The 288,358-nt window shown below is 42.3% G+C and overlaps 3 protein-coding genes across 3 annotated transcripts; all 3 read right to left on the bottom strand.

Annotated features, from left to right (window-relative positions):
- Positions 1 to 116,096: 116,096 nt before the first annotated feature.
- LOC124620224 (facilitated trehalose transporter Tret1-2 homolog) lies at positions 116,097 to 214,476 on the bottom strand. Its single transcript, XM_047146891.1, has 4 exons — positions 214,387 to 214,476; positions 177,548 to 177,704; positions 173,155 to 173,280; positions 116,097 to 117,626 (listed from the first exon to the last, which is right to left on the bottom strand). Exons 1-4 carry the CDS (start codon positions 214,474 to 214,476, stop codon positions 116,221 to 116,223), a joined length of 1,779 nt encoding a protein of 592 aa, XP_047002847.1. The 3' UTR covers positions 116,097 to 116,220.
- Positions 214,477 to 234,130: 19,654 nt separating this feature from the next.
- Positions 234,131 to 249,785, bottom strand: LOC124619821 (facilitated trehalose transporter Tret1-like). Its single transcript, XM_047146425.1, has 2 exons — positions 249,656 to 249,785; positions 234,131 to 236,016 (listed from the first exon to the last, which is right to left on the bottom strand). The coding sequence occupies exons 1-2, from the start codon at positions 249,711 to 249,713 to the stop codon at positions 234,602 to 234,604; spliced, it is 1,473 nt and encodes a 490-aa protein (XP_047002381.1). The 5' UTR covers positions 249,714 to 249,785; the 3' UTR covers positions 234,131 to 234,601.
- Positions 249,786 to 282,149: 32,364 nt separating this feature from the next.
- LOC124620223 (facilitated trehalose transporter Tret1-like) lies at positions 282,150 to 283,466 on the bottom strand. The gene has a single exon (XM_047146890.1). The coding sequence runs from the start codon at positions 283,464 to 283,466 to the stop codon at positions 282,150 to 282,152; it is 1,317 nt and encodes a 438-aa protein (XP_047002846.1).
- Positions 283,467 to 288,358: the final 4,892 nt, after the last annotated feature.

Here is a 288,358-nt window from a genome sequence, read left to right as displayed (position 1 = left end):
TCGCTCGATTAAAACGGATGTAACGTAATCGCTTGCTCTCAATTTTCGCATGAATGTCCACGATGTACTGATGAAACAGCTGCTAGCAATTGTGAATGTGACCGTCTTGATTGCATCGAATCGTCACCCAGTATGAATAATAGCTCATAACGCTGACAGTTTTATTGGTTTCGAAACCGAGAAGGTATCTATGAATGAAAAATTATTCAAAAGAACGTTATAAGAGACATATATTTTTCATTTGAAAATTTATTACCTGTCGATGGATCCGCAGTTTGATATTGATATCCACCCTCTCCTTCTCTAAATAACAGTGGATACTGTAGAGCGTCGTACAACAGCTTCATTTATAGTGAGTGCGCTAAATCGGCCAGCGTGCTCTCCGACTGGTACTTTCAACTCTGATGATGAGCTCGTGAGTGTCATGGCGTACACAGCTTGACACAGTTTTGAACAATCTAACCATCTGATAGTGATTGTTCGAAAATTCCTCCCAGGATGTCACTATTTCCCTTTCCTCGATATGTTCGATTTGACTGATCTTGTGTCCACGCATTCTTGTTCGTAGCCCATGAAGAAAATTTGTAGAATTTTCGTGTCTGTATCACGCACTGACATTAAAGAGTCAATTTGTCGGTAAACTTGGCCTTGAATTGTGAATGTCGATTAAGAATTTCGACCGCTGTTGATGTGAACGTCATTTGGAAGCACGAATTGAATATGTGAATTTTGCGCAAAAACAGTTTTGAAGCCGGAGTCACACGATCCATAAGCTTGTTCAGTGGTAAGGGTGTTGATTTTAAAGCATTAGACTTTGCCTGACGTGCACAGATACCGGGTGCCTCTCATTTGATTGTTAATGCATGACGATATTGGCATTCTTTGTCCATTTCACCGATGACAGTTTTCGGATGCACCGAATTTTCAATGTAAGACGAACATCTACATCTACATCTACATCCATACTCCGCAAGCCACCTGGCGGTGTGTGGCGGAGGATACCTTGAGTACCTCTATCGGTTCTCCCTTCTATTCCAGTCTCGTATTGTTCGTGGAAAGAAGGATTGTCGGTACGCCTCTGTGTGGGCTCTAATCTCTCTGATTTTATCCTCATGGTCTCTTCGCGAGATATACGTAGGAGGGAGCAATATACTGCTTGACTCTTCGGTGAAGGTATGTTCTAGAAACTTTGACAAAAGCCCGTACCGAGCTACTGAGCGTCTCTCCTGCAGAGTCTTCCACTGGAGTTTATCTATCATCCCCGTAACGCTTTCGCGATTACTAAATGATCCTGTAACGAAGCGCGCTGCTCTCCGTTGGATCTTCTATATATCTACTATCAACCCTATCTGGTACGGATCCCACACTGCTGAGCAGTATTCAAGCAGTGGGCGAACAAGCGTACTGTAACCTACTTCCTTTGTTTTCGGATTGCATTTCCTTAGGATTCTTCCAATGAATCTCAGTCTGGCGTCCGCTTTACCGACGATCAACATTATATGATCATTCCATTTTAAATCACTCCTAATGCGTACTCCCAGATAATTTGTGGTATTAACTGCTTCCAGTTGCTGACCTGCTATTTTGTAGCTAAATGATAAAGGATCTATTTTTCTGTGTATTCGCAGCACATTACACTTGTCTACATTGAGATTCAATTGCCATTCCCTGCACCATGCGTCAATTCGCTGCAGATCCTCCTGCATTTCAGTACAATTTTCCATTGTTACAACCTCTCGATACACCACAGCATCATCTGCAAAAAGCCTCAGTGAACTTCCGATGTCATCCACAAGGTCATTTATGTATATTGTGAATAGCAACGGTACTATGACACTCCCCTGCGGCACGCCTGAAATCACTCTTACTTTGGAAGACTTCTCTCCATTGAGAATGACATGCTGCGTCCTGTTATCTAGGAACGCATTAATGAACGATGTGCTCGCACACGCTGTCGGTTCCGTGTTTTGTGTACGTCAGTGTCAGGTTGTCGCACCTGCCTTTGTCTCAACGCACGTGCTCGAAGGCTATTGTTGCATTGCTCCTGACTTTTCGATTGCACGTACATTTGCCATTCGGTCTCGTGCGTCTGCACTATGCTCGGAGTGTTCGTCTGATGCTCTTATGTTCCTTACAGCCTCACTACTCTGCGTGCCTCGCCCAAGATTTGTTCCTGCTCATCGAGGCATACTTTTATACATTCACAAAATATGGGTATGAAAAACGCACAAAACATAAATATAAAGAACGAATATTTCATTTATTTTATTTTATAATAATTTTTCCAGCATATTTAGACGTTGTGTACAGTCCAAGAACGGTTTAACTTTTCATAAACATCACCGAAATCGCACAAATGAACACTAAATAAATCGTTTCATTTAGCAGGTTACATGGAATGGCATTGAATGAACATAAGTGCAAATCGTAATTCAAATAATGCACCTGTCACATTCTATTCTACTATTTCAAATACAATTCCTTTGTTATATCAATGTCGAATTAATCGATAAATAATTCAATCAGTCTGCTGGCAATTACAATAAACGTAATATATCAGAATCCAACAACCCGAAATCGAATTGTTAAAACAATGCCAATCTAGCTGGCGAAGAGTTCTCGGGCTTCCAGCCGGGTGCCGGTGTCTTCAAACTGCGACGTTTCGACGAGTGACATACTCATCATCTTCTGGCGAAGTGCCGAGACTTTGCTGATGCCGATCCCTTTATACCTGCGGTGTGCCCCCCACCACCTGGCCGCGGGAGGCTGGGTCCAGTGGAGCCGGCGGGCGAGGTGGAGGGGGAAGCGGGTGCGCCGTTCGTGTCTCCGTCAGAGCATTCTGATCGCGTCTCGTGAGCTGGACGGTTCTTGTTGCGTTCCTGGCGTATTGCGGCTAATGCTGGATTCCAGGCCGCGCTCAGTTGATAGCCTTTGTCCCTGTTCACAAGGTTCTCGTGGACCCGTATTTCTATTGATTCTTTAATGACGCTATCCCAATAGCTCCCGGCTCGGCATAGCACCCTGGTGTTTTCGAAGTCAAAGGTGTGGTTTTCTTTGATGCTATGTTCAGCTATAGCAGATTTCTCTATCTGTCCAAGTCGAACATGCCTGATGTGTTCCTCGCACCGTTTAGAGATGCAGCGCTGCGTTTGACCAATGTACTGCACACCACATTCGCAGGCAATGTTGTATATACCAGGTGTGTTTAGTTTGAGTGGGTCTTTAGCTGAGCCCAGCAGCTCTTTCGTCTTCGGCGGTGGTCGGAAGACGGTATTTATGTTAGATTTTCTTAATAGCCTCCCGTATTTGGCTGATGTGGGCCCCAAATATGGAAGAAAGGCGAGTCTCTTGTTAACTTCCTTTTCCTCTTCCTGAACTTTGTCAGCCTGTCTCCTCTTGAAGGCCCTGCCAATCTGTGTTTAACTGTACCCGTTTTTCCGAAATACCTCTCTTAGGTGGTGTAATTCGTCTGAGAGGCTTTCTTTGTCACAAATGACGTGCGCCCTATGCACCAAGGTGGTCAGTACTGACAGGCGTTGCGCCGGATGGTGGCAGCTGGTTGCATGGAGGTACAGGTCTGTGTGCGTCTTTTTTTCTATATACTGAATGGCCCAGCGTGCCATCCGCTTTCTTCCTGATCAGTATGTCGCGGAATGGACATACTGATGCCAATCTATGACGCAATGAGCTGGCCCATGTATTGATGCGTAAGTACATTGAGAGGTGCTGCGAGGCTAAAAATTTGGGATTATAATTTTTTATGTGAGAAATCTAAAAAATGTACTGTATTTAAAAAATGCGGTCGAGAAATTAATAAAAGAAAGAAAGGTAGATCTCGTTAAGTGCGTCTTTAGTGGGTCCAGCTATAGCCAAGAACCATCCATGTGATCCCAGAACCATTTAGGAGGAGAGGAATTATGAACAGGTGACAAATCAAGGATTACCTGGGTATTCATTTTGCCAATTTTTATTATGAAAACAAAAAATGTACTGTGTTTTTTCGTGTGACATCGAAAATATTTCTTTTCTATGTGTTCGTGAGCACACCTTTGAAATTATAAAATAGGCGTACTACGAAATAAGCATAATGTACAAATATACACGTAGAGTATAGAAATTATGAAACATAGTATGTAAAACATAAATTCTCTGTAGTTTTTATTCAACTCGGCACTTGATTATAAATAATATTTCTAGTAACATGTTCAGTTCCTGTACGCCCGGTGCAGCCGCTTCGCGTGTGCGCAACGCCATTTTGTAAACATCTCTTTGGCAACGCTTTTTCACAGCTCTGTAGATGGCTGTAATTGTAGAAAATGCAATAAAATAAGAAATACAATAGGTAAAATCTTAAGTGAGCTCGTACTGCGTATAAATTATTACAGTGATAAGATGTAACAAATTCAACAGTCAAAGTTTAAAATTGTTAAGCAGGAAAAATGACAGAATGAAATTTTGAGACACTTTTGTGGTGATTTTAGGTAATAAATCTTAAATTAAAAAGTAAAATCCCAAAAAACGTCTAAGGAAGGAAAAAAGTAAATTGTATTGCCCTTTAATTTTAATGTAAGTAGTAAAATTACGATCCAAAAGTCGTCGCGTGAGGGGACCGCTAAGTAAATAAAAAAGATAAGAAGTCAAGAGCAGTTATCCTTTCTAGAACAGCATACTATCATTATTGATGGGTATAAGCCTCTTTTGTTTGGCGTCATCTCCTCCAGGCCCGCATCCAAACCTCAAAACAATTAGTGAAGTAGCAAGTACGTGTGAACGAATTTATAATTAGCCTACCATTGCTAGACGATAGTTGTCTATTTATTTTATATCATATTTTTACATCATCACGTACGAACTTAGTCTCACGCATTAATCAGTCTTACGAGGCCTATACCCTGCAGTGCTCTGATGATAGCATAATAACTAAGGCTTCATTGAACCGCGAGCGGCCAGCCGCGGTCGCTGAGCGGTTCTAGGCGCTTCAGTCCGGAACCGCGCGATTGCTGCGGTCGCAGATTCGAATCCTGCCCCGGGCATGGATGAATGTGATGTGCTTAGGTTAGTTGGGTTTAGGTAGTTCTAAGTCTAGGGGACTGATGACCTCAGATGTTAAGTCCCATAGTGCTCAGAGCCATTTGAATGGCGAGGGCGGGTCGTTGGTTCCGCGGTATGCGGCACGCGGGCCGTGAGATGACGCAAGTGCGGCGACCCGAACGGGCGGTCGAGTTCGCCCAGGCGTCTTTGACGGTTGTGTCTATAATGCGAATTTTTCGGAGTAAATTAATTGAGACTTAAAGTCAACGATTTGATAGTGTTGTTTTGAGATTTACCTACGTTACCTAGCTAGCTTATTTGTATTTAGATTCCATACTTCATCATTTTTAGATGTATACCGTTTATATTTTACTTGTGTCCCTCTGATGCAACGATGCCTGTATCAGATTATTACTTCTAATATTAAATTGAAAGGGGTAATACATATAATTTTTTTTAAATTTTCAGGTATTTTTGGAGTCGCGTTTTTTAATTTTTTTCTTAAGATTCACTTCACGATTTTTAAACTTCATAATTTACTAGTAGACACGGCACGATCGACACTCTGACCCGACATTCACACAGATACTTTCCGAGACGAAACACGAAATTGAGACGCGAGATCTTTTTCACTTAAGCAATTTACGTGGTTCTTTTTTTTAATACACACATATATTCCTTGATTATGTTTTAGTATATATTTAGCTTATTCAGGTAACATAAGCAACAAGCAGTGGCGGTAGTTCTAACCAAATCACAAGAAAGTGGCCATTGCGGTATCTTGCAATGGTCTACCTAGACCATTAGGGCAAAATAATTTGATTCAGTACTGATTTGTAGACCTCTAAAAGAACTACAGAAACGTCTGAGGGAGAATGTGTTTATCTTTTACAATTGTGTCACAGTCAACTTTTTTCTGCTTTGTACGTGCTGAAATGGCCGATTTCTAGAGCCAAAAATCATCATTGTTGGTCAACAATAAAAGATAAAAATATATTCCCTCAGAGTTTTATTTAGATCTTTTTGAGCTCTACAGTCTGGCACTGTGTAACATGATGTAGTTCTTATCTATTACATAGCTTATTTGAACATTTTTACTCAATTTGGCTGATGAAATCTAACGGCTGAACAGACTTTCACGGAACACCTCTAAGAACTATCCCGATTAATCCAGCTTTGTATAAACCTGTAGTAAAATCGGACCTTTTCGTTTGGGAGCTACTGACAGATACACAATTACACTTCAAAAGACAAAAATCATCATTGTTGGTCAATCGTAGAAGATAATCATATTGTAAGGTGGCAATATTTTGCACCTTACAATGATTCAATTTCCACCCCTTGCCACTTTATTGATCTTCAATTAGGCAATATTTGATTGGTTCTGTATCGTTTGTGAGCACATTTTAATGTGACATCAAGTACACTTTTCCGCTAATTCTTAATGTCATTTCATGATGGATGATTGCTTATATTGTCAAAGAGGGATTGAGCTCAGTGGAATAAGAGACAGAAACAGGTCTCATAGTGCGTTTGCGGCAGTCACCGTCAGCCCGGAAGCGGAGCGTAGGGATGCGGCGGCACGGGTTTCAAAGGCGGTTTCCCAGTCCAGCTTACAGCGGGAAGCCCCACAGGGACACCCAGGGCGGCTCAGCGTCTTTTCATGTTAGAGCGGTCGGTGACGTCACTGCATTGCGAGAGCACGTACACAATGTACACCTGATGTTAGTCGGTGCCTTACAGCCGCGTCTGGAAATCTTGTTGAACAATACCTAGGAAGTCTGGATGTAGTAAGCGACACGGCGGCGCCGGCATCCGTTAACACAGCGCGCATGTGCGCCAGGCTGCTTCCCGCGCATTTTTCACAGAGTTGTCTCCGATAGGTGGAAGACAGCTATGACTATGGTTCGCCACCCGCTCTTACGGCCGAGAAAATTAAGAGATTTGCTGGATGGAGAGCCTGCAGTTTTGAGTGACAGTCGGAGTCTGGATGTCCTTGAGGAACAGAAGTGTTCCGTTTCAGCTCTTGTTTACTTTCTGTATTTTGCCCTCTGTCGAATTCGTATTTTGCCGGGAAGTTAGTACCACTGTACTTGTCGTGAACTTAGACGATTCTCAACTTCGCCTTTCTGGCTGGGAGTTCTCGTCTACTAGTCAACATACGGTGATCTTCAGAGCATTTCTCTTGTTATACTCTCACGTTCAGACGTTTCGCTACTGCCGGTGGGAGTTCACGTCTCCCGTCTGTCGCGTGTAGAGAAGTTTGAGTGTTAATAGCTTATGAACCGCAATCTGCTGTCCAAAGTCTTGTGTTTTAGCATGCAGAATATTCTGAAGACGTACAGCTTTGTCGAAGGCGCAGATCTCTTTGAGATCGTCACTCCGTTTCTCCACCACGCTGCATTCACGGTGATATTGCGATTCGCTCCGGCATTGTAGGGTTGTGAAAGTAAATTGTTGCGATCCTGTTAACGTATTTCTTTTTATCTCCGCTGAGGTTTCACACCTGTTGTTTGGTGGTAGTTTCTTATAGAGTTTCGTGCTGAGCTGGCTGTGATTTCGCGTTTTATTTCATGTATCACGTCTACAAAAGCAGACCAGAACTAGACAGTTGATTGCTAGTAATAGTTTAGAGTGATGTGTATTTGTCTTATATACTGAAGCGCCAAAGAAACTGGTATAAGGCATGCGTTATCAAATAAAGAGATACGTAAACAGGCAGAATACGGTGCTGCGGTCGGCAACGCCTATATAAGCAACAAGTGTCTGGCGCTCTTGTTCGGTCGGTTACTGTTGCTACAGTGGCAGGTTATCAAGATTTAAAATAGTTTGAATGTGGTATTATAGTCGGCGCATGAGCGATGGGATATAGCGTCTCCGAGGAAGCGATGAAGTGGGGATTTTCCCGTACGATCATTTCACGAGCGTACCGTGAATATCAGGAATCCGGTAAAACATCAAATCTCTGCCTTCCCTCCGGCCGGAAAAAGATCCTACAAGAACGGGACCAACGACGACTGAAGACAATCGTTCAGCTTGACGGAAGTGAAACTCTACCGCAAATTGCTGCAGATTTCGATGCTGGACCAGCAACAAGTGTCAGCGTGCGAACCATTCATCGAAATATGATCGATATGTGCTTTCGGAGTCGAAGGCCAACGCGTGTACCATTGACGACTGCACGACACAAAGCTTTACGCCTCGCCTGGGACCGTCAACACCGACATTGGACTGTTGATGGTTGGAAACATGTTTCCTGGCCGGACGAGTCTCGTTTCAAATTGTATCGAGTGGATGGACGTGTACGGGTATGGGGACAACCTCATGAATCCATGGACCCAGAGTGTCAGTAGCGGAGTGTTCCATTTGCTGGAGGCTCTGTAATGGTGCGGTTGGAGTGATATGGGACCTCTGATACGTCTAGATATGACTCGGACAGGTGACACGTACGTAAGCATCCTGTCTGATCACCTGCACCCATTCACGTCCATTGTGCATTCCGACGGTCTTGGGCGATTCCAGCAGGACAATGCGACACCAGACACGTCCAGAATTGCTACAGAGTGACTCCAGGAACACTCTTCTGAGTTGAAACACTTCCGCTAACCACCAAACTCCCCAGATATGAACATTTATCGAGCATATCTGGGATGCCTTACAACGTGGTGTTCAGAAGAGATCTCCGTCCCTTGTATTTTTCGGATTTATGGACAGCGTTGCAGAATTCACGGTGTCAATTCCCTCTAGCACTACATCAGACTTTAGTCTAGTCCATGTCACGCCGTGTTGCAGCACTTCAGCGTGTTCGCAGGGGCTCTACACGATATTAGGCAGGTGTATTAATTTCTTTCGCTCTTCATTGTATATCCATTGGACGATTATGTCATTATTTCGTCTTGATTTAAATGGGTTCTGACTTAAAATAAATTTGTATAGTGGTGAACTGCATTTATTTTTTCAGTAGAATTTTATTTCTCTTTTTTACTTTGTTGTGTTGGTTTTTCATTAATAATGTTCAGATGCAGTAATTAATTGCGATGAGCTTGTGGGCAAGAATGTAGGCTGAACATCCAATAAAATCACCGAATAATCTATGGGATATGTTCTAGTTTGTAGGATATTCACTGTGATGCAATTATTTGTTGCTATCGGTTAGGTATTGTCTTTACAAACCAGGAGGGGCGTTATAAATGGCTCACGCCTCCAGGAAGCTTACATACACTCTTCTGACAGGTAGTCAATGAAGGCAGTGGTCCGAAACCGCAGTATTAAAATCTGACCTTTCCTTTTGGAGCAACGATGTCACAGACGGATATACAGGTACACTTCAAAAGACAAAAATCATCATAGTTGGTCAACCAAAAAAGATAACAACGTGTTCTTCAAGACTTCGATTTAGATCCTTTTGAGCTCTGCAGTCTGGTACTTTGTAACTTAATGTAGCTCTTGCGTATTAATTAGCGTATATCAAGAGAGTGAGAAAACATTTTTGCTTAATGTAGGTGATGAGAAACAGCTGAACCGGCTTTCGTGGAACATAGCTAAGAAACACACCATTTAACCCAGCTTTCAAATAAAAAAAAAAAGAACTGTATTAAAATTGTACCTTTCGCTTGGGAGCTACGATTCCACAGACAGATACACAGATACATACGTTAAGCTCGTAACACCCCGGTGTTTGCGTTGGGTGTTAAAAGGTATGGTAACATATACAACAACAAGTTTAAGAGGATTAAAAAAACAATGCGAGTGATAAAATAACTAAGGAAAAAAGGCAAATGATTGGAACAGGAGACTGGTTAAACGATGAGCACTCTTTGCGTAGCTGCCCTAATGCAGGAGAGAAGTAGTCAGGGCAACTTAACCGCTAGAGGGTCTCTCGTACTCCCTGTGATGGTGTGCCAAGAAAAGGGTAATAATGCATTGTAACATTCAATTAATAAGATCATATCGAAACTAAGTCTTTAATTATTTTTTATTTAAACACTGATCCACAACATTTTCGCTGACAAAGACAACACAGACTTAACCTATCCATTTATTACCCACAATATACGAGCCCAACTGACTGCTATACATTGACAACATGACTTCCAATAATTAACACAAAAATGGCCCTTAATTGCAAGAAATCCTAACAATAATACATATCCAAAAACATATGAAATTAAAGAAATATGAATCTACTTCCAACTCTTAATTGCCTATACGCTTTTCAATTGCGAATCCCCATATTGGAAACCCCACTCTTTGTATAAGTCTCTTACCTGAGAAAATCTTCGTAATACGAACTACAGCAAACAGCAACTACAGCCAGCTAAATAAAAAGATTCTAACTGCTATAGACCGTAACTACTAGGTGGCATAAGGTTATCAAAAGAAAGATTTTGTTGTGGAGCAAACAATGTAAGGTAAAATTTTACCTTATTCGTGTGACACCCAGTTCCAAAAATTATGTAGTTGTCAATAATTCCACTACCAAAGATTATCAACCATACATACATTATCATACCTTTCCTTGCATCTTTTCTTATAAGAAATTTCATCTCTCTTTATATTGCATGTCCTACCAACACAGAGTCTCCACTAAGAAGGACATGGCCATATACTTCTCCATCCACTTGCTAATTGCTAGTCCATCCAACCACAGACGGCACAGAGTGCTGTCAGCGATATTAACATAGTCTATAGCGCTGCCAACATACAAACAGTCTACTTACATAGCCCCCTGCTCCCTTCAAATAATTTTACGAATAGTTTTGGGCTGTGGCCAAGACGTTGTTAAAAATTTTATGTTAGCAATATCGAATAGAGCAGATGCACACAAAGGTTAAGTAATATACTGTTGGTCAATAAAGTAAAAATTCCTCACAGTCCCTACAGGCAGTCCTACTAATTCATCAGAAGAGAAGTCTATGCCACTTTTACGCACAAAAGCTGAGCAGTATATGAAAATGCACAAGTAGTGGACAATCATGCAGTCTTGAAGAAGTAGTGTTGTCCTCTTCATGGAAACACGGTGCTGTCTCTTGACATGAAGAATTCAATTTTTATCGTGAGACTGCTAATGGGCCACAACAGAGGAGACCCACGCAGTATCAGTCGAAGTCTTTAAGAATATTGGTTGAATTGGTGCGCCACCACAGAGCAGACCCACTACAGTCTTAGTAGAGGTTATGATAGTACTGGGGCACCAAAGGTGCAGACCCACTGTAATCCTTGTAGAGATGGCCAGCAACGATATGTTGCAACTTTGCGGGTGCACAGTTGAAGAGTCTTGATGATAATATAGCTAGTCCATGAACCATCGTTGTGTAGTCAATATTGATGCATGTTACAAGTCCCTGAGCCACCATTTGTGCACTCACATTTTTTTTTGCAATGTCCTTGCAATCAGCAATGTTTTTAACCAACCCCTGCTGAATTATCAACACATGTGCAAGCACTAACACAATCACATAATCTCTGAGATTTGATACATATAGTATGACCAACAGACAAATGTGTGCAGTAAAAAAAATTCTTACTATTTACCTATCTTGAAGAACTGCTGTCTATACAATTACAATTTTACAGCATAAGAATACATTACAACTGTAAAGAAAACATCAATATAGTTAAGAACATGATAATGCAGATAACATTTATACTAATACAGGATTTACAAAAAGAATAGAAATAAGCATATATATGAGTATTACAGGAATTATGACATAAGTAAATGAATGAAAAATGAGAATATCAGTGGAAACATTCACTCGGCACATGCATAGTAACAGAAAACATAACGGAATAAATGATGACTGAACATCTTCCCAAACCAAAGAACATGGCACGAAAATAGAGATTAGGTTTGAGGATAACAGTATTTCTCATCATTGTGAATGCAGCCTAGTATTAGAAGGAAAAAATGCTACAAATTTATTTTATCAGGTAAACACAAAGAGATAGCAAGTACACAGAGGCACAAGGGTACACATAAACATAGCAGAATAACACAAAGGGAAGGACTGGATCTGTCTTCAAGTCTAAATGTGTCAAAGGCTAAGTGTAACATTTGATACTGCAGTACTTGTGGTGTGCATTTTATACCTCTGTTTCAACCAAAGCTACTTCATTTACCACCGAAACTTCATTTAATGCTCACAGACCTCTTTTACTTCAGCTGTTGTTTCCACAAAATGTCCTACCTAAGCACACTTTCCGTATTTGTATTTTCAACCAGTGCTTATACTTCCATATTTGTCTTACCTCATCATTCGTTGCCAAAAAAATCCTACATAAACCTGTTGACACTATACCCTACTTATATCTGTTCATTTCCGCTTTCAAAATAATTGTTCCTCATTATACAATACTCTTTGGAAATACCTTTTCCTTACAGCTTATCAATCCTTTTCATCCCAACTCATCATAACCCATTTTCTTATATAGCATACCCCATCTTAAGCTAACTTAAATCTACTGAATTCAGATACACAAACTAGAGAACAAATCAATGCACTAGCACAGACAAATTAACACAAGAAAACAACGACAAAAATGCAGACTGGCTAAGCAATCAGCAGCATATCTAAATTAGCAAAGCAAATGTAACATTACAACGAATATAAGGCAACATGCAGCAAACAAGAAAAATAAATCAGTGGTAAATCTGGCTTAACAAAGTAATACAAAGTAAAATTCAGTAGGACATTTCTGACAAATAGCAGCAGCAAATGCAATAACATATATCTAAACATGACAAAGTACAAGCAGAAAGAATATTACAATAAAGACAGCAATGCAGATATATATGTGTAGGCCCTAAGTTATAATAGCATGGATGCATCTGTGATCATCACAACTATGCATAGCGCCAGCACATGAACAATATCTATACCATCTCCCATGTGAAATACAATGACTCTATGTCACATCTAAACACTAAAGTGGTGCACCACAACAATTTATTCTACCAAAAAAATTACCAAGTTCTTGAAAAGAAAATTATGTATGCAGTTTCTGTTACTAGTCCCTTCTCCTTCTCATTGTTCTTTCCTTTGCAAGTGCTCTTCTTTAAAAATTTGCATCAGAAAATTATTATTTAATGGACCTGTTGACAGAAAGTATGCACATTAGCGTATGTACTAAATTTTATTTTATAAACAAATACTGCAATGCAGCAAGAAACCAGACATCAAATAAAATAAGCAGATATGTACAAAGCAATGCATAAAAACTTAATTCAATAGCCATGTGGAATTTCATAAGTCAGTAGAAATTTTCTCAACACTCGTAGAGAGACATTTGTCATAATCAGATGTGTAAATGTACGAATATTTCTCATCAGTTCATAAGCATTTCACTAAGAAGCACAAAGTTCAAACTCGAAAGTGTAATCATATGTTTACAAATAGTAGTGTGTCGTGTTTGTGGTGTGTTCTGCAAAGAAATGTCAATAGCGAGGTCAACGGCCTCTCTTTTCTGCAGGTATGTGAGCTCTCGTGGGAGTGCAACGAGCTTGAAAGAAATGGTTCAAATGGCTCTGAGCACTATGGGACTCAATTGCTGAGGTCATTAGTCCCCTGGAACTTAGAACTAGTTAAACCTAACTAACCTAAGGACATCACAAACATCCATGCCCGAGGCAGCATTCGAACCTGCGACCGTAGTGGTCTTCTACATCTACATCTACATTGATACTCCGCAAGCCACCCAACGGTGTGTGGCGGAGGGCACTTTACGTGCCACTGTCATTACCTCCCTTTCCTGTTCCAGTCGCGTATGGTTCGCGGGAAGAACGACTGTCTGAAAGCCTCCGTGCGCGCTCTAATCTCTCTAATTTTACATTCGTGATCTCCTCGGGAGGTATAAGTAGGGGGAAGCAATATATTCGATACCTCATCCAGAAACGCACCCTCTCGAAACCTGGCGAGCAAGCTACACCGCGATGCAGAGCGCCTCTCTTGCAGAGTCTGCCACTTGAGTTTATTAAACATCTCCGTAACGCTATCACGGTTACCAAATAACCCTGTGACGAAACGCGCCGCTCTTCTTTGGATCTTCTCTATCTCCTCCGTCAGACCGATCTGGTACGGATCCCACACTGATGAGCAATACTCAAGTATAGGTCGAACGAGTGTTTTGTAAGCCACCTCCTTTGTTGATGGACTACATTTTCTAAGCACTCTCCCAATGAATCTCAACCTGGTACCCGCCTTACCAACAATTAATTTTATATGATCATTCCACTTCAAATCGTTCCGCACGCATACTCCCAGAAATTTTACAGAAGTAACTGCTACCAGTGTTTGTTCCGCTATCATATAATCATACAATAAAGGATCCTTCTTTCTATGTATTCCCAATACATTACATTTGTCTATGTTAAGGGTCAGTTGCCACTCCCTGTACCAAGTGCCTATCCGCTGCAGATCTTCCTGCATTTCGCTACAATTTTCTAATGCTGCAACTTCTCTGTATACTACAGCATCATCCGCGAAAAGCCGCATGGAACTTCCGACACTATCTACTAGGTCATTTATATATATTGTGAAAAGCAATGGTCCCATAACACTCCCCTGTGGCACACCAGAGGTTACTTTAACGTCTGTAGACGTCTCTCCATTGATAACAACATGCTGTGTTCTGTTTGCTAAAAACGGTTCCAGACTGCAACGCCTTTAACCGCACGGCCTCTTCGGCCGGCTGCAACGAGCTTGAAAGTGGCTGAAGTAGGACCAGTAAAGTTGAAAGGTAACACAACAGTAGGTATATTTCATAGAGGCTAGCGTGCAGCACAGCACAGCAGAGCATTTCGTCAAGGTCACATATACTCTTTACCAAAATATTTATGACAACAGTTTCAGCTACAATGAGTTTCAAACAAATAAAACAATTTCGCAGGTTGAAAAATTACAGAAGTGTGTAGAAACAAAACCTCACCAATAACAGTGTCCAGAAATTTCCGTTGACATTCTGGTACTCACATTCACATATATACTCACTTTTCATATTGATCATAACCATATCTCGACGCCATAATACAAATCGTTGTCATATTAATATCATTACAACACATCAATCAGAATTCAAAATCGTCGTAGCTTCCTTCAATAATCTCAGAACCTCTAAAAAATTCTCTCTGCCCGTTTCAGTAGTGTCATCTACCTCAAATGTACTTCAGAAATCTTGACCCCTTGCAGTATACATCACTCAAAGCTCTCCCAATATCACAACGTTCTGAAAATATATGTGAACAGTTCACAAAATGCAGACAGTGTACAATTTCATAAATGCTTCTCTCTCTTAAATGACCAGATAGCTGTGTAATTCTGTGTTAGAGGCATGGTACACAAAGTAGGCGTACCTTCTTGAGGGATAATGTAATTATACATCAGATTTCACAGATTAAAACTGCAGAATGAAATGTATCACCGAAAACCTTCTCTTAATCATTGTAGCTCAAAAACATTCCTAATACTGTTTCAAGTACAAAAAGTAATCACTCAATTGCGTTTCATGTAGCGTTAAACTGTACTTCTTGTTGTAAGAAAATTTGTCATCGCTTAACGGTAAAAATGTGCCACGTGTGGTCATTATCGTCGTTCAGAAGCAAAGTTCTCCAAAAATCAATGTGCTTACCTTGTTATATACAAAAGTAAAGTGCTATGCACATAAATGTAGTTATTACCTGCATTGTCTTGACCTTACTGTGCTGTAACGTGTTGTTGAGTTCGAAAATAACTGTCTCATTGTATCCATGTCACAAAAATCATTCCCAAAATGTGTTTTACTTTCCAGAAGAACGTAGAAAACTGTGCAGACATAGAACAGGTACAGCGTAAAAGCAATAATGAAGATTGTGTCACTCATAAGTAGCGTCGTAATATAATCGTGTACCTATCAAACAAACCAAATACTGTGTCATTTGCGACCTCTCAAAAAATGCTTTAAATAAAAATGTCTTTTCAAGTAAACCTAAATGTTGCAGTAAAACCTCATTAGCAGTATATGTTCCAAGAATGTGAGCATTTTAGTCGTGACGTAATCGTTCAACTGACAAGCGAAAATGTACTCACAATAAGAGTCATCTGTTCCCTATAAAAGTGTACTCGTAAAATTACTACGTTAATATATTCCATAGGTTCTTGACTGGATGGTTAACTTCAAAACATCGCTGCATACTGACAGTTTCTAAATGTGACAAAGCTTAATAGTAACTTGAAGAGAAAAATGTTATAGCAAAGAGTAAGTCAGAGAGCAAATTATTCCTCAGTAATCGGTTTTACTTGAGAAATGTGGTTTAATTGTTTACTTTACTTAGTATGCAGAGTTTCAACTTCGACGCAATTATCATTCGGTATACGTCGGATCCTGTAAGCTCCATTGTAAATCAGAAAGAATTTGTGACTGAAATATTTCTTCTTATGTGACAATGAAAGGGCTTTAATGAAAACTTTTGACCAATATGTAGTTCCTTCACTTTTGTCTTACAGTGTATTTTTCTCCTGTTTGCTGTGGTTTGTGTTATGAAGATTTTCTGTGAGGAAGAGACTTATAAAAAGAATGGAGTTTTCAGAATTTATATTTTTAATAGCCAAATCAGTTATGTCTTTATGTCGAAGTTTACGTGTACTCGGAAAAGGTACAAGCTTTCTGATTCTGTTCGATGGTTCCTCATTCTTCAGTACAAGACTGGATGGTAGAGCAGTGGAGCCATGAGGCATTCAGTACATATTACAATAAGAAGTATCTGTCCCAATACTGATCCTTCCTGTGGCAATAAAGTCTGAAATGCTTATTAATTTTTTTCATAATGCGTTGAGGTGGGTTACAATGTGGAGAGTACAATGAAATAAAAACAGGTTTGATTTTACGATTCCGAAGCATGCGTGATCAAATAACAGATCTGAATTGTGGTCCGTTATCTGAAATGACCTTGTCAACGTGTCAACTTCACGTAAGAAATATTTAACAAAGGCGTTGGATACAGAACGTCCAGTGGCTTTGCGTAACGGCGTGAAAGAAACAAATGTTGAAGTAAGTTCAACAGCGACGAGAACGTACGAAACTTCATTCAATGTTTTAACAAGGGGTCCCAAAAGATCAACTGCAGCCAATTCTTTCAATAGAGTAGGAATAACAGGAAACAATGGCGCACGATGTGAGTGGTAGACGGTTTAGCTTCTTGACAAAGTTTGCAAATAGACAGAACTCTCCTAATTCTCTTTTCCATGCTGTTAAAATAACAAGTCGTCCGAAGTATATGATAACATTTTCGTGGACCAAAATGTGCGTAGCTGAAATGAATGTGCCAGATGAGCTTATTAACAAAGTCGTCAGGAATGGCTTGTCATCAACAGTGTAACGTTTGTAGAGTACTTTATTTCTAACCAGAAAACAATGACGAATCTCCGTGTATGACTTTTCATGCCATTTACTTTTAATATCTTTCCAAATCGGATCCTCGCCTTGCTCATGAGCAATGTCCTTTAAAGATGCAGTGACGAAGTTTTCAAATGCTACTTTTTGAATGTAAAGAAAACTGAAATTTTCTCAAGGTTAGCTTCTGTTTTGCTTCTCTCAAGGCCAACCGGTGCACGTGAAAGTGCGTATGCAACAATGTTTTCCGTGCCAGGAATGTAGACTACTGTGAAGCGGAATTCTTGACGAAATAATGCCCAACGTTTCAACCTGTCATGATTTAATTTTTAAGACATAAGAAATTGCAGTGCTTGATGATCACTATAAACTTTTAGATGTTTGCCAGAAAGACAGAAACGAAATTTGTCAAATGCCCAAACGATAGCTGAAGCTTCCAATTCAGTGACGAAATAATTTTTCTCAGATTTTGTTAGGACGCAGATGGCAAAAGCGGTGGTTTTCTGAACTGTAATGTCATTTTCTATAACCTCTTGAATTAAATGGACACCGAGACCAACTTAAGAAGAGTCCGCGCTAAGACTGAAATTCTGTGACAGAACTGGGTGAGCTAAGATTGGAGCGTCAAGTAGCGCTTCTTTCAAAGAATCAAATTCCAACTGTACCTGTTCGTCCTAGTTCCAAATAGTGTTTTTGCCAGTGAGAGAACAAAGTTTAGCAGTTACTAGAATTTACATATTCAGGAAACGACGGTAGAAATTTACGAGACCTAGAAAACTGCGAACTTGTCTTTTTGTGGATGGTACAGGAATAGCTCCGATTGCTTCCAAATTTTCTGGATCCGGTTGAATGCCCTCAGAAGAAATAATGCGAACCAAAAACTTCGCCTTTGTCCTACCGAATTCAGATTTCTTAAAGTAAACTGTAATTCAAGATTCAGCAAAAATACGTAACAAACTGTTGAGGATACGATTATGTTGTTCCCAACAAGCTTCTGCTGTCAAAATATCGCACGTACGAGGTGATGTGTCGTTATAAAAGCTCAGGTAATATGGAATTTAGCCCACGAATGAATGCTGCCGAAGAAATGTTCAAACCAAAAGGAAGTTTCCGAAATTGATAACAAACGCCGAAACAAAGAAAAGCTTTATATTTTCTACAATCTGGATGAAGTTCAATTTCATAAAAACTGGACTGAGATCAACTGAAGACAACACTTTTACGCCATTGAAATTTTGAGAAAGTTCTTCCAACGTTTGCGGCCTGTCTGTTTCAGGAATGATTATGGTATTTATTTGTCTTTAATCTAAGACAAGCCTGATCAATCCGTTTTACAACGACATGTAATGGTTTACTGTACGAGATTACCGCTGGTTCAATAATGCCCTCGTCAAGCATAGATACTATTTCCGTTCTAACACGGTCCCTATAATGTGCCGGAATTACGTATGGTCTGACGCAAAATTTTGAGTGCTCACGATCACGAAATCTGTACTGAAATCCTTTAATTGTTCCTGTCTTGTGAGTAAAAACTGTGGAATATGGTTGTAAGATGTCAAAAAGGTCCTGCGTATCAGTGTCATTATAGTTATCAATTGTTTGAATTTTTCCTGAATTAAAACGTTAGTATCTAATACATCATCAGTATCATCCCTGTCAGTACTTGCGACGTGATCATTAGCGTCAAATTTCGTCGAAAGTTCCAAACTGTGATCTGACAAAAGATAAAGCCGATTGATTTCCTCATCGTGGTTTGAAAGCTAATCTTCAAATTTGAAAGCTATTGACTTACCTTCCTTCTCTAAACATATTTCAGCGTCGTGAAAGTTTAAAATAGCTTATAGTCATTCAAAGAGTCTACACCTAATATAATCTGCTTCTACGATAATGGAACAATAAGAAACTTCATAATAAATTTGTGGCTATGACAAAAGAGGTCTAAGTTAGTTTTTTGGGGTAGAGCTACACTTTTTCCAAACATTGCACCTTATAATTTAATTTTAAGTAAAGTATGTATGGGGCAATCGATTTGTTGCATTTACTGAAAGCTGTTTCACTAATTACCGAAATAGGACTGCCAGAGTCAAGTACTGCCGTAAATTTTATGACATTTGTTGTGATGGGAATTACGGGATATGCAGTATTGTTCTGTTTCATGTCATATTTCTGGAGTAAAACGTCCCTAATGTCTTCCATTTTCACATAACTGATAGTCATAGTAGCTACGTCGTCAGCCTCGTAAGTACGTTTTGTAGCTGCTTGTGGTGCGAGTCATTGTCTATTACCTCTTTCTTGCGCATCGTTACTGGGATTCGGAAGTCTAATTTCTACAATTTCGACTTGTCGAGAGGGCCCTGCCCTATTTGAATCACGCCAGTTCTGATTAAATTCAGGGCTGTTGTCATGACTATAGCGTCTGTCATCTTGTCGGTAATTTCTGTAGATTCTTTCTTGTCGATTAAGTGGTGGACAATTTCTCCAGGAATCGTAATTACGAGGTGGACTATTGCGTCAAAAGTAATTTTGTCTTCCTTGATGATAATGATTCTGGTTCCCATATTGTCTGTTTCTACGGTTGTCTCTGTCGTAGTCATTACCACGGAAACGTGATCTTTATCTGCAATTATTGTTATTCTGCCAATGGTTATCATACGGGTGGTGTCTGTTTTGGTCACGATTTGCATTATAACGGTAGACTTGTCGTGTACGGATATTGTTTCTGTCGTCACGAAATTGTGATGGATGTGGCCTGTAATTTTTTTTGTTTTCCTGTTTTCGCATCATGCGATTGTCCGTGTCGATTTCCAGTTCTTGCAAAAGTCTCTGAAAAGCTTCAATATCATCTTCACAACGTCCAGCCAAAATAATACAAGTTAAGTGTTCAGGCAATTTAACTAAGCAAATGCGAATATGTTCCGAGGGGTTGTACAGATTTGACAAATACTGGTTCTTGTGGAACATATCTTCAAAATATTCTACAGGACTGGAAAAATCAGACTCTTTGAAATGCTTCATCATTATAATAGTATGTTTTACTCGCTATAGTGTAGCCTGAGAGCAATATGCAGACATGAAGGCATGATAAAAATCTTCTTCAGTGTGACAGTAGCAATAGCCGCTCGCATTCTTACAGCTGGTTCATTTTCTAAGTAGCCACACATAAATTCTAATCTATGCTCTAATGACCAATTAGGAGGAAAACAATTAAAAAATTGATGAAGCCAAGCTTGTGGATGTATGTCGTTACTAGAATTCTTGAATGTTTAAAATTTACGCGTTGTGATGAAGAGCTTATAGTCAAAGTCATCGCGTCGGCGAGTCGCAAATCGGTCATAGTTACGTCGTGTCGGCGATTTCATCCCAAGGCTCGGTGCACCCCGCCGACTCCTTTCAAGATCTCCGAAATACCATGTATTATTACCGTGTGATTTCTCCGCATTTCTAAATCCCTCTTCCCGTGTGGGAGCATGAGCATCCTCTGAAATATGTAATTCTTATATCACCTGTGCTAACTGAACTTGTACATCCCATATTTCTCTTTTGTCTTGCGTACTAATTTGTTTCTGACTCTGTATAATTTCCTAATTTCCTCGTACACCTCTGTGTCGGTAAAGGCTACCGGTCTTGTGGCATTCAATTCATCATCTACCTTCATAGATAAATTTGTTAACTCATCCGAAGGTCCGGCTATTTTTTCCGATGATATACTGGTTTCCTCCTTGTGTTTTTCTGAGCCAAGTTTTAGTGTGTCCATTTGTGTCCTAATTGTATCTACTGTGTCCTTTAAGTTTTCCTGACTTTTTTACAAGTTGCGCAACCGTATCATTAGATGCAACAGAATCAATTTTATCCTTCAAGGTGTAATGATTTTCGTGTACAATGGTCTGCAGTTCTTTTGTTGCTGCTTCATGGTTCTGTAATGTGTCTTCATGTCGCGAAAAAATAGGCTGAAAACGCTCACAAATTTGTGTTTTTACATCTTCAGAAATGTTTTGACATTTCTATTCGACTTTGCGTATCTCAGCAGTTAAATCTTCACGTATTTGTTCAAATTTTTGTTTAATTTCGTCAGTTGTGTCTTACTTTCGAAGTTGTTGCTGTGTTTGTTTCTGATTTTGTCCCCCTTCGTGCTGTGTTTCTTTCTGATTTTGTTCAAATTTTTGAATTAATTGCAATAACAATGCATTCATGACTGAAACATGTTGCTCTATTTTTTTCGTCAGTGCGTTTGCACCGGCAGTGGTCGTATCTTGAAAAGCAGACAGTGTGTCTTGACTTCATTGAGAAAAGTGTGTTGATACAAAACCTGAAGCTATGGTATTTGAAAGGTTTTGTTCTGTTATTTCGCATTCCTGAGGCGAACTGTTACTGGCCGATCGATCGTCACTATAATCCGTTCTTCATAAGAATACACCTGACGTTAACACAAACGCGATGATTAGTCGGAAGCCGTAGCACACTACACTGGTGTTGTTACGCTCTTGGAAGTAGGTCCTGCTTATGTATTAGATATGCTATTATTAAGTTAAGATAAATGAAACTTTAATATATTCAAATGTATCAACAGCCATCAACGTTTTTCTTAATCACGCTTTTTATTTCAAGAATCGCGTACAGTCACATCCTCTGCAGCGTTGTGTCCTGATTGTCGCGTTGTTAATGCGCAGTATGAAAATGGCTGAGGCTGCTTTCTGTTCTGTAGTGAAACACGGTTAAAAAGTGCCTAGAAATAGCCTGTTGTTAATGTTTTTCACAAATTTACTCGGCTCTGAAGATTTCCCGGCGTTCTGTATAGTGCAGTTCATAAACAAACTGGCACTGAACGTGTAGCGCAGTCGGTAGCGTAACAGAATATGAACCAATCGCGGTTAAGGCCTGGCCAGACAGAATCCGGCCTGCCGCTGCGAAGGACGGCACAGCAGGTGGCCGGGTCCTTCAGCGGCCAGGGACGCCACACAGGCAACGGCCGGCCGCAGCGTCTGTTGCTGCGTCAGCTGTTAACGCTGTGGAAGGGGCCTAACCCCGTTATTAAGCTTGCATGCGTAGCGCGATTGTCTTGCAGTGTTGCCAATTTAGCGACTTTTCTTCAAATATTTTCATATGTCGCGAGAATGTTTCGAGGAACTGCATCTCCTGATAAAAAAGAGCATCGAGAAGTGCTAAACGAACTGGAAAAAGCCAATTGATACGAGGCAAAAGACCAGCCATTTGTTTGAGGTAAGTTTTACCATTTGTGGCCTGATTGTGCTTCATACAGAAGTCATATAAATCATTCCATTTCAGTTTTGCTGTATCATATGAAAGGTTCGGCGGAAGAAAGTGCTATCCCGCAATGTAGTTACGAGTGGATTGATAAATTTACCTGCAGTGTTTACGAATACAGCAAAACGATAGTAACATCTAGTTCCGTATGTCCCACTAGAGAGAACTTTCTACTAAATACATTGTTTCGTTTCATTGTATTTCTGCCGGCCTCGGTGGTCTTGCGGTTCTAGACGCTCAGTCCGGAACCGCGGGACTGCTACGGTCGCAGGTTCGAATCCTGCCTCGGGCATGGATGTGTGTGATGTCCTTAGGTTAGTTACGTTTAATTAGTTCTAAGTTCTAGGGGACTGATGACCTAAGATGTTAAGTCCCATAGTGCTCAGAGCCATTTCATTGTTTTCATAACATTGTCATTTAAACAAACATATTTTCGGTCTTTAACTTATCTATTCGTTCTATCGGCATAATTTATTATAATCTTTTCCAGATACTTGGCTACAGGCGACTGTCACCAGACCACAGCTTTTTCATTTCTGTTAAGAGGTTCAACAGTCTCAGAAATTGTGAAACAAGTGTGCCAGGCAATATGGACTGTTCTACAGCCCAAGTATTTGCCTACTCCTGCAACAGAGATGTGGAAGAAATCTGAAGAAGGATTTATTGAACTTTGGGGGTTTCCGAACTGCCTTGGAAGCATAGACGGAAAGCATATCAGGTTAAAATGCCCGAAGGATAGTGCATCCCAGTTCTTCTGCTATAAACAATTCTTTCCGCTAGTTCTCCTGGCGATCGTCGATCCATACTACAAGTTTACAGTAGTTTATATTGGAAGTTATGGACGTCACAGTGACAACACTATTTTTGAGAATTAAGCTTTTGATCAACACAACGCATTTATGTCAAAATCAATGAAGTTATGATAAACTGCGGAAGGGCCACTATGTGAGAACAGTAAGACTAGCAGATTCATTAGAAAAGTTCAATGTTTTGTGTATTTCGTTTACTATAGCAGTTGGTTTACAAAATATTATTATTTCTATACAAGTATAAATTACACAAGTACAGAGTTTTTACATTTGAAAAATCTGAAGTGCTCAAAGTTGTGTGATGGTGATTTTATCATGATTCACGTCCTGACCTACATCATCAGTTGATGTGCCACTATTTACGGGTTCACGGAAATCAGCGTGGGGCGAGTCTACTGAAAGACTTTGAGAGACATGTGTTGGCTGTTGCTCATCCAACTCTGCGAGCTCAGCCTCTGCCAATAACTGCGTCAGTTGCACTTTAAGCTTAGCTTGTTATCTAACTGTAATACGTTTGTACCTTTTTGCACAGCTTAAAAATAACAGATCAACTTCTTCATGCTTACCCTGGTACTGATGTTTCTTTTGCAAGTAACTAATTATACACTCAACACCAGCACTTGGTCTCTGCTTTCTCATTTTTTTAGCGGTTGGCTTCTTTCGTGCTGAAGATGGTTCCAAAACCTCTGTGCACTGCTCCTGAGATTCTCCTTCATAATCATGTGTTAGCAACTCTGGCTGAGAAAAAATTGTGGAGACTGATGAGTGTTGACCTGACTGTGAGTGTCTTTCGCTGTCACTTGTGACTGCCTCTCTTGAGCAGGAATATCTGATGTTGTTGGTCGTGCTTCCAGAGCACAGTCCATGAACCTCATGTGTTCACTCCAATGCCATGATCTGTACCGTTTCAAGCTCTGGCCAGTGGTACCTTTTAACATCTTTTTGTGTTTGACGTACGTATCTCTCAAGTTCCTCCACTTCGTTTTCAAGGCCTCAGCTGCAAATGAAAAAAAAAAAAAAAATGTACCGGTAATGTATTCTTGTACAATGTATAAAGAAAATAATGACTGTGGCAGATGTCTGAAGTAGAAACAAACACATTCAAAGACTGTGAAGTAGAAACAAACACATTCAAAGAGATCTCTAATGTTAGTATTATATGAAAATGCCTCTTACGATATGCTACTATTTACATTTAGATATGAAATTCTCTTTCATTATATGGTCCTCTAGTACTGAGTATTCGTCCTGTGACAGTTTTCAATTATTCTAGCCAGTAATTATTTTCTTTGTGATCAAAGATTTTTTTCATGTACTTGGCAAGTTGACAAAACCAGAAAGGTAGAATTTACAAAAAATGTTCAAATGTGTGTGAAATCTTATGGGACTCAACTGCTAAGGTCATCAGTCCCGAAGCTTACATACTACCTAACCTTAATTATCCTAAGGACAAACACACACACCGATGCCCACGGGAGGACTCGAACCCCCGCCGGGACCAGCCGCACGGTCCATGACTGCAGCGCCTTAGACCGCACGGCTAATCCCACGCGGCTACAATTTACACCTGAAGTAGAACTTTCTACCATTTCATGGCAGTAAAACAAATGAGTATTAGAATATCGGACTATATAAGCAGTTGTATGATCCATGTGAACCCTTAACAAGCTGAGCCTGTCATAGCCATGGAGGGACACACTGTAGTATCTCATAACGCAATTAACTGCAGAGCAAGACATGTCGCATTTTCGATAAAGGGCAGTTTCGTTGTTACTACAACATCACATTTGGGTAACAGAATACCTTTAAAGGTAAGATAACCAAGCGACACCTCTGTGGACCTACATACAGTATCCTATTTCTGTGTTATCCATGCAAAACTCAGTCGGTAAATTCTTTAGTGACTGTAAATTTTAAGCAAACAACAATGTTTTGGATCATTGGCAAAATTATGTGAAATATATTTCTCATAATATCGCAAATATTACTTTAATTTGTATTATGAAAGAGTTGCGTGTAATAGCATCTTCTGCTGTTAGCGTTAAAAACAAGCATGGGAATAACACACGACCTCAAAATATACGACGTGGGGAGAGACAATGAATTTTCGTTTAAGTGGAACACAATTACCATACATCATGACCGATTTTAACAAAGGTGACGGTTCTTTCCTCTTTCCACTTTCTATGTGTAGTTTTTCCATTTTGATTGCATTGTTGCTTACATACTCCCATATGCTTTAGGTTGTAATATACACCAGAGGAATTACAGTACTTAATAATGTATTTTACTACATTTTTGCTCCTGGAGAGATTAAAATTTTGCAAAAATATTTACCATTTTGATACAGTTTAGCGGCTGTACCCCTCCAAGCTTTAGCCTTCTTCAGAATGTTCTTGTAATCAGGATCGTGTGTATCATACAAAAAGTTGCATTCTCTCACCTCCTCTATAACTCTATGTTCATGATGCGTGCACTAAGAGCTGAGAGATCAAAACTGCCTCACGCCGCTGCTTCCAGTGTGACAACAGAGCAGTTGAATGCGCCTACAGAGGCAAGCAGCCGCTCCGGCTTGCGGCGTATCTGTAATCTGTGACAACACGGCGGAGGCCGGTGCGGCAGGCCCTATGCCGGTGCGTCAGAGCCGCACGCTGTGTGACCGCCGCCATACAGTAACGAGCGATTCAGCAGTGCGGCCTGCCGGCTGCGGTTAAAGGCCACAGGCCAGACGGCCAGGCCGCATTCTGTTTGGCCAGGCCTTTATTAGTGCGTTGGTACAAGACTCCAAGTATCATCCTTTTTTTCTCGTTCAATTTGAAATACCTACATCTAAATGAAACAACAAGTCTAATGTTACCAGTCATCATTTTATTTATTTCCACGACGCGTTTCAAAGGTTTAAACCTCCATCATCGGGTGGATTTACATTAGTTAGTATGACATTTGTGTGTGTGTTGTGTTACGATTTTTTGGAGGAACTTGTGGCACTGCCTCGAATGGTCTCAGGTTCCTTTCACTGTCGTAACACATCACATGTATACTGTCACATTTGTAAACAAATATGGCGTCAGATGTGGCAGTATACATGTGATGTGTTACGACAGTGAAATGAACCTGAGACCACTGGAGACAGTGCCACAAGATCGTCCAAAAACTCGTAACACACCACTAACACAAATGTCATACTAACTAATGTAAATCCAACCAGTGATGGAGGTTTAAACCTTTGAAACGCGTCGTGGAAATAAATAAAATGGTGACTGGTAACGGTAAACTTGTTGTTTCATTTATTGTCAATAAGAGTCACGGTAAAGCCTAACCCAAAAATGTTCGCATTTAAAATACCTACATCTCCTAATTATACAACTCATCATCATTTTTTATGACTAATGCACGTCTTCTTGTTTCTAATTACGTACTGGATGGGAATTTCCTGTTTCCATATCAAATACAAATTCTTAATTATCGATTTTTATGAAAGACTGTTCATAAAAGTGGTTTAAATTAAGAAAACGTAGCGATTCAATCTTTTAAGGCAAAAATGAGAAACCAAATCCTGTTTATTAGGACTATGTCCATCGTTTTGTATCACAGAGGTAGATAAGAATCGTAGAAACACGAAAAACAGTCATTTTCACAGCCCATACAAGTGCTACATTTTTACATTTGCTACTGTACCATTACAATATGAACCCAACAGAACTGATATGGAGCCAAGCTACGGGAATTGGGGCGAGAAGTAACAAAACTGTTAAGCTGCCTGACGTACTGTAACCAACGCACGCGGCTTTTTCACGCGTCACCACCGAAAGCTGGCGGGATACAGAGCGGCTCATCATAAAAGAAGAAAAAATGCTGCGCCTGGTTGGCTTCGTGGATACTGTTGTTGATAGGCTCGTTATCAACGTAGCAGGTGACACCTAAAGAACTGAAATGTATTTCTCGGATTCGGATAAGGAAGGAGCTAAGAGATTACCTTCAGTGGCTTCAATATTTAACTATAAGGTGAAATCCTTCAATACTTTCTTACGTTACACACAGCTTATTCAGAAAAGTTACCCTGTGGTTAAGTCAGGAATTTTCATCTTTTTGTTTTTAATTACAATAGTGCATTAGCTAAAAACGATAACGTGTTGCGGTTTTCGTCTAGTCGTCTAAGGAGCGTATTGTGAGAGATTTACAGTGTATTATTTCATTCTGCTTAAAAATTAAATGACATTCGAAGCTGTATTGCCCCTCTGCTCGTCTCTTTTTACGTGTGAACTGCAGCTGGCCACGTCACTGCATGCTAGCTGTACCAGCTGACTGGCCAGTGCTGTCCCAAATTCAATGCGGCGCTAAAGCTGTAGTCCCATATTATCGCTAAGTCGATGTGCGCGTAACGCACAGCACACAACGTACCCTTATTATCGATCGTACTTGACAGTACTCGAGACAGCTTGGCTGTAGTCCCACGTGAAACGGGAATCCAATGAGGTTCCAGCAAACGCGGAAAAATACATAGTGCAATGTTTACATCAGATTTATTCTGATGATGAACGGATTATCGTACCCTGTTCTTTGATTGTATCCATTTCTACCCAGTTATTTACCGTCAGGTCCATGTCCCTATGCACTATTACCAAATTATTGTCGTGAACATTTGTCAGTTCGTTACTAGGTGGTGCTGACAAGCTACGCTCTTCGTCACTGTAATTTCTCAATTTGCTTTTCAGCCTAGTGTTACGCTTTTCACTCGCCATGATTTTCATACTGTTTTACACAGTAACACACTAAAATTAGTTCGAAAAGCAAAAATAAGAAGAAACACTAGCATAACGTTGAAAATATTAAATATCTAATTAGTTGCAAAAGCGACTGCGAGATACTTAGTGCAAACCCACATGCATGCCACATTTGCTCATGACAGTACAGTACAAAAACAAGAAACTACAACTACAAAGGAAATTCCATACATACAATTACGCGCTAGCAGTAAACAATAACTAATTTCTAATCATGCACTGATTATTCAAACTACAAGGAAATCAGAAGATTACAATGAAGTATCCTCGGTTAAGGCTCAACAGGTGAAACTAAGATTTTAATTATTTTTTTATTTAAACACTGACCTACAGAACTTTCCCTAACAAAGACAGCTTAAACTTAACCTATTTATTTATTACACACAATATGCAAGCCCAACACAATCTGACTGCTATACATTGTCAACATGACTTCCAATAATTAACAAAAAAATGGCCCTGAATTGCAAGAACTCCTAACAATAATACTAATAAAAAAAATGAAATGAAAGAAATATGAAACTACCTCCAACTCTGTTAATTGCCTAAACTCATTTCGATCATGAAACCCGATAGCGGAAACCCCAAATGGAAACCCCATTCTTTTTATAAGTCACTTACCTTGTAAGTAGGCTGTTTATGTTTTCTTATTGGAAACGTTACGTAGCGCTCTGTATGAAAATCACTGGCTGTGCTGTGTGCAGTCTGTGGCTAGTTTGCATTGATGTCTGCCATTGTAGTGTTGGGCAGCCGCAGCTGGATGTTAACAGCGCGTAGCGTTGCGCAGTTGGAGGTGAGCCGCCAGGAGTGGTGGATGTGGGGAGAGAGATGGCGGAGTTTTGAAATTTGTAAGACTGTCATGAACTGCTATATATATTATGACTTTTCCTGGGGGAGTTGCTAGTCTCCCACCAGGCGCCTCCCCAGGTGGCGGATAGGGGAATGCTCACCAGATATGGTGGGTACCGGGGAAATAAAATACCCGGGGTGGACCAAAACTAGCAAACTAGGGCACGACGGTTCCACATGTCAGTGGTGGTTTCCCGACAGCGTCTGTTCCACATGTTAGTGGTGGCTGATTTGTGTTTCAAGGCTCCACAACCTTGATCCTACCAACTGGCACATGTCAGACCAAAATACAATTACAAGTAAAATCATGGTTCGTGTATGTAATAACAAAAGTACCCCAAGTGGTGAAATCCACCCACCTAGCAGAAAGGTGGCAACCGGTCTATCGAATTCTGGGGAGACCGGACCTACACGACTTGTGAGTGGATCGGAGCACTCTGGAAAACTTCCCAAAAATGAAGATTACATTGGAACAGTAAACATACGGACACTAATACAAACCGGAAAATTATACACATTAACAGAAGAATTAAAGAAGCTGAAAATACAAATCCTAGCAGTACAAGAGACCAGATTTCCTGATAATCAAATCACTGACTACAATGGCTTCAGAATTTTCAAAAGTGGAACGGACAGAAAAATTGGTAAAGGGGCAAACATGCTTGGTATGGCCTTTATGGTCGAAAAATCCTCAGTTAAATTTGTAAAATCTGTAAAAACTATTAGCAATTGACTAATGTTTCTTAGGTTGAAACACAAGAATAAATATTACACCCTAATTAATGTTCACGCACCCTGCAACGTTGACAATAGAAAGGACCTAGACAATGTGGATAAATTTTGGGAACGATTAGAACTTGAAATGTCAAAGATACCGAGGAATGATGTCAAAATACTTCTTGGAGATTTCAATGCACAGATTGGCAGAGAAAAGAAATACAGGAAGACGGTTGGGCTATACCCAGCACACAAATTGACCAACAAAAATGGCATGCGACTAATCCAACTTTGTCAACAATTCAACATGAAAATCAGCTCAACGTCGTTCAATAAGAAACCAAGAAAACAGAAGACCTGGAGATCCCCTATAAGCCAATTGGGAGAATTTCAAATTGACCAGGTGGCCATCTCATATAACTTCCAAAAAGAGATCAGAGATATCCAGGTTAGGAGGGGTGCAAATATTGACTCAGATCATTATCTCACAAGAGTTCGGGTCCAATTCACCCCAAGAAGGAAAACACCAAGAATTCCACCAGCAATCCCAAAATTTGACCTACAAAAACTAACAGAATCAGAAACAATTAAAAAATGGGAAAATTCTCCTGCAAACAACTGGGAAACATTCAAGGAAAAAATCACAAAAATAGCGAAGGAGCAAATACCACTGAAGAAGAAGCACAAACATCCATGGTGGAATATGGAATGCGAAAAGGCAATTCAAGTTCGTACAGAAGCCTTTGCGAAGTACAGTTGAAATAAAAATGAGAAAACTCTTCAAAACTTTTTAGAAACACGGAAACTTTCAAATAAACTTATTAGACAAGAGAAGAGAAAGTATGTAACTCAGCAACTGGAATCAATAGAAGCAGATTTTAAAAATTATAATATGCATGGATTCTACAAAACTTTTGCAAACCAAATTAAAGGGTATATCCCTCAAAATGTCTGTTTTCGGAAATCAGATGGGAATCTGGCACTAAGCGACAAAGAAAACTGTGAAGAATTAGCCAAATATTTTGAAACGCTACTAAACTGTCCAGAACCAACAGAAGCTCTTCCAATATCCAGCACTAAAGCCCCGCAACAGCAAGACTCTGTACCACCAACTGAAGAAGAAATTATCAAACACATAAACAAACTCAAAAATAACAAAGCATCAGGAGAAGATGGAATTGTAGCCGAGTTTCTCAAAAGTCTAGGGTCTAACTCAAGAAATGAGCTAGTTAAAATTATTCAAAACATATGGGTTACTGAAGAAATACCAGAAGATTGGAAATGTGCCCTAATACATCCGTTACATAAAAAAGGGGATAAATCGGATGTGAACAACTATAGAGGAATCTCCTTACTTGCCGTCACATACAAGATATTATCAGCTTGTCTTCTTGAAAGAACACAAAAACTGCTAGAACCCAAAATCTCAGATTTCCAAGCTGGTTTCAGACCGAACAGATCATGTCCAGAACAAATTTTAAACTTGAAATTGATTACAAGGATGAGACAAATGCGAAGGAAGCCTACAGTATTTGTCTTTGTCGACTTTAAAAAGGCATATGATTCAATTCACAGACCCACACTATTTAAATCTCTTGAAGAACAAGGACTGGATAAGAAGACACGGAACATCATAGAGCAGACATTAACAAATACAAAATGCAAAGTGAAATTCATGGGAAAACTTTCAAAATCATTTGAGATAAAAACTGGGGTTAGACAAGGTGATGGATTATCACCTCTGTTATTTAACTTAGTTCTGGATAGAGTCATGGCAGAATGGGAAAAAGAACTCAAAAAAGAAAAGTACTGGAAACCAATATCACTGGGAACCAAAAAAGATGACTACAAATCCCCTACTTAGCCTACGCAGACGATCTTGCAATAATGGCAGATTCTAGTGAAATGGCAGTCAAACAGATAGAAACCTTAAAAGAGTGTGCAGGAAAAGTTGGCCTACAAATATCTTTTGAGAAAATGGTGTTTACAACAACAAATCTAGAAATTTCTAAGTTACAAACCAAATATGGAGAAATTAAGAGGGTACCATACTTTAAATATTTAGGAGAGATAATTTCTGAAAAATACTCACAACAAGAAAGAATATTAAAAACTCGTAGGGGTCTAGGGCTGGTCCAAAACATTTACAATAAAAAATGTCTATCTATAAATACAAAAATTAAACATTATAAGTCGGTAATTAAACCAATAATGCTATATGCCAGCGAAACCTTGACACTTAAAAGGAAAACAGATATGGAAAACCTGAAGAAAGAGGAAAGGAAAATCATTAGGAAAATTCTGGGACCAAGATGGACCAAAGAGGGGTACAGATTACAGAAAAATTCTAAAATTGAAGAATATTCTAACATAGAGATAGACATGAGAAAGAGGCGTCTAAAATTCTATGGCCACATAATGAGACTTTCCGATCACAGACTTACAAAAAAAATAGTAAGATACGTAGCATCCCTTATTAAAGGAGGAGAATGGATCAAAAATGTAAAGAAAGATCTGGAATTAGCCAACATTACTACTGAAGACATGAACAAAAGAAACAATTTCAAACTTAAAGTTGACAAATGGGAGGTCAAACCAGAGACAAAAGCGCCGAGAACTGGAACAAAATGGAGCGAAGAAAGAAAAGCTGAATTCTCGCAAAGAATGAAGACCTGGTGGGCAAACAAGAAGAATAAGAAGCCCCAGAAGTGAACCATCTTTACTTAGCGTCTTCCATGTTGGGAGCTTTACGACTAATAATAACAATAATAATAATATTATGACTTTTAAGGTAAATACATTGTTTGTTCTCTTTTAAAATTTTTCATTTGCTAACTATGCCTATCAGTAGTTAGTGCCTTCTGTAGTTCGAATCTTTTATTTTGCTGGCAGTACTGGCCCTCGCTTTATTGCAGTAGCTCGAGTAACCAAGATTTTTGTGAGGTAAGTGATTTGTGAAACGTATAGGTTAATGTTAGTCAGGGCCATTCTTTTGTAGGGATTTTTTGAAAGTCAGATTGCGTTGCGCTAAAAATATTGTGTGTCAGGATAAGCACAGTCATGTATAATTCTTCAAAAAGGGGACGTTTCATATGTCGACCCTTAGCCGAGGATATCTCTCTGGAATCTTCTGATTTTTTCTTGTAGTTTGTGTAATTAGTGTAGCTTTTGTTTATTGCTAGCGAGTAATTGTAGAGAAAATCTCCTTTGTAGTTACAGTCTTTCATTGTTGTACAGTAAAACAGTTGTGGCATGCATGTAGATTTGTACCAAGTATTTCGCAGCTGCAATTAACTAGATATTATTTTCAGTGTTATGTTAATGTGTTCTCTTATTTTTGCTCTTCAAATTGTGGTTTTCTGTGTTATCGTGTGAAATATTGTGATAATAATGGCGTGTGAAAAACGTAACACTAGGCTCCAAAGTAAACTGAGAAATAATAGTGACGACGAGCGTAGCTTATCAGCACCACTGTGTAATGAAGTAACAGACATTCAAAGTAGTAATTTGGTAACTGTGCATAGGGAAATGGAGCGGGCGTCAAATAATGGTGTAGACAGTGAAACAGGTAGTGAACAGGGAAGCGTTATCGATCGATCGGTCGGCAACAGCTCGCTGCAGGAATCGGGAATGACAGAACACAATATTGCAAATACTGTAGACTCAGGTTTTGGGGTCTCACCGTTCTCTCAAATGAGTCAAAATGTGAATGTTGCCGGTGCAAATTCACTGCCGAGAAGCACTGAGGAACATGTTTCAGACACCAGTGCATTGTTATTACAATTAATGCAACAAATGGGACAAAAGCGTCAAAAGTTAGACACAATGGAACAAAATCTTCAAAAGTTAGACACAATGGAACAAAATCAGAGACAAACACAGCAACAGTTAGACACAATGGAACAAAATCAGAGACAAACACAGCAAAAGCATCAAAAGTTGAACACAATGGAACAAAATCAGAGGCAAACACAGCAAAAGCTTCAAAAGTTAGACACGATGGAACAAAATCAGAGACAAACACAGCAACAGCTTCAAAAGTTAGACTCATTGGAACAAACTCTTGAACAAACACGTGAAGATTTAACTACTGAGTTACATAACATTGAAGCGAAATGTCAAAAAGTCTGTAATGACGTAAAAACTCAAATTTGTGAGCATTTTCAACCTATTTTTTCGCGGCATGAAAATGCATTACAGAATCACGAAGCAGCCATAAAAGAACTGCAAACTATTGTTCATGAAAATCATGAGACCTTGCAAGCTAAATTTGACTCAGTTGCACCTACCGATTCGGTTACGCAACTTGCAAAAACTCAGGAAAACTTAAAGGACACAGTAGATACTCTGAAACTTGGTTCAGAAAAACGCACTGAGGAAATAAGTACACCATCGGAGAAAGTAGTCGAACTTTCGGATCAGTTCACTAATTTATCTACGAAGGTAAATGATAATCTGAATGACACAAAACCGGTAGTCTTTAATGACACAGAAGAGTGCGAACAAATTAGGAAATTCAATCAAAATCAAATCAATATACAGTACAAAAGACAAATCCGGGAAGTACAAGATCAGTTGGCGCAAGCAATACAAAAATTACGAATTTCAGAGGACACTCGCGCTCCAACACGGGAAGAGGGACTTAGAAATACGGAAAAGACGCAAAATAATAACACAGGGCATATCGGAAGTTATGAAAGAAATTGGCAATGTGCACCGAATTTTGAGATGGAACCGCCGACACGACCTAACAATGACCGATATGCGACTCGCCGACACGATGATTTTGACTATAAGCTGTTCATCACTACACGTAAATTTAAAACATTTAAGAATTCTGGCAACGACATTCATCCACAAGCGTGGCTTCATCAATTCTCTCATTGTTTTCCTCCCAACTGGTCATTAGAATTTATGTGTGGCTACTTAGAGAATGAACCAGCTGTAAGAATGCGATCGGTCATTCACGACTGTCACAGTGAAGGAGAATTTTATCATGCCTTCCTCTCAGTATATTGGTCTCAAGCTACACAAGACCGAGTAAAACATAGTATCATAATGAGGAAACATTTCGAACAATCTGAATTCTCCAGTCTTGTGAAATATTTTGAAGACATGTTGCACAAGAATCAGTACCTGTCAAACCCATACAGCCCCTCAGAACTCATCCGCATTTGCTTAATCAAATTACCTGAACATTTACGACACATTATTTTGGCAGGACGTTGCAAAGACGACATTGAAGCTTTTCAGGAACTCTTACAAGAACTAGAAATTGACACAGACAGTCGCGGGATGCGAAAACAGGAAAACAATAACTACAGGTCACATCCGTCACAATTCTGTGACGACAGAAACAATAACTGGACACGACAAGCCTATTCTTACAACGCAAATCGTGACCAAAACAGACACCACCCATATGACAACCACTGGCAGAGTAATACTAGTTACAGAGAAAGATCGCATTTCCGTAGTAATGAATATGACAGAGATTACCATAGAAACAGACAATATGGGAACAAAAACAATTATTATCAAGGGAGATAGAATAACTTCAGACGCAACAGTTCAGCGCGCAGTTACGATTCCGGGACAAATTCTCCACCACATGACCGACAGACAAGAAACTGCAGGAACTACCGACATGACGACAGACGATATAATCATAACGGCAGACCTGAATTTCATCAGAACTGGCGAGCTTCAAACAGGGCAGGGCCTTCTCGTCAAGGTGAATTTGTAGAAGTTAGGTCTCCTAATCCCAATAACGACGCACGCCAACAAAGAAACAGACAATGACCCGCATCGCAGGCAGCCGCGTGCGCGGCTGGCTCAGAGAAAAATAACATAGACGCTAACCTTGAGAAAAATTTTAGCACTCCTCACCGACATATACCACATGACAATTGCGTTGAAGTTGAAACTCTGCATACTAGGAAGAGTAAAGGCTTACACCACATTTCACATGTAAAACCGTTTATTGAAAAATAATCTGATTTTTAACTTTGTCTTTGCCATATAACTTTTCACTTTACATTACTAGTATGCTTTGTCAGACTTAGAATCTGTTAGCCGGCCGAAGTGGCCGTGCGGTTAACGGCGCTGCAGTCTGGAACCGCAAGACCGCTACGGTCGCAGGTTCGAATCCTGCCTCGGGCATGGATGTTTGTGATGTCCTTAGGCTAATTAGGTTTAACTAGTTCTAAGTTCTAGGGGACTAATGACCTCAGCAGTTGAGTCCCATAGTGCTCAGAGCCAAGCCAAGAATCTGTTAACATGCAACAACGTTTGAAGTTGAATATCCAGTCAAGAACCAAGAGAACTTATTGAAACAGAAATTACGAATGCATTGTTATAGTGAACAGACGTCACAGTGTTATTGTGTGTGTACATTCTTGCTTGTTAGTTGCATGAGTATGTAACGACTATAAGGCTTACATACTTAGAACATATACTGGTACTGCTAATGAGATTTTAATGCAACATTTTGGTTTTCTTGAAAATACATTCTGGATTTAAAGTACTTTCTGTGAGATACCAGATGACACAGTGGTTAGTTTATGTGATAGCTACACGATTTTATCACGACACTACTAATGAGTGACAATTTACAATGTTGCTTATGCGGTGTATCTGTTTTATATCTGCACAGTTTTTCTGAATTCTTCTGTAAGGTAAAACATGTTTTAGTAGTAACTTTTGTGGTATAGCTACAAGGAGACAGCCTTTTCCGGAGACAGCCTTTTCCGTAGGACAACAATCCGTTACAGCATAGTACTTTCTGCATCACGGCAATAAGCGTAGTAACTAAGATATCTATACGCAAAGCATTTCACTTTTGTGTATCATGAGGTAAGTACATTGACTTCTGCAGAACTTAGCTTTCGGAGGACGATAACTACGACACTTCCACAGAGATTATCTTACAACAAGACGCACAGTTTAGCACTACAGTACACGTATTTGAGTGATTAATTTTGTACTTAAAACATTTATTTTTCAAGATATTTGAAGTACAATGATACCAAGGTTTTCCGTGATACATTTCATTCCATTGCTGTAATCTGTAATACCTGAGGGTATAATTACATTAATCCTCAGGGGGGTACATGCTTACTTTGTGTATCATGTGTTTGGCAAGCACAAGGAGCCATAGCTAATATGGTATTTGCTTATACAACTTTACAGATCGGTACCATATTTCTCCAACACAGAATTACACAGCTACCTGATTATTTAACAGAGAAACAAACATTTTTTTACTACATCAGTGACACATGTTTATGCAGTTACACAGTTGGGTAACTTCACACTTACGAAATTGTATTTTGTCTGTACTTTGTGAACTGTTCATATTTTTTCGGAACCATTGTGATACTATGAGAGCTTTGAATGATGTCTTTGGTATGGGATCATGATTTTTAAAGTATGTTTGAGATAGATGACACTATTGAAGTGGCAGAGATTTATTTTAAGTTTTGAAATTATTGGAGGAAGCTACGACGATTTCAAGATTTGACTGAGGTGTTATGATGTTATTATTATGACGACGATGTGTATTATGCTATTGAGGTATGTTTATGATCAATAAGATGATGTTACCGTATATGAGTTATTTGATTATGCTACATATCTGTTATGATGAAATATTGAAGAAGTGTCGACGAATAAGGTAAGGAATAATGAGTAGTGGTTAGGGACTCTGGTTTGTGAAAAAGGTTGTTGGAAACCAAGAATCGTACTTTAAGAGTTATGAAATGTATGTAAATGCGTGAATGTATTACAATGCCGACGAAAATTTTTTGGACTCTGTTATATCAATAAGATTTTGTTTCTACAGATTTGTAACACAAATTCTTGACCTGTGAAATATTTTTATATAAGACTGTCACTGTAGCGGAAACTGCTGTCATAAATATTTCCGTAAGAAAGTTAAGTGACCACCTTCAGGTAATGCGTAGTGGGCAGCTGCGCGACAGTCGCCTGGAAAAAAGCCATTAGTCTGTGCCTTTCAGAGGCACAGGTGGAAAAAAAAGGGAGGCCATTATCTTCGCTATTGACATTTCTTTGTAGAAAGCATCGCAATTACGACACGCTCAAACTTGAAAACATATGATTATACTGTTGAGCTTTTAATTTATGATATTTACTAAAATGCCTAATGAAATGATGAGAAACATTTTACATCTATTGTCTTTCTAGTTGAGAGTTTGCTCATTTTGTTTAATATCTAGTTTCTAGCTGCACTGCAGCATTGGTTAAAACAAAATTTTATAGATGTACTAATATAAATATTTTCTGTCTACAGATCCAGTAAATACTAATTTTGTAATACATTTCCCAAACATGGGGGAGCACAAAGACATTTCCCTTCACAGGAATTGCATACGGAATTTTCTTTTCAACTACTTGGTAATTTTTTTTGTAGAATAACTTCTTGTGGTGCACCACTTTAATTACATAGACATTAAGATGTGAATATACATTTCCCTTGCCTGCACTGTTGTTTTTAATGTAATGTTTTTTTTGCTTGAGCTATGTCTTGTTTAGGTATTAGTTATAGCATTTGCTGCTGCTGTTTGCCAGGCATAGTGTTACTGAATTTGACTTTGTATTACTCTGTTAAGCCAGTTTTACTACTGATTTATTTTTATTGTTTGCTGCACATTGCCTTATATTAGTTGTAATATCGCAATTGCTCTGCTAATTTATGCTGCTTGCTTTGGCATTTGTATTTTTTATCATTGCTGTTTGTGTTAATTTGTTATGTGCTGCTGCATTGCCTCGTACCTTGGTATATATATCTGAGCTCAGTAGATTTAAGTTAGCTTAAGAGGGGGTAGACTATATAAGAAACTAACTATGATGAATGGGAAGAAATGCATTGAGAAGCTATAAGAAAATGGTTTGGCCAAAAAAGTGGTGTACAGTGGAGAAAAACTATTTTTGAAAGAGGATGTGAACAGAATACAGAAAGCATGCTTGGATAGGATTTTTTTTTGGCTGGAGCAAATGTTGAAATAAGAGGGACGATCTATGGAATGAAGTTTTGGGTTGGACTGCAGTACCAAATGTCACACTGAAAACAAACCCTGTCCTTTCCTTTTGTGTTATCCCACTATGTGTTTGTGTAATTGACACCAGTTCACGAAATTAAGTAACATGTAAGTTACATTTCACTGCACACGTTTCTGTTGGTCATAGTATATGGACAATATGTGAGAAGTAGGGACTGTTAGTGTTTGCACGTGTGTTGATAATTTAGCAAGGGACTGGATAACAGCATCGCTGGTTCAAAGGACATTCCAAAAAGTTTTGTGAGTACACAAGTGGTGGTTTGTGGACTTGCTATATTGTCCGCAAGACTCTTCGATGGTGATTGTGCACCTGCACAGTCGCAACAGATGGCTGCTGGCTGTCTCTACATGGACTACAGTGGGTCTGCATCTTTGGTGGCCCACCAATACCATAATCTCTACCAGGACTGCAGTGGGTCTGCTCTGTGATGACCTACCTACCAATATTCTTCAAAACTTCGACTGATTCTGCTGTGGGTTTGCTCTGTTGTGGGCCATTACCTGTCAGCATGTCAAGAGTCAGCACTGTCTTTCAGTTGGAAGGACAACACTACTTCTTCAAGACTGCATGGAAATCCACTACTTTCGTGTGCATTTTCTTGTCATTGCTCAGACTTTGAGAAAAACACTGCTATTTTACTGGGATGAACGATCAGGACTGTCTTTATGGACTGTGAGAAAATTTTAGCTTTGGCCAACATTGTATCAATAAGTGCGTGCATTTGATTTCTTTGTTATTTTAATTATGAAAAATTTGATCAAATCATTACTGGCCACTGCCTAAAACAATTTGTAAAATTTTTTGTGGGGAGCGTGGGGGCTATGTAAGTAGGCTGTTTATGTTTTCTTATTGGATACGTTACGTAGCGCTCTGTATGAAAATCACTGGCTGTGCAGTGTGCAGTCTGTGGCTAGTTTGCATTGTTGTCTGCCATTGTAGTGTTGGGCAGCGGCAGCTAGATATTAACAGCGTGTAGCGTTGCACAGTTGGAGGTGAGCCGCCAGGTGTGGTGGATGTGGGGAGAGATATGGCGGAGTTTTGAAATTTGTAAGACTGTCATGAACTGCTATATATATTATGACTTTTAAGGTAAATACATTGTTTGTTCTCTATTAAAATCTTTCATTTGCTAACTATGCCTATCAGTAGTTGGTGCCTTCTGTAGTTCGAATCTTTTATTTTGCTGGCAGTACTGGCCCTCGTTTTATTGCAGTAGCTCGAGTAACCAAGATTTTTGTGAGGTAAGTGATTTGTGAAACGTATAGGTTAATGTTAGTCAGGGCCATTCTTTTGTAGGGATTTTTTGAAAGTCAGATTGCGTTGCGCTAAAAATATTGTGTGTCAGGATAAGCACAGTCATCTAAAATTCTTCAAAATGGGGACGTTTCAACCTCACAAAAAATCTTCATAGCACGAAGTACAGCAATTACAGCAAACAGCAACTACAAACAGCTAAATAAAAAGATCCTAACTACTATAGACTGTAACTACTAGGTGGCATATGGTTAGCAAAAGAAAGATTTTGCTGAAGAACAAAGAATGAATTTAGAAAATTTTACCTTATTCATGTGACATCCAGTTCGAAAAATTATATAATTCTCAATAATTCCACTACCCAAACATTATCAACCATATGTCCATTATCATACCTATCCCTGCATCTTTTCGTATAAGAAATTTCATCTCACTTTACATTGTGTGCCCTACCAACACAGTCTCTACTAAGAAAAACATGTCTATACACTTCTCTATCCACTCGCTAACTGCTAATCTGTGGAAACCACTGAATCTCTTGCCAAGGAAGCATAGTGCTGTCAGCGATATTAACACAGTCTATGGTGTTGCCAACATACAAACAGGCTACTTACAATATAGCCAATAAAATACATTAAATAAGCTGCATGACTCTTTTATGAAAGTAACACTTTTCATAGTGGCAGATTTTATTGTTTTAAAATGCAAACTCTCCATTATTTATATAAGATTTCTCATGATTTGCTGCAGATCTTAAGACAGTCATCATTGGACAAAAGCGTTGGTCTAAATACCATAAGTTTTGTGGTAATTGACAGAAATAATGGATATTTATTCTACCTTATAGGATCACATTGTTGTCTATCTGTTTGTCCATCTGTTATAGCCCCTTTTTTCTCAGAAACATGAAGAGCTATCACATTGAAATTTATGTCATACATTAAGATCTATGGTAGTAGTAGGGTGATGGGGTTTCTGGGACACTCTTGATATAAAATTGATAGCATATTAATTGCCACCACCCCCTGATGACATCATGGAATTTCCCTCACCATCATATATCCCCTTCCCACATGATCCTTCTGGGAAAGAGCTTCTACATCCCTCCCTTCCCCAAATACCCCTCCCACCCACAGTACCTCTCCCCTCCCCTGTCCTCCCCTCCCCTCCCACTACTTAAAAATGGTAGGAAGACCAAATTTAGTGGGAAAATAGGGTAATTGGGCTACCTCCACTAACCAACTCCCTCACTCCTTGGTCACCCACACTCCACCACCACCCCACCCCTTTAAATGGCGGGAAATGATCAATCTTTGTCCAGCTGCAGGAGAGGAAGTTTAGGCTAAAGTAGTTTATTTATTTTTGGTGGGAAGCTGAAGTAAAGATTGGTCCTAATTATGTAATGTTTGTTATGAAGATTGGACCTAATTACACATCTATAGGTATAGCACTACACAATGGCCAGCTAAAATCGCAACACAGCTAAAAACTGAAGATGTCACACACAACTACCATTATCGTGCTGGAAAAAATCACAGTAACATTCGAAATTACTACCAGGCACACATGAAATAACTTGAAATAAATAAATATCTTTGGAACTCTACAATAGGATGCCCACTTCACCAACAAGTCGAAATAAATATAACACTGAGTAGGCTTAGTTCGTATTTATTGCTGGAGTCAGGGGTGCTCTGGCAGTTATTTTCTTTTTCCTCAGTTTTCGGCCGGCCGTTGTGGCCGAGCGGTTCTAGGCGCTCCAGTCTGGAACCGCGCGACCGCTACGGTCGCAGGTTCGAACCCTGCCTTGGGCTTGGATGTGTGTGATGTCCTTAGGTTAGTTAGGTTTAAATAGTTCTAAGTTCTAGGGGACTGATGACCTCAGATGTTAAGTCCCATAGTGCTCAGAGCCAAAGTCTCAGTTTTCGAAGCACAGTTCTACAATGGGAAACCAACTATGGTATATAAGCATAGATGAGGAAATTGGAACAAAGACATATCTAATCATTTATTACTTATTTCAGAACCCACAACAGATCCTGGAAAAGACAGACACGTAGCACATCAGGTGTCTAAAATATTCGCCTAGAATTTTAATCCCTGTCCTAAGATGAGAAAAGTAGCTGGAATTTTCAGTGAATTTTCGATGTCCTACAACTGCTGCGCTTGGGGATGCTCTAAAACCACAAAGGCGGGTAGGGAACTGCATCGAATGTGTTCAAACCAAATGTGGCTGATCTGCTTGAACTCGTTTCTAAACACTCGAACAACGAAGACATAACATCACTTTCTGACGTAATGGAACATTCCATAGATTCCTTGTTCTGTCCTTGTCTTGCTCAGGCCAGTCTGTAGGGACTCCAACGACACCTTAAGGATGCTTTGTGACTCATTGATGACATGGAACTTCCTGCGAATGGAGCATCTTGTTTAGGTCTTATTGAATTAACAGCCAAAACGCTACTGCCGTAGTGGCAGCCTTGTCTGCCAATTTCTACATATGGACAAATTACGAGAATTTTATTTTTATATAGACCGAAAAAAAGTACAGCATTCATATTGCACTGACACTTAAACCCTGAAAAACTGGCCTACAGGTCAGGAATACAGAAACTATTGCCAAAGACACTTAGTCAGTTACACTTCTCTGCTACTGTCGAGGAAGCTTGAATTTTTCGGTGTGAAACCAATCTCAAACAAGGCTATATCACCATAAACAATTATACAACCATACCATATTGTTATGTCACTATAGTATACACAATTGATTTCCTGCACCATAGAAAATCATCACTTCCGCATCCAGGATATAGCTATTGACTGTCAGGCACGATGTGATCAAAAGTATCTGTATACCCCAAAAACATACGTTTTTCGTATTAGGTGCATTATTCTGCCACCTACTGCCAGGTACTCCATATCAGTGACCTCAGTAGTAATTAGACATCATGAGAGAGCAGAATGGGGTGCTCTGCAGAACACACGGACTTCGAAGGTGGTCAGGTGATTAGGTGTCACTTGTGTCATATGTCTGTACCCGAGATTTCCACACTCCTAAATATCCCTAGGTCCACTGTTTCGGATGTGATAGTGAAGTGGAAACGTGAAGGGACATGTACAGCACATAAGCATATAGGCCAACCTCGTCTGTTGACTGACAGATGCTGCCGACAGTTGAAGAGGGTCGTAATGTGTAATAGGCAGACATCCTCCAGACCATCACACAGGAATTCCAGACTGCATCACGATCCACTGCAAGTATTATGACAGTTGGGAGGGAGGTGAGAAAACTTGGATTTCATGGTCGAGCAGCTGCTCATAAGCCACACATCACGCCACTGAATGCCAAACGACGCCTTGCTTGCTGTAAGGAGAGTGAACATTGGGCGATTGAACAGTGAAAAAACGTTGTGTAGAGTGACGAATGATGGTAAACAATGCGTCGATCCGATGGCAGGGTGTGTGTATGGCAAATGCCTGCTGAATGTCATCTGCCAACTTATGTAGCGGCAACAATAAAATTCGGAGGCGGTGGTGTTATGGTGTGGTCGTTTTTCTCACGGAGGGGGCTTGCACACCTTGTTGTTTTGCATGGCACTATCACAGCACATGCCTACAGTGATGTTTTAAGCACCTTCTTGTTTCCCACTGTTGAAGAGTAATTCAGGGATGGCGACTGCATCTTTCAAAACGATCAAGCACCTATTCATAATGCACGGCCTGTGACAGAGTGGTTTACACTACAGTAACATCTCTGTAATGGACTGACGTACACAGAGTCCTGACCTGGATCCTGTAGAACACCTCTGGAATGTTTTGGAATGCCGACTTCAAGCCAGGCCTCACTGACCGACATCGATACCTCTCCTCAGTGCAGCACTCCATGAAGAATGGGCTGCCATTCCCCAAGAAACGTTCCAGGACCTGACTGAACGTGTGCCCGCGAGAGTGGGAGCTGTCATCAAGGCTAAGGGTGGGCCAACACCATACTGAATTTCGACATTACCGATGGAGGGCGTCACGAACTTGTAAGTCATTTTCAGCCAGGTGTCCGAATACTTTTGATCACATATTGTATGTATACTGTGAAGACACACAGAAGCACATGCACTATATACAGTCACAGTGCTAGATACCCAGCACAAGGTCGATGAGCTAACCATGGCTAACCATGGCTAACGGTCACAAGACAAGAACCCCCGCACACACTGGCCTGATGCATGACTGAAGCGCTCTCTGTAGACAGTGACTGCTCTTCAAACCAGTGCCCAAACGCTGAGCTGGTTCCTCCGTCACAAAAGCGTCCGCTAGGAGTGCTGTCTCTGGCCAGGCCTGATTGCTGTCGCGTTTTGTGCAACGAGCTGTAACCATATCCAAGCTCTGGGATTACAATACTATTTTTCTTCCGATGATAAATGCTTCTGCAGTCGTGAATTAATTTACCGATATCAGCTACAATATCGTATTTTGCACGCCAAAAAACGAGAATTTTGTTTCACTTTTATGTTGACATCATCGAGCAGCGCATGAAAATTTTCAGAATCTCACGTATTTTCACTTAGTTTGCTGGAATATCACACCATTTACGCAACTGTTCTCGATACCAACCACATAGCAGTATGCTACCGATCACTTGCACGGTATAATTCTGGAGATAAAGAATGAAAATTGTATTTCTAGAGAGCCACTATGTGAGACATGCTGCATATCACTGAGTAACTAGAAAATTATCTCATATTCAAAGATTTTTATGTGAAAACCTGAAAATAGAGGAAACTGGTAGTTGAACTCATTTTTTAACAAATGCCGACGTCAATGAACTTTATAAAGCACACTAAAGTTATAATACTCATTATTGTATGTGTTTCTCATGTCTAGAACATCAGCAAATGCCTCTTCCACTTGTGTTTCACCGTCTAGATGCAAACAACACATCAAAACCGATCTTCTCTTAACCAAATAATGACAGAGAAATGTGTAGAATGGCAGTACAAGCACTCAAGCGGCCAATTTACATGGTGGCAGGGAGGGGGGGATAACTCTCCAGTGCAAACACTCGCCATATTGAATCTTCTCAAATTTCCAAATGAAAGTTGGAGAATATTCGCTACACACGCAACTGCAAAGGCTACCCAACACATTCCGAGTACCACTTCGCTATTCACCCTCTCAGAGGGCAACACTGTTACGTTAGCTGCACATTTGCACCCCACCTGTCCAATTCGGGAGGCTCAACAGTGGCCTACACCTTAAACTGCAAATGTCCATTCATTCCGGTCACCAGCTACCTCCACCAGGCATCTGCACAGCAGGCAGCATCGTCCTAGGAAACCAGCCACATATTGATCAGTGTAATTATAATTAAATATAAGGACTGTAGCGCCTTCTGGTGACGTTTGACATTAAGCAGTGTAAAACAAATACTTCCTCCCGACGACTGCGGCTCTGGAAATATCATTTTCCCACTTAAATCTATATCTTTCTTATGACCGGATGTATTTCATCCCTCTTTCGGCTATCGATGCGTTGAAATCGCAGTTTTCCACATCAAATTTATACCTCCCTTATGAGCAGAATAAAGAGTTTCTTTGCACATGTTAGAACGCTGACCACAGTAACATTACGTTCCAACAGCATAACATTCTTGACAAGTAGCATGATTGTCATTTATAGATGCATAGCGTCCGAAAAGTTATGGTTTGTGTTCTCACACCTCCTAGGTGTCGTTTCGCACCACCTACCATGGCTTTTCAGTAATAAAATCCTCCCACCACATCGTCATTATCAGGTCTTTGTTGAGGAATAAAGGGCTTCACTCCAATTAAAAAGCCCTTGCGTCTTTTATTTATGTTATACATGTTCTTGCAAGATCGCTGGCGTTTCCCAGAGCACAAACAACTGATAACCCCTGTCAAGGCCCCTGCTAATTCTTTTGAAATCCCATCACATTCCGACAGCACTGTTCCATTGTTACAAGACTCTATGGTTCTCCATAAGTCACTGACTAGATAGAGAGCTATTACAAGACGAAAAATAGAATACCAACTTACAGGAAGAAATGCACGGCCATGCAGCGTACACGCAGACTGCACAAAGAGAATTCGGAAGCATAACACCTACAATTTATCAATACCGAGCGACAGTCTAGAAATATCCCTCTGTACATGTCCCAGTTTCCTTTATCGTATTCCTACGAATACCACGCAAGAAATATGACAGTGTAATGGTGTCAGAGTTTTCATTGACAACACAATCTCTCTCTCTCTCTCTCTTCCTGTCCCTCTCTCTCTCTCTCTCTCTCTCTCTCTCTCTCTCTCTCTCTCCTCGCTATTTTTGTAACTTCCAAAAGAGCAAAATTGTGAACTATAAATACTTCACTAACATCTCCTGATAGAGAACTCAATAAAACTTTACTGTGTCTTTCTCTTCCAATATTTTGGAAACAAATACTGTCAGTGTGTTGTCATTGACCATATGTAATGATCCCATTACACGTACATATCATGATCCACTGGAGCATGTGGCTAGTGATGAAAGGCACTTACACGGACCTGTGTAAAGTTTGGTCACCTGTACCAGAAGAACACCATATCCCACTGATTATCAGGCATAACAGTAGGTTCTTGTGTTGTTGGTTCATGCATTCCTTTTTGCTGTAACATGTCGAAGCAGTATATGACAACAGATGTTTACACATCCATACATTTTGTTTTTCTACGATGACTTTGAGTTCTGTGTCAGGTACTAAACTGACGTTAACATGCTTCAGTGCATTGAATCTCACAGAAAGCTGAACATTACATGGTGTAACGTAAGCTATTCCCACAACACACAGAATGGTTTAAGACAAAAGACAGTGGCGGGGTTTCTTATTGACAAAAGCGTGGAAGACATCTCAATATATGGAAACTGGAAGAGTCTGTGGCATTGTGGAACGTTTCCAGACAGTTATCTGAAGGTGATTACCTCTACATTTAATCTCATCTTCCACTGTTATAGAGTAGGAGACGTCTCGGTGTTCTGTTTTCAGAGAGACCCAGAGCACTGATTCCTCATATTGGTAGTCTGTGTTGCACCCAGGTATGTGATCACTATTTCATGTCCTAGGTGGTAGTCACCCTGTCCACAAAATCTTTCGATGTTGTGTCTTTCATTTTTGTGACTCACAATTCATAACTACTTGTGGATCAAGGGTACTCTACACGACTTAAACTCATAGAGCATGGACAGTATGCACCATCAAAGCGGAGTATTGTAATGATTTTCATACACCCAGGCAGGCATGTAAGTACCGTCATTCCTCCACATTTTTTCTTGCATTTCATCAATTTCTCGTATGTTCCATCAGTTTTCGTAATTTTATCAGGTTTTCCGTAATTTCAATGCCTCTTACTCAAGGTCCAAACCACCCCTCTCGACGAGCTTTCAATCAACAAACCGTCTCATCACGTTGATCTCGACAGGGCACTGTGGTTCTTAATTTCTGTGTCGTTACTAAACCACACCCTCCATTACTTTTTCATGTAATCAATACACTTCCATATTTTGATTTTGCAATTTTTTGTGCTCCCGGCTTGCAATGACCAATGTTGGTGATACAGATGGGTATTCCCATTCCAATACTGTAACTGACATTCTGTGTAGGATAATAATTTTATTCACCTTACCTATCCAGTTACACACAATTTCACTGGACATTTGCATACTGAGGAGTTTAGCACTCCTTGTTGGAGTATAGTAGATAAAAAACTGATACATTTGAGAGTGTTGTGGTGATAGATGATTAAGGAGAAGAAGAAATGTGTGATTTATGCATAATGCAGCGCCAGACAGAAGGGGTTTGAAACATTTTACGTAAATCACTTGTGCTATCAATTTTGTAGAACTGTTGTAGTGTTTGGATTCCATACCAAGAAGGTACTGGGCACTGAGATGATTGTAGAACATAAACTCATTCTCTTAAGGCTACACAGTTATGCACTTAAGTATGTTATAGTGTTAAAGTAGTGTGGTTTTCGATACATTAGTCGTGTGGAATGAAACATTGTTGATACTCTAATGTGGGAAATATATCATGAAATACATTCACCCTGCAAATTTTTGAACCCACTCACTATGGCGAGAAACTTTAGTAGTAGCAGTAGCTTTATTCATCAATAGATCTCTTTTTACAAGGATATAGGACATGTCAATGTATTTACAAGTTTAGATCAATTTAAAACAAGCTAATTAGTATACACATATATTTACAGACTTCTAGTTAGAGACAATCATTAGATTTACTCCTGGTATACAATACTTTTTTACAAATAACTTTCTAAATAATGTAATGCCACAGTGTTCACTCATATCCCACTATCAGCCACTGCACATACTATACACACATTGTTTCATAACACTTCACTCACTAAACACACAAACACAAACACAAACACCCCCCCCCCCCCACACACACACACACTGGTGATCTCTGGGCCACTTTCTGTAGCTTAACTTCCCATTTGCTATTCTGAAGAATTGAGTTAGCATCCCTCCATAATGAGTGTGATGTTGAGCTCGGAAAGAGAAAGAGGTGTTAGTATTGTGCTATGCATAGCTTTTGGCTAAGTATTTCTAGAAAGGATAAAATTAGGAAAAAGAACATAAAGTGAAGGTGTTTTTGGAATGTTGGATGTTTTATAATCATTATTATTATTATTTATTTGTATAACATTTTTTATCAAACCCCTACTCTGTTTTATCTAAGTTATCCTTCAATGTATAACATGTGTTATGTAACAGGTACATTTTATCTACCTCTTTAAATAAGTGTATTTTTGAAATTTCTTTAATCTCTTTTGGTAATTTATTGTAGAGTTTCTTCCTTGGTAGAATACGAACATAAAACTTAAATGTTTATTTTTTCTTGGTATATGTAAGTTGAATCCTATCTCCTGTATGGTCATGGACAGAGCTGTTTGTGCAGTAATTACCAATGTTATTGCTCATGTGTAAAACTGACTGGTAAATGTATTCACATGGAGCAGTTAAAATCCCCAGTGTTCTGAGCAGATCTTTACAATGAGTTTGACTAGTATTTTTGGTTATTATTCTTATGGCTCTTTTCTGGAGTTTGAAAATTGTGTTCATATTTTGTGCATTTGTTCCCCAAAACAGAATGCCATAGCTAAGAACTGAGTGTACATATGAATAATATGTAACTAAAAGACACTGCATGTTACACACTGGTGATGGGATTCTAAGGGCATTACAAGCTGATGACATTCTGTTTGCAAGTACCTTTGTGTGTTCACACCACTTCAACTGTGAATCAATATTCATACAAAGAAATTTTGCATTTGTTACACAGTCTATAGAGGTACCATCTACATTTAATTTAACATTGTCATTTTTCCTCTTCAAACTGGCATTAGTTTTCTTTATGTTCAGTGTCACTTTATTGCTTATTGACCAATCATAAACTTCCTTTAGAGTTTCATTTGCTTCCTCAGCAAGGAGTTCTCTTGTTTTCTCAGTGACTATAATATTGCTGTCATCAGTGAAGAGAATTTTTTCACCATGAGTAACACTACTGGGAAAGTCATTGATATATATCAGGAACAGTATTGATCCTAATATGGTATCTCACATAACCCCTATGTTAATGTATTTTGATTCTGATAAGTGTTTTACTAATTGTTTAGCTTTATTTGAAGTATGTGTTATCTCTACTCTTTGTACCCTATCTATTAGGTATGATCGAAACCAGTCATTAGCTACCCCTCTTATTCCTAATGCTTCTAATTTATTTAATAGAATCTTGTAGTCGACTGTATCAAACGCCTTAGAAAGATCCAAAATTATGCCTGTGATACACTCATCTTTATCAAGAGCATCAAGTACAGCTTTTGTGAATTCTGCTATGGCTGATTCTGTATTTTTGCCACTTTGGAAACCAAATTGTGGTTCGCTTAAAAGATTGTATTTATTTAGATAATTTATTAATCTGTCTTTCATGATTGCTTCTATTATTTTTGAGAATGCTGACAGCAGGGAAATGGCCTGGTGATTTTCTATTTCTTCTGCATTACCTTTCTTAAGCAAAGGTACAACTCATACCTGTTTTAACTGTTTTGGAAATGTCCCTGATGTGAAGGATTCATTTATTATATTTGTTAAGGGGCCTTGTATAATCTCTATACATTGTTTCAGTACACACCTTGGAACTTCATCTAAGCCTACTGACGTTTTATTTTTTACTTTTTGAACAGTTTTATTGACTTCATTCTCTATGGTTGGAAGTAACACCATTGTATTTAGTGCAACATTATTTATAGGAATTATATTTGTTTTGGGGAATTTTTGTTGTAACTTTTCTGAAATAGAATGAGATTTTCACTCTGCAGCGGAGTGTGCGCTGATATGAAACTTCCTGGCAGATTAAAACTGTGTGCCCGACCGAGACTCGAACTCAGGACCTTTGCCTTTCGCAGGCAAGTGCTCTCTGAAATACTTGAAATATGTTTGTTTACATAGTTTGCTAAGTGTTGTGGATCATTTATTACTTTATCCCCCCTCCCTTAGCAGTGTGTTATTCTACATTTGTTCGCCTCTCCCCATTTTCTTTTTTATAACAGCCCAGACTGCTTTGCTTTTATTCTCTGCATTATATATTATTATGGCTTTTTTGCAGCAATCAGCACCTTCCTATAGAGATTTTTGTATCTGTGATAGAAATTTAAGAATCCTGGATCATTGCAAATCTTTTTCATGGATCTGAGTTGTTTAAGTGCTTTGGAGGACTTCTTAATACCTGCTATTATCCATCTGTTTTCGTGAGATGTTGGTACAGACATGCATACTTTTGGAAATGCCTTTTCAAGGTTCAATTTAAACAATGTGGAGAATTTAGAAAATTCCATATTCCCATTGGTTTCCTAATACACTTCATTCCACCTTTGTTTTTCTAGTTCTTTTGAAAAATCTTTTATTCTGATTTGTGATAGATGTCGTTTGTAGGCTTGTAGCTTAGGGAATGATTCGATGCCTGATTTTACTGTTGATATTTGGGAGAGATGGTCTGATAGTCTGGGATCTTTTACAGCTATATCACATTTTTCCCTGTCCATATTTGAGGCCACATGGTGAATTACTGATGCAGTCATTGTAGTAACCCTTCTTGCACTATTGACCAATAGGGACATGCCAACACTTTGAATGATATTTATGAAGGTGATGCTGGATTCATTTATGATATTAGTGTTGATATTAATGTCCCCATACAGAATTATGTTGACCTTTGTACTTGAGACTTTATCTAGAATTTATGTTAATTTATTGAAAATAGTTTCCACACTGCCACTGGGTGATCTATACACACACAAAATGATTAATTTCTTGGTGATATGAAGCCCTGTTAATTCAATAGCTGATACTTGAAAGTGTTTGTCTTCACTTACTGTACTGAGGTCATGTCTTGATTTGAACTGTGTTTCATACAATGATAATACTACATATTGGATTTCTGTGTCTCTGCACCAGTGCTCAGTGATACAAACTACTGTGCAGTTCAAAGATTCTACCCCACCTTCTAATAGTTTTTATTTTTAAAATGATAAAACTACTATCTTGTACAACTAACAAAAAAACATAAGTTCTTTGTGATTCATGCTCCATATAGCTGTTCAGAGGTATATAGCACCCACTGTTCATCGAATTACAGTCCAGATATTATACTATGCTCACGTCAGTCTGATAAAACGATCGTCAGCAACAGAAAACGCATGAAAAAATGACATTTTAAGAGAAAATAGACAAACACATAACTGTGGTCTTTGACATATGAAATTACATGCTATGCAGCTCTATCTCTGTAAATAGAACACAGTCTCTCCCACATGCAATGTCTGTATACACAGGGATTGTAGCACCTCACAGACCTATGTCAGTAATTTAGAATCACTTCAGACTCCAGAAGACTCGATTTATGCTCAAGATGTGGCAGGGGAAAGGAGTACTTCACATACATCTTCGTTCATATAGTAGAGGGTTCCGAAATTGGCTTATCATGGATTTGGTGGATATCAGTCATCACACATGGTTTGGAAGTTCTCTCCTGACTGTGGTATGGATAGGTTTGCTGTTAACAATCACAGGTAGATAGTGCTCTAAATCTCACAGAGAACAAGCACTTATATACGAGTCAAATGCAGGTTATATCACACGACTGATAATCCTTAGAGAACAACAGAAAAAAATGGTTAACTGTGTGATAAATAACCTGTCCCAACACCCCCCTCTCTCTAGAATGCGTCATCAGTGTACCATTAAACCATTCGTCATGCAACCCCTCTTAATCTATTACTCCATATACTTTGTATGGTCCTTTAATGCCGATCCACGTCAATTTAGAGGTAGATGTTTCTCTTTTCCAGGAAAGCATCAAATACAGCTAGCAACTTGTGTGTATCCCTATTACCTTAACAGACATATAGCAGAGTGTTGTTAAAAACCATGCAAGAACTGTTCTGTAGGATAATTTTTAGTTGACATTACATGGTTGTGATTGTAGAAAGTACAGAGAAGCTCTTTGTAAATGCTGTTTGTTAGTGTTTAAAACACTTAAACTGTCTTGCACAGGGTCAAACACGTGATCCATCCTGTAGTTTCGTATTACAGTCCATCAGCTGGTATCACAATGCTCTTTAGCGAAGGACACTTTATAAAAATCTATAAGGTGGTTGTGGATAATTTTGGGGTCACACATGTTCTTGTAATTCGACATATATAGATTGATTACACAATATTTGATGGTTATCTACCTTAAACAATTTATTCCAGCCATCTCTTCGCTGTCTACGAAAAATGACTGTTTCCCTGGTACCCCAGGGCTTCCATGTCGACTTTTCCTTGTATTCCTCTTGCTGTCACATACTCGTTACCATGCAGAAGAATTTTCCTGCACCAAGCAGACATGTCAGTACGCTCTCGTTTTCCCTCAACTTCTCCAAATTTTTGTGCATTTTCCCTCAATTTATACATATTCTCCATCAAATTTCGTAAATTTACCTATTTTATGTCACTTTTACTCATGTGATCATGACATCAATTCTTGCCACATATTCTAAAATTGCTTGTACATTTAACAACACCTAGAGAAACTTCGCTATTTCCTATATATGTGTGTGTGCCTGTATTGGTTTCACATGGGTGCCCCCAGGCCATACCTGCAGGCCATACCATGGAATCCACCTACTACTAGTTTCGAATGGTACTCTCAATTTTTTCCATCAGGATAACACCATTTGTATGCGACATATTCAGTTTTGAGGTGTGTTACAACTTGAGGCTCTCATTGTGTAAATAGGACTGATCTCCATGAGTAATTATGTAATTAAGACCAATCTTTACTTCATCTTCCCACCAAAAATACAGTACACTAATCTAACCTTCCTCTCCTCCAGCTGAACAGAGGCTGAACATTTCCCATCATTTCCAGTTGCAGGGTGATTAGAAGGATGGGTGATGTCATAGGAGTGGAATTTCCTGCCATTTTTTTCTGGGTGGGGGAAGGGGAGGGGTAGGCATATCCCAAGGAGTGGAGGAGGACGGGGATATGCACCAACCAGGGGAATCCCATGACGTCATCTGCGGTTGTGGGTAATTAATTCATCAGTTAATTAATTTCCATAATTAATTTAGTATGAAACTTCCTGTGTGCCAGACTGAGACCCGAACTCGGGACCTTTGCCTTACGCGGGCAAGTGCTCTACCAACTGACGTACCCAAGCACGACTCACGCCCCATCCTCACAGCTCTACTTCTGCCATTACCTCGCCTTCTACCTTCTAAACTTTACAGAAGCTCTCTTGCGAACCTTGCAGAACTAGCACTCCTGAAAGAAAGGATATTGCAGAGACATGGCTTAGCCACAGCCTGGGGGATGTTTCCAGAATGAGATTTTCACTCTGCAGTGCGCCGATACGAAAATTCCTGGCAGATTAAAGCTGTGTGCCGGACCGAGACTCGAACTCGGGACCTTTGCCTTTCGCGGGCAAGTGCTCTACCAGCTGAGGTACCCAAGCACGACTCACGCCCCGTCCTCACAGCTTTACTTCTGCCAGTACCTCGCCTCCTACCTTCCAAACTTTACAGAAGCTCTCCTGCAAACCTTGCAGAACTAGCACTCCTGAAAGAAAGGAGAGCTTCTGTAAAGTTTGGAAGGTAGGAGACGAGGTACTGGCAGAAGTAAAGCTGTGAGGACGGGGAATGAGTCGTGCTTGTGTAGCTCAGTTGGTACAGCACTTGCCTGCGAAAGGCAAAGGTCCTGAGTTCGAGTCTCGGTGCGGCACACAGTTTTAATCTGCCAGGAAGTTACATATCAGCACACACTCGACTGCAGAGTGAAAATCTCATCCTAATTTAGTATGAATTTGATATCAAAACTTTCCTAGAAATCCCATTAAGAGTCCCTTAACGATGTAAAACATTTAAGCTTCGAGTCAATGCAATCAATGATTTAGCCTCTTACGAAAGGTATTTTGATACTTGTAAAGTTACTAGTCAAAACCTTAGAGAAATTTTCGTCAGCCCGGAATCATGAAATTTGACAAAAAGAAACAAGGTTTCACGTTACAAGTAAAGGAAAAAATGCGAAAATTGTTAATTTGCAATTGTATCACATAAAAATTGTATTTTCGACATTTCTGGTCCGTCTCTTTGTCTGTCTCTTAAGATCCCTCACAGGTAGAGGCTGACGTATCAAGTTCAAATTTTTGCTAAATACCAAGGTCTATGGTCTCCTGACAGTGTAAAGGATTTAAACTTGCAAGTCAATGCAATAAAAAGATACTGACATTTATTTCATATATTTTGATACCGCAAATTTGCTCAGCAAAACCAATGGATGAAATGTCTATATGCGTAACTAAATTTTTGTGGAACGCTCAGAGTGGGTTATTTATGTGTGCTTCAAGAATGAAGTGATTTTGCGCATCATAGATGTGTGTTGTGCAGATCTTCTGGAACGGGCCATCAAGTGTCGAATATACTGACTGGAGAAATGAGTACCTGAAGGAAAGAAGACACTGCAAATACTAAAGGTGCTATTAATCTCAAAAGGTACACAGGCCAGCGTGTTTAGCTATCGGCTTAAGATTCTCCAAGATTTTTTCTCTGAAATAACCAAGGAACACTCCCGTGTAACCCGGCCTGAAACACAAATGAACTACTCCAGTGGAGGAGGACGCGACGAGAAGAAACCGGACGCCAGGAAATAAAACGAGCGGGGTGTCGGCGGGCAGCAGTTTTTCGCCGCCTCCGCCCTTTCGCCGCCATAGGCCTCTCCAGTGGAGCTCCCTCGCGCAGTGCTCGGAATTTAATAACTGCGCGCGCTTGTGCCCGCGGCTCGTGACAGCCTCGCGGCTCTTCAGGGCGATCAGTCATGCCCTCTCCGACCCTCCTGCCCTCCTCCCCCCTCCCAGCTACCTCCCCTCACCATTCCGTCTACCACTCCACCCCACTTCTCCTCACGGACGCTTTTCATTAGAGGCGCCAAGTTGGAATACTGCGCCACGCGGCGATATTTCACTGTTCGCCGACTAAAGGCGAGAGCCGGCAGCGATTATTACGCAACGCCACGCCGCGCCGCGCAGCCTCGAGATGAGGGGTGCGACGCATCGCCCCTGATGAGAATTCCGCCGCTCGGAAGAGTAGGCGTCAGCGCGTGAGAGACTGTGGCCGCAGCGTCTTGCAGGCCGCGTACTCCCGCTCACCGCCAGCCACGACTTGGGTCTGTATCGCCTCTGTGTGTAACAAAAGAAAAAACAAAAAAGAAACTCAGCGAAATCAAATACGTTTCTCAAGAAGCCGATGATAATTCATTATTTCATATGTGATCGAAAATAAAAAAAATAACAAATGCGTTCAAAGGACAAGGACCTTCTGGAGGGAGTATAACACACTACTGGCCATTAAAATTGCTACACGACAAAGATGACGAGCTACAGACCCGAAATTTAAGCGACAGGAAGAAGATGCTCTGATATGCAAATCATTAGCTTCTCAGAGCATTCACACAAGGTTGGCGCCGGTGGCGACACCTACAACGTGCTTACACGAGGAAAGTTTCCAACCGATTTCTCATACACAAACAGCAGTTGACCGGCGTTGCCTGGTGAGACGTTGTTGTGATGCCTCGTGTAAAGAGGGGTAATGCGTACCATCACGTTTCTGACTTTGATAAACGTCGGATTGTAGCCTATCGCGATTGCGGTTTATCGTATCGCGACACTGCTGCTCGCGTTGGTCGACATCCAATGACTGTTAGCAGAATATGGAATCGGTGGGTTCAGGAGGGTAATACGGAACGCCGTCCTGGATCCCAACGGCCTTGTATCACTAGCAGTCGAGATGACAGGCGTCTTATCCGCGTGGCTGTAACGGATCGTGCAGCCACGTCTCGATCCCTGAGTCAAAAGATGGGGACGTTTGCAAGACAACAACCATCTGCACGAAGAGTTGGACGACGTTTGCAGCAGCATAGACTATCAGCTCGGAGACCATGGCTGCGGTCACCCTTGACGCTGCATCGCAGACAGGAGCGCCTGCGATTGTGTACTCAACGACGAACGTGGGTGCACGAATGGTAAAACGTCATTTTTTTCGGATGAATCCAGGTTCTGTTTACATAATCATGATGGTCGCTTCCGTGTTTGGCGACATCGCGGTGAACCCACATTGGAAGCGTGTATTCGTCATCGCCATACTGGCATATCACCCGGCGTAATGGTATGGGGTGCCATTAGTTACAAGTCTCGGTCACCTCTTGTTCGCATTGACGGCAGTTTGAACAGTGGACGTTACATTTCAGTTGTGTTACGATCCGTGGCTCTGCCCTTAATTCGATCCCTGCGAAACCCTGCATTTCAGCAGGATAATACACGACCGCTTGTTAAAGGTCCTGTACGGGCTTTTCTGGGTACAGAAAATGTTCGACTGTTGCCCTGGCCAGCGCATTCTCCAGATCTCTCACCAACTGAAATCGTCTGGTCAATGGTGCCCGAGCAACTGGCTCATCGCAATACGCCAGTCTCTACTCTTGATGAACCGTGGTATCGTGTTGAAGCTGCATGGGCATCTGTACCTGTACACGCCATCCAAGCTCTGTTTGACTCAATGCCCAGGCGTATCAAGGTCTTTATTACTGCCAGAGGTGGTTGTTCTGGGTACTGATTTCTCAGGATCTATGCACCCAAATTGCTTGAAAATGTAATCACATGTCAGTTCTAGTAAGATATATTTGTCCAATGAATACTCGTTTATCATCTGCATTTCTTGTTGGTGTAGCAATTTTAATCGCCAGTAGTGTAAATAAATAGCAAATACTTGTACAGATGAAAGTTTACGATAAGGGAACTAAATACTTTCCAGAAATATTGGTCCACATAGTCCGCAACACATGTATTTGCGAGATACTTGCGAATGAGAGGTAATCAATAGCCACTAACTATGTATTATTGTCCTGCTTACTACACACTTACACTCTAAGCAAGAAATGATAAGAATGGCATGGAAATTGGTTCAAAAATGGCTCAAATGGCTCTAAGCACTATGGGACTTAACATATAAGGTCATCAGACCCTAAACTTAGAATTAATTAAACCTAACTAACCTAAAGACATCACACACATCCATGCCCTAGGCAGGATTCGAACCTGCGACCGTAGCAGCAGCGCGGTTCGGTACTGAAGCGCCTAGAACCGCTCGATCACAGCGGCCGGCTGGAAATTGGCAAAAGTGATATACGTGCACAGAAAAACAAATGACCACAGTTTCTGAAAATCTGATGATTTGCTTACGAGAAAGAGCTTCAAAAACTGAGCAAGGCAATAACGCATTGGTCGACCTCTGGATATTATGAAAGCAGTTGTCATTGATTGACAGAATTGATGGATTTCATCCTTTGGGATGGCGTGCCAGATTTTGTCAGTTGGTATGTTATATAGTGAAAATTCTGAGCTGGTTGGAGGGACCTGCCTTCTCAGTTGGGGTAGATTGGCGACCTTGATGGCCAAGGTAGGGTTTCACAAGCACGAAGTTAAACAACAGAAACTCTGGCCGCGTTCGGAAGGGGATTATCTTACTAAAATGTAAGCCAAGGATGGCTTGTCATGAAGGGCACAAAGTGGGGCACGGAATAATGCCGACGTACCGCTGCGCTGTACGAGAGCTGCGAATGACAACCAAAGTGGTCCCACACCACCAGTGTTACTTGCCGGGCCATATGGTGGGCGACAGTTATGTTGGTATCCCACCGCTTTCTGTGGCGTCTCTACACACATCTTCGGCCTGTAATCTCGTTTTATGGAGTAGAATTATCTTCAGTGATGAGTCCTACTTGGAGTTGAGCACGGATGACCATGGGACGGACCTGATCTGCCAAAATGGTCACTTAACCTTTTGTAGTAATGCTATCTTGCAGAGTAACTATGACGCCCATGGAACACCACGATGGCTGCCCAGTTCATCGGTCAGCCCCCGCCATGTTTCACTCTTGGCGGAAGTTGGAACTGTGTCAAAAACACTCATCGGACCAAATAACATTGTTCCATTGCTCCATAGTACAGGCTTTTTGGCTTCGGCACCACCTCTTCCTATTACTGGAATCTGTATCACTGGTTGTGGAATTATGATTCTCCCTGCAATTCCTAGGTTGTGGAGGTCCCTTCGTGCGGGTTTGTGTTGACGGCGTTCGCGAATGCGACATTCTGTTTTGCAGTGACTTTTGCGGCCATCGACGGATCTCTTATTTCTCGTCGTAACTCTATGACTGATGAAAGGTTTTGGACGAGGTCCACGAGAAAGACTGGCCGCGGTTCGTACGTCACGAAGGTAGTCCTGAAGTCACTCCCTCGCTAGCTCAGCAGACAAAATGCGTTTCTAAACCTGTTAACTCGCAGCTGGGCGTGTAAGTACTAACGAGAATCGCATCTTCCATTGGAATCTGCTATTATGAAGTCTTACTGAATAACAGTACTACAGCAAAATTTATTTTAATACCAATACTCGATATAAATGGTATAACAGGTTGTTTATAGCTTTTAGTCTCTTCTGCTTAACACTACTCATTACATGCTGGAAGTGGTGCCTTATGCAACTGATCATCATTTTAGCGTGATTTTATTTGATTGTACTCCAGTACACCCGTAACAAATTATAAGTAGGCCCATGGACTTCTCATCATTATACGACTAATAACAGTAAGATTCCATAATAGTGGATTCCAGTAGAAAATTCAGTTTTCATTTTTATGGACACACCTAGTTACGAGGTGACAGGTGTAGAAACGTAGTTTGTCTGCTGATTTGAGCGAGCGAGGGAGCGCAGGACTACCTTCGTGACGTACGCGCCGCGGCCTGTCTTCTCGTAGGCCTCGGTTTTGGAATCTCATCTCGCCTGCAATTCTCTGTTTATCGAGCTCCCTTTCTTATTACTTTGGTGCTAGCAAGGTTCGCGATAGCTACATTCAGCTCTGCAGTGACTTTTGCACCTGTCGTCCTCTCACTGTTCGACACATTTCTCTTCAATGACCGTCTGTCACAATCACTCAACAGACACTTCCGTCCGCGTTGAGACTTAACAGATGAGGTTTTTCCCCTTTCCCTGTATGCGATATAAATCTTCGAAACGTTGCCTCTTGAAACACCAAACACTTCGGCTACCATGATTACGGTAGCACAGGCCATGCGAGCACCAACAATTTGCTCTTTTTCAAATTCGCTTCGTTATAACCACAACTGACACTTTCAACGAACTGAGGATACTGCACAGGTGATGTTCGTGATCGAAATAACAGCGCAACCGCAGGCTCGCCAAGTATCTTCATTTATATTCAAGCACGCATTTCGTGAGTTTTTTCCATATTTTTGACCAACCCCTGTATACGGACTGAGAGTAAATTAAAGGGTAACGAAAGTGTTGAGAAGTAGCGGATATGCCATTAGTGACAAGCATAACATCGAAATCGAGTACTTGTAAACGAAGTGAGGAGATTCTGCTACCTTGAATGCAAAATAAATCATTATGGAGGAATCAAGGAGGACGTAACAAGTTGACTAGCACTGGCTAACAGAGCGTTCTTCACCAAAAGAAGCCTACCTGTATCACACATAGGCCTTAATTTGAGGAAGACATTTTTGAGAATGTTGGTGAGGATTACAACTTGTTATAGACATTAACAATGGCAGGGAACCGAAGTTTTAAAGACGTGATGCTAGACAAGGATGGTGAAAATAAAGTAGACAGATGAAAAATGAAGGGGTTCTCTGCTGAACCCGTATGTAAGGGAACATTAGCTACAAGAAAGGATAGGCTGACAGGAAACAAGACATTAGTGAATATCTCCACGGTACTAGAGCAAGGTATTCCGGTCTGACAATGTAGGAGAAGACAAAGATTAGAATATGCTGATTAAGTAATTGAGAACACAAGGTAGAAGAACGGATAGGATGATAGGACACAAAACTTCAGGGAATATCTTCCATGGTACTAGTCGAAGTCATAGCGGTATGAAACAGTAGCAGAAGACAAAGATTAGAATACTCTGAACAACTAATTGATGACATCCGATGTAGCTACTACACAGAGACGAAGACGCTGAAACAAGTGAGAAATTCTGGTGGCCTTATGAAGCTAGTGAGGAAAAAAATTAAGAAAGGAATACAGAATGCTTCGATTGAGGATGAACTGACCTTCATATTAGCCTTGCCGTGTTCAAATGATCCACATTGGCATTCGCTTTCTGTAATTTAGGAAACCAAACAATGCATAAACACGGACGGCCTCCTCAAGCGCAAATTTTGGCACCTAGATCGGCGTAGGTGAGCATTATCACATTCCAGAGCAAAGTCGTAGTACCAGGATTGTCGCAGCACTAATTATAGTTCTGGATATAGGTATAGGAATTTCTGTAGTTATGTTAAGGACGTCGAGCATGGCTGGTCTGTCGCAAAACTAGATTCAGTTCCTGTGTGGTAGCCAACCCAATTTTTGGCAGTATAGCGATCGTCATAGGAAAACTGGGCTGTTGTAGCTATGAGCATCGTTTCTCACCGTTTCAGTTGTAACTTCCTGGCTCAGAGACAGTGGTCGGTACATAAAACTGCAGTAATCGTTTTACCTTTGATGATGTCTCCTATAGTCTGCAATTAATTATTTCGCTCTACAAAGATAAAATTGCGTCATGCCACGGCCACATTTCTGCAGCCATCGTTGCTGCTCATTTCGATGTCATTTTTGTAAAGTAAGAGAATCATTAACCGCCTCCTACCTTCTGTCTGCCTTCTTCTGCGTCTCCGAATAAAAATATATATTTAGTCAACGCGTATTTGAAACAATAATTGGACATTCTGATGTAATCTGTATTTTATCATCAAAATAACGTTCTACCATTCACTAATGACCTACAGAGTTTTCCTTTGACGAATGACGTATAGTTACGTTGGAAGGAGATCAGTTTGGTGACGTGTCGATTAGTGAGCCATCGCCCGCCATTATATGGATAATTATATGCATGGAATAGAAAAAGTCGGAACTTGCAATCTAAATGTCTTTGAAGAAGATTCATACCATCTAGTGCGATGCATATTATTCTGTTGCATTAGATTTCACACGAATACGGCCCGCCAACACCAAACTTATCTGCTCGTCAACAAAGATTTTGAGCTTGACGATTACCAATGCAGGTAACCAAATTAACTTAAATGGACCATCCGCAGTAGAGGTAATTTAATTTTGATTGTATTACTTTTAAGTATGCTTTCCATATTCTGTCCCTGCCGTGGTCATAGTGATTTGCCCCAACTTCCGAACAGTTAGACTTCGAAAGGATATAAAATCAGCATTTCACTTTAAATTCCAGTATCTTTCCTTTGTGATCGGGACACATTACAATGGCTGTACTGCGACAGGACCGGCTTTATGTACATAACATTTAAGAAACTTTGTCTTACATTATTATGATTATTCTTTATTCTTCTTCATTGAAACTTTGCATGGCATACAATGAGAAATAATACAAGCAACACGTTAAAAAGAAAATAAAAAGCACCAGTGAATTATACAATGGCTGAAATCATGTTGTGTTTGTGCATAATGGCGTAGCAATGTTGGATTGATGAATCTTATTAATATCGTATTTGAAAACATATTTGTCCAGCATACTTAGTCAGTTGTGTGCTGATATTAATTTGATTTATGTAAATTTACATACGTGACTTCTGTTTTTTTAAGTGTTACAGTAAAAAATAGGAAGCTAACAATAAGATGGAACCCTCAACCCGCATGAAACTGAAATCAGTACCGACGAGAGTGAAAATACTGATGCAGCTGTACATCATGTGACACTTCAATGCACAACACTCAATTGCATGTTGAAAGGAAAGCAATTAACCCTATAGTTGGTCCCACCTCTACCCAAGTACATGATGCAAATACCGCACAGTCACTCAATTTAACAGATATGCCAAAGAAAATATCCGAGCGATTGTTTTGTCAAATGACAAATAAGTTTGATGAAGTGTCAGTTGGACTGTCATCAGAAATTTTAACACGAAATGATCAACTGCATAATCAAATAATGATTGGTTATGAGATCGAACAAAACTATGCATAATGGAAAGTGTATGAAAAGTGAAATGTGAACGAAGATCAGAGATATTTCTTCTCAATAACGTGTTTAACCAAAACTGTGTTAAATTCAATTGTACAGCACAATGCCATAAAAATTATGTAACAAATTTTTCTTCACAATACGGCACCCTGACAAACAAAATCTCTGTTTTGAAAGCAGCGCATAAGAGCTTATCTAACACAGACAACTGTCTACTGAACAATTGCAGAGCAATGAGGCTCTTCGTAAGCTAAGTCTAAAGATAGAAAATTTCACTGCAGAATATGAGGTTAAACGTCATCAACATGTAGAGAGAAATCTTTGAGAAAGGCTTTTTATTTCGCATGGGGACACACATTAACAAAGGGTTACATTCAGAACTACCACAATTTGTACAACAAATATTAATCAAAATATTGTCACAAGGAGGGACTTTGGGGAGAACATTAAGACCGAGTTAAATCAAACCAAAAACAGCGATAGACAAAGACCTGACAAAGTAACGAGAAAATGCCATTTCGAAAATTAGTAGTATCAAAAGAGAACTGATGACCATTAAACAAAAGATAACTTACTCATCACCCTGTGTTGTTTAGTTAGAAGGTAATCACATTAATCCCACTGTGTTTGATGAAAGATATGGTAATAGTTTAAACAGCAAGGGCTTGTTACCTAACCCTGCACTCTACGTGATAGGAACAACACTGTCATTGTCATCTGTTCAGTTAGACGAAAGTCTGCTAAAACACAGGAAGTTTCAGATGTTCAAGAGTGTACTGCCTAATCTATGTGTTGATAAACAGCGCATCCATTTCACCACTGGCTCCATACAAGGTGAGGCCATCCTTTGGGTCACAGAGACATAAGTGATTGTCAAAACTATGAGCCATTCGAGCTAGCATTTTTAGCAAAATATTGGTATGGATGTGTCCAGGAAAGACTCTGCAGGGAGGTCTTTATACTTGGGCCTTTCTGTGTCGAACAGGGCAGGCTCTGTAAGTATTTCGAAAAATACATAAATAAAACAAGATGCTGGGACGACCCCATCACACAGCTGAAACCACCTTCCATGTACAATGCACAACAGATTCACTGCAGTCCAATTGTGGTCCACAGAATTACCATAGGAAGAAATGGAACTATAACCAGTATCATCCTGGATATCATGATAGTGATAACATACATGTTTCAACAACAATAGGTGGAATTTTCATTTGGGAAGTCACAGGGACACACCCATGCTAAGTCACAACAAAAACAATGAGATGCAGGAGGTTCACGTATAGAGACGCACAATTGCAGGTGGTTCGTTGACATGACACCTTGAAGAGTCCTTACCTGACAATACAGGCACAACAAACTAGGTGTGTCCACATTGCTCACTCAAATGTTGGCCAAGGGATGGGATGGGGCGAATCAAGACAAAAATGTAAACATCTTACGTTATGTGGATGTTGTGGGCATCCAAGAGGAACTAACTACAGATAATTTCAAATGCTGTCTTAAAAAAAAAAGAAAGATATGGTAAAGTCCACAATACAAGCAGTAATGGGAGGAGCGCTGGCTGCAGACGTGTTGAACATGAGTGATAGGGTGAGCGTTTTATTGATTCATTTATTCACTAATATTCATGAGGTCAGTAAAGAACTCACTCAATACAGAACTATAGAATCACTAAAGGTATTGGTGTGAGATCACATAATGTCAATGTGGTTGTGAAAATGGGAAATGGATTAATAAAATGCCAATTACTTAATATTTGGAGGATTGTGGTTAAATGCATTTTAGACATTGATTTCGTATGAGAGAATGCTGCAGAGACTGACTTCTCTGCAGGGGAATGTTTCTTGAACATCGATAGCCAGAAAGGTGTTGCAGATTTATTAAACACACAATTGGAGAATGATAATGCTGCCACACTCTAAGTCACTGTAGTCAGGTTGAAGATTTTGAAAATTTGGTGCAAGGTAAGACTGTTGAATTCACTACTATTGACACCCTGCTATAAGGAGAAATGAAAGACTTATTATTGAAGCATGTACTTGTGTTTGGAAGTAAACCTGGCATTATAAAAACTTACCAGTATAATATAGAACTCTGCCATGAGATCTGTTGTCACAAAATGTATTCCCCTCCTTGGGCCAAAGTGGCAAGAGGGCAGCAGTCACTAATGAAAACAAACTAAGTGAACCTTCCATGTCACCTTACTGTAGTCCACCATTAGCTGTGGTAAATGGGAGTGTCTATCTGGCTTTGGATGGATTGTCCCTGTAAAAACCTGAACAGGAAATCTGCATCAACAACTGCAGAAATTTCACAGTCCGATATCTTCCTATATTTTGAAGTTCCTTATTAACTAATCTAGGAAGTATACAGCATTTATCTTTGTTGAGAGAAGCTACCAATTTGTGTACTACTATTTGGTCTAAGTGTGTATTCAGGCAGTTAATAATCGTGGTAGATACTGTATTTGTGCCTGAAATACTTGACAGGGTTGCACTACAAGTTAGTGATATATTAACAGCCACTCACACCTGGAGATAATATCTAGATTTGCCAGAAAATACTTTGGAGAAACTCTCTGTGGCAGAGGTAAGTACAAACTTGAAAAAGTCGAAGTTTGTGAGGCACAAAATTAAGTTTCTTGGGCACGTAATATGCTCTACAGTAATTGTTCCCGACCCCGAGAAAATCATTGCTATAATACGTTTTCCTTGCCCCTAAACAAAAAACGTTTAAGGGAGCTTTTTGTTTATGTTTATTTTTTGAGTATTCGTACCAAATCAGCTCTTGAATAGTATTGTTCTATGAATTCTGTAAGTAGGCTGTTTATATTTTCTTATTGGCAACTAATCTCGCTATTGACATTCCTTTGTGGAAAGCATCGCAAATAAGACACGCTCATTACTTGGAAACATATGATTATATTGTGGAGCGCCTACTTTCTGCTACTTACTGAAATGCTTATAAACTGATGGGAAATATTCTTACATCTGCAAACCTGATTATGACAAGTGTCTTTCTACGAGAGTTGAGAGCTACTGACTTACGAAATGCCACATGACTATTGAATGATATTTTTATGCTTTGGTTTGCGTAATTGCTTATTTCATTTGACATCTGTTTTCCAGCTGTGTTGCAGCATTGGTTTCATAAAATAAAATTAAATGCATTTGCTAATGTGAACACTTTCTGTCAACAGATCTATTAAATAATAATTTTATGATCCACATTCTTTAAAAAAGGAGCACTTGGAAAGGAAAGAACAATAAGAAGGAACTAGTAACAGTAACTGGACACATAATTTTCTTTTCAAGTACATGGTAATATTTTTTTTTACAATAAGTTGTTGTGGTGCACCACTTTAATTACTTAGACATTAAGATGTGATTATACATTTCCCTTATCTGCATTGTTATCTTTAGTGTACTATTTTTTCTGCTTGAGCTATGTCATGTTTAGATATAAGCTGCTGTTTGCCAGGCATAGTGCTACTGAACTTTAATTTGTGTTACTCTGCTAAGCCATATTTATTTTTTGTTTGCTGCGCATTGCCTCATATTAGTTGTAATGTTGAATTGCTTGGTAATTTAGATTTACTGTAGCTTGCTTTGCGATTTTCCATTTTTTTTTTTCATTGCTGTTTATATTAATTGTTTTATGTGCTGCTGCATTGCCTCGTCCCTTAGTTTAGCATCTGAGCTCAGTAGATTTAAGTTAGCTTATGAGGGGGTAGACTATATAAGAAACTGACTATGGAGAATAGGTAAAGAATGCATTGCGAAGTTATATGAAAACGATTTGGGCCCAAATGAGCATTGTACAATCAGAAATAATTATTTTGAAAGAAATATGAATAGAATACAGAAAGCAGGTATAGATAGGACTTTTTGGGAATAATGATGAATGAAGGGAGACCTCCAAGAAGTAAAGAAAGTTTTGTTTGCAAAATACTGCAGTACAACAAACCCTGTCCTTTCCTTTTGTGTTATCCCACTATATGTTTGTGTACCCTTGTGTATTTGTTTTCTTCCTGTCTCTGTGTAGTTTCATAGAATTTTTTCTTCTTTTAATATTAAGCTACATTCACTATGATGAGGAATACTGTTATCCTCGAATATAATTGGCATTAATAATATGTTATTTACTTTGTAAAGATGTTAGACATTATTAATTCCGTTCTGTTTTAATGCTCATGTGTGAAGTTGATGTTTCAAAAGTTATTCTGATCTTTTATGTATTTACTTATGTCATAATTCCTGTAACACTGATGTATATGTTTATTTCTATTCTTTTGTAAAGCCCCTATTACTACAAATATTATCTGTATTATTATGTTTTTAATGATGTATTTTGTACCTTTGTAATTGTATTTTCATGTTGTAAATTTATAATTGTATAGACACCAGTTCTTCAAATTAAGTTACATTTCACTGCACACGTTTCTGTTGGTCATAGTATATGGACAATATGTGAGAAGTAGGGACTGTTAGTGTTTGCACATGTGTTAATAATTCAGCAAGGGACTGGATAACAGCATTGCTGGTTCTAAGGACAATTCCAAAAACATTGTGCGTGCACAAGTGGTGGTTTATGGACTTGCTATATTCTGCGCAAGACTCTTCGATGGTGATTGTGCACCTGCACATTTGCAACAGATGGCTGCTGGCCGTCTCTACAAGGACTACAGTGGGTCTGCGTCTTTGCTGACTCACCAGTACCATTATTTCTACAAGGACTGCAGTGGGTCTGCGCCTCTGGTGGCCCACCAATATCGTAATCTCTACCAGGACTGCAGTGGGTCTGTTCTGTGATGACCTACCAATACTCTTCAAAACTTCGATTGACTCTGCTGTGGGTTTGCTCTGTTGTGGCCCATTACTTGTCTGCATGTCAAGAGTCAGCACTGTCCTTCCATTGGAAGGACAACACTACTTCTTCAAGACTGCATGGAAATCCACTACTTCCATGTGCATTTTATTTTACTGCTCATACTTTGAGAAAAACACTGGAATTTTACTGTGATTAACAATCTGGACTGTCTTTATGGACTGTGAGAAAATTTTAGCTTTTGACCAACATTGTATGAATAAGTGTGTGCATTTGATATCTTTGTTATTGTAATTATGAAAAATTTTATCAAATCATTGTTGGCCACTGCCCAAAACAATTTGTAAAATTTTTTGTGGGGAGCATGGGGGCTATGTAAGTAGGCTGTTTATGTTTTCTTATTGGCAACGTTACATAGCGCTCTGTGTGAGAATCACTGGCTGTGCTGTGTGCAGTCTGTGGCTAGTTTTCATTGTTGTCTGCCATTGTAGTGTTGGGCAGCGGCAGCTGGATGTGAACAGCGCGTAGCGTTGCGCAGTTGGAGGTGAGCCGCCAGCAGTGGTGGATGTGGGGAGAGAGATGGCGGAGATTTGTAATTTGTCATGAACTGCTATATTTATATATGATGATATCAAGGTAAATACATTGTTTGTTCTCTATTAATATCTTTAATTTGCTAACTATCCCTATCAGTAGTTAGTGCCTTCAGTAGTTTGAATCTTTTATTTAGCTGGCAGTAGTGGCGCTCGCTGTATTGCAGTAGCTTGAGTAGCGAAGATTTTTGTGAGGTAAGTGATTTGTGAAAGGTATAGTTTAATGTTAGTCATGGCCATTCTTTTGTAGGGATTTTTGAAAGTCAGATTGCGTTGCGCTAAAAAAAAATATTGTGTATCAGTTTAAGGACAGTCGTGTATAATTGTTCAAAGGGGACGTTTCAATTCATATAAAAAAACCAAAGATTGCTTCAATTCATGTCCAACTTATATAAAGCATGTTTCGATTATCCATAAACAACTTTTACAGTTATCGGTAATAACAAGAAACTCTCCCCACTGATCATGATTGGGTTCAAAATAACAACAATAATTAAATACATTTTTTTATGTTTGTCCATGTAAACTATATTTCCCTCAAAAGTAATTGCTTTTGTTACATAAGAGCGCAGAAGTCACTCAGTCAACTAATTTTTGTTATTTGTAAAATGCAGTTTATATTTTGTAAGGACATTAAGTACAGAAAATAAGTACACTGAACGATGAGTGGTTCTAACTATATGCAAACAAACAGACAATGCACAAAGAGAAGACGTCAGTTTCCAGTTTCTCTCCCACACATTCATTCATGTTTCTTTCCATATCAATGCTACCAATAACACCAGTAATCATACCAGTTACGTATAGTCCCAAAACTATGGAACCGTAGTTTTCTTACAGCTCAACTCTAGCTCTATTATAATGATACAGCTATCTCCGCTGTTAATTTCGAGGTTCATTTTGCAAATAAGAGAGGGATTAATCGCCTCCTATCTTCTGTCTGTCCTCTTCTGCCTTTCAGAGTATAATCATTTCCTATGTTTAATGGAACTGTATTTGAAATAATAATGACATAGACAATTTTGTTATGTATCAGCGTTAATTACTTTGGAAGGAGATCAGTTTGGTGACATGTAGATTTGTGCGCCATCTGCATGCCATTATGTCCCAATTTGGAACCTTGCAGTCTAAACTTCTTTAAGGAAATCCGATTCACGTTTTCTAGGCCGATGACAATTATTTCGTCGCATTATATGTCATACAAACATGGTCCTTTATCATAAAACTTATCTGCTTTCCAACAAAGTCTTCGGACCTGACGATTAACAACGCAGGTAAGCAAATTAACTTATATTATCCATCCGCAGTAGAGGTAATTCAGCATTGATATTTTATTTTTAAGTATGCTTTACATATCCTGTTAAACTCAGCATTTAGATGTGAATTCCAACAACTTTCCTTTCTGATCAGGACTCATTATAAGTCTGATACGAAATGTGTCAGCCACGGCCTCTCAGCAAGGAAGTATTTTAACTGAAGTAATCACTGTGGAAATCTGCGTTTTATGAATCCTTATTGTCCTTATTTTATTTTTTGATTATTTATTTAACCTCATCAGAAAAGAAATTTCAGACTATCTCATACATTGGACTAGGAGTTTACATGTGCAGTGCTTTTCATTACAGTTGTCTAAGTAAGCATAACTTTACAGATAGAAATAATAACGATAGTAAGAACTGAAAATATGACTTGAAAAAAGATCTGTCTATACACGGATTAAAACGGAAAGTGTCAGAGCAGTAACACCCTGACCAGACTCTTATCAATCCGATAATCAAGTACTATCATACCTGTTGATTAAGATTTCATCTTTATTATAGCTACTTTCCGGTATTTTCAGTGCTGGAATTAGCTATTCCTGTAGATAAGGAATGGTTTGTCTACGCTATGGGTATTGGTGACTGGAACTCTTCAGGTGAACAGCGCAACACAGCGTGTACAAAGTACGGGACAACCAGCTTATCACAGCCTTTCGATCTTTGAGAATGGTCGAATCACTGGCATGAGGGTCGTGAGGGTATCATACGGACAGATCGCACAGAGAGTTGACTGCAGTCGAATGACTGTAATGTAAGTAGTGAGGTGATGGTCTCAGGCCAAGAGCATAGTAAGAGGAGTAGCTAGGGGCCCTTCCAGAAGAATTGCGTTACGAGAGACTTGTAGGATTGTTCTACTGCCTCTGGCGAGTACACGAACGAAAACAACTGAAACCCGTGCAGATGCTACTTGAGGAGTATAACCACAAACCTTCGGCAACGGATTAACGCAAGCTTGGTTCATATCTCGAGTTCTGTGCGTCATTTCCTTCTGACTTCCTAGCACAGAAAACACAGAGACCTGCAGTGTAGAACTAGAATCCAGTGGGTAATTGTGGATCATTCTGTAGTGTTCCTTTATGAGTCTCGCTTCTCTTTGCGATGGTAAGACAGATAACAGCCGGCCGGTGTGGCCGTGCGGTTCTAGGCGCTTCAGTCTGGAACCGCGTGACCGCTACGGTCGCAGGTTCGAATTCTGCCTCGGGAATGGATGTGTGTGATGTCCTTAGGTTAGTTAGGTTTAAGTCGTTCTAAGTTCTAGGGGACTGATGACCACAGATGTTAAGTCCCATAGCCATTTGAACCATTTGAGCCATTTGAACCATTTGAACAGATAACAACGTGTCTGGAGGCGACATGGCGTAAGGTCACACGACGCTACTATTTTTCGGGAACATATCGCTCCATCTCCTGGAATCACGGTAAATGGTGAAGGAGGGCTGAATAAGCCACATGTGATAGGACTGGTGAACCCTGTTGTCATATCCTTCACGAGCAGGATACCGAGCAGGATAATGCGAGCCTTAACACAGCTGCTCACAGCAGAAACATTGTTGGGCAATGTAGGTATCTTTGAATGGCGTACCAGGTCCCCTGATTTGTTCCCTAAAGAATATATCTAGCATGCAATGAGATGCAAACATTTAAAGCAGCCTCCAGTCAGCAATCTTAAATCCGGCTAGGTCATTCAAGATCCTGTATACTGCTCACCACGTAAGTGGTTTGAACTGAAATGCTGTGGTGTGAACTGCTAGAAAATGCCATATGTTTCAGGAACAGCGAGAAATTCCTTGAGACGACTTCAGGCGGCTGATTCCTTCCATCCCACAATGAATAGAAGAGTGTATTCCGCTGGTAGTCACACCTCAACACCTCATACTGATCTTGATGGACATCAGTTCCAAGTGGTATGGAAGTTTAATAAACCAATATAATCATGGAATAAACATCACAATGTTTGGTAAATATCGGACTGCTGTAACACTTCAAATTTTCATATGGCAATGTGGAATAAGAGTATGGATTACGAAATAATAGCGATAGCAGTAGCTGCTGCTGACAATAATAATAATAAATATGTAATAATAATAATTAATAATAATTATTATTAATATTAATATTCATAATAATAATTATTATCGCTTATGTCACCAGGCTTGCTCGACAGGGAGCTAGAATAAGATGGTGAAAACTTTGCGGTACCTAAGCCTGTCTGTAATCAAAAACAAAGTTATTAGCTTTACTATTGTTATATCTTCATTTTCATAACAAATTTAGTCAATAAGTCTTTAAGAGAGTCGAATAGAATAAAAATAAACTGCCCAGCTTTTGCCTACGATTTTGCCACAATTTCAGAGTATCTGACGGAGGCAATTAGAAAAATAAGTCTGGAAAACATAGCCACTAGAAATGTTCAAATTTTTAGCTGAAAAAATAAAATATATGACGAAAATTAAAAACAAAATGCACCATTATAATAGAAACACAAGTAAGTAAAATAGAATGAGTTCTTGGAAAAACTATAGAGCAGAATGTCTAGAAAGATTTAGAGTAGTCGCAGGAATAAGTACAATGGACAGAGACCATGGGATAAGTAAAAATATCTACGGCAAGAAATTAATCTCTAGAAATACGAAACTAAAGTACTATATAGTAGCAGTAATATCAGAAAAGGCTGGAGAGAGTAGAGATAGTCGATACACAGCTTTTTAAAATACGGGTGCTACACGTACAACAAAAGAGTCAGATTATCGAAACATCTAACGAACTAGAAAGAAACAACAGCGAAGAATTGTAAACAATAGAATACAACTATTATAATAAAGAAGCCTGCGTAGAAGAAGGGAAGAGATAACATGAGAATATGATGGATGAGTGCCGGAAAACAGGTAACGACAGAGGAGTAAGAGGAATTTAAATTGTCCCAGGACCTAAGTGGTGAAACTGTAGTCGGAAAAATAACAGTAAGACGTGAAGATTTCAAAATGAATACATGGCTGTAAAAAGTCGGATGTTATTAAATCGGAAGTTCTAAGACATAAAAATTCGAATGTACTGCACTAACTACGAAATGAAGAAATAGTGGAAAATATGTAACAGAAGCCATCTTCTCTGTGCTACACAGATGAATGTAGAAGCCCAGTATCAAACGTAAACTACCGCAACTGCCAGAGAGTGGAATCCGCTCACACACAGAGTTCCATTACACAGCCCACGGAATACCTTTGAAACGGTACATATTGTGGCTTCCATTTGATTAAGCAAGCAGCGTCCTATAACTCGTTAGCGGTGCGACGAATTACGCACTACATTGCCCGCGGCGACTCTGCGTCGGCGCAGGCTTTCCGTCGCGCCGCTCACAGTAATTCTAATTACACCGGTACGTTATGACGTCCTTAATTGTAATAAGAAATGACGGCAGTGGGTCTGTCAAAAGTCAGTTTCGCGTTGCCCGGAGCTCAGCACAGACCTGGTTGTGGCTGGAGAGGCTTTGAGATGCATTGTGGCCACCACTCCGGCGACACACAAAGGAGAGGAGCAACAGCCCAGGCGGAGACTACTTTACGGACTGTGGGAAAATTCTGCGGCAGTGTGGAGTGAGCTCTGTTTGCATATTCTCTGCTGTTATGAGCGCTGCGAAATAGCACTGCCAAAGCGAGCTCCCGTCGTAGGAAGGGAACCAAAAATATTTAGAGACTACAGTGAAAGACAGTATGCAATCTAATTAACGAAAGAGAAACTGGCGTTTAAAGGAGAATTTCGTCCTTTTTGTCTTACTTCTGTGTACTTAAATTATATCGCCAGGATCAGATTGCATGACGGCAGAATTAGTTAAAAATGGTGGACGGAAATAGGTGGAAGTAGTTCACAATGTGATAACTAAAGTGTGGAACTCAGAGATGGTACCTGACGAGTGGCAGGAATCGATTCTGCTCCCAATTTTGAAGAAGGGCGACAAAATGGATTTTAGTAATTTTAAAGGGATATCGCTATTACCAGTATGTTCCAAAATTTTCCCGAATATTCTGCTAAGCAGGCTTACACCATATGCAGATGAAATTGTGGGGGATTACCAAGCTGGCTTTCGGAAGAACAGATCAACTATAGACCAAATATTCACCCCTGCGTCAAATTTTGGAAAAGAAATGGGAACACAATAAACCAGTTCATAATATTTTCACAGATTTTACAAAAGCATATGATTCAGTATTGCAATCAAAATTGTACGGAATTCTTTTGGAACTTCGAATACCAAAGAAGTATGTTAGGCTTATAGAAGCGAGTTTGAAAAACACAAAAGGTAGAGTACGCGTGGGGAAATTGGAGTCAGAAGAATTTGTAATAAAGAACGGACTTAAGCAGGGAGATGCCCTGTCTCCGCTACTTTTTAATTTAGTCCTAGAATATATTGTACGAATGGCAGCAGAAGATTCAGAGGGTGTGGAGTTAAATGGAAATATTACGATATTAGGGCATGGAGATGATCTAAACATCATTAGCGATAGGAAAGAATCTGTAACAGCAAATGCGAATGCGTTAATCAAGGCTAGTGAAGATGTAGGTCTAAGGATAAGTGAATACAAAACTAAATACATGGTTACTACCAGAATGCCAACAGCAGTAGATCAGGAAAGGTTAAGAGTTGGAGACACGCAGTTTGTAAAAGTGAACACATTTAAGTATCTAGGCGTGGACATTACTTCGAGAAATGAGATTGAACCCGAACTGAAGAAGAGATTACGGGCGGGAAATGCGTGCTACTTCCCACGGAATAGATTACTTTCATCACGGCTATTGCCTAGGTATTTAAATATTAGAATATACAAAACTATTGTTCTACCATTTATGCTGTATGGGTGTGAGACTTGGTCTCTCACTGTGCAAAATGAAAAGCCGTTTCGAGTATTTCAAAACAAAATTTTGAGGGTAATTTTCGGAGCAAAAAGGGATGACATTAGCGGAGAGTGGTGAAAAATGCATAACGACGGGGTTCACGAACTTTATTCAAGCCCTGACATAATCAGTATTATCAAATCACGTAGGCTGCGATGGGCGGGTCACGTAGCTCGAATGAATGAGGGCAGGGCAGCGCGCAGAGTACTGGTAGGGCACTTAGAAGGAAAACGTCCTGTGGGGAGACCGAGGCGTAGATGGGAGGACAATGTGAAGGCTGATTTGAGGAGCCTAGGTATTGAAGGGGAATGGAAGGAAATAGCCCAAGACAGGGGCAGATGGCGAAAACACGTTGCTGCGGTAATGGACTCTCGAGTCCGGTATGACCAGTGAGTAAGTAAGTAAGTAAGTAAGTATATACACTGGTGAGCCAATACACGCTTAAGCGCTTGTTTGTCCGTCTTTGGAACGAAATACATCACTAATTCTGCGTATCATGGATTCGACAGTTCATTGGTAGATTTGTGGAGGTATGTGGCATTAGATGTCTACGCACAGGTATGGAGATTGCCCAATAGCGACACAGGTAGGTTCCATGGGATTTACACCAGGCGAACTTGGTCGCCGAGATGTCAGCATGAGTTCACTATAACGCTCCCCAAACTATTGTAGCACAGTTCCGGCTCATGACATCAAACATGGAAGGATTTAGGTGGTTCGCAGCTGTCAATACATCTTCGATTACTACCACAGATTCCATGCAAGCGCAGCGGAATGTCTCCAGTAGCATAATACTGCTCGTACCAGCCTGCGTCCGTGGCGCGCTGCACGTTTCGAGCCGCCGTTCACCTCAATGACGGCGCTTGTGGAGACGACCATACACCTAATGGAGCAAAAATGCGATTCACCCGAAGAGCCAACATGTTTTCGTTGATCGCCGGTCGTTTCCTGATGGTCTCGTGCCCACTGCAATCGTAATTGATGATGTCGTAGAGTCAACATGTGAACACGTAGGGGTGGTCCGCTGCAGAGCTCTATGTTCAACAATGAACGATGAACGGTGTGCTCCGAAACATTGGTGCGTGCACCACCATTGTGCTCTTTCGGCAGAGATGCCACAAATCGCCATTTACCCTACTTTAAAGAGCAGATAATCCTCCGAACCCCATGTTCTGGGAATAGTCATGGGCGTCCAACCACTGAGAGCTTGGTGGTAGTTTCACTGTTCTTCTATCTCTTTCCGTAGATGCTCACGATAGTAGCACGTGAACGTTCGATCAGCTTCGCCGTTTTCGAGATACTCGTTCACAGGCTCTGCGTAATAATAATCCGCCGTTAGTTAAAGTCGCTTATCTTAATGGATTTCACTATTCGTTAGGATGATCCTCTGTCCATGTCTGCTCGGCTTACATACTTTTGTTACCGCGTCACGTGCCCGCAAAGCCACCATGCAGCGTCGAACCTCGTGGTGGGCAGTGGTCATAATCATCTTGAGTACAAATAACCGCTTCAACAGTATTTAGTACTTTATTATTAGGCCACTACCGGTTTCGTGGCACCAAAGTCCACATCTGTATCCGAACATACAGTATTACAAAACCATCACAGCGGAAAAGCTCGGAACCTTTTTATCTAACCTTCGTTGTCCCTAAGAATAAAACACCACTAAAAGGCGGTACGTCATAGAATAGAACTGCCGGATTCCATTATAGTGGATGGGTCCATTTCCTCGATCTATACGGAATTGCGAAGAGGTTGAAGGGGTACAGTAGTTTCCGCTCCATAAGCAGCAGGTTTCGCTGCTCGCTCGCAACGAGGAATACAAACAGAGGCGGCTCTGTCGCCAATTTTATTGCACGACGCGGCCGGCCGCGGGTGCAACAGAACCCATGTGGACGGGTAGAAAGAAATGTGTCAGGCGTCATAATACGTATTTATATGTGACGTGTATTATGTATTTCTTGTACGTGAATGTGAATCTGCACATGAACTTTCCTAATCCTCCTCACACCTTTCCGTAAAGCGTGGCCAAATCTTTGTTGGGAAGTAGTTCTGTAGAATAGTAGTGCCAACCTCACTCCTGGCTAGGGGATCAGAGAGATATCACAGGCAGGTAAAAGTCAAAGACGTTCCAGTGTCACAAGATTTGGGGTGGAGAGGTTGGTCACGGCCAAGTGGTTCGACCATCCGCTCCACCGGGGGCCTGGAAGACCTCCGGGTGCCCGCCATATTCGTGGGGTGTGACAGAAGACGGATAAGTGAGCAGGCGTGCCCTCAGTGCGTCTGTCTCAATGTTCATGCACGGAAGAGAGGTATTTGAATATTTGTACTAATTCTTTGGATTGTGTAAGTAAATGATGTTCTCGTTTAATTTCGGAAATTTGACCCCCTGTGTTAATGTATCTGGTCCCCAGTTTGCCCGTTATCCTCCTCACATAGTGGATGTCCTATGTAAAATATTGGGAGACGTTGGTGGTATACATTTGACCAACGCAATTCCGTCTTGCCCGTAGAAATGTGCGTGCAGATTCGTATATAATATACCCGAGATATAAGTTGTAAAATTGTAATATCTGTAAACTGGAACAATTGCTGCAATCGCTGTAAAATTGAGTGATAATGTACAAAATAAATAGATAATCAATTGTCATCAGTCTTTAACATACCTCAAAAATCACAAAGAAGTCATGTTAAAGGAATTCATTTAAAATAAAACATATAGAATGCAGGGACCCACACATCAGCGTGTGAGCCCTCCAGCCCCTTGTCTAGTATCGTACAGAAAGGGCACGCTCTTTAGGTAGCGCTCTCAAGCTCCCCTCCCCAGCTATCCGTTGCGCAATTTTCATTCAGGGCTTCATCTGGCGTCCCTAGGCAAAGGAGGTTAGACGGGATACTTTCAAGGTGACGCGGCCGCGTACTCTGTCCTAGTCTCCACTATACAGGAATGCGTCTGTCTATGACATACCGCCTTTCAGCGGTGTTTTGTTCTGACGGACAACGAATGTAGGGTAAAAGGGTTCCGAGATTTTCCGCTCTAATGTTTCACTCACAGTAGCCGAGTGGGCTAAGGCGCTGCAGTCGTGGACTGTGCGGCTGGTCCCGGTGGAGGTTCGAGTCCTCCCGCGGGCATGGATGTGTGTGTTTGTCCTTAGGATAATTTAGGTTAAGTAGTATGTAAGCTTAGGGACTGATGACCTTAGCAGCTAAGTCCCATAAGATTTCACACACAGACACACACACACACACACACACACACACACACACACATACACACACATTTTTACTCACATGTGCACCTGAAGCTGTGGCTTCTAGGGACATGAAACCTTCAACCAATAATAATGAACTAAATACAGCTGAAGTGGTTATTAATACCCAAGATGACTACTCATAGTTGCGGTTGCCCTGCCTACAAGGTAGTCTGCGGCGCTCATAACGCTTAGGCTTATCAGTGTATCAAAACACAACCTGAAATTTGGGTGATTGGTGCCGCACAGAACAGAAGGTAACAGATGTTTCACATCGTCATGTATCACACACTTCTTTGTTTTTTGTTTAGTGTTGAAAGACTACTGCACGAAGGTAGATAACCTGTTTATAAATTTCAGCTCATATAAAATGTCAATGATACCATCAATTCACAATCATCAAAATGGCATCATATTGCTTCTACACAAACATTCTATGGAGCCGAGAAAAATCTGTATGTCTTTCCTCTCAGCAATAATTCGCATTGATGTCACAAAAATTATATTAGAGTCTATAATTGTCGTTTTGTTTATTTTTCTTCTACAGATATTTTTGCATACTCATTCTTGTAGAAAATTTCTGACAGTAATTATTTCTGAGAAAACTAAGAAATATGGGCATTGTACTTCATGCTATGTTCTGGGACGTTTGAGTCCCCATTTTATTTAAATATAAGGGACAGTGAAATGAAAATGAGAGGAAATAAATAAGAGTTTAATATTCCAAATGTAATCGTCATAACTGTTAATAGATCTATCTCATTGTGAGAAGAGATGGCCAGTGCTTTCATGGAAGAATGTTTACGGTTGCTTCGTCCGAAGCAAACCGACTGCCACGAATGCCTTTCTTCAGGGCTCCAAACATATGTAAATCATCTAGAGACATATCAGGACCATATGGAGGGCGTATAAGAACTTCCCACTGAAAGTTATGTTGTGTACTTGAAACAACCTTGGCAGTATGTGAGTGGGTGGTAACCGAACAGTCGCGGGATCGAATCCTTGTCGGACCATGGATATTTACCTCTCGATGAGGGGAGATTCGGTGGTTCGGATTACACTTCAAACTGTGGGTCTAGCTGGATAACTAGGACATGTTAGGGACATGCAAGACGCTCAAACAGCATAAAAATGAAACACTTGTACATGGACATTGAACCACATGTAATTATTATTACCAGGCTCTACAAGTCTACTCTCCTTCCTCTTCACATATCAGAAATTAAAGACTCTCGGGTACCGCGCGCCACGGAATTTGGATCCCCGCCAGATGTTATGGACGTCGAAGACCCCAAGAGGTCTCTGCGCCATCAAGCCGTAAGCTGTGGCGGCGCACGCCTCCTGGCCCGCATTTAGTGTGAGGGCGCCACAGGGGAACACGCGGTACCAGCGCCCCCGGTAGCGTACTTAAGCCCCTGTCTCTCGCTCAGCCAGGGGTCTGGACCCCTCCACCATTCTCCACACCTATAAATCCCTCATCCGCCCCATCCTTTGTTATGCCCATCCGGCTTGGATCTCCGCCCCCCCTCTACCTTTTACAAATCCCTCCAAATCCTTGAACGCCATGCTCTCCGCCTCGCCTATCGCATCCGTCTCCCCTCCTCTACGCGGATCCTGTACGATCTCATCCCTTCCCCCACCTCCTCCTTTTCCTTGAAAGGATACGGATCCTGTACACCTCCCATAAACTCGATCCTCCTCACCTGCTCATCTCCCCGATCCTCTCCCACCCCCGGCTGCTGCCGCGCCTGTATTCCCACGTCCCACCCGGTCTCCATCTCTCCACCATCCTTACCCTCTCCCAAGGTGGCTTCCACCAGCTCCCCCTCCCTGATGATGTCCTCCTCCCCTCCATCTACCCCTCCTATCAACTTTGACCCTGCCCCACCCCCCACTTCCGGTGTCCTTTCCTTTAGGCACCCTCCCTCCCTTCTCTTCCCTTCCCTTCTCTTTCCTTTTCCCCCGTCCCCTCCCTCCACCCCTCTTACCCCGGGCTTACCCCCCCCCCCTTTCCTCCCTCCCCCCTATCTCCCCTGCCCGTGGCATCTCTGCTCTCCCCTCTCGCTCTCCCACTCACCTTCCTCCTCCTCCTCCTCTCTTGGTAGGTCCCCGGACTCGCACACGCATAGTGAACATTCGCGCGCCGGAGATCATCGCCATCAGTGTCTCGTTTCGCGTTCTTTCGCAGTTACAACCCCCACTGTTCACATGTGCCGTCGCCGTCCTCCGTGTTCTGTGCGCCGTGTCAACACGTGTTAGTGTTTTTATCGTCCAGCGTGCACCGCTTCATGTTTACTGTTTTTTGTCTCTACTTTTTTTGCCCGCCATTTTCATTGTATTGTCTATGTCGCCTCTTTGTCATATGATTGTACCGCTTAAGGCTGAAGAGCGGCGTACTATGCTGCTGACAGCCCGCCTGTATGAGGTGCTAAAATTACAATAAAGAAAAAAAAAAAAAAAGCTCAGCCAGCTAGTCTAATCTTGCGTACGTCTCGGACACGTCACCTCGGCTTAGGCAGCTTATTTACTTTCTTGTTCTGTGTACAAGTGGACATGGTTGTTACGTTTTCTTGTGACTCCGTTGCTTTGATCTTGTTGTTGTTCGTTCTGTCTTTCGTTGGTCGCGTCCGTCCTCTCCCGTTGTGTTGTTGTTCGCAGGCCTCTCCGCTGGCCCGCCGCGCTTTCCTTCACTTCAACCCCGCGACCGTTCCAGTCGCCGTTACAACAGACTCGACCACATTATTCTGTCTGTATGTAAAGGCTAGAGTCAGGAACTACTGTAGAGATTTTGATTCCGTTCTCAATAACATACTTACCGGTACTTACTTTGCGTGCCCGCGTCACAAACTCCACTGCATATATTGAGGTGACACAAGTCATGAGACAGCGAATGCACATATACAGATGGCAGTAACTCCGCGTACACGAGGCATAAAAAGGGCTGTGCACTGTCGGAGATTTGCACTCAGGTGACCCATGTGAAATTGTTTCCGACGTGATTATTTCGGAAAACATTAGGAACTTCAATAATCCGTGATCCACAATGCCCAGAATGTCATATTTCAGATATTATCTCTCGCCACAGGTAAAGCAGTGGCCAACGGCCCTCACTTAGTGACCGAGAGCAGCTAACAGACAAGCAACCCTGCGTGAAATAACCGCAGATATCAGTGTGGGACATACGACGAACGTATCCGTTAGAATGGTGCTGCAAAATTTGGCATTAATCGGCTATAAAGGCAGACGACCCACACAAGTGCCTTTCCTAGCAGCACGACATTGCCCGCAACCCCTCTCCTGGGTTCGTGATCATATCGGTTGCACCCTAGACGACTGGAAAACCGTGGCCTGGTCAGATGAGTCACGATTTCAGTTGGTAAGGATCTGCACCCGTGATCTGGGAGTAGCGTCTTTCATCCATAATCAAAAATAATGAGCATTGGCGGCCGAAGACTTCCGGCATAAGAAGTCACCCCTCAGTCTACCAACGGCCTTGTAAAAGAGGGCTGAGTAGCGGACAGAGGTTCAGGGCACTCTCTTGTCCTAGGAGTGCGAAACTGCCTCTAAAGACGGAAGAATCAGCAATGATCAACGGCATGAGGATGCAGAAGGCAATGGAAACGACTGCACTAAAGATACTTAAGTGTATCCACAGGACATGTAGCCTGTAATTGAAGAAGTGTCATGATGATCTCTCCATTGGCAAAAGATTCCGGAATAGTCCCTCCATTCGGATCTCCAGGAGGGGACTGCCAAGGGGGAGGTTACCATGAGAAAAAGATTAAATAATCAACGGAAGGATAACGTTCTACAAGTCTACAAGTGGAAAGAAGACAAGGATTTCTGGTCAGATGAGTATAAGGTAATATTATCACTAGCAGAAAATGGTATAACGGGAATATGATTCGTTTCGAATAGGAAGGTTAGGCAGAGAGTGTGTTATTGTGAACAGTTCAGTGATAGGGTAGTTGTTATTAGAATCGACAACAAACCAACATGACAACGGTAGTTAAGGTATGCATGGTGACGTCGCAAGCTGAAGATGAAGAGATAGAGAAAGTGTACGAGGATATTGAAAGGGTAATATAGTATGTAAAGGGATATGAAGTCAGTCATGGGAGACTGCAATGCAGTTGTAGGGGAAGTAGTAGAAGAAAATGTTACAGGAGAATACGAGCTTGGGACAAGGAATGAGGGAGGAGAAAGACTGATTGAGGTCTGTAACAAGTTTCAGCTAGTAATAGCGAATACTTCGTTCACGGATCATAAGAGGAGGAGGTATACTTGGAAAAGGCCAGGTGATATGGGAAGATTTCTGTTAGATTACATCATGGTCAGACAGAGATTCCGAAATCAGATACTGGATTGTAAGGCGTACCCAGGAGCAGACATAGAGTCAGATCACAATATAGTAGTGATGAAGAGTAGGCTGAAGTTTAAGACATTAGTCAGGAAGAATCAATACTCAAAGTAGCGGGATACGGAAGTCCTAAGTAATGACGAGATACACTTGAAGTTCTCTAAGCCTATAGATACAGCGATAAGGAATAGCTCAGTATGCATTACAGTTGAATAGTAATGGACATCTCTGAAAAGGGCCATCACAGAAGTTGGGAAGGAAAACATAGTTACAAAGAAGGTAACTGCGGAGAAACCATGGGTCACAGAAGAAATACTTCAAATGATCGATGAAAGGAGGAAGTACAAATATGTTCCGGGAAACTCTTGAATACAGAAATACAAGTCGCTCAGGAATGAAATAAATAGGAAGGGCAGGGAAGCTAAAACTAAATGGCTGCAGGAAAAATGTGAAGACATCGAAAAAGAAATGATTGTCGGAAGGACAGACTCAGCATACAGGAAAGTCAAAACTGCCTTCGGTGACATTAAATGCAAGGGTGATAACATTAACAGTGCAACGGGAATTCCAATTTCAAATACAGAGCAGAGAGCGGATAGGTGGAAAGAACATATAGATAGCGTCTGTGCGGAGGAAGATATGTCTGATGTGATAGAAGAAGAAACAAGAGTCGATTTAGAAGACATAGGAGATCCATTATTAGAATCAGAATTTAAAAGAGCTTTGGAGGACTTAAGATCAAATAAGGCAGAAGGGATAGATGACATTCCATCAGAATTTCTAAAATCATTGGGGGAACTGGCAAAAAAAAAAAAACGACTGCTCACGTTGATGTGTAGAATGTATCAGTCCGGCGACATACCATCTGACTTTCGGAAAAGCATCATCAACACAATTCCGGAGACAGCAATAGCTGACAAGTGCGAGAATTATCGTACAATCAGCTTAACAGCTCATGCATCCAAGTTGCTTACAAAAATGATATACAGAAGAATGGAAAAGAAAACTGAGGATGCGCTAGATGACGATCAGTTGGGCTTTAGGAAAGGTAAAGGCACGAGAGAGGCAATTCTGACGTTGCAGTTCATAATGGAAGCAAGACTAAAGAAAAATCAAGACACCTTCATAGGATTTGTCGACATGGAAAAAGCGTTCGACAATGTAAAATGGTGCAAGATGTTCGAAATTCTGAGAAAAGTAAAGAGTAAGCTATAGGAAGAGGCGGGTCATATACGATATGTACAATAGCTAAGAGGCAATAATAAGAGACGAGGACCAAGAAGGAAGTGCTCGTATTAAAAAGGATTTAAGACAAGGATGTAGCCTTTCGCCCCTACTGTTCAATCCGTACATCGAGGAATCAATGATGCAAATAAATGAAAGGATCGAGAGTGGGATTAAAATTCGAGGTGAAAGGATATCAATGGTACGATTCGCTGATGACATTGCTATCCTGAATGAATGTGAAGAAGAATTACATGATCTCCTTAACGCAATGAACTGTCTAATGAGTACAGAATATGGATTGAGAGTAATTCGAAGAAAGACGAAGGTAATGAGAAGTAGTAGAAATGAGAACAGCGAGAAATTTAACATCAAGATTGATGGTCACGAAGTAGATGAAGTTAAGGAATTCTGCTACCTATGCAGTAAAACAACCAATGACGGACGGAGGAAGGAGGACATCAAAAGCAGACTAAGAGAGGCATTCATCTTCATGGACTACAATTCGTGCCCCTATCGTGCACATCTTGTGAATGACTTCTTTCAGGATAATGTCATCGCTCGACTAGAGTGGCCAGCATGTTCTCCAGACATTAACTCTATCGAACATGCTGGAGATAGATTGAAAAGGGCTGTTTATGGACGACGTGACCCAGCAGCCACTCTGAGGGATCTACGCCGAATCGCTGTTGAGGAATGGGACAATCTGGACGAACAGCGCCTTGACGATCTTGTGGATAGTATGCCACGACGAATACAAGCACGCATCAATGCAAGAGGACGTGCTGCTGGGTATGAGACGTACCAGCGTGTACGCAATCTGGACTACCACCTCTGAAGGTCTCGCTGTATGGTGCTACAACGTAATGGTTGGTTTTCATTACCAATAAAAAGAGCGGAAATGATGTTTATGTACAGGTTCCGGAACTCTCGGAATCGCGGTGATGCAAAACTCTTTATGAGTATATATATACAATATATGGATTGGTATTTTATTAAATCATCAAATGAGCTGTGTTGTGGCGCCTTTTGGTAAGTTTAATTATTTGATATTTAAATAAATTTGGCCCACTAATCAGAAATTTTGTGTTCGGTACTTGTTGCAGGGAGCAAACATAGCCTGTACTTGCTGAGTTGTTCTTTGGATTTAAGAAAGCAGAAAAGAGAGATTTTGCGTAGCTTATCTTACCAGTACTTTGCACAAGGAAAAGATGACAGGTATCATTCAATTTTATAACATTCGACGCGCACCCGTTGTTTGTTGATGGTAACACATGCAGCCGAGAAATCTATAAAAGCGATTTACCAGGCATAAATCCTGCTTGTTCTGGTGTGTTTTTGGTCTCTGCTGTGCCGAAAATGCTGCCAAAAACCATTTTGTCAAGTGCCTTCCAAAGACGATCCAAAAGTGAGACGGGACTAAAGTTTTGTAGATCTCTCGGTTCTTTCCCTGGTTTCAACAGCGCTACCACCTTGGCTTTCCCCCAGAATTTCGGAACGTGCATGACAGTGACACAACTATTGACTGACTGCACAATACACTTCATGGCTGCAGGCCCAAAACGCTTTATGTATTCACTGCGGACGTCATGTAAGCCAGAATCTTGGTGTTTTTCCATTCGGTGGATGGTCCTTAACTCTTCAAAACTGAATTATGTGGCGAGTGCGTCCACTTTATTACTCATATGCCGCTGGATTTTCACTCTTTTCATTTTACAAGGTATTTTACCATTTAACAGAAGGAGGTGAGTGATTCTGTCGGGCGTTACTCCATTCACATCAGCTGCAGGATGGTTGCATAGACTCTTTATTAACTTCCACGCTCGCCGGCTGCTCCGCAGTATGTCGAGACACATTATCAGTTTGGACTATTGGACTACCTTTCCGTTCGCGCTGCTGATACAGACTAATCAAAAACGATACCCACAGACCATGCGTTAATCATTAGATATTAAATATTTGAAAGTGTATAAATCATAGTTAGTCAGTTCCTTGTTCCACGGGTCATCCATACAATCAATTATAATGACATGAAATGAGTCAGTTTCCTTGCACATTCTTATGGTACGTATAAATATAGCTTCATCGTGCCCATTAACGACATTTTAACATGTCTGTGAGTCAGTAATTGCTGCCCATCAGCTTTTACACTTTACAAAGAGAGAAATTCTTCTACTGAATAAAAGGAGTTGCCAAACGGAAACTTTTTTCAGATTTAACTTCACTGTGTGTCAGACATTTTATGTTATTGGGTAAATGATCAAAAACTTTATGGCAGCAATGTGCACCCTTGTTTGTGTTAAAGATAATCTTAATGTGAAGTAATGAGTGCTATTTGTTCGTTCTGGTATTTTAATTATGTACAACATAGTTCATTTTGAACTACAACGGATTATCTGCTAAAAACTGTAATCTCCCCCTTCCTAATCGGCCTACTGGATTACAATAAATGACGATGATCGCATATGCCTAATGAAATTTTGCAGTGAGTAAGCATATCGTTACCGTAGGTAAATAACATCGTTTAATTGTAAAAAAGAGTATGAATCTATTTAAGCCGTGTGCAGCTCACGCGATGCCGTTGGTAGGTTGGCGTCTTGTAATAGGGATAGTGGCGTCTTGTTTTCTTCTTCTATTTACTGGCGCCACTACGTTTGCTAGCGTTGTCTGATGGTTCAGATGGCTCTGAGCACTGTGGAACTTAACTTCTGAGGTCATCAGCCCCCTAGAGCTTAGAACTACTTAAACCTAACTAACCTAAGGACATCACACACATCCATGCCCGAGGCAGGATTCGAACCTGCGACCGCTCGGCCACTCTGGCCGGTTAGCGTTGTCTGTCTGCGAGTGGCAGCAGCAGCGTTTATCGATATCTAGTACCCGTACTACCTTTGGAAGGATCTGAAGGGTTTTCAGGGTCGGGTGTGTCGGTAGTTCAGTTGGGACGGAGCAGCAGAGAGGTCCGGCAGCGCGAATACATGCCGGGACCGCTGTCGGCATGCAGGCATTGCCGGATCGAGGGGCTGTAGTTTGGTTACCACACGTTAGGTGGAATTGGTAAGAGGATTGATCAGCATTTAAACTGTTCCTAGTTTGAGTTGGCATCCTTTTAGGTGAACATAGCTCTCGGCTGCCTGTCTCACCGCTTATACAGCTGTAGGGACTTTTCTCTGCTCGATCCTTGGAGCACTGTCTGGGGATCACTCCCTTCTTTGTGACTATGTGGACTTTCCCGGCGTATTAGTACATCAAATTCTTGTCGGGTTTCCAGCTGGCTGGCAACCCGACAAGAATTTGATATACTAATACGCCGGGAAAGTCTACATAGTCACATCAAGTGCCTCTTTGGGGAGCAGATGGTTCAACTCGTCAGTAAGTTTGACAAACTTCTCAAGAAGGAAGGGAAGCTGCTGAGTGCCCTCGCCTTTCTACTGAGATGTGACGAAGGTATTATACCAAAATATGACAGATTTGTCCATTACATAGATACAAAAGCGGCCAATAGTATTAACAGGCGAGGTAGTTTGGCCTTAGTTAGAGAACGCATCCGTTCTACTCGTAGACGACTGGATATTATATCCAAAGATTTATTTCATCTTCACTTGGAGATTTCATCACTGCTAACTACAATATCTTGGGAGTGGGTTGATCTCTCTTCCTGGGCTTTATCAGATTGGGTGCACAGGAGTGCTTCTAGTAGGCAGTGCTCTAAATTTCAACGTCTTTGTCGTCAACACTTGATGTCGGGAAATGATGCTTGTCGACGGACTGTGATTAATCTTGTAAGTAAGGAACTGGATGATGTCACGGTTTCGGTGTTGGAAAAACGTTTAAACTTTGCACCCACGCCTAGATGCATTCCCGCCATGGAATTAATTTCTTCTGTTGAACAAACTGTGTTTCTCTTCCGGATGAACATGCAGAAGAAATTAGGACGTTTCTCACCTTTTGCATCGGGCTCGGCCTCCACAAAGTAACATTTCTTCAGCAGAACAAGCAGCCATTAGGTCTATTAGAGAGGACCCTGAATTGTTAATTTTACCAGCAGACAAAGGTAATGCTATCGCTTTAATGTCAAACGCAGATTATGTGAATAAGATGTATGATTTACGTAAGGATCCATCATATCGTATAGTACAGAAGGATCCCACGGATCGCATAAAACGGACTACGATTTCACGTCTGAAGAAGAGTTCCTTACCTGAGGACACTATCAAAAAACTACGACCTGGTGCGGCGTTTCCACCTAGATATACGATTTGCCAAAGATCCGTAAGGATGGGGTCCCATTGCGCCCTATTGTTTCTAATTTGGGTGCACCAACTTACAACTTGGCAAAATATTTAGCGTCGGTTCTCAGCCCTCGCGTGGGTAAACGTGAACACCATATTTCCAACTCCATGGATTTTATTCAGCGCGTAAAGTTGCTTCGTCTTGGTCCCTCTGATTTACTTGTTAGTTTTGATGTGGTGTCACTTTTTACTCGGGGCCCTCTTGAAGAGTCATTGATTTTAATTAATGAAAAACTTGATATAGAAATGACGAAGCTCTGCCATCATGTTCTGACGTCCACCTATTTTTTATTTGATGACAAATATTTTGAACAAACCGACGGCGTGGCTATGGGGAGTCCTTTATCCCCCATAGTTGCTTTTTTATGGAGGAATTTGAGGATATAGCCCTGAAAACTTCTTTTTTGAAGCCTTCGTGTTTTTTAAGATATGTTGACGATATGTTTCTTGTTTGGCCACACGGAATAGACTCTTTGCACCGGTTATTGGAACATTTTAATAGTCTTCATCGGAACATCCAATTCACGATGGAAATTGAAAAGGAGGGAAAGTTACCTTTTTTGGATGTACTAGTTTATAGAAAAGAAGACGCTTCTCTTGGACACAGTGTTTACAGGAAACCGACTCATACCGACAGGTATTTACATGCTACCAGTTGCCATCCACCTTTTAAACGTACAGGAGTCCTTCGGACCTTGGTTAAATGATCATACGCTGTCTCGGATGCTGAAAATTTATCGCAGGAGCTGCAACACCTTAAGGACGTGTACAACAACAACGGCTATACGGACCGACAAATTCGACGTGCTTTTGAGTTTGGACATCTACCTGAACCTTCTGAAGACTCCTTTAGGTCTGTGGCTTTTCTTCCGTATGCTGGGAATGTGTCCGCCAAGATAGGAAGACTTTTGAAGAAATATGAGATCAGATGTGTTTTTTCGTCCGCCAGCTAAGATTCCAGCATTTCTTGGCTCTGTCAAAGATGATTTAGGTTTAAGGAAGTCTGGCGTTTACAAAATACCGTGTGAGTGCGGGAAAATTTACATTGGCCAAACTATTTGTACCGTCAACAACAGGTGTATAGAACATTATCGCCATACGCGATTATTACAACCAGATAAACCTGCGGTGGCTGAGCATTGCCTTTCAGAGGGACACAGGATGCTATACAATGAGACGCAAGTAGTTGCAAATGCTTCTCAGTATTGGGACTGTGTTTTAAAAGAATCTGTCGAAATCAGACTAGGAGATAATATCATTAATCGTGATAATAGATACCCGCTAAGTAAAACGTGGAATCCTGTTTTATCAGACATGAAGAAACAACGACATCTGAATCGGCCGGCTATGAATAATCATTTGTAACGATATATCGTTTTCAACAGCACTCACCACCAGAGGCGCCAGGGGGCAGCAGGAATGATTGAGTGCGTGCGCTCTGTATCTAGTGCATGCGGCGTTGTACTGCCGGTGCATATAAAGGTGCGGTCATTTGCGAGTGGAATCAGTTATCAGTGAGAGCAGCGTAGCTCTTCTCACATGATGATGGCGGCCAGGTGGACCGCTGAAATATTGTGCTCAGATGACAGTTTGATCCGGCTGGAAACCCGACAAGAATTTATACACTTCCTTCTTTATTTGGTTTGATTGTGTCAATTGTTTAAAAATAATATTTTGTTTAAATTATTCCTATTGCTTGTGGCGTTCAGCCGACAAGTAATTTGAATTTTTTTATAATAAGGCCTTCAGCCGTCAATGTTGCTGGTGTTACAGACAAATTTTTTAAATAATTGTTTAAAAAATTATATTGGTATTTTTAACGTGTAATTGTCTGCCTCATTTGTGACTCAGGCCTACAGCTGTAATTGTTCTGGAGTATTGCTTGTGGTCTTCAGCCGACAAATAATGTAGAATTCTTTCTTAATAAGGCCTTCAGCCGTCAGGGTAGCTTGTATTAGAGTCAGTTTTTTTTAAATGATTGCTTTTAAAAAAATATTTCCTTAAATAAAGTGTATGTGTTGACTGTGCTTCCAACGATAACGGATTAGGCCCCATCCACACCTTTTCCTCCTTTCCCTAAGTCTCACGTCTCACTATTCTAAACTTAAGCTAAATACCGATGATAATATTGAAATGGGTGGAATATAGTGCAGTTGCACACGAACCGCACAGGGGGAAAAAGGATACCACATAATATTTACTACAAAAATTACTGATAATACAAAGAAGACACTGATTAGCTAAAAAGGGGATAATTAAACAGTCGCCAGCCAACTAGTGCAACCAATCTCCAGAATATTAAGAAAGGCAGTGGCAAAGAAATTTAAGCACATAATCAATGGCGTGGCAACAGAAGGTTGTTACGCTTTTTCCAGGCACAACAGTTCACGAGAAAATAAATGAAGCAGAAAGCACTGAGTTCGCAGTTACTTTTGAAAGTAAAGTTAAATGGAATTGCTGGGTAAATAAATGACTGGCTTAACTTAAACTCTGTTATGTAAAAAAGACTTTCAGCAACCTCAGTGTAACGTAATGCAAAATTTAGAAAAAGGCAAGCAATTTACTTTTGATTATTGAAAGGTTGAATTGAATTTACTTTAAGGAAATAAGCAATTGATTTTACTTTTAAAATAACAACAATAAAATACTTACCATGCCAGTAGAAATCACTCGCTAAGCTAAACAGAGATTAAATGAAATTGCGCCCTCTTAATGCGTGCCGTTATTAGTTTTGCTAGTGAAACTTTACGTCACTTTAAGTGAATGAAGTTAATACTCAAAATTGCAAATTATTTAGGCCTGTGTTATGAAATACAAGAATGAATAGTTACTGAGACAGAAATTTTAGACTGAAACTGGTCATTAGCAAACATAAAAATCCGGCAGTAAATAGTTCATCAATTTTCATATTCTTACGACACTCGGTGATTGCATGGACGGGAAGTGAACCCCACCTGGTAATAATGTCTGAAGACAATGACAAGACAGGTTCCCTACAAGTTTTAACTATTGCAGGTTATTATTCAAGTTAGTCATACTTTGGGAAAGAAAATCAACTGGGTAAAGGTACTACATTACTATATCTGTCACTTGACAGTCTTACGATGTTGTAGCTGCGCGGACGACGAAGAATGTAGCCGACGACAGTGCTGCGCTACCGCTGTTGCTGCTGTTTGAGAGCCACGGATAAATATGGGTCAGGCAACAGTTAGAATTCCAGTGTCCTCCACCTTTCCACTCCTGCCATGCTTTTAATATTCGCGGGTAAACAAATCTGGCGCGCCTACAGTGGTGCGAGCGTTGCTGCACGCCGCACCGTGACAGAGACATTATACGCAAACATAAACAATGGCACAGCTACTGCCATTTCTCCGTTACTATCGATATATTTAAATAAAGTTTCCTTGGCTATTACCCAGCAATTTACAAGATTTTCATTATAATTACAATCAATTATATACAGTCAGAAATAAATAAACTATTACATCGATTACTTATTAAATATAGTTTTTGTAATACAACTTACAGATTCAGAATCAGAAGTACAGAACAAGTTTCCAACGGATATTGAGCGGAAAAAATTTCTGGATGGTGCAGAAGGTACTTTATCTACATTTTCGGTGTTACAGAACGTCGTGAAGCTGTAAATATACTGTGAGCAATAGCCAGATTCCCCACTAAACAAATGTCTGTTAGACGGTCATGGGTGAGCACCATATATTATAGCACATTTCTGAGCCATCAACACACTGTTTCGTAAAGAAGAGTTACCCCAAAACACTGTCTTTATGAAATTACTGAATCAGATACGCAAAGTATTTCAACTTAATAATTTGTTTGTCTCAAAGATTTTCAGTGTTTCTGAACTAAGTTGTTTTTCTAGTTTAAATTCTCATCAGTAGGGACACCAAAAAGCTTGAAGTTTCCATCATAGTTATTTCCTCGCCGTGTGTTACACTTATCATTGGCGTAATACCTCCACATGTGCAGAACTAATTTTCCAAAACCACTCAACAATGTTTTTTAGAACGTTATTTATCACATCTTCCGCAGGTTATGTTGGTTTGGATTGATTACAATATTACTGTCATCTCCAAAAAGAACTAGTTCAGCTTCTTAAGTGTTAGACGATATGTCTCTTACATATATGACGAAATAATAGTGAACCTAAGATTGAGGCTCCTGGAACCCCGTAAGTTCTTTCTTCCCAAACAGAAGAATCTCCCGTGTTTCGGCTAAGTAGAACTTTCTGGACTCTTTCGGTTAGATTTTACATCAGCCGTTGGTTATCTGCACAAAGAGTTATGTAAAACCTCACTTACTCTAGAAGCACATCATGAGTAACACAATCAAATTACTTACATATGTCACAGAAAATACCAGCTGGTGCTATTTTGTTATTTACTGTTTGCAAAATTTGATGACTTAATGTGTAAAGGGCATCCTTAGTTAAGCAGCCCTTCTAAAATCCAAATTGGGTTTACTGAGGATATTATTATTAGTCAGCTGGGATATTCTTCCACAGTGCATGACCTTCTCAAAAATTTGGTTAATGATGTCACTCATGAAACAGGTCAGTAGTTATTGACATTTTTCCTATCACCTTTCGTGTGGAGGAGGTTAACATAAGCCTACTATATATATATATATATATATATATATATATATATATATATATATATATATATATATATATATATATATAGTGTGGGTGGGTGGGTGTGTGGATAGGTGGCTGCTCATGCGTGTGTGCACATGGAAAATTACCCTGTGATGTTTCATATAGACATTGCTCTTTATTCCGTTGATGTATTTTTTGCAGACATATTTGATCTGGAAAGCACATTGTGACTCATTGCAAGCGTCATAGCCGAGGGAAATAACTCATTTGAGGTTCTGTTGTGCATCACTCTATGGTACATTAATTAGACTATGAGCATTTACAAGTGCAGCTGTATGTTGGTGATAACAAGCAACAGGGGCATAAAGCATTTTGTTTCGCGTTCAAGTTTTTCAGAATACTGTTTAATGTAAAACTCTTCAGGAACTAAGTATTTCTAGTTCATTAAATACACTGCATAAGCAAATACTAGTTTTTACGTATTCATGGACAGTATGTATTATAGTTATTCCAATAATCCATGGCAAATGCTGGATAGTTGCGAATAAAATTTAGTAATGCGACTAATGATGATAGTCCACAAACAATTTTTTGTAGCCAGGAATGAAAACCTAGTTGACAACAATTTTTTACCTGACATAATTTTAGGCAGTTCAGCAGGAGGTTACACATTTTTTCAAGTGTATGTGTTTTGATAACAAATTTATATTTTACATACTACAAACGTAATTTTTGCGCAAATAATTCAGGGTTTTCAGATATTTATGAGCAAAACCAATATGGGTACTTTTGGGCTACATTGTTGTTGGCTGTTTCATTTTAATAATGACTAAAATGATGCGCTCTTATTTGAGGAGAGAGAAGCGTTTACCAACGAAAGCTGGGCTAGGTCCACGATTTCAAATTTTGGGTGGCTGGAGGTAGGGAAGGATGTGAGTGGGAAGGGGAATATTTGGGGGGGGGGGGGAGAGGTTGTTACATTATAGATAAGAGGACATGGTGTATGATGTTGCAGGTAACGGGGCGGTGGGGGCAAGAGGGGGGGGAGGGGGAAGTCTGCTGCCATTTTGTATAGAAAGTGTACTGGAATCGCCATAGACACACTACCTCTCGTGGTCCGCCTCCTTAGTTCAGAGATCAGCTCGTCTGAGACCGGGTTAGAGATTTTCACTGCTCAAGAACTGTGTGTTGTGTTGTCCTCATTATCATTTCACCATCACCGACACACAAGTCGCCCAATGTGCCGTCGACTGATCGACTTGCAACACAGCGGCCGAACTTCCCCAGGTGGGCTCCCAGCCATCAGTTCCACACGACCACTTCATTTCACCTCTCATGCCACAATATCATGATACCAACGCCCGTCCAGTCATAGCACATGTCACTATGGACTGTCTACATGATGCTAAGGGGTTCCCAGGGGTAGGAAGACCCCCATATCTGTCCCCGAAAGAACACGTGTGGTGCAGTCTCCGCTCTACTGCCAGCATAGGAAATGTTAATGTCGAGTTATGACAGCTGTTGGTCAGCCTGCTTAAGTAAAGGAAACAAAAGACTTCGTCACATTTAACCATCGAATTAGTGCCTGTATCCAGACCGGATGGAGCGCAACGTCATTCTGATAAGTAGGCTTGTAACACGAAGATTTTTCTCGGAAGTATATTCCACTTTGCTAACTCTGTGGGTGTACAGTCCAGTCCCAGACAAAGGAAGAGATCACAGTTACATAACCGTCATGTTTCCTACTTTGGATTTAGGCAGCACAGCCAGCCGGGGTGGCCGAGCGGTTCTAGGCGCTACAGTCTGGAAACGCGAGACTGCTACGGCAGCAGGTTCGAATCCTGCCTCGGGCATGGATGTGTGTGATGTCCTTAGGTTATTTAGGTTTAAGTAGTTCTAAGTTATAGGGGACTGATGACCTCAGAAGTTAAGTTCCATAGTGCTCAGAGCCATTTGAACCATTTAGGCAGCGCACATAATCACAATTTCAATAGCAGTAATCGTTATTACTTAATCGATTAAAAATGGACTGAACTAGGTCACTTTAGTCTTAATACCAATTTCTCCTAGCCAACGGAAACCTCCTATATTCTGATTAAGTAGTGGAATGTCGAACGTTGAGGGCGGGTCGTTTCTCACGGTCACCGACGAATAAAATTAGAAAAAAACGCATGCCTGCGAAAATCAGTAATGTTGTTTGCCGTGAAGTTCAGATTTCGCCTGCAAATAGGCTGATGCATATGGACACAAGTTTCTCCGTGCACATTGAGCTAAGTCGGCCGCTGTGGCCGAGCGGTGTTAGGCACTCAGTCCGGAACCACGCAGCCGCTACGGTCACAGGTTCGAATCCTGCCTCGGGCATGGATGTGTGTGATGTCCTTAGGTTAGTTAGGTTTAAGTAGTTCTAAGTCTAGGGGACTGATGACCTCAGATGTTCAGTCCCATAGTGCTTAGAGCCATTTTGAACTTTGAACTAGCACCACAACAGGTTACCAACCTCACACGCCAGGAAGTCGATCAGTCCTGCAGGCCGGAAGCATCAAGAACAGTCTTCACTCTCACCACCAGTAAAGCTGGCTATGGGAACTTTTTCACTTGGAAGAGCACACTAGAGTGCGTCCGCAGCTCGTAATGTAAGTGGCTAGCGTTGCTGCCTCTGGGTCACGGTGTCCCATGTTCGATTCCCTGCCGGGTTGGGGATTTTCTCTTCCCGGGGACTTGGTGTTTTTGTTTTCTTCATGATTTCATCACCATCGTCATCATTCGTGACAGAGGGTAATTGAACTGTGTCAAAACTGGGACTTCGTACGGCCGCTGACGAACGCGCAGTTGAGCGCCCCACAACCCTAACATCATCATCATCATCATCATCATCCCACTACAGTGCTGCGCTCTCCGACCCCAATTCGTTTGAAGATGTTATAAGGTATCACTCGGTAATTGTACGAGGGCAGTTCAATAAGTAATGCAACACATTTTTTTTCTCGGCCAATTTTGGTTGAAAAAACCGGAAATTTCTTGTGGAATATTTTCAAACATTGCCGCTTCGTCTCGTATAGTTTCATTGACTTCCGACAGGAGGCAGCGCTGTACGGAGCTGTTAAAATGGCGTCTGTAACGGATGTGCGTTGCATACAACGGGCAGTGATCGAGTTTCTTTTGGCGGAAAACTAGGGCATCTCAGATATTCATAGGCGCTTGCAGAATGTCTATGGTGATCTGGCAGTGGACAAAAGCACGGTGAGTCGTTGGGCAAAGCGTGTGTCATCATCGTCGCAAGGTCAAGCAAGACTGTCTGATCTCCCGCGTGCGGGCCGGCCGTGCACAGCTGTGACTCCTGCAATGGCGGAGCGTGCGAACACACTCGTTCGAGATGATCGACGGATCACCATCAAACAACTCAGTGCTCAACTTGACATCTCTGTTGGTAGTGCTGTCACAATTGTTCACCAGTTGGGATATTCAAAGGTTTGTTCCCGCTGGGTCCCTCGTTGTCTAACCGAACACCATAAAGAGCAAAGGAGAACCATCTGTGCGGAATTGCTTGCTGGTCATGTGGCTGAGGGTGACAATTTCTTGTCAAAGATTGTTACAGGCGATGAAACATGGGTTCATCACTTCGAATCTGAAACAAAACGGCAATCAATGGAGTGGCGCCACACCCACTCCCCTACCAAGAAAAAGTTTAAAGCCATACCCTCAGCCGGTAAAGTCATGGTTACAGTCTTCTGGGACGCTGAAGGGGTTATTCTGTTCGATGTCCTTCCCCATGGTCAAACGATCAACTCTGAAGTGTATTGTGCTACTCTTCAGAAATTGAAGAAACGACTTCAGCGTGTTCGTAGGCACAAAAATCTGAACGAACTTCTCCTTCTTCATGACAGTGCAAGACCTCACACAAGTCTTCGCACCCGAGAGGAGCTCACAAAACTTCAGTGGACTGTTCTTCCTCATGCACCCTACAGCCCCGATCTCACACCGTCGGATTTCCGTATGTTTGGCCCAATGAAGGACGCAATCCGTGGGAGGCACTACGCGGATGATGAAGAAGTTATTGATGCAGTACGACGTTGGCTCCGACATCGACCAGTGGAATGGTACCGTGCAGGCATACAGGCCCTCATTTCAAGGTGGCGTAAGGCCGTAGCATTGAATGGAGATTACGTTGAAAAATAGAATTGTGTAGCTAAAAGATTGGGGAATAACCTGGTGTATTTCAATGCTGAATAAAACAACCCCTGTTTCAGAAAAAAAATGTGTTGCATTACTTATTGAACTGCCCTCGTAGTAGTGCGGAAGTTTTCGCCATTTTATTGCACGTGAGCTAGCTTGTATCATCTTGAAAGCAGTCTTGTGCGGGTTCACTCTAGGTTGAGTTAGCAAGCTTCGCGATAGAATGCTCGTGGGTACTTCGCTCGTTCTTAATTACGTGATTATGCTTTCTGCACCGTCAGCCGCCGGTACCACTATTTCACCAATACTGACGTGGGAAGCATTGTCACACTGTCCCTGTCGTCGTATTTATACCCGCAAGTCCTCATCATTCACCATCTCTCTTTATCGTTATTTGCCGGCGGGAGCATATCTCAGTTTTCTAAATACCACTTTCTTAGAATTTGTCTCTTATAGTGTTTCCAAGCATTTTTCCTATCGTTCAGCAGCACGACTGTGAAACCCGGAATTGTGCGTTGTTTTCGTTTCATTTGTGTAACAAGACCACCTAACATTTATTATGTTTGAGATGAACAATATACTTTGATTTATTTAAAACTGCTGTCTGTTATTGGTCTGTAGTTTTCTCCCTGTCCCCTTCTTCAGTATATTAATTCCGGCAATTTAAACACTTGCAGCGTACAGAAGTGTAGCAGGTGAGAACACATTCATCTGCTAACAGAGAAATGGTGACAGACAGTAACACTAATTTCGTTCATTTATTCATTCAATGTCTACAGTATCTACTCGATCATACTGCGAAGTTCTTTGTAAATGTGACTTGATTTTGTAAAAATTGAAATAACATCACACACCCTCTCAACCCGTGAAGTTCCATTTCATTTTCTCCTGCCCTTCTGTATGCTTCACAATTTTTGTCAGGCGCTGTAGATCCCGGAGGCTTACACACAATTTTTCCAAAGCTCACACACAATTTTGCCTGAGTTCGAACTGGTTCCTCTCAACTGGTGCTATGAAATGCTGAAGAAATACGACCGGAGAAATGAGAAAAAGCCATCTCTGTCATCGTACAGGCTTTCGAAGACCCAACGGTACCGACGACCGCCGTGTTATCCTCAGCTGCTAGGTGTCTTAGGTGTCCCTGGATGCCGATACGAAGGGGCGCGTGGTCAGCACACCGCTCTCTTGGCCGTTGTCAGTTTTAGTGAGCCGAGCCGCTAATTCTCAGTCAAGAAACTCCTCTGTTGACCTCACAAGGTCTGAGTGCACCCAGCTTGCCAACAGCGCTCGGCAAGCTCAGACGTTCTCCCATCCAAGATCCCCCGAGCACAACAGTGTTTAACTTCGATTACCTGACGGGGACCTGTGGAACCGCTGCGTCAAGGTCGTTGATCAAAACCCATCCACAACATCGTAAAGAAGTAGACGTAATTTGGACATAGTCGTACAAGATGGAAACTGAGTAATAGTTAACTGTTTGCGTGTTCCAGAAATGGCTCTGAACACTATGGGACTTAACTGCTGAGATCGTCAGTCCCCTAGAACTTAGAACTACCTAAACCTAACTAACCTAAGGACATCACACACATCCATGCCCGAGGCAGGATTCGAACCTGCGGCCGTAGCGGTCGCGCGGTTCCAGACTGTGGCCCCTAGAACCGCTCGGCCACGCCGGCCGGCTGCATCTTCCAAGATGAACAGACACAAACTGAAGTGATTCGTTCGCCAAGTGTCATCGATGAAATTAGGAAGAAGAACGGTAATCGTCGCATTGTTCTTCGTCAGCACAAAGTCAGCTGTCACACATGACGTCGAAAAACTTATTATTTCACAGGGAAACATATCGAATTACTGCCTAAGTTCTCACGTTCACATTGCTGACCTCTTATGTCAAACAAAAAAATGTGAGAACAGCGATTTACAGTAACACAAGGAAGTGTTGTGTTCTTCCGAACCCGTATTTTAAATGTACCAACTCAGTTAAAAAGTAATCAGATAAAAATAACTAGGAACAAGGAAAACAGAAAGAGAAAGATAAGTAATATTTCAAAGCGGCGACACGCTAAGAATAATAGTGTGTACTTACTGGATTATATACACTGGACGTATCAAACCGTGTGACAGAAACGTTAGGGATTTATTGTTGGCACCTAAACAATACAAAAGGTTCATATGAACATTGGTCCAAAAATCTTCGTTACGGACGTATCAAAGGACTTATTTTTCATGGCTCAAAAATGCTATCCTTGCCAAACACGTTTACATGTAGAGACGATTAATTAACCATTTAGTAATTTATATTTATATAAATTGCTTCCATTCATCCGCTAAGCCTCCTTTCGACTCTTTGCCGTTGTTGTTTCAGTACGAAGACTGATTTGATCCAGCTCTCCATGCTGTTCTATCGTATGCAAGACTCTTCATCGCCGAACAACTACTGCAACCTACATCCTTCTGAATCTGTTTACTGTATTCGTCTTTTGGTCTACCTCTACGATTTTTACTCCCTACGCTTCCCTCCGATGCTAAACTGGTGACCCCTTTGTCGTAAGTTGTTGAAAACATGTGGTGTGTTCCGTATTTGGTGAAATTTATTTTGGACATGCTCTCCCGGATCACAGATATTGGGTACAGGAGTTGAGTATATGAAGGATTTGAAATCTCCCTAGCAGGAAAGGAAAGTTCATTGGATTCAAGTCTGACGATCGGGCAGGAAACGCAATGGGCCACCCTCGATCAGTCTACCTGTTCTGAAACTGGTCATCAAGACACTGTCGAATCAACCGAGTAAAGCGAGGTCGAGCACCGTCGTGCGTTAACCAAATTCGTTGGATGACGTCTAGAGGTAAATCACATAAGTGAAGTATGTCTTGTCTTGGTCGTGAATGATTCCACCCCACATGCTGTGGCTGAGCTACAGTTGATGTCTATTTTGTCGCGTGTCATTTTCACAAGCCCAGACGTTATGTTATTCTTGCCAATAATCTGCCTCATTTGATCCTTGCATCCGTGATACGCGTCACTTTTCGCGATTCTCTACGTAGGCCTACTAGTTAATGCAGTTTCATCGACACTACGAAGAACTCGTTCTCAGGCGTTCATACATTCCGTGTTCTCCCACCGGCTGCAACCCCATTCTCAAATGAGCGTGTCTGCTAAAAGCCTTGCGTAAAATAATTGCCTCCCAGAGTGACGTTCAACAAAAGGTTGACGTGCGGTGTTCGCATTCTCATCTGCTAGGCCATACATATACAGGGTGGTCCATTGATCGTGACCGGGCCAAATATCTCACGAAATAAGTATCAAACGAAAAATCTACAAAGAACGAAACGTCTAGCTCGAAGGGGGAAACCAGATGGTGCTATGGTTGGCCCGCTAGATGGCGCTGCCATACGTCAACTGCGTTTTTTTAAATAGGAACCTCCATTTTTTTATTACATATTCGTGTAGTTCGTAAAGAAATATGAATGTTTTAGTTCGACCACTTTTTTTGCTTTGTGATAGATGGCGCTGTAATAGTTATAAACATACGGCTCACAATTTCAGACGAACAGTTGGTAACAGGTAGGTTTTTTAAATTAAAATAAGAACGTAGGTACGTTTGAACATTTTATTTCGGTTGTTCCAATGTGGTACATGTACCTTTGTGAACTTATCATTTCTGAGAACGCTTGCTGTTACAGCGTGATTGCCTGTAAATACCACATTGATGCAATAAATGCTCAAAATGATGTCCGTCAACATCAATGGATTTGGCAATAACTGTAACGACATTCCTCTCAACAATGAGTAGTTCGCCTTCCGTAATGTTAGCACATACATTGACAATGGGCTGACTCATGTTGTCAGGTGTTGTCGGTGGGTCACAATAGCAAATATCCTTCAACTTTCCCCACAGAAAGAAATCCGGGTACGTCAGATCCGGTGAACGTGCGGGCCATGGTATGGTGCTTCGACGACCAATCCACCTGTCGTGAAATATGTGATTCAATACCGCTTCAACTGCACGCAAGCTATGTGCCGGACATCCATCATGTTGGAAGTACGTCGCCACTCTGTCATGCAGCGAAACATATCGTAGTAACATCGGCAGAACATTATGTACGAAATCAGCATACATTGCACCATTCAGACTGCCATCGATAAAATGCGAGCCAATTATCCTTCCTCCCATAATGCCGCACCATACATTAACCCGCCAAGGTCGCTGATGTTCCAATTGTCGCAGCCATCGTGGATTTTCGGTTGCCCAACAGCGTATATTATGCCGGTTTATGTTACCGCTTTTGGTGAATGACGCTTCGTCGCTAAATAGAACCCGTGCAAAAAATCTGTGATCGTCCCGTAATTTCTCTTGTGCTCAGTGGCAGAACTGTGCAAGGCGTTCAAAGTCTTCGCCATGCTATTCCTGGTGCATAGAAATATGGTACGGGTGAAATCTATGTTGATGTAGCATTCTCAACACCGATGTTTTATAAATTCCCGATTCTTGCGCAATTTGTCTGCTACTGATGTGCGGATTAGCCGCGACAGCAGCTAAAATACCTACTTGGCCATCATCCTTTGTTGCAGGTCGTGGTTGACGTTTCACATGTGGTAGAAAACTTCCTGTTTCCTTAAATAACGTAACTATCTGGCGAACGGGCCGGACACTTGGATGATGTCGTCCAGGATATCGAGCAGCATACATAGCACACGCCCGTTGGGCATTTTGATCACAATAGCCATACATCAACACGATATCGATCTTTTCCGCAATTGGTAAACAGTCCATTTTAACATGGGTAATGTATCACGAAGCAAATACCGTCCGCACTGACGGAATGTTAAGTGATACCACGTACTTATACGTTTGTGACTATTACAGCGCCATCTATCACAAACCGAAAAAAGTGGTCCAACTAAAAGATTCATATTTCCTTACGTATTACAAGAATATGTAATTAAAAAATGGGGGTTCCTATTTTAAAAAAACGCAGTTGACATCCGTTTGACCTATGGCAGCGCCATCTAGCGGGACAACCAAAGCGCCATCTGGTTTCCCCCTTCAAGCTAGACGAGTTTCGTTCTTTGTAGTTTTTTAGTTTGATGCTTATTTCGTGAGATATTTGGTCCGGTCACTATCAATGGACCACCCTGTAGTGAATATGTGTCATTCCTGACACTAAATAAATCATTGTGGTGTGATGGCAGTTATTCTAAAACGGAATAAATGACAATCGGACCAAAAGTAAATGCCCTGACCAGTTACAAAAAGTAATTTGTGTAAAATACGTATTTTTAAGTAAATCACACAACCAGGAGTCACTGCAGGCAATTCGTTTCATACGTCCATGGCGAAGGATTTTCGGACCCCTGTTCGAGTGAACTTTTCGTAATGTTTAGATCTCAAGAATAAATACCTAAAATTCCTGAACTGTTTTTATAAATCTTGTATGGTCCGACCTTTCCTACTTATAGATTTTCATGGACTTTCAACAATACTTGAACAGTTTCATAGTAAGCTATCATCAGTTATAAAACTGTATATAAAAGTCAGATCCCTGGCAAACGGTTCCGTTGAAAAGTACTGCAACCTAAGACGAGCATAGAAACCAAATCCATTACCGCTGTTGTAAACACGCAAGTCGATAATTTCCTTACACGAAATCTGCACCAAGCCTTATTTCCACATTTAAATACTTCCATAGTTTAATTTTCAAAACTCTTTACAATATTTCAGAGGTTCACATGCGAAGCGCTGCCTTTATCTTAGGTATCGCTGTGTTGGCGAACACAGAGCGCGTAAATTTTCTGCGTGTGAATTTTAGTTTATTCGTGGTGTGCGTGGTAACGCTGAATTGGATACGATGTGTTTTTGAAGTATTTCTTTAATTACCATTTTATTAGTGGTCACGAAGTCCACAATCAGATTACTGGAGTGCTGAATAAGTTGAAAATTATTACAATTGCAATAACTGTGTTTACATAAAAAAAGTACGTTGCTGAGTTTTTAGCAGTTTTCGACAGCATAAGTCTTGTTTAGAACAGAAGGGTCCTAGAATAGTAAAGTGCTCTCCCATCGCACAGTGTAAATTCTCATTTCCACGCGTGTCGCGAGAGAGACAACAAACACCGCTCGAAGGAAACGCGTATTCGAACACTGCGAAGAAGTGAAAAGCATATCGACGAAACAACAGACGTCAAGTAAGGAGAGAAGACCACAAGAATAATGGCAATTCTGTCAATAGGAATGCAAGAAGGCTGTGACGAAGTAATAGCGAACATGAGTCTAATAAACCAACTGGCCCACGGATGAGTAAGGTAAGGGACCCACAGGAAACTGAGCAGTGCTAGCGGAAGTCCGTCACGGAGGTGGCGATGCTATCAGAGGTGGAAGAATTATTGAGCGCGGTAAAGGTACGGGGATACTATTGCGGTGAGGTAAGGTAGGTGTGTATAACTAACGTACGATATTAATGGTGGGATTCGCATGCAGCGTCTGACGCATGCGATGGCCGTTATGTGTCTGCCGTAGTGCGGCATGCTGGCGATTCCTATAGAGCATCAACCTCAGTCAGTTGATCTCCCATGCCTGTACCGAAAGAAAGAGTGAGCGCGATTTGCTGTTTTATCTAATGTTTGTAGAAGCTAAAGGCGAGGAAGTTCTACTACAGCTATTTGGGGGAAATACTACAACATCGCCGATTTTCCGAACAAGAACTAAGGAAGGTTATTTCGAACAACTTGTTAAGTGACCAGAAATTTCGGGAGTAATTCAGGTTGTGCATTGTGCAGCTCAACATGTCCTCGAGCTCGTAAAATAAAATATCAAGGACATGGAAAACATGTGCGATTTTTTCCCCTGCACAATAAGGCTCACTGTATTACAATTATAAACTTTTTTTTTCTCTACCTCCCTTCATTCTGTGACTGACGAGGACTACAGATTCATTTTCTTTGGTGTGGATCATACGGCAAGGAAGGCGTTAGTAAAATTTGTGGCGTAACTAATATCGCAAAATTATTTACATGCGGTAAGATGTTTCCTCCACCTACTAGTCCGCCCCGATAGCTGAATGGTGCCGGCACGATAGCTCAGCGTGTTCTGTCAGAGAGCTGGTTGGCCTCTGTAATAAAAAACTGAGTGAAAGGATCAACAACGAACTTGAACGGGTGTCATGTGACGTCCGAAACGACCAAACACAATGGAAAAAGAAATGGTCAGCGTGACGGACTGATTTCCTAAGGGAACCGGGTTCGATTCCCGGCTGGGTCGGGGATTTTCTCCGCTCAGGGACTGGGTGTTGTGTTGTCTTCATCATCATTTCATCCCCATCCGGCGCGCAGGTCGCCCAATGTGGCGTCGAATGTAATAAGACCTGCACCAAGGCGGCCGGACCTGCCCCGTAAGGGGCCTGCCGGCCAATGACGCCAAACGCTCATTTCCATTTTTTCCGCCTACTAAACTGCCGAATCCGTACATAGTGGTGCCACGTACTTTTTGTAGGCGAATAGGCATTTCGATCACATCCAACCACGAGCAACCCTTCCTCTAGTCAAGCTGCTAGTAACCATGAAAAAAAAAACTATTTTTCCCGTCTTTCAAGAGCTGTGAAAATGCCTTCACTCTCTTCGCTGAATTATCTAATGCTCGAAACGACTGATAATTTGATTATTGTTGTTTGTTGTTTACATAGTTCACGTAGAGATGCGTTCATAGAGAAAGCTAACGAGCCTCATTTTGAAGTAAACAGAAATGAACTACCACCAACTGAAAATCTTGACCTGTTAGGTAGGAGTGTCAGATGCTCATGAATTTTCTGCGTGAGATGCATTTACAAAATACTTCAGCAGCCGTGCAGTTGCAGCGGTAACACGCAGGCAAAGTAATCAAGTTAGCAGGACTCGTGGTCTTCGGAGTTCCTAACTTTGCCGACCGGTGTGGCCGTGCGGTTCTAGGCGCTCGAGTCTGGAACCGCGTGACCGCTACAGTCGCAGGATCGAATCCTGCCTCGGGCACGGATGTGTGTGATGTCCTTAGTTTAGTTACGTTTAATTAGTTCTAAGTTCTAGGCGACTGATGACCTCAGAAGTTAAGTCACATAGTGCCCAGAGCCATTCCTAACTTCACTGATTTTTTTGTTTTGTTTTTTGCACAAATATTCTTATAAACTGAACTTTTAGAAAACACATCAGGTTCTGATATTCCGTTTGCGTGCTCTTCATTATTATAATACTAAATGAATAATAAGTGGAACAATGCAAAAAATAAACTTATTTTTGGTTATTGGAATAAGTGTCTTTTCTCCGAAAATAAAGTAAGAAACAATATGAATAAACTAAAAGCATGTATTCCTTTTCTTGCTTGTCCTCTTCACGAAATTTGCCATTTCCCTCCAAGCATTATCCTTCACAGTTTTTGATGTTTCTATAGTGCTAAGGAAACGTCGTAGAAGCAAGGAAATTTTGACATCATTTCCATCAGGTTCTGATCTTCCGCCACCGTAAATAGTAGTTTACCCTCCGACATGCTCTCTTGTTCTCTTTGCGGCTGCGTCTGTACCGTTCTCCAACTGGCTCGGCCGCAGCCGCGGGCAGCTGGCACATTGTAGGACACAGTCCCACGATAGCAGTACAGCCCCCCGGCTAGCCGCGCGATCCAACGCGCTTCTTCCCGAGCGGGAAGCCGTGCCGGTCCCCGGTACGAATCCGCCCGACGGTTTATTGTCAAAGTCCGGTGTGCCGGCCAGCCTGTGGATGGTTTTTAAGGCGGTTTTCCATCCACCTCGGCGAATGCGGGCTGGTTCCCCTCATTACTCCTCAGTTACAGTGTGTTGGCGATTGCTGCATAAACACCGTCTCCACGTACGTGTACTCCATAATTACTCTGCCACGCAAACATTTGGGGTCACACTCGTCTGGTATGAGACGTTCCCGGCGTGGTCCACTGGAGGCCGAGCTGCACAATAAGGCTGGGTTCGGTGTGGGGTGGCGGTGGTGTGAGTGGACTGCTGTGGCCTGTTGTGGGTTGTGAACCACTGAGGGCTACGGCGGGACGAAGCCTCTCGGTTGTTTCTAGGTCCCCAGCTTAATACATACATACATCTATAGCAGTAGAGTGCGCCAGAAGCATAGCGGCAGACGCGAGCGTGTAAGTCGCTGCATAGAAATTCCCTCCCCACTCACCTTAAACGACATTGATTTCGTTGCGTTGCGTCTCTACGGCTCTGTTGCCGCTATTGAAGTGCCAACTTCTGAAGGTTGTATTAGCCACAGTAGACATATTCTGCTTATAGGTCTATGTAATACTGGTTGTATTTACGCTTCTGGTCAATTGAGATTATGACCTCAAATGGTAGCGCATTTTTCACCTTGTGATGTACAGGGGATAGGCAAAATAATGTGAACAGCGGTGGTAATGGGGGTGTTGTGTTCGCTGGTCAACAACGCAGGTAAGGCACGTGTCACGCTGGACTGTGCGTGTTCACTACGGACTAGGCATCAGAGCAGATTGTTTACGAGTAGTGCACACTTCGTACTTGCATTGAGAGGCCGATGTCGACGTGCAATGAAAGACCTAACAAAGTTCCAATGAGGTCAGATTGTGGAGGCCCGATTAGCTGGAGCATCAGTAACCGAGACGGCCAACTTATTGAATGTTTCAAGAGCAACTGTGTCAACAATCATGACAGCCTACACACAACATGGAAAGACATAATCGTGTAAAAGAAATAGTGGGCGCAAATCGAAACTAAACGACAGAGATCGTCGTACGCTGACATGAATTGTGTCAAAATAACACAAAACTACGGCGGCTAAAGTGACTGCAGACCTTAATACCCCTCTTCGAGACGCCGTATCTATTGACACTTTCCACCGAGAACTCCATAAAGCGAATATCCGTGGACGAATTGCTATACTGAAACCATTAGCGACGACAACCAACGCAAAGAAGCGTAAAACATGGTGTCAGAAGCCTAAATCCCGCACGGCTGATTAATGGAAACACGTCATATGATGCCACGAGTAAACATTCGCGTTGTTTTCAGCATCGGGCCGAGTTTATGTCGGCAGAACGCCAATAAAAAGCAGCCTAGAATCCTGATTGCTTGAGTCCAACGGTTAAGCATGGAGGTGGAAATGTGACGGTGTTGGCAGCCGTATCATGGTATTCTGCTGGTCCCCTCATAACTCTCAAAGGTCGTGTTACATCCAAACATTATGTGAAGATTTTAGGTGATCAGGCGCACCCCATTATTCAAATGTTCTTCCCCAACAATGATGCCATATTTCAGGACGACAATGCACCCATTCACACAGCCAGGACAGTAAAATCGTCATATGAGGAGCATGCAACTGAACTGCAGCGTCTTGCCTGGCCAGCGCAGTCCCAGGACCTGAAAATTATCGAACCCTTACGGGCAGTATCCTGCCCATGAACCATGGACCTTGCCATTGGTGGGGAGGCTTGCGTGCCTCAGCGATACAGATAACCGTAACGTAGGTGCAACCACAGTGGAGGGATATCTGTTGAGAGGCCAGACAAACCTGTGGTTCCTGAAGAGGGGTAGCAGCCTTTTCAGTAGTTGCAAAGGCAACAGTCTGGATGATTGACTGATCTGGCCTTGTAACACTAACCAAAACGGCCTTGCTGTGCTGGTACTGCGGAAGGCTGAAAGCAAGGGGAAACTACGGCCGTAATTTTTCCCGGGGGCATGCAGCTTTACTGTATGGCTAAATGATGATGGCGTCCTCTTGGGTAAAATATTCCGGAGGTAAAATAGTCTCCCATTCGGATCTCTCCGAAGAGGATGTTGTTATCAGGAGAAAGAAAACTGGCGTTCTACGGATCGGAACGTGGAGTGATCCCTTACTCGGGCAGGTAGGTTAGAAAATTTAAAAAGGGAATTGGATAGGTTAAAGTCAGATATAGAGGGAATTAGTGAAGTTCGGTGGAAGGAGGAACAAGACCTCTGGTTAGGTGACTACCGGGTTATAAACACAAAATCAAAGAGGGGTAATGCAGGAGTAGGTTTAATAATGAATAGGTTCAAATGGCTCTGAGCACTATGGGACTCAACTGCTGAGGTCATTAGTCCCCTAGAACTTAGAACTAGTTAAACCTAACTAACCTAAGAACATCACAAACATCCATGCCCGAGGCAGGATTCGAACCTGCGACCGTAAGCGAATAGGAAAATAGGAATGCGGGTAAGCTACTACAAACAGCATAGTGAACGCATTATTGTGGTCAAGATAGATATGAAGCCCACGCCGACTATAGTAGTACAAGTTTTTATGCCAACTACCTCTGCAGATGACGAAGAAATTGAAGAAATGTGTGATGAAATAAAAGAAATTATTCAGATTGTGAAGGGAGACGAAAATTTAATAGTCATGGGTGACTGGAATTCAGCGGTAGGAAAAGGGAGAGACGGAAACGTAGTAGGTGAATATGGATTGGGCCTAAGAAATGAAAGAGGAAGCCGCCTGGTAGAATTTTGCACAGAGCACAACTTAATCATAGCTAACACTTGGTTCGAGAACCATGAAAGAAGGTTGTATACATGGAAGAAGCCTGGAGATAATGACAGGTTTCATATAGATTATATAATGGTAAGACAGAGATTTAGGAACCAGGTTTTAAATTGTAAGACATTTCCAGGGGCAGATGTGGATTCTGACCACAATCTATTGGTTACGACCTGTAGATTAAAACTGAAGAAACTGCAAAAAGGTGGGAATTTAAGTAGATGGGACCTGGATAAACTGAAAGAACCAGAGGTTGTACAGAGTTTCAGGGAGAGCATAAGGGAACAATTGACAGGAATGGGGGAAAGAAATACAGTAGAAGGACAATGGGTAGCTTTGAGGGATGAAGTAGTGAAGGTAGCAGAGGATCAAGTAGGTAAAAGGACGAGGGCTAGTAGAAATCCTTGGGTGACAGAAAAAATACTGAATTTAATTGATGAAAGCAGAAAATATAAAAATGCAGTAAGTGAAGCAGGCAAAAAGGAATACAAACGTCTCAAAAATGAGATCGACAGGGAGTGCAAAATGTCTAAGCAGGGATGGCTAGAGGACAAATGTAAGGATGTAGATGCTTATCTCACGAGGGGTAAGGTACATACTGCCTACAGGAAAATTAAAGAGACCTTAGGAGAAAAGAGAACCACTTGCCAGAATATCAAGAGCTCAGATGGAAATCCAGTTCTAAGCAAAGAAGGGAAAGCAGAGAAGTGGAAAGAGTATATAGAGGGTCTATACAAGGCGATGTACTTGAGGACAATATTATGGAAATGGAAGAGGATGTAGATGAAGATGAAATGGGAGATATAATACTGCGTGAAGAGTTTGACAGAGCATTGAAAGACCTGAGTCGAAACAAGGCCCCAGGAGTAGACAACATTCCATTAGAACTACTGACAGCCTTGGGAGAGCCAGTCCTGACGAAACTCTAGCATCTGGTGAGCAAGATGTATGAAACAGGCGAAATACCCTCAGACTTCAAGAAGAATATAATAATTCCAATCCCAAAGAAAGCAGGTGTTGACAAATGTGAAAATTACCGAACTATCAGTTTAATAAGTCACAGCTGCAAAATACGAACGCGAATTCTTTACAGACGAATGGAAAAACTAGTAGAAGCCGACCTCGGGGAAGATCAGTTTGGATTCCGTAGAAATGTTGGAACACGTGAGGCAATACTGACCCTACGACTTATCTTAGAAGAAAGATTAAGGAAAGGCAAACCTACGTTTCTAGCATTTGTACACTTAGAGAAAGCTTTTGAGAATGTTGACTGGAATACGCTCTTTCAAATTCTGAAGGTGGCAGGGGTAAAATACAGGGAGCGAAAAGCTATTTACGATTTGTACAGAAACTAGATGGCAGTTATAAGAGTCGAGGGACATGAAAGGGAAGCTGTGGTTGCGAAGGGAGTGAGACATGGTTGTAATCTCTCCCCGTTGTTATTCAATCTGTATATTGAGCAAGCAGTGAAGGAAACAAAAGAAAGATTCGGTGTAGGTATTCAAATCCATGGAGAAGAAATAAAAACTTTGAGGATCACCGACGACATTGTAATTCTGTCAGGGACAACAAAGGACTTGGAAGAGCAGTTGAATGGAATGAATAGTGTCTTGAATGGAGGGTATAAGATGAACATCAACAAAAGCAAAACGAGAATAATGGAATGTAGTCGAATTAAGTCGGGTGATGCAGAGGGAATTAGATTAGGAAATGAGACACTTAAAGTAGCAAAGGAATTTTGCTATTTGGGGAGCAAAATAACTGATGATGGTCGAAGTAGAGAAGATGTAGAATGGCAATGGCAAGGAAAGCGTTTCTGAAGAAGAGAAATTTGTTAACATCGAGTATTGATTTAAGTGTCAGGAAGTCTTTTCTGAAAGTATTTGTGTGGAGTGTAGCCATGTATGGAAGTGAAACATGGACGATAAATAGTTTGGACAAGAAGAGAATAGAAGCTTTTGAAATGTGGTGCTACAGAAGAATGCTGAAGATTAGATGGGTAGATCACATAAGTAATGAGGAAGTATTGAATAGAATTGGGGAGAAGAGAAGTTTGTGGCACAAATTGACTAGAAGAAGGGACTGGTTGGTAGGACATGTGTTGAGGCATCAAGGGATCACCAATTTAGTATTGGAGGGCAGCGTGGAGGCTAAAAATCGTAGAGGGAGACCAAGAGATGAATATACCAAGCAGATTCTGAAGGATGTAGGTTGCAGTAGGCACTGGGAGATGAAGAAGCTTGCACAGGATAGAGTAGCATGGAGAGCTGCATCAAACCAGTCTCAGGACTGAAGACAACAACAACAACAACAACGGGCGGTATTGGGTTGCAGACTCCGGAGCAGATTTCCTCCTCCGTCGTCACTACCGGAGTTAGAAAAGGTTCTGATTGAAGAGTGGCACAACATTCCACTGGAGACTATACAATCATTATATGCCAGTAATCCAAGAAGAATTGCTGGTGTATTACGCGCAAATGGAGGTCCTATTCCTTATTAATTAAAAATTCCCACGTAAGTACAGGTGTTAACATTATTTTGCCTATCCCCTGTACCTTGCTTAATTAAAAAAGTAAACAAAAACATTAACAGTCATACTGTCAGGAAAGATCTACATCATTTTCGTCTGCCTATTACTCACATATGGCGTTCTGGATGTTGCGAAGTTTCTCATATTCACTTTAGTTACATAAAATGCCTGAGATCTACACTAATGACGTAAAATTCGAAGAGTTTCTCTCCATATTGCTCACTCCCTACCACAGACGTCTTTAATGTACTATATTTGTTGCTGTAACGTGGTAAAATGTTCAGAAAGCCTTTTATTTCTTAATGATGGTCTCGGATGAGTCCTTTGTGGGCACTTTTCGTAAGGCGATAATTCTTTCAATGTTGTTACGGCAGTCTTAAACATACTGTTCAAAAATACGCAGTATCATTTGTTAGACATTAGTCAGCTGGTACGCATTAGGGTCTTGCTGAGAGTCTGTGTACTTTCTGACCTCCCTGGGACATCTGTCAGCAGTGAGTCGTTCCCCTTAACTACTACAGTGTCAGGGAGAATAAAAGAATACCTGCTTATCTGTCTGAATTACGACACTACGCTCCTCGTAGCAAGAACAGGGTAATTCATGACGTACCACTGAGTTGAGGTACCATAAATTAGAACAGTGAGAGGATACACTTTTTGTCAGAATGCGTGTACACTTTACATAACAAGACCAGCTCCTACACAATAGTTAAGCGTGGCGTCACTTTTTGTTTACCGGTTGCGCTTACAAAGTTTCTAGCTGAATGTGCTGCGCTACTAGCCGAGTTTCGTGATTATAGTGACTTTTAGGAACTGAGACCATCCGACTTTGAATTAAATTTCAGAATAAGTAGCACCTACTGCTGTATTTTTTGGCAGTGTGAGAATTTTTAATCCGACCGCTACGTTTGGTAGAACTTAGTTGCCAAATTGAACACCAAGCCGTTTCAGTGTATCGAAAGCACCGAATCTGTAGCGTTGTTTCATGTGTGGTCTGCATGTGCCACCTAAACTTAGCACAAGACAACATCTTTCAAATAAATCTACTCATTCACTTTTTGTATTTAACTTGACAATTCTTTATTACGAACAATACGTACAATGTACAGCACATTACCATCAGCATTTCTGAGTTTGGCAGCTTACTCTTCCTCTCAGATGGATCTTTTGTTTAATCAGTGGCAGCTCTTCCTGTCTTTCTCGTAACAAATATTCAACTGTAGACCTACAGTTCATCAGGAGTTGATGCGGAGCTCCAGAATAGAATATTCGCTTGGTTTGATCTTAATAAAACATTTTTTGGTGTATTGACTGGATAAAATTAGCTAAAGTAGTCTGTGTATTCAAATCACAATTAGAAAACCTAATGCGAGAGTATCCAGTAGCTACACACATCATTTCGCATCACCTCGGTTCCGAGAGTTCCGGAACCTGTACAGAAAATTGGAATAGAGATCAACATAAACATCATTTCCGCCCTTTTTATTCCTCATGAAAACCACACATTACATGTTGTATCACCATCCAGCGAGACCTTCAGAGGTGGTGGTCCAGATTTCTGTACACACCGGTACCTCTAATACCTAATAACATGTCCTCTTGCATTGATGCTTACCTTTATTCGTCGTGGTTTACTATCCACAAGTTCATTAAGGTACTGTTGGTCCAGATTCTCCCACTCCTCAACGGCGATTCGGCGTCGATCGCTCAGAGTGGTTGCTGGGTCACGTCCATAAACAGCCCTTTTCAATCCATCCCCGGCATGTTCGACAGGGTTCATGCCTGGAGAACATGCTGGCCACTCTAGTCGAGCGATGTCGTTATCCTGAAGGAAGTCGTTCACTAGATGTGCACGATGGGAGCGCGAATTGTCGTTCATGAAGACGAATGCATCGCCAATTTGCAGTCGGTACGGTTGCACTATCGGTCGAAGGATGGCATTCATGTATCGCACAGCCGTTACGGCGCCTTCCATGACCACCAGTGGCGTACTTCGGCCCCACATAATGCCACCCTAAAACAGCAGAGAACCTTCACCTTGCTCCAGTCTCTGGAATGTGTCTCTAAGGCGTTCAGCCTTACCGGATTGATTCCAAACACGTCTCCGACGATTGTCTGGTTGAAGGCATATGCGACGTTCATCGGTGAAGAGAACGTGATGCCAATCCTGAGATATCCATTCGACATGTTGTTGGGCCCAACTGTACCGCGCTGCATGGTGTCGGGGTTGCAAAGATGGACCTCGCCATGGACGACAGGAGTGAAGTTGCACATCATGCAGCCTATTGCGCACAGTTTGACTAGTAACACGACTTCCTGTGGCTGCACGAAAAGCATTATTCAACATGGTGGCGTTGCTCTCAGGGTTCCTCCGAGCCATAATCCGTAGGTGGTGGTCATCCACTGCAGTATTAGCTCTTGGGCGGCCTGAGCGAGGCATGTTGTCGACAGTTCCTGTCTCTCTGTGTCTCCTCCATGTCCGAACAACTTCACTTTAGTTCACTCCGAGACGCCTGGACACTTCCCTTGTTGAGAGCCCTCCCTGGCACAACGTAACAATGCGGACGCGATCGAATTGCGGTATTCACCGTCTAGGCATGGTTGAACTACAGACAACACGAGCCGTGTTCCTCTTTCCTGGTGGAATGACTGGAATTGATCGGCTGTTGGACCCCCTCCGTCTAATAGGCGCTGTTCATGCATGGTTGTTTACATCTTTGGGCGGGTTTAGTGACATCTCTGAACAGTCAAAGGGACTGTATCTGTGACACAGTATCCACAATCAACGTCTATCTTTAGGAGTTCTGGGAACCGGGATGAGGCAAAACTTTTTGTGAAGTGTATATAAAAAATAATAAGAGTGTTAACGTTAATGGCCTAACACTTGCAAACTAATATCTATCCACTGAAAAAGTCTAGTAAATAGAACAATGTAAATCAATATAAACAAACAATAATAGTGGCAACATAAATTGCAAAACACTTTGCTAACGACTTTCTGTCCTTGCAGAAAGTCTAATAAACCCAACAGCGTAAGTCATATGCTTGGAGGAAGTAGCTAATGAAACATGTTCAGTAATATATTCAGAAAGAAAGCAAATTGACTGTGAATGCATCCTCACACGTTTTAGTAAAAGATATAGTTCAAACATACAGGGTGAAAAAAGTCTGTTTTTTTTTCCCCTGGAGAATGGGTGATTATGTCATATGCAAGCATATATAAATTACAATACAAGCAATCAGAGGAGGGCTGATAATCACTGATCACTTGTAATACACAAAAAATATGAATTCGTCTACTGAGGCAGTCCATTATTATATACTAAATTGTTATGATCAAACAGATTTCCAAATACCTTTTGCAATAGAAGTAGGTAATGAACTGCACTCAAAAACATTAGGAAAAGTAAAAAAATCTTAAGAGTGAATGAAACAAGCAATACTTTGAATAAAACTATTACAGACGGAAGGAGTCTAATGGAGTACGGAAAAGAAAACAGTTTCAAAATGGGTAGGATAAAGAAATACAGTAAAAGGATGGCGGAATACTGGACGGAAGGTTAGAGAGAACGGAAAACATGAAGAAGAAGAAGAAGTGAAATAGGTATGTGGTAGAATGAGATTTTCACTGTGCAGCGGAGTGTGCGCTGATATGAAACTTCCCGGCAGATTAAAACTGTATGCCTGACCGAGACTCGAACTCGGGACCTTTGCCTTTCGAGGGCAAGTGGTCCACCAACTGAGTTACCCAAGCACGACTCACGCCCCGTCCTCACAGCTTTTACTTCTGCCAGTACCTCGCCTCCTACCTTCCAAGTTTCAGGTATATGGTACTCAGACAGCGACAATGAGGAATGAGTGAGAAGTACAAGGGGACCAGTTTGACTGTATTTTTCTACAATGTGTACAGGAGTGGACAATGTTGAGCGTGACTAATCTAATTCATTACATAAAATTTCACACTACATGGAAATGAAAGATTGGTTGTGACCACAAAATCAGTAGTGAAATGCAAATAAGCGTCCTAGACAGTTTATGAGTATTCATTACATATGTGAGGCCATTATCTAGAGCTACTAAATCACTTAGTATAATTTATTAATTTTTCAGTGCTCAGTTTTCTGAAAATAGTTGCGTTCCTTATCGTCATTAATACTGTCATGTTTATCCAAATGCCGTGTGTAAAGTTGCACATTAGCACCCTTCATTTTTTAGTCCTCGTCCTGTTCTGAAGATATTTCAAACACAAAGTGTGAGCAGTTATAAGGTAATGCCGCACTGTAGTACAAGCCACTGTTCCTGATTCGTGCACATTGTTCATCGCTTGACGTGTGAATGATAGCGCACATCGTTTGGATTAATATCCATGTCCATAAAGACATCTTAGCATACCTTCCCTAATACGAGGGTCACTCGAAAAGAAATGCACAATATTTTTGTAAAAATACAGTTTTCATTCTGCATGTGTGAAGGATTTACAGTGTGTAGATACATCCTTCCCGCTTGTTTTCAAATTTAGTTCAACCTGTTCCCGTGAGTGCCGTCATCACAACATGTCTTCAAGATGGCTGCTACACTAGACTTTCGTCAGAAGCAACGTGCTGTTATAGAATTCCTGTGCTGTGAAAACGAGACAGTGGGAAACATCCACAAGAAGTTGAAAAAGGTTTATGGAGATGCTGCTGTCGATCGCAGTACAGTTAGTCGGTGGGCAAGCAGGTTACGTGATGAAAGCGGGCACGGCAATGTTGGAGATTGTCCTTGCAGCGGCAGGCCTCGTACTGCACACACTCCAGACAAAGTGCAGAGAGTTAACGAATAGGTGACTGCTGACAGACGCATCACAGTGAACGAATGGTCACGCTACGTTGGGATAGGGGAAGGAAGTATTTGCAGAATACTGAAAGTGTTGGCGTTTGTGCCAGGTGGGTTCCCAGGATGTTGACAGTGGCTCACAAAGAAACAATAAAAACGGTATGCAGCGAACTTTTGGAACAGTACAAGAATGGTGGAGATGAATTTCTTGGAAGAATTGTGACAGGTGATGAAACATGGCTCCATCATTTTTCATCAGAGACGGAGAGGCAATCAATGGAGTGGCATCATGCAAATTCACCCAAGAAAAAAAATTCAAAATCACACCTTCTGCTGGAAAAGTTATGGCTACGGTGTTTTTCGATTCCGAAGGACTCTTGCTTGTGGACATCATGCCAAGTGGAACCACCATAAATTCTGATTCATATGTGACGACACTGAAGAAACTTGAAGCTCGACTGAGTCGTGTTTGACGACATCGGCAATGCACTGCCACATGTCAGTCAAAAACCCATGGAAGCGATCACAAAACTCGGATGGACAACACTGAAACGCCTGCCTTACAGTCCTGACCTGGCTCCATGTGACTATCATCTCTTTGGGAAACTGAAAGACTCTCGTCGTGGAAGAAGGTTTGAAGATGATGCACGCTGCCAAACAGTGGCTCCAGCAGGCTGGTCCAGAATTTTACCGCGCGGGTGTACAGGCGCTGGTTCCAAGATGGCGTAAGGCAGTTGAGAGGGACGGAAATGATGTGCAGAAATGAAAATATTGTTCCTAAAGGATGTATCTACACACTGTAAAACTTTCAAACATGTAGAATAAAAGATGGATTTTATAAAAAATAGTGTGCATTTCTTTTGGAGTGACCCACGTACGTGCAAGGAAGACGACTACACCTGTTGCTCAGGTGCACTGGACAGCGGCTTCGACATCCGCTGTGAAACTTCTGTTAACTCGTTCGCCGCATCTAAATTTCTGATTATTGTCTATTAAGAATATCCTGCTTACGTTTGGCTCTCGACTGCAGTGACCTGATTATATCGATGTTTATGTGCCCTAGTTTTCTTCGATTCACCTCTTAGATCAGAAATAATGTCCTTTATGGGGCGATTTTTAGTTTCTGGCAAAAATAGTAGTATATACACGTTGCTAAGTATGCAGGAGACGGCATAAAACCAGTAACATCCGTAGGGCTGCAGCCAGACGACCAGCACGACATAGAGTTTCAAAACCGCCGTTGTGGCAACAGTCTGCAGGGCGAGTCCGACAGAAATGGCGACGGGTAGCGCGTCCGGAGAGAAGAGTTCGTTCAGAATTACGAAGAGCAGAGACCCGATGCCGATGGCGCCGAGCACGAGCGAGAAGGACATGACAGAGGCGGGCAGCCACCAGACGGGGTCCACGTCGTAGCCGCTGGCTTGGGCGAAGAAGTATCCGCCGAGGGCTGTGAGGCAAGCAGCCATGCCGGCATTAGTGGCCAAGAGGAGAGGCCGCCTTCCGGCTCGGTCCACCAGCGCCGAAGACAGGAAGGTCGCTGCGAACTGGAGGGTCGCCACCACGACGGCGGACCAGGCGGCGGAGCCTCCGTTGCCCGTCGACGACAGCATCTCGACCACGTAGTTGAGGATGGTCATGCCGCCACTCAGCTGCTGGTTGAGGATGAGCACGACGAGTGCGATTAAGCCGCGGCGGGCGGCGCGATCTTTGAAGAACTCTGGTATGGACAGCCGCTTGTGGCCCTTTTCTACCGTCCCCGAACTCAGAGTGGACTGTAGGGCCTTGAGCTCTGCGTCGACGTCGTGGCCGGCGGCACGGAACCAGCGCAGCGACTCTGCGGCTTCTTCGCTTCTGCCTTTGGAGAGCAGGTACTGAGGAGACTCTGGCAGGAAGAAGAAGGAGCACAAGTAGAGTGCTGGGAGGACTACGGCGCCGGCGCACACGATCCGATAGGGAGCCACGGCGCCGACGATGTAGGCGACCAGCACCCCCGCGTTGAACATCAGGGCGAAGAAGGTGCCGAGCGACCCTCGCACGTGTTCCTGGGCTGCCTCGGAAATGTACGTGGTGGACATCACAGGCGAACAGCCTGCGCCGAACCCGGTGAGCACTCGTCCAAGTAGCAGCACTGGAAAGGACGGAGCAAACATGACGGTGAGGCCGGCCAGAATGTCGAAGGCGCCAAGCAGGTAACCGGCCAGCTTGTAGCCCCATCGTCGGCTGACAGCGCTGGAAACTGCTGGGCCCGGCATCGAGGCCATTACCATCAGCGAAGCCACCCAGGATGACTCGTCCCTGGTCAGTGGCCGGTCCAGCGGGTTCACGCTCGGCTCCGTCGTGTTGCTCTCCAGCACGGGGAGAGAGACAGCGCTCCATCCGACAATGTATCCAGTGTTCATGGCCACGACATTCGCTGGAAGAAGCAGATGTCTGTATTTAGTATTACAAAACTGTTGTAATAAGCACTGAAGATAGCACAGTACACTTCAAATGGTTCAGATGGCTGCGAGCACTATGGGACTTAACATCTGAGGTCATCAATCCCCTAGAACTTAGAAGTACTTATACCTAACTAACCTAAGGACATCACACACATCCAGGCAGGATGTCGCGCGTATCGGTAGCGCGGTTCCAGACTGAAGCGCCTAGAACCGCTCGGCCACATCGGCTGGCGCACAGTTTACTTCACAACATACTATTCACTCTAAAACTACATTTCAAAAACACCTCAATCTCTAATTACGTAATCTAGGATCTTTTTGACGATTTAAAAATGGAATAATGCGTGCTAAAAACAGGACATAGAGCCAGTGCATCGAATCGAAAGTCAACCGACACTCGGAAAACTGTCCGAACTCCCGAGAACTGCTTATCAGTTTACAGGCAAGCCCCCGTCATTCATTAATATAACGTGCCCAAACGCTGAACATGCTACACAAGCAACAATTACTTGTAAATTCTCTGTGAGGAGTTTGGTAACGACATAATTTCCAAAAATGCTTCTGCCGATTGGCCGCCTTGCTCGTCTGATCTGATCGTGCCAGACTTTGACCTACGGGGTTATTTACAGGCGACAATGTACAACAACCGCACGGGAAAAAAAGATTCAAATGGCTCTGAACACTATGAGACTAAACATCTGAGGTCATCAGTCCTCTAGAACTTAGAACTACTTAAACCTAACTAACCTAAAGGCATCACACACATCCATGCCTGAGGCAGGATTCCCACCTGCGTCCATAGCAGTCTGGGGGTTCCGCACTGAAGCGCCTAGAACCGCTCGGCCACGCACGAAAAGCTTACAACAGTTAAAAGATCGAACTCACGAGGAAATTTCCAGAGTTCCTCCTGCAGTTACCAAACGTGTTCAAAAACTGAGTGAAATGCCTCGAGTAATATGAATACAAAAAAAAAGAAAATGTTGAAATGTGTGTGAAATCTTATGGGACTTAACTGATAAGGTCATCAGTCCCTAAGCTTACATGCTAGTTAACCTAAATTATCCTAAGGACAAACACACACACCCATACCCGAGGGAGGACTCGAACCTCCGCCGGGATCAGCTGCACAGTCGATGACTGCAGCGCCTAGACCGCTCGGCTAATCCCGCGTGGCTACATGAATACCAGGTGTAGAAGTTTAATACCGGAATTTCCATACAGATGGTGCTAGCTGTCAGTGTAGGGCCTGCGAGACCGCGTCTGCAGCGCCATCTGCTTCCTGTAACGGCTGACGACGAATGTCAACACACTAGAAATGGGGGATCTGCTCCTGAACTGATTCATAGAGTTGAATCTTTCAAAGGAGTGAACAATCAGTGATTCGGAAAAAAAGAACGGCAGCTCCAAACGTTTCCCACAGCAGAGAGAGAGAGAGAGAGAGAGAGAGAGAGAGAGAATCGGAGCAGATCAGCAGGGCCTCTGCTGGTGAGAGCACACTGCACGCCACACAACACAGCCTGCGCCAGCCTCTGCCCTGCCTCTGCTTTAGCTGCCTGCATTGTGCAGTGCCCCATTGGATTTCGTGTTTCACATATGCCGTGCCGTCTCTGTGCTTCCTCTGCCGCGTGGAGTGTCTGGCGCACCTTAATTAGCATCGGACTCCGTCGGCGGTCGTTTCAGTCGCACGTCCTGTCCTCTGGGCAGTTGATGCGAGCAACAGGACAGAGGGCCTCCTAACGGAGAACATAAGAACTACTTGCGACAACCTGCTCGCAAGAGAACAGACGATTTGTCTCGGAGCGGGTGATTGGTGACCGTTCACCGCTCCCCCCACCCTCGGAACTAGCCCGCTCAACGCTCACCCCACCGTTCTCGGCTCTAGCCAGAGCGTTGAGCAAAGAAACTCAGGTGTCACTCTGGTCTCTGCAGTCTTAGCTCACGCAGTAATACAGCTCGCGGCTCCACCTGCTTGACTCAGCGCCTCTGCATCGGAGATCTTCTCTACTGGATATTGTTCTTCGTAGTAATACCGGTATGTATATTACATAATTATGTTATGTATACATCGTTTGTTTTTATTTTATTTTTATTTGTTTAAACTGATAAGATTAGGTTCCTGACGACTCCTCTTACTATAGGATTTTTTATTATGGACACTCGAATTTACGCTTTAATTACGAGCAAACCGATAAACCCATCGCAAAATGTGATGCACCAATATTTTCCTTGTTTTATTTTGCGTAAGGCTATATGCAGCACTTTGGTCTTACAGTCAAATTTATATATTTTTTTCTTATTGCAGTACGGATTTTGCGATTTTAGGCGTCTTCAGAAAGCTACATCAGTTCCCTGTGAGCGTATCTTCTCAAAAGCAGGACAAATATGCAATGACAGAAGGAACAGACTCACTTCGAGTAAAACTGAACAAATTTTATTTATAAACCAGAACATTGATTGGTTTTTCCTATAATATATACTCACTGTTTGTGTCGACTATGCATACTAAAATATATTACAGTTTTTGTATGTTACTTTTTATGCAATTAAAGTTTGTTTACATAATATGAATCAGTCTTAGTTTCAAAATTTCCCTACCTGATAAAAATACTTAGAATTTTATTGTAATATTTTTATTTTTTCCACCAGATGAAATGTATAACTTTTCTATCTCAAAGTGACTCAGGATGTAATATAAACTTATCAGTGATTTTTTCCTTCATTGCGGACTGCAGTCATTCTGTACTTTATGAATGAAAATGCAACAATTTGATTAAGTTTCATTATTACTTCATTTCACACTATCACTATTTAGATGTAGAGGTTTGTTTTGCGGGGCACTCAAAAGTGTCGTTATCAGCATGGTGTTTTAGCTTTGTAGCCATTATCATGTGCAAAGGTGAAATATTTACACTCCTGGAAATTGAAATAAGAACACCGTGAATTCATTGTCCCAGGAAGTGGAAACTTTATTTACACATTCCTGGGGTCAGATACATCACATGATCACACTGACAGAACCACAGGCACATAGACACAGGCAACAGAGCATGCACATTGTTGGCACTAGTACAGTGTATATCCACCTTTCGCAGCAATGCAGGCTGCTATTCTCCCATGGAGACGATCGTAGAGATGCTGGATGTAGTCCTGTGGAACGGCTTGCCACGCCATTTCCACCTGGCGCCTCAGTTGGACCAGCGTTCGTGCTGGACGTGCAGACCGCGTGAGACGACGCTTCATCCAGTCCCAAACATGCTCAATGGGGGACAGATCCGGAGATCTTGCTGGCCAGGGTAGTTGACTTACACCTTCTAGAGCACGTTGGGTGGCACGGGATACATGCGGACGTGCATTGTCCTGTTGGAACAGCAAGTTCCCTTGCCGGTCTAGGAATGGTAGAACGATGGGTTCGATGACGGTTTGGATGTACCGTGCACTATTCAGTGTCCCCTCGACGATCACCAGTGGTGTACGGCCAGTGTAGGAGATCGCTCCCCACACCATGACCCGGGTGTTGGCCCTGTGTGCCTCGGTCGTATGCAGTCCTGATTGTGGCGCTCACCTGCACGGCGCCAAACACACATACGACCATCATTGGCACCAAGGCAGAAGCGACTCTCATCGCTGAAGGCGACACGTCTCCATTCGTCCCTCCATTCACGCCTGTCGCGACACCACTGGAGGCGGGCTGCACGATGTTGGGGCGTGAGCGGAAGACGGCCTAACGGTGTGCGGGACCGTAGCCCAGCTTCATGGAGACGGTTTCGAATGGTCCTCGCCGATACCCCAGGAGCAACAGTGTCCCTAATTTGCTGGGAAGTGGCGGTGCGGTCCCCTACGGCACTGCGTAGGATCCTACGGTCTTGGCGTGCATCCGTGCGTCGCTGCGGTCCGGTCCCAGGTCGACGGGCATGTGCACCTTCCGCCGACCACTGGCGACAACATCGATGTACTGTGGAGACCTCGCGCACCATGTGTTGAGCAATTCGGCGGTACGTCCACCCGGCCTCCCGCATGCCCACTATACGCCCTCGCTCAAAGTCCGTCAACTGCACATACTGTTCACGTCCACGCTGTCGCGGCATGCTACCAGTGTTAAAGACTGCGATGGAGCTCCGTATGCCACGGCAAACTGGCTGACACTGACGGCGGCGGTGCACAAATGCTGCGCAGCTAGCGCCATTCGACGGCCAACACCGCGGTTCCTGGTGTGTCCGCTGTGCCGTGCGTGTGATCATTGCTTGTACAGCCCTCTCACAGTGTCCGGAGCAAGTATGGTGGGTCTGACACACCGGTGTCAATGTGATCTTTTTTCCATTTCCAGGAGTGTATTACATATCTGACATGTCTGAATGATTGTTGTCACGATATTACAATCATTCAGACATGTCAGATATTTTATGACTATTTCACCTTTGACCATGATAATGGCTACAAAGCAAAAACCACGATAGTGCAAAATAAATCAATAATTAAAAACTTTGTCATATCGTGGAAATTTTAATAAACAATACAAAATTCTTACTCATTATCTGTGTTACTTCAAAATAGGATCATATAAGATCAAAATACGGGCCTAGTACTGGAATAAACCAAGTTTAAAGGGCAATGTGCCTTCCATTTGTTTTCTATTGTGAATGAGTGGTGAGTCATGAAAAAGAGCTAGTTCATTTCAGGGAGTGAACAGTTCTGATCCAATCTCTGAAAAGAACAGTTTTGCCCATCTCTACAACACACAGTAACCCAAGTTCCATACATCGGTATCTGTTTGAAACCCTCAAACATGTCGAGTTTTGTGCCTGCGAACAACGATGTGCGGACAACATTCGTTTTTTGTTATCATTTGAAGAAAACTGCTGTAGAATCGCTCGTCGAAGCTTTCAGCGGACATGCTCTTGGGAAAACACCATGTTTCGAATGGTTCAAAAAACTCAAAAGTGGTGACTTTGACGTGGGAAACGACGAGCGCGGGGAACCACCGAAATAGTCCGAAGACAACGAATTGCATGCCTTATTGTATGAAGACGATACTCATACTCAACAGGAACTCGCGGAACAATTGAATGTGATGCAGAAAGCCTCTTCGGTTGAAAGCTATGGGAGAGCTGCAGAAAGTGGGAAAATGGGTACCGTATGAACCGAATGAAAGACAGCAAACAAATCGAAAGACCACTTGTGAAATGCTGCTCGCCAGATACGAAAGAAAGTGGTTTCTCTGTCTAATAGTGACAGGTGATGAAAATGGATATATTTTGAGAATCCCAAGCGTCGTAAATCATGGGTGAATCCAGGCAAACCATCGACATCCACTGCAAGACCAAATCACTTTGGAAAGAAAAGAATGCTCTGTTTTTGGTGGGATCAGAAGGGTGTCATGCATTATGAGCTGCTGAAACCTGGTGATACCGTGAACACTGGTCGCTACCAACAGAAAATGATCGATTTAAATCGAGCATTACTTGAAAAACGACCGGAATATGGAAAAAGGCAACGCAAAGTAATTTTGCTCCATGATAACGCCCCATCACACACAGCAAAAGGGCTCAGTCAAACGATCGAGGCGTTCAGTTGGGAAATACTAGGGCATGCGGCTGATTCTTCGGACTTGTCTCCGTCCGATTATCATCTATTTGCAACATTGGGACACACTCTCGCTGAACAACGCTTCAGTTCGTATGATGTACGAAAATGGTTCGCTTCCAAAGAAGAACTTTTTTGGCGTGGAATTCATAGCCTGCCGGAGAGGTGGGAGAAATGTATAACTACCAATGGTGATTTTTTTGAATAAAATATTGTTTATCAGTTTCAAGCAGCTGACGTGTAATTATTGCAACCGAATTTCGATTTCATTCCTCTACACCTGATAAATGTCCTAATTTGTGTGTAAAATGTTCAGCACTGTTTCGTGATTAGAATGCGTGTTATTCAAATTTAAAATCGTCATTGTGAAACACAGGTCGTTGACACGTAAGATAAATTTTGTCAGGAGTTGTAATTGCTAATGCACTGTGTCCAAAATGTACAAAGTTGCTAATAATAACGTTTAAGGCTCAACAAATCAAATTCTACAGGAGTTATTTCATCATACAAAATGGTAGCGTCAACAATAACAGTGTGTTATCTTTCATCAGATATAGCAGTGATACATATTTCTGCCGATGTAAGCCATTACACAACATCATTATTCCACTTGAACGCAATATGTGAGGAATACATGAATACACCGTAACAGACGTTTTTTTAGTTCCCTTGGAATTTAAGGGAAAAGATTAATGAATGCGGGTTAGAGCCGAGGTTCTCACCAGACTAGTGGTAATGTGCCAAGTGAATGAATAGGACACGTGCAACTAGGTCTCGCGCTGTGAGGGCTCCGTAAAAACTTAATCATTTATACTACTGGTCAAAAAATTCGCTCATCGATGATAAAATCTGTATACTTCGTACTTATGTACAAACACGTCACACGAACGAAATAGAGCAACAAAATTATTATTAGGTACAAGACAATATGGTTTAGATTTTAACCTCTTTAAATAATACATCATTTACCATCAGAACAACTCCACAAACTCTTGGCATTCTGCAGATTTTGTAATGTTTCTCCAGTTTTTGCAGTCCAACATACATGCAATTTACTCCATAGATCTTCAACATTAGATGACCTCAGTTTTCTGACCTCCGTTTCAATTTCGTCCCATAAGAGTTCAATGGGATTTAAGGCAGGTGGATTACATGCCCAAATCATATTCTTCAGTTCCCCACATATCTCTTTTCTATTGACATATCCTATGCACAATTCAGAATCATGTTTGGGATCATTGTAGTGCTGCAGAAGAAACCCACAACTAATACGTCTCTAGCCAACTGGAACTACATTGTTGATCAGTGTCCTGTGATATCCTTCCTTTTTTAATGTTCCATTAACTGTCACTACATCACAGACTTTATCACTCGCAAAACATCCCTGCACCATGACCGACCCTCCTCTATGCTTCACCGCAGGCGTCACACATTGACTCTTCATACGTTGTCCACGAAGTCGACGAACAAACAATCGGCGATGACTTCCAGATACTTCAAGCTTCAGTTCGTCCGTGAATAACACCTTGGACCATTGCTCCACGCTTCAGTATTTACGTTGCTTTGCCCACTGCCATCGTTTCATATCATTTTGTTTGCGCAATAGAAGTATTTGGACCCCTGCAACCTACATAAACCTTGTTCACGGAGGCGACGTTGCAAAGGTGAGACAGAGATTGGAGCTCCTCACATACTATATACGTCCCCGTGAATTTTAGGAGTGTCGAATCCTCTGTCGTTTACTCCATACAGCACATGAACTAATCTGCCTTCTATCCTAGCAGATTACGTTAGAAATTCCATGAGGTTGATCGTAGATGACGCTGGTGTTTAGATGAGAGGCAGTAAAGCCCAAAAATTGTAGCTAAATGCTAGATGACCTGCAAAGGACGGACGCTTGGTGCAGGGATGGGCAGTTCACTCTCAACATAAAAAAATGTAGCAGAAAACTCATTATTATAGAATCCACCAGAAAAATGTATACACCCTTTGTCAGGCTCTATCGAGATATCGATATTGTCGTTCGATTTAACTTATAAGTGTGTTGTAGTATGGTCTTTGGTTCAATAGATGTTAGTACTTTCATCTCGTGACTTAGAAAACAAGATGGCTGGAGCACGCTTGACATTGGTGCAACGAAAATGTATTGTGAAGTGGTTTTTCAACTCGTGATAATGCCGTTGAAGTGCAACGTCAGTGAAGGCGGGAGTTTGAAACAGAACCGCAAATCCGCCTGACAATTAAAAGCATCATTGACAAGTTTCAATTGCATGGAACGATTTGTGATATTCACAAAGGGCTGGCTGCGATGGCCGAGTGGTTCTAGGCGCTTCAGTCCTGAACCGCGCGACTGCTACAGTCGCAGGTTTGAATCCTGCCTCGGGCATGGATGTGTGTGATGTCCTTAGGTTAGTTAGGTTTAAGTAGTTCTAAGTTCTAGGGGACTGATGATCACAGATGTTAAGTCCCATAATGCTCAGAGCCATTTGAACCATTCACAAAGGAAGATCAGGAAGATAGCGTACAGCTATGAGTCCTGCTTCGTCGGCTCTCGTGTTGTAAACGTTTGTTAATTCTCCACAGAAATTTGCTACGCAATGTGCACGTGAAGTGTGGGTTAGCAGTACAAGTGTACGAAAAAATCTGAAAGCTGCAAAGTGGAAAGTTTACATTCCACAACTACTGCACTCGATTAATGATGACGATCCTGATCACCGAACGCAATTTTTCGAACGGTATCAGCAAATGGTAACTGATGAAGAACAATTTGTGACGAAGGTAGTGTGGAGTGACGAGGTACAATTTAAACGTGATGCAACCGCGAATCGGCATTACAGTGAGTACTGGGCACCGGAAAACCTGCTTGTTAATGTGGATAAAGCGGTCAATCTCCTAGGTGTTCAAGTGTGGTATGGACTATCATCTAGGGGCTTTAAGGACCTTTTTTCTTTGATGCTACTGTCACTGGAGAAGTGTACCTGGAAATGTTACACACATCATTTTTTCCAGGTATACGTGAGCTTTGTGGAGCTGATGAAGAGGTCTTCTACCAACAGGAGGCCGGCCGCGGTGGTCTAGCGGTTCTAAGCGCGCAGTCCGGAACCGCGCGACTGCTACGGTCGCAGGTTCGAATCCTGCCTCGGGCATGGATGTGTGTGATGTCCTTAGGTTAGTTAGGTTTAAGTAGTTCTAAGTTCTAGGGGACTGATGACCACAGTAGTTAAGTCCCATAGTGCTCATAGCCATTTGAACCAAAAGGACGGGGCGCCACAACACTACCAGCTAGCGTAAGAGCTTTCGTGGTTGACAATTTTCCGGGGCATTGGATTGAGTTCCATCCACGGTCGCCAGATCTAATTCCTATGGACTTTTACTTGTGGGGAACTGTGAAAGATAACGTTTATCGACGTATGCCACGCACCCTGGAGGAACTTCGTCAGGAGATTACAGCTACATGTGCACCGATCTCCACTGTAACATTGACTGATGTAGTTGCGGCGACCGCTCGTCGTTCAGTTATATTTATAGCTGCCAACGGTGAACATTTTCAACATTTAAAGTAACCATGTGCTAAACTGAAGGATGTACAACATGTGTGATCAATTATTAAATGTAAAATAAACACATGAGTAATACTTTTCGTTCGTTAAAGTGTGTATACATTTTCCTGACGGACTCTCTATAATGACGCGGTTGCAGAACAATCAGTGGAAGCAGTCACGTTCATAAAATATCTAGGACTATTTGCAATTTAAAGTGGAACGACCACAGGAAACAAATGGCAACTGTAGCATATGCCAGACTTAGAATCATTAGAAAACCGCTGAGCAAGGGTGCCAATACCCGAGGGCAAGGCAAGCCTCGTCAAACTGCCCGTCAAGGAAAGGAAAGTAATTAGTGTAGTCAGGTGTTTTTCTATCAAGAAAAGTAGGTATACGCTGGTTTCCAACATGGGCAGAACCGGAACTTTTTAGGGCTGTTCACAAGTCACCATTCGCCTTCCAAAATATTAAAAATACTCCACCCTTCCAGGTCTAGGCCTCCCCCCATTGCCCCTCCCCCCTACGAACTACCCCCCTCCCCCCATACGAACTACCACATGGAGCACTTGCTCCTCACGAAGTCCAGTCCATCCACAAGGGAGATTGAATATTTCTCGTCAGTCGTGGAACCGTACCGATAGTATTGATAATGAAAAGAGAGAAAATCGAAAGAAGAGCTGCGCGTTTCGTTACAGTTTCATTTAACAAGGGCGAAAGCGAGACGGAGATTCTCAGCCGAGTCCAGTGGCTCTCGCTGCGAGAGAGGCGTTTTGCATCACGGTGTGGTCAACTGTATGTTCCTAGAAGAGGCAAACAATGTATTAATTCCTCTTGTATACAAGGGTAAGTCAAATATTATCCGCAGTTTAGTTATATTTTTGTTTATGTTTGTAGTACTGTCGTCTTACATTGATGACGCGTGCCTTGTTTATTTGTTGTTACACCTTTGCAATTTTCAAGGAGCTAGGGTAGTTTCGTTATCGCTGCCGTGCTGTTAACCACGGCTGCTCCGCTGTCTATTTGCACCATAGAAGACCGACGTTCAGTGATCCGTTTTTTGTGGTCGGAAGGCGTATCAGGGGCCGAAATTAATCGAAGACTTCCGGTACAGTACCCGTACTGTACTGAAAGTCTTCGATGAATTTCTGCCCCTGATACGTGTTTTGCCACAACGGAGTGTCTACGAATGGATTGAAAAATTCCGAAACAGTCGCACAAGTTTTACGCACGATGAAGGACCCGGACGAAGACACCCTTGAGCGTTCACGTGAAATGATTCTCTTAGACAGACGATTAACTCTTGACGAATTGGCACATCTCTGCAAATTAGTCACGGTTCTGCCTACGATATCATCCACAACAGACTTGGGTTTCATGAAGTTTGTGCAAGATGGGTCCCAAAACAACTCACACAGTAGCATAAACAAACGCGCTTGGACATCTGCAAAAAACGTTTGGATCGCTATGGTAGCGAAGGGGACAACTTCTTAGGCAGGATCATTACTTGTGACGAAACATGGATCCGTCATTACGAGCCGGAGAGTAAACGGCAGAGTATGGAATGGAAACATCCGAATTGGTCTTGCAAGAAAAAGTTCAAGACCCAACCGTGCAGGAAAACTGATGTTTACGGTTTTTTGGGAAGCACAAAGTCCAGTATTGGAACATTATGGGGAAAGGGGCACAACAATAAACAGTGTATGTTACAGTGAGATGCTTATTGCCAGTCTAAAGACTGCAGTTCGGAGAAAACGCCGAGGATTCCTGTGCCCATCGCGCAGTCTTCCTGTGTACAAGTCATTGAAGGCAATAGACATTGACCTTGCTGGGCAATTCAATAAGCAGCAGCTTATTGGTGGACCGAATGTCGTCTGTGGACTGAGAATGCAGTTCACTTGTGATGTTTCTGCTGTGTTTGGAGGCAGTACATGGCTGACCTTGGCTGCTGTATGGGGGAATGATTATGGTGGCCCTGAAGCTTTCCCCGATCCAAAAATTTTGGCTTGGAAGACTTGGAGTATAGCTGAGAGTACAGGTCTACTAGCGAAGGTTTCCTATGGTACTTTGGTGTCAGGCAAGCCTTTTAATTTGTCTACAAGAAGAAAGAAGAAGCTGAATGCAGACGACTACCTGTTTATATGTAGTTTGGCACATTAATGTCTACGGTGTACATTATAGCTCACCAGTAAGAAACTGCCGCAATAAAGCAGGAAGAAGCTGAATGCAGACGACTACCTGTTTATATGTAGTTTGGCACATTATTGTCTACGGTGTACATTATAGCTCACCAGTAAGAAACTGCCGCAATAAAGCCCACATCCAAAGGCAAGGTAGTCAATGAAGCAATGTCCTTAAGACTGAAAGCATATTTAATACTGACACCAACATCCATCTACATCAGAACTGTCAAGAGAGAGTGTGCAGCTATTTATACAAACATCGAATATTCCAGTATGCAAATAAGTATCCAAATATCGAATATAAAGCATTATACAAAAACTACTAAAGTAAGATATTTTAAATAATCTTCGAGAAATGATAAATACTAAATAACCGCTTCTGGTCAGGTTTTGAACGGGCGACCTACAACAGGCCAGCGATTGAAGCCAACCGCTATGCCACACGGCATGCACCGCAGCACTTGCCGCTGCTTCCTCCCTTGCTTCCCCCCCCCCCCCCCCCCCCCCCCCACACACGCACACACACATTTCAGAAGTTCTCACTGGAGTCGGGAGTCGACTATAGGACTCTTTAGCTAGACCTTGCCAGTGATCCTCTGTATAGTGGCAGTGACGGATCCTTGTGCTCTAGCCGTGTTCTTACATCCTCTTCACTGTGATGAACACCAAGGGTAGCCCCTCCCGTCGAAGCTTCGCGATCATCGAGTGGGCTTCAGTATCCTTGAATCTCCCATCGTCGATCCGCACCTCTGAACTATAACAGGGCTTCATACGGAGGACATCGTCCACTTCTCGGGGCTTTTGTCATCTTTGTGGACACAATTCTCGACTTCATATATGACGGCCGACCAAACGACGAAGGATACGATACTGCTCAAAGCAGCCCTCTAGCACCTTTTCTGGTAGCCCCATTTTCTGCACTTACTGCACAGGTCTAGAAACCCATACCAAGTCTTCCAGACTATATCCCCCTTTATGGTTCTTGGTGTTATAGCGCCCTTGGTCTTACTCCCGGATGCCCAGGATCCATATGCTAGCCAGCAGCCTACTTTCTTCAGATCTGCTCGTGAGGTTTCGCAAAGTCATCCTGAGCATCGTCCAATTAAAACAGGCACAGTGTACTTATTGTCGTTCCGGTTTTGCAACTGTGGAGCGAGAAGAAGGCTGGTGTGAAGTGTGTGTTGTATGCAGATGTATGCCAGCCTCTCTGTTCGACATCAACGTACATATCTGCCGATGCCTCATTAAAACATTCTGTGGATGGTAGGCATCCAGTGAGTAACTTCGCTGCCTTCGACTGGAAAACTTTTGCACCCTCAGAGATTAACACAGGAGCGCTCTGTCTTTCCAAATGATGTCTTCCACAAGGAACTCTGCAATTTCCAGAGTTTTGGCAGCCAGTACAGATTTGGTGACAGCATTGCTGGTGAGACAATCAGTGCAGACTGTTATCCATCGATTCGCATTTATCGACTTCCCAAGCTGTCTATTCCATTTCGGATGCAAAGGTGCTGCTGCACGTGGAGAAGACTTTCTTTACGGTGGCTTATTTAGTGTCCAACAGTAGAGACATGGCCACTGATACCTCCTGCATATTCATGAAACGCAAATGAACAAATGTTGGTGTGTCTTGGAAATACCTTAGGATAGGTCGCTGTAGATGAGCTGGGATGACTAGCAACTTTTCATGCCCCAGTAGATCATAATTCTGTTATCCAATGCTTTGTTTATTAATTTGAATTACCCATCGGTCGTTTCCTCCTTCTTCAATGGTACTATGGCTTTGAGCAATGCTGGATCTTATCTCTGTTCAGCAGCAATGACATTTAATGCAGCGATGACTGAAAATTCATCCACGCTGCTGTGTTCCACCTAAATATTCTTTGACAGGCAGTTGACGTCCTTGTGTTTGCATCTGCTTTTGCATATCGCTGTGGGGTCATTCTCATGAAGCCTCAGTGACGATCTTGGCTAGTAACCCAACACACCATGAGGCTAGTTAGCCAGAATAGAGAATAATGGTGCGTCACGTCAGTGAATGGTTTGCCAGATAAATTTGGGCAGAACTTGGTGATGGCCCAGACAACTGAAAGGCACTCTTTCTCGTTTTAGAGTAGTTCATCTTGGAATCGGAAAGTGTAGTACATTGGAAATATAAGCTACCACCTTTTCAGCACCATGCTGAATTATCATTAGTACAGCACCTATCCCATACCAACTATCGTCAGTGTGAAGTTCTGTCTCTTCGTTCTTGTCATACAATGACATGCCTGCCATCATTGGCGATGATAAGGCGCAGACGAATAGCGAAATTCTGCATGACTCACTGAAGTGTCGGAACATCGATGTTGTCGATGACCTCCTGAATGGTTGCTTTCAGCTCAGCAATGGTTTCGGGGCTGTTGCTGCACACCTTGTCTTTAACATAGCTCCGCAAAAAGGAGTCGCACGTGTTCAGATCCGGAGAATATGGCTGCAAATCGAAGCCCATGCCATTGGCCACTGGGTACCCCACAGCCAGAATGCGCTCCCCAAAGAGCTCCTCTAGGACATTAAACACTGTCCTGCTTCGATGGGGTCGAGCTCCGTCTTGCATGAACTACATCTTGTCGAAATCAGGGTCACTCTGGATGATGGGTATGAAATCATCTTCCAAAACCTTTACGTACCGTTCGGTAATCACCGTGCCATCAAGGAATATCTCACCGATCGTTCCGTGACTGAACATTGCACAGCACACAGTCACCTGCTGAGGATGAAGAGACTTCTTGATCGCGAAATGTGGATTCTCAGTCCCCAAATGCGCCATTTTTGCTTATTGACAAATCCATCCAAATGAAAGTGGACTTCGTCGATAAACAAAATCACGTCGAAATTCCCTTCACGCCCCGCAGCCAACCGTACAGTTTCAACGTCCTATGGCAAACCGTTCAGAAGTTATGATGATTTTATTTCATATATTCCAATAACGATCACCCTGTATTTACGGTACAAGAAACAACGGTTTACTTGTAGGTAAGCCCAACAGCTAAAATCCACTATTAATAAAATAAACAAAACTTATCCGTTCGCTATCGGCAACAGGTATCTATTTACTGGGTTTCAATATGGAAGACTTCGCTCATGCACACTAAATTTTGGTGTACATATTGCAACCGTCTTTCGATTCTGTATACTGTCTATTCTGTGGTTCCACAATGTTTAAGATCGTCGCAGATGTATAGATTTCCTCTGTGAGCCTCAGTGCCGTTTTGCAACCGACAAAAATGTCACAGTTTAACTGAACATCTTGACTGACGACTGGAATTTGTCTCACTAAAGACGGCAGGATAATAACTTCATCAGAGGGAAACAACCGCACAAAGCAATCTTTGTAATGTGTGCTTAATGTGTGCTTTTTGGAATAGCTTCTTCAATATGGAGCTCTGGTCTTCCACAGTCTGTTATTGCCAATCATGCCTGCAAGACGTGCCATTCGAGAGTAACATTATGATTACATTGTGTTAAAACGATAAATTGGAAGGGATGTTGTCTGCCATACATAGTTATTCTAGCAATGCGTGTTCCGGTCGTCTAGGCGTATTCCCTGTTTACGATTTTCAGCACAATCGCTTTCGTATCATGGAAAATAGTCTGCTATAGCTGAGATCCGTAAGCGTTTGAAATTACAGAAAAGGAATCCCCTGAGTCGACTAGCGCTCGGACAATTTGGCCGTCGGTGATGACGTCACTGAGAAGTGTTGACATTTTGTTGACTGTCGTCTATGGAGGATTTGCATCTGTGACGGCCTCGTCTCCACAGATGTACACCTCGTTAATTTTTCCAGAAAATCGCCAGCTACGCGAGCGGCTGCTACCTCTGTACAGCGATGGAAAAGGGCTGTGTGTGTATGGGGGGGGGGGGGGGTTGGGTTGATTTGGGGGAGGAGACCAAACTGCGAGATTATCGGTCTTATCGGATTAGGGAAGGATGCGGAAAGAAGGCATCCGTGCCCTTTGAAAGGAACCATCCCGGCATTTGCCTGAAGAGATTTAGGGAAATCACGGGAAACCTGAATCAGGATGGCCGGACGCGGGATTGAACCGTCGTCCTCCCGAATGCGAGTCCAGTGTGCTAACCACTGCGCCACCTCGCTCGGTGAATGGCTGTGTTGTGTGGGGAGCGACTTCGTTCAGGCTTTTGCGATGGGTTTTCGTCCCACACGGCCACTGTAATCGTCTGCAGCTGCCTCGCGTGAACAGGACTGTTGTGATTGTTGACGTCAGGCAGGGAACAGTCAACGAAATCATGCCTTCTTTGTCTGCAGTAGCGTACAATCTGTCCAGATGTCTACATTAGAAACACACTGGCGTATTGTCCTCTGTCCTCCAGATGTCTGTCATTTTGTGGGCGTAGTGGTTTGTTGCGCCTGCGTTGGTCGGATGCTGGTTACGATACAGGTCCGAGTTGGCCGAGGTCTCTCTTCAAAGAGCATCTGACAAGTGGCGAAGATTGTTACTAAGGCCTGATATACTTCTTCGACGTTCCGTATTACCTCCTGACATATGGGGTGGAGATTAATAGGTTTTCCCCTTGTGTGCCCGATCCGACGTTCCTGGCCGCCATACACTGCTATATTTCTCTTACTATCCGGCGTATGAGAGAGGCGAATTCATAGTTTTTCGCAATTGCCACAGGGACAACATTCAGGAGTCGTCCATACTTGTTTCGTCTAACTCTACCCTGTCGCATTGCCTTGATGCGTTGGCGCTGATTTATCAATTCCTCTGCCGTTCTGATATCCTTGGCAAAGTCCTTCTACGACTCCTTTCATCAAATTTGAGATTTAGTTGGCTTCTGTCATCCGGATTCACGATGTGGTTTATGGCCGATACATTCTGTTTGTGCGATTATGTCGTTTCTTTATGACGTTGGGCCCTGATCCTCAGTTGTCCGCGTAGTGGACTTGCAGCTGTTCTTTGCCAAACGGTTTGTTACGTTTGTCCCAACTGTCAGTTTCTCTTCGTTTTTCGAGAAACACTGCCATTCTGTGCCGTTCAATAAAAGTACGTACGTGCCAAACATATCATATCATACCCAACTGCGACTCGTTCGAATCCTTTGGGCCATTTCGTCGGGTCCTGATTAGCGTGTGCAGAAAACGTCGATGGGTGACTGATGTACAGCTGAATTACTGCTGTTTTGGAATCCATCTGCCTCCTGAATATACAGGGTGTTACAAAAAGGTACGGCCAAACTTTCAGGAAACATTCCTCACACACAAAGAAAGAAAATATGTTATGTGCACATGTGTCCGGAAATACTTACTTTCCATGTTAGAGCTCTTTTTATTACTTCTCTTCAGATCACATTAATCATGGAATGCAAACACACAGCAACAGAACGTACCAGCGTGACTTCAAACACTTTGTTACAGGAAATCTTCAAAATGTCCTCCGTTAGCGAGGATACATGCATCCACCCTCCGTCGCATGGAATCCCTGATGCGCTGATGCAGCCCTGGAGAATGGCGTATTGTATCGTAGCCGTCCACAATACGAGCAGGAAGAGTCTCTACATTTGGTATCGGGGTTGCGTAAACAAGAGCTTTCAAATGCCCCCATAAATGAAAGTCAAGAGGGTTGAGGTCAGGAGAGCGTGGAGGCCATGGAATTGGTCCGCCTCTACCAATCCATCGGTCACCGAATCTGTTGTTGAGAAGCGTACGAACACTTCCACTGAAATGTACAGGTGCTCCATCGTGCATGAACCACATGTTGTGTCGTACTTGTAAAGGCACATGTTCTAGCAGCACAGGTAGAGTATCCCGTATGAAATCATGATAACGTGCTCCATTGAGCGTAGATGGAAGAACATACTGACGAAATTAAAATGAGCTGTAACATGGAAATTAAGCGTTTCCGGCCACATGTCCACATAACATCTTTTCTTTATTTGTGTGTGAGGAATGTTTCCAGAAAGTTTGGCCGTACCTTTTTGTAACACCCTGTATGTATCTTAGGAAGTTTGTATTACTTATATTTTGACCTGTAGGCGAGGATCTTTACTTGCCTAACCGGAACCACGGCGGTGAAAATGTATTGAAGTACTCTGCAGCTCCGCCAAATAACATTATGTCGAAACCACAGTCAATTCCAAATTCACAGCCAGGGTGTCAATGAAGTACAACTCTTAGAACTTGTGAAGCTGACGACTGACTGTTTGTATTCTTGAAACGTGCTTCACCGTTTCTGTTTGACAGCCATGAATAAAATTTTGTTACTGACACTGATCTTCCGGACAAGGAGTGCAACTACTTATACAAACACTGAATATTCCAGAATGCGTGCGTTTGTACAAACATTGAATATTCCAGAAACCACAAACAAGAGGTATTTCAAGAAACCTCTAGAAATGATAAATAACACATATTTGCGAGCAATGCTAGCCACTACGCCATACAGCATACACCACAGCTCACGACATTGCGTTTGAATAATTAGAAATGACCCAAATCCATGCTACATGAACGGGCTGATTTAGCTAGACATCATTTCTAAATGTAATAGCACGAAGTACAAAGATATAATGTAACCTCAAAACACTTGTCAATTCGAGTGTGTAACATGAGATCGATTAGTAATCTGTCCTTGGCTCTTACTATATCATATCTGCGAACTGTTGTGAGTATTACACCAGATGTACGCCTTTAGCGAAATTGTGCTTTCCTAAAGTGCTATTGTCAGCGTCGAACGCTAATACAGTGTCGAACAATACCACTCCGAATTTCTCTGGAACCTTTATCACACTTCCACATTTTACCCTTCTTTGATTTCTCGTTTTCTTCGATTTGGAATGTTCAAAAACGTAACACCCAGTGTCATTAACGTCGCCAAAGTAATGTGGATTGGTTGCTATTATTATTGGAGTCAATAGAAAATGCGACTAATCTAACCAGACAGCTCCAGAGACCAGCATCTAAATCAGGATTGGAAGACATGTATCGACAACGCAAAATTCACAAAGAGTTTAAAAACGGCGTCACATGTACCTACAGGTCAAAACTAGAAGAGAAGATCTCATGAAGGAATGTTTCAGAATGTGGTATTGTAAGCTTATTTGTCCGTCGCTGACATAGAAGACCGCAAACCTTCTTTCCTTCCCGTCTGGGCAAGCTGAGCAGTGACTAGAGTACATGTAAAGCTTACTGGGACAGGGTAAATGCTAGCTACAACGAAGTCGATAATTCGATTGTAATATTGGCATTTTAATTTGATATCCCCCACAACTGACAAAATTTACAAAAAGAAAGTGAATTCCGTTGTCTAGCCACACACTCCTGAGAATAGCACATTACCAGTTTGCAATTACGTGCCCCTATTACCGGCAGCTGCGTTGGTAAATACTCGGCACCTCGCAAGGATAACTAGCATATCAAGAATATTAGGTAAGTTGTTGGAAGTGGTTAAGCGTTGGTGAAAATCTCGCTTCTGAGCACACAGAGAGCTCTAACCGCAGAACTCTGCACGGAACACGCGTTGGTGCAGTGCTGCGATACAGACCGTATATCTCCCTTCGAAGACGATGGCCAAGACGCCGTCTCCAAGTCCGTACCGCTCGATGGCTGAAGGCAAAGTCCACTTTCTCCACAACTCTCCCGTCTCCCATGCGTACGAAAATGCGGCGGAAGAATACTCAGTTTCGGCCAATGTCGAACGCTCTATCACCGCCGAAATCCCTCCATTGAGATCTACCCAGTGATCGAGTAGGTCATAATGCCCCTAGGCAAACGAAATTCCCGTCTTCGCCACGTGTTGCCCAGCGCAGGTGGCTCCGGATGCCGGGCTATCCCCAAAAGCGCCGTATTGTCCCGCGTTTCCGGTGACCGCTACCTGCCGCCCACGGCGGCCCGGCGAGCTACGGGCAGCTGCAGACTTTATATTCCACAACTCTCAACTTCCTACACTTTTGACCAACGCTTTAAGTTAGTGACTTAATCATGCAGACATCAGGGAATACTGCTCGAGAGTGCCTCATTAGAAATTTACCAAATCACAGATTCAAGTTACTAAACCCGATATGTAATAACAGCTGCATAAGAGGATAGGATAGCTTCAGCCTTACAGACACTTGGAAAAAGGAATGGGAGAACTCAGTAATTATCACCTTATAATTGACCCCTCAAAAGCACTAAAAGGGATCGACTTTGCTAGGAAAGACTGGGTTAAGCTCAACCGTATCCGAAGTGAGCACTCTAGCTGCAAGGCCACGCTCTATAAATGGGGATTCGTAGACAACCCAAGCTATGACTGTGGAGCACCTGAGTAAACTCTGGACCACATCACAAAAGTGTGTCTTACCAGGAAATTCAGTGGATCAGAAGAGGACTTCATAGAAGCCACACCTCGAGCTATGAAGTGGATCCAAGCCCTGGACATAGATGTGCAACCAACAGTTTTTCGTTCGCATGACATGTCATTTTTCTGTGTATCGTAACACATTGACTACTTACATGTATAAGAAATATTTTATTTATATTCATTTGCTTTGTAATGTCAATTTTTGTGTATATGCTGCTAGCATCTCATACGATAAATAAATAAACACATACAACCAGATGACTTTTTCGATCAAACAATTTGTAATTTACCTTTTGAGAACAGTGCTACTTAGAAGGCTAAAACGTGTGGAAACTATATCTCAGGAATAGATTGAGAACTCGAAGACCGGGAGACAGTTAGTATAAGACGAACAAACAAGACTTATGTAGGACGTCGTGCACCGTTAGGAAGGACTGTTTTTAAGATATATTGCAGCCTCATGTTAGACAATTAGTCTCATTACCATTTCTGAAAACGATAATAGTAACGTTTGTGTGAACTGAGGCTGAAATAATAAAAAAAGAATCAAAAGAATGTCACTGTGTTCCCCTAAAGCATTATGTCTAATCTAAGAAGATCTATAGTCTTCGGCCATATAATTATATTGGGCGAGAAAAGATTGGCATATCGTATATAGTAATTTCTTATGACCTGCAAAATTGAGGTACTGTGAAGCCAAGAGATACGAAGGGATTTGGAAGAATGTATAAAAAGAGAGATTTACTGTACGGTCATTTTTCACTTCGAAAATCGAGACTTCCATAGATCTGCTGGACAGAATTAAACTTAGCAGGAAAATGTCATTGAGAGAGGTGCGAATGAGTGTGCAAAGAGTGATGCTCAAAGAGCAGTAGACAAGGACTAGGATAAAAACTGTAAAACCAGAAGATGATCCCAAATAACGTGGTGCACATATGGATTGCTGTAAATCACACCACTCACCTAACCTCCCTAAACGCAGCAATATCCCACCCCAAAGCTAGATATCTTCTGCTGTCCTCATGATGCCCCTGATAGTCGAGCAGATAGACCCAGTGCACTTCACGTAAAGATGTAGCAGCGAAGTTACGTGCAGTGAAGTGTAAAAACGTCAATTCAGTTGCGTCCAGAAATGTTTACACAGGAATCAATGGACACGCGTAAGGTGTAGGGACATATAAAAGTAAAATATAGATCACGTCTAATAAGCGTAAATAACGTAAATTCTGTGACCTAAGAGTGTTACATATCTAAAAATCAGATGCTTATGTCTTAGGAAACAATCAGTTATTTATTACTAGCCCACTGAAGATACTGAATATAATTAGATGTAACATGTTTGTGGAAAAATAATAGTGAAGAATAGTTGAAAAAGACTATTATCAACAAGATGAAAAGAACCAACAACAGCAGAAGAACACCGATCCACTGATTTTCATGACATTTACTGTCTAGTGAGGAGTCTTTGTGACAAGTCACGTAAAGATTATTTCCAGTAGAGTACTTCATAAAAACTCCGTAAAAATACTAGGAGCATGTGATAATGGAGGCTGTGTTCTGCCTGCGTAGTTTCACTCCCCTTAGGCCATATTTGTCCGTAACTGCATCTCACTTCTTGCAAATTTCTAGCTGCTCTTGCGAAATGCTTTATTGTAAACAATGGCAAGCCTGATATCACTACAATCCTACTTCTATGTGTTTTATGCTAAAAATAAAACAGTAAAACCGTTGTGTCTGCCTGTTTGTTCGAACACGCTACTCTGCAAAACTACTAGACGAATTTTCATGGGGTTTCGACAGGTATCTTGGGCGTAGGCTGGGGCAACATACACACCACATTTTATCAAAATCGGAACACGAAATAAAGACATTGTAATTTAAAGTTATATCTGAAATCGTGTGCTCAGCTTTTTACTTCGGATATTTACCTTAGTGACGGTGCAGTACACCGAAGAACACCTGGTGCTGTTAGTTTCGTGGTACAGAAAGGAAGCAGTAGATTCTGCTGTTGGTTTATTTACCCTAGTGGCAGACGTAATTTCGGAAATTTACGTTAGTGACAGAATTAAGCGCCGCAGTCTTATCTTTACGAACAAAATTGCTTCATACGTTCCCGTTCGGTAGCTCTCGTTTATATTTGACTTCTTGGCTAGGAAAACCGAATTTATTGATGAAGTGATCCTATAAGGGATCAGTCTTTGCCGATTGAGGTACAGAATCCTAATCAGCGACGATATGCGAAGACCCTTCTTTAACTTCTATTACGAACCATCAGATTATACCTAGTCTACTAATGAGACGCTCTTGTCTGTGCTTGAACGACTGAACTATTTCCGTACTGTATTGTAGTGTCTATGTCATTCCGAATTACGATGCAAAGTTCCTCTGGACATGCTTGCATGTCCTAAGGAAGAGGCACTGAGGCGCCTACAGCCGTTATAAAATGCATTACATGTATTCGCAGTTGTGAATATGGACAACCATTAGCTGTAGAAAAGGGTGACGCCAATGAGAATTTGTGCAGCACCAGGCATCGATCCAGAATTTCCTGTTTACCACGAGCGGTCACCTTACCATTTGGCTATCCGTGCACGACATACGGCCAGATCCAAACAATCTATATGTCGTCAACGACGCGTCTACAACCTGTGTTCGTACATCCATTATGTTGTGGCGTAACAAGACAGCCACGCCACTCGGAAGTAGCCGAAAGGCACGCGCTAACTCACGCAGGCTAGAGATAGGTCTGAAACAGGATACGTAATGAATGCTATAAAGAAAAGTACGTAGCTGCTGGAATACTTAACTTTAATCCATCCTTGTTGTACATCGCTATTGACGATACAGGTGAGACTCTATAGTTTCAGACAATATACTGCTAATGGCGCCTTGCCAGGTCGTAGCTATTGACTTAGCTGAAGGCTATTCTAACTATCTGATCTGCAAATGAGCGAGGCTTCGTCAGTGTGCATCGCTAGCGAAGTCGTCCGTACAACTGGGGCGAGTGCTAGTAAGTCTCTCGAGACCTGCCGTGTGGTGGCGCTCGGTCTGCGATCACTGACAGTGGCGACACGCAGGTCCGACATGTACTAATGGACCGCGGCCGATTTGAAGCTACCACCTAGCAAGTGTGGTGTCTGGCGGTGACACCACACATTATGTGTATTCCCGCGCAGGTGAGACGTTTTACTTGCACCTCCGGTGTCGGCGGATAAATAAGATATTGCAGTGCATGTGTTATTCCAAATTAAATACAAAGTTCCTTTGGAATGCATGCATGTACCGGTCCGGCACCAACTTTCATTGACGTTATTCTATTCCACAGCCGATGGTTGTCCATATTCGCAATTGCGAATACATTCAATGGACTTCCAAGTGAACGATGTCTGTAGTTCAGATGTAAGTGGTGATCAAAATGTTTCCGTTCGAGGACTTTGATGCAGCGTATATGCAACGTAGCGCGACTGCAATGTCGTTACACAAGCACTGACATTACAGGGGGTTATTCTTTCCGACTTGCGTGCGGTAAATGCGGAAACGTGAACTTCGGCGACGTTATTACCAAATGCGTCGAAACAAGACCGAAGAGCTGTTATTCTTTCCTTGGCTGCTGAATGGCAAACATAGTTAGCCATCCATAGGAGAAAGAAGAATGTTATGGGACAGCATATCTGTCGAAAACCACCATTGCGGTAAAAAAAAAAAAAAAAAAAAAAAAAAAAAAAAAAAAAAAAAAAAAAAAAACCTTGTAGAGTCGACGATTACTGCAGGACGAAGACGTGCAGGAGGCAGCAGTTAGGGATCACTTCACCCAGAAAACGTTTTACCAAACATGTATCTTGAAACAGGTACTCATAAAGGTTGATTGCCTCAACGCTCACGGCGATTTTGCCTGATTGGCATACCGATTCGGGCTGTACCGCCTTCGAACGGAAATTTTTTGATCACTCTTTGGACAGCATTCATTCTGCCGAAGTGCACGGTTCCGGCTGAACAATAATTAGTAGAATGTGTCGAAATTTTATTTTGTCTCAAGGGTTTTCAGAAATGTTTGATTAATATAATTATCCGTAAGACTTACTACTGCAGATGTAAGAACAACTCTGTCTGTTGCTTTGTTGTAAGAGTGTTGCTTAAGTTGTTTTGGTTATCTAATATTCTCCGAAATTCTCGTATAGATATCGATAAGGTTTTTTTAAGGAAAATTTCTTTTTTAAAACTGTGTTTCACGATAACACTAGCGACGAGACAATCCGGACAAGACATCACGGAAGAAAATCAAATTGGAAACCTCCACTTACGTGTCCATCTTGTGCTCTGTTCAGATGTTAGTATCACACTCAACAGAATTATGCGTCGCCAAGGTAGTAAATACAGCAACAATCATCTACTGCCGTTTGAATGATTTGAACGTCGAGCGGAAGAATAACTGTCGAAGTAATTCAAACCAACTGTAAGGTAAGTCGAATTTCTTTGACACTGTTCTTCGAGGAGAAACTGGGCTGCTGGGGAACCCATTGCATTATGACCAATGATCTCAGAAATCAGTTTCGTGTAACATTAATCCAGGGATATAAGAGAAGGGTGATATTTCCATGGAGACGATTTGACTGACTGATTGTAATTTATATTCGTACTGCAGTTGCTGCTACGTTGGTAAGTCTCTCTTTGGGAACATTTTACCAGAAATGGGGTTACGTTTGCTAGGGATCTGTTTTGCAAATACGTACGCTTCTCTTGGTCCGGTTTGATGATGTCTTCCAAGACCGATACTACGCCACAGATTTCTCATCTAAATAATGTACATCCAAAAATTGTTTATGAAATAATAACAATTAGACAATGCAAGTATTTGAAGAAGAACGAGATAGAGCAAAACTTGAGCGTATTACAAAACACACATAGCCTACGTAAATAGTGAAGCTTTAGCGTTTAACCAAATTCTATAAACTGTAGTGCACGAGTAAACACCTACTTGTAGGTTCTGCTACGTATCTTTTCCTTTGCGAGTGTCATTGGACTCTATAGTGTTGCATTTAAGCCGCTGAGGAGCCGTTAACATAAAAACGCTTTTGCTCTATGGTTCTGTCATAATAAATCTGCGAAATAGTTTACTAAAATGGCCTATCATAGAAAACAGCGTACTTTTAATTGTAGCTTATGCTTAAAAATCTTCTAATCGACTGACAATAATAATGTCTTTATGGAGGTGAATAACAATGCTACAAAAAAGTTCTTGTTACTATTTGGACCTATAGAGTAACTTTTTGGACTTCAGACCTCAAAAAGCAGCATCTCTTTTTTTTAATGTAGGTTAATTCTTACAAAGAAGAAGAAAGCAACCAGCCACTATTAATACTGCTATTTATTTTGGTAAATAGCGCCGTAACCGGTTTCGAACTGGCAAGTTCATGATCAGACGGCTGTTCACATGATTTGCAAGATACACTTTACATAATCGTCAGTTTTCGATTTTTATTCTTCCACTGTGGCGAAATATTTTTGGCGTGTTGGTGCCCTACTGTAGAAAACAGTGTCAGAAGCGTCCTATGCGAAAATAACTAATCTCCAAACGATGAAACAAAGAGTAAATAAATATGTGACGTTAAGTGGTGAAAGGTGGCTACACTGTGCCACTGCGCCAGAGATTGCGCCAAAGAGTACTATTAAGCCGCCTCCACAGTGCGTGTTAAGAGATCGTGGCAGTCAGTGCTTGTTGTGACTTCGGAGAGGACAGTGCGTGTTGAGAACTCATAGAGTCAGTTTTGTCGAGAGCTCGTAGCAGTGTGTGCGTGGGCAGAGCTCGTGGTTGTCGTGAAGTTGGAGCAAGATGTTGTAGTAAAGAGTGTTGTTCCATGTCTTTTGCAGTTATTTGATGGGAGAGATAGCAGATGTTATTGTAATGAGTGCATTTCGTCAATATATATGAAGGTAAAATTTATAATGTTCCTTTATTAGTTGTGTATCTGAAATAATGTGTCACTACAGGTTCAGTCAACAAAGCATCTGGCTCGTGTTCTTGTATTAGAGTGAATTTTGGTTTTCTTGCGTAATTATAGTTTTTCTAAATTTCTTTTGTCACGTCAGTATAATTGGTATCAAAATTCTTGTCTTGTTGGAAAAGAACCGTGCCAGATGTGGACGTTGAGTCACACTCCCACATACAGAACAGTGACTCTTGTGCTTATTGGTTTTGTTGGTTTTTTTTTTTTTTTTAGTTGCTGGGGACTTAATTAATTAACTGTGTTTACGGAAATTTTCTTACATTGTTCTTTGCAGTCAGATAGCGTAATAGTACTGGTCAGGGCCAACCGATTACGAGACATGCGTAATCGGACAGACAGTTACTAAAATTAAAAGTATTTTCAATACCTAATTTATTTAATTAAGCCCCCATGCACGTGGCGACCGCTGCTTCGGATCGTCCCTTGGAATTTTTCTGATTGTGAAAATTGTAGACTGTAGTATTGTTGTAGTAATTTGTAGCTAGTGATTGTAGTCTGTATTGAGTGTGTAGATTTGGTAATTGGCATTCTTCTAATGGTATTTTTCAAAATTTAATTTTTTTATTGTCTTGTATACGCGTTTGACAAATTAGTGCAATTATTTCAATTGTTCGATTGATCGTGTTTGAGGGAGACATTGCATGTGAATAGTATTGTTGGAGGTAAAGAGTCATTGGGTGTAATTTTCGTACAGTGACGAATCTTTCGTATATTTTTTAAATGATTACGCGATCAATGAAAAAGGCAAAAATGATGAATAGTGAGAATAACGAAATTGTTGACATGGCGAACTCGCCAACACAGGAAAACAGTATGGTGGATAATGGAGTTGAAAACAATGTAATAAGTCGGGAAAATAGTCCAGAACCATTTCAAAATTTTTCTCAATCAGAAAATTTACAGAATATGAGATTAACGATAGAAGATTCTGAAATAGTATCGAACACAGATAGCTTTACAGCTATGACGAAGGAAACTGGTTTTGCGGGAAATGTTAGGCGCGAAAAGAATTGCGAACCGGCTACTATGGAGCAGTTGATGGGTGCAATATTAAATCTGGGATCACAAATGGGAACAATGGTAACACGAATGGAAACAATGGAAACAATTAAAACAGAGATGGGAACTTTGCGATCTGAAATTAAAACTGATATAGGAACATTTAGAACTGAGATGGAAGCAATGACAACACGGTTATGCTCACGAATAAGGACATGTTTCAAAAATACGAATGATGAATCAAAGAAAGAAATTAGAGAAGTACAACCGATTTTGAATGCTCACAATAATAATTTAATTTCAACAGAAATCAGACAAGAGGAACAGGACAGAGAACAGAAAAAAAAAGATTGCGTGATAGGACAGGAATTTTCAGAGTTAAATTTACAACGTGCAAAGGATAAGGAAGAAATATTTGAAAGAATCGAGGAATCCGTACCAAATGACAGAATAAATAATCTAACACGACAATATGAACAGTTAACTACCAAATGTGTCAATACTGAAACCCGAGTCGCGACACTTACGGAAGATGTAAACAAACAGAAAGAAAAAATAGGTGACTTATCGGAAAGAGTTGAGGAAATTTCAGATAAATTGACAAATCTTAGTTTACATGGGGACAGAGATTCGGATGATACAGCTCCATTACCATTTGCAGAAACCGAAGAATACCAGAACATAAATAAGCATGTTGAAAATCAGGGAAAATTTAATGAACGCGTGAAAAAGGAATTTGAGGCATTACGGAAGCAAGTCAAGCAGATCGAAGGCGAAATTGTAGGAAAAGATAGCAGAAGAAATTTAGAATCACAGGTAGCAGAGGGGTTTGAAGAAAATAATTTGTTTCATTTACGGGATGCAACAAGAGAGCGCCAGGCGCGCGAACTTTACAATAATCGACATTCGGACTGGGACAGACGCGGTAGGTCTTTGTCGCCACGAGGCGAAAACTTTGACTATAAACACTTTTTGACTGTCCGGAAATTTAAGATCTTCCGCAATTCTAAGAATGACATACATCCATGTGCATGGTTAGATCAATTTATGTACGCACTTCCGCCAGATGTGCCACAAAGTCACAAACTGGAAATTATGTGCAGTTATTGAAGTCCTCAGGGGATTCACTACTCTAAAGTGAATATGTGCCGTAGCGAGCATAGGGCCCCGAGCTGTAGTGGTGCTATTTCTCTTTTAGTTTTCTGTACCGCTGCCTACTCTTTTACTATTCTTTGCATCTGTCAAACCAGCTCTTCGACTATCAATCTATCTAGTGAGTAAGTAGACAATAACCTGATATGACTATTTACCTAAAAGTGACTTTGGAATTTACTGTTTGGACTTACTATATTTTCTGCAGTATTCATTTGTAGCCTAAATGAAATTTTACCTGTTTATCTTCGTGACAACATTACTTCTTATGTTGACGACATTCTTATTTCTAAACGTTCTTGGAGTGAGCACAACAAAATTTTGGATTCATTATTACGTATTTTTGCACGAGTTGGCATGACAGTGAACTTGGAAAAATCTGAATTTGGTAGTTCTCAGGTGAAATTTCTCGGTCACATTATTTCTACAGAAGGTATTCTTCCTGATCCAGAGAAATTAGACGCTATTCGTAATTATGCTGTTCCTAGCACAAAACGTGACGTTCGTAGTTTCCTTGGTGTCTCTAATTTTCCTAGACGCTTTGTTAGTTTGGACGATTAGGCCACACCTCGTTTTTGCGATCTATCTGGAAAGTTCTTTTTAAACGAAAATCGGTCGACAACTCTGTTTGGTTAGTTTGTATTCCTGATGAGTGGGTTAATAAGCTGATTTGGTATACGCATTTCAGTTATGCACACTTTGGTCCCCGAAAATGCTTTCACAAATTACGAGAAAATTGTTACTTCAGTAATATGGAAAAACGTATTCGATCTGTTCTTGCCAAATGCAAATTATGTCAAATGGCTAAGCCTCCAACGATTTCTCACAGAGCACCGTTGTTTCCCATCATTCCAGCGAAATTAAAGGAGATGGCTGCAGTCGATTTGTTCGGTCCAGTGGTTCGTTCTACTAATGGTTTTGCGTACATTTTCGTAGCAGTGGAGTTGACGTCAAAATATGTGTGTTTTACACCTTTACGCAAAGCAACAGCTCGTTCAGTATCTAACGCTTTCATCAAACATTTTCTTAAAGAAGTTGGTCATGTTGATAAGGTTATATCAGATAATGGATCACAGTTTCGTTCTAAAATTTGGCTTCGTACTCTACAGCGTCGTAAAATTAAACCAATCTTCATTTCACTTTTTCACCCTCAATCTAATGCTTCAGAGAGATGGATGAAGGAAATCAATAAATTGTGCCGTCTTTATTGTCATCAGAATCACAGAACTTGGGATCAGTATCTTCATATTTTTCAAAACATTCTGAATGAACTTCCTAATGACTCAACTTCTTTACCGCCTCTATTGATATTAAAAAATAAAGTACCAACAAATCGCATTTCTGAAATCGTTCCTTTTCCGCCTTCACGGAAACTGCGACATTCTGAAGTTGTCAACCTGGCTCTGCAAAATATTGCATCTGCGGCTGCTAGAAGAAAGAAATCGGCGAAGCGTCCTGGTCGTTTAAAAAATTTGTCGGTTGGTCAAAAGGTATTAATTAAGTCCCACCGTTTGTCTCATAAAGGAAAAGGCTTGTGTCGCAAATTTTTTCTGCTTTATAACGGTCCATATAGAATTCGCAAAATTATACATGATAACACTGTTGAAGTAGAAACTCTTAAATCTCGACGCTCTAAAGGAATACATCATATATCAAACGTTAAAATTTTTGTGGAATGACATACTTGTGAGAAACTAACAGCTACATGTAAACATGCGGAGAGTACAAGGATACCGCGCTGTGTTTTGGCGGCGGCACATACTCAAAGCAACAGTCAAGTCTGCGCGCCGTACAAGGCAGTCGTTGACCGCAAACAATTGCTTCCTACGTCACGCGCCTACAGCTGATCGAGCGCTCAGTGCGAATGCACTGACAGCCGTAAACAAATACACAATCTAATTTCTCCGATTAAATTCAGTATAAAGCTATAGTGACTTGATGAATTCTGTTATTAACATTCAGTATTTTCCAGGATACGGTTGTGTAAAATATTTAAGAACTTCAGGTAAATTCTGTGCGTGTCCGACGTTAAGACGACCTGCGATCGAGAAATTTTCAGGAAGAATGTAATTTCGAAGAAGAAACTAATAAACTACAAAAGGTAACTGTTAATTGAGTTCATTTTTCAGGTAACATATTTCCACTTAGGTACGTACTTTAGACGTAATTTGCTGCTCGCGATTACGTGATTCATACTTTGTGCTAATTTCATGTTCTATGAATTTACTTGTGAAGCGACATGCTTGCGTACATTTACTGATTTTGACAATGATTATTAATGAACTGGGTTGTGACTTGTATATATTATGCATCGCTTGGCTGCTATGCTTTTTCACTGATGTCATATTTTTTTTTAATTATGTTCCTGCTGTGCTTATTTATTTAAATTGTAATGGTAACCTGATTTATTGTGCTGATGTGTTTAGGTATGTAAGTTGTACTTTGTCATTTATCTGCCTGCGCCTTCATGTTTACTTATTAAGATTACATATGAACATTTATTTGCGTATGCTGATATAATGATAATGACCCGTTTATTACGTAAGATATATGTTTACTGCTATGCGTATGGATTACATATTTACACATTTCTGTTTTGTTGCCATAACTGCTCTTTAATTTGGTGTATAGAAATGCTGATATACTGTGTATAAACATAGAGTTTAGGTCACACTATTGGATTAATTATAGATTGTTCGCTTGGCAGAGCCTCGTTGTAGGAATTGAGCTGCATCCACTTGTTGACATTCTGTTCTCTACTGGTATATTTACTCGCTATTGCAAGTTTTGCTTACGCTCAGTGCATTATATTTTTAAGATAAGAAAATTAACTGCTATAATTCGACGAACGACATTAGTACAAGAGAGTCATAGAAGTCACATGAGCTGAGGTTTTATGAAAGCTGTATAAATTTATGCTAATAGGAAGGAAGCTAACGACATGACATACCAATACTAGGTTTAGACCATTAACAGTTATTACACTGCATTTTTCGTGAGCAATTGAAATAGGAAGTGACACTTGACACAAAAATACTCCACATGTTTGCTTCTGCTATGATTCTTGAAGTGGTGTACACACTGTGAAATATTATGATCATTCACACTCCGTAATCGTACTTAATTACTGAGAGTTATTCAAACTAAGTCTGTTAGAGGTCAGGTATGCATTTCTTTTATTTAATAATGGACAAGGAACCAAAATGTATCTTATAATTTATAATGAGTAGAAAATTTGGGTCAGATGGATTACACAGAGGTTGTGTGTTGGCAATGTGTCTTCGGATTGTATGGGATGCTGAATTGAAGTTGCATTAGGATTTTATCTGTACTTGTTCGAGGAGACTGACGAGAGGAAAGAGTTGTTATGGAAGTGAAATGATATTGGTGCTGAGGTTTATATTTATCGATGTATTATTATAGGTATTGAGAGTATATGAAGTTGTTTGTGGACAAGAGGTAAGGTGATATTGGTGCTGAGGTTTACATTTATCGACGTATTATTGAGGTATTATTGAGATTATGTGATGCTGATAATTATTGGAGTTTTGGTGGATAAGAGGTAAAGTAAGTGAGGAGCATATTTTTTTTGTTGGTCTTATGGAACAAGAGGATGAAGAGAGCAGACTAAAACACTAAAATAGAAGGAAGATAGTCTATACACACACTTTGTTAAATCACTAAGCAGTATATACTTTTTTTTGAAGAGAGGAAGTAATTGCATATCGTGGCTCACTGACAGTTGTTCAACAACAGTACATTTTGATCTGGCTTGGCAAACATTCGTCTTGACATGATGACTATGACGTTGACTAACTATTATTGACTATTATACATTGCTGCCAGTACTACTTGATACACATGATGAACATCAGATTTAGACAGAATTTCATTTACACAATTAACACTATTCAGTTACACAGTAGTACTTAATGTGGATGAGAGATGAGTGAGTGTGTTCTGTGTGTTTTCCTTTACTAATCCTAACCACCTATCTCCTAAATATTATTTTATTTGTTTGTAGTGGCTTGCACTGACACCCATAAATATTATAGGTTTACTGGTATTTGTGTATTGTAATAGTTAATAGGACAATTATCTGATATCATTTGTGTGTTTGTTATGATTTGTATGTTACTGTAAAAGCATTTGTATGTGTATTCAAACTATTGTTCATGCCTGAACTGTCTGATTAGTGAAGATAAATATTCTGAACTGTTACTGGTACCTTTTCTACATGAGTGGTGCCACTAGGACATGTTTAATTGGTGCTCATAAACTCTGACGAACAGTGTGAACAGTGCTAGTGAGTTTGATGGAACTGCTTCTGCTGAGAGATGTGACTTTTTGCTGTCTGCACCTACTCAACATTGCTGGGTGCAACTGATGGACTGCCTCTACTGAAATGATGTTACTACTTGTTGTTTGCACCTGCTTAACATTGCTGGGTGCAACTGATGAACTGTTTCTACTGAAATGAAGTCACTTGTTGGTGTCTGCACCTGCTCTCAACATTGCTGGGTGCAACTGATGAACTGTTTTACTGAAATGAAGTCACTTGTTGCTGTCTGCACCTACTCAACATTGCTGGGTGCAACTGATGAACTGTTTTTACTGAAATGATGTCACTTGTTGGTGTCTGCACCTACTCAACATTGCTGGGTGCCATTGATGGACTGCTTCTACTGAAATAATGTCACTTGTTGCTGTCTGCACCTGCTCAACATTGCTGGGTGCCACAGATGGACTGTTTTTACTGAAATGGTATCACTTGTTGGTGTCTGCACCTGCTCTCAACATTGCTGGGTGCAACTGATGAACTGTTTCTACTGAAATGAAGTCACTTGTTGCTGTCTGCACCTACTCAACATTGCTGGGTGCAACTGATGAACTGCTTCTACTGAACTAATGTGACTTGTTGCTGGGTGTACCTGCTAAACTTTACTGGGTGCAACTGATGGACTGCTTCTACTGAAAAGATGTTACCTGTTGGTGTTCTTTTTTGTATAAACTAATCATTGAAAGCATTTTATGTGAACATTTGTATAAACTGATTTTTTGTATATTGTGTAAACTATTATGTAAAGTCACATGTATGAAAATAATTTGTATTGCCTTCTGTATTTCATATGTTAGGTTAGTAAAAGGTCAGTGCAAAGCCAAAATTTTTAACTAAATTATGTGATGTTTAGGTATTAATATTATCTTTTATTTTTGTCTGTATTTTTCTGGACGAATTTGGTGGTATTTTCACCACCAATGCTGGCAAAAATACCATCAAATTCTGGCCTGTGGAGGAGGGGCATATGAAAGGTGGCTACACTGTGCCACTGCGCCAGAGATTGCGCCAAAGAGTACTATTAAGCCGCCTCCACAGTGCGTGTTAAGAGATCGTGGCAGTCAGTGCTTGTTGTGACTTCGGAGAGGACAGTGCGTGTTGAGAACTCATAGAGTCAGTTTTGTCGAGAGCTCGTAGCAGTGTGTGCGTGGGCAGAGCTCGTGGTTGTCGTGAAGTTGGAGCAAGATGTTGTAGTAAAGAGTGTTGTTCCATGTCTTTTGCAGTTATTTGATGGGAGAGATAGCAGATGTTATTGTAATGAGTGCATTTCGTCAATATATATGAAGGTAAAATTTATAATGTTCCTTTATTAGTTGTGTATCTGAAATAATGTGTCACTACAGGTTCAGTCAACAAAGCATCTGGCTCGTGTTCTTGTATTAGAGTGAATTTTGGTTTTCTTGCGTAATTATAGTTTTTCTAAATTTCTTTTGTCACGTCAGTATAATTGGTATCAAAATTCTTGTCTTGTTGGAAAAGAACCGTGCCAGATGTGGACGTTGAGTCACACTCCCACATACAGAACAGTGACTCTTGTGCTTATTGGTTTTGTTGGTTTTTTTTTTTTTTTTTTAGTTGCTGGGGACTTAATTAATTAACTGTGTTTACGGAAATTTTCTTACATTGTTCTTTGCAGTCAGATAGCGTAATAGTACTGGTCAGGGCCAACCGATTATGAGACATGCGTAATCGGACAGACAGTTACTAAAAAAGAAAAATCATTTTCAATCAATTTATATTTAATTAAGCCCCCATGCAGTGGTTATGGTACTTACGTCGAAAATTCCGTGCGATTTTGTTGCGAAGTTGCAGGATTGTACTTTTCGAATATTCCAAAATATATCCAGCACTTATGTAATTTGTACATCATCATACTGTGTAATGCACCACACACACACCAGAAAGACTTTGGCACATGTGAAATTATCACAAAGATTGAAGCGTTACAAATATAACAGTGTCAGAGACGTTCTCTCTCAGAGACATTGCAATATACAGATTGCTTTGATTTCACAGTATGACTGTTTTTTTAAAGAATAACGCAACATAATGAAAATTAAAACACAAAGACAAACCTTACATTATGAGCATATAATATTACAGATGAAGTTGACAGCCGTCCGATGATGAACTTGCCAGTTCGAAACCGGTTACGGTGCTATATAACTAAATAAATAGTAGTATTAACAGTGGCTGGTTGCTGTCTTCTTCTTTGCAAGAATTAACCTACATTAATTGTACACAACCACGGTCTCACCATGTCAGTTTTAGACAAAATAGCATCTCGTTTTTTGATACAATATATTCTTGTTGTATGAGACTACTAACGAATTAGCTATATAAATTACTGCACTTACAATAGGCAATGTTTGTACTGCGTTTTTCCTTTAATTCAGCATGCAAGACACTTTAATTATCGCAGTAAGCAGCACTTATTTTAGTCTTTGACCATCGCGAACGAGCCTGCAACAATATATAGCAGTATTTCTAAAGACATACATATAACTCAAGAGAATGATACAGTCAATTAAAGCAGAATGTAACTCGTTTTAAACATGGCTGGATTTATCTTTGGTTGAGATTTCCATTGAGCATACAGTTATGAGAATTTTTAAACCGTGAACTGTGCTAAAGGTATTCGTAGCAACTTACCCCGTGGTTTTTATTCTATTGCATCAATGCTTCACAACCCTACTTCATTGAAAACTTCAGGGCCTGCAGGTCGTTTCCAGAGCTAAATGATTAACTGTGCGGAGCCGCGCGACTGCTACGGTCGCAGGTTCGAATCCTGCCTTGGGCATGGATGTATGTGATGTCCTTAGGTTAGTTAGGTTTAAGTAGTTCCAGGGGACTGATGACCATAGATGTTAAGTCCCATAGTGCTCAAAGCCATTTGAACCATTTGATTAACTGTGAGAGACCGTTTGCAAGACATACGGTTTATTAAAAAAGAAAAGATTTCATTTTTACCCAATGTTTACGACATAAGGGCATTAGTGAGTTGGTTTGGTGCGCAACACACAGCAGCCGACTTGTCTTTGGCTACAGTTCGTGCTAATACCTTACGCTTGCTTTACCAGTTTGTTTTTAAACGCAGAAGTCTGCATCCAGCATAGAGTACAACTGAGTTCATTTTACGTCTGCCTTACCAGGTTGTTTTTAAACGCAGAAGTCTGCATCCAGCTTAGAATACAACTGAGCTCATTAACACGAATATATGTTTCGTTGAAGGTTGGGGTAGAAAAAAAAGAACAGATGCTCCTCACACTTACCAGCGTTAGTATCCTGACTCGAAAAAAATTTCTTCTGCTGCATTTTATGAATATTTCCCTGAGTATGTTGATTGTGCAAAGTTGTGTTGAGAAAAGAATGCCAAATTTTGAAGAACGTAGGACAGAGAGGTTTAATTATGCACTTTTAATCAGTACGCACCTGATGCGCCTGGTTCAGATGTGATTTTGAAGGATATTGCGGAGGTGAGGTTTACATTAGACTACGTAAGAATAGTGAGATATTTAGCAAGGAAACGAGAGTCTGGTAAGTGGAGTCTATCGAACGAAACAAGGTTGCTGTTACCAGTAACTGTTTCTTTATTTCGACAAAGCATTTCGAAACTTTAAATCTTTGTCATCAGGTGGCTTTATGAGGATTGGTATGGCAAGCATGTGTCATGTGGAGCAACCTGTGGTACTGTCTAGCAGACGAAAACGAAACGCTATTTTAATGTACGGCTCACAACTTTTTGGAGGTCTGTGATCAAAAAGATGAACGAAAATATAATTGTGAAAGTAAAACAAATATAGTAAAACTACCTTCAGTGTTCACGGGAAAGGAGCCCTAAATTAAAATAAGACACATAACCCCTGCGATTTCATCACATACCACTATGCGTAGGGGCTTCCTTTCAGTGTTACGTGCTTCCCGATTGTGTACACTGCTTTAATTCAACCAATGGAAGTACTGCAGACTAATTTCACCCAGAAAAATGAAGGCCGGCCGGAGTGAGGTTCTAGTTGCTGCAGTCTGGAACCACGCGACCGCTACGGTCGCAGGTTCGAATCCTGCCTCGGGCATGGGTGTGTGTGACGTCCTTAGGTTATTTAGGTTTAAGTAGTTCTAGGTTCTAGGGGACTGATGACCTCAGAAGTTATGTCTCATACTGCTCAGAGCCAAAAATGGACAACTCATCTAAAACACTAAAAGATAGTGATTTTAGTTGAAAGAACGAAACGGCAGACTGGCTCCACTTGAAAAGAAAGAATAAATACTTCTGTCAATATACAAAAGTACAAAGGACCTTATCGATCATTTTCATTCTGTCGTTCCCACTGGCTGGTTTCACTAGAAAGAGATCAACAATAGTCCAATAGATACGTTTTACTGCATCGAAGAGGCAAAGAAACGGGTACATTTGCCTAATATCGTGTATGGCCACCGCGTGCATGCAGAAATGCCGCAACAAGACGTGGCATGGACTCGCGTAATATGGAAGTAGTGCTGGAAAGAAATGTGGACTCCTGCAGGGCTGTCCACGAATCCGTAAGAATACGAGCGGGTGGACATCTCCAGTGAACAGCACGTTGCAAAGGATCCCAGATATGTTCAATATGTTCGTGTCTGGAGAGTTAAGTGGCCAGCGGAAGTGTTTAAACTCAGAAGAGTGTTCCTGGAGCGACTCTGTAGCAATTCTGGATGTGTGGGGTGTCGCATTGTCCTGCTGGAATTGACTAAGTCCGTCGGAATGCACAATGGACATGAACGTATGCAGGTATCAGAGTCGTATCTAGACGTATAAGAGGTCCCATATCACTCCAATTGCACAGAGCCTCAAAAAATGGTTCAAATGGCTCTGAGCACTATGGGACTCAACTGCTGTGGTCATTAGTCCCCTAGAACTTAGAACTACTTAAACCTAACTAACCTAAGGACGTCACACACACCCATGCCCGAGGCAGGATTCGAACCTGCGACCGTAGCAGCAGCGCGGCTCCGGACTGGAGCGCCTAGAACCGCACGGCCGGCGCACAGAGCCTCAACCAGCTTGAATAGTCCCCTGCTGACATGCAGGGTCCATGGATTCATGAGGTTGTCTCGACATCCATACACGCACATCCGCTCGTTACAATTTGAAACGAGACTCATCCGACCAGGCAACAAGTTTACAATCATCAACAGTCCAATGTCAGTGTTAACGGGCCCAGGCGAGGCGTAAAGCTTTCTGTCGTGCAGTCTTCAAAGGTACACGAGTGGGCCTTCGACTGCGAAAGCCCTTATCGATGATGTTTCGTTGAATGGTTCGCACGCTGACACTTGTTGCTGGCCCAGCATTGAAATATGCAGCAGTTTGCGATAGAGTTTCAATTCTGTCACGTTGAAAGATTCTCTTCAGCTGTCGTTTGTCCCGTTCTTGCAGGATCTTTTTCCAGCCGCAGCGATGTCGGAGATTTGATGTTTTACCGGATTCCTGATATTCGAGGTACTGGAAAATCCCCACTTTATCGCTATCTTGGATATGCTGTTCCCATCGCTTGTGCGCCGACTATAACACCAAGTTCAAACTCACTTAAATGCCATTGTAGCAGCAGTAACAGATCTAACAACTGCGCCAGACCCTTGTTGTCTTATATAGGCGTTGCCAACTGCAGCGCCGTATGCTGCCTGTATCTGAATACGCATGCCTATACCAGTTTCTTTGGCGCTACAATGTGTAATCGACTTCCAACTATCATTTTCAATCAGGTGTTCCCAACAATGGTTTCACTCAAAGGAAAGGATGAATAACTAAACAGAAACTTAAAAGTACAACCAAACGAGTCGACTATTTTCCATCACTAACAGAGCGAACTGGTATCAGGAGAGCGTTCTTAATATTTTCCTTTTTCTAGTAAGTAACGCCAAAGCAGGTGAGTTCAAAAATAAATAGATAAATAAATAAATAAAACTCCGCCAAAGCCGGTCCCAAGCCCGGTTGAGAAAGGAGGAGGGGGAGGAGTAACACCTCATGAAAAAGTCTTGATCCAGATGGCCCGGTTCGTAGTATCTTGTAGAGGCCCCTTACCAGGTGCAGGTGAAGAGGATCACGGGCTCTGATGGCGAATGAAGATGAAGATATCAACGGCAGAGAAGGCGGAAGAATTCTCTTCTTAAAACCCAAGGGCGTTTGTTGTGGAAACTACCGGCAACTTGGTCAGCGACTGTTCATCCAGAGGGTGCGGCTGTAGCAACTGCTCCAGGAACTAACAATCGCTGGTTCTACACAACCAGCCTAGCTGGAAAAAAATTAATAACAAGCACTATGGTTCGTGGGAGCAACAACAATGTTACCCCAGGTGGTAAACAATCCACTCTTTGGCAGGCGGCAACCGAGCATTCGGATTCTGGGGGATCCGGGTAACCACGTACTCAGAGAAAGTCGGAGTTCTCTGGCAAACTACCCACTAAAACACCAACATTCATTGGCACGCTAAATATCAATACACTAATACAACCTGGAAAGCTATTCAGTCTTACTACAGAACTCGACAGACAAAAAAATCCTCACTTCAGGAAACACGATATACTGACGATCATACCACAGATTATGGTAACTACCGCATATTCAAGAGCAAAACTGATAGACAGATTGGCAAAGGTGCCCCCCTTGCTGGGAATGGCGATACTTGCACACAAGAAGATCAAAAACTCCGTCAAGGAAGTCACTCCCATCAACAACACTCATGATGGCATTTATACAGTGCGCCAACAGAAATTGTACACTTGTCAACACTCACGCTCCAACCAACATAGACAACAAGAAAAACCCTTCGGAAGTGGAGAATTTTTGGAACGAGCTGGAGGAGACTATTATGGCGAAGACCCCCAAGATGGACACCATCTTACTCCTTGGTGACTTTAATGCACAACTGAGCAGAGAAAAGAACACAGAAAGACTATAGGCAGATATCCTGCGCACAAATTTACTAACAGAAATGGAAGGCGACTAGTTGATCTCTGCCAAAATTTCAACCTGAAGGTAATGTTCACATCTTTATGAAAGCACCCCAGAAAGCAAGAAATTTGGCGCTCTCCTATTCAAGAACTTGGGGAATTCCAGACTGACCATAAACCCACATACACCAACGAGAAATTCATGATGTACATGTCCGAAGAGGTGCCAATATTGACTCAGACTACTACCTTACACGAGTCAAAGTAAAATGCACTCCACTCCAAGTACAATCCCAAGAAATCGCACTTGCAGAGATTCGACTTAAACATTCTCCACAAAACAAACATAAAGGACGAATGAGAGAAAGAAGAAGCAAACACATAGGAAGAGTTCATAAACAAGATTATATGTAAAGCGCAGGAACTACTGCTGCTGAGAAAAAAGAAACAAGAGAAAAACATGCACGGTGGAACGACAACTGTGAAAATACCCTTAAAGCACGCAAATTGACCTTCCAGAAATACAGCAGCAAGAAAACGTCAGAAACACAACAAAATTTCTTCAAAGTACGGAAATAAATACCGATAACCATCAGACAAACCAAGAGAAGAAACCTAATCGAACAACTGGAACATCTAGAGAGTGACTTCACGAATTACAATATAAAAGATTTCTACAGCATATTTGCAAATGGGATACGAGGATACACATCACACTATCTCTGCTTTAAAAAACAAAATGGAAAATTAGCGCTCACTAATGAAGAAAACTGCAAAGAACTCGCAGTTTACTTCACTAATTTACTAAATTGTCCAGAACCCACAGAAAGATTCCCAATTATTGAATCCGCACCACCAGTCAAGACTCAATACCACCCTCAACAGCAGAAATCCTCAAGCACATCCACCATCTCAAAAACAACAAAGCGGCTGGTGATGGCAACATTGTAGCAGAAATACTGAAACATTTAGGCCCTAAATTACCTTAGGAGCTCACGGAAATTATCAAAGAAATTTGGACAACAGAAGAACTACCTGCCGGTTGGAAGTGTGCACATATCCGCCCCCTGCACAAAAAAGGCGACAGAACGGGTGTTAACAATTACCGAGGCATTTCACTACTACCAATCACCTACAAGATCTTCTCTTCATGCCTGCTGCAGAGAACACAGGAACAAATTGACCACAAGACTGGAGAGTATCAAGCAGGTTTCCGACTCAGGTGTTTCAGCCCTGAACAAATTTTTAATCTAAAAACAACGTTGAAATTCAGAGCTATTAGGCATAAGCCCGCCATATGTACATTCGTCGACTTCAAGAAGGTGTAAATCCCTTGTCAACACTCTAATAGAACTCGTACTTGATCAGAAAACACGTAACCTCATTGAAGAGACACTCTCCAACATAACCTCTAAAGTAAATTCATGGGGGAAATCTCGGGACGTTTTAAGATCAGAACTGGAGTAAGACAAGTAGACGGACTATCTCCAACTCTGTTGAATATCATTTCGGACAAGGTCATAAGGGAATGGGAGAGTGAGCTTAGAAAACGTGACCTGTGTAAAACAGTGAAGATTGGCAGGAAAACTGAAGTCATCTGCGTAGCCTTTGCCGATGCCCTTGCAATTTTGACAGACAATAAACCAAATGCTATACATCAAATAGAAAAACTCAAGGAATGCGCCGAGAAGGTTGGCTTGCAAATTTCTTTTGAGAAAGCCGAATTCATGTGTACACTCTTAAACACAGAGAATCTCACCACAAAATATGGGTGGACAAACAGTACCTGGGAGGTCTCCCTGAGTGGTAACGTGTTTGCCTCCAGTGCGGTGGGCCTGGGTTCGATTACCCGCTGGGTTGCATTTTTTTTCAGCTCGTGGACTGGGTGTTCTATTGTCCACATTATCATTCCATTCTGATCACCAGCACACAAGTCGCCCAGTATGACGTCGACTGAAATAAGACTTGCATTTGGCGGCCGACCTTCCTCGAATGGGTCCTCCTGGCCAACAATGCGATACAATCATTTCATTTGATTTCAATACTTGACAGAAATTTTGGAACCCACTGGACTAGAAAAGAAAAGAAATTCGAGCACATAAACTAAAGAGAGCCTACGGTCGAACACACCAACTTTACAACAAAAAGTGCATGTCCATGCATGCAAAAATCAGGCACTACAGCACTGTCATTAAACCCGAGTTGCTATACGCAGCAGAAACATTGTCAATCCATAACAAGATGTTACTGCAATATCTACAATAAGAAGAACGAAAGATCATTAGAAAAATCCTTGGACCACGAAAAACTGAAGCTGGATGTAGACTGCAAACCAACGAAAATACAGAGGAAATTTCAAATATTGCTGCTGACATTAGAAAAAGACACCTTAAATTCTATGGACGCATACACAGACTTCCTGAGTATAGATTCACCCGCCAGATACTAACAACCGCTGAAAATCTTAGAGGTATGACATGGGCCGAACAAGTACGAAGAGGCCTTACTGATGCTCAACTCACCATTCAGGACACTGCAGGCCGTAACATCTACAGAAGCAAAATAGACAAGTGGGGAATCTAGCCAGAGACAACAGCCAAAAAGATCGGTACAAAGTGGACGGATGAAAGAAAGCCATGAGCGAGAAAATGAAGGTCTCATGGAAAAACCTCAGGAAGAACTGTAGAAGCTTCACGTGATCCATAAAGGATCAACTACGTGTATAATAAATAAATAAATAAAAACCGTCATACGCAATATGGAATTATTATTGTCGTATACTACTTCAATCGTCAATCTACAACGTCAGTAATAGCAACCCATTCCCCAAAAACGTGGTTAAGCTTGGTGGATGGCCTATCACGAGATGTGGATTGTGTCAAAATTTGGTCTGGAAGTTATACAGGGTGATTAAAAAAGAATACCACAACTTTAGGAATTTAAAACTCTGCAACGACAAAAGGCAGAGCTAAGCACTATCTGTCGGCGAATTAAGGGAGCTATAAAGTTTCATTTAGTTGTACATTTGTTCACTTGAGGCGCTGTTGACTAGGCTCAGCGTCAGTTGATGCTAAGATGGCGACCGCTCAACAGAAAGCTTTTTGTGTTATTGAGTACGGCAGAAGTGAATCGACGACAGTTGTTCAGCGTGCATTTCGAACGAAGTATGGTGTTAAACCTCCTGATAGGTGGTGTATTAAACGTTGGTATAAACAGTTTACAGAGAATGGGTGTTTGAGCAAAGGGAAAAGTTCTGGACGGCCGAGAACGAGTGATGAAAATGTAGCACGCATCCAGCAAGCATTTGTTCGCAGCCCAGGAAAATCGACTCGCAGAGCTAGTAGAGAGCTCGAACAAGAAGCACAACAATTCATATTTCAGCAGGATGGAGCGCCACCACATTGGCACTTACCTGTCCGTAACTACCTGAACGTCAACTACCCGAGGCGATGGATCGGCCGCCAGACAGAGCACTTCATCACTGGCCTCCAAGAAGCCCTGATCTTACCCCCTGCGATTTTTTCTTATGGGGGTATGTTAAGGATATGGTGTTTCGGCCACCTCTCCCAGCCACCATTGATGATTTGAAACGAGAAATAACAGCAACTATCCAAACTGTTTCGCCTGATATGCTACAGAGAGTGTGGAACGAGTTGGAGTATCGGGTTGATATTGCTCGAGTGTCTGGAAGGGGCCATATTGAACATCTCTGAACTTGTTTTTGAGTGAAAAAAACCTTTTTAAATACTCTTTGTAATGATGTACAACAGATGGTTATATTATGTTTCTTTCCTTAAATACACATTTTTAAAGTTGTGGTATTCTTTTTGAATCACCCTGTATATTTCCGGTAGGCACATTGTGGATGAGGCAATGCCTTCATTCTTGGGGTGTTCAAAATACGCCATCATTCCGAGCTGTAGTCTGAAGTTTCTGTTATCTTAACTGAAAGTTTCCTACAAGGGATCAACAGTGCATATTAGTGAAGGCACCTCAACTAATCGCTTCATCTAATTAGTAGCGATGCATCTTGTCATATCCTGAAATACACTGCTGGAAAAAAATCGCAACACCAAGAAGGAGTTGTGCGAAAGAAAAGGAAACTGATATGCGTTTTTCCGTGTCTGAAGGACGATGTCTAATGAGATTTCGCACCAGTCGCTTAAGACTGGCGCTGGTAGCGTCCCTACGAGAATGCAAATCATGTTTGCTTTGAATAGAAACTGTAACGGTCGTGAGAGTTATGTTTGGTGGTGAGTTGAGTTAGTCAAGAATGCCCTAAGGCGACAAAGACGCCACTATCAACCCCTCACTGAGCTTCAACGATGTCGTGGCTGTTGCTTCTGCAATACTGCAGGAAGACATGGCAGTAATGTAACCACTATACGTGACTGGTGGTAGCGGTGGTCACTCGAATGTACACTACTGGCCATTAAAATTGCTACACCAAGAAGAAATGCAGATGACAAACGGGTACTCATTGGACAAATATATTATACCAGAACTGACATGTGATTACATTTTCACGCAATTTAGGTCCATAAATCCTGAGAAATCAGTACCCAGAACAACCACCTCTGGTCGTCATAACGGCCTTGATGCGCCTGGGCATTGAGTCAAACAGAGCTTGGATGGCGTGTACAGGTACAGCTGCCCATGCAGCTTCAACACGATACCACAGTTCTCCAAGAGTAGTGACTGGCGTATTGTGACGAGCCAGTTGCTCCGCCACTATTGAACAGACGTTTTCAATTGGTGAGAGATCTGGACAATGTGATGGCCAGGGCAACAGTCGAACATTTTCTGTATCCAGAAAGGTCCGTACAGGACATGCAACATGCGGTCGTGCATTATTCTGCTGAAATGTAGGGTTTCGCAGGGATCGAATGAAGGGTAGAGCCACGGGTCGTAACACATCTGAAATGTAATGTTCACTGTTCAAAGTGGCGTCAATGAGAACAAGAGACGGCCGAGACGTGTAACCAATGGCACCCCATATCATCACGCCGGGTGATGCGCCAGTATGGCGATGACGAATACACGCTTCCAATGTGCGCTCACCGCGATGTCGCCAAACACGGGTGCGACCGTCACCATGCTGTAAACAGAACCTGGATTCATCCGAAAAAATGACGTTTTGCCATTCGTGCACCCAGGTTCTTAGTTGAGTACACCATCGCAGGCGCTCCTGTCTGTGATGCAGCGTCAAGGGTAACCGCACCCATGATCTTCGAGCTGCAAACTTCGTCGAACTGTTCGTGCAGATGGTTGTTGTCTAGCAAACGTCCCCATCTGTTAACTCAGGGATCGAGACGTGGCTGCACGATCCGTTATAGCCATGCGGATAAGATGCCTGTCATCTCGACTGCTAGTGATACAAGGCCGTTGGGATCCAGCACGGCGTTCCGTATTATCCTCCTGAACCCACCGATTCCATATTCTGCTAACAGTCATTGGATCTCGACCAACGCGAGCAGCAATGTCGCGATACGATAAACCGCAATTGCGATAGTCTACAATCCGACCTTTATCAAAGTCGGAAACGTGATGGTACGCATTTCTGCTCCTTACACGAGGCATCACAACAACGTTTCATCAGGCAACGCCGGTCAACAGCTGTTTGTGTACGAGAAATCGGTTGGAAGCTTTCCTCATGCCAGCACGTTGTAGGTGTCGCCACCGGCGCCACCCTTGTGTGAATGCTCTGAAAAGCTAATCATATGCATATCACAGCATCTTCTTCCTGTCGGTTAAATTTCGCGTCTGTAGCACGTCATCTTCGTGGTGTAGCAATTTTAATGGGCAGTAGAGTATCAAGAATACCGGATTCCGGAAGGCTACGTGGCACTACCGAAAGTCCATCGTGTTCGGCATACGTGACGCATCCTACTGCATCTGCAGCATTAATTTGAGCAGCAGCTGGCACCGCAGTGACACAACGGACTTCTACAAATCGGTTACTTCAAGGACAGCTGCAAGCCAGATGCCCTGTATCATGCATTCCACTGACTCCAGACCACCGCCATCTGCGACTTCAATGGTGTCAAGCAAGGTCTCATTGTAAGACTATTGTGTTTTCTGATGAAAGGTGCATCTGCCTCGGTGCCAGTGAGTGGCAGTGTGTGACTCAGCAGGAGGCCAATTGAAAGCCTGGAAACCAACCTGTCTTCTTCATAGACACACTGGACCTGCACCTGGAGTTATGGTCTGGGGCCCGATTTCGTATGACAACAGAAGCACTCTCGTTATTATCCCACGCACCCCTGACTGCACATTTGTACAATTAAGTGATTCGACCCGTTGTGCTGTCACTCATGAACAGTACTCATGGGGTGTTTTCCAGCACGACAACTCTCGCCCACGTAACACTGTTGTAACCCAACAAGCTGTGCATGGTGTCGACAAGTTGTCTTGGCCTGTTGGTCACCAGATCTGTCTCCAGTTTGCTTGCTTACTTGAGAGACAACAAAATTAACATTAAGCTATAATCAGGAACGGAGAACCAACGGGGGAATCGATTGTTTTGTGAAATCAAAGGTAAAGGCGAAAGCTAAAACTGTTCTCAACACGAAGGCTGTAAGTAGGCTGTTTAGGTTTTTATGTTGGTAACGCCACGTAGCGCTCTGTATGAAAATCACTGACTGTGCTGTGTGCAGTCTGTGGCTGGTTGGCATTGTTGGAATATTCGCTATTGCACTGTTGGACTGTTGGATGTGAACAGCACGTAGCGTTGTGCAGTTGCAGGTGAGCCGCCAGTAGTTGTGGATGTGGGGAGAGAGATGGCGGAATTTTGAGACCGGACGATCTTGACGTGTGTCCATCAGAATGAGCAAATTTGTAATACTGGATATCATGAACTGCTGTATATATATGATGACTTTTGAACATTATCAAGGTAAATACATTGTTTGTTCTCTATCAAAATCTTTCATTTGCTAACTATGCCTATCAGTAGTTAGTGCCTTCCATAGTTAGAATCTCTTATTTAGCTGGCAGTATTGACGCTCGCTATATTGCAGTAGTTCGAGTAACGAAGATTTTTGTGAGGTGAGTGATTCATGAAAGGTATAGGTTATTGTTAGTCAGTGCAATTCTTCCGTAGGGATTATTGAAAGTCAGATTACGTTGCGTTGAAATATTGTGTGTCAGTTTAGTGATGATCAGAATGAGTAAAGAGAAAACTGTCTGAGTACGTTGAGTTTGGCTCAGCTTTTGTGAATCAAATAAGGTAAGAGGTTTACCAGCACAGTAATTCATAATTTTTCTAAGGGGGCGTTTCATAAGGCTACTCTGAAAGCGACAGTGCTTTACTAAACCTAGATGTATTAGGAGGTGGCATTCCAGTGCCTTTATCAGGGCTTTGAACTCATGTAGCCAGTCGGTTACAGAGAGCTACAGTTAGGCCTAGAATCTGAAGCACGGTGCACTTTTTAGATTAACCAATGGTGTCTCGAGAGTTAAGAAGTAATATAAAACATCCTAGTAGCATGTAACGACTGAACGTATGGCCTTTACACGTTTATTCTGATCGACCGAGACATACGGGAGAAAATTAGAAAAGAGAGAAAAAATTTACTTGACTTATTTGATTCTTTGATCAAGATCAAAACATGGTGCAAATGTCAAACCAGTCATCAGCTTGAAACTCTGACAGATGGAAACCGTGTACCGAACCGGCATTCTCAACCGGTAGGAGGAAGAATATGAGTCGTGCGTGCATCATCCGGTCGGTACCTGCAATGCCTGCGACTGGCGATGTACGGGATACGAACCCCTACGGTGCGCAGCTATCAAGAAGTTTCAAACCACACTTTGCTGCAAGGCGAAAGGTTTATTCTGGCCCCTACAATTTATATCCCAAAGTTTAGGCTATTCTAGTCCACAGATAGAACACAGCATTATAGCCAGAGTATAACAAATATATGGAATGCTGGTGACCAAATGAGGCAGACAGCTTTTATAGCATATCTTCGGAATTTTTGAAATCATTGGGGATAAGTGACAACCAGGCGACTAATGAAATTGGTATGTAGAATGTTTAAGCCAGCAGACTTTCCATCACACTTCAGAGAAATACCATGCGCACAGTCGAGAAGATAGCAACATCCAACAAGTACAAGAATTATCCATCGCACAATCAGTTTAATGGCTCATGCATCCAAAGTGCTCACAAGAGTAATATACAGAAAAATGGAAAACAAAATTGTGAATCTGTAACATACAGAAAAGGACGGGTGAGGTACAATATGTACAAGAACCACGAGGGGACAATAAGAATGAAACACCAAGAACGAAGTGCTCAGATTAAAAATTCTCTAAGAAGGGGATGTAGCTTTTCGCCCCTACTGTTCGATCTATACGTCGGAGAGCAAATGATGGAAATAAAAGATAGCTATCCTCAGTGAATGTGAAGAAGAATTGTAGGACCTACTGAATTGAGTGAACGGTCCAATGAGTACATAAAAATACGGGTTGAGAATAAACCGAAGAAAAATGGAAATCACGCGGAACAGCAGAAATGAGATTAACGATAAACTTAACATCAAACCTAGGGTCCATGCAATAGATGAAGTTAAGGAATAATGCTACCTTAGAAGTTAATTTACTCACGACAGAAGAAGCAAGGAGGATATAAAAAGCTTATTAGCACAGGCAACGAGGGAATTCGTGGTCAAGCGAACGGCAGTTGTCACAGAGATCTGTCTTAAACTCAGGCAGAAATTTCTGAGAATGTACGTCTGGAGTAGAGCACTGTATGGTACTGCATAATGGACAGTGGGAAAACCGGAACAGAAGAGATCGACGCGTTTGAGACACCCTGCTCCAGGATAATGTTGAAAATTAGGTGGGCTGATAAGATACGAAATGGTTAGGTTCTCAGAAAAACAAGCGAAGAAAGGAACATGTGAAAAACACTGAGAAAAGGAAGGGGGGGAATGATAGGACATGTATTAAGACACAGGGAATAGCTTTCATTTTACTACCGCCGTGGTTCCGAATATGGGGATAAGTACCTCCGACGAGTAAATTGTAATTTTATGAGGGGTAAGAACAAAGGGGTTGAATTGTGTTTCGCTCAAGACAAAAATTATTTTTAAAATATCCTTGCTTATTGGCACTATTCCCTAAGAAATTTCTACTGACTGCATAGCTTACCAATAATAACTTATTTTTCGAGTACTACCATTAACGCTAGACGCAATGCGGTTACAGCTTTTGAAATGAATGTATGGATAGTATCTTCCTTACGTACTCCAACCATACACACATTCTTTGTACTTTGTACCATGCTTCTATGGCAATAAACTTGAGACATACACATCACATGTGTTCCAAGAAAACGTCTCCTCCGGCTTGTAGCCACATAAAACAATACAGCGGAAATAGTTTCATTATTAACTACACAACAGTAAACGAACTATTTGACAGCACAACACAAGAGTATCTATATAATAGCTACAACACTGTAGTAGGACATAAACTGTTATTACTGTTATAGATAAAAACTTTCTATAGCCGAGATCGCTTAAATCCTTCTTTATTTTCGACAATCGGTTTCGACAGACTTTGTTGTTATTCTCTGATCTGTAACATAGAGTATATACAGTCAGTTCCATAAGAAAGTGTTCACCGTTATCTGTATGAAATAAAAGACACTATTACAAGTATAAATTAAAGCTCTAAAGAAACTAGTATAGGCATGCGTATTTAAATACAGAGATACATAACCGGGCAGAATATGGCGCTGCTGTCGGCAACGCCTATATAAGACAACAAGTGCCTGGCGCAGTTGTTGGATCGGTTACTGTTGCTACAATGGCAGATTATCAAGATTTAAGTAAGTTTGAACGTAGTGATAAGGTCGGCGCACGAGCAATGGGACACAGCATGTACCCCCGTACGACCATTTCACGAGTGTACCGTGAATATCAGGAATCCGGTAAAACATCAAATCTCCGACATCGCTGCGGCCGGAAAAAGAACGGGACCAACGACGATTGAAGAAAATCGTGCAACGTGACAGAAGTGCAGCCCTTCCGTAAATTGCTGCAGGTTTCAATGCTGGACCATCAATAAGTGTCAGCTTGAGAACTATTCAACGAAACGTCGTCGATATGGGCTCTCGGAGCCGAAGACCCACTCGTGTACCCTTGATGACTGCACGACACAAACCTTTACGCCTCGCCTGGGCCCGTCAGCACCAACATTGGACTGTTAATGACGAAACATGATGCATGGTCGTACGAGTCTCGTTTCAAATCGTGTTGAGCGGATAAATGTGTGCGGCTATGGAGACAACCTCATGAATCCATGGGCGCTGCATGTCAGCAGGAAACTGTTCAAGCTGGTGGAGGCTCTGAATGGTGTGGGGCGTGTGCAGTTGGTGTGATATGGGACCACTGATACGTCTAGATGGATGAGATGTACGTACGCATCCTGTTGATCACCGGCATCCATTCATGTCCATTGTGCATTCCGACGAACTTCGGCAATTCCAGCAGGACAATGCGACACCACGTTCAGAATTGCTAGAGAATGGCTCCAGGAACAGTTTTATCAGTTTAAACACTTCCGCTGGTCACCAAACCCTCCCACACATGAATATTATTGAGCGTACCTGGGATGCCTTGCAAAGTGCAGTTCAGAAGAGCTCGCGGGGTCCCTACACGATATTAGGCAGTTGTACCAGTGCCTCTGGCTCTCCAGTGTATGTTTACATAAAATAAATGTCATTATTAATTGCACAGTTACCTAACAGTTAATCCAATCGTCGCCATCATCGATACAGCTTGGCACGTTAGCCCATCCACGTTTCCAGCCTCTAAATATCGTCTGATACACTTCGAAACGAATGTCTTTGACTTTCTAAGAATTTTAGCACCAGATCCATACGAAAGCTTTGATCCCTGTGGATGATTTACGTGGAACACTGCCTCATGACACTTCAGATATTTTGCACCCATTTTAAACTGCAGCCGACAAATCAAAACATTCAGCTACCACACTGTTTATCTATACACTGTACAAAAGCGCACTGAGTACAGATTTGAGACCACTGCGGGCGTTACATTTAAAATTATGGCGCACACTTTCTTGTGGAACTGACTGTACATGGACCATATCTCCACCATGATTTATCACGTGATATTTTAGAAAAAATTTTTTGATAGACATTACAAGAAGCAGAAATAGAAACTGTACATTTACATAACTTCTAAATTTTTTGTTACAGAACGTGTTTATCGTGAGTTATGAACTCACTCTACGTTGCATATTAGTGGATAAAATGTAGCCCATGTTTTATAGGACTGTCAGAAACAAAATACCTACAATTAAAAAGGACCTTGTGCACGTGGCCTTGTCCATATATTTAGAGCTCACAGATGATTATTAAGTCCTAAAAACCACAATATACAGTAAAATGCACATTTACAGATCTGTTTACGTTTGTTTGACGTGTTCCATTCATTGATGATCAACCTTAAACAAAGTGTATGGTACAACTGGACGGCAGTGTTGCAAATATTATACGTGTATAAACTGTTACGGCCACTAGCCCTTACATAGGTATCGTACAACTAGAGCTTAAATCAGAGCTTAAATTATTCCCTTCTTCCAGTTTAAAATTGCATATTTTTGTGAGTGGTCTTTAAACACTGTAATAGTTACAAAAGTGTACTATATTTGTACACGAAACATCTTCAAACCTTCTTATTACTACATGCATTATAGGTAAGTTTTGGTATTTACTCTTGTACAGCATATTTTTGTATTGTCGTGGCGTGCACGTGCCAATGACAACAAAGCAGCATCTCACACCACACAAGACGCCCGACGCCCGAAGTATGACTCCTTCCAGCCAACAAACACGACGGGCAACATAAAAGAAACGGTTGATGATGCGGGGGAGGTGGGGGGTGGATGGGGGGGGGGATGACGTAAAAGTGCCAGGAGCACAGGCAACTGGATATTGTAGCGTACAGGGTTAGCTGGGAAGGTAATGGGAAAGCAGAGGAGAAGGGGGGGGGGGGGGAGGAGAGGGGAGTATGCCGCCTCAAATTACAATATCTAGAGATTATTTACATACAATATAATTTTAGAAATAAAGAGAAAGGAGTATGCCGCTTCAAATTACAATATCTAGAGATTATTTACATACAATATAATTTTAGAAATAAAGAGAGGGGAGTATGTCGCTTCAAATTACAATATCTAGAGATTATTTACATACAATATAATTTTAGAAATAATAAAGCGTTGAAGTATGGGAGGGTGAGGAGTGGGATGGGGATAGGGCGGAGACAGATTGGCTACACATACCGTGGACACAGACAAACTGGAATGCGCAGTATATAGATTTTTATTATTGTTATTGTTATTATTAGTGACAGCGGTCATGCACAGAGGACTGGCTGCCTGAGGTCTCCCAGTTCAAATTGTAAGGGGTCAACAACTATGTGATTTGCGAAGAGTAGGCCTGAGTCTATTTTGGATATGTGTGATCAGTTCTTTGAGACTGCTGAGGTCATCGGTCCCTAAGCTTATACAGTACTTTATGTAACTTAAACTAACTTACGCTAAGGGCGACACACACAGCCATGCTCGAGGGAGGACTCCATCCTCCGACGGAGGGAGCCGCTCGGCTAGGCCTGAGTGTAGTGCACAAATACTAACACGACTGATTATTATTAATAGGGCTGCAGAGTGTGGGTGAAGCAAGTGTCGCTAGGGATAGGAGGGTGCACCATATTTTATAACAAGTGTATACCCTCAATGTGGGTAGCTATCTTTGTTTTCCGAGAAGAAGTGAATGAGCTAGGAATTGCTTCACCATTTTATCATCATCATCATCATCATCATTTAAGACTGATTATGCCTTTCAGAGTTCAGTCTGGAGCGTAGTCTCCCTTATAAAATACCTCCATGATCCCCTATTCAGTGCTAACATTGGTGCCTCTTCTGATGTTAAGCCTATTACTTCAAAGTTTTTCTTAACCGAATCCAGGTACCTTCTCCTTGGTCTACCCCGACAACTCCTACCCTCTACTGCTGAACCCTCTACTGCTGAACCCATGAGTCGCTTTGGTAACCTTGCTTCTCCCATGCGTGTAACATGACCCCACCATCTTAGCCTGTTCGCCCTGACTGCTACATCTATAGACCTCTTTCCCAGTTGTTCTTTGATTTCCTCATTGTGGACACCGTCCTGCCATTGTTCCCATCTACTAATACTTGCAATCATCCTAGCTACCTTGCTGCTTTCGTATCCGTAACCTCAACCTAATTGATAAGGTAACCTGAATCCACCCAGTTTTCGTTCCCATTCAACAAAGTTAGTCGAAAGATTGAACGGTGCACAGATAACTTAGTCTTGGTACTGACTTCCTTCTTGCAGAAGAGAGTGGATCGTAGCTGAGCGCTCACTGCATTAGTTTGGATACACCTCGCTTCCAGTTCTTTCACTATGTTGCCATCCTGTGGCAATATGGATCCTAAGTACTTGAAACCGTCCACCTCTTCTAACTTTGTTCCTCCTATTTGGCACTCAATCCGTTTATATCTCTTTCCCACTGACATTACTTTCGTTTTGGAGATGCTAATCTTCATACCATAGTTATTACATTTCTGATCTAGCTTTGAAATATTACTTTGCAAACTTTCAATCGAATCTGCCATCACAACTAAGTCATCCGCATATGCGAGACTGCTTATTCTGTGTTCACATATCTTAATCTCACCCAGCCAGTCTATTGTTTTCAACATATGATCCATAAATAATATGACAACAGTGGAGACAGGTTGCAGCCTTGTCTTGCCCCTGAAACTACTCTGAACCATGAACTCAATTTACCGTCAACTCTAACTGCTGCCTGACTATCTATGTAAAGACCTTTAATTGCTTGCAAACGTTTGCCTCCTATTCCATAATCTCGTAGAACAGACAATAACTTCCTCCTAGGAACCCGGTCATATGCCTTTTCTAGATCTATAAAGCATAGATGCAATTCCCTGTTCCACTCGTAACATTTTATATGCATTAAAAAAAGCTGAAAGAAATGGGCTGTAGATATTGTCTGGATTCATCAGAAATCACTTGTTTTTCGTCATTTCAAAAATGAAACTGTTCACACAAAATTCTTTTCCATTCTGAAGTTTACTCAGGCGCTAATGTTGACGATGGCTGAGGAAGGAGTTACTAGCTAATATCCAACTGCAGTCATGGATGTAAGGCAGGGGTGTAGTCTTTCGCCCCTGATGAACAGTCTACACGCCAAAGAAGCAATGACAGAAATAAAAGAAAGGTTTAAGAGCGCGATTAAAATTCAGCGTGAAAGGATATCGATGATAAGATTCGCTGATGACATTGCTATCTTAATTGAAAGTGAAGAAGAATCACAGAATCTGTTGAAGTGAACTACAGGACTACAGAATATGGATTGAGTAATACGAAGAAAGACTGAAGTAATGAGAAGTAACAGAAATGAGAACAGCGAGAAACTAAACATCATAATGTGAGACCACGAAGTAGAGAAATTTTGACTCCTAGGCTGCAATATAACCCATGACGGACAGAGCAAGGAGGCTATAAAAAGCAGACTAGCACTGGCAGAAAGGAAATTCCTGGCCCACAGATATCTAGCAGCGTCAAACACAGGCCTTAATTTGAAGAAGAAATTTTTGAGAATGTACGTTTGAAGCACCGCATTGTATACTACTGAGACACTGACTGTCGGAAAACCGGAACAGAACAGAAATGAAGCATATGAGATTTGGTCCCACAGAAGAATGTTTAAAATTAAGTCGACTGGTAATGCAAAGAATCAGGAGGTTCTCTTTAAATGTGGACATTTTAGGTTAGGCCTTACAGTGACTGTTTTTGACATTAAATGAAACAACAAGTTTACTGTTACCAGTCACAGTTTTATTTATTTCCACGACGCATTTCAAAGGTTTAAACCTTTTATAGCATTAACCAATGTATTACCCCAAACTTCAGGCAGCCAATATATGTAACATGTAATCTTAGGACCCCTTGCCATGTAAATGTTTGCTCTCATATAATCACTCTATCCACCCTCTCTCTCTCTCTCTCTCTCTCTCTCTCTCTCTCTCTCTGTCTCTCTCTCTCTCTCTCTCTCTCTCTCTCACACACACACACACACACACACACACACACACTTTCTCTCTCTCTTCCCCTACTTCTGCCTCCAGCCTCTCACATCTGTCTATTAATTCCAATCAAATAGTATCATCTATGTATGATTCTACTGCTGTAGCCAATATGATTATTGTACTTCAAATCTGTAACATTACACCTGATTGTTATTAACAAGTATGAAGTTTAAGCCATTTTAACATTTCACCTGACTGTATAAACGAGTACGAATGTTAAGCTGTTTTAACTTGTCAAAATTAGATTCATATGCCACCTGAAGTACACACACAGATATTCAACACTTCAAAACAAACATCCCCAAATGCTTTAAACAATTATACTGTAATAAAGTTGTTACGATGTATATTCTTTGCACTTTGCGATTATGTCTTCTCTCCTGCTACGAACCTTGTACCCAGCAGCTTCCAGACGCCATATTTGTTTATAAATGTGACAGTATACATGTGATGTGTTACGACAGCGAAAGGAACCTGTGACCACTGGAGGTACTCTGGTTTACTTATTTTATGTTTACCATTAGATCAGTTTAATTTTTTGTCAGAAGAGATCCAAAACCATGTTCTGAAATAGTGTCTTGTTTCTCCACTAGGCAGTGCCGCAAGTTCCTCCAAAAAATCGTAACACAACATACACAAAAATGTCATACTAACTAATGTAAATCCACCCGATGATGGAGGTTTAAACCTCTGAAACACGTCGTGGAAATAAATAAAACGGTGACTGGTAACAGTAAACACGTTGTTTCAGGAGGTTCTCCGCAGAATCGGCGAAGAAAGGGATATATGGGAAACACTGACAAGAAGAACTCAGAGTGTGCGGAATAGATTCGATGGTAGTAGAGGGAGCTGTAGAAGGTAACAACTGCAGAGGAAGACAGTGATTGGGATACAACCAGCAAACATTGAGGAAGTAGGTTGGAAGTGCTACTCTAAGATGAAAATGTTCGCACAGGAAATTGGCCGCAAGAAACCAGTCAGAATACACGACTTACTTAAAAAACGACGGATGTGCAGAGGGTTACAAAGTTTAGAGGAAGATGATAAAGTTTGGAGCACACTAAACAAATAATTGGGGACGTTCTACTCTCGGATAAAGAGGTTGGGACAGGAGAGGTAACCGTGGGACTGGTGAATCATGAGAATGTACACATGTGCTTCCGAAAACTGAAAGGACACAATGAGAAAGTCATCTACTGTTAGTCATAGGTACAAGCTGATGCGCCACAGACATTGGCCTGTGGCGTGCCGTGGTTGCTCACCGAGGAACGCCGCGAGGAACTGCATGGCCACGGCCCTGGGCCCTTTGGCGCCCGCCATGCTGCCAGAGCTGAGCTGTCGGTCCTCGCAGGTGTGGCCAGGTGACTGACACCCTAGCGTCGCCGACCCTGCACACGCACGCAACCGCCCATATATATGCCCGTGCCGTATCTCACACTGCTCGCGCTCATCTAAATCACGCCTGCCAGCAGTCAGCTGACGCAGAATATCTTACTTCCGAAATCACGTGCTACTCCTCACACCTAACATTTCACATCGTCATAAAATATTCAAAAAAACATTTTTTGCCTAGTTGCGAAACTGTGTGGTCTTTGATCCAAGTGGATCAGGGAATCAAACACATTTTCCGGCTATATATCCAGGCAGGACTGACGTTCCTTCGTTAAGCTTGTGATAGGACATACTATGGGGACCCTTATATGAAGTATTCGATACCACAGCCTCACATATTATACGATACGCATTTCACAGTATAGCAAATGTTAAAATACAACTTTCGGTGCTTTTTATTGTATCATTTAGGATTGTACACGAGATATGTTAAAAGTAACACACCCATTAGTGAACTACATCTCATTTAAATATTATTAACAGAGATCTTTAGTTAGTGGAAAATATCTTACTGTAATCACCAATTTTACGAAATTTATAGAAAAACTAATTGTTTGACTTGTGGAACTATCAGACAGTAATCATGTAGAAACGTCAGTGTTAAAATTAGTTCAGTTATTAAAATGGGAAATTAGTTGTCCAGATTCGATTATTTCGTTAAACGTGGAAATTAATGTTTTGAGTAGATTTCTGTCTAATTGATGCACTGAAAGCTACGTTCGCTCTCAAGAGATTATGTTTCTATAAAAACTCAAATCAGTTTCAATGCAATTAATTTTGAAATTACGAATTCTAGAAATTTCTGTCATAAAAAAACTATTATTTCGATCATTTGGTCAACAAGAGATTATCATGTAAAATTTGAACCTCAAAATCTGTTTCTGCATTACGTAAAGTACTCCAAAATACGTTACCATCAAAATTCCTATGGTAATTAACGAGATATCAATTATTATGTATCAGGTATTGTTAGTCACATTTCTCAAGCAGAATTTCGATACTATATTTGGAAAGAGATTTTAGAAATTTCGTTTGTTACAGTCAGTCGTTTATTATCTTCAAAATTGTAGCTGCAGTTTCTTATGAAACAACCGATTTTAATTGTAACTGAATTAATGTGACTTTGTTAAACAGTATTTTCAGAGAACTTGTGTTGTTTAGGAACTACGTAAGCAGTGAGCCGAAGAGCTCGGGGGTGGCAGTAGATTGACGTTTGTTTCCGATTAATTCGAGTACATGACCCGTAAAGTCAGTTTCTTTCAGCAGTGCACTGTGCGAATATTTTGGAAGAAAATAAACATCAACACAAAATTCGAACTGTGTATTGGTGTAAATTATTTAATATCATCGACTTTTCACATTGACTCCTGAGATATCTGCAGTGAAGCAATTAATATTATGCACCCCAGTTAACAATGAATAGCTGGAGAAAGGTTTTCAAAACCAGCAGACCTCCAAGAGTTACACTGAACTTAACACTGACCCGTAGTCTACGCGTATGTTAATCCAACATTTCTCGCTAGAACCTGGCAAACAGTGTGTTTGAAACTTTGCTTCTGCCGGAAACTCACGGTTTGCTCAGACGGTAACTTCATTGGCCTCCAAAAGGCAAAGTTCCCTATTCGATTCTCGATCTGCAACACAGCTTTAATCTGCCAGGGAATTTCAAAAAATGGTGCACCCACTGTTGAACGGTGAAAAAGTCACCTACCTATGCCTATGTCATTTCCTCGTAATACCTTTTCTTATAGCAGTATCAACCCAATATGCCTTCTGTGAGTTTTTTGCGAAAATAGGGGAGAGTTCTGGCTGAAATAAATCTACGAGGGTGGGTCGGCAGTAAACTGGACTGGTATCCGGCACAACTTCAGTCTTGGTCAGTATCCTGGCATGGTAACGACTTGGTACAAATCAGTCAGTAACATAGTTGGTACCAACGAACGCCTGTACTAAATCCGATTGTGTCAAACGAACCTTCTCCTACGTTGCAATCTATTTGCACAGCTGTATACACATATATATGTGAATGGAATGTCAATAGTTCGCAGTGGGTAAGAGGGCAAAAATCATTCATTACAATGTCTTCAGCAGCGAACATAACATCATCAATGCTGTGCTGACCATAGACACTATACTTTCCAGAGAAAACGAACAATGATAGGTGCCGCTTAACGAGAAAATACGTGCTTTACCTAATCAACAACTATGGACCTGACACAAAGGTATATTTCAATATGTGAATACTCCAAAATCTGTAAGTACAGTATATGGAGCACAAGAGAAAATATGGTAACATGCTGAAAACTGTACTACAAGGAATGAGGGTAGGATGAAATAATGAAACGACAATAATAATAATAATAATAAAAGGAGTTATCACACCCAACTTATCTCCAGCACATTTTCCTGATATATCTATCTTGAAAAGAAGATATTAAAACTGGTGTTTCTTTTCTAAGTGATTTCCAATTCCATGTCTCAAGAAGAACTATTTGAGATAATACGAAGAAGAAATATTTTCAGTTTCACAACGAAGAAGTGACTTTAATTTGTATTATTATTTTCCTTGGGACCGATGAACTCAGCAGTTTGGTCCCTTAGGAATTCACACACACTGTTTTCCTTTCGTAGGAGCAGATAAGAAAATCCGGTTTACTTCTCTTTTTGCAGTAAAGAATTTCTTCTGTTATAAAAGAAAAGCACAGCATTGAAGCTAGCCGAAGGTGGCAAAGCTGGCAAACAGAAGTCCAAGATATTAAAGAAATTTGGAAAATGGATCTAAGGTTAACAAAAAAAACAAAAAGTCAATAGAGCAAGGTTTTGGGTTCGACTTCCAGTGTGGCACACAATTTTATTCTACTAGGAATTTTTTGGAAAAGCTCACACTCCGTTGCAGGGTGAAACACTTATTCTGTTCAACGGCAACTGCTGGAATTTTTATGCAAGCAAGGTATTGTCTAGTAGGAACCGCTGCCCTATCTTCCTTCGATAATTATATTTGATGTAATTGCTGTAGTGAATGATTTCACATGATAGTTCTTAGTGATGTCTTCAGTTTTCCCTATCGGTTTCAGCAGAACATCTTTTATCCGCTAGGATGACTAACACAAATCTTGCTTTCTCCAGTTACGCTGTATTCTGTAAACTAGTTTCATATATTCAGAAGCGTTTCGTACATCATATTATTTGAAACATAAAAGCGTTGGGATGCTTCAAACACAGATGGTGTAGATAACTATGTATATGCGGAAATTTATGGGCTTTGATCCAGGAGGATCAGGGAATAAAACAAGCAAAACAATGAAAACAACAATGAAAATTAAGGAGGCCTATTCGAAAGCATACATCTTACCTGTGAAATTAGAACTTGTTGCTGGGTAACATTCAGCATTGTGTTCCTCCATCCGATGAGCTGTAACATGCCTGGTGCCTCCTTGGCAGGCTGACCACAATGTGGTCGAGATGTTGCCGGTCAGGTCTCATCTGCTCTTCGGAAAGCTGGTGCAGACTGCAGATTTATCTAATATGGTGGCTATAATTTACTACTTAATTATTATAATTTATGACCTGTCACTTTAAGCCACATCCTAAGCTCTCATTGCTATAATTTATTACCCAGAAAGTATAATTTATGATGAAAAAAATGGTATATGACATCACATTTAAAAATTAAAAAAAAGCCTGGGACAATTTATTTAGGACAGTTATAAATAGGAGTCACAGTTAAAGCCACACTAGAGGTCACACTCAATTTATTAGTATGATTTATGGACACAGTATCTCTTTACAATCAAACATGGCTGTGTCTATATTTGTGCCAATTTGTGCCACCCTTATGTTTATCACTACAATTTATGATGCAATATGCCAAATGTTTTACCAATATAGATTTATCTTCGTTTGCATAATTTATAAGCCAATATGACATCACAAGAAACATGGCTGGGAAATGTAAAATGGGCAAGAAATTAACTAAATTCACTTGCTCTAAGTTTAAGAGCGATGGGTAGACGTCTGTGGGAATCTACATAGTTGTTACAAGAGTCAGCTAAGAAGTAATGCTTCATAATTTTTATTTGTCAATAATTTCGAATACAACTACATCGGTAGAAAACCACAACACAGACGATTAATATATGACCTCGATATAATCCATGTCCATTTCCACAGTTTTGATCTATATATCAACAAGGGCATGTATCCCAGTGTGGTAAAATGCATGGTCCTGCTTCTGAATCCACTGACACATAAACATTTACTCACCTTCAAACTGCATCCCACGATGACTACTGATGTGTGCCCTTGCATTATCATGCAAATCAAGAACGTCCGCCACAGGTTTTGTTGGGAAAACTCGCTGAAGACGTGCTTTGAGCTGTTTTACTTTTCTAACGTATTGGACAGAATTTATTGTGCATCCCTGCTCCAAAAAATCAACCATAATCACACATTTTGCACAAGCCTGCCAGTCGCTGTTTCATTGGCCAACGGTGTTTGTCCTTCAGCTTTGTCACAGTGACGAACCAATCGTCTAACATTACTGACATCCACTGTTGCAGGAAAATCCACATTTTTCAGTCTTCCATGAATGCAAATGAGCATTTCATCCTTCTACACTCAAGAATTCCATCACAGAACGCTATCTGATATGAATATCAACGTCGGTCATTTTGTAAGCGACTGCAGTACTCACAGTACTGTAGAAACAGAATGTTACCTCTTCAACAGGCTGGAGAACAAGCTTTGCTGGTAGCTCCAAATTCAATTTTCTCTTAACTAACATTATTTAAGGGGGAAAGAATAGGAGACATTACTCTTTGACTGACCCTCGTAGAGACAGACCACCTGACCTAGGTTTGAACCTGTATAGTTCACTGGTGCAACCTGTGTGGTTCTCAGATAATTGCCACTGCTGTGTGTATGTAGGATAAGATAGGTAATGGTACAGATATGAACTTAACATATTTTATTTGTTTAAACACTGCAGTTCCTGCCAGGCCATGCTACTCAGTGATCCACAACCACTGGGCTTGTAAGCAGTTGGTAGGGAATCGTGGTGTTGCTTGGAGATGTTGTGCACTCCACAAGGCACTGCAGTTGCCTGACTCAGACACAGAGGTGAGCCGCTAAATGATCTCCTGCTCCTCCATGCTAGGAGGCTAACATCATCTCGCAAAGTGCCCCTGCTAACTCCTATCATCTTGCAATATGCTCAAAACAGTCCGCTGGCTTCAACCACAACACCACCGCTGACCCATGACTCCACCCATGCCTGCAGACATGTCCAGCGTAAACCACACCCACTTGTGTGCATAGAGTATCCTCCCACAAGATGGGAGCACAATGCAGAGATAGCCTCTTCAATTTCCATTCGATAGAGCAGTCCCAGTTTATTCTACTGCGATAGTCCTTTACTTAGTGCGTATTTAAGTCCATTATTGAGGTCTGTTGTGGTAATTCCCTCAATTATCCAGGTTTTTCTATAACTTTAGGTAAGGGATATGCATCTCTCACTGTTCTACTCTTTAAGGAGCAATAATTATTTCCTTTCCCAGACGATGCTATTGTGGTATCCCACTTAGCTATTTCTAAAAGAATTTTAAGCTACTCTGCTTCTTATAGCGCTGAACAAGACTATTTTTTAGTTTGTTGAATGTAAGCATTTTCCCTGAGCACCCATAATACCTAAAAAATGCCTTTGCTTGCCCCTCACTTGTAGCTATGCTTTTCCATATATGCAAGGGCTATTCAGAAAGTAAGGTCAGATAGATCATGAAATGGAAACCACTCTGAAAATCTGAAGAAGATTTGCACATATGTGTGGGGGCAGTGTCTCTAATACGCCAGTAGATCTCATCACGTCGCTATTTTCTGTTCTGTGTGCACAGTGAGCATGTAAAGATGCCAAGGAAATAGTCACCCGCCAAGTATGAGAGCCTGGTGAGAGATTTCGCCTGATGTCATGCAGCCCACATAACACAACTATCATGCGGTTTCTTGTTCGTTACAATTCTGTACCGCATTCTGCAGGGGCAATGAAGATTCTACTACAGAGTTTTCGATGGGAAATGTTTGACCACCCACAATATAGCCTGTAACTGGCTGCCCCTGAGTTCCAACTCTTCTCACATTAACAGCTGTCTATGAAGACAAAATTTTGGCACAGAGAACGAGCTGTAGAGCAGCGTAGAGAACTGGTGGATAGCACAGGCGGTTGCCTTCTATGACGATGGTGTTGGAAAGTTGGTACAACACTACGACAAACGTCTAAGCCGGAGCGACGACTATGTAGAGAAGTAGCTGGAAGGTGTAGCTAACAGTTGCATATGAGATATTTCTGAATAGCCCTCGTATACACACAGGGTACTCATTTTAACTGAAGACAGTTATAGCTCCAATTCGTTCATTTCGGAGAGGACATCCAATTATGCTACACACGGCCCCCTACCCCAACCTGTGTGTGGGTGCTGGGGGGGCAACTTTTAAATATTGAATGGGAGCCCTCGTCTTTCATTGCAGATTACGATTCCGCAGAAAAGTCTACGAACGATAATTGATTGAACCCTCAGATGCCGACAGGTGTTGTTGATATACCTCGATGGGGGCAACTAAAAACGTGTGCCGCGACCGGAACTCGAACCTGGGATCTCCTGCTTACATGGCCGACGCTCTATCCATCTGAGCCATCGAGGACACAGATGAATAGCGCGACTGCAGGGACGTACCCCTTGCACGCTTCCCGTGAGACCCACATTCCCAACTGTCCACAATCTACATACGTAATGTACCTAATAGATATTTGCCCATCCACCGATTACTCGCGCACACTACGGTGACGATTCCCGTAAGAGTTCGGACAACCTGTGGACATTCGCACAGACGAAGGTCAGTGGCTGGTTGCCTTTAACTATATATATGAAGATAGTAATTGTTCTCGACAGAACAGATACCACTGATGACCATGCAGCTTCTCTAGAATAAATGATGATTAATTGAAACCTTCAGCTGCCGACAGGTGTTGTTGATATACCTCGATGGGGACAGCTAAAAATGTGTACCCCGACCGGGACTCGAACCCGGGATCTCCTGCTCACATGGCCAACGCTCTATTCATCTGAGCCATCGAGGACAGAGACGAATAGCGCGACTGCAGGGACTTACCCCTTGCACGCTTCCCGTGAGACCCACATTCCCAACTGTCCACAATCTACATACGTAATGTACCTAATATATATTTGCCCATCCACTCATTACTCGCGCACACTAAGGTGACGATTTCCGTAAAAGTTCGGACAACCTGTGCACTTTCACACAGACGTTGGTCAATGGTTGGGTAGCCTTTAACTATATACACTCCTGGAAATGGAAAAAAGAACACATTGACACCGGTGTGTCAGACCCACCATACTTGCTCCGGACACTGCGAGAGGGCTGTACAAGCAATGATCACACGCACGGCACAGCGGACACACCAGGAACCGCGGTGTTGGCCGTCGAATGGCGCTAGCTGCGCAGCATTTGTGCACCGCCGCCGTCAGTGTCAGCCAGTTTGCCGTGGCATACGGAGCTCCATCGCAGTCTTTAACACTGGTAGCATGCCGCGACAGCGTGGACGTGAACCGTATGTGCAGTTGACGGACTTTGAGCGAGGGCGTATAGTGGGCATGCGGGAGGCCGGGTGGACGTACCGCCGAATTGCTCAACACGTGGGGCGTGAGGTCTCCACAGTACATCGATGTTGTCGCCAGTGGTCGGCGGAAGGTGCACGTGCCCGTCGACCTGGGACCGGACCGCAGCGACGCACGGATGCACGCCAAGACCGTAGGATCCTACGCAGTGCCGTAGGGGTCCGCACCGCCACTTCCCAGCAAATTAGGGACACTGTTGCTCCTGGGGTATCGGCGAGGACCATTCGCAACTGTCTCCATGAAGCTGGGCTACGGTCCCGCACACCGTTAGGCCGTCTTCCGCTCACGCCCCAACATCGTGCAGCCCGCCTCCAGTGGTGTCGCGACAGGCGTGAATGGAGGGACGAATGGAGACGTGTCGTCTTCAGCGATGAGAGTCGCTTCTGCCTTGGTGCCAATGATGGTCGTATGCGTGTTTGGCGCCGTGCAGGTGAGTGCCACAATCAGGACTGCATACGACCGAGGCACACAGGGCCAACACCCGGCATCATGGTGTGGGGAGCGATCTCCTACACTGGCCGTACACCACTGGTGATCGTCGAGGGGACACTGAATCGTGCACGGTACATCCAAACCGTCATCGAACCCATCGTTCTACCATTCCTAGACCGGCACGGGAACTTGCTGTTCCAACAGGACAATGCACGTCCGCATGTATCCTGTGCCACCCAACGTGCTCTAGAAGGTGTAAGTAAACTACCCTGGCCAGCAAGATCTCCGGACCTGTCCCCCATTGAGCATGTTTGGGACTGGATGAAGCGTCGTCTCACGCAGTCTGCACGTCCAGCACGAACGCTGGTCCAACTGAGGCGCCAGGTGGAAATGGCATGGCAAGCCGTTCCACAGGACTGTGAAAGAGCTGACGTCATGCTGGGCAGAGTAGAAGTGTGTCTGAACAATCAGTGCACCGAACACACCTAACGATGGATCTTCACAGCCGATGACCCACACATGTGCCAATGTTAACACCACGCGAAAACGGCACTGGCTGGATGTTGGCGCACTGGAAGAGCGTTGCCTTCTCCATCATGCCGATGAGAGGGCGTGAATCTTTCTTTTTCCAGGTGAACAGCCCTTTGACACCTCTACTGTGGGATGGAGACGAGCTGACGGTGGCTCCATATTATGTCCTGGGGAACATTCATTGGGCATCCATAGGTCCAGTGGAGCTCGTGCAAGTCAACATCACCGCCAAGGAGTATCGTACCTTGGATGCAGACCACACACACCGCTTCATGACAATCATGTTTCCCGACGGCAGTGGCATTTTTCAACAAGATAATGCTCCATAACACAGAGCCAGGAGGGTTCGTGGAAAACAGAGTTCCAATTGATGCGCTTGGCTTGCCCCCCAGCTGGCCAGATTTGAGCCCGATCGAACACATCTGGGACGTGACTCGACGTGGTGTCAGAGCTCATAGCTCTCGCCCCCGGAATTTACGGGAATTACGAGACCTTTGCGTTCAGACGTGGTGCCAACACCCTCTAGCGACCTACTAATGTCTAGTTGCTTTCAAACCACGACACGTCTCTGCTGTTATCCACGCAGAATGTGGACATATCGACTGATAGGTAGGTGATCATAATGTTCTAGATGGTCAGTACATGTGTGCTTTAATAGACACACTAAAAAATTTCTTCCATAACCTATAAAAGAATGTGACAGAAGTTGTAGTGAGAGACTATGAGTATTGAAACGTCAGAATTATGTGTGGAAAGAAACAGAGCGGATCTGTCATATATTCTGTCATCTTGCGGTCATGATCACTAAGGGAGATATTTTTAAGTGTTTTAGTGTCACATTCCTGTTTTGGTCGGGATTTCCAAATCTCAGTTGCGTGGCTGTTTGCTACATGCAAACTACGTAGCAATGGCATATGCATTATTTTTTAAAAAAAGACAACCTCACACTTCTTCTTTAGAAAATACAGTTATTACTACATTTACAAGCAAAAGGAACCAGTGGAAATAATAAAGTGGCAGTGGTTTACTTCTACTGTTTAATTACTGTGTTTTAAATGCGTTACACACTCCGAAACAGTGATCTCTGGCCCAATATTCCACACAGGATGGGTTTCGTAGTGACAGCGATGTCCTGGGACGCTTCGCCTCCGACTAAACGATTCCTATATGGAAGAGACATGTTATGTATCCGTTATCAGACGTTTTGTTAAGCATTATGGATTGTTCTAGAAGTACTGGCGTTCGTTTACCCTCTATTTATAAGGACAGTAAGATGGTTGCCAAGTCGTAAACTGCGCATGAGCCTGCGTGGTCTTCAAATGGCTCTTAGCACTATGGGACTTAACATCTAAGGTCATTAGTTCCCTAGACTTACAACTACTTAAACCTAACTAACCTAAGGACATCACAGAAATCCATGCCCGAGGCAGGATTCGAACCTGCGACCGTAGCAGCTGCGCGGTTCCAGACTGAAGCGCCTAGAACCGCTCGGTCACCGCAGCCGGCGTGCCTGCGTAGTCTATTTTCTACATAGATTAGATGCAAATTACAACTTTAGCATGAACAAATGGTTCTTAAATACAGTAATTCGCTTTTTTTTTAACTTGGGACACTGATTTCCAGCTACTAGAAGCGTACAGTGCAAAACACAGCACAACTTGATAGTATGAGAAAATCCCAGCACCACCTCTGAGCTATAAATCTCACGTTAATGCCATTTTCTCTAGTGGAAATAATGGACATCAAGAAACTTTTCTGAAGTTCAGTAAGATGGTTACCTAATTGTAGATGTCTGTGTCGTGTCGTTTCTACGTAAACATTTAGCTACAGTGATACGGCTGTTGTATGTATTAAGATGGTGATGTAAGCTACCATTTCATTCTAAGATTAAAGTACTGTTTTATTTATTTTCGTGGTTTACGTTCATGTTCAGAAAAAATAGAAAACCTTGAATGACTAGAAATAGGACGTTGAAATTCACAGGACATGTACATTAGTGTGTTCTGCAGTAATTATTAGCACTTCATTCACCTTGGTTAAGCATGTGTCCTGTTGCCTAGTAAGCACAGGGTCCGCCATGGGCCCTGATAACTTATTCCTTGCGTGATGGCATCGGCGCGGATAAGGCGCAAATGGCGTCTTGTGGTACAGCCATCCATGTTACATTCATCTGATGCCAAAGTTCATCTGTGGTGGTTGGCACTGGGTCACAGCACTGCACCTGTCGTTTCACCATATCCCACACATTTTCGATTGGTGACAAGGCTGGTGATCTGGTGGGACTGGGCAAAAGGCTGACATCCTGTGACACTAACGTATGGTCGTGCATTGTCTTGCTGAAAACTGGCGAGTAGTGTGTTGTGCAGAAATGGTATGGCTACGGGTCGCAGGATATCATTAACGTAGTTCACACTGGTCACAGTGCCCTGGACAGACACCAGCTGTGATTTGTGGTTGAACCCAGTAGCACCCCACGCCATGAGGCCTTGAGTTGGTGCTGTATGTCTTCTGCGACGGCAGGCACTGTGATGCCAACCCCCCTGTCTGCTGCGAACCGAAATGCAGCCACCATTTTCAGGCAAACAGAACCTGGATTCATCCGAAAACGCTCTGTGATTCTTTTCTTGCCCCCAGTGACGTCGTTCCATACACCTTTGCCGCCTAGCAGGTTTCTGAACATTCATCAAAGGCGGACGACGCGCACGGAACCCATGCCGTAATAAACGGTGACCCCTGATAGTGTACGGCGTGTTACACTCTTCCACTGTTGCGCCAGAGCTGAGGAGGACGCAGCTGTGTCCTGAAATGCCGTTTGGATGAGGTTTCGATCTTCTTAGTGGGTGTTTGGGTGGTGCGATGTGACCCGTCTCGTAGTGTTCTACGGCCTTCCGTGAACTCATTCTGCACACACCCGTTGCGCTGTCAAAATACATCATCCCACACGAACAGAGAAGTATTTTGAAAGCAATAGGTGTTTGAAATTGTAAGAAATATTGAGGGAATTGTGCATCGAAGTCAATGACTTCGTACCGAAAACAAAGAATTTCGTGTGAAAATAGTTCTTTTGGGGTATACGACAGTATTATTGGTAACAAAAATGTAAACCAGTTTCTGATAATCTGCTCCATATACCGCTACATTACAATAAAACAAATGTAGTAAACAACTCTCTTTCACTTCCAAGTGCATCTCATTCCACATGTATCACGTGAATGTGACAGCAAGGTGTTTAATAAACGACTGCAACCGGCCAGACACAACAGAGTAATAAAAACAATTAGTTGTTTGAGATTTTGATATACTACATAATTGTTGGGCAACGGCCTTGCCGCAGTGGATACACAGTTTCCCGTCAGATTACCGAAGTTAAGCGCTGTCGGGCATGGCCAGCACTTGGATGGTTGACCATCCGGTCGCCATGCGCTGTTGCCATTTTTCTGGGTGCCCTCAGCCTTGTGATGCCAATTGAGGAGCTATTCGAGAGAATAGTAGCAGCTCCGGTCAAAGAGAACCATGATAACGACGGGAGAGCGGTGTGCTGACCACATGCCCCTCCTATCCGCATCCTCCACTGAGGATGATACGGAGGTCGGATGGTCCCGTTGGGCCGCTTGTGGCCTGAAGAAGGAGTGCTTGAGTACATAATCGTTGATTGTAAAGTTGACCCGATCGTTCGAGGCAATAGGGTGTAGAGAATGCATGACGTCTGCGCCGGCCGGTGTGGCCGAGCGGTTCTAGGCGCTTCAGTCTGGCGCTACGGTCGCAGGTTCGAATCCTGCCTCGGGCATGGATGTGTGTGATGTCCTTAGGTTAGTTAGGTTTAAGTAGTTCTTAGTTCTAGGGGACTGATGACCTCAGATGTTAAGTCCCATAGTGCTTAGAGCCATTTGAACCATGACGTCTGCTCTGACAGATTCATAGTGACAATAGGATTTATTGAAGACATGACGTTTGCTCTGACAGGTTCATAGTAATAAAGATAATAAATTCACCGACAAAATTAACAACCTTTAAACGAAAAGCGCCGACCAATTTCAAGTCACATCTGCCGTAAGAGGTGGACCACAGGCTGCTAGGACTTGATATTGAAACCGAGTGGAAAGATTTCCAAAAGAGCAACAGAAAAGATGGGCAAGACGAACTAGGCACACGGCACAACAGGCAAAGGAATTTAAAGATCTGTCAGCTGGGAATCAGGAAATCGCCATACTGCTGGGCGAAAAAGAGCGAGCATATTGAATGGCACAATAGAGCGGATGAAGTAGAGTACAGAAGGAACTGAATGGTTGTCAAGAGGAAAACTGAAAAACTACCCAAAAATTGTTAGGACCGTTACGTGAGCAACACAGATTATGACGTATATTGAAAGCAGCCTAGCGCAGACAAATCGAAAAATATGCGGTACGCATAAATTTAAAACATGAAAACAGATGGTTAGAATATTGCAAAGAATTCTCGATCAGCTATAAATCAACCAGTTCTCTGAAGTAACGGACAACAGAATCGAATGCATAGATGTTCTGGTGCCGCTTGAACTGACGTCAGAATGAAATCCTATGAAAAACAAGAACCGGTCGTGTGACCGAACGGTTCTAGGCGCTTCAGTCCGGCACCGCGCTGCTGCTACGGTCACAGGTTCGAATCCTGCATCGGGTATGGATGTGTGTTATCTCCTTAGGTTAGTTAGGTTTAAGTAGTTCTCAGTTCTAGGGGACTGCTAACCTCAGATGTTAAGTCCCATAGTGCTCAGAGCCATTTGAACCATTTTTTTGAAAAAACAAGAAAGCCTCCAGGTAGTGCAAGACCCAGATTTTTAAGCATCCTTGATGTATGACAGGGTATGGCTAGGATCCCCGAATAACGCATCTGTGATACCCATTTACAAGAAACGTAATGAGTTTTGCAATTATAATGGGATAAGTGTATCAGTAGCACCTGATAATATCTATGCTGAAATTATTACAAGGCACCTTACAACAATCAGAGAGTCCTATTTATCAGAAGAACAGCATGGTTTCAGTAAAATACATTCTTCAAGCTATTGTGAATTCATATTGAAGATTCCAGTAGACGTATAGCACGATAAATACAAGAACAATGGACAGACAAAGTAAATTTTAAAAAGCGCTGGCAATGTCTGTGCTGTTGTATACTTGCGAGAATTCGGCTCTAAAAGTAAAATGGAACGTTGGCTGAGAAACGTTTATGAAATTCATAACAACGACGGCTAAATATACCCTCAGAGGCTAAATAAGAAAAGAAAACTTTAGACAGGAACTAAAGAAAATTAATGTAGATGGAAAGATACAAAGAAATAAACGCAACCGGCTCGAGCGCCCCTTGTGAATGGAAGACAAAAGGCCCGCGAAAAATTCTTTGCTTTACAAACCGGCTGGTCGATGAGATGTTGGACTCTTGTGAAAGAGATGGGAGGCAGACTGTGAACTCCATTTTGAAAAGAACGGCCTGTAGAGTCCTCCATGAAAATAACGGTGATAATATATTTTCGTAGTCATAAATTACACACGCTGACGAAATGTAAAGCGTTGCACTGTGAAGCAATGTCTGATGTTTATCAAAATATGTGATACTCATTTTATAACGGATATTACGTTAAATTTTCAACTTGTTCGTCCAGCGTAATGTGCAGAGCGAGTGGAAGAGGTGAGCCACACCCGGATAGGATCCGAGTATTGAAGACCGTGGACTGGTTCATCGGGCACCATTAATGTGGTTTTCAGGTGGTTTGTTAAAAATCATAGCGTTTGTCACAAAAAAAACAACAGAGTTTAAAAGCACTTTGTGTCACTAGGGCTGTCCGCACGCACAAACATTCCACTGATGCTTGTTTAGATGTTGAATGTTTTTATTTGTGACAAACCTGTTTTTATTTTTAACAAACCTGTGTGGAATGTGCGGCAAACTATCCACTGTAAAGTCAACATGGCAAGTGTGATACACCCATGATGGTACAGGGCGTATAACAATAGTAATTTTTTTAAGGTCAGAAGATGCCAGTCTTAAGTATTCAAACAGGTCGTCAGGAATAAATAGTATTGGATGCGATCTTAAGCCGTTAAGAGTTTCCTGAAATCCGACTGGGGTTTAGCAATCGTGTGATCTAGCAATTACGGGTTTCTCAGCCTATTTATGCGCAACACTTTGCATTTGTTTATTTTGAGTCCCAATTGCCAATGAAGCAACCGTCGAAAGCAAGCGTGGATAATTTGGGAGTTTTCTGCGTTCCACTACAGTTTACCAGCTTTGCGATTTTCCTACAGGCCTATGCAACAGTATAGTCCAGTGTTTGTGTACCATTACAATGTGAACAGTGATGGTTCAATAACGCTCCTCTGGCGTACGCCCGAAGCTAGTCCGATCTACCTCAGTGAAACCATTTTTGAAAAAAGGATTTCCTATTGCGTCATTTCTCGCTCATACTCTGTTTCAAGGCTTGATCTGTCGCTAAGTAGCTGATCAAGTATCTTGGTCCGTTTACTGACTACACGCAGGACCAAATGGTCTTACCACCTATTGTAAAACTCGTACAGGGTATTCTCTATCGAATTCGTTGGATTCTTCATGTATGGCACTCCTATTATCTTCGTCAGTTTTTGTTTGTCAACAAAACTTTGTCAAATATCAGTCTAGATCTCAATGTTAAAACAACTAATTAGGTACCAACTAACAAAGGCTACGAGAAGGCTGCTGCATCTCTCCAAGTTCGTTCAACATCTACATTAATGAAATAATACATACAATGACGATCATTCCACTTGGGAACTGTGGAATGGTACATTAGCTTATTTGTTTTAGTTGTAAATATTTGTCATGTATTGTTGTTTTTCTGACATGTTCCACATCCAGGAGGACCTCCTCACTACGGATCAATTGGAATGAAAGTAAATCTAATCTAATCTAATCTAATGGAAATCAGAATTTCAGAAAGGCATCTACCTAGATAGGGACATTCTTTTAAATAATTTACTATATGCCGATGATGCAGTGATCCTAGCAGATAAGGAAGATGACTTTTAGAAAGGAATCTACTTCCTAAAACAAATAAGTGCAAAATTTAACATGGAAATTTCAAAATAAAAAACTAAGACAATGGCCTTCATTGGGAAAGAACAAGTCAGAACCAAAATAGTGATAGATCGGAGGATTTTAGAGCAAGTAAACCATTTCAGTTACCTCGGATGTGAAATGACATATGACTACAGCAGACATATTGAAATTAAGGTTAGTGAATTCAGTGGGGTATGTGGAACAATCAACAGGAACCTAAAAGAACAAAACCAGGAAAGACACTCAAACAAGACTTTGTTACGTTAAATCCATGGCGATGTCCTCTTTGCCTTCAGAGCAATTTTATAATACAGATGTTTATCCACGACGAATCTATCTCATATCTCAGACTTCTAATGAACGTCGTATAATAGTAATGAATTTTGCCTATTTGTGTTAAATTTACTTATGGAAAAAATTGCAATACAAAAAATAAAATAATGTAGAATAATAAAATTTTTGAAAAACATTTGCCTACGTAATATACCGGGTGATCAAAAAGTCAGTATAAATTTGAAAACTGAATAAATCACGGAATAATGTAGATAGAGAGGTACAAATTGACACACATGCTTGGAATGACATGGGGTTTTATTAGAACCAAAAAAATACAAACGTTCAAAAAATGTCCGACAGATGGCGCTTCATCTGATCAGAATAGCAATAATTAGTATAACAAAGTAAGACAAAGCAAAGATGATGTTCTTTACAGGAAATGCTCAATATGCCCACCATCATTCCTCAACAATAGCTGTAGTCGAGAAATAATGTTGTGAACAGCACTGTAAAGCATGTCCGGAGTTATGGTGAGGCATTGGCGTCGGATGTTGTCTTTCAGCATCCCTAGAGATGTCGGTCGATCACGATACACTTGCGACTTCAGGTAACCCCAAAGCCAATAATCGCACGGACTGAGGTCTTGGGACCTGGGAGGCCAAGCATGACGAAAGTGGCGGCTGAGCATACTATCATCACCAAACGATGCGCGCAAGAGATCTTTCACGCGTCTAGCAATATGAGGTGTTTTTTTTGGTTGTAATAAAACCCCATGTCATTCTAAGCATGTGTGTCAATTTTTACCTCTCTACCTACATTATTCCGTGGTTTATTACGTTTTCAAATTTATACTGACTTTTTGATCACCCGGTATTTACGTGATTAACATCTGCAGCATTTGTAGTTCTGTCTTCCTCAGTTGCGTTTAATATTGCAGTATGTTGATAATTTTTATTTTTGAACCGTCTAACTACAGTTGAAAGAAACGCAATTTTCGTGCCACACGCGTTTCGCCTTTAATCTCTGCAAGGCATCTTCAGTGGCCGGTTGCGTGGACGATGTTCTACGTGTTATGTTTCTGTTCCATTTTTGGTGCTGTTCCTCTTCTTATACTTGCCATTTGAGGTTTTTGTTTTCCATATTTCACAGCACTCAGTTCTCGTAGCTTTAATATGCATCGTTGAAACGGCATTTTTATAGCCTTAAACGCATTATTGACTAATATCAACTCACCACGTTCAATCTCAAAGGTAACTAACGCTCATGACTGTTACAGCTTGTATTTAAAGCAAACCCGATCCAGCCTCATAGTGGCGCTACAAGCACCTCTTTGATGTGACGTGTGAAATGTGAAAAGACGTCATCTTTCGGATCAAGAAACATGCGTACCAACTTGGGTTTATGTCTCGCAACTCCTTCTTGGTGTAGCGATTGTTTGCATCAGTGTATTTTGTGGCGTAGAGATGAAAGTTTGGTTGTGGTTGAGATAATCTGCAGTTAGCTTCTTGTCGTACATACTAAGCAGAAATATTTCCCTACCTTAACATTTACATACGCCGTTGATACTATAATGGTATTAAGACCTTATTCTCTTGTTGTACTTTACCTGAATCGGAAAGTTCCAACCTGGCTCTGGCCAGATGACATTGCTCTCACCATTCGGTTGTCTATGTTTGAAGGAGGTAACTCGAGTACGGGATCTAGAACAATATACCAGATACCTCCCCGTCTTAACTGCCCCCCTCTCCCATTCTTCAAAGAATCGAACAGCCATGTACTAAACTGCTTCAAACCTCAGATTACTTGACAAGTGAGTTAATGTGTTAAATATTTCATGTTAAGTACATAAAACAATTATGGCTGAACAGGAATAAACCTAACTAAGTTAGTTGTATTTGTATCGGATTATATCCCTGGGGAGTACAGTCGGAGTGACTGGCGTTATGTTTTTTTAAAAAATCCTAATTTTTCAGGTATCCTGATATTTACAGCGTCATATCTCCTGAACTCTGAGTCGTGTAATGATACAATTATGCAGGTACATTCAGCTGTATATGTGGACACTTTCTTTTTCGCAGGTTCGAATCCTGCCTCGGGCATGGATGTGTGTGATGTCCTTAGGTTAGTTAGGTTTAATTAGTTCTACGTTCTAGGCGACTGATGACCTCCGAAGTTCAGTCGCATAGTGCTGAGAGCCATTTGAACCATTTGAACTTTCTTCAAATCTCGTTGTGAACAGACTTAGTAGTAAGGAAATAAATTAAAACGCCCTGCTCGATGCTTAAGTGATATTGGATGAACAGCGACAATGTATTAAGTGATGAACTTTTTTCCTTTCATTATTTTGTAAAGGCTGTCGGCGATAAAAAGTTTAAAAATGCTTAATATTGTGTATAAGTCCTGGATGAATAGAGTTTGTTTGATTTGCGTGCCATGAGTTAAGCTGCTAGAAGAGATATGCACGCCGGCCACTGTGGCCGAGCGGTTCTAGGCGCTTCAGACCGGAACCGCGCTGCTGCTACGGTCGCAGGTTCGAATCCTGCCTCGGGCATGGATGTGTGTGATGTCCTTGGGTTAGTTAGGTTTAAGTAGTTCTAAGTCTAGGGGACTGATGACCTCAGATGTTCAGTGCCATAGTGCTTAGAGCCATTTGAACCATTTGAAATATGCACTGTTTCTAACTGTAATAATTGACTTGTACCGTAAGATCTATTAATCAGCAGATTTTGACAGTATTTTAAATTTTTAAATTCGGTCAATACTTACGTCTACACTGCCGAAAAAAAGAAAACTACTCCAGGAAAGGTGACGTGCGCTCTGATCCGATGACGTCAAACGCCACCTGTGGGACTGTGACTGTCCTTCAACAAGGACTGCTCACAGTCAAACATGTGAAGCAAGCAGGTAACCATGCTACGGAGACACACTCCTGCTTCCTACAGCCAAATGAACGAGTTCAGAGAAATGCCACACAAGTTGTATATGCGTATCAATTGTGCAACGATGCTAGTATTAGTGGTCTTGTGAACATTCTCACACCCGAAGACGAGATTCTGAACGTCCACGCAGCAAAGATGCCCTCTAGGACTGTCGTATCGTAAAGGCAGCAGTGGCAGATCTTGTAGCTACTAGAGCACAGATAAGAGGGCTTGAGAGGCCAGACGTGTCAGTGCGAAGTGTTGTGAGCCGTTTATTAACGATGGGACTACGAGAACGCTCACCTCTCGCTCATCTTCCACAAGCGCCACAGCATCGACGTGCACGGCTCGACTCGTGCAGTCAGAGGATCATTTGGAAGATGGAATGGCACGCCATGGTCTTCAGCAACGAAATCAGATTCTGCCTGCACCCAAGTGTTGGTTCTTTACTCCTACGATGTAGACCTGATGAGCACTGTGTCGTAGAATGCATTAGTCTAAGACACATTGGCCCCACCCAGACCTTATGGTCTGGAGTACGATAAGCTACAACTCTGGTTCATCTTTCGTGTTTCTGTAGGGTACGCTAACTAGGAATCGATACGTGCAGAGTGTTGTTAGTCCCGCTTTTTTGCCATTCTCGAACGGGAATATGATGTGCTGTTCCATCAGGATAACGCTCGAACACACACTGTCCGTGAGACTCAGCGTGCTCTGAAAAACGTGCAAAAACTTCTCTGGTGTGACGCACCCTCTCCGCCGCGTGCTGGTGTTGTCGACACCGTGGAGCTGTTACTGATACAGCTCGGTCGGTGGAGTCGAGACGCGATGCGCGATGGTGGATGCCTCCGTCGGTTCACGAGAGACAAGATCTGAAAAAGCTCTTAAGAAATCGTTCCTCGCGTGATGATTAAAGTTTGACTGCGTGTCCGCACGGTTTCCTTATTAATGCGAACTGCGCACTGTGATTGTCTCTTTTGGTTTGATGTTGAATTATTATGTGCCCGGTTAACACTTTAGTGCAGTAATTGATGAATCTTTCCTCATGCGCATCGTCCACATCACCAAAAGCGAAGAAAAAATTCAATTTCAGATCGTGTTGGTCGTTGTTTGTTCGTCGCTAAGTAAAATTGTTCGCTCTATATGACGCGAGATCCACAGATACTCTTTATGAATGTCTTAATTATCTTGCGTTGTAATATCATGCATGTCAAAACCTTCCTTGTCACAACTAACAGTCCACGAATTTATTTCACTGTTCATTAACTTTTGATGAGCAATTACCAAATACTCATAGAATGATGGAGGTGACACGTTGAATTTCCACTTTTGATGAACAATTTCATTGTTCCTTTTCGCTAAATGCTTTATAAACATCACGCCACACGCACACACGATTAATTAGCATTGGCAGTTCTGTTAGTTTCAAGTATCGTGACAATTACGACAGCTTTAACCCTCGGCGTGATTGTATCTTCTTCGTGTATTCGTGTCAATGTCTCCTACTCGAGACTAAACGTGTATTATACTCTTTTGAAAGTTTGTCAATTCCTTTCTATAAGTTCACTTATATGAATGTTGAGTCCAATATTGCCTACTTCCGTTAATAAAGTCCAACACCTCGGTATACACAGTCAGCATGCTATCTCGGTTCAAGTCTCTAGTCTGAATATCAGTTCACAAAATCCATGCGTCTACGTCACGCAACAACGACTCTTGAAAGTAAAACAATCTCGTCGCTCTCCGTTCGCTCAACTATGGCAAGAGCTGTTCTCGTATGATTTGATAGCACGATAGCTAGCAAGCGACTTACTTTTTCCGTGAATGAGTATTGTAGACGCATTGAATTTCTTCGTTGAGTTTACAGCTCTGTTCCACATAAAAGTTATCTCTGACCGACATTTCTTTGGACTTAACTTTCGTGGTATTAATTTGCAATTATTACTTAGCTGTTACGCAAATAACTATAGATGACCTTTCTTTCTTCTTCCTTTCTACCAAAACACACTCTGTAATACTTAATGTTGGTGTTTATCAAGACTTTCTGGTGTTATATCATCGGCAAAGTTGTCGTACCTGTCAGGATAACTTTTCCCTACTTTACATCATGATGGTCTTTCCTAATTGGGTTTTGGGTTTCATTAGGGTGTTACACTGGTCAGTACGATCTCCATACATGTCTGTAATCGAACACGTGTGGGATATAATGGGACGAGGAGTGACTCGGGCGAAGCGTCAACCAACAACTCTTGTACAGGCTGTTACAAAAAGGTACGGCCAAACTTTCAGGAAACATTCCTCACACACAAAGAAAGAAAATATGTTATGTGGACATGTGTCCGGACACGCTTACTTTCCATGTTAGAGCTCACTTTATTACTTCTCTTCCAATCACATTAATCACGGAATGGAAACACACAGCAACAGAACGTACCAGCGTGACTTCAAACACTTTGTTACAGGAAATGTTCAAAATGTCCTCCGTTAGCGAGGATACATGCATCCACCCTCCGTCGCATGGAATCCCTGATGCGCTGATGCAGCCGTGGAGAATGGCGTATTGTATCACAGCCGTCCACAATAGGAGCACGAAGAGTCTCTACATTTGGTACCGGGGTTGCGTAGACAAGAGCTGTCAAATGCCCCCATAAATGAAAGTCAAGAGGGTTGAGGTCAGGAGTGCGTGGAGGCCATGGAATTGGTCCGCCTCTACCAATCCATCGGTCACCGAATCTGTTGTTGAGAAGCGTACGAACACTTCGACTGAAATGTGCAGGAGCTCCATCGTGCATGAATCACATGTTGTGTCGTACTTGTAAAGGCACATGTTCTAGCAGCACAGGTAGAGTATCCCGTATGAAATCATGATAACGTGCTCCATTGACCGTAGGTGGAAGAACATGGGGCCCAATCAAGACATCACCAACAATGCCTGCCCAAACGTTCACAGAAAATCTGTGTTGATGACGTGATTGCACAATTGCGTGCGGATTCTCGTCAGCCCACACATGTTGATTGTGAAAATTTACAATCTGATCACGTTGGAATGAAGCCTCATCCGTAAAGAGAACATTCGCAGAAGTGTACCCGTGGAGGCCAATCAGCTGCTGATAGTGCCTGCACACGCTGTACATGGTCCGGAAACAACTGGTTCTCCCGTAGCACTCTCCATACAGTGACGTGGTCAACGTTACCTTGTACAGCAGCAACTTCTCTGACACTGACATTAGGGTTATCGTCAACTGCACGAAAAATTGCCTCGTCCATTGCAGGTGTCCTCTTCGTTCTAGGCCTTCCCCAGTCGCGAGTCATAGGCTGGAATGTTCCGTGCTCTCTAAGATGCCGATCAACTGCTTTGAACGTCTTCCTGTCGGGGCACCTTCGTTCTGGAAATCTGTCTCGATACAAACGTACCGCGCCACGGCTGTTACCCCGTGCTAATCCATACATCAAATGGGCATCTGCCAACTCCGCATTTGTAAACATTGCACTGACTCCAAAACCACGTTCGTGATGAACTCTAACCTGTTGATGCTACGTACTGATGTGCTTGATGATAGTACTGTAGAGCAATGAGTCGCATGTCAACACAAGCACCGAAGTCAACATTACCTTCCTTCAATTGGGCCAACTGGCGGTGAATCGAGCTCTAACATGGAAATTAAGCGTTTCCGGAAACATGTCCACATAACATCTTTTCTTTATTTGTGTGTGAGGAATGTTTCCTGAAGGTTTGGCCGTACCTTTTTGTAACACCCTGTATAGCTACGTGAACAGGTCGATCAGGCGTGCATAACGTATCCCAGGACAGCATTCACCACCTGTACGATCGACTGGTTGCCAGAGTCAGCTCTTCCATTGCTGTGAGTGGAATATATATCACTTACTAATATGGATGTTTCAGCATGGGTTGTTAACTGTTACCTCAGGTCCGCTTGCTCTACTGTAGGTGTAATCATTTCATATACTGTTGCAACAATAAATAGTGAGTGAAATGGAATGTCTAAAATGGTGTACTATTTTTTTTTTTTTTTTTTTTTTGCATGACATTAAAAATCAAAATTTTGTTCTCCCTGGATACCGTTAGATGACGACTTGGAACCAGGGATAGGTGACTGGGTGACCATTTGGTAATACAGATTACTCGAAATCGTGTCTCGCCCATGAACATAAATGTTAGGCGTGCTGACAACGGCGTCAGCATCAGCCAGGTGCGTCAGGTCCGTAGGATGTTGCGGGACGTGTGTGTGTGTGTGTGTGTGTGTATGTGTGTGTGTGTGTGTGTGTGTGTGTGTGGATACATCAGAAAGTTCCGCGCCCGCGGAGGGCTTTTAACCCACGACAGAGAGGCGGACAACGGCAGCTGACACTTTGTGAGAGGGCTAAAGCTGACGGATAACTTCGAGCCTGCTGTGTGTACCTTAAGGAGGCAGTCCCAAATCGTTCATAACCTATCGGGCGTAGCGACGTCCAAACGGCAGGACAGTAATAAATAACTGAAGGACCAAAGAGCACAGGAAAAAGGTTAAACAGCACAATTTAAAGCCACGGAAATAAAAGGAAAGGGCAGCATTGGATAAAATATGAATCTTCTCAAACGTAAAAGTAACTAACGCCATTCGCAGAAGGTAAATTTCTTTTTTTCCTCACCAGGTACGGAATGCCTGTTCAGTCGGATCGTTGTCTACTTTCTGCAGAAGACACCTACACAGGGCTGGTTCCAGAGACAGAAGAAAAACCTAAGACGCCGTGGGGATCTCGCATGAAGTCTCTAAGAGTGCGATGCTTTAAATAAAGGCGAACAAAAAGAATGAAATATAAATGTTACCGCAGAATGAAATTTATGTGTTCATGGCAAATCTATTATACATGGTGAGTCACAATGGACGTAACACCCCTTTTATTTCGTGAATGGTTACACATAATGGAAAGCAGTTTTCGGCAAATGTTAGAACGTCTAGGGGAACGTGTATTTTTGTTTGGTTAATGTTTGTTGCACTGGACTTCTTTTAAATGGAATCGTATACGTTTTATAACTGCATTCGGTATGTCTTGAGAAGACAATTACGTTGATATACATCTTGTTAATGTTGACGTCGAAACCTTTCGTAAATTAATTCGAGAAATTTCCTAGAATGTGAGGGCACCGTGGCAGCAACGGAAATTGCGGTGCAAACATTGTCATGCAGGCATCTCGGACCAGGCTGTATTGTTGTATACCGTAAGGTATGCCTTTGGTAAGAGAATGAAGCCTGATTTTCCCTTCTACCGACTTAGGACCTAGATGCAGGTTCACCTACTGATGTTGTACACGGAAATATGACAAACACGACATAGGTTAGACTCTAGCTTATCACAAAGGGCTTAGGAAAACTGTTTCTCATTTATGTATCTCTCAGACTTACGCGAGCCGTAACAGAGAAATCAACTGTTCATTCTTCAAAAATAAAGAGGTGTTACACGCTCCAAAAAGCACCTACTGTATTAAATATCAAAATGTTAAAAGGAAAATTTGACCCATCTCTTCCTCTACGTGGCTGGGTGCTTCTTCGAAGTAGAATACATGCTGTCGGACAACTGTCTCTACCTACACTGCTCTAAATTATGTCATATGGGATACATTCTTTGAACTAAACATCGTATTAAAAATGCTTTGGTGAGCAACTGTATCCAGTAAAACAATTACCATTCTTAATGAAACGACGTTTCATGCTGAACGTAAACGTGTAATTACAGTGTTCCCAGTTACGTTCAGTATACGCTGTCGACTTATTTGTCATTGCAATGCTATTTCGTACACACGTAAATGAAATAAACCATTTACTAACAATAGTTTGATAACTACCCAATTAACATAGCATAAATTTTGTCTTCAAAAAATCACCATTCGTAAGGACGGTGAACTCATATAAATGCAGTGGATGTTATGGTAAAGCATGTGCTGGCGATTCGACGACATATATCGCTTAGCGTAGTTGGTGCTTCGTCATAGACTGCATCTTTGAGTGCTCCCCAAAACAATAAATCAAGAGGAGCCAAACTGAGTGACCTCGCAGCTCATTCGACAACGGAATTTCGTCCTAACCGACGTCCAGGAAAGATCTCATTCAGAATTTGCGTTGCATCGCGGGACGAGTCAGCTGGAAAACCGTCGTGTTGCAGCCACATACGCTATCGAGTATCCAGTGGTGCCTCTTCTAGAAGAACCGGCATAATATTCGTCAGAAAGTGTGGGTGCGAATGTCCATTTAGAACGCATAAGGTAAATAAGGTCCCACAAGGTAATTTCCTATGATGCCGCACCATACGTTTACGCTTCATGGCCAAGATAAAATATACACCAATGTTAATTTTACAATTTGTAACTGCTCGACTTAGCTTGTCGTGTAATAAGCCCATTCTATGAAGATAAAAAAAGACGAATGTGGTAAATCATTTCTGGAGTCGCAAATTTTTGTACGGTGATAGGATACAGCGCTTTGAACAACAGTCTAGAAATCCTGACCTTTTAGTGCTGAGAGTGGGAGCGTTGGTGCATTTGAAGGTCACTTTTGTTTGTTTTTCTTGAAGAAGTCAGAAATTACGGGCTCGTGCGATAACAGTACTAGTACACAATTTAACTGTACTTTATTTCCTACATAAAGGGCCCCGTTCATTATCTTTGTATTCGTCAGACCTCCTGCCTACGAAATTACTGTGCTTATGATCGTTACGTTCTGGTCGAATTAGCAACAAAAGTAGTTTTACTGAAACGTTTTTCTTTCATTACCGTGACGAGCACGTTTAAATTAATGATGTTAACGAAATAACCGACTAGGTTGGTGGCGGCAATAGTTCGCATAGTCAGAAATTTTTGCACAGTGGTAGAAGGGAGTGCCAGAACAACATACTAGAAATTCTGTCTGGTGAGTGGTGAGTGTGATGGTGGAGGTTCTTTTGAAGATCACTTCCATTTTCTTAAATAATTCGAAAACTGTGGCGTCCAGCGAAAACGTATTGCACCATAAACTACGTTAAACTTTCTACGGAAAGATTCTGTTCATTTTTTTCTGTTGGACCAACACTTTGCGTGTGGCGAGCGAAAGAACGTGAACATCTTGCACGTGGTTTCAGAAGGCCAGATATAACATCGCGGGTTGCATAAAACGACATCGGTAACGGCAGCTGAATCACCTTTCATGAAGCCTGTCGCGGGGACACAGCATACAGTGAAGCCGTTCTCGAATTAGGGCTCTCATAATGGCGGCGTTGACCGCCCGTCAGCTTCAAATACACACACATACACACACACACACACACACACACACACACACACACAGAACGTCGTTCTCGTTCTTCGGAAACAGAGCGATTTATCTGACGTCCGAAAGGGCATTATCCTTGGATTTCGGGCTAAGGGTGGAAGCATTTGCGGTACAGCTAAGTTTTCAAACTGCTCGCGTGCCACTGTGGTTAAAATTTTGCTGTACAAATCCGTCGTTGAGGGAACTCTGGTGCACCACACGTGTAAGGTGGCTATAGGTTCAAATGGGTCTGAGCACCATGGGACTCAACTGCTGATGTCATTAGTCCCCTAGAACTTAGAACTAGTTAAACCTAACTAACCTAAGGACATCACAAACATCCATGCCCGAGTCAGGATTCGAACCTGCGACCGTAGCGGTCTTGCGGTTCCAGACAGCGGCGCCTTTAACCGCACGGCCACTTCGGCCGGCTAAGGTGGCTATAATTTCGCCCCTTACAAGAACTCATCCACATACTTTGCCGTTATCTACAAACACAATTAGGTATTATGTGATAGTTTGTAGATCGTATATATGAATAGATAAAGCAGATTGACATTGTCACGTACATCTTGTAAATAATTGTTAACGCTTATTGCATGGAAGGCGACGGAGTGTCTTTATTATAAAAACGGCGTAATGAATGATTGCCTATACTAGAAGAGGTTGGAACGCCAGTGGAGATGAACCGGCAGGCAGAACTCAAGCTCTGGGTGGAAGGCCCGCACAGGTTTTGGTCCTGCTTAAACACAGGAAGTAGCTTGACGGACGTCGTGGCATCTGAGCTCTGGTGCACAATAGGGTGACGGCCGGCCGCTATTGTAATAGAGGCCGGAAGGATAACCGGATAATACTTCCGAACGCCGGAAATCTTGCACGAAGGTGAGAGGGACGAAGAAGCGGCACATCGGAAACCACGCAGGTTGGGTTATTTCCTAGGATTTATACGCGGAAGCGTACCATTGTATGAGTACAGGTTTTTCCTCGCAAACTTTCTGCGCTGGACGACAAAACTCTAAAATATGGTTGGTCATCCAGAACGAGATTTTCACTCTGCAGCGGAGTGTGCGCTGATATGAAACTTTCTGGCAGATTAAAACTGTGTGCCCGATCGAGACTCGAACTCGGGACCTTTGCCTTTCGCCCGCGTACAGTTTTAATCTGCCATAAAGTTTCATGATTGGTCATCGTTCAGAAGAATCTGTAGAGAGAGAATATTCCGTGGTTTCGGTAATACGATTCGTTTCCGGACTTACGCTAGCCTTGCTGGGAAGCCAGCGCTGGAGAGACGTGATCTTCCGTTGTGAGCGCTCGTGTGTGACGGTCGCTCGATATCAGCTTCGTTGAGACAGACGGACGTGTTGTCTTTGCTCTCAGGAGACCTTGTAGTTAGAACAGGTACTGTACTGTTGCGAACCTATACGATTGTGGTTTTCACCTCCGGGTTGGAAGTCGTCGTTGAGCACGCAGTGTTTAGTAATTGAGAGCACTTACTCTGCCGATACTTACGTTGAGACGTTATCTGAACTCCGTCCTTGTGGCTGGGAATTCGCAATTCTCGTCAGTAGAACACCCAGAAGAGAAGGCAGTATTAGATTATATTAGTCAGAGGACCGCCTTCTGTCGTCCTAGTGTCTGAAAGAGTTTATTTGCGGCTGGAGTACTTCCGTCGTTGCAGATGAGTACGAGAACCATCACTTCGACGCACCCGACGTCGTACATATGGTGATATCGCAAATGGCTGCGGATTATTAGGGCTTTAAAAGCTAAACAGCTGTGATGACGTTGGTTTATTTCTACTGAGGTTCCACACCACCATAGATCATCTTTGAAAGTAGTGTCTTCTTGTGTTAGGTACGCAGATGATGTCAGTCAAACCGCGTTATTGAAATTAAATCACGCAGTCATAATAACGGCAATTGATTAGTAATTTACCTAGGAAATGTAAACTTTGTAACATAAAGGTTTCTAATCTACAGTAAACATATAAGCAGGAACAACGTTTATCATTTAGTAGTATTAGTTGCCTTAATCATTCATTTATGTTTAGGTTGTAATTCATACACTACTGGCCATTAAAGTTGCTGCACCAAGAAGAAATGCAGATGATAAACGGTTATCCACTGGACAAATATATTATACTAGAACTGACATGTCATTACATTTTCACGCAATTTGGGTGCATAGATCCTGAGAAATCAGTACCCAGAACAACCACCTCTGGTCATAATAACGGTCTTGATACTCCTGGGCATTGAGTCAAACAGAGCTTGGATGGCGTGTGCAGGCACAGCTGCCCATGCAGCTTCAACACGATGCCACAGTTCATCAAGAGTAGTGACTGAAGTATTGTGACGAGCCAGTTGCTCGGCCACCATTGAGCAGACGTTTTCAATTGGTGAGAGATCTGGAGAATATGCTGGTCAGGGCAGCAGTTGAACATTTTCTGCATCCAGAAAGGCCCGTACAGGACCTGCAACAAGCGGTCGTGCATTATCCTGCTGAAATGTAGGGTTTCGCAGGGATCGAATGAAGGGTAGAGCCACGGGTCGTAACACACGTGAAACGTAACGTCCACTGTTTACAGTGCCGTCAATGCGAACAAGAGATGACCGAGACGTGTAACCAATGGCACCCCATATCATCACGCCGGGTGTTGCGCCAGTATGGCGATGACGAATACACGCTTCTAATGTGCGTTCACCGCGATGTCGCCAAACACGGATGCGTCCATCATGAGGCTGTAAACAGAACCTGGATTCATCCGAAAAAATGACGTTATGCCATTCGTGCACCCAGGTTCGTCGTTGAGTACACCATCGCAGGCTCTCCTGTCTGTGATGCAGCGTCAAGGGTAACCGCAGCCATGGTCTCCGAGCTGATAGTCGATGCTGCTGCAAACGTCGTCGAACTGTTCGTGCAGATGGTTATTATCTTGCAAACGTCGCATTCTGTTGACTCAGGGATCGAGACGTGGCTGCACGATCCGTTACAGCCATGCGGATAAGATGCTTGTCATCTCGACTGCTAGTGATACGAGGCCGTTGGGATCCAGCATGGCGTTCCGTATTACCCTCCTGAAGCCACCGATTCAATATTTTGCTAACAGTCATTGGATCTCGACCAACGAGAGCAGCAATGTCGCGATACGATAAACCGCAATCGCGGTAGGCTACAATCCGACCTTTATCAAAGTCGAAAACGTGATGGTACGCATTTCTCCTCCTTACGCGAGACATCACAACAACGTTTCACCAGGCAACGCCGGTCGACTGCTGTTTGTGTAGCAGAAATCGGTTGGAAACTTTTCTCGTGTCAGCACCTAGTAGGTGTCGCCACAGACGCCAACCTTGTGTGAATGCTCTGAAAAGATAATGATTTGCATATCACAGCATCTTCTTCCCGTCGGTTAAATTTCGTGTCTGTAGCACGTCATCTTCGTGGTGTAGCAGTTTTAATGGCCAGTAGTGTATGTTAAAGTCCGTAAAGAGATCCTAAGATGTGCTTCAGGGGGTAGTAAGACATTCATTTAGCGTTTCTTATTTTCCGTTGCTCACATTTATTTTTACACCCGCCTGGTGTAACATCTTGGACACGCCATAGATGACAGGTTGAACGACGGACGCGGAGATGCGTACGGACGAATAGACGTGCAACTACTCAACAATTGGCAAAGGGCTAGCAACAGTGCCTCTTCAACAACAGTTCGCCGAACATTGCTGCGTAAGGACCTCCTTATGCAGCAACACTGAATGCTGTTCATCGGCGACGAAGGCTGGAATTTGCACGCCAGTACCATCGTGTGACTTAGATATTAGTTTCAGACTTAAACACAGCAGAGATGGGGATCTGCGCGATCTATATGGACGTCTTCTGATTGCCGAGAGGTGGACTTTTCAGATGAACCACGTTTTCTGCCCCATCAGGAAGGAAGCAAAGACCATGCAGGAGAGCTTCTGTAAAGTTTGGAAGGTAGGAGACGAGGTACTGGCAGAAGTAAAGCTGGAGGACGGGGCGTGAGTCGTGCTTGGGTAGCTCGGTTGGTAGAGCACTTGCCCGCGAAAGGCAAAGGTCCCGAGTTCGAGTCTCAGTCCGGCACACAGTTTTAATCTGCCAGGAAGTTTCAGTAACAAAGGAGGTGGCTTACAAAACACTCGTTAGACCTATACTTGGGTACTGCTTGTCAGTGTGGGATCCGTACCAGGTCGGGTGTACGGAGGAGATAGAGAAGACCCAAAGAAGAGCGGTGCGTTTCGTCACACGGTTATTTGGTAAGCGTGGTACCGTTACAGAGATGTTTAACAAACTCAAGTGGCAGACTCTTCAAGAGAGGCGCTCTGCATCGTGGTGTAGCTTGCTGTCCAGGTTTCGAGACGGTGCGTTTCTGGATAAGGTATCGAATATATTGCTTCCCCCTACTTATACCTCCCGAGGAGATCACGAATGTAAAATTAGAAAGATTGGAGCGCGTACGGAGGCTTTCCGGCAGTCGTTCTTCCGGCGAACAATACGCGAGTGGAACAGGAAAGGGAGTTAATGACAGTGGCACGTAAAGTGCCCTCCACCACACACCGTTGGGTGGCTTGCGGAGTATAAATGTAGATGTAGATGTAGATGTAGATGTAGATCCACATCTCACATAACCGCAGTGACTCTCTGCTTGCACGTCCCACAGCGGGCCGCGCTGCGAAAGGCGATTATTCGGGCTTCTGACAGGTGCTCACATTAATGTGTTTGGACAGGCTCAATACCCTCAGACTTCAAGAAGAATATAATAATTCCAATCCCAAAGAAAGCAGGTGTTGAAAATTACCGAACTATCAGTTTAATAAGCCACGGCTGCAAAATACTAACACGAATTCTTTACAGACCAATTGAAAAGCTGATAGATGCCGACCTCGGGGAAGAATAGTTTGGATTCCGTAGAAATGTTGGAACACGTAAGGCAATACTGTCCCTACGACTTACCGTAGAAAATAGATTAAAGAAAGGCAAACCGATGTTTCTAGCATTTGTGGACTTAGAGAAAGCTTTTGACAATGTTGACTGTAATACTCTCTTTCAAATTCTGAAGGTGGCAGGAGTAAAATACAGGGAGCGAAAGGCTATTTACAATTTGTACAGAAAGCGGAAGGCAGCTATAAGAGTCGAGGGGTATGAAAGGGAAGCAGTGGTTGGGAAGGGAGTGAGACAGGGTTTTAGCCTATCACCGATGTTATTCAAATGGTTCAAATGGCTCTGAGCACTATGGGACTCAACCTCTGAGCTCATTACTCCCCTAGAACTTAGAACTAGTTAAACCTTACTAACCTAAGGACATCACACACATCCATGCCCGAGGCAGGATTCGAACCTGCGGCCGTAGCGGTCTCGCGGTTCCAGACTGCAGCGCCTAGAACTGCACGGCCCCTTCGGCCGGCCCCGATGTTATTCAGTCTGTATATTGAGCAAGCAGTAAAGGAAACAAAAGAAAAATTTGGAGTAGGTATTAAAATCCATGGAGAAGAAATAAAAACTTTGAGGTTCACCTATGACACTGTAGTTCTGTCAGAGATAGCAAAGGACCTGGAAGAAAAGCTGAACGGAATGGGCAGTGTCTTGAAAGGAGGATATAAGATGAAGATCAACAGAAGCAAAACGAGGATAATGGAATGTAGTCGAATTAAATCGGGTGATGCTGCGGGAATTAGAGTAGGAAATGAGAGGCTTAAAGTAGTAAATGAGTTTTGCTATTTGGGGAGCAAAATAACTGATGATGGTCGAAGTAGAGAGAATATAAAATGCAGACTGTCAATGGCAAGGAAAGCGTTTCTGAAGATGAGAAATTTGTTAACATCGAGTATAGATTTAAGTGTGAGGAAGTCGTTTCTGAAAGTATTTGTATGGAGTGTAGCCATGTATGGAAGTGAAACGTGGACGATAAATAGTTTAGACAAGAAGAGAATAGAAACTTTCGAAGAGTGCTGAAGATTAGATGGGTATTGAATAGAATTGGAGACAAGAGAAATTTGTGGCACAACTTGACTAGGAGAAGGGACCGGTTGGTGGGGCATATTCTGAGGCATCAAGGGATCACCAATTTAGTATTGGAGGGCAGCGTGAGGGTAAAAATCGTAGAGGGAGACCAAGAGATAAATACACTAAACAGATTCAGAAGGATGTAGGCTGCAGTAGGTACTGGGAGATGAAGAAGCTTGCGCAGGATAGAGTAGCATGGAGAGCTGCATCAAACCAGTCTCAGGACTGAAGATCACAACAACAACAGTGTGTAAACGATAAACATCGCACTGATGGCACGAATTTCAGAGAAATTAGGTTATCTGTAGTTCAAATAATGTTCAAATGTGTGTCAAATCTTATTGGACTTAACTTCTAAGGTCATGAGCCCCTAAGCTTACACACTACTTAACCTAAATCATCCTAAGGACAAACACACACACCCATGGCCGAGGGATGGCTGGAACCTCCACCGGGACCAGCCGCACAGTCCATGACGGCAGCGCCTTAGCTGTATTTCTTAGTGTGTAATGCTAATATAAAAAGTTGTTCAAATTTTAAAATCGGGACTTGATTTCGACTGTAAATGAGTAATAACATAAACTCTGCTTTTCGCAATCCATCGTGGGACTTAGATGTTGGTTTCAAATCGTAACACAGCAGAGATGGAGATGTGCGTGGTCTATAGTGTCTGTACAATGGGTAGATCCATCACATAGACGTTGATGCGGGACCGCGGCTAATCAACAGCTCGTAGACAAAGAATACCAATAGCCGTAATTCTGTAATTAAAACTTCCGGGCTAAGAGGCCGTGGTCCAATAGTAGAAATACTTCTCCCTGACGTTTCGTTGCCAGCTGCGGGCAACATCATCTGAGGTGAGTCTACGTCAGGGAGAAGTATTTCTACTATTGGACCACGGCCTCTTAGCCCGGAAGTTTTAATTACTGAAGACGCCGGCCGTGAAAGCCTACACGCTATGATTAGCCGTAATTCTTCCTAAAAATTTTTGAGATTTAAGCAAACAATTGCGGCGCTTCTTTATCGTCACGTTCCGTGCCGTGAAGATAACACTAATTGCACGTCGAAACTGGTTCTTTAAATAGCAAGAAGTGTTTAGGAAGAATTATAGCTTCCCCAGATGCGTATCGACGGCTTGCAACACATGAAAAACGAGTGTGGTGAGAGTTCTTAGCAAATTGGCAATGAGTGTCATCCAGAAACTACCAGTCACTTAGTGGCTTGGTCTAATAGAACATCTAAGGATTACAACCCTGAAGAGCCTAAACTTTACTGCTTGACCTAGAGGAGGTATTACGTTCATTAAACACTTGCACAACAAACTAACCATTTCTCAAGGTAATGTGATTGTATAAGTGCGAAACAGTAATTATCTGTTTGTATGAGTATTAGGTGCGTGCGCAGTACATGTAAGACCTTCCTGATAATTTCTTGACGATGATGCAATTTTTTTTCAAGTGTAACGTCTTTCGCATCCTAATTAGTAAATTACGCACACAAATGTAAAATACCCACTTTACATTTGTGTTAGTAAATTCATGTATAGTATGTTGAAAACAATAATTTCAATGAACCCCTTTGACAGATCGTTCACGGAAAGAATCATACGTGCTGCCTTTGACACTTGTTCTTGGCGCTTGTGGTGCAATGTTGCGAAGTGTCTCCCAGCAGCAGGCTTGACCTTCACTCGCAAATCGGGCCCGTCAGAGTCAGTCGTGGAGATGAACTATGCCATGCAAGCGTCACAGTACAGATAGTACAGTCTCTAGTAATATCAAGCGTATGAAATTCTAAACAATTTATTTGCAATTATTGGTGATTAAATTTCCCCTCTGTTTTAATATGCCTTTGAACTATGTAGAGAATACCATGCTAAAATATGAAAATATTCGCAATCAACTGTTATCGTTTTCCGACCGTGAAAGTTAATTTGGAGCACTGTGGTGCACATCAAGGTCAGCCTGTGCGAGAAAAGGGTAACAACTAACAACGGGAAGATCAGACCAATGATAAAATGAGATATATTATACAGGGTGGTCCATTGATCGTAACCGGGCCAAATATCTCACGAAATAAGCGTCAAAGGAATAACCTAGAATGCACGAAACTTGTCTAGGTTGAAGGAGGAAACCAGATGGCACTATGGTTGACGTGCTAGATGGCGCTGCCATAGGTCAAACGGATATCAACTGCGTTTTATTTAAATAGGAACCCCCATTTTTTTGTTACATATGCGTGTAGTACGTAAAGAAATGTGAATGTTTTAGTTAGATCACTTTTTCGCTTTGTGATAGATGGCGCTATAATAGTCACAATTTTAGAGGAACTGTTGGTAACAGGTAGGTTTTTAAAGTTAAAACACAGAACGTAGGTACGTTTGAACATTTTATTTCGGTTGTTCCAATGTGATACATGTACCTTTGTGAACTTATCATTTCTGAGAACGCATACTGTTACAGCGTGATTACCTGTAAATATTACATTAGTACAATAAATGCTCAAAATGATGTCGGTCAACCTCAATGCATTTGGCAATACATGTAACGACATTCCTCTCAACAGTGAGTAGTTGGCCTTCCGTAATGTTCGCACATGCATTGACAGTGCGCTGACGTATGTTGACAGGCGTTGTCGGTGGATCACGACAGCAAAAAATATCCACAGAAACAAATCCGGGAACGTCAGATCCGGTGAACGTGCGGGCCATGGTATGGTGCTTCGAAGACCAATCCACCTGTCAAGAAATATGCTATTAAATACCGCTTCAACTACACGCGAGCTATGTGCCGGACGTCCATCATGTTGGAAGTACACTGCCAACCTGTCATGCAGTGAAACATCTTGTAGTAACATCGGTAGAACATTATGTAGGAAATCACCATACATTGCACCACTTAGACTGTCATCCATAAAATGGGGCCCAATTATCCACCCTCTCATAATGCAGCACAATACATTAACCCACCAAGGTCGCTGATGTTCCACTTATCGCAGCCATTGTGGATTTTCCGTTGCTCAATAGTGCGTATTGTGTCGGTTTACCTTACCGCTGTTGGTGAATGACGCTTCGTCGCTAAATAGAACGCGTGCAAAGCATCTGTCATCGTCCCGTAATTTCTCTTGTGTCCAGTGGCAGAACTGTACACGACGTTCATAGTCGTCGCCATACAATTCCTGGTGCATAGAAATGCGGTACGGGTGCAATCGATGTTGATGTAGCATTCTCAACACCGACGTTTTTGAGATTCCCGATTCTCGCGCAATTTGTCTGCTACTGATGTGCGGCTTAGCCGCGACAGCAGCTAAAACACCTACTTCGGCATCATCATTTGTTGCAGGTCGTGGTTGACGTTGCATATGTGCCTGACCACTTCCTAATTCCTTAAATAACGTAAGTATCCGGCGAACGGTCCGGACACTTGGATGGTGTCGTCCTGGATACCGAGCAGCATACATAGCACGCCCGTTGGGCATTTTGATCAGAATAGCCATACATCAACACGATATCGTCCTTTTCCGCAATTGGTAAACGGTCCATTTTAACACGGGTAATGTATCACGAAGCAAATACCGTCCGCACTGGCGGAATGTTAGGTATGAAATGATAATTAAATGGGCACCCTAGCTGCAAACAGGCGTTGATGTACTTCATTGGGGACATGTTGAATGAAGTACATCAACGCCTGTTTGGAGCTAGGGTGTCCATTTAATTATCATTTCATTTCTAGCAAAGCTGCATGGTCATCCACGGTAACTGTTCTTTCGGGAACAGATACTACCCTCATATATAGGAATGTTAGGTGACTTATATGTTTGTGGCTATTACAGCACCATCTAAACAAAACGAAAAAAGTTGTCCAACTAAAACATTCATATTTCTTTACGTACTAGACGAATATGTAATAAAAAAAGGGGTTCCTATTTAAAAAAACGTAGTTGATATCCGTTTGACCTATGGCAGTGCCATCTAGCAGGCCAACCATATCGCCATCTGGTTTCCCCCTTCAAACTAGACGAGTTTCGTTCTTTGTAGTTTTTTCGTTTGATGCTTATTTCTTGAGATATTTGGCCTGGTCACTATCAATGGACCACCCTGTATAATCGCCGTAAGGCGTTACCTGGCGCTCCTAAATGGAATGTTAATGGTACTATGTGCCCAGGAGGACTCATGAGTATTAAGGAACGCAAAGTATTTTTGGGCCAGCCGTTGCGATTGAGTGTGCTATTCATTCGCATGCAAGTACGATGTGAAAATACTCTTCCTGACAAAGAAAAGTGAAGCTTTCAGAAGCGGAATTGGATACTGGCTAAGAGAGTATGTAACGTTATTTTAGTGACTGCAAAATAGAGTCAAGTATTTGAAGACACGATTTTACTTATCAGCATGATGTTGCACCTCTTTCTGTCCTGGATACATGCACTGATACTGTATGGAAGGGTGTCAAAAAGCCGTTGTATCCTCTCGTGAGGCAGTCTGACCCACTACTGATGTAGTTGGTCCTTGGTATCCCGGATCCTGGCGCTGGGACATTCCTGACGGCCGAACTGGTACAACATATCAACTATCGGGTGCAGATCTGGTGATCTTGATGGTCAGTGGAGTACCTCAGCATCGCACAGTTCGTTGAGACACGTGCGATGCGTGGACGAGTGTTTTCCCACTAAAAAGTGGTACCATGATACTGTAGAGGTAACACTTGTGGGCACAGGAAGTCTGTACAGTCAGAGATCCCCCAGTGGTGGTCTGAAGTCATACCACATGGCTCTCTATACCATGGTGCCACGAGGAACAACCCTGCATCCCTCCAAAACATTATAAGAACTGGACCTCTCTCCATGTCGATGTCTAACTCATCAACGATGACCATCCGAGGACGTGCAGAACAACTACTGGTCACTGAACACAATGCGACATCATTCGGAAGTCCATACTCCGCGGTTACGGTTACAGTCCAAAAGCAACTGTTTGTGTTCTGGAGTTAACGGCAGCCTCCTCATGGAACGGTAATTCCCTAGGCTGCTAATCTAAGACCAATGGTTCGGGATGACACAGAATGTTTTAGTAGCTCCATTAGGCCTACATGTTCTTGGATGGCAGTTGTAGATGTGATGAGGTTGGGATGTGCTTCAATCACAATACGGCGATCTTCCCTTTGTGTGTCAAACACGCCCAACCAGACCCTTGACGACGAGTATGCCTGCCATCACATTCACATTCAGTGAAACATTGGGACGCTGTCACATCCGAATGCTCCACAAATCTGGATACTGCACGATGTGACCAGGCTGCCAAATGGAGACCCACGATCAGACCTTTTTCTAACGCTGTCAGGTGCCAAATCGCTGTCTCATACGAGAACACAACATCTCCGATTCCTTCATAGTCATCACTCAACAAGTTGGTTCAAATGGCTCAGAGCACTATGGGACTTAACTGCTGTGGTCATCAGTCCCCTAGAACTTAGAACTACTTAAAGCTAACTAACGTAAGGACATCACACACAACCTTGCCCGAGGCAGGATTCGAACCTGAGACCGTAGCGGTCGCGCGGTTCCAGACTGTAGCGCCTAGAACCGCTCTGTCACCCCGGCCGGCTCACTCAACAAGTGACACCCTACTTGGTCTGGTAAGAACACTAAACACAATCAACTTTACTGCGCTCTATGAGCGTGCCTACATTTTACAAAGAACTGCAGCTTTAATCGTTTACAAGCCCACCGACTGTGTGCATCTGTACGAAGTTACACTGATATACACCCATGTCTTCTGCGTGCTTCACTCCGTGTCAGACAGCGTATATATGTCTGGCAGTGTAATACGGTTTCTTTCCAGCTAAAATGAATTTATATTTGACGTGGCTTTCAGTAAGAATCATTTACTGATTCTTTCGCGCCCAGGAAGTTGAACGGTAGCGAGAAAACATTTTTGGGGTAAGTGTGAAAGGGAAAACAGTGCATATGTGAATACGTCGCATCTCCTTTATACACTTATCGCTCCCCACACCACTTTCACACTAGCCGGCTGCACGCAATGTCGGATGAAATTGTGGGGGGGGGGCACGCGATGGCATAATCCCTTAAGGGAACTGGTTCGTGAACACAAGGGCCAGTCTTGAAAAATTTGTCAGTTTTCTAAATAGTGTAGGGTTGTCATCCTGTGCAATGCTTACCATCTTTTAACAGATCTTTTGGGAACAATTTGATGTAGCAACCCAGCTTTTGATCTCGCACATTTTTCTCAATTGTGTTCTGCGTTGCATGTGAAATAGGGCATGTTAATTATTTATGTACAGCGTATGATATTTACACATATCTCAAAAAAAAAACAAATACAGAAGTTTGATGGTTTTCTGGAAGTTCTTCACACTATTATGTTTAAAGAAGACTTTTAAAAAGATGTTTTTGTCACAAATTATGGTTGGAAAAATTATTTAGTACTGATTATCGTATTTTCAATTAATAACTTATTGTTGCCCTTTAAAAAGGTCTTTAATTTTCCATTTGAGTAATAAGAATAGTCCGCTTTTTAGTTAAGTAAGTGTTAACACATTTCAGCTCTCTGTCTTCAACAGTTTTTGATCAGTGTGTTTCAGAACATTAAAATTGTGAACTTGTGGGACATTAAAAAAAATGGTTCAAATGGCTCTGAGCACTATGGGACTTAACATCTGAGGTCATCAGTCCCCTAGAACTTAGAACTACTTAAACCTAACTAACCTAAGGACATCCCACACATCCATGCCCGAGGCAGGATTGGAACCTGCGACCATAGCGGTCGCGAGGTTCCAGACTGAAGCGCCTAGAACCACTCGGCCACCCCGGCTGGCCTGGCAAATTGAACTCAACGTAATAGCTTGTTGCTCTACCTACCCGGCACAAAACTAATGCACGTCCAGGTCCATATTCATCTTGGTTCAGGTATTGTTCCCCCTCCCGGTTCTTGCTTTCTTCTTCTTGCTTCTTTGGTGGCTTCTGACAATGATTTCTCTGCTTCTAAGTGTGTGTTGTGATCGGTGGAAATTTAAATCTTGACGCTACTCAATCACTTAAACATAATAGAGCATTCAGCACACTTATTTTCGAAGTATTTAGTCCTACGAGAATAGTTTTTGGTGTCCATACCCACACAAAGTAGTTAAAACTCTCATTTGGGTTTTGAGTCTTACGGTGTAATTTCTTCTCTGATAATTTTGTGTCAATAAAACAATAGAAACTTAGAAGATATACACTACTGGCCATTAAAATTGCTACAACAAGAAGAAATACAGATGATAAACGGGCATTCATTGGACAAATATATTATACTAGAACTGACATCTGATTACATTTTCACGCAATTTGGGTGCATAGATCCTGAGAAATCAGTACCCAGAACAACCGCCTCCGGCCGTAATAACGGCCTTGATACGCCTGGGCATTGAGTCAAACAGACCTTGGATGGCGTGTACAGGTACAGGTGCTCATGCACGATACCACAGTTCGTCAAGAGTAGTGACGGGCGTATTGTGACGAGCCAGTTACTCGGGCACCATCGACCAGACGTTTTCAGTTGGTGAGAGATCTGGAGAATGTGCTGACCAGGACAGCAGTCGAACATTTTCTGTATCCAGAAAGGCCCGTACAGGACCTGCAAATGCGGTCGTGCATTATCCTGCTGAAATGTAGGGTCTTGCAGGGATCGAATGAAGGGTAAAGCCACGGGTCGTAATACATCTGAAATGTAACGTCCACTGTTCAAAGTGCCGTCAATGCGAACAAGAGGTCACCGAGACATGTAACCACTTGCACCCCATAACATCACGCTGGGTGATACACCAGTATCGCGATGACGAATATACTCTTCCAATGTGCGTTCATCGCGACGTCGCCAAACACGGATGCGACCATCATGAGGCCGTAAACAGAACCGGGATTCATCCGAAAAAATGACGTTTTGCTATTCGTGCAACCAAGTTCGTCGTTGAGTACACCATCGCGGGCGCTCCTGTCTGTGATGCAGCGTCAAGGGTAACCGCAGCCATGGTCTCCGAGCTGATAGTCGATGCTGCTGCAAACGTTGTCGAACTGTTCGTGCAGATGGTTGTTGTCTTGCAAACGTCCTCATCTGTTGACTCAGGGATCGAGACGTGGCTGCACGATCCGTTACAGCAATGCGGATAAGATGCCTGTCATGTCGAATGCTAGTGATACGAGGCCGTTGGGATCCAGCACGGCGTTCCGTATTACCCTCCTGAACCCACCGATTCCATATTCTGCTAACAGTCATTGGACCCCGACCAACGCGAGCAGCAATGTCGCGATACGATAAATCACAATCGCGATAGGCTACAATCCGACCTTTATCAAAGTCGGAAACTTGATGGTACGCATTTCTCCTCCCTACACGAGGCATCACAACAACGTTTCACGAGGCAACGCCGGTCAACTGCAGTTGGTGTATGAGAAATCGGTTGGAAACTTTCCTCATGTAAGCACGTTGTAGGTGTCTCCATTGCCGCCAACCTTGTGTGAATGCTCTGAAAAGCTAATCATTTGCATATCACTGCATCTTCTTCCTGTCGGTTAAATTTCGCGTCTGTAGCACGTCATCTTCGTGGTGTAGCAATTTTAATGACCAGTAGTGTAGCTCCAACTACTATTCCGCGTTCAGAGTCTGTCAATTCTCGTCGTGCGGCCATAATGACGTCGAGAACCTTTCCATATGAGTCACCTACGTACAAATGACAGCTCCAGCAATGCGTTGCCCTTTTTATACCTTGTGTACGCGATGCTACCGCCATTTGTGTAAGTGCATATCACTGTCCCGTGACTTTTGTGCCTCACTGTAAACACACGGTAGGAAAGGCAGGGCGCTATGTAGACTGTTGTCCAGACCATGACTAACTGACCTGAATCTTCTTGAATGTCACGGGGCCGTCCTTCACCCAGTCCACAGAGGTCGCCTTTGTCGGCAGCCGGACCGTGCAGGCGGGCACCATTGGTAGCGGCGTTGTCTTGTGCGACCACTTTTACCGTCCGCCGAAATCTTGCAGACTATCGCAACGTTTAAAAATGACCTCGTAGATAGTGTCGGAATTTCCATGCGGCTTTTCGCGGATGATGCTGTAGTATACAGAGAAGTTGCAGCTTTAGAGAGGGTGCGTTTCTGGATGATGTATCGAATATATTGCTTCCCCCTACTTATACCTCACGAGGAGACCACGAATGTAAAATTAGAGAGATTCGAGCGCGCACGGAGGCTTTCCGGCAGTCGTTCTTCCCGCGAACCATACGCGACTGGAACGGGAAAGGGAGGTAATGACAGTGGCACGTAAAGTGCCCAACGCCACACACCGTGGGGTGGTTTGCGGAGTATAAATGTAGATGTAGATGTAGACACCGACTTCAGTGGTATCGGTTGTAAGGACACCACGCTAAGGACGTACAACAACGCTTAACGTGAGACACATGTATACATATCTGTCATAACAAATGTGGCCTTGGCCCACAGATGATAACCTTGCAAGTGACTAAACGGGAACATTGCGCGTCATAAAATACAGACCCAACTACAACCAACAGTTTAATTACACATCGGAGTGACAACACATACAACTACACCGACAAAACAGGATAACATACAATCAAGCGCAAACCAGTGAAAGAATTACATGACTGATCTCTATATCACAGTTAGGCACACTACTGGCTCTCCAAGCAATTTCGATTCAATTACAGTTATAATACAATCAGTAGACACCATTGTCTTGCTGTACCTTTTCAGTTCAAGTACCATTACGTAAGCACTGCTCTAACAATACTGACGCAGCACCGCCCCACTGTGTTTTGATAGTCCCAATCCTTTTCACACACTAATGCTGTCACATATGCAGTTGTGGGCATACTCATCAGGACATATCATTCTGATGCCCTGCCTTAGAATCGTCGTAACAGAAATTCTCTCCCACAATTGCTTCCTGGCTGGCAGGTGTCACATCTTCTGGACATATGGGGAAAACACTGTCTGCTGTCCCAGCCAAACAATGTCCATGTGGCAGGCGACCTCATTCCTGAGCACCGCTGCACAGTGCCACGGCTCTGTTGCCTACCGAGCGAGTTGACACAGTGGTTAGCACGTTGGACTCGCATTCAGGACGACGACGGCTTCTAGCAAAAGCCGGGATGGTTGCTTTGAAAGGGCTCAGCCGACATCCTTCCCCATTCTTCTCTAACCCGATGGGAGCGATGACCTCGCTGTTTGCCCCCCCCCCCCCCCCCCCCCACGCAAATCAAGCTACCAACCAGCCTCTGTTGCCTCCACGGGTGTCTCTGACTCTACAACTCTCTCTGCTTCTGAAGGATCCGTCTCGTTGTGCTCACATAAACCCAGTTGACGGCGGCACCCTGTAACGGATCTTCGGTCTTGGCTAACACTCAGCGGTAGAGCAATGAGATTGTTATTTCTTATGTATCGGTATCAACGTTACAAACAGAACATCGATGAACTGAACTCGCGACTTGTGCGAGATATTTACTTCACCAAATGTCATAATTAAATCGTTTATAGTCGATCGTTTATCAGTTGCTATTTAAATATTAATGACAAGTTCAAATTAGTTCCAGTGACACCAATTTCCCTATAGACTGGTTCTAATCTCAAATCTATAATCAGTCGTAACAGTGTTATTAATTCCTAACGTCAAAGAGTTTCTATATAAGCGCCGAGCGCTTCAGTCAAATAATATAGCAGCACGTTATCTCTATAAAGAATATTGTAAAACTTGAATGGTAAATGCGTGAATTGAAACGATATGCTGGTTTATTACACAATATTAGTCACTTCCGAACAGAGCCGTGAGGAAGAAGCTTTCCCAGCTGTTGGGGGGGAATTATATGCTTCGTAACTATCGCTAAGTTCCATAGTCCATTAGTTATTACGAATGAAATTTGTCTATCTGTGTTCACTACCTAAATAGTGTTAACTTCAGGTTATCTCATTAAACGTCACTTCTGTCTAATACATGCAAGTCCTCTATCTGAATTCTAAATAACGTAATATTTGAAGTCAAAGATCGTTTCACTGCGTCATAATAGATCGCAATAATTAATTCTGAAAAAAAAAACAATCTAATTGCGCCTACATATACGAGCATTCAAAAGGACCTGCTTCGGCTAACTCTCGTAACGTAGTGACAATGGACTGAAATATCCTTAGCCATTACTCACGAATCTCAAAGAGTACTCACACGGAGTATTCTTTGGGAAAGTTTGGTTCTACTTTGCGAATTTTAATTATAATGAATGTGCGATTTACTATGATTTTGAATTTTGAGTCTGATTTTACTGGAATCCTATCCTTCTTTCGTATGTTAATAAGTTACTAAGTATTAGATTCCTGATTCAATTACTGGTTAATATCCAAATAATAGTGTTAACTGGAAATTTGTTTGCTTGTTCATTTTTCATGGAATTTGGAACTTGTTTTGGGGAGATCTTTGGGAATTTTGGTGCTAATTTTTGATTTTCATTTCTCGTCCGAGGAAGTGACATTACAACCCGCAGCTGATGACTGCGACCACAATTCTTGGCCAGCCATACTGACGGCAACGACAAGCAATAACAAAAAGCCGTGCCATGTCTTTGTTTTTCATGGGAGGAAGCCCATAGAACTGAAAGGAGATTACATGGGAAAATAGGGTGTGTGGATAAAACGTCATTCTTTCATGTGCGTAATTTTCATTAAGTAGAATAAATAACTGCTGAATAAAGAAAAGGAGAACATTACTTTCTGGGCGGCCTTTACATTCTGAGCCTTCCTAATCCAACATCAGCGGTTGACGGCTCAAGGAGATCAGTGAGAGCTGCAATCTAGCAGAGCACATCTCGCCCAATGGTATACCAGACAGGATAAATGAAGGGTTTATTTCAATAGTGGTAGAAGTCCATTTTTGTTCATTGTGAGATACAGAGTCCTAAAGTTAAATGAGCGTTGAAAAATCTACAGTTGAGATACCAGAAATATTCAAGCATATGGCTTCCTGCTAGAGGTGAACCTTTCTTTCTGTTTGTTTGGATCATTAATTACAGAAGCATTATAGGCACAAAAGTGGAGGTAATGGACTTGTACCACTATTGAAATAAGCCCTTCAATTAAGGCCTAGATAGCCAAATAAACACCCCCTGTAGAGTTGGTCACATAATTCTGATACGTACTGGGAGTGGTGTATTGTCTCTCTGAAGTCTTGTATCATCTATGACGTCCTGTAGATCAAAGGTCATCCAATTTCTTTGTCATTTTTATGCAGGTAGACCCCAATGTTTTTATACAAGTTGTACAACTTTGCTTCCGATATTTGCTGATAACTTACGAAAACGATATGTAGCGGTCGAAAGAAACAGATCGCAGACGTCAAGCAGTTAGCTTGTACCTCGGTCAACATAACCTCATTCAAACATTAGTCGATTTGTGTCTGCATCATAAGGTTGTTCTTGATTGAAAATGTTAGTTTATGAGCCTAATTCCCGTCATTTGAGGGAGGTGTTACTGTTTTGTTTCAATATGAAGAAAACAGCCGTTGAGTCTTATCGAATGCTCTCAAGTACGTATGGTAAGGACGCTATTAGTGAAAGAACATGTCGTGAATGGTTTCAACGCCTCAAGAACGGTGATTTTAACGTCGTAGACCGGCATAGTGATGGAAGAGAGAATGTTTTCGAAGATGCAGAACTGGAGACAGTGCTGAGTGAAGACTCGGGTCAAACTCAAGAAGAATTGGCACGATTAGTGTAAGTGACGTAGCAAGCCATTTCAAAACGTCTCAAAGCTATGGCCATGATTCAGAAAGAAGGAACTTGGGTTCCGTGTGAGCTGAAACCAAGAGATGTTGAACGGCGTTTGTGTGTTTGTGACAGTTGCTTCAGAGGCAAAAACGGAAGGGATATCTGCATCGCATTGTGACCAGGGACGAAAAATGGGTTCATTACGATAACCCTAAACTCAAAATATCTTACGGATATCCCAGCCATGCTTTCACGTCGACGGCCAAACCGAATATTCACGGCTCCAAGATCATGCTCTGCATTTGGTGGGACCAGCTCGGCGTCGTGTACTATGAGGTGTTAAAACCAAGTGAAACTATCACAGGTACTCGTTATCGAACGCAATTAATGGATTTGAGCAGAGCATTGAAAGACAAACGGCCGCAATACAGCGAGAGGCACGATAAAGTGATTTTGCAGCACGCCAACGCTCGACCCCACGTTGCAAAAGTAGTCAAAATGTATTTGAAAACGTTAAAACGGGAAGTCTTACCCCACCCGCCGTATTCTCGAGACATTGTTCCCTCTGACTATCATCACAAATTGGGTCGATTCGTGGATCGCTTCAAGAGATGAACAATTTTTTCGACACGGGATTCGTACACTGCCCGAAAGATGGGAGAAAGTAGTGGCCAGTGATGGAAAATATTTTGAATGATACATATGTAGCCAATTTGTCTCATTAACGCCTCAAATGCTGGGGAAAAAACGGCGGAAGCAAAGTTGTACATCTTGTATATTGATTCATCAACTTCAAATTGTCTTTGACAGCTCCCAGTAAATTTGGTAGGTTTAATTACAGAACTGTCGAAAGAAAAACTTAAGAAAAACGTTTTGAGTTTTATACATATAGTTTAGACAAGAAGAGAATAGAAGCTTTCGAAATGTGGTGCTACAGAAGAACGCTGAAGATTAGATGGGTAGATCACATAACTAATGAGGAGGTGTTGAATAGGATTGGGGAGAAGAGAAGTTGGTGGCACAACTTGACTAGAAGAAGGGATCGGTTGGTAGGACATGTTCTGAGGCATCAATGGATCACCAATTTAGTATTGGAGGGCAGCGTGGAGGGTAAAAATTGTAGAGGGAGACCAAGAGATGAATACACCAAGCAGATTCAGAAGGATGTAGGTTGCAGTAGGTACTGGGAGATGAAGAAGCTTGCACAGGATAGAGTAGCATGGAGAGCTGCATCAAACCAGTCTCAGGACTGAAGACCACAACAACAACAACAACATTTATAAATTTAAACGCCACCATATGGAAATCTAGTATCTTATACCATATACATGGCATTCAGAAAGTCTGAAAAGCTTGCAAAGGTGTTGGAGGGTTGGTGATGAGACATAACTTTTAAGAAGGAAATTCAGTACGTTGCGCGGTTTCCGAGTTAATTAGCACTGAAGTTAGGCAATCAGGCTGTTGCGCGTACAAATTCAAGCGGCCCGCTAGAGACAGCGTAGCAATTCATATGGTAACAGGAGAGAGAGATTAAATTTAGTCATAGGGCGGTAGTAAGGAAAGAACTCCAGCCAAAGGCTGAGGAGTTTGGTACACTATTATTGAGTCTATGAGAACAACTGACAGTAATTGTACCTGGCTTCAATTTGCGCGTGCAAGGGCATGACTAGCTATCTTCAATGCTAATTAACTCGGAAATGGGGCAAGTTATCGAATTTTTCTTCTTAACAGTTATTTCTCAGCGCACCTACCCTGCAACGCCCTTGCTTTTCAGACTGTTTCTGACCATCCTGTATACTTTCAATTTGAAATTTTTAATATTTGGCTTCAGTTTAGCAGTTTTATCTTTAAACTTCCATGGTTAGTGATTTGCAACGTATTTTTCTCCCTCCCTCACTGCCCCCCCCCCGCCGCCCCCCACTCTCTCTCTCTCTCTCTCTCTCTCTCTGTCTGTCTGTCTCTCTCTCTCTCTCTCTCTCTCTCACACACACACACACACACACACACACACACACACACACACACACACATTCACACACAAACTTTTTGTGTTAAAACTGGCAAGCGAGCAGATAAGACTCCACCGCAACGTCAGAGAAGCCTGTCTGGTGCCTTTACCTTTCCTAAAGCCAAACTGATCGTTATATAATAGATCCTCAATTTCTGTTTTTCATTCTTCTGTATATTATTCTTGTCAGCAGCTTGGATGCATGAGCTGTTGAGCTGATTGTACAATAATTCTCGCACTTGTCAGCTGCTGCAGTCTTTGGAATTGTGTGGATGCTGTTTTTCCTAAAATCTAACGGTAGATCGCCAGTGTCAAACATTCCACACACCATTGTCAACAGACGTTTTGTTGCCACTTCCACCAATGATTTTAGAAATTCCGATGGAATGTTATTTATCCCTACTGTCTTATTTGATTTTAAGTCTTCAAAAGGTCTTCTAAATTCTGATTCTAATACTGGATCCCACATCTCTTCCCTGTCGACTCCTGTTTCTTCTTCTATCACGTCATCAGACAAAGCTTTCCCTCGTAGACGCCTTCAATGCAGTCTTTCCACCTATCCGCTCTCTCCTTCGCATTTAACAGTAGAATTTCCATTGCGTTTTCTATGTTACTGCCTTTGCTTTTAGTTTCACCGAAGGTTGTTTTGGCTTCCCTGTATGCTGAGTCAGTCCATCCGCCAATCATTCCGTTCTCGATTTCTTCATGTTCCTGCAGCCATTTTGCCCCAGCTTCCCTATACTTGCTATTTATTTCATTCGTAAGTCACTTTTATATATGTATACTTGAATTTCCCAGAACATTTTTGTACTTCCACCTTTCGTCGATCAATTGACGTATTTCCTCTGTTAGCCATCCTTACCATAGACATGTCACCAAATTTTTTCTTCGGATGGTTCCTAAAACTGAACAAAAGGGCGATACAAAAATTGCACATGGTATGGTAGTAACGATCGAAATACAGCTGGAGACGGAGCGGTCTTGGACGCTATCATTTAAGCTGTAAGAACAAATGATACTAACCGTTCTTGGGGAGCCCCTTGAATTTGAATGTGTAAAGGCCTGATTGGCTAACTTTAAGGCTAATTAACTCGGAAATGGCGCAGGTTATCGAATTTCTCTCTTAACAACTTTTCCTCGGCACAACCTTCTCTGCAACACTCCTACAAGTTCTGTGATCACCTTGTATGAAAAATTAGAAATTTTAATTCATAGTACAGTACATTATAATATGTTGCTAAATGATAAGCTAGGAAGTAGCAGCGTTAAATTCTTCTCCAATGTTGAATGCTTATTTTAGTGAAAACATTGTCTTTAACAATAAAAAATTGCCTATACCAAGTAATCATATTATCTAACACGTGCCATGAGATAAATTCATCTACGAGGATTGCCCAGAAAGTAATGCACCTCATTTTTTTCTTTAACAATTCTTTACGTAATCTCCATCCTGTTCTATGGCCTTTCGCCAGCGCGAAACAAGGGCGTGTATGCCCTGTCGGTACCAATCCTTGTCCTGGTGGCGGAGCCAGTGCTTCACTGTGTGAATCACTTCCTCATCGTCCTCAAAATGTCGTCCACAACTCGCATCCTTAAAGGCCCAAACAAGTGGAAGTCCGAGGGTGTTAGGTCAGGGCTGTAGGGTGGATGGTCTCCCCGAACGCTGCAAATCGTGATCTCCGCTGAACGGCCTCACCCTCCGTGCCCAGCGTCTGACTGTACTTCTGTCGACAGCAGATGCTTCATAGACTTTGCACAAGCTTTTGCGAATATTCGCCACAGTTTCTTTCTCTGCAGTGAGAAATTCAATGCCGACACGTTGCTTGTAACGTACATCACCTGCAGACGCTATTTTGAAAGTGTACTGCAGCTACGCTATCTGTCGGAAGTGACGGAAACTCAGAATACATCAAATGAAATGAAATGTCGTGTGGCTAGGGCCTCCCGTCGGGTAGACCGTTCGCCTGGTGCAGGTCTTTCGAGTTGACGCCACTTAGGCGGCCGGCGCGTCGAATACATCAAATAATACATATGCGTATGTAGCGTTTCGCATTCGTAGTATTGTTTTCGCTGCGAAAAAAAAATGCGGTGCATCACTTTCTGGGCAGCCCTTGTAGATAGAAAAGATTTCATATTCTCTGTATGTTGCTACCTCAAGAAGGGAAACTAATTTGTTTTAGCGATAAAGAGGCTTTGGAATGATGTAATAAACATCTCTCTGTGAAAGTGTTAAGCTGTGACGTGTTTCTCATTGTGCTCTGTGTGCCAGACAACTAAACTACCAACAAAAATATAAGTAAATGCACTAATTAAATGATCTAAACAAGCAAATCACTTAATGCACACTCTAATATATATATATATATATATATATATATATATATATATATATATATATATATTAGTGTGTGCATATATACGGGATTGTATTTCGACACACAATCTCACTGGCACACACAGAAGATGAACATAACACATTTCAGATTAACGTAGTGTATATGTATATGTAACTAAAATGTGCCTGATGATAGCGACACTCTGCCGAAACGCACCAATTAAGTATTAACAAAACATGACTGAAGCAGTAGTAATTATTTCATAAAGCTCAATTTTCAGGACATGGAACTGTTGTAGTTTGGTTTCGACCCGTTCCGGAATCACTGCCGTAGATGTACAAATGGATGCACAAGGCTGAACAGCAGATTCCAGTATCATCTGTTGAGAGACTTGAATGATGTATAGTAGACATACTACATCTCATACGAACAGCCTAGGAAACTATCTCTACCATCTACACGGAGAATTTCACACTACCAACAAGTGTGGTACAACTCCTATGGGCTTTCTAAGTTCTTGCACTCTGCCACTGGCGTGTACCAACTATGAGTTACCTACCATTCCAGGTGACCTTTTTCTACGCATCTGGAATCTGATGACGAAGTTTCTGCATCCGTGATAATCTAAGTAAGTGCCTTGTGACGTGCAGTGAGTGAAGGTGTTCTTATGAGGCATCGGCAACTGTACCGCACAGCAAGCAGGAGATATGGATGCTCCCTGGTAGCTGTTGTTCAGTACTTAGCAGGTCATTGTTTCCTGCACTGAGGGTCATCTGCAGCAGTTACAGTCCTTGGCGGTGACCTATGGCGGGTGTGGGTTCGCTGCACACGCTTAAGACTGCGCTTCGTGGAAAGTCTCCACGCTTATAGTGTCAGCAAGAGCACAGATGATCGCCGGCTGGAGTGGTCGAGCGGTTCTAGGCGCTACAGTCTGGAACTGCGCGACCGCTACAGTCGCAGGTTCGAATCCTGCCTCGGGCATGGATGTGTGTGATGTCCTTAGGTTAGTTAGGTTTAAGTAGTTCTAAGTTCTAGGGGACTGATGACCTCAGAAGTCCCATAGTGCTCAGAGCCATTTGAACCATTTTTTGAACAGATGATCAGCAAGTACACAAATGACAAGTAGCTCACGCATAAATGCGTTTGGAAAAGGGTGAAACATAAATGGTATACATTTCTATGCATATCAGACGTAGTGGAAGTTAATACGAAAGCGGTAGCACGATTGCTGAGCTGCAATCAATTTTCATTTGTACATGAAGTTTCGCATCATGTGTTTATGCTGGTTTCTTGTAGGCGCAAAAGACACAAAAAAAGTACATCCCAAAGACTGGCGAGCTTGTTTGTGTGCGCAGACGCGCTTCCTGGGAAATCAGCCTGTAACTTACCTGCCTGGCTTATTACCTACGCCATGCATGCCGGCCTTCTTTGAAGACTCCTGTATTTTATTAAGGTTGTATTTAACGTACTAGCTGTTAAATATCTGTCTGACATATTATCCACTATGGTGAATTTTATGAAAGTAATGTTTATTCAGTTTTTTTCCAGCCTTTTAATTCATTGGTGGTTTTGACATTTCATTAGAACAGTGTGCTTGCCGAATTGGCTTATTTCGTTGGCGTACTGTTTAAAGCTTTCATTGCCCGTTTAACATGTTTTACGCAATGTTAAGCTAGAATGATGTTTAATTCTGGCTATAAGTGCGAGTTACAGGACAGATTAGCCACTATTTAAAACCTTATTTATCAAGGGCCTCACTGTATGCTTTCGTCGGTCTGATGGCATTTACCAAACGATTTTTTAAATTTCTCATACATTTGTGGAAAAGGTATCTACTTTGGTAAGCGAGCTGGCCAGCTGAATATAACAAGTATGAGTTATTCGTAATTTGCTTATTTAGGAATTTGCCGTCGGTGCGACAACTACCTTGCCGTTTGTTTACTTACCGTTTCTGCGCATCGAGCTGAGTTGGTTCTCTCCGTATTGTCACTTGGGTTTTGCCACTGTTTCCTTTCGAGCAACGTCTGAAATAAAGATCTTGCCTCGCTTTGGTGTTCCATATGTCAATTGTGTATGACTTAATGCAACTGATTTCTTCTAACTCTAGTGTAAGTTCAATCTAATGATTTGCTTAGCCATTGCGCAGCGAAGCTTTCTGTTTAAACTTAAGGTTCTCCGAAGTAGTAATTTCAAGAAATCCTGTAGCACCTTCAACGACTGTAAGTTTGTTGCACGGTCGCCGACCGTTAATTCTGATACTCTGTATCTCACGTAAATGATGTTGAGATTTCTTGTAGTGTAGTTCTGTCCACTTTAAGTTTTGTCGGTGTTACTGGTAAAGTGGTGTCTGTGGCCGAAGAATCGTGTTATTTGATAAAAATTGCATGTAAAATTGTATTACTTGAAATGGCTTCATCGTGGGAGACACTCAGCATTGGTGCTTGTGCAATTGCAAATTATTTTTTTCCTTTATTGATTTTCAATTCCCCCCGAAGGGGGCGGGCTGGCAGCAGCTTAGTACGCTGCTTGTCAGCCTACAGACTTTTATTTAAAAAGAAACGGAAGAAGAAAAGGAACAAGAAAAACAGGTGATAAAACGGTGACGTCAAGTGTAAAATGGCGGAGAAATGCGGAAAGTTAAAACAGAAAGCAAAAGGGGTTGGCAACGTTAATAAAAGACACAGGAATCGGACAAGTAACATAGTACACACACAATTAAAAAACACGGCGGCAGTCTGGTTTCTGTTCGCAAGAGATAAAAGGCACACCCAGCGACAGTATGATGGCCGTTCGCAACACTTCCCAAAAAAACACTCACTGTAGAACACTGCACGAAAGTGGCGGCACAAAGATGACACTCTCGAGCCAAAGGCAAATGGGGGGGGGGGGAGGACCTGGAGGAGGGGGGAGAACAAGGAGGGAGGAAGGAAAAAAACGAAAAAGGGGGGGGGGGAACCAAGAAGGGAGAGGACTAATAAAGGGGGAGAAGCGCAGCAATTGCTAAGAATAATTATTTGAGTGCTTTTACCCCGTAATTCTTTTTTAACCACTTTTAGTGCAACTACTTAAAACTCTAAATTATTTTGGCTTCACCGTTGAAGACACTTATTTGGGCTTTAAGCCGTTTTTGCAGTTGCAAACTACATTGGGGTAAGGGAACTAATGGGATAACGATACGTACAAACACAGATGGCGTGCCACCATCGCATATCGCTTACACAAGGCATGAAAGCACGGCGCATTGACAGAGCTGCCATCTGTACTCTGGTAGTACATGTGAAAAGGTTTCCGACGTGATTATGGATGCACCACGCGAATTAACAAATTTGAACGTGTACTGGTAGATGGAGCTAGACGCACGAGGCATTCCATTTCGGAAATAGTTGGGGAATTCAGTATTTCGAGAGCCACAGAATATCAGGCATTGCCGGTTTCAACGAACAACGCAGTATCCGACACCTTTCACTTCACATCTGAGAATAACGGCGTCTGCGTAGAATTTTCAGTGCTAACAGACAAGCAACAATGCGTGAAATAACCGCAGAAATCAATGTGGGACCTTCGACGAACTTATCCATTGGACAGTGCGGCGTAATTTGGCGTTAATCGACTATGGCAGCAGACGACCGACGCGAGCCTTTGCAAAACATCGCCTGCAGTGCCTCCGCTGGGTTCGTAATTATATCGGTTGAACCCTTGAAGACTGGAAAACTGTAGCCTGGCCAGCAGAGTCCCGATTTTGGTTGGTAAAAAGTGGTGGTAATATTCGACTGTGTCGCAGATCCCACGAAACCATGGACCTAGGTTGCCAATAAGGCACGTACAACCTCGTGGCGGCTCCATAACGGAATGGGCTGCGTTTACATGCAATGGACAGCGTCCTCTGGTCCAGGTGAAACTATCATTGACTATAAATTGTTATGATCGGCTAAGTGGAGATCATCTGCAACCATGCATGAATTTCTACATCTACATCTACATCTACATTGATACTCCGCAAGACACCTAACGGTGTGTGGCGGAGGGCACTTTACGTGCCACTGTCATTACCTCCCTTTCCTGTTCCAGTCGCGTATGGTTCGCGGGAAGAACGACTGTCTGAAAGCCTCCGTGCGCGCTCTAATCTCTCTAATTTTACATTCGTGATCTCCTCGGGAGGTATAAGTAGGGGGAAGCAATATATTCGATACCTCATCCAGAAACGCACCCTCTCGAAACCTGGCGAGCAATCTACACCGCGATGCAGAGCGCCTCTCTTGCAGAGTCTGCCACTTGAGTTTATTAAACATCTCCGTAACGCTATCACGGTTACCAAATAACCCGGTAACGAAACGCGCCGCTCTTCTTTGGATCTTCTCTATCTCTTCCGTCAACCCGACCTGGTACGGATCCCACACTGATGAGCAATACTCAAGTATAGGTCGAACGAGTGTTTTGTAAGCCACCTCCTTTGTTGATGGACTACATTTTCTAAGCACTCTCCCAATGAATCTCAACCTGGTACCCGCCTTACCAACAATTAATTTTATATGATCATTCCACTTCAAATCGTTCCGCACGCATACTCCCAGATATTTTACAGACGTAACTGCTACCAGTGTTTGTTCCGCTATCATATAATCATACAATAAAGGATCCTTCTTTCTATGTATTCGCAATACATTACATTTGTCTATGTTAAGGGTCAGTTTCCACTCCCTGCACCAAGTGCCTATCCGCTGCAGATCTTCCTGCATTTCGCTACAATTTTCTAATGCTGCAACTTCTCTGTATACTACAGCATCATCCGCGAAAAGCCGCATGGAACTTCCGACACTATCTACTAAGTCATTTATATATATTATGAAAAGCAATGGTCCCATAACACTCCCCTGTGGCACGCCAGAGGTTACTTTAACGTCTGTAGACGTCTCTCCATTGATAACAACATGCTGTGTTCTGTTTGCTAAAAACACTTCCCAAATAACGATGACTTTTTGTGGATGACATTGCGCCATCTCACTAGGCGACAAGAGTTCGCTGTTGGTTTCAAAAAAATTCTGGACAACTCCGGCAAATGATTTGGCTGCCCAGTTCGCCCGACATGAGTTCCATTGAATATTTATGAGACATAATCGAGGAGTCAGTTCGTACACAAGGAAAGGAACCCAAGGAATTTCGCAGAGCGAGAAAGAACTGTCAGATGAAATATTAGCGCCACTGCATGATGAGTCAGTGGGATTTGTGGTGTCTTATACTTTCCAGACGATGTACGTGAGGAGTGAATTGATAACGACACGAGCTTAACAGGTGAAAGTGATATTGAACCAAGTGTCGAACCAAGTAGTTCAGCATCCTTGTCGGACAGGGAATCACAAATCCCGTCTCCAGGGAAACGCGGTAAAGGACAATCGTTGTCCAAGAAGCGGATAATGGTTCAAATGGCTCTGAGCACTATGGGACTCAACTTCTGAGGTCATCAGTCCCCTAGAACTTTGAACTACTTAAACCTAACTAACCTAAGGACATCACACACATCCGTGCCCGAGGCAGGATTCGACACTGCGACCGTAGCGGTCGCGCGGTTCCAGACTGAAGCGCCTAGAACCGCTAGGCCACTCTGGCCGGCAAGAAGCGGATAGTAAATATAATTACATACATGGAAAATCATGAGCAGCATAGCACATTCCGAATGAGTCCGCAGCAATACGATCTTGTGTTGCATAAAAAAAACTACAGATATTCAAAGGAGGACAAGGTGCACTTGTTACAAAAACTGGTTTGTAAATGAACGCACCGCCATTTGACTGTATTGTTGTTTATTTGATTACGACCCAGGTTTCGGCCTTTTATGCCATTTTCAAGTGATTGAGTTTATGTCATTAACATATATTGCACGATACCAAGTTCATGAAGCTCAAAATTGGCCACGAATTAAGAAAAGTATTCGATCTCCACGAAATGCCAGATGTAAAATCATCTTCTTGTAAAAACATCAGTAAGATGATGACCTTGTAAAAGGATTAGTAATATGTAAAATCATCATCTTAAGAAAACATCAGTAAGATGTTGATTTTACATCTAACATTTCGTGGTGAGCGTATAACTTTCTTAATTTATGGCTAATTTTGAGCTTGATGTCCCGCAGTACTGCTACGGTCGCAGGTTCGAATCCTGCCTCGGGCATGGATGTGTGTGACGTCCTTATGTTAGTTAAGTTTAAGTAGTTCTAAGTTCTAGGGGACTGATGACCTCAGCTGTTTAAGTCCCATAGTGCTCAGAGCCATTTGAACCATTTGTCCCGCAGTATATGTTAATGACATAAACTCAGCCACTTGAAAATGGCATAAAGGCCGGAACCTGGGTCGCAGTTAACATACTACGATATGCACATCAAACTGTGCACAGTATAGACCGGAGTGATTTCAAGGGGGGCAGTGGATGGGTGCATAGCTTCAGACAGTGCTACAGAGCTGGAAGGCGTGAGATAACGAAGTTTCAAACAAAATGTCAACTGACGATGCGCAGCAAACTACAGAATCGACGGGAAAATTTTGAGATGAGATAAACAAACTTACCCATTCATTCAGTAAGGAATTTGTTTTCAAATCCGACCAATCGGGACATCAAGAGGAAATGCATATGAAAGAAACCCTGGTAATTAACGGTACCAAGACAGTTGTATCAAGATCAACTAACATAAACGCCTTAATACATTCGTATACAATTATTACGCCGACTGTCAATTGGCTGGAATGTTATTTATTGTGCTGCGTGAAGTTGGAGGTGTTCCGCCCTTCCGATGCTTTCTCATGTGCATGATCGTGCAAGGACAGTAGAAATTATTTGTGTCACAACAAGCAAGTGTGGGAAAATGGGTCTAAGAGAACAACAACTATGGTATAAGCACTGCTTTTGGGCAATAGGTGCTCAAAATAACTTGGTTTTGCTTGATCCCTGGTCTGTGTATAAAAATCGTACTCTCACAGAGCAAATTATGTTTCTGTTGGCACAAAGAAGGTGAATGTGAAGAAAAAATAGTTCAGTTGATGGACGGAAGTAGGAAGTACAAAAATGTCCCGGGAAATTCAGCAATACATAAATTCAAGTCCATTAGGAATGAAATAAACAGGAAAAGTAGGAGAGTTAAGGCGAAATGGCTCAACAAAATATGTGAGGAAATCGAAAAAGAACTGATTGTCGGAAGGACTGACCCAGCATGTAGAAAAGTCAAAATAACCTTCGGTGAAATGAAAAAAAAGGGTGGTGACATTAAGAGTGCAACGGGCATTTCAGTGTTAAATGCAGATGAGAGAGCGGATAGGTGGATAAAGTACATTGAAGACCTCTTTGAGGGGGAAGATTTGTCTGATGTGACAGAAGAAGGAACAGGAGTCGACTTAGACGAGATAGGTGATCCAGTATTAGAAACAGAATTTAAGAGAGCTTTGGAGGACTTAAGACCAAATAATGCATTCCAACAGAATTTCTAAAATCACTGTGGAAGGTGGCAACAAAGCGACTATTCACTTTCGTGTGTAGAATGTATGAGTCTGGCGATATACCACATAATTTTCGGAAAAACAATATCCACACAGTTCCGAAGATTGCAAGAACAGACAAGTGCGAGAATTATCGCACAATCAACTTAACAGCTCATGCATCCAAGTTGCTGACCAGAATAACATACAGAAGAATGGAAAATATAGTTGAGAATATGATAGATGATGATCAGTTTGGCTTTAGGAAAGGTAAAGGCACCGAAGGGTCATTTCTGAGACTGCAGTCGATAATGAAAGCAAGACTAAAGAAAAAATCTAGACATGTAGATAGCATTTGTCAGCCTTAAAAAAGACGTTCGAAATTCTAAGAAATATAAGTGTAAGCTATAGAGTAAGTCGGGTAATATATAATACGTACCAGAACCAAGAGGGAACAATAAGAGTGCAAGACCAAGAATGAAGTGCTCGAGTTAAAAAGGGTGTAACGCAGGGATGTAGTCTTTCGACCCAACTGTTCAATCTCTACATTGAAATCAATAAAAGGTTCAAAAGTGGGATTTAAGTTCAAGGTGAAAGGATATCAATGATAAGGTTTGCTGAAGACTGCTATCCCCAGTGAAAGTGAAGACCAGTGATCTGTTGAATGGTATGTAGAATCTAATGGCTTCAGAATATGGACTGAGAGTAAATAGAAGAAAGTAATGAGAAGTATCAGAAATGGGAACAGCAAGAAACTTAATATCAGGATTGGTTCAAAAAAATGGTTCAAATGGCTCCAAGCACTATGGGACTCAACATCTGGGGTCATCAGTCCCCTAGACTTAGAACTACTTAAATCTAACTAACCTAAGTACATCACACACACCCATGCCTGAGGCAGGATTCGAACCTGCGACCGTAGCAGCAGCGCGGTTCCGGATTGAAGCGCCTAGATCCGCTCGGCCACAGCGGCCGGCTCAGGATTGGTGATGATGAAGTAGTTGAAGTTACGAATTTTGTTACCTGGGAATCAAAACAGTCCCTGATCCGTGGAACAAGGAGGACAGATGAAGCAGACTAGCACTGTCAAAAAGGGCTTTCCTGGCCAAAATAAGTCTACTAGTATCAAACATAAGGCTTAATTTGAGGAAAAAATTCCTTAGAATGTACGTTTGGAGCACAGCACTGTATGGTAGTGAAACATCAACTATGTAGAAAACGGGAGAGAAGAGAATTCAAGCATTCGAGATGTGATATTACAGAAGAATGTTGAAAATTAGGTATACTGAAAAAGTAACGATTGAGGAGGTTCTCCACAGAATCGGTGAGGAAAGGAATATATGAGAAAAACTGACACGAAGAAGATATAGGTTGGTAGGTCATCTGTTAAAACATCACGGAACAACTCCCATGGCAGTAGAGGGATCTGTAGAATGTAAGGCTGTAGAAAAAGACAGAGACTGGAGCACACCCAGCCAATAACTGAGAACGTAGGTCGCAGGTCTTACTTTGAGATGAAAAGGTTGGCACAGGAGAGGAATTCATGGCGGGTCGCATAAAATCAGTCAGAAGAATGACGACTCCAGTAGTTCCCTCTGGAAAAGTGTGTGACATTACAGTTCACAGCACCTGGATCTACTGAACAAATTCAGCCTCTGGATGTTTATTTCTTACCGTGCCTATAAAACATGTTATCACAGTTTATTTAGCTATGTCTTAATGGATAGCCAGTTTCATGATGATCTCCACGACAGACTATTCTACATTCGGTTGCATGCCATCACATTCCATCAGTTCTCAGCACCCCGTTACACCAATATGGTCCTACATGCATTCTTAAAGAATGGACACCTAGCTGAACTTCGTGAACGGTTTGTGGCCCCCAGTGAGTTCGCTTTCGATCTCGATGGTGTGAAATTTGTGATCACTGTGACACGCTATTTTTCATTTGGTATTTATGGTGCAAGTTAATGGTTTGTTTTGAACATCTCCTGAATGTCGACGACATCCATTTTCTAAAGTGTAATACATACATCCCACGGAAGGTTGATCTGTGCACCTCCGGAGCACTCATTTTCTGTCGCCCTCCTGATACCCATGGTCAGCCGTTAGCAGCTAATATTTTTCCTGTCATAATTGTCAGCAGAACTCTTTCGGATGAGCCTTGCTAAAGACTGAACTTGCGGCCTCGCATGAAAGGGGTTCCTTGTTAGAGTGCAATGTATTCAGCACTCTGCTGTTTTCTTAACAAAGCTGTAAAAATGGAGCCACTAAACACGTAGGACGTAGCACTCATCCAACCACAGTGTCACTATGTAAGCTACAGTTTCAGTTTTATAAGTATCTGACGTTAAATGAGAACCAGATATTCCACATACTTTATTAAAGGTTCGAGAAGTTTATTTGATGAAACAGTTATTATGAACACAGTACAGACATGTATCACATTGACCACACAATACAATAACAAAACTGCAAAAATGTTCAGGTTTACATTCGCATCCGGCGGAAGAGAGATCACAGAAATTATATATTATACCCAGTTGTCATGTACATAAGAAATTCTTTACCGCTATCGCAAAAGTAGTATGTTATTTTGTTGATGGAATTTCACATGCCTGAACACTCATTGACGAACATTGAAAGTATACCCAGGCTTCGCAAAAGCCAGTTTACTCCAGTGTCGTAAGATGTGAAACTAAAGCCACACTGAATGTGAGCGTGATCTATGGTTGACTTGAAAACGATAGACAGTCCTTACGCCAGCAGGTAAAGGGTGATCAAAAAGTCAGTGTAAATTTGAAAACTTAATAAACCACGGAATAATGTAGATAGAGAGGTAAAAATTGACACACATGCTTGGAATGACATGGGGTTTTATTGGAACAAAATGTCCGACATCTACATCTACATGACTACACTGCAATTCACATTTAAGTGCTTGGCAGAGGGTCCATCGAACCACAATCATACTATCTCTCTACCATTCCACTCCCGAACAGCGCGCGGGAAAAACGAACACCTAAACCTTTCTGTTCGAGCTCTGATTTCTCTTATTTTATTTTGATGATCATTCCTACCTATGTAGTTTGGGCTCAAAAAAAGTATTTTCGCATTCGGAAGAGAAAGTTGATGACTGAAATTTCGTAAATAGATCTCGCCGCGACGAAAAACGTCTTTGCTGTAATGACTTCCATCCCAATTCGCGTAACATATTTGCCAAACTCTCTCCCCTATTACTTAAAAATACTAAACGAGCTGCCCTTTTTTGCACCCTTTCGATCTCCTCCGTCAATCCCACATGGTAAGGATCCCACACCGCGCAGCAATATTCTAACAGAGGTCGAACGAGTGTAGTGTAAGCTGTCTCTTTAGTGGACTTGTTGCATCTTCTAAGTGTCCTGCCAATGAAACGCAATCTTTGGATCGCCTTCCCCGCAATATTATCTATGTGGTCTTTCCAACTGAAGTTGTTCGTAATTTTAACACCCAGGTACTTAGTTGAATTGACAGCCTTGAGAATTGTACTATTTATGGAGTAACCGAATTCCAACGGATTTCTTTTGGAACTCATGTGGATGACCTCACACTTTTCGTTATTTAGCGTCAACAGCCACCTGCTACACAATACAGCAATCTTTTCTAAATCGCTTTGCAACTGATACTGGTCTTCTGATGATCGTGTGCTCAGCCGCCAGTTTCGTCATGCTTGGCCTCCCAGGTCCCCAGACCTCAGTCCGTGCGATTATTGGCTTGGGGGTTACCTGAAGTCGCAAGTGTATCGTGATCGACCGACATCTCTAGGGATGCTGAAAGACAACATCCGACGCCAATGCCTCACCATAACTGTGGACATGCTTTACAGTGCTGTTCACAACATTATTGCTCGACTACAGCTATTGTTGAGGAATGATGTTGGACATATTGAGAATTTCCTGTAAAGAATATCATCTTTGCTTTGTCTTACTTTGTTATGCTAATTATTGCTATTCTGATCAAATGAAGCGCCATCTGTCGGACATTTTTTGAACGTTTGTATTTTTTTGGTTCTAATAAAACCCCATGTCATTCCAAGCATGTGTGTCAATTTGTACCTCTCTATCTACATTATTCCGTGATTTATTCAGTTTTCAAATTTATACTGACTTTTTGATCACCTGGTATTTCGAAGTTTTCGGTTTTGAGTTTAGACCTTTCGAAACGGTTCTTAAATCGTTACATAACTGTAAATTTAAATGTCGATAGAAGAAAAGCCCTAAAGCCACAGAGTTAAAATATTCCTTTGCAATTCCTTATACTCTAAATAGCGCCCAATACTTACGTGACTTTGACTTTTGGAACAGAATCATTTCACACAGTATGCACAATTTAGTTGTGCCATAAGTGACTTCATTTACCCTCTGCACAAATAAGAAAAAGAAAACTAACAAAAATACAAAGGAATGATCTAGGAACCTGAATTCAGCCATGCCCTTCAAGTTAAATCACTATCGGGCAAATCACTGGTTTTGCTCTGATACTTTGTAGATGTTGTACACTACTATGCAACTTGGTTATGACTCTCCTTCGTAGACACCTGATCGTACTTTTCCGCGCCTTCATTCTTACTTCTCCGCTCTCTCCTTAGATCTCGAAGAATTTCACTGATGGGACGATTCTTTGTCTCCGGTAGGAAAAAGAATATGTACACGTTACTGAGGATACAACAAGTGCTGAAGAACCAGTAGCAGCCGTAGAGCTGCAACCAGTCGACGAGTATGACATACGACTTCATGACGAAGGTGGCGACCAGCATCTGGCAACCGAGGCCGATGGAGACGCCAACCGGTGCGGCCTCTGGAGCGAACAGCTCGTTGACGATCACGAAGAACAGCGGGCCGACGCCTATGGCGTTGAGAAAGAGCTGCAGCGACATGGCGGCCACAGGCAGCCACCAGACAGAAGCCACGTCCGATCCGCGGTCCTGCGCGAAGGAGTAGCCGCCCAGGGCGAGCAGGCAGGCGGCCATTCCGCCGTTGGTGGCCATCAAGAGTGGGCGACGCCCAGCCCGGTCCACCAGAGCGGAGGATACGAAGGTCGCCAGAAACTGCAGGGCGCCAACCACTACGGCTGACCAGGCCGCTGTCGAACTGTTGCCGGTTGCGGAGAACATCTGCACTAAGTAGTTCAGAGCTATCGTAACGCCAGCGAACTGTTGGTTGAGGATGATCATGAAGACGGTAAAGAAGCCGAGGCGGCACGTTCTGTCCTTGAAGAACTGGACCACCGAAAGCCCTCTCCCCCCGTTTTCCGACGCCCCACTGTTGAGATTCGACCGCAGCTGTTCCAGCTCCTGACTGACGTTGTGGCCAGCAGTGCGGAACCATCTCAAGGACTTGACAGCGTCGCCGTCTCTACCCTTGGACAGGAGATACTGTGGTGATTCGGGCAGGAAGAAGAACCCCAGCAGGTACACAATTGGCAAGATGACGGCCATAGCACAAACGATTTGGTACGAGGCTACGGCGCCCATGAGGTAAGCGATCAGGATACCACCATTGAAGAGGAGCCCAAAGAAAGTTCCGACAGCGCCCCGTATGTGTTCCTGTGCCGCCTCGGTTATGTAGGTCGTGGTGACCACAGGTGTACAGCCGGCAGCAAATCCAGTCAAGACTCGTCCCACCAGCATGGTGGCCAGTGATGGCGCCAGCATGATGATCACTCCGGCCATGGCCGAAATGGTACCCACCAGATAACCGGCGACCTTGTAGCCCCAGCGCTGGCTTGTGAAGCTGCAAGCTGCAGGGCCCGCGATCCAAGCAATGAAGAGGACCGTCGCCACCCATGATGATTCGTCTTTAGTCAGCGGCCGATCCAGCGGAGCGGTATCGTTGGCTGTCCCGTTGTTCTCCAGAACAGGGATAGCCACAGCCGACCACCCGACGACGTAACCAGTATTCAGCGATATGAGGTTAGCTATAAAGAAAGAGCAGAGACTTTTAACACACATGTGATAGGCGAAGCGGACACAATAACAAACTGTACCGTAAGGTCTAAACTAATCTACAGTGCGGTCAAACTAAGAATCTAAAACTAATCTACAGGTTGGCTGAACCAAAACTTGTATCCTTCACTAGGCAACCTAAACGACATAGAGAGCATTAGAAAATTATCTAAAGCGAGTCTGTATACCGAAAAAAAGTAGCTCAAGTCAAACGTAACCTATAGAAAAGTCACACAGAAATGTAACTTCATTTGGCTGTCCATGTGAAATTTAACAGGTCTTTTGCCAGTAGGTCATCCTTACAAATTATCTGTGCTGCATGAGATAAGGCTTCCCTATCAACCTGGGTGTGTTCAGTTCTGAAAAATTTCTGAGTGAAGTGGTGATGGGACGTCTCAATACGTTTATTTTTTATTTTTTGTACCCATTCGTGAATGATGATATTACTGTCTTATGCGTAGTTTACCTGCCAGCTTTATTCTTGCCATCCTGTAGATTCCAGTCTGTGTAATTGTTTTTTCTTTAATGGATAAAAATACACAAGTACACGTGTACACCACAAGCTCTGAATTGGAAGCCTTAATTGGCCCTTTATGATGCTGTTCATCATACATTTGAGTTAGGAATTTAATAGCCATCTCTGGTGACTGTTCTTTTAATAAAGCACGATACGTCTCTATGAAACCACCATCACTGTCAATAGAAAAGTCACGAAAAAGTGGTTAAAAGTTTAGTAGCAGCACACACCTGATGACGAATTACACAAAAATGAAGTTCACTGACAATCTGATGTATAAGATTACCAACTGAAAATAACTTTGGTATCAACTGAATAAAAACGTCAGCCTGTTTCTTTCTCTGAAAGGAAAAAAAATGAACTCAAAGCTTGCCTTAGTATCTGAGAGGATCTCCAAGAAACAGTGACACAGTTCTGCGAAATTATTGCTCGTGCAATCATATCATCTGGAAACGTGTTACAAGGTATTCATGTTTAAATGATGTTAAACGGTTCCTTATAAAGCTACTTAAATTCACAAAAAATCTGAAAAAAAAGTTTTACGCTCACAGGACTTCATAGCGCCTGATATTTGAATCCCGAAACTCTACGCTGTTATGGGTCGGCTGCAAATGGTAGAGAACAAGCTGTCAAGATTTAAGCATCTAAAGATTTTAAGCTGTCAGCGGTTTGCATATGTCTTGGAGAAATACAGCCCATTAAAGTTCTTAACTTCAAGAATGACACCATTTACACAGAACACTCGAATTGCGATACTGCGTTTGGTGGCCCATAGAATAATATGTACTACCGAAGCTATTCTGTGTGTTTCCATACAACAGATTCTGTGATAAAAGCTATTTAACGGAACCAGAAAATGGTGCTGTAAAGACAGCGAAGTCTCCTAAAACACCAAAAGTGTAACATGACAGCGTCAGATATTCAGCCGGATTGTTTATTGAAACTCGCGGCATTCTAAGCTACGTTCAAGAAGTACAGAGCTGATGGATAACATTGGAAACTGTGATTATGATTGTAGATGGTGTAGACACATTTGGGAAAGATACATCTCCAAATCATAGTAACAGATATCAGGAAGACTTGCAGATGGTGTAAAGACTAGCAATTGCCCGTTGTTAAACATATATAACATTGCACATAAAAAAGGTAGATGAGGCGACTCGCTATCGACACCCACTACAGTTATACACTGAGGACCATTGATTTACGAGATTGAATGCCAACAGATGGCGTGTTGGCAAGTGTCGTGATAAGCAAGCGAAGCAGAGACAGTTGGGGAACCATTCTAACGTCTGCACGGACAGAAAATTCGGAGATCCACTGACATAAGCGACTGACGAAACGGAGGTTTGTTTTGACCCAGCGCGTGGGAACGAGCAAGTCGGCGAAGCTGTTCGCGTGGTGTTGACGTGACCATCAACGGAAATGTTTAAGGGACAGTGAAATCACGAGTAGCACACTATGCGGGGCAGACTGACGTGGGTCTCCTCAGCAGATGAAACACAGTTCGTGTCACGAAAGGTCGATTGTGTTATCCAGATACGACGTCATCCAGGTGTATGACGGCTTGAAACATGCACCACGCCAGGGACGGAGGCTGGCGGGGCCAGAATTTGCTAGGGAGGTCCTTCGCCTGACCTGAGACCTCTGGTAGTAGTCCAAGTCATCATGACAACTGTGGTCAACGTATACATTATTTAGGCTCGTTTACATCTCTTCACGCTTGATGCCTTCCGCGACATACGTAAGAGGCGTGTTTTTTTAAGTAAGTACTGTTTTGAAATTTAAAAAATACGTACTAAGATATCTCAATAATTTTATTTTCACATGAAAACCTGTACCTTAATCTACGCACTGACGCCATTACAGTCCGATTCTTCCTTGCTTACGTCGTGTACAGAGTGGTTAAGATGCCTCCGATAATTGTGAGTCCCGCCGACTGTGAAGTACGGGCTGTTCAAGATTTCTTAGTGCTATAGGCGTAAAAGCGCTCGATATTCATTGTGAGATCTGTGAAGTTTACGGAGAAAACATTGTCGGTGATGTAATGGTAAGAAAGTGGGTGAGAGCATTTAAAGATGGTCGCACAAATGTGCATGGTGAACCACGGAGTGGGCGTCCTTCGGTCGTTATTGAATGTTTGGTGCAGGAAGTGGACAATAAGCTGAGAGAAAACAGATTCTTTACGATTCCCTCCTTGCGGGATGACTTTCCTAATGTTTCTCGTAATGTTTTGTATGGCATTGTGACCGAGCACTTGAATTACCGAAAATTGTGCACACGTTGGGTACCGAAAATGTTGACGAATGTGCACAAAACCAGACGTTTAGACAGTGCATTGACTTCCCTTGAGCGGTACCACAACGACGGTGATGATTTCTTAAGTCAAATTGTTACGGGCGATGAAACATGGGTGGCCCACGTCACACCAGAATCTAAGCAACAGTCCATGGAAGTTGAGCAAGGGCATCGTTTTGCTGCAAGACAATGCCCGTCCGCATGGGGCGAATCAGACCCAAGATCTCAACACATCTTTTCGATGGGAAACTCTAGATCATCCTCCGCACAGCCCCGATCCTGTGCCCAGTAACTACCATCTGTACCTGCAATTGAAGAAACACCTAGGCGGTAAGCGTCTTCAAGACGAGGACGAAGTCAAAACAGTGGTGATGCTGTGGTTAACAAGTCAGGCGGCAGACTTCTATGAGGAGGGTATTCAAAAACTGGTACAACGTTATGACAAGTGCCTCAATATTGACGGAAATTATGAAGAAAGGTAGATTAAGGTACAGGCTTTCATGTAAAAATAAAATTATTGAAATATCTTAGCAAGTCTTTTTTTTTAATTTCAAAACGGTACTTACTTAAAAAACACGCCTCCTATTTTCGGAAAAATCAGATTCTGAGGGGCGTTCGATAAGTAATGCAACATATTTTTCCTCGGCTAGTTCCGACAGAAAAATACTTCAGCCACTATAGTTTCATGAAGCTCCGATAGGTGATGGCGCTATACATAGCCTTCGAAATGTCGTCTTGTCGCGAATGGGTCGCGGATGTGAGTAGAAATGCATAAGATTGCATAAGGTATACATGTAGGAAAGCAACGTAACGTCAGCCAGGGCGCTGGGTAGCAGTAGAGGTTGTGTTTTTGTGGCAAGGGAGCTACATGACCTGGAGCTCGGGCTACATGTAGCTACATGACCAGCTACGACAGAATGTTTTGGAAGGACGAAAGGACACGGGAGACGCGCGTGATCGACGGGGATTGCATCAGACGGGCCTATACAAGCAGGGCTGCTGGTGCTGCTGGAAGATTCCTTCGACAATTACCTCAGACGCTGGACCTGAGTTACTCTGCCCTCGGGACGGGACTTCGTTTCTCGTGGCACTTAGCTGCACAGGGTACATGCAGGACAGCCCAACTTACATTCAATGTGTTGGTGCCTCGTAGGGTTCGACAGTGGTCTTATCCTACCTCGAGTTTCATCTCAGTTATTTCATCAGAAGTATACGTCCTTTATCCCACCGAGTTCCCTTATGTGCAAAGAATTTCCAGCTTGTTTTGCCGCACCAGGACTTCGAGTTGGACGAGCCACCTCATTTACTGAATTTAGCGTCTAGCTCCCACCCTGATCCGCTCACCGGAAACTACAGACGCGACAGTCTGTAATTGAGGTGCGTTCCAAGCAGAAAGCTCTCATTCAGTTTCTTTTGGTGGAAATGCGCAGTATCACAGGAATTAATGGGTGCTTACAGAATATCTACGGAGACCTAGCAGTGAACAATAGCACGGTGAGTCGTTGGGAGAGGCGTCTGTAATCATCGCAACAAGGTCACGCAACCCATCCGATCCCCCTCGTGTCGGATGCCGGCACGCAGCTGTGACTCCTGGATCGTGCGGAGACTCTCTTTCGAGGTGATCGGCAGATCAGAGGCACACGCCTCGCTGTTCACTGTTGATAGCGATGACTTATTTGTCCGCCAGCTGGGTTGTTCAGAGTTTCTCGCAGCCTAGCTTAAGACCATAAAGAGTCACGAACGACAATGTGTGCGGAAATACTCGCGCCTTCGAAGCTGATCGTGAGTTTTATGTCAAACAATTTCACAGGCGATGAAACATGGGTTCATAACATCCAACCGGAAACAAAACGTCATACCTCAGCCGGTGAATTTATGGCGACGGTTTTCTGGGACTCTGAAGGGGTTATTCTGTTCGATGTCCTCCCTCACGCTGCAATGATCAATTCTGAGGTGTAAAATGCTACAATCAAGAAATTGAAGAAACTGCTTCATCGTGTTCGTCACCACAAAAATACAAACGAACTTCTTCTTCTCCATGAAAACGCAAGGCTTCAGTCATGTTTGCGCAACCGGTAGGAGCTCAGAAAACTTCACTCGAACGTTTTTCTTCATCCAACATACTGCCTGGATATCGCTGCTTCTGACTTCCATCTTCCAGGTCCATTGAAGGATACACTCCGCGGGAAACTGTTGGTGGATGGTGGGGAGGTTATTGATAACAGCAAGACGTCAGCTTTAACGTCGACGCCATACAGGCCCTCCGCCACACACCGTTGGGTGGCTTGCGGAGTATCAATGTAGATGTAAGGTCGTGTGAGGCCGTCGTATTGAACGGAGGCTATGCTGAAAAACAGATATTTACAGCCAAAAGAATGGGGAATAATACTATGAATTGGAGTCCTGAATAAGACCACCCTGGTTTCAGAAAAAAATGTGTTGCATTACTTATTCAGCGTCCCTGTTATGAATGCCGGACATTTGCCACACCGGACATTTGCCACACTGGACATTTGCCACACTTGCCCCTTCGCCAGTTAGCTTTCCTTCGCCAGGTAGCTTGAGTAGCGATCCCTCAGGTAAGGGACGCCCTTCCCCGCACTACCTCCGTCCGCTTTCAAACCGCCGTCTCCACATCTTACTCGATACAAGCAGTACGTAAGGGACCTTCTTCTCCGACATCTTGGCCAAATACAGAGCTTCTTTTCCGAAATCGAAATATTTATAACTTTTGGGAAACGAAAGCAATACCGACGATTATGTCAGCATGTTATTAGTTCTGCCAAGTATAAATATAGATTCCTCTGTCTGTACGGTAGCTTCCTTTGACGCTTACTGATTGCGATAGAAACAGTCCATCGGCATGGGAGCAACAAGAAAGGAAACGAGAATGCAAATGTACGCTAACCATTTCTTTTTTATCACTGCATTTGTGCCTACTTTAATTACTACAACTGCATACCCAAAAGACACTAGGGAAAGAATAAATGGGTTTGTGAATGTTTGAAAAGAAGAACGACATACTCCATATTAATTTACTCTCTAAAAACATTAGTTAATAAAATGTAGTGGGACAATGTTCAAAACAACTGAAAACACGTTCACTAAATAGAGATAAGAACATCTATGATTGACATGTCATCTAAAGTCGACTTACAATTTTAAAAAGTTATAAATAAGAAAATGAACTAATACAGAATGCTACGCTTGTAACGTACGTTGTTGTTCTACATTGTTTAGCTCTGGTATTTACAGGGTCACAGAGAAAGCATCTTAGGTTCTGGAGGGAAAAGCCGTAATTGTAATTATCTGCGCTACAACAGAAACAAGAAGGACAGCTTAAGGAAAAATAATGTGAGCTCACTATCGACTTTGAAGCAGATAGTTCCTGTGACTTAGTATGGGCAGAGGTTATGCTGGACAACCGGAATAAATTAATAACTGGCCCCTTTTATCGACCCCTGTCTCAGATGAAACAGTTGCTGAACAGTTCAAAGAAAAGAAAACTCGAGTCTCATCACAAATAGGTACCCTACTCATACAATTATAGTTGGCAGTTACTTCAATCTACCTTCCCCATGTTGACAAAAATACATTTTCATATCCTATTGTAAATAGAAAATAACTTCCGTAATTGTTCTAAACGCTTTTTTTAAAAATTATTTTTAACAATTAGTTGATGAGGCCATTCAAATTGTAAATGGTTACGAAAACACACTTGACCTCTTAGCCACAAATAATCCTGAGCATCACGACGGATACAGGCATTAGTGAACACGCAGTCGTAGAGAGGCCTCACTTCCGTAACAAAGAAATTCACCAAAACAAAACGCGAAATATATCTATTTATAAAAGCAGCTAAAAATTCAGGTGACGTCTTTCTAAGAGATAGTCTCCAATCCTTCCAAACTATGTAAATGGAGACTATATGTGGCTTAAGTTCAAAGAAATAGTATCAACAGCACTCGAGGTATTCATACCAAATTAATTAATAAGAGACGAAACTGACCCCCCCCCCCCCCCCCCATGGTACATAAAACACGACAGAAAGCTGTTGCAGGAGCACCGCAAAAGGCACGTATAATTTAGACGAACGCTAAATCTCCAAGATTGGTGAAGTTTTACTGAGGCTCGAAGTTTGGTGCGGATTTCAATGCGAGATGCATTTAACAGTTTCCACAACGAAACTCGCTATAGAAATGTGGCGGAAAATCCAAAGAGATACTGGTCCCATGTTAAGTAAACCAGTGGAAAGGCTCAAAAAGTACCTTTACTGCGCGACAGCGACGGTAATGTTACTGATGACAGTGCCACTAAAGTGGAGTTAGTAAATGCATTTTCCGAAATTCCTGCACCAAAGAAGACGAATTAAATATTCCAGAATTCGAAATGAGAACAGCTGCAAACATAATTTAGAAGTAGATATCCCTGGTGTTGCAAAGCAACTGAAATTATACTGTCAGTGACAGAGGAAATGATCAAAAATGGCTCTGAGTGCTATGGGACTTAACATCTATGGTCATCAGTCCCCTAGAACTTAGAACTACTTAAACCTAACTAACCAAAGGACAGCACACAACACCCAGTCATCACGAGGCAGAGAAAATCCCTGACCCCGCCGGGAATCGAATCCGGGAACCCGGGCGTGGGAAGCGAGAACGCTACCACACGACCACGAGTTGCGGACAGGAAATGATCAAATATCTTTCCAAAAAGTCTCTAATGTGTAAGAAAAGTAGGTGTAATACATTTGTTCTTATGCCCTTTAGTAACAATTAATTTTCAGTAGTAAGTTCCTTGCTTTTGCTGACCTGTTTAAAGATAATCAATAATTTAGTAAGAAATTTTAATTTTTAAAGGACTATATCTAAATATACTTAAGTAGATTTACATCTACTATAAATGTTTGCAGCTAAACTTAAATAAAAAATATTTGAGGTGCCAAAATGTCTACCTTAGCATCAGATCAGTTTTGGGATGTCAATTTTAGGTGCAATTCAAGGGTTCAGTTCCCATTTTCTTTTACGAAAGCGTATACTATCAGTTTAACAAACCATGATATTTTAGGTGATAGTTGCGATTCTGAAGCTTCAGAAAATTATTTTAGAACTCACAATTATTTAATAGTATGGCCATAATATTGGAAGGCAGAAAAAAGTTATCTTAACGTGACAACAACAGGGATACTTTTGTGAGGCTTGAAACACTTTTTAATTTTTACATTAAAGGCTGATTCGCATCACACTTTGCACAGGCTTTGGAGCGTGAAAATGATAAATGACCATCTACCATTCTGGCGTGTGTAAAATCAGCCTAAACACGCTGAACTAATGTACACTGTATTTACAATTACAACTTAATATTAGCTCCGATAATGCTGCTTCAATGTTTTAATAATTTTATGTCAGTAACCTGCGAGGACTCGGTGGTCTTCATAGTTTTTAATACATTATTTTTAACGTATTTTAGTCCGGTTTCTGAATATGGGCAATGGCTTTCAAGCAAGACCTAATGTTGGCTGTCTCTTCACAATTCTTTATGATTCTCTCTATCCTGTCGTCCAGCTTCAAGTACTTCTTCTTCCTCTTCTTAGCTTCAAGATTCATTTCCAATTTCATGTACATACAGTTTGTGAGCTGTGCTTCCTTTTTCAAGCACTCCACCAAATAGTTGATTTTAGGGTGAGGGTTTCCAATAATACTATTTATTTTGTTGTGCCACCCTTCAACAGCATTCGTCTTTCGGTGCCTTCTTCCGTAACAGTCCCACATTTCTATTGCGATATCCTCATTCTCTATCCAGTTATCCACAAAGTAGTCAAAAAATTGAGAGAACCTTCCGTTATCAGGAGCTTCTGCATGAATCTCAATCCATCCATTGCTTACGTCCTCCAGTTTTACAACTGCCAGCGCTGCACACATGCTGACGTGAAGTTTTAAATCCTCGTTCTAGCGGTACTCCTCAGTTAGACCGAGAACTCGAGTTCTTCTCCATAAACTATTCTTCATATGGAAACAGAATCCATTTATTTCAGTTATGGGAAAAACTTGACGAATGGCCGATATCGCAGTTGCCTCAAAGTCTATCTTTACTTGTTTAGGACACCACTCAGAGGCTGCCTGTTTTATCAGACGAAACAGACGAACATATGTGTCTTTCTTCTTATTAGGGAGCAGTGCAAATACAGTAGGAAGAATGTCTGTTTCTTTAATCGGGCCTTCTAAGTCTACGTGTATGGTGTAGATCTGTGGAAACTGCTTGCTGCATCTCCTAAATGTTCCATCCATAAAAAAATGGGAACATGTTTTTAAACTTTCTTTTCCTTTGCTTCCACTAAAAATCATTATTCTCACCTCTAATCTATCGTCTTCCAGAAGAAAACTACCGCCATCTCCCATTATTAATAGATCATCATGAAGATCAATTTCATAAGAGTTCTTAGGCTCTTGTTGGTTCCCCCACTCTTGACTCTATCGACGACGCATGGTTCTCTTCATAGATTCTGAATTAGGCATCACTGTAACAAAGTCATAAACTTTATTATGTACATTTCCCATTTCATCCGCGTATATCTCCGATAACTGTCTCGAGACCTTCTCTTCGTTCTTTCCACTTTCAGAGCTGCATCGTCAGGTAATCCACAGAGATGTTCCAATACGCTCAACACTTCTCCGTTTCTCGAAAGCAGCTTTCCCTTGCAATTATCCGCTTTTCGGCGTAAGCACATCCATGTAACAACACCTTCTTTAGATTCCCTCTGTTTAAGATACGAGTAACCTTTCCAATGAGCAGGAGGCCCGCCCTTGTTCTTTGTAATAACTTCCATACTGATGGTCACGTTAGGAACTTCGAAAGCAAACTGGGCGGGCGGGTGAGCAGGAAGAGGAGGAGGAAGAGGAGGGGGAGGGGAGACAAGGGACCGAACCCTTCGGAGCAGGTAAAACCGTGGCAAATGTCCGGCGTGGCAAATGTCCGGACACCCCTGTTATATCTAGGTTTCTTGATAAACAAAAACCAAAACATATTCAGCCAACGAAAAAGATAATCCAACGACATTCTTCGTTTTCTGTGGAAGAGCCTAAAACAACATATTAGACTAGGTAAATCTGGCTATCTAAAGCTATTCTTCGTGCAGCGAACAAGTGCATTTGATCTTTGTTGATGCGTGCTACCAGTTTCGACATTACATTGATGACATCTTCAGGCCCCACACGTCATATTCGTAAAATCGTTATAAACGAAACAACCCATATAACTGGATCCGAGAATCAAATCACTATGCAACAGCTCTTTTTGTGTGGGGCCTGAAGATGGCATCAATGTAATGCCGAAACTGGTAGCACATAAGAAGTTCGTTAAATAAATTTCTACAATACATACGACTGTTGGTAAATTATTGCATCAAGAAAAGTGCATTTGAGGTACCTGGCTTTTACAATATGCAATGTGGTTATGGAACAGAAACTGTGTGGTCTGTCCGAGCGCTGTACGAGCTAAGCATAATATCAAGTTCGGAAAAGATAAATCGATAACTTCCAAGAATGTTTGCCTATCGAAACTATAGGCTGCAAACGACAGATATTGAACGTGTGGTTCTGATTCGATCACACAACTGTGGTGGCGGGATTTATGACAAATTATTTGTGAGTTGCTATGATTTGTGATTTGCAGCGAAAACCTAAGCGATCTATGTTGGTAGTGATTTGGGATGTCTGATGTCGTAGACGGTTCTTCGGCCGATTGCCTGACGTGGAAGAATATAATTCCATGCTTATGTAATGTAGGGAATATGAATTTCTGTCGGAGATAGCCGGCCAAAGTGGCTGTACGGTTCTAGGCGCTACAGTCTGGAGCCGCGCGACCGCTGTGGTCGCAGGTTAGGATCCTGCCTCGGGCATGGGTGTGTGTGATGTCATTAGGTTAATTAGGTTTAAGTAGTTTTAGGTTCTAGGGGACTGATGACCTCAGAAGTTAAGTTCCATAGTGCCCAGGGCCATTTGAACCATTTTTGTCGGAGATATGGACTAATGCCGGATGACGAAAGGAGAGAATGTGTAGATTGCAGTGGGGCGAAATCCATAAAAGTTAGTAAGAAGAATTGTGATAGTGAAATCCTTTAGAATTTCATTGTGGAAGTTGTGGTAATAGAACGACCATCAGGATAAATTCATGGTTTGACTGTTCAGAATTATCGATCCAGACCAGTATAATTTTTGCAGCTTGCTGGATTAGAGAGTACATCCTGCAAGCAACAGAGTCAGAAAGTACTTATCTACCCATACCGTATGCAGCTATTTCGGGTTTTGCAGAGAAGTTATGTAATAGTGGCGAACGACAGTGTACCGATCGGTGGACCAAAAAGAGTAGTTGACGAGGGCAAGTAGCTCATAGTAAGAAGAGAAAACCAGAGAGGACGACCTTTAAAGAATGAAACCGAACATATGTTGATATTCGGTGCCATAGAATGACAGTCCTGTAAGTACTTTTTGGTAAGAGTGTTCTCCGGAGACAAGGTAACTTTAGTCGGTTTGATAAAGCACTTTATACTGCCCCGTAGCAAAGTGATTAGAGACTGCTTTCAATCCTACAAAACATTAAAAGCAGAAGAATTCAACCACGAGTTCGTGAACTATTGTGTAGAGTTCGTGACTTTCGCTGATCCCAATGTAAACACGCAGAACGTCGAGAGGCTGTGCAAATCAATGAAATCTTCCACTAAAAGAGAAGGGCGTTCAGGAGAAATAGACCAACTCTACTTGTTGCAGTATCCGCATTTCCATAACTTACGGTTGCAAGGAAAAGTTGACGCATGTGACACTTTACTAGGGTGACCAACTCTCCCGTATTTCCCGGGATCTCCCGCATTTAGAGACATTTTTTCATAATCTCCCGGCTTCCGCATTTTCAGGCTCAGTGGCCGTTTATCTCCCTTTTTTAACTATATTTTTCTTATCACGTACCGGTAGGTAAATATATTTTTCTATCATTTAAATTTTGCACGCACTGTCAGGATTCGTTCGTAGACAGCAGAGACAACTGATTTTTTTTGTGAATATTGGAAATGTTTTCTTTCAAAAAGCAAAGTATTTGGAGAATTCCGACCTTAGTATTATGGAATCTCACGAAGCTGTAAACTCACTAATTAGTAAAATTAGAGAGAGAAAGGAAGATAGGTTTTTTGGTAGTGGTACTCATAAATTATTAGCCTCTGTTCTTGATTTAAATTTGAAATCTAGTAGTGAGAACAACTTCATTGAATTCTATGATTGTTTATATTCTTACTTAGGTAGTAAATTTGATAACAGTTTAAAGAGTTTAATCGCACTATGTCTAAAAAGGGAACATGACATTCAATGACATGCATGAAGTTGTAGAATATCTTAAGCTGGATTGTATTAATGAAGATGAATTATATGAGGAGTTTTGTAGTTCTAATGATGCAACTAAATGAGCTGTCTCTTTAGATGGTAATGTTATCCAGAATTGGATACAGGTTTTTACAACTTTGAAATCAAATAATGTTAATTTTGGAAACTTGGGTATGCTGGATTGTTTTGTTATGAGTATACCAGGAAGTAATGCTCACACTGAGGGAGTATTTTCTCTTATGAATAATAAGTGGACTGATGTAAGGAACAGAAGTAGCACAAACTTAATCAAATCGGAACTACAAGTTGCCATGAATTTTCTCTATTCGTGTAGTGAATTCCTTGAATTTGCTAAAAATGATGTAAAACTACTGATTGAGGCAAAATCAGTTGCAAAATATGTATAAGTATTTGTGATGTGTAAATAAATGGTCTACTTTTACAAACACTGCTTTGGTTTTTGGCGAACTTTTCCCGTGCTATTAATCTCCCTTATTTTTTGTCAAGGATATCATAATCTCCCTTATTTTCGTTTAGAAAAGTTGGTCGCCCTACACTTTACCCAGATTTTTGCGTGACATAGACAGAGTTTACCAAAATTATGATAGTAAGCGAACTCTTCCCGTACCATACACATGAAATGGACGTATTCATGACGACAACGTCGATGACGAGAGAGGTAAGACATTTCCTTTGTAATTACTTTAGTCACCGTTCTCCTTTTTTCGTTGCTGTAGTGACCACTATAAACACTGCTCATAACTCCCGCCACCACAGTCGCAGTCATGTGGTCTATTTGGAATGCGCGTTCGATATTTATCGTTTCGTCCGCGGTGTCAATAGGCAAGCATTCTATCAGTGGAGGCGTACCATAGCCTTATGACATGACGTTATATCATCTCTGAACGTGCTAAGAACTGATCTCACGTTTAACATTAATCAGAGACAGTACGAAAAGAAGCATACGAAATAATTCGGATCCATCCTAGTAAACTTAACACAAACTGACCGTAAATTTAGCACTCCCTGGGGCTGTGTGCAAGAAACCGATCATTCAAAATTAGAAACATGAATTCAGATAGAAGCAGTGGTTGTGGTTGGGGGCTAGGAATGGGGATGGAGCAAATCTCTTTCTCCTTCTGCTTCGAATTTTCTTGCATATGGAAAGGCTGTGCTATCTTCACTGATTATTCCTCACATTTGCGCATGCTCGGGTGACGTCACCCACCACCCAGTACTGCACTGTGCCAGAGATACGCATCGATCCTGGCAGTCAGCTCCTGACAAGGAAGATGTTGAATGCCTTCGAGAGCTCGAGCCTTAGCTAACATGACGCGACTTGCGAAGAGAAATTCCTATACCTCTAAAAGAGAAGATCAGTTAGGTCCTTTCGTGAAAGGTCGATATTGCGCCAGTGGCCAGACTCACCAACGAAAGCGCCCAGGAACTGCGTGGCGACGCCCGCGACCGGCTTTTCCGACGCCATGGCTGTCCGACCACTGCCGCCCTGCTCTTCGCGCGGTACTCCGAGACGCGCGAGTTGGCGCCTTCTGCTGAAACGGCAGTCCGCGCTCATAAATAACCTCGCCCTATCTGACAAGCCTAACACTCCGGGACGCCCGTGCCGTCGGACTTAACAATGCTCTCGCACGCACGTGGTGTTTAGTACTTGCTAATGTTTGCACACGTGGCTATTTTAGTCTACTGTAAACGTTGCAGAATGGTACGTCAATAATGACGTCCTCTCGTTACGTAGAAGGCAGTCGTCCACTTATCGTACACTCTGTTTTTTTAGGATTCGGCCCTCTGCTAAAGCAACCAAGTAGTCGGTATTGAGATGGAGACTCCTCAGTTAGGGTCGAGTTTCTCGTTTGGTCTATATTACTGGTTTCATCAGGCAAAAAGGAATACAAACGTCTCAAAAATGAGATCGACAGGAAGTGCAAAATGGCTAAGCAGGGATGGCTAGAGGACAAATGTAAGGATGTAGAGGCTTATCTCACTAGCGGTAAGATAGATGCTGCCTACAGGAAAATTAAAGAGACCTTTGGAGATAAGAGAACCACTTGTATGAACATCAAGAGCTGAGATGGAAACCCAGTTCTAGCAAAGAAGGGAAAGCAGAAAGGTGGAAGGAGTATATAGAGGGTCTATACAAGGGCGATGTAATTGAGGACAATATTATGGAAATGGAAGAGGATGTAGATGAAGATGAAATGGGAGATACGATACTGCGTGAAGAGTTTGACAGAGCACTGAAAGACCTGAGTCGAAACAAGGCCCCCGAAGTAGACAACATTCCATTGGAACTACTGACGGCCTTGGGAGAGCCAGTCCTGACAAAACTCTACCATCTGGTGAGCAAGATGTATGAGACAGGTGAAATACCCTCAGACTTCAAGAAGAATATAGTAATTCCAATCCCAAAGAAAGCAGGTGTTGACAGATGTGAAAATTACCGAACAGTCAGTTTAATAAGCCACAACTGCAAAATACTAACACGAATTCTTTACAGACGAATGGAAAAACTAGTAGAAGCCGACCTCGGGAAAGATCAGTTTGGATTCCGTAGAAATACTGGAACACGTGAGGCAATACTGACCTTACGACTTATCTTAGAAGAAAGATTAAGGAAAGGCTAACCTACGTTTCTAGCATTTGTAGACTTAGAGAAAGCTTTTGACAATGTTGACTGGAATACTCTCTTTCAAATTCTGAAGGTGGCAGGGGTAAAATACAGGGAGCGAAAGGCTATTTACAATTTGTACAGAAACCAGATGGCAGTTATAAGAGTCGAGGGACATGAAAGGGTAGCAGTTGTTGGGAAGGGAGTAAGACAGGGTTGCAGCCTCTCCTAGATGTTATTCAATCTGTATATTGAGCAAGCAGTAAAGGAAACAAAAGAAAAAATCGGAGTAGGTGTTAAAATCCATGGAGAAGAAATAAAAACTTTGAGGTTCGCCGATGACATTGAAATTCTGTCAGAGACAGCAAAGGACTTGGAAGAGCAGTTGAACGGAATGGACAGTGTCTTGAAAGGAGGGTATAAGATGAACATCAACAATAGCAAAACGAGGATAATGGAATGTAGTCGAATTAAGTCGGGTGATGCTGAGGTAATTAGATTAGGAAATGAGACACTTAAAGTAGTAAAGGAGTTTTGGTATTTGGGGAGCAAAATAACTGATGATGGTCGAAGTAGAGAGGATATAAAATGTAGACTGGCAATGGCAAGGAAAGCGTTTCTGAAGAAGAGAAATTTGTTAACATCGAGTATAGATTTAAGTATCAGGAAGTCGTTTCTGAAAGTATTTGTATGGAGTGTAGGCATGTATGGAAGTGAAACGTGGACGATAAATAGCTTAAACAAGAAGAGAATAGAAGCTTTCGAAATGTGGTGCTACAGAAGAATGCTGAAGATTAGATGGACAGATCACATAACTAATGAGGAGGTATTGAATGGAATTGGGGAGAAGAGGAGCTTGTGGCACAACTTGACTAGAAGAAGGGATCGGTTGGTAGGACATGTTCTGAGACATCGTGGGATCACCAATTTAGTATTACTGAAAGCTTCACATATGTTTCTGCCTTCACATCCGTTACAGCTGTTGGTGTTTGCATAAATAGCTTCGGTAAATAATTTACCCTTTCGTCTATATTTGTGTAACCTTTATTTTCTAAAAACGTCAACTTGTTGCTTAACTTGATTTGATGTACCTCAGTATTCTTCGATCAATATTCACAACTAACAGTTTTACGTCATGTCGGATGCGTCATTTATTTCTAGTTATATAGGCTGTCTTGCCCGTCAGATCGCCGAAGTTAAGCGCTGTCGGGCTGGACTAACACTGGGATGGGTGACCATCCGGTCGACCCAGCGCTGTCGGCAAGCGGGCTGCACTCGGCCCTTTTTGTGAGGCAAACTGAAGAGCTACGTGACTGAGAAGTAGTGGCTCCGGTCTCGTAGACTGACACACGGCCGGGAGAGCGGTGTGCTGACCACATGCCTCGCATGTGGTCAGCGCACCGTATCCGCATCCAGTGACGCCTGTGAGCTGAGGATGACACGGCGACAGATAGGTACCGCTGGGCCTTCGTGACCTGTTCGGGCAGAGTTTTTTAGATTTTTGTATAGGCTGTATACTATTATGTTACATATTTCGAAACTCTGACCACTTATAATTCAAAAGAAGTTTAGGACCATTCTATCCTTTACTACTGTATAGACTTTTGTAATTTACTTTTAGTTTCTTTTGGAACATATAAACTTAAGGATAAGCATATTGTTCTCCTAAGCAACTTCTGCTAACTTACTGTATCTCTCACTGCTGGTACCATATATGACGTTTTTCTCTGAAGAATCGTTGTTTAATGTACGTCCTTCTTTCCCAGTAAGATTCCCGACCATAGTTTTGTTGTCTGGTTTGCCATAATTTATTAAGATTTCTTTTTTTTTATTTTTTTGTAACTCTTCGTGGAGGTATTACAGTGACATATCGGAATGTGAGCACATTGCTGCTTATACAGCGAAGTTAGTTGAGGTTAATTGAATTACAGTCACTAAACCGTTCGCTGCTTGATTTATGTTATTTCCAATGTATCGTCTTTCTGTTCCCAATGTTTTCATAATTGCAGAATTCAAACTCAAAGTTTGTGTTTATAGCTTTAAGTTTTCGCTAGAAATGAAGCGGGGCATGTCACAGGTTTGACAACAGCGACAATCTGCAGACCAGAATATCCAAGGGCCTCTACCATTCTGGCTTTTCTTTGCATGTAAACGAAGCATTCTTGATAAAGAGCATGTGTACTCCCCATTAAAGCAGGGTGTTTAGTACCCTAGGTAAAGCCTGATAAAAAGCTTAAATAATGCTCACTTCTTTATCGGCTGTTACAGAAGGTTTGTGATGAAGCTCAGTAACGGAGGTCAGTGACGCAACAATACAGCGTTCCGTTTTTAGGCCAGCCTCTCCCAGCAACTGCTAACCACGGAAGAAAATGTCGTCTATAATGTTGCAGACAATGTCATCGTTTTGTGGACCTATAGGAGTAGGTTCCACGGAATAATGAGCCATGGTGCATGATGCACACAGGTATATTCATGGTCCTGTCGAATTTCTGACAACCCATAGAGACTAAGCAATAGTCTGGAGCGCTTTCATCTGGTATGTGTTCACTGAAAAATGAGCTCAGATGTTCATGGAAACATTTAGGACCCAGTATGCTTCCTGTGCCGTGTAAATAACTTTCGATGGCATCTTGTCTATATAAGCATACCACTTGTCCAGAAAGCACAGACTATTTTAAGGTGGTTCAATGTCGTGTAAATTTTTCAGCAGGGGTAGCTCAAAGTCCTGACCCAGGCTTTGTGTAACATATTTGTAACGAATGAGAACTCATATTGGTCGTCAGATAAATACCCCAAGACGCCCTGTAAGCGCTATTCTCTACGCTTCAGGAAGAATGGAGACACCATTCCACTTTCAGTATATCAGAAATTGCAAAAAGCCTGCACAAATTATAAGCTGTGACAACAGAAAACGAACGTCAATTAGAGTGTGGCACTTTTAGTCTGCATACCGCAGTTCGAGAGCAAATTATACACAATTAACGTATGGAACCGGCTTCCACAGAAATGGAAAGATACTATAACTTACTGTGAACTAAGATAATAAAAAGGTGTTTTCAACGACTTAAAAAAATAATTTTCTTTCAGCTTAAGAAAATAATTTCATTTCTTTGGCTGTGTATTTTAGACGTTAAGCACATATAGGACGTGAGGCTGTATTTAGGTTCATTACGTTTTTCCGACATTGCTTCAGTGTGCCATCTCCGTTCTACATGTGACTGTATTGTGTCTCACACGGCACGATTGACATTAAGCCAACCGTGTTAAAATGAAATGTTGAAAACGACACTGATAAAAAAATGAAATGAACCGTGCCCTGGCAATCTGAAAATTCGTTATAGATAAAAATGTCCAAATGCCGAGTTTCGAAGCAAGATCTGTGACGTAATGCCCTACGACTGCAACAGTTGAGGAAGAATGACGAATCTGTTCAAGACTTTAGTCTTTACTTAATTCTCTCATTCCTTTTCCTCGATAACAAAGATTGGAAAAACACACATAAAGGTCCATGACGATATAAAGAAGTTAAAAACCTGGTATTAAACGAAACGCAAGAGTATTGTCCTCTATTGCTGCAAGTATGAATACGTATTACATAACTTTCAATTTTCGTTTTCTCCATTACAGAACAGAAATAGGATTTTACTGCTGGTAGACGAGAAAATTTTCATCAGAACAATTTGTTTACCACAAGATAGTAAGTATGAAGTCTTTATATGCCAAAACTCTCCTTGTCACAGACTATATGGAGCAACAGATTCCGACACATATTCTAGAAGAGTGAGCAACCATTTCACAACATTATGGCGGCGACATCTCGTAATGTGGAGCCATTCAGACCCGTGTGGCTTAGAACGCCGTCTAGCTACCATCAGCTCAGCTGGACTAGTGGATCCAACGAACACACATCTCAGTCGATGGTGTGTAATATGTTCTCATTAGGATTCTGGTCATGCCATCTGGGAGAGGAATACAGAGGTACCGTCATCTCTATAGTGTTCACAAGCCATTCTCATGTGTTTTTGGGGGTTATAGATGGTGCGTTGTCGTGGTGAAAGCGCTGACAACCTGTGAAGTTCTGTAGCCGATTAAATGAAGGCATGTACACGTTCTGTACTTTTCAGCTTCTTTTTCCGCGGCCACTGTTATAGAACCTTGTTCAAATCGTCTTCTGGGACTATAATAAAAGTCTTAAATAGACTACATTCGATTAGTTTTGTTTTAAAGCATCTTTAGTGGTTACTGTAACAGTATGGTTTTGCTTATGATTCATTTTGCTAGGATTGTGGACAGTTTTCAACCTTGAACGTATTACTATTAAACGGTATTTTTTCCTACTGCATTTTTCACGTTCCGCTGCACATACATGCTAAATTGTTGTACACAGCACTTTCACTAACATGAAATAAGATTACGTTTTTAAGTTCTGTGGGTCCACTGCCGTCTCGCCAGCTAGTGTAATTTGTTTTGATAATGCGGGTTGCGGTCGTCTATTGTTTTCGTTGTCGGAGTGTGTGTTACTGCTACATCTCTCTGTCTCTGTCTCTCTCTCTCTCTCTCTCTCTCTCTGTGTGTGTGTGTGTGTGTGTGTGTGTGTATACTTCTATGTGTGCAATTTATGGTACAGCGATAGGTGATCTTGGGTGGACGCATTGCCTGGTTTATGTGATACTATTTTTGTGACATTTAGAGGACTTATTATTTATCTACTGTATGTTTTATTAGTTAGTGTGGTTGCTAATGTTTGGTATTTTACTGTATGTTTCTTTTTTACGATTGCTTCTTGGATTTTGAAGTTTTCTTGTAGGGTTACGAGACACTTCTTCTTATTCAATCTAGTTTCATGTCTGTCTTTATTGTGGTGAGGTGGTGGTTTTCTTGTCGAAGGTGTTATGAATATGTTGAATGGCTGGTTCCAAATTCCCATGCTCTTTTATGTTATTTGAAACAAAGTAAAAAGGAACGTACAACAGCTTGGAGATATGGCACCAGCCATTCAATATTTATAGACTATCTCCGCCAAAAATTGCCACCCTATCACAATTAGATATTAAAATTGTCAGATTCAGTAAAAAGAAATATCTACTAATTTCTACCAGAAAACTGTCAAATCCAAAAGGAACTCATAAAAAAGAAACTCGTACTAAATGAGCGAAGCAATATTAGCAACTAAATGCTATTTAAACCAATAAAACATACAGCAGATAGCTAACAACCCCTCTAGAAAACACAAAAATAGTACCACACAAACTAGGCAATATCACCCACTACTGCATCATAATGAAGCAATAATCCAATAATTTGCACAGAAGATAGGACGTATATGCTTCCCGTAAATACACACACACACACACACACACACACACACACACACAATTTGAGAGAGACGGGTGCGGAGGAGGGAAGGGAGGGAGGGGGACGGAGAGAGATAGAGAGAGAGAAAGAGAGCAATAACAGATGACTCCACAACCAAATCAAAAGATGATCACATCCTGCATTATAAAAATAAAATACACGAGATGGCAAGATGGCATAAACCTACACAGCATCGAAATGTAAATACGAGTATATTTCATGTCAGTGAACGTGCTGTGTACAAAAATCCATACCACTGATGTAGAAGAACGTTAAGAATGAATTAGGAAACAAAAATCCGTGAGTAATGATAATAGTTCAATACTCTTTAATGGTAGTGAGTAAAAGCATAGGAACTGCTCACGATCCTAGCAAACACCGATTGTGTTTTAAAATAAGCAAAGACCGTGTAACCTAAATAGGACTTTTATTACACTGACAAACGATGGTATTGGTCTATATAACGATGGTAGATGCATCAGGGATTGCATTATACTATGTGTAAGCAATGTCCACAATAGGAAAACTCCACTATGGAATCGGTCTTCCTGGCAAGCGATGCGTTGCATTATGTGGTTTTCGACGTTATCGTACCCAGTGATGTGCATGTAGCAATGTGTACAGCCGTCCATCAGTCGAGACCTTTCGCACGACTCGGGCATCTACGCTTGTGCCCTGTAATGTGCAGTGAGCAGAGGTACATCTCCTAGGTGGCGACGTTTGCACTCCACACCTGGGGGTTCCTGGGTTATAGTTGTTTACTGGTTGTTATTGTTCACCAGCAGTGAACTGGCAACAGATCCGCTGCATTGTGGTCCATTCATCTCCTATTGCAGTCCTTGGTCTCTCTCACTGCCGTGTTGTTTCTCGCATCAGTAGACTGTGACAACGTAGGTTTCCCAGAATCTAAGTATTGATGATACACGTTTGATTCATTGGGCCGTGGAAAGTACAATTTCCACACGGTTGCGGAAATGGAGTGTTCCATGTGCTGTGCTCCCACGACCTGGTTGAGAACAAATGCACTAATATCCTGTGTTCTTTGGGATCCCCCACCCAGTTCTATCTTTATGTGGATCAGTTTTCGCCTATGAATGACCGTGGTTGGCGATCGGACTAGCAATTATAACGGGCGGACACATGCGTGCAGTAAAACCTCAGTGTTGTTTTCACTAATTGCTCTAAGCACTGCAGACCTGCGCTCTTACCACACGGTCTTTAATTTTGAATAATTGGAACTGAGATAGTAGCTTGACAAGCAAACAAAGGGGAGGAGAGCACACAATATAAGTCACAACCACTTTGAAATGGCGACATATACGGCCTATGGACAATATGGAGCCTAAGCATCTACTGCTTTCATTACCGCAGCAAAAGACACTTCCGTCAGCACGGAATAAATCTGTTTTGAACTAGAGGCGCTTTTATGTAAAATAACACTGACATGTTGAGTTAAGAGATCATGCTAAGCATTGAAGATGCGTAGCTACTGTGCTAGTGTTATTTGTAATTTTTGTACCTAATGAACATCTTTCTTTAACATTATTTTACACAGAATTGACCACTGTCTGAAAATGAATCTTAACACTGAAGTCTGCTGATAATTTTTAACGTGAAGAATTTTTGAAATGATAGTACACCAATGCAACGTAAAGAAAAACACTTTCATGCACTTTCGTTGAAACATAAATTTAGTTGTCACACTCCATGAATCGGTACAATCGAATTTTCTGAACAGTACAGTAATAATCTTTTTGTATTAACAAAAATGTGCACAACAGCTTTCGTTGTCTTCTTCTGCAACTGCTTCTTTTATGCTTCTCACTCTGATGAAATAGCTGGTACTTTGTACACTGATGCTTTGCTTAATATGGCACTAATAATTTAAGCACTTTATATAGGCCTACGTATAACCAGCTTATGATCTGAAAAGGTTGCTGATTAACTATCTCAGTATGTGAAAAGGACACACTGAATATTTACTGAAATATGATGAAGCTTGTTGCTTTTAAGCACTTAACTTGTATTAATTTGTACAATAGGGCGACGAATCATGACTTTTACAAAATGTCCATCTATATGAAAAATAGAATATACAAACTTCACCACAGAAAGAAATACTTCATTCCTTTTGTGGTGTTGAGCAATGTATTGCACCTCTGACGATATTTTGCTACTGATGGATGGTTTAGCAGCTGTTACACAGTGGCTTCCATGTCGTAATTCCCACCGTAATATTTGGCCAGTACAGTGGGTAATGCTGCGGCCTAACGTCTGTCGTCCTCACAGCAAACAACGGCTTCCCTCTGGTCCTTGAAATAACATTCCCGCCTCTGTTTGGTTGACAAATATCTGCTTAATACTGCTGAATTATATGTAGCAATAACTTCCCGTCCACCCGGGCCCGTTTAACAATGACTGTGCTCACTTTAATCACCACACAGTACAGTAGGTGGACATCGCACCACACACTACTTCACAACGTTGTCGACCCACAAAGATGCCTGTTCTGGAACTTTTCATTGCAACGTTTCTCCCGCCTTACCCTTCTGCGGAGAAGTCCCTTTAGATTTTAACTTAAGCCTAAAGCCATGACTCGTTACATCTTTAATTACAAAGGTTCGTAATACTTAACAATATATAGAGATTAACACAAAAAACTTTATTTAAGGCTATAAATTTAAAACACAGTTTCAGCTTATTGGTTGTGTACTTCGCAGGCTGGTGGCAGCACCTTACTGACTAGCTGTCTTACTTTACCCTGCTACCATTAGATGGCATATCCACCCTCCGTACTCTATCATATCACTGCTTGCTTTATAGAGGCTTTTTTACAACTGCCCTGCTACTGATCGTATTTTTTAAGTTACGACAGAAAATAGCGAAATAAATTTTATAAAATAAAATGGAACAATTCCCACACGTTGTGATGTATACTTGTGTCGCTACACCTTCGATTTCCTATGGTCGTCTCATGGGGTCTGCCAGTGAAACTCGTTTTTTCCTGCTCGTTGACTTGAGTAATTGAGTGTCATATTATTTCTCGCTTATGATCCAAGATATCACATCAATGGATCAAGCTGCTCTTGTCTCTTCAACATGAGTAATTACATGCACGACAGTTCAAAATTAACACATGTAAGCCCCCGTTGCTTGTGTTACCGAATGATGTTAGGGTCATCTCAGAACAAGTCCAGCGAAATAATTAAAAAAGTGAAACTATGCAACGCATATACACAAATAAAACAATTAATGGCTTCTGGACCCAATGTGCAAAATACTTTCACACACAAGACATATGTGCTTATCTCTCGTATTCTATGAAGTCTGTTATTACAATTCCATTGTTTTGCCCAAGTCTTTGAACAATATCCTGAACACTGGCTTCCCACGACAGTTTACTATCTATTTGAACACACAGAAATCTGAACTGTTCAGTCTCGCTAACCATATGCCCATTCATTAGAACATCATATTTGGTTGAATTGTGTGTTAGAAACTGTAAAAACTGGGCCTTGCGGTGATTTAGCGCTAGTTGACGTTCTACAAGCCATGAACTACTATTTGAAACAGTGCCAACATTGCACACAACATCCTTCACTACCAAGCTAGTGTCATCAGCAAATAGAAGTATTTTGGAATCAGCTGTAATACCAGAGGCACATCATTTATATAAATAAGGAACAGGAGTGGCCCCAGCCCGGATCGCTGGCGTATCCCCCCGCCCCGTTTAACCAAGCCCCACTCGGACCCCACATCGTAGTCATTCTCACTACTGTGCTGTTCTTAAAGTAAGAGGTGAACCAATTGTGAGCTGTTCCCCGTATTCCATAATGGACCAACTTCTGGAGCAATATCTTATGATCAACACAATCAAACGTCAAAGTTATACCAAAAAAGATGCCTAACGTTCAAAACATTTTGTTTTTTGTTTAATCCATCCAGTACAGAGAAAAGAGAATATAGCGTTTTCAGTTCTTAAACCACTTCTGAAACCAAACTGTACATTTGACAGCAAATTATGTGAAATGGAATAGTCAGTTATCCTTACATACACAAGGGTTACACAGCATACAGGGAAAGCGGAAGAAAGTCAGCGGCTACGTCACAAGGCAGACGAAACTGTTTGTTGATTGATCGTGACAGACGCTCATTAAGAGCATTGTGGTGAAAAATAAGAGGACGACAGCGGAAAAAGTCACAGGAGGACTGAATGCCGCACACGCGAACCCTGTCAGCAGTAGTGGAAATGTCCGTAACACGAAAACGTGCTGCCGAAGTCATGAAACCGGGACTGTGGATCACTGAAATAAAGTCATTTGGTCGGATGAGACTTATTTCACACTGTTTCCAACATCTGAACGAGTTTTTGTCCCAAGAGCAAAATATAGCCGGAGTACAGTGTTGATTTGGCCAGTCTTATCGTGGTATTCCATGGACGGCGTTCTCTGTAAGAATGCATTGCTACCAAGGATGTTGTGAGGACAAAGCTGATCGGGTACGTTCCATGGTGTAATATTTGTTACCCAGTGGTGATGCTGTGGTCCCAGCCGACAGGGCCCCTGTTCACACTGTTCGCATGTCCCAGGACTGGCTTTGCGAGCACGAGTATGAAATGTCGCATCTCCCTTGGCCAACCCTGTCATAAGACCTCACTATTACTGAAACTGTGTAGTCGACTTTGGAGAGAACGGCGCGTTACCGCTGAACACCATCATTGGTAACTGAAGTCGCCACTGTTATTCAGGAATAATGACATAAGTGTCCGTTGAAAACCATACGGGACCTGTATCCATTCGGAGCCGAATGAAAGCTGTTTTGATTGCGAACCGGTTTTCCGCAAGGTATTAGACGAGGTAATGTGTTGTCTTTTTGGTGTTTCCATATTTTTGTCTACCCCCTGTATTTCGAGGAGAGGTATCACTGCTGTCAGCTGCATTGGGAAATTACGCGGAATCAGCGACGACGAGTGAAAATGTGTACGAGACCGAGATTCGAACCCAGGACCTCTTGCTTACTAGGAAGGTGCGGAAACCACTCTGCCATCCGGAACACATATTATCGCAACTAGGCGGACTATCTCGGCCGACCCGCACTCCCATCGAGAGCCACCTATCCGCAATCCCTGTCCATTTCCTGCATGTTCGCTCTTATGAGATTCCCAAAGGAGCTCGGACATACGCATCCCTACTGAAGATGGTGGGTCCATTACTAAGCTAGGCCAATCAGATTATATAAATGCGGGGTGTCCGGTGGCGCTCTATGAGAGAGTCGATCGGCCACGAGGCGTGCCTAGATAGTCCGCGCACTTGCTATACCGCTGTGTCCCGAATGGCGCAGTGGTCAATACGCCTGCCTAATAGGCAACAGATACCCTGTTCCAATCCCGATCCACTACACATTTTCAGTCGTCGCCCGGCTGTAATTAACAGCAGTGATCTCTTCCCTTTCCTTTCGCCACTCATTCCGCGTAATGTACCGCTGCAGTGATCCGCCCCCACACTCCACTCCCCTTTCCTTTCCATTCTTCCCCTCTCCAGCTTCAATTTACGTATAACAGCGTGGCGTCCTTTCGGACGTTGGATTGGATTGATTGGGGAAGAGACCAAACAGCGAGGTCATCGGTCTCACCGGATTAGGGAAGGAAGTCGGCCGTGCCCTATCAAAGGAACCATCCCAGCATTTGCCTGGAGCGATTTAGGGAAATCACGGAAAACCTAAATCAGGATGGGCGGACGCGGGATTGAACCGTCGTCCTCCCGAATGCGAGTCCAGTGTGCTACCACTGCGCCACCTCGCTCGGTGACGTTTCGGACGTGTCCGAAAGAAAAGACACCACGCGCTCATATAACAAACTGTACTACACGTACCCAGGAGGGATTGCACTATGTATTTCAAACTCTTTTACACTATGTGATCAAAAGTATCCGCACACCTGGCTGAAAATGACTTACAAGTTCGTCACGCCCTCCATCGGTAATGCTGCAATTCAGTATGATGTTGGCCCACCCATACCCTGATGACAGCTTGCACTCTCGCAGGCATACGTTCAAACAGGTGCTGCAAGGTTTCTTGGGGAATGGCAGCACATTCTTCACGGAGTGTTGCTCTGGGGAGAGATATCGATGCCGGTCAATGAGGCCTGGCACGAAGTCGGCGTTCCAAGACATCTCAAAGATGTTCTATATGATTCAGGTCAGGACTCTGTGCAGGCCAATCGATTACAGGGGTGTTATTGTCGTGTACCCACTCCGTCATCGGCTGTGGATTGTGAACAAGTGTTCGATCACGTTGAAAGATGCAATCGCCATCCCCTAATTGTTTTTCAACACTGGAAAGCAAGAAGGTGCTTAAAACATCAATGTAGGCCTGTGCTGTGATAGTGCCACGCAAAACAACAAGGGGTGCAAGCTCCTCCATGAAAAATATGACCACACCATAATATCATCGCCTCCGAATTTTACTGTTGGCACTATACACGCTGGCAGATGACGCTCACCGGGCACTCGCCATACCCACAACCTGCCATCGGATCGCCACTTTGTGTATCGTGATTCGTCATTCCACACTACGTTCTTCCATTGTTCAATCGCCCAATATTTACGCTCCTTACACTAAGCGAGGTGCATTTGGTACTTACCAGCGTCATGTGTGGCTTATGAGCAGTCGCTCGACCATGAAATCCAAGTTTTCTCACCTCCCGCCTAACTGTCATAGTACTTGTAGTGGATGCTGATGCAGCTTGGAATTCCTGTGCGATGGTCTGGATAGATATCTGCCTATTACACAACACGACCCTCTTCAACTGTCGGCGGTTTCTGTCAGTCAACAGACGAGGTCGGCCTGTACGCTTTTGTGCTGTACGTGACTCTTCGCGTTTCAACTTCGCTATCACATCGGAAGCAGTGGACCTAGGGATGTTTAGGAGTGTGGAAGTCTCGCGTACAGACGTATGACACAAGTGACACCCAATCACCTGACCAAGTCCGAAGTCCGTGAGTTCCGCGAAGCGCTCCATTCTGCTCTCTCACGATATCTAACGACTACTGAGGTCGCTGATATGGAGTACCTGGCAGTAGGTGGCAGCACGATGCCCTAATATGAAAAACGTATGTTTTGGAGGTGTGCGGATACTATTGATCATATAGTGTATATCTTTTAACGTTTGACGGTGCACGCACCAAGCAATATTTCTTACTTCTAGTACATAATCTTGACGTTTAGTCTCCCACGACTAATTTTTGTTTGCACTTAAATATTTCCTACGGTTTAAAGAAAACTGGTTTTACCCATTAGCAGAAAATCGTTCTTCAATTTGATGTAAGCGCAATGCTGTATATTTAGTACTTTGTGCTACCGAATTTGGGAGTGACAGACATTCTGTTCAACGAAAGTATTGTATTCTCCTTCCCCGGCTTGCTCCCTGTATTTCACTCTGAGGCATAATTTTTTAGTTCTGTTCCATATTTCGATTTTATGTCTTTTGTCATATCGCGCAGTTGTTGTGAATGTAGCATTTCATGATGTTTGGCGCCAGGTAGTATTCCTGGAATTAAAGAAATATTGAGCGTAATCTTTTAAGACTGTATTTTCGTCATTTCCTTTTGTATAAGGGAACATTTTTCTTTTATGTTTATTATTAGTGGTTCACAACCATCAGTCACATGGTTTAATGTGTATTAGTTTATGCACCTTGGTGCCACTATACATTTTATAATGCCACCTGGTAGCAAAAGAATATCTTCTTGGTCTGCACTCTGCACAGTTGTTTCTGTAGTTTGCGGATGTTTGTCATACAACTTGAAACGCCATAGCTACGTGCAGCAATCGCTTCTGGGTAGCTGTACTACGGTTTGGACCAAGCGATTTCAATCAAATGGAGTTCTGTAGCTGTATATTACTTTGTTTTATGAAATATTTTTGTACTGTTTGCAAATATCTGATGGTGAATGTTTAAACATTGGATTGGCAGTGATCCTCTCACCGTACGCTATTTAATTACAGGACGTGTTTACAACAATTCGGATGCACAAAATTTTGTTAGTTGACCACGGTTTCGACTGCAATAGGGCAATCTTCATCAGAATAAAAAAAATTACATGGAATACATGTAACAACACCATTGTTTAAAACTTCTGAGCAAAAGTGCTCTCTTCAAACAGAAATGTCACAGGAATAAAAACTAAAATGTAAAAAAGTCATACTTTTACATTTTAGTTTTTATACCTATGACATCTCTGTTTGGCGAGAGCACTTTTGCTCAGAGGTTTTGAACAATGGTGTTGTTACATGTATACTATGCATTTTTTTTTATTCTGATGAAGATTGTCCTAGTGCAACTAGGTCAACTAAAAAAATTTTGTGCAACCGGATTGGCTGTATATACGTCCTGTAATTATCTGATGATGGATAAATTCCAAAACGCGTTATGTGAACAATAATATCATTTCTAGCCTGATGTCTGACTTAGATCTTTTGCGACCCAGTCAGCTTATATGTGTTCTACACATACTGATTATTGTAATAATGGTCTTGTACCTTGTGCATGACATTATGTGATGTTTATGTTACCGCTTGTCAGTTCTGTTTTCATCTCAGTGATGCCTTGCCATTTATGGAGTATTTTATTCCTTCTTTTTGTGACACGCATTCTCTTGTCGTTTTATTGCTCGTATTATTTTTCCATCAAATAAAGTACAAAATATACTGCCAGATTGGCCACTAATTTTCTGTTATTTCTTAACGTTTTTATCTGTTGCAGCATGACTCTGACGACCCAAAGTTTATCGTAAACACTGCCTTGACGCAGTGGTGACACCGGTTCCCGTCAGATCACCTAAGCTAAGCGCTGTCGGGCTGGGCTAGCACTTGTATGGCTGACCATCCGGTCTGCCGAGCGCTGTTGGCAAGCGGGGTGCACTCAGCCCTTGTGAGGCAAACTGATGAGCTACTTGATTGAAGAGTAGCGGCTCTGGTCTCATAAACTGACATACGGCCAGGAGAGCGGTGTGCTGACCACATGCCGCTCCATATCCGCATCCAGTGACGCCTGTGGGCTGAGGATGACACGGCGGCTGGCCAGTACCTTTGGGCCTTCATGGCCTGTTCGGGAGGAGTATGTTTAGTTTCACTGCTTAACTGGGTGCTAGCCCACCTTCGGAAAGCAATACAGCAGTTATCTCGCGTAGCATGGTTTCCACAAGTCCTTGGTGGGTTTTCAGCGGTATGTGGCACATGATGCTTAGGCGCAACTCAGGAAATTCGTGGAAATTGCAGGCCAGTGGTTTGTGAACGCGGACCCGACACGAGTAGCGTTCTACTTGTGCTTCATCTGATTAAGATTAGGCGATCAACGTGAATTCTCTGTCTTGCTCCTCAAACCACTTTAGCAAGATTCCGGACTTATGACAGTGACAGTTATCCTGCTGGAAGATACAGTCAGGGAAAACATCAAGCCATGAAGAAATGCTCATTAACATTCTTTTGGTCCACAGTTATCATGGTGCATTCCATCACTATCACAGGTCCCATGCAAGCACAGATGAATGTCCCCTACAGGTCTGTGCCCAAGATGAGGTGCATGTTTCGAACAACAATTCGCCTGAATGGCGACACAACTTAACAAGAAACGCGGAACTGGCCGCTGTTCGCGAACAGCAGAACGTGTTGATGGCCGTGGTCAGCCGACTTCAGGCTGCTGCCTCGGAGTGTAGCGGCAGCGGGGAGTCTGGTGCGTCGCATGGTACACCCCAGGTGTTACATGCTTCACCCACTGTCCCTGCTGTCGAGACATCTTCGCGGGTACCGGGCACGGTTGGGCCACCCTCTCCCCAAGGGGAGTGGCGGGTTCAGCGACGTTCGTGGCGCACGAGTCGGAGGGTAAATGCGGAGGCTGGCCGTGTGGCATCGCCCGCTCTGCCTGTGAGTGGACATGTGGCCGCTCCTTCAGCAAGGTCCGAGCAGGCACACCGGTGGAGGGGTTTATTAGTTATTGGGAGCTCCAACGTTAGGCGGGTGATGGAGCCCCTTAGGGAAATAGCGAAAAGGTCGGGGAAGAAGACCATTGTTCACTCTGTCTGCATGCTGGGGGGTCTCATCCGAGATGTGGAGGAGGCCCTGCCGGCGGCGATAGAGAGCACTGGGTGCACCCGACTACAAATTGTTGCTCATGTCGGCACCAATGACTCCTGCCGTCTTGGTTCAGAGGTCATCCTCAGTTCGTACGGGCGGTTGGCGGAATTGGTGAAGGCGGAAAGCCTCGCTCGCGGGGTGGAATCAGAGCTAACTATTTGTAGTATCGTTCCCAGAACCGATCGCGGTCCTCTGGTTTGGAGCCGAGTGGAAGGCTTAAACCAGAGGCTCAGGCGATTCTGCGGAGATCTGGGGTGCAAATTTCTCGACCCCCGCTATCGGGTGGAGAAATGTAGGGTCCCCGCTGAATAGGTCAGGAGTGCACTGCACGCCGGAAGCGGCTACACGGGTAGCGGAGTACGTGTGGAGTGCACATGGGGGTTTTTTAGGTTAGAGAATTCCCTCCTTAGGCCCGACAAAGCGCCTCCTGAGACGCGGCAAGGTAGGAGTAGGCAAAATGCAACAGGGAATAACAATACTGATGTGCTAATAGTAAACTGCAGGAGCGTCTATAGAAAGGTCCCAGAACAGCTCTCATTAATAAACGGTCACAACGGCCATATAGTACTAGGGACAGAAAGTTGGCTGAAACCAGATGTAAACAGTAATGAAATCCTAAACTCAGTTTGGAATGTATACCGCAGAGACAGGCTGGACAGTGAAGGGGGAGGCATGTTTATAGCGATAAGAAGTGCAATAGTATCGAAGGAAATTGACGGAGATCCGAAATGTGAAATAATTTGGGTGAAGGTCACGGTTAAAGCAGGCTCAGACATGGTACTTGGATGTCCCTATAGGCCCTCTGGCTCAGCAGCTATTGTGGCTGAGGACTTGAAGGATAATTTGGAAAATATTTCGAGTAGATTTCCCCACCATGTTATAGTTCTGGGTGGAGATTTTAATTTGCCGGATATAGACTGGGAGACTCTAACGTTTATAACGCGTGGCAGGGACAAAGAATCCAGTGAAATTTTTTTAAGTGCTTTATCTGAAAACTACCTTGAGCAGTTAAACAGAGAACCGACTCGTGGCGATAACATATTAGACCTTCTGGTGGCAAACAGATCCGAACTATTTGAAACAGTTAACGCAGAACAGGGAATCAGCGATCATAAAGCGGTTACTGCATCGATGATTTCAGCCGTAAATAGAAATATAAAAAAGGTAGGAAGATTTTTCTGTTTAGCAAAAGTAACAAAAAGCAGATTACAGAGTACCTGACGGCTCAACAGAAAAGTATTGTCTCAAGTACAGATAGTGTTGAGGATCAGTGGACGAAGTTCAAAACCATCGTACAATATGCTTTAGATGAGTATGTGCCAAGCAAGATCGTAAGAGATGGAAAAGAGCCACCGTGGTACAACAACCGACTTAGAAAACTGCTGCGGAAGCAAAGGGAACTTCACAGCAAACATAAACATAGCCAAAGCCTTGCAGACAAACAAAAATTACGCGAAGCGAAATGTAGTGTGAGGAGGGCTATGAGAGAGGGGTTCAATGAATTCGAAAGTAAAGTTCTATGTACTGACTTGGCAGAAATCCTAAGAAATTTTGGTCTTATGTCAAAGCGGTAGGTGGATCAAAACAAAATGTCCAGACACTATGTGACCAAAATGGTACTGAAACAGAGGATGACAGACTAAAGGCCGAAATACTAAATGTCTTTTTCCAAAGCTGTTTCACAGAGGAAGACTGCACTGTAGTTCCTTCTCTAGATTGTCGCACAGATGACAAAATGGTAGATATCGAAATAGACGAAAGAGGGATAGAGAAAAATTTAAAATCGCTCAAAAGAGGAAAGGCAGCTGGACATGATGGGATATCAGTTCGATTTTACACAGACTATGCGAAGGAACTTGCCCCCCTTCTTGCAGCGGTGTACCGTAGGTCTCTAGAAGAGCGTAGCGTTCCAAAGGATTGGAAAAGGGCACAGGTCATCCCCGTTTTCAAATGGTTCAAATGGCTCTGAGCACGATGGGACTTAACATCTGAGGTCATCAGTCCCCTAGAACTTAGAACTACTTAAACCTAACTAACCAAAGGACATGACACACGTCCATGCCCGAGGCAGGAGTCGAACCTGCGACCGTAGCGGTCGCGCGGTTCCAGACTGAAGCGCCTAGAACCGCTCGGCCATTACGGCCGGCCCCGTTTTCAAGAAGGGACGTCGAACAGATGTGCACAACTATAGACCTATATCTCTAACGTCGATCAGTTGTAGAATTTTGGAACACGTATTATGTTCGAGTATAATGAATTTTCTGGAGACTAGAAATCTACTCTGTAGGAATCGGCATAGACTTCGAAAAAGACGGTCATGTGAAACCCAGCTCGCGCTATTCGTCCACGAGACTCAGAGGGCCATAGGCACGGGTTCACAGGTAGATGCCGTGTTTCTTGACTTCCGCAAGGCGTTCGATACAGTTCCCCACAGTCTTTTAATGAACAAAGTAAGAGCATATGGACTATCAGACCAAATGTGTGATTGGATTGAAGAGTTACTAGATAACAGAACGCAGCATGTCATTCTCAATGGAGAGAAGTCTTCCGAAGTAAGAGTGATTTCAGGTGTGCCGCAGGGGAGTGTCATAGGACCGTTGCTATTCACAATATACATAAATGACTTTGTGGATGACATCGGAAGTTCACTGAGGCTTTTTGCGGATGATGCTGTGGTGTATCGAGAGGTTGTAACAATGGAAAATTGTACTGAAATGCAGGAGGATCTGCAGCGAATTGACGCATTGTGCAGGGAATGGCAATTCAATCTCAATGTAGACAAGTGTAATGTGCTGCGAATACATAGAAAGATAGATCCCTTATCACTTAGCTAAAAAATAGCAGGTCAGCAACTGGAAGCAGTTAATTCCATAAATTACCTGGGAGTACGCATTAGGAGTGATTTAAAATGGAATGATCATATAAAGTTGATCGTCGGTAAAGAAGATGCCAAACTGAGATTCATTGGAAGAATCCTAAGGAAATGCAATCCGAAAACAAAGTAAGTAGGTTACAGTACGCTTGTTCGCCCACTGCTTGAATACTGCTCAGCAGTTTGGGATCCGTACCAGATAGGGTTGATAGAAGACATAGAGAAGATCCAACGGAAAGCAGCGTGCTTCGTTACAGGATCATTTAGTAATCGCGAAAGCGTTACGGAGATGATAGATAAACTCCAGTGGAAGACTCTGCAGGAGAGACGCTCAGTAGCTCGGTACGGGGTTTTGTTAAAGTTTCGAGAACATACCTTCACCGAAGAGTCAAGCAGTATATTGCTCCCTCCAATGTATAGTTCGCGAAGAGACCATGAGGATAAAATCAGGGAGATTAGAGCCCACACAGAAGCATACCGACAATCCTTTCCACGAACAATACGAGACTGGAATAGAAGGGAGAACCGATAGAGGTACTCAGGGTACCCTCCGCCACACACCTTCAGGTCGCTTGCGGAGTATGGGTGTAGATGTAGATGTAGATTCATCCAGTGAGGAGGCACGTTTCTATAGATACACGGTCCAGTCTCGATAATCGCGTGGTCTTTGCAATCGTAATTGACGAAGTCGATGGGTCAACGTGGGAACACCTATTGACAGTCTGGTGCTGAGCTCCATGTTGAACAAGATGCGCTCAACAGCGTTTTACGAAACACACGTCCTGTACGGATGCCGGTACGTCCTTGATCTATCAAATCTCTAGCTCCTAGATTCCTTTCATACGACGGTTGCGTCATCGAGAACCCTTGCGGGATACGGGGGAGCTGGGAGTAGCGGTCCGGGTTGAGCGGGATGTGAAGACAGCAAGATCTGCTTGAAACGCGATGTGTCTGGTGTCGACCTGGCAACGGAAGGCAGAGTGTTCGGCGCGAGCTACAGTTTTGCGATTGGAAACAGAACCCTGTTGGATTGGTGCTACTAACATGGAGGGGATGGGAAACGACCGCCAGACGACAGTGCATGAATTCTGCAGCTGGTAATCCTGGAAGAGGAGCGGTATTTCTACCTAGTTACGTCTGGATCTTCAGCTGAGTTTTAGGGTACGTTCTTCAGTGATAAAATGTTGAGTGTGTAAAACTCCAGCAGCTTTTACACGCCCCTTGTCTTCCATTTGTAAGCGTCCATGTTTGTAGTGGATTCCCGAACGTTATTTTAAATAACTCAGTAACGGTGCTCGAGGGCGGTGCTACCATTGCATGTGTAAATAGTGATTCAGTAATAGCTGTTGCCACTTGTATTCTGTGGGCATTTTGTGCAAGGGTCTAGGATTAGTTAATCTTACATTTCGTGAGGCTCTTGTAACTGTAAAACTTGAGATCACAGTGTGGCTCATTAACGTGCAACTATTTCCTTAACTAAAATAGTTTCTTTACCGATCGTCTGAGGCCTTATTGCGTTCAGTGTAAGGCTTCCGTGCCCAACCGAATTGTAAACGATGTCACAGTGACGTAGTCCAATTGAATATTGCTCTGTCCTGTAAGCGGCACTAGATGTGCACTGAAACGCCGGATTATCTGTCTCTGAGCTGGAACAGCTCGTGAATATGTTGTTTGTTGTTATAGTATTAATCTTAGCTGCTGGATAATGCCTTTGCCAGTTACCTATTTTGTTGCTGAATGACAACTCGATTACTACCTATTAGTGTACGGTCTTCCATATAATGATTCGGGAATTATTGTTTTGTTAAAATAAATCATTGTCTGTGTCGAGTTTTATCCCTAAGCATTTCTGAATATGAATTATGCTGCAGAATTAATTTTTTTTAATGCATCTTTTATTCTACATGTTTGAAAGTGTTACAGTTTGTAGATACATCCTTTAGGAACAATATTTTTATTTCTCCACATAATTTCCATACCTCTCAATTTCCTTACACCATCTTGGAACCAGCACCTATATACCCGCACGGTAAAATTCTGGACCTACCTGTTGGAGCCACTGTTTGGCAGCGTGCACAAGGGAGTCATCATCTTCAAACATTGTTCCAAGAAGAGAGTCTTTCTGTTTCCCAAAGAGATGATAGTCACATGGAGCCAGGTCAGGACTGTAAGGCGGGTGTTTCAGTGTTGTCCAGCCGAGTTTTGTGATCGCTTCCATGGTTTTTTGTTTGACATGTGGCCGTGCATTGTCGTGCAACAGCAAAACATCCTGCTTTTGCCGATGTGGTCGAACACGACTCAGTCTAGCTTGAAGTTTCTTCAGTGTCGTCACATATGCATCAGAATTTATGGTGGTTCCACTTGGCATGATGTCCACAAGCACGAGTCCTTCGGAACTGAAAAACACCGTAGCCATAACTTTCTCAGCAGAGGGTGCGGTTTTGAATTATTTTTACTTGGGTGAATTTGCATGATGCCACTCCACTGATTGCCTTTTCGTCTCTGGTGAAAAATGATGCAGCCATGTTTCATCACCTGTCACAATTCTTCCAAGAAATTCATCTCCACCATTCTCGTACTGTTCCAAAAGTTCGCTGCATACCGTTTTTCTTGTTTCTTTGTGAGCCACTGTCAACATCCTGGGAACCCACCTGACACAAACGTTTTTTAACGCCAAAACTTTCAGTATTCTGCAAACACGTCTTTCCCCTATCCCAGCGTAACGTGACAATTCATTCACTGTGATGCGTCTGTCAGCAGCCACCAATTCGTTAACTCTCTGCACATTGTCTGGAGTGTGGGCAGTACGAGGCCTGCTGCTGCGAGGACAATCCTCAATATTGCTGTGGCCGCTTTCATCACGTAACCTGCTTGCCCACCGACTAACTGTACTGCGAGCGACAGCAGCATCTCCATACACCTTGTGGATGTTTCCCATTGTCTCGTTTTCACAGCACAGGAATTCTATGACAGCACGTTGCTTCTGACGAACGTCAAGTGTAGCAGCCATCTTGAAGACATGCTGTGAGGGCGCCACTCACGGGAACAGGTTGAACTAAGTTTGTAAACAAGGGGGAAGGATGTATCTACACACTGTAAAACTTTCACACATGCAGAATGAAAACTGTATTTTTACAAAAATAGCGTGCATTTCTTTTGGAGCGACCCTCGTATTATTGATATGGGTGGCCTGTGATTCACTTTTAATCTTTGATTAATTCCATTCTGTAATTTTGTTTTAACTCTCTGTTTTGAATAGTCAGTGAAGTGCTCTATTAAATTCAGTGGCCCGTAAGTGGCTAAATATTGAATTAACTTTCATCATTTAGAGTTTGTTATTATTAATCTGTTGTAAATACTTGTGTGTGCTTTTACCTTTTCTTCAAATTCAGTAAGGCCTTCATCTGTACTGTTCCTGTATTTAATTCAGTTCATTTGCGGGGTCGTTCGATGATAAAAATTTTAAACCGTTCTAAAGAGTTTCTTTGGTAAATTAACAAGCCTATTCAAGAAAATCAAGAAAGACAGTATGTAATGTTATTTGTGGTTAGTAATGTAACGTGCATTTCAAATATCTTGGTTTCAATAAATGTATCAAAGTATTACTCTGCATCACAGTCACTCAACACTCGCTCCGCCCACCTGCACGGTACAGTGTACCAAAACTGCACTCTGTCGCTAAATGTGCTACATATTGCCTCCTGTCCTGTGTGACAGAGTGGACATGTTCTGCGATGTGGCGTGGACGTCCAACAATCTGTCACCTTCTCGTGGTTTCCGTATACGCTCACGGCAGGACATCCAGTCAGCCGACTTGGTTCATCCTTTGGGAGACGCTCATTCCACTGTAATCAGCTCTTTGACAAAGTCGCTTATATCAACAGTTTCCCCATCTAAAGACTGTATCGGCGCTGGAATGATTCCTCATTCGCCTCTGCTCCCTTACTACATTATATGATCAAACGCATCTGAACACACCTATGTAATGCGGAATTGGCCACTAGACGTTACGAGAAGCAGAGTCGCAAGTATAAAAGGAGGTAGGGCGTGTTGTGTTGTCAGTAGAGAAACAGGAACAGCAGAGGTGGTCGATCAGGAGAGTGTAGGGATTTCGAACGTGAACTAGTCACTGGATGTCGTCTGAGTACTAAATCCAGTAGGGTCATCTCAACCCTTCTAAAGTCGCCTAAGTTGCCTGTTCACTGATGTTATTGTAAAGTTGAAACAATTAAACCATACCAGGCAGTCCCCTTGTGCTGACATACAGGGGAAGTCGACTATTGTAGAGGGTGGGTGTAAACAATTGCATTAATTCAGCGGAAGCGATCATCCATGAGAGCCAAAGTGCTACCAGCAGTACAGATAACACAACGACTGTGCGTGGGGAGTTAAAAAAAAAAGGGATAAAATGATGGAGTAAGTCGTAAGACAAATATTTGTGATGTCAGTGCTAAGCGACACTTGGAGGTTGTTGTGACTCACAATTCACAATTTTTCACAACACAACTTTTATTGATGTAAGTTCACACGGTTGATGACTGAACATACAAACGAAAGGTAACAATAACGAAAAAAGTCTCCTAATTGAGGCAAACAAATGTTCACTTCTTATTTTCCACAAAGGTTCGTGGTAACACACTCACACACTAGTCACAGTCCAGTTCCGAGACGAAGACGTAATCTTCGACGGTTGCAGTTCTCGAGGTCGGCATCCGGCGTTCCTGCCCCTATATAGCTGTCTCCAGCCAGTCAGAATTCGGTGTAGTGATACTTCCTGCAGGCCGTGGCTCGAGCTCCTCCTGCAGGAAGTAGTGCTCGGAATGTCTGTTTCCAGTATCTTGTGTGTAAATAGCCGGTGTTTACCCTGGTGCTTTTGGGCACGCCTTGTGGCATAGACAACCTCATCCTCTGTGGTGTTATATGGGTTGCCGGCCCTAAGGGGCTACCTTGGCTCCGGTATAACGGGTGTAGTGTAAAGAGCAATGCCACTTGAGAATGACTGGAAGAGAGTGATGTGGAGCAATAAATCACATTACACCCTACGGCAAACCGATAAAGGGGCTTGGTTTCGGCGAATGACAGGAGAACTTTATCTACTATCACATATAGTGCCAAAAATGAAGCACGAAGAAAGTGATGTAACTGTGTGGTGGTATCTCTCGTGGTTAGGCTATAGTCTTCCTATTGCGCTTAAGAAAATGCTAAAAGCGGAAGAATATGAACACATTTTACAGTACGGTATATTATGTACAGTAGAATAACGGTTCGAAAACGAGGGCTGTTTGAATCAGCAGAATAATGCACTCAGAAATTAGCGTCTGTGAGGCAGTGGTTTGTGGACTGTAAGTTTCCTCAAATGGACTGGCCTGTCCGAGTCTCGACCTGAACCAATGGAACAACTTTGTGATGAGATAGAACGTCGACTTTGTTCCAGACACCAGAGTCGAACATTAATAAATTCTCTGGTTTCATCTACATCCAATGGATGGTTCAAGGCCGAGAGTACCCTGTGCGACTATTGGTCCTTTCATTTTCTGTTCCACTCACAAAGAGAGAGAGACAAAAACGGCTATCTACATTCATGCTCATAAATTAAGGATAATGCTGATACACGGTGAAACAACGTTCTGGTGGGTGGATTGCCGTTTTAAATCACGTCGGGCGCTGGCAGCAGTCCACATACGCAGAGGTGTGTTGGTGCATGTCAGAGTACGGTGCAGCGAGCAAGTGTGCAGACGTTATCAGACGTGCTAATGGTGACTGTGTGTTGAAAATGGCTCAAAGAAGACATAATGATAACGTTATGAGGGGTAGAGTGCTAGGGCGACTGGAAGCTGGTCAAACACAGCAGGTCATAGCACGGGCCCTCCGTGTACCACAAAGTGTTATCTCAAGATTACGGCAACGATTCCAGCAGACAGGAAACGTCTCCAGGCGCTACAGTACGGGACGTCCACGGTGTACAACACCACAACAAGACCGATATTTCAACATCAGTTCCCGCAGACGGCGACGGAGTACTGCAGGTAGCCCTGCCCGGGACCTTACCGCAGCCACTGGAAACAATTGTCTCCAGACACAGTCTACAGACGACTGAACAGACATGGTTTATTCGCCCAGAGAACTGCAAGGTGCATTCCACTGACCTCTGGTCACAGGAGAGCCCATAACGCCTGGTGTCAAGAACACAGTATATGGTCATTGGAACAGGGGTCCCAGGTTATGTTCACGGACGAGTCCAGGTATAGTTTGAACAGTGATTCTCGCCGGGCCTTAATCTGGCGTGAACCACGAACCAGATACCAGCCCCTTAATGCCCTTGAAAGGGACCTGTATGGAGGTCGTGGTTTGATGGTGTAGGGTGGGATTATGATTGGTGCACGTACACCCCTGCATGTCTTCTCCATAGGAACTGCAACAGGTCAGGTGTATCGGGGCGTCATTTTGCACCAGTATATCCGCCTTTTCAGGGTGCAGTGGGTCCCACCTTCCTCCTGATGGCTGATAACGCACGGCCCCACTGAGATGCCATCGTGGAGGAGTACCTTGAAACAGAAGACATCTGTGGAATGGAGTGGCCTGCCTGTTCTCCAGATGTAAACCCCATCGAGCACGTCTGGAATGCTCTCGGTCGACGTATGGCTGCACGTCTTCAAACCCCTACGACACTTCAGCTGCCCCGACAGGCACTGGTGCAAGAATGGAAGGCTATACCCCAGCAGCTGATCGATCACCTGATCCAGTGTACGCCAACCCGTTGGGCGGCATGTGTACGTGCGCATGGCGATCATATCCCATACTGAAGTCGGGGTACCTGCGCAGGAAACAGTGGCGTATTGTAGCACATGTGTTTCTGGACGGTTTTCTCAACTTATCACCAATACCGTGGACTTATATATCTGTGTCGTGTGTGTTCCCTATTTGCCTATGCTATTAGTACTAGTTTTGTGTAGTGCCACGGTGTGTGACACTATGTTCTACAACTATCCTTAATTTATGACCATGAGTATATATGCTTCTCTACGAGCCCTAATCTCCCTAATGTCATCTTTCTGGTCCGTACTCGTATAGTGGCAGCAGCAGAATCGCCCTGCACTCAGCCTCAGATGCCTGTTCCCTAAACTTTCCCATTAGTGTTCCTCGAAGAGAACGTCTTCTCTCCAGTGATTCCCTATTGAATTCCTGAACCATTTCTGTAATACCAGCGTGGTATTCGAACCTACCGCCCGGCTCTGAACCGCCTCTGTGTCTTCTCTGAATCCGTCCTGGTGCGGATCCCAAACACGTGAATAGTATTCAGTACATTCGGTCCACTTTACAGATGAACCACACTTCTCTAAAATACTCCCAATAAGCAGAAGTCGACCATTCACCTTCCCTAGTATAGTCCTTACATGCTCACTGCATTTCGTTTTGTTTTGTAACGTTACGCACAGTTATTTAATCTACGTGACTGAGCCAAGCAGCACGCTACTCATACTGTGTTCAGACATTTTGGCTTTCTTTTTCCTACTCATATGCATTAACTTACATTTTTCTACATTTAGATCTAGCTGCCATTCATCACACTAGCTAGAAATTTTGTCTATCTTGTATTCTCTTACAGTCCCTCAACGATGAAACCTTCCCTCAAACCACAGACAGTATCATCAGCAAACAGTGGCAGACTGTTGCTTACCCTGTTCGTAATATCATATACCTATATAGAAAATAACGGCGCTTCTATCACACTACTCTTGTGTACTCTCGACGATGCCCATGTTTCTGATGTCGAGGACAACACATCGGGCTATGTTACTTAAGAAGTCTTCGAGCCACTCACTTATATCGGAACCTATTCACTATGGTTGTACCTTCGTTAACAGTCGGCACTACGGCACCGTGTCAAATGCTTTACGGAAATCTAGGAATATGGAATCTGCCTGTTGCCCTTCATTCATGGTTCGCAGGATTTCATATGAGAAAAGGGCAGACTGAGTTTTTCAAGACCGATGCTTTCTAAAACCATGCTGAGTTGGGGACAGAAGTTTTTTCCTCTCAAGAAGATTTATTATATTGGAACTGAGAATATGTGCAAGGATTCTGCAGCAAACTGTTGTTAAAGGTAGTCGTCTGTAATTTTGCAGGTCCGTTCTTTTACCCTTCTGAAATACATGAGCCACCTGTGCTTTTTTCCAGTTATTTGAGACTTTTCACTGGGCAATAGATTCGCGATAGATGGAAGCTAAGTAAGGGGCAAGTGCTGTAGGATATCCTTTGTAAGGCATTTGACGCAGGGTGCCATTCCTCCTCAGACATTCAGACACCTCACTGAAAGTGTGTCCAGAAGAGTTCCCGTCTTCATAAACGCGAAGTAGGTATTCACCCCATATTAGTGTCTTCTAATTGGTCACTGGCTACATTTTATCAGGTAGTGTGTACTCTCCTCACCGCTTCACGTGGCAGCAACACCACCTGGTGTCATTCACTCTCGCAATTTGCGCTTTAGTGTGCATTGAAACAGCTTATGGTTTCCGGATTCAACCTGCAAAGTACTTCCGCACTCCAGACAAATTCCGTGTTTAGGTCTTGTATCCTATAGATACTTCTGGTGGAGTTTCATTTTTTGCAACGCACATTTGCTTAGCATTTCTCTACGGATGGATTACGGTCTTCTATGGCTCTTGACTAATATGTGGCTATTTCGTCCTTCAATTTTTTCTAATACAATATTAGTTCTCTCAATTAATTTTCTTCTTTTCTTTACCGAATCACCATTTTTCCTCCTGCTAAATTTTCCTTTTCCATATTCATATTGCAGTATTATTACGTGCCGTGTTAGGTATTTGTTTGTTACTAACAGAGTGACTGAGTCACCGCACCAGATGGATCATAAGGAACTGTGACTACTGGCTTTTTTATTTCCTAATATTTTAGTTTACTAGATTGCTCACAATTTTTCTGTCAAGGTGGTTGCTAGTTTCCCAGGGGCGGCTAAAGGAGTAAGCTGGTCTGCTTGGACTACTGTGCGTTTAGTAACATCAATCCCTGGCGTTCCGCTGTACGGTTCGTCACCATGACAACAGGTATCGAATTTATAGAAGGTGCATGCTAACAAGCATTCCTTACTGATAACGGATTCCATTTTCGCCCCAGTTTTATCTTATAACTCATGGAATATTGTATTTCTTTCTTTTTTCGCTGCTGGTCGGATCTCTCGTATTGTTATGTCAAGAAAGGAAATGCAAGAAAGACACGCAAGTCAGGTCGATGATACATTTTCTGTTCTTTCGAATACCTAACGTAATATAATTAGTAATAACTTACCCGAATCCATGTGCTGCTTATATTTAAATAACCAACGTTCCGAAAACAACTTGACGATCCGGAAGTTAGCACCATTTTGCACTTGGCCACTTTGATTTCTGTTCGTTATTAAAGAACACAATTCTACGTTACTATTGTGAAGATTCCAGTAATTATGTGTTACAGAGTTAAATGTCGTTAAAACAAGATGTACTAGTATAATGCCACTTACGTCCTCGCTTTCTGGGACCATGACAAAGAACTCCCAGCTACTGCAGGCATTCACGCAGACAGTAAATCACCGCGCAAGGTGGCTCCAGCCATGCTCATCCTTTTATGAACGGCGTGTCGCTTGCAGAGATATTTGTTTTGTCTCCGGCTGCTACCAGCTGTGCGCAGTGCTGTATCCCGTAACACCTAAATAGCAGATCTACAATGCAAGAAGAGAGAGCCAAATACTGTTTAACATTTGATACATACACTCACTTCTTTGTCTCTAATAGATGTTCTTTATTAGCTAATCCGACACTGATTATAGGAGTAAAAGAAACAGGACAGTAAAATAGAATTAGGGATAGGACTATACGACAGAGGTAAATATTGACAGAGTGTGGCAGGTAGGGGAAACTCTAGAGAGACTGAGACGGAAAGAAGTAGAAAAAAAGTGTGTAAAATTTCACTCAGTGTAACGTAACAGATTGTTTGCTTCCCATCTCTTTCTTCCATTAGCAACTTCAAAAATTCAAAAGTCAAACCAACATTATACTCACCTCACTCAGCGATTCGTCTGTTATCATTCGCAGTAAATACTACATTTTGCAACTTTTCAATATTTGGTAGGCTTATCAAGAATATCTATGCAGATCTTTCAAGCGCTATCGCTTTTTGAATATCAATAAATATATTTAATATGTTATACACCTGACCTGCCATCAGGAAACCTGCAACCGGGTCATATGGATGAGGTATATCCTACGTATAAAAGGAAAACTCTTTTATTAAAGCACTGCAGATACACTTTTTACTTCAGTTTACACACATACAAAATTTTATCACGTATGGTATACACACTAGTTATTCATGTGAGTTTATAACTTGAGTAGTGTTGCATACTTAAATTTCACAGACATCTTCTTTTGCTAGGACGCTCACGTACTGTACAGTAAAGTATATTCTAAAAAAAAAGCTAAACATCGATACTCTTAATCACGCTACTGATTTATTTATTCTGACATTTTTATTTTAAAACACTTTCGCCACCGATCAGTACACAAGACTTACACACTCGATATTCGGAGCTCGGAATGTTTCCAGCAACAAAGTACAGTATATCAGCGTATGACAGGCGATGTTTACTGAATGCTAAAGAATATTGTCCGGATTTTTAATGACAAGAAGGAAAAAGCGCATTAACTCCAACTGTTTCGAAACGTCGTCGAAAGCAGTCAGCATTTTTGTAATTTCATATTGCAACTTGCGATACGTGTGACTAGAGCCTCCTTCGGGTAGACCATTCGCCGGGTGCAAGTCTTTCGATGTCCGATGTGACGCCACTTCGGTGACTTGCCCGTCGATGGGGATGAAATGATGATGATTAGGATAACACAACACCCAGTCCTTGAGCGGAGAAAATCTCCGACCCAGCCAGGAATCGAACCCGGGCCCTTAGAATTGACATTCTGTGGCGCTGACCACTCAGCTACCGGGAGCGAACCATACTGCAACTAATTGTGTGGCATCAGGTAATGTTACTTTTCATTCGTATTTACTCGACTACGCCACGAAATAAGACGGATACCGCTGATATCTGGCTGTGTAGGTCATTATAGACACTGCTCCATTAAATGTGTTTTACTTACTAAAGCACATCCTAATAAAGTATAGTAGAGTTTTGTGAAGCCTTTGACCTACCCCAAGTTCAACAATCTGAAAGCATTCAGTGATAACCACGTGGAGTACGCATATAAATGAGTCTTTAGTCTAGTTGCTGGCAATCGTACAGAATACAGAAACAATATCAGCATAATACCTCGTTGTGTTAATTACTTAGGAAATCAAAGGCTTCTGTTTCTCTCTCCCTGTCTTTAGTTTAGGTTCAACAAGTGTATTAAATAAATAGAAAAAATATGGAGAGAAAGCGAAACTGGAGCTTAGCACCTGGTCGGCGACGACGTCGTCCCGGATGGAGTACAGGGTCAGATTTGACGGGAATGAGAAGCAGGAGCAGTCAAGGTCTTGCTTTTAAGGGAAACCTTCTAATATTAACCTTAAAGAAGAACCCAAAACCGGAAACCAGGCTAATGGTGCGGAGTTTGAACCCTAATCCTCCAGAATGCGTCTGAACCATCACCCACCTGACACGATACGAATGGACAAAAACTCGAGCTGCACAAAATTTAATTGCTCTGATCAATTTAAGGAACCCCATAACAATATTAACAGGATACAACGTGATCCCATAGCACACAGACTGTGAAAGAGTGTTCATTTGCTGACCGGGTCATCCGACACACTTTATAACGTATTAAAAAAGCTCATCATAATATTCGTATCAAATACATTTGTAAAGCCCAATCATTTTGAATGTCAACAAACGATTCAGTATTCCGAGCAGCTAAAGACGCTTTCCAATGGATGTAATAAAACTCACATGTGACAGTGTAGACTCGATTGTCGTTTATTTTAGCTACAGAGGATATATCAAGAAACAATATTACATTCTGAAGGAGAGGACGTGTACCCTTCTGAGGAGTACCCATTGTAGCGTTTATGTGGGAGAAGTTGCAACTGTGTGATGCATGATTATTTCGTTACTCTATACAGAATACCTGCCCTTCACTGGTAGTTCAGTAAAATCTGAACAGGTTGAAATAGTCACCATTCTTTCGGAACTTAGAAGAGTTTCTTTCAAGCTACCGTGTGCCTACACCTCGAGGAGATTCTCCATCTTTCAAAGTTTCTTACCGAAACGCTGATTTTCTCCTTCTTTACCGAGAATTCATTGCTTTTGTTTTTGAAAAAATAGATCTTGTAACAATTTGAATGTCTGAATGGCAGCCGAGATGTGTTCTGGTAGTTCTCTCGGTAGCACACTGAGCGTCGAACTTAGAGGTCAGAATATCGGTACAGATTTATATGTTCGAATTTACACACATTCATTTGATTACAGCTTCCAATATGCAACTTGATTATGGCGACAATAAGAGGTCCTCTTCTAAGCAGGCAACATGCATCAAAATTCTCTGTTTATAGCTGCTTACTCATTTACTTCGGCGCGAATAATAATCTGAGGGAGTTTTAAATATTTATGAAACTTCTGGAATGGGCAGGGTCCGTTAGATATCTTCACCAAACGGTATGTAGATATTTGACGTTGCATGCAAATCTGCTTATAGACTTTGGCGAGTTACCCTTGTGGGCAACATATTCAGGATGGTTCAATGGAACCTGAATCGGTCAAAAGTTCAGTATTGTATGCAGTCTAGCCGAACAATAAAATTTGTCGTACAAGAATTACTAGCAGATTTTCTTCCGAAAAAGACAATGCGTCAATTCTGCTAAGGGTCCACAGATGTTGTAGAATTGGCAAATGACATCTGAGTCACCCAGTAGTTGATAGTGTTCAGGGTTCGTTTGTACACTTCACTGTTAAGCTAAGTTTTCGTCTCTGCTACTGGGACTCGGTCGTATGGAGAGGACTGGAGTTTTTTCTTCTTCTTCTTTGTCTCCCCACTAAGTTCAGAAATAATGTCTGCTATGGGCCTGTTCATTGTCTCTGGCAAGAAGAAAAATATGTAAACGTTACTGAGGATGCAACAAGTGGCGAAGAACCAGTAACAGCCATAGAGTCCTAACCAGTCTAGCAGGACGACATACGACTTGATTACGGCTGTCACGATGAACGTGTGCGCTGTGAAGCCGATAGAGACGGCTATGGGTAGCGCTTCCGGCGAGAAGCTCTCGTTGATGACCACGTAGAGAAGAGCGCCGATGCCAATAGCGTTGAGCACCAGCAGAAGCGACATCGCAGCGACGGGCAGCCACCACACTACGGTCACGTCAATGTGACTGTCCTTGGCGAAGAAGTACCCGCCGAGGGCAGCGAGGCAGAGGGCCATGCCAGCATTGGTAGCCAGCAGCAGCGGTCTGCGACCAGCGCGGTCCACCAGCGCCGATGACAGGAGAGTGGCCAACAGCTGGAGCGCCGCTACGACCACTGCTGACCATCCGCCGTTCTCCGCCTCTGAGAACATCTGGACCACGTAGGTGAGGACTACTGGGCTGCCATTCAGCGACTGGTTGAGGTTGAGCACGATCGCTGTGACGGTGCTGAGGCGACAGGCGCTGTCTCTCAGGAACTCAGCGAGAGACATCCGAGTGCGTCCGTCATCTTGAGTTCGAGCATCCGCATCAGCCCGAAGGCGTTCCAACTCTTGGGCGACGTCGTGACCAGCACTGCGGAACCAGCGAAGTGACTTCTCGGCTTTGTCCTCTCTGCCTCTGGACAGAAGATACTGCGGCGATTCGGGTAGGAAGAAGAAGCAGATCAGGTACAGCAGAGGGATGACGAAGCAGCCAGTACAGACTACGCGGTACGAAGAGGTGGCCCCAACGAGATATGCTACGAGGATACCGGCGTTGAACATGAGAGCGAAGAAGGTGCCCAGCGCCCCCCGCACGTGATCCTCGGCTGCCCCGTTGATGTACGTGGTGGACACGACGGCCGTGCAACCCGTGCCAAGGCAAGTGACCATCCGACCCAACATCAGTACTGGGAAGGAATGCGCCAGCAGCACGATGACACCTCCCAGGACCACCAAAGATCCTGCCACGTATCCAGCAGGCTTGAAGCCCCAGCGATGGCTGAAAAGACTGCACAGAGAAGGTCCAGTTGCCGAGATGAGGATCACGAGGGTTATCATCCATGAGGTCTCGCCTTTACTGAGGGGTCTGTCCAGTGGCTGTTCCATGCCTGCTGTCCCATTGCTTTCCAGCACCGGAAGAGACACAGCGTTCCAACCGACGACGTACCCAGAGGCCAACGAAATGAGATTCGCTGCAACAAGAGAGAAAATTCGTCATTCATTGTACATCATACGTTGTATGGATAAATGACAGGTATAACAATCGTTTCTTATAGGCCTACATGTATCACGACTGGAAACGTTCTCTAGGCATTTTGGATTTGTATGTACAACTGTAAGTAGGCTGTATAGATTTTTTTATTGGTAACGCCACGCAGCGCTCTGTATGAAAATCACTGGCTGTGCTGTGCAGTCTGTGGCTGGTTGGCATTGTTGTAATACTCGCCATTGTAGTGTTGGGCAGTTGCCTGTTAACAGCGCGTAGCGTTGCGCAGTTGGAGGTGAGCCGCCAGCAGTGGTGGATGTGGGGAGAGAGATGGCGGAGTTTTGAGAGCGGATGATCTGGACGTGTGTCCATCAGAGACAGTAAATTTGTAAGACTGGATGTCATGAACTGATATATATATATATATATATATATATATATATATATATGTATATATATATATATAATGAATTTTGAACAAAATACATTGTCTGTTCTCTATCAAAATCTTTCATTTGCTAACTATGCCTATCAGTATTTAGTGCCTTCAGTAGTTAGAATCTTTTATTTAGCTGGCAGTATTGGCGCTCGCTGCATTCCGGTAGTTTGAGTAACGAAGATTTTTGTCAGGTAAGTGATTCATGAAAGGTATAGGTTATTGTTAGTCAGGGCCATTCTGTTGTAGGGATTACTGAAAGTCGGATTGCGTTGCGCTAAAAATATTGTGTGTCACTTTAGCGAATGTCTGAGTTCGTTCAGTTTTGCTCAGCTGTTTGAAAAGCAAATAACGTAAGAGGTTTATCAGCACAGTCAATCATAAATTTTTCTAAGGGGACGTTACACAACTATCTCTGTACGGAATTTCGATGACTGAATTAACTACCTTCGTCATTTAATGACTAAGTTAGTTTGGATTTTGCATATTCTATGGATCACATTCCCGACACATCGATGTGATGTGGAAGTCGTCGGCAGGTTTTCAAATAAGGAACGTGATCTGCGAAAATATAGCTACATGCTACCCATTTAAATACCTGATGTTTCTTTCTTATCTTGGTCTACGACAAAATTTGATGAATGTAACCCAATGCTTACATAAAGTAAGTACACAGAAAATCATCTGTGGATTAAAAGGAGTTGTCCTGCAGAAATGTCTGCAGTTTGTTTGTGAGACTTTCGTGATCTGACAACACCTTCAATTCACAAGGCAGATGGTAAAATGTTTTTGTGGCTGCGTATTTTACTCCTTCCTACGCAAGTTTAGGGTTCTGGATAGCGGAAGATATTTTTGTTCCTGGTCTTACATTTCTGAATGCTACTTTTAAATTGAAACTGATTCTTGTCGACGAACTTCAATAAGAGATTAAGTATACGTATTGTTAGGCTGTGTGTAATTCTACTGGTTCCACGGTTGTAGCAAGACAACGTACAACTACAGGCTGTACAATTCTCATATTATTTTCTTACGCAAAACCATCACACCGTAAGAAAGAGTGGTAAAAGAAACTTGATGGATCGAATTACATGTGAGAATTAGCTGACAGTCCACGTTTCAAGCTCCCTATCTCACTTTAACAGTTCTGATTTATAAGTTGTTGACAACTTTTAGCTCTAACACTTTTTTTATTCAGTTACCGTCTCACAGTACGTTTTCTACATGTGTATTAAGCCCCAATGTGCCCATTGCGGTGTACGTCTTATTATTCACGACACCCCCGTGCTCAGTATCCGTACATTTTTATTTTAAATATCAGTCAGATACTAGAGAATTGATGATTCGTGATTCGTAGGAAGAGTAATTAATTACTGTTTTTGTTCTCTATCAGAATACTGCAATGTCGGAACAAGGGTTTTCATAATGCAAATTGTACTGCTAAATGTCAAATTTTTATCGTAACGATAATAAAGTTTTACTAGATTGTCTTGCAGTTTTCAGAGACAGAGTGTAAGTAACGATAATATCGTCAAAGATAGAGCTTTAGACATTTCCGTACATCTTTCAAAAATGGTTCAAATGGCTCTAAGCACTATGGGGCTTAACATCTGAGGTCCTCAGTCCCCTAGAACGTAGAACTACTTAAACCTAACTAACCTAAGGAGATCACACACATCCATGCCCGAGGCAGGATTCGAACCGGCGACCGTAGCAGGCGGGTGGTTGCGGACTGAAGCGCCTAGAACCGCCCAGCCACAGCGGCCGACCGTACGTCTTTCTCCAGGCTAATAGTAATTACAATTTTTGATAACACAAGTTCCAAGAGCTAGCAGACTTTCATCTATGGACTCGCTTGCACTATCAGAGAGATATTGGCAGTCTGCCATCATTCAAATTGTGTGAGATTGTATATAGTAACAGATCAATAAGACACGAAAATTACAGACATATATCGCCTGAGTACACTTTCCAAGATATAAAAGGAAACATCACTAAGCTACAAACAAGCATCGGATTTGTCCATATATAACTAGTCACGTAGAATTTTAACAGACGGCCATAATACGCATTTCAAGAAGCAGCTTTTTTTCTATACATGCAGCTCGTCCCATATACTTACTATATGTCTGCGTTCTGAAATGGTTGAAGTTCATCAAGTAAATGATTTCGAGCTTCCTTCCCATTTGAAGAGTTTAGAATGAAATCGTCATAGATTTCAAATTCTACGAGTTTCCGTATGGCGTGCAAGTATGAATACTTCGTGCAGTCCCCTTACCGAATAATGAGTTTCGACAAGCATCAATCGAACTACGAAGAGAAATTTGGTTTTGCATTAGAATTCATGGAGAATAAATAAGATTTTCCGATGTCGTTTTAATTCTGCCAAAAGACTTCGAACATCAATTGAACAGAATACAAAGGGAATTGAGAATAATAAAAATAAAACAAGAGAACTACATTGTTTCGGTAGGTTTCCGAATGCGTCAGTTATTCATTAACCTTTCTCCTTTGAAGGTGTTACCTACACAGTCCAATCACATTAACGTGACCTCCTTCTGCGATCGATGTCAATGTCCAACAACCGCTCACAGACGGCAGATGGCAGCAAAAGCAGTTGGGGTATATAAAAACGTGTCGCCGAAAACAATGTGGTCGTTGAAATAATTTGGTAATGGAGCGATTTATCTGACGTCCAGAAGTGCGTGATCGTTGGCTTTCGTGCCGAGGGTGGAAGCATATCCGAAACGGCCAATATGTAAACTATTGGCGAGACGCCATGGTCAAAGTATACTGTGCATGGCAAGATGGCGCTGTCCAAAACCGGCAGTAAGGCAACTGTGGATGGATGGATGAATGGAGAGGGTTGTACGGGCGCACGAAGGCGAGGTCTTCAGCGCCCGCTCAGTTACAGATTGAGACGGGTGTCAAGAAGATACTCAGAACAGTAAGATAAAACAGAATGTAAAACACATGTAACAAGGTTGGAAAAATATGTGCCTACCCACAACGACGAAGCATACCGTCAGCAGTAAATTATGGACAACACAAGAAGAAAGTGGTAGAGGGAGCTAAAACAGTATAGCAGGTGGAAGTGGCTGGCTGACCTCAAGGAAAAAGGGAGGAGCCAGCCACTGTACAATACAGTAAAACCTCCAGCCTAAAAGTTTAGGCCAGAGTCCAGACACATCAGGAAACTTTAAAACCCTAGACACACAAGTCCCCATCAACTTGTGCTTCTGTCCTTGCATCACGATATAAAATGCAGTCTGTTAAAATGTGCCGGACAGAGATGTGAACACCACAAGCAACACAAAACGGGGGATCCTCCCGCCGTAATAGGAAGCTATGTGTCAGAGGACAGTGCCCGATCCGAAGACGTGTGAGGGCCACCTCTTCCCGCCTGAGCAACCGGCAGGAGGAACACCATTGCCGAGTTGTTCACTTCACCAACCGCAACTTATTGGACGTCACCGCCAGCCATTCTTCCTCCCACAACTCCATGCACTTCTTGTAGAGTGCAGAAATGACACACTGCAAGGGAATAGGACACTGAACCACATCCTGCTCTCTGCAGGCTTCCTTGGCAGCTCGATCGGCCATTTCATTGCCCCATATTCCTACATGACTAGGCACCCAGCAGAAGGACACCTCCTTACCCCACCGCTGGAGCAAGTACAGTTGGTCATATATCAGCTGGACCATCTCCTCAGTTGGGTATAGGTTCTGGAATGGTTGTAAGGCACTAAGAGAATCGGAGCAGAGGAGAAATCGATCGCCCCGAACACGATTCATCTGCTCCAGTGCCTTCAGGATCGCGTGGAGCTCCGCTGCGAAAACTGTATATTCATGGGGGCGGCGAATCCGGGTAACATGATCAGGGAACACTACAGAACAGCCAAGGAAATTCTCTTGTTTGGAGCCATCAGTGTAAACGACGGTAAAACCGTGATGCACATCTAAAATGTTAAAAAACAGAGATTGGAACATAAAATCTGGTGTACTATCTTTCTTAAAATTAGTCAAATCTAAAATAAGTCTAGGTCTCCGCGGAGGATCCAAGGTGGAAATCTACTGCAACCGCGACGGAAAACATGAAGACCAGCCATATCCATCGCAGAGAGGCAATCCTGTGTGCGAATCCCATAGGGCCGCGTCGCTCGTTGCCGGTTACGAAATAGCCGTGCCAGAGGAAGCTGAGCAACGGTATGGTATGCAGGTGTGTATGGTGTGGACAAAATGTGGTGCACCAAGGGACATAGGCAGTGAACGACGGCTGCGGCTATATGGAAAGGCTAACAGACGTTGCTACTGCTGAGCAACTGACTGCGCGGATGAACCAACGAGCTACCATCAGTG

The sequence above is a fragment of the Schistocerca americana genome, chromosome 6 (genome assembly GCF_021461395.2).
Source record: "Schistocerca americana isolate TAMUIC-IGC-003095 chromosome 6, iqSchAmer2.1, whole genome shotgun sequence".
NCBI classification, from domain to species: domain Eukaryota; kingdom Metazoa; phylum Arthropoda; class Insecta; order Orthoptera; family Acrididae; genus Schistocerca; species Schistocerca americana.
This window is presented reverse-complemented; position numbering and strand designations above follow the sequence as displayed.

Excerpts from the sequence above, each read along its gene's own strand:
- LOC124619821 (XM_047146425.1), bottom strand. The coding sequence starts at position 249,713 with ATGGCGTCGGAAAAGCCGGTCGCGGGCGTCGCCACGCAGTTCCTGGGC. Across the intron at positions 236,017-249,655 it reads GTTCCTGGGCGCTTTCGTTG|CTAACCTCATATCGCTGAAT; the intron begins GTGAGTCTGGCC and ends CTTTCTTTATAG.
- LOC124620223 (XM_047146890.1), bottom strand. The coding sequence starts at position 283,466 with ATGGAACAGCCACTGGACAGACCCCTCAGTAAAGGCGAGACCTCATGG.
- LOC124620224 (XM_047146891.1), bottom strand. The coding sequence starts at position 214,476 with ATGGTGCCCGCCTGCACGGTCCGGCTGCCGACAAAGGCGACCTCTGTG. Across the intron at positions 177,705-214,386 it reads TGACATTCAAGAAGATTCAG|GGATGCACAATAAATTCTGT; the intron begins GTCAGTTAGTCA and ends TTTTTGGAGCAG. Across the intron at positions 117,627-173,154 it reads GTTCCTCGCGGCGTTCCTCG|CGAATGTCGTGGCCATGAAC; the intron begins GTGAGCAACCAC and ends TGCTTCTTCCAG.